This window comes from Ptychodera flava, chromosome 13, assembly GCF_041260155.1.
Source record: "Ptychodera flava strain L36383 chromosome 13, AS_Pfla_20210202, whole genome shotgun sequence".
In the NCBI taxonomy this organism is placed as follows: Eukaryota; Metazoa; Hemichordata; class Enteropneusta; family Ptychoderidae; genus Ptychodera; species Ptychodera flava.
Genome location: NC_091940.1, coordinates 9,216,968 through 9,478,834, shown reverse-complemented (window position 1 = coordinate 9,478,834; position 261,867 = coordinate 9,216,968). Strand labels below are relative to the sequence as shown.

Here is a 261,867-nt window from a genome sequence, read left to right as displayed (position 1 = left end):
AGTACCAGGACGAAGATGGCAGCAGCAGACACAGCAGAAGAGCACGAAGCAGAGGAAGAAGTGAATGAGGCGCAAGAAGAAGAAATACAGCGGTTGGAAGTTCTGAAGCAACAGAAGGCAAAAGCGAAGTCAACTTTCACCAGAAGTAGACACCAGTTGCTACAGTTGTTGGAAGAAGAACTACCTAGTCGCCAAGAAGTAAAACGTTTTCGAGAAAATCTTAATACAGCACAAGAAAAGGCTATGGAAGTTATGACTTTGCTGTCAAACGAATATTTCAAAAGAAAAACTAACAAAAATGGACAAAAAGTCGGTCAAGAAATGGACATACTTGAAAAACAGTTCGAAAATGCACAGGACAGAGTTCAGGACTATTTAGACGCTAGAAAAGATGAACCTTCGACAGTAGAAAGTAGCGTGTACAGAAAAAGTAAACACAAGAAAGATAAAGAGGACGTGGAATCTACCTTATCAGAAAAGATCAACAGGTTTCATCTAGCTGAGACAGAAGCTCGTGAATATGCTCAGTATGTTAGAGCGGAAGTGGAGAAAAGGGAAAAAGAAATTACATACAATAGAAATAAACTTGAAGCAGAATATATCCGTCGCATGAAAGAGTATGAAGAAGAATTGAAAAGGGAGCATGAACGAGTAACAGATGCTGAAAAACAGGTACAATTAAAACATCAACAGCTTGAAAGCCAAATAGACACTGAACTTCAACTAGTGAGTACAAATGAGCAAAAAAGGCATTCACCAACTGACACTAATGTTGACACTACTGTACCTACAGAAAGATCACAGGATCAATCCCCCACTCAGACAACTTCCACTGCTATTGGTCATGACCTTTGGAAACAGTTACAACGGGTGTCTATTCCTGTCTTTTCTGGTGATAAACGGACATATGAAAATTGGAAAGCTGCTTTTACTGCTTGTATTGACCAAGCTCCTGCAACTGCTGAATACAAGTTGCTACAGTTATGTCAGTGCTTGTCAGGGGAAGCACTAAAAGCGATAGAAAACCTCGGACATTCTGCGACAGAATATGAAGCTGCAAAAGACAGGTTGAATCGAAAATACAGAGGTAAGCGTCGTCAGATTGCTCTTCACATTGAAGAACATGAGAAGTTTAAACCAATACGCCCAGGGCATCCGAAAGATGTTGAGAAATTTGCTGATTTGTTAGACATAACAGTAATTAATTTGAAGGAAGCTGGTCGAGATGGTGAGTTAGGTCAGGGCTCGCTCTATATCAAGCTGCAGAAGAAGATGACAAAAACAATGTTATCGCAGTATCATCGTTGGTTATTTGAAAAAGAGAAGAGGAGGGACACAGAGGGCGTTTCACTAGTGAACATATGGCAAACATCGGCTCCCTGTTTATCCAAAATTTCTGACTTAGCTCAAAGAATATATCGACAAATTTTGGTTGACAACTTTATCAACACCCCGGGAGTGGACTGGCAAAAGGGTACAAGTATGGGCATTAGTATGCAGCAGTGGCGATGCAGAATTGGTTGCTTCCAACAACCGTTGTCGAAATCAAGGCCCGGCCATATTGGCTTCATTATACATGCAGTGCCACCTGTTATGAGATTCTTAGTTCTACTGCTGCTGGTCATGTGTGGTGACGTGGAGCGAAATCCAGGGCCTCCAAAGACAAATCCCAGCAAACAGACTAAACTGACCGACGCTGGTATTACAAGTGGTAGTGAGTCTACGGACTCAATGCGTTTAAGAAGTGGAAATGTGTCCAGTAATACAGCTCATAGTGGTGAAAGTGATGCGCCATGGACGTCAATGCTGAAAGAAATGAAACAACTCAACGGGAAAATGGATGATATGTCGAGAACACTCAACAGCAAAATTGACCATCTCAATACAGAAGTACGAAAGCTACGCACACACGTAAAAGAAGCAATAAAGAGGATTAGTAGTGTGGGATTAGAAAATATACAGTTGAGAGATAAGTGTATAAGCTTGAAATTGAATCGGACAAACAGCCTGGTTAGTCGAAGTGTGATAATTGAATATTATATGGCATGGAACAAAGTGGAAATGGATCTTAGGAATAATCAGAAGAAAGAGTGTAAGAGTAAATTAAGAACACTCTAAACATAGAAGAAAACATGAAACTCGATAGAGCTCATAGATTATATAGATCCAAAGCCAAACCGCAACCAATTATTGCTAAGTTCAGTCGATATAAAGACAGAGTCAAAGTTTTAAAGGCATGGAGGCAAACAAAGAACATAACTGATAGCAGAGTGAGAGTTGGGGAAGATTGTTCAGATATGGTGAAAGGGAAACGTCGGAAAATGTGGCCAACAATGAATGAAGCTATAAAGAAGGGGAAAAGAGCAACGATGAGATATGACAAGTTGATAATAGAAGGAGAGATCTACATTTATGACGACAAAGCACAAGACGTTGTAAGAATAAGTCAAAGATAGGGACGTGGCCGAAGCAGAGAAGACATCGACAGCGAATATCGAAGTACTCGTATTGATAACAATGGATTAAATGTGAACCCTGTTAATGACAATCTTAGTTATAAGGTTAATATTGGTGACGATAAAAATAGTAATGATAATCCAAAAAATGTATTTAATTTTCTTTGTTGGAATGTCAATAATATTAAGTCTAAATGGTCAAACCCAGATTTCATTAGTTACATTCATCAATTTCAGTTCATTTGCCTTACAGAAACGTGGGCAACAGAAGCAGATAGGTTTCACTTAGTTGGCTACGATTGTATTTCTAGTGTACGTCCTAAGCGATTTCATCAGGGCAGATTCTCTGGTGGTTTGTTGTTCTTCTATAAATGTGATTCTGTTTTGTCTATTTCAAAAGAATCTAGTCAATCTCATGATATAATGTGGGTAAAATTCACAACTGTTGATAATTCAATGTATATGTTAGGTTTAGTATATTTTTCGCCAGAAGGCTCTTCATTATACGCTGACGAAACATTATTTGAATTTTTAGAAAATGATTATGCCAAGTATCTACACATGTATCCTGATTATAATTTCCTAATATGTGGCGACTTTAATGCCAGAACCGCCAATGATGCTGATTATATTGTTTGTGATAAACCGTCATTTATTCCTTGTGATGATGAATATTTGATTGATGACGATATGCCAGTGAGGATATCGATTGACAGAACCAGAAAGTATGTGTTTTTCGCAAACAAACGAAGAGAAAGATTTGTAATTCATGAATAGATTAATAGTGTTATCTTGTTCGTGTATCAAGATTTTGTATTGTAGATTTATTTATCCTCTGTGTTCCTGTGGCGATGTATAGGTATTCTTTATTTATTACTGTACCATAGGCTGGAGGCCAAAGTACGAAATAAACATTATTATTATTATAAAAAGAGAAGATAGAATCGGTAGAGGTACAAAGAGAGTGGATCAACAAAGAAGCAGAATTTCAGACAATTGCTTTTGAAACTGTTGAAGGTCTAAGTGACAAACCTGCAGGTGTTGTCGAATACAAAAAGACAAGGAATACTAACAAAACATTCTTTGGACATAATGAAAGTACATTCGGTTACAATAATAAACCTAGAGGTGGACCTAGATTGTGCAAATTCTGCAACAATCATCATGGTGTGTGGAAGTGTGAGGAGTTCAAGAAAATGGATGCTGTTGAAAGATGGGACTTTGCAAAAAGAGCTAAACTATGTTATCGTTGCTTAGGAGACGATCACCAAGGAAAAATGTGTCGTCGAACAAGAATCTGTGGAATAAATGGCTGCAGAGACAACCATAACAGACTTTTGCACAAAAGTTCCAATCCAAGTCGACATATGAGTCCAAATAGGGAAGATGTTGCACCCTGTGGCACTTCTAACAAGGGTATGCTGAACACTTCTGTCCAACAAAAGGCTAATGCTGCATGTATAAATGATATAGCTACATCCCCCATGGAGGAGGAGCGTCTACGCAAATCAGGTCAGTTGCCTAATACAACAATGATGTCAAAGTCGACCCATCAAGCCAGTTCACTGCACTTCGTACTGTTCCAGTTATCCTGAAGAATGGGAGTCGCAGAATCACAGTGAATGCACTTTTGGATGACGCTAGTACAAAGACTTATGTCAATGCTGACATTGCTGCTGAACTTTGTATTAAAGGTGAGCCACAACGAGTGGATGCGAATGTCTTAATGGACAAACTGGAGTAAGTATGCTGGAAGATGGTCACATCTAGATGGTATCAGCTTTCCAAAACTTGGTTCCAAACCAATTATTGATATTCTCATTGGTATGGACTATGCTGATCTTCACTATTCATACAGAGACATCAGAGGACGTCCTGGTGAACCAATAGCTAGACTGACTCCTCTTGGGTGGACATGTATTGGCAACACTGTTTGCAGTAATGCAGATAAGATGCAGCACCAGAAAATTTCGCTCATACGTATTTGTGAAGCACTCGTCAGAACTCGCAGAGATCAACAACACCCTAAGGCAGTTTTGGGAGATTGAGGATATTCCAGATATATCAGAAATTCCAGTTCTGAGCAGAGATAACCAAATAGCGTTACACAAGGTCCAAAATTCACTCACGTTTGTAGATGGAAGATACCAGGTAGCTACTCCTTGGAGGGAAGACGTCCCTGAACTACCAAACAACTATGATATGGCCAAACAACGACTTTGGAATACAGAAAAGAAGTTGTTAAAGAACTAGGACATTGGCAAAGCGTACGTTGAAAATATCAGACAATATGTGAAAAAATGATATGTTCACAAGATACCAGAAGCTGAAGAGAACCAAAGCAAATGGTATCTCCCGCACTTTGCAGGAGTACGCCCTGATAAAACTACAACAAAAACTCGCATTGTGTTCGATACTTCAGCCAAGTATGAAGACATAGCTCTGAATGATATTATACACCAAGGTCCTAAATTGCAGTGTGACCTATTTGATGTGCTTCTCCGTTTTCGGAAAAATCCTGTTGCCTTGGTTTCAGACATTTCTGAGATGTATTTAAATATACAGATAGCACCGGAAGACAGGCCATACTTCAGATTTCTCTGGAGAGAGCTACAAACAGATAAACCACCAGATGTGTACGAGTTCAAGCGTGTGGTATTCGGAGCAAACTGTTCACCATTTCAAGCTCAGTTTGTCACTCAAACACATGCAAAAGCTAATGAAGATGAACTTCCTATGGCAGCAGAAACTGTGTTGAAATCAACATATATGGATGACGGCATGGACTCTGTGATGAATGACGAACAAGGCATCGAACTTTATAGACAATTATCTGAATTATGGAAGAGAGCTGGTATGCATGCTCATAAGTGGCTATCGAATTCGCCAATAGTATTGTCACAGATACCCACAGAAGATAGGGCTTGCAAGATGGACTTTAATGAAAGCAAACCGAAATTGAAGACACTTGGTGTATTGTGGTTGGCGAAAGAAGATGTCTTCACATTTCAACTGAATCCGCCTGAGAAGTTTGTATTCTCGAAACGCAACTTCCTAAAGATTGCTACTCTGTTTGACCCACTTGGTATGCTGGCACCTTACATTATCCGAGCAAAAATCCTTCTCCAGGAAATGTGGGCCGCTGGATTGGACTGGGATGATACACCTGCTACAGATTTAGAGGTAAAAGGTTACAAGTGGTTTTCTGAACTTAATGACCTCGCCAATATCAAAATCCCAAGATGCCTACAACTACCTTCTGAGAAAGACAAATTGTTGACTTTGCATACATTTGTAGATGCATCTCAAGAGGCTTACTGTGCAGTGACCTATGCAAGATATGCTTACGATGATGGTTCGGTACACAGCCAAATTGTAGCTGCAAAAACAAGAGTAGCACCCTTAAAAGCTACAAGTATTCCTCGCCTGGAATTGATGGGAGCAATTTTGGGCTTGCGGCTGGCCACAGCCGCTTCAAGAGCTTTAGAGACCGAACTTAAGCAGTCAACCTTTTGGTCAGACAGTATGGATGTTCTTTGGTGGGTGAGACATTTTAAGCCATTTGTTGCAAATCGTATTGGTGAAATACAGAATTCTACAAGTCCTGATCAGTGGCGGCATGTCCCGACAAAAGACAATCCAGCTGACATTGCAACAAGAGGTGTACAGGCATCGAACTTGGTTGACAACAAAATGTGGTGGAATGGTCCAGACTTTCTATACAAAGAAGAAGTATACTGGCCTAAAAACACCATCAACGTATCAGAGAAATCGACCACAGAAACGAGAAGAGGTGTCCAACATACAAGCAAAGTACATCTACAGAATGACTGCACTCCAGAGAGTCAATCATACATGAGCATAGCTGAGAAAGATGCTAATTGGCGACTCAATCCAATACACTTCTCCTGTTGGAAAAGACTTAAACGGATCACTGCATGGGTTTATCGCTTTCTGGAAAACTGTCAGCCAAATCAAAGAAGCACAGGAGAACTGTTGCCTGAAGAGCTGGAAAATGCAGAAATTAGAATAATAAGAAAATGCAGATGCAAGCCTTTTCAGCAAGAATATTCATCACTGGCAAATGGCAAGAAACTACCCAAGCAGTAAGTTACTTGTACTTCAGCCTAGGCTTGATAGCGATGGTCTGATAAGATGTGATGGTCGATTGAAGTATGCAGATTGTCTACCATATCATACACTTTCCCTATCATCTTGCCACGGAAGCATTGGGTAACTAGGCTTATTGTCAAGTTTTACCATGAAGAAGGAAAGCATGCAGCAGGCACAAATCAGATATTGTCAGCAATATCCACTCGATACTGGATAATTTCTGCCAGAGAAGAAATTCGAGAATGGGAGAAGAAATGCAATGAATGTGAACGAAGAAGGCGAAAGCAGCAGAACAAATAATGGCCCCTCTACCAGAAATCAGACTGAAGAAATCACTACGAGCTTTTGCCTATACAGGAACGGATTTTGCAGGACCATTCATTACTGTTCAAGGAAGAGGAAAACGCAGAGAAAAACGATATCTATGTTTGTTTACATGTCTTGGAACAAGGGCAGTTCATTTGGAAATAGCCTTTGGACTTGACACCGACTCATTTCTTAATGCTTTCTACCGGATGACGAACCGGAGAGGTCTTCCATGTGAGATGATGTCCGATAATTGTGGTAACTTAAAGAGCTATCTATGCAATTTTGGGCAAAGCTGATGTTACAGATGAAGAACTGATGACTGCGTTTACAGGAGCTGAAGCGCTAATCAATTCTAGACCATTAACATATCAATCAGCAAATCCAGCAGACAACACACCCCTAACACCGTTCACTTCCTGCATGGGCAGATCGGTGGACAATTTGCACCAGAGTCTGTGGATTCAACTGACTTTAATCCTAGGAAAAGATGGAGACAAATCCAAGAGTTGGTAAGACACTTTTGGCACCGTTGGATGAAAGAATGGTTACCAGGCTTAAATTCCAGAAGGAAGTGGATCCATCCACACAAGGATATCAAAATTGGAGATGTAGTTCTGGTAATCTCACCTGGAACCCCTCGTGGTAATTGGCCTATGGGTAGAAGTGATTGCTGTCCAACCAGGAAGAGATGGACATGTACGCGTTGTGAAAGTCCAAGTTGGATCTAATACACTTACGCGACCTATTTCGAAATTGTGTCCTTTGAAACTAGACATTGATTGACTTTATAACGGACATAAACTGATGAGCTTTGATATCAACATTTTGTTGTCAATTTTCATGATTTAGATTACATGATTTGTATTACAATCTGTACATGAATTTTGAAATTAGAATGCTTTTAACTTCATGGACTTTAGTTCGATAGTTCGAGTATGGAAAAGAGACCCTTTAGCAAATGAATGAATTATACACTTTGAATATATTTAAACAACAGAGATCCTTAACTTGGTATGAATGTTTAAAACGTACAATGAACGTATATGCAAATTAAGCACAACGTATATGCAAATTAAGCACAAAACCGTTGATAGATTTACGTTCTGTATAGCTTTTTGCTACTCTGTATTTCTTAAGTGGTCTGTATAAAATACTGTGTCCGTGTTGGCATTAAAGCTGTTAGAAGAAATTATTGTCATTTTGAAGAGTTATTCACGCCAGTGTAGAGGTTGTGAAGAGGTTCAGTTTCTTATAAAACTGAAACGAGATGAGATGGCATGTTACATGTTGAGGTGTGGAATGATTATGTGAGTGACACAATGTCCATTTTATATTTTCTTTTATTGCAATATTTTGTGACGAGTATAATGATTTAAAAATACATTGTCAATGTATGTTTTATTTTCTCCGTGTTTTACTACCCACAAAGGAGAAAGCATTATTGAGCGATCGTCGTCGAACGGAAAATCAGCACGGCCCTGGACCGAACATAGTTGACAGATACGACAGTTCTTAAAGCAATGTCCTAAACGTTTTCACTACTCTTGTAATAATCTCCACGTATTAAATAGTTCAGATAGTTACAACATCGATTTAATATTTTTCCCTTCTATCTACACGCTTTCTGTCTCCGAATTAGACTACTATGCCATTTGAAAGCCCGTTTTAGCACTGGTGAAATAGGTTACACCATGGCAAGCGTGAGCACTCGTTCAACCAGAATGACGCATTGGTATAACTGACAAGCTGTTATATAATAATATATGTACCCTTGAAACTTGAATCTGAGAGCCTTACCAAGCCAAAAATTTATGTTCCTGGTGACGGTCTCCATGACTTCTCTATGGCTCTAGTACTTCGAGTGTAGTGACTACGGAGAAGTGGTTGCATGGTTTAAAAGTACGTCTAGATTTAGTTTTAGATATATAATTTTGTAGTGTATGACTGCCCCAAAGTGTTTGCCAATGGTAGTTTTAGATTTTTTAATGTCAGATTTGTCGGAGGTTGACGAATTCGCTTGCTGGTCTGCTTTTGAGTGGAGTGGAGAGTTGGAGTGAAGATTTAGCCGAGCGGTTCTCTCTGTAGCCTCTCCGCTAGGCGACTGATGCCGTTTGTTGTGGGTTCGGACCCGATTGAAAACTAGCCGTATTTTCGAACCTGGGTTGGTAACTCTGCTGGTGGACAGAATTGTCCCCGAGGTTATCGTTCGCCCAGTTAAAGCGATGAAATTCGTTTCTTCGCCTTCGATAAAGTTTGTATGTGCGATGTATGATAGTGAGCATGCGTACGTGAGTGCTTCACGAACTCTACAACGTGTGGAGCGATCTCAGTCAGAACAAGTCATCGTTGATGACACAGTCCCCGCTTGTCCATTTTGTTATAATCTTTGGTGTCTAGGTAGCTGTGGTCTAGGTAGCTGTGGAATGACATTGATGCAACGGGTGCATCAGGCCTGTGACTTGCATAATAAAGTAATCTGAGGAACGTTCAATAAATGACTCATCTCTGCCGGTAATGACAACTGAAGGAACTTTTGATTACATCACACATAACGATACCCTCACTGCCTCTAGTGTCATGATGGCACATACTATACACATGGTTTGGTGGAATTTTCGAAATGGTATGGGATCGGGTATGTTGTTGTAATCAGCCATTTCGGATCATAGAATGAAACAAATTAATGTGCACAAGAATGCAGCCATAGTATTTTATCTTTGTATCACGTTTGAACAAATCAGTCCATCAAGACAGTGACCTATGTTTATGTTTTAAAGACAAAAAAAAATCACACCGAAATTGAAATCAAATGGCTGTCTATTGACCATATGGATCATAGCATAAAATTAGTAGACATGCATATGTATGCCATAGTACTTTATCTTTGTACCAAGTCTCAATAACATTGGTTAAGGAATATTTGCATATGATTAAGCCTCAAAGACATGAAAAAATCCAAAAATGACCATCTGGCAGCGATATTGGAAAAAAATGACAATCTGGCAGCAATGTTGGAACATGTCACGAAGTAAATTGACACGTATATGTATGCCATAGTGCTTGATCTTTGTGCCAAGTTTGGACAAAATGGGTGTAATGACCTTTGAATTACGCTTCAAAGACATGCAAAATTCCAACAAAATGGCAGTTCTGCAGCCATATTGGATCCTATAACAGGTTAATTGATACATGCATATGTATGCCATAGTGCTTTGCCTTTGTGCCAAGTTTGAACAAAATCAGTTCAAGGATGTTTGAGTTATGGTTCAAAGACATGAAAAATCGCAAAAAAATGGCCGCCTCATGCCCATATTGGATCGTATCGCAATATAATTTGACATGCATATGTAGGCCATAGTGTTATGCCTTTGTGCCAAGTTTGAACAGAATCGGTTCAAGGATGTTTGAGTTATGGTTCAAAGACATGAAAAATCGCAAACAAAATGGCCGCCTCGCGGCCATGTTGGATCGTATCGCAAAATAATTTGACATGCACATGTAGGCCATAGTGTTATGCCTTTGTGCCAAGTTTGAACAAAATTGGTTCAAGGATGTCTAAATTATGGTCCAAAGACATAAAAAATCGCAACAAAATGGCCGCCTCGCGCCCGTATTGGATCGTATCGCAAAATAATTTGACAGGGATATGAAAGCTATAGTGTTATGCCTTTGTGCCAAGTTTGAACAGAATCTGCTCAAGGATGTCTGAGTTATGGTCCAAAGACATGAAAAATCGCAACAAAATGGCCGCCTCGCGGCCATATTGGATCGTATCACAAAATAAATCGACGTGCATCTGTAGGTCATAGTGCTATGCCTTTGTGCCAAGTTTGAACGAAATTGGTTTAGCAGTGTCTGAGAAACTGTTGATGACGGACGGACGGACGGACGGACGGACGGACGCACAGATGGGACCCAATCTATAAGTCCCCGGGGACTAAAAATGTAACAATTTAGCCGGCTATTGAACCACTCTTTTTGGGAGTGGAGATTTAGCCGAGCGGTTCTCTCTGTGGCCTCTCCGCTAGGCGACTGATGCCGTATGTTGTGGTTCGAACCCGATTGAAAACCAGCCGTATTTGAAGTTTAATGCAATTATCATTGTAGCTTGCGTTTTCGTGAATTACGTAACTTTCACCGCAAAACAACATCTTGCCATAAAAGAGGCAAAACTCTTGGCATTTGAATATTTTAATTTTAAGCAGAGTTTAAGACGATTAACTTTTAAGTAATTATTACGCCGAGCGAAATTCTATGTGCACTGATAGGAGTTGCACCCTCATATGTAGTCATTGTCACCGTGTCATCGCCATTGGTCTCCTTAGTTAATGATTTTACAACTGTGATTTTACAGCTGTTGGATTATGCGTCGACAATGTTTGGGTCCTTTGACTTTCGCATATGGCCATGTTATCAACAAACTATTTCATTTTCTTACAAGGCCCCGTTGGAAAGAGACAACCAGACGTTTTAAGTGTTTGTTAATAGTCCCCGCGGATTGGGTCCCGTGCGTCCGTGCGTCCGTCTGGAGCCGTTTCTCAGACACTGCTGAACCAATTTTGTTCAAACTTGGCATAAAGGCATAACCATAACTCAAATATCCTTGAACTGATTTTGTTCAAACGGGCAGAAAGGCATAACACTATGGCCTACAGGTATGCATGTCGAATTATATTGCGATACGATCCTATATGGGCGTGAGGCGGCCATTTTGTTTGCAATTTTTCATGTCTTTTAACCATAACTCAGACATCCTTGAACAGATCCTGTTCAAACGTGGCACAAAGGCACAACACTATCGCCTGCATATGCATGTCAAATTATTTTGCGATACGATCCGAAATGGGCGTGAGACAGCCATTTTGTTTGCGATTTTTCTATGCTCAACTCCCGGATGAACTCTAAGAGTATCAATACTCAGAGTTATGTTATGAATTGTATCATCCCATTTGGAATTAACAAAAATTTATTCTTAACGGAAAATTTGTTAACATTCAAGATATCTTTGAGAAATAAGAAGATTCAGAGGTGCTAAAGACCTGCGGGAATTGTTTAATCTTTCTGTCACTTGATCTAAGGATAGCTACACCTTCTTTACCATCGAGTAGCCGAATATTTTATGTGATGTATTTTCTTTATACACATAGACAAATTTATCAACATTCTTGAGGTAAAACTGTAATTAAGAACACCTTAAGGAAGGAGTACTGTCCTCCCTACCGGGTCCTGCTTATATCTTGACAGATTCCTGTTGGTGAACTTTCAAAGATATATTTACTTCCATTTAAGTGTACAAACTTAATGGCAAGTGTACGAACGTAATGGCAAAAAGAAATCCATAACATAAAATTTTTATTATTGAAAGAAGTGTTATTTTGTGTTTTGCCATTTTCAAAGCGCTTATTTTTTCTTTATGCCACAATTGCGTGTCTGTCTTTTTTATGTTCTTTGTGTGTCTTTGTATTGTTTGGAAAATGGAAAAGCTCTAATAAACACTTTTCAAAAGTCAAATAAAGAATATGTGTTTTTTCTTTCTTTTTTGTCTTTCTAATCCATCTTTCAAAATGCGAACGCCCAATGACAGTATTAGGTATCCATACTACCCAATGTAGCTATGAGGAGTATAGTACCTTGTTCAAGGGAAAAACACAGCGTTAGAGTCTCGAATTTTCCATCCTCCGACGGTGAGGTCGTTACTCTGGACTTACCGGATCTCAAACTTACCATCCTCTGATAGTGGGTCAGGTACGATAACCACTGCCCAACGGTTCCAACAAAAATTAGGGTAGAACAGTCAGATGACTTTTTACAATTTTTGTTTGATAGCCAAGACCCATAAATCACCATAAAACTTAGAGACTTCACTTGAAAAAAATATTTAGGGCTCGTCGGGTTACCGGGAACAAACACATTTATATTTCTTGGCTTTACCGGAATTCCCTGTTTCTGTTTACACCTCGTCACATGATATACACGCAGCTTATTTTCATTATGTCATTTTCAGCACTTTAAATAGTATGCTCTCTTACGTCTCTATCTCAAATTCGGAAGAGGTCCATTGAAGCACATGCTTTCATGAAGGATAAATCATGAAGATTGTCGGACAAGAAGTACATTACCTGGAGACGCGCGTGTTGTGTTTTTACTGTCTTATCAGATTATTTTGCTTAGGTAAGTGTGTGTGAAGCTGCGGGCTGTAATGTCATTGAAGGTAGCTATGTGATAATCACCAGTCTTTCACTCGATTAGCGTATTGCGACGCCAAGGTTCGGCGTGACTCATCAGTCTTGGTGGTGTATTAGTGTTCTCAAGGTCAAGTAAATCCTGGATGTAATATCTCTTGACGTTACAAAACTTTCAACCAATACTGCACTTTTAATGTCTGATTTAGTGACCTCGAAAATATAGTAAGAAGCTACTTAAAACAATTTAAACATGATAGGGAAGGTTCGTTCATGTCCAAATAAATCAAGGCTGAGGTATAAATGCATGTTTGTGCCCTGCATTATTTTTTTCTCTCTCTCTCCCATTACGTTTCTTTCCGCAACAAAAGCCTCTTCAGAGCAAGTCGAAGTCGAGAATAGCTATAACTTTACGATCCGTATACCAGAAGTAAGTATGACACCTACATAATTCATATCTCTTTAACCACTTTCGAAAGTAGGGGCGACGTAAAATTCAAATGTCGGTGATCCGTACTCAGCAAGGTTAGAACGTATAACAGCACGTTCGATAATTTTTATTCAATATTTAAGTGCGAACAGATGCTGCTTTTGGGAGTCGAGGTAAGCTTCTCTGTTTACAGAATTTACAATTTACATTGACTTTTCTAATAGCGTAGTTGCTTCCTGTCGGTACGTCGTCATGACAATCTGATGACTTTAAAACTCATGACGGTTTTATACTTGGAGGTTACAAGCTTTTGAAGCATTGTCACAGAAAATGACAAAAAGTTCTCAAAACATTCTTATTGTTCGAACAGTAGAAGTTTCGACGCTCTAGGCAAATGTTTTGAAGGACATACCGTTTTGACAAACTATCTATAGTTCCGCTGAAGCGAAATTGCGATCTAATTCTGTAAAGCAGAAGTTAACTCATTCAAACTTATTTTTGTACAAATACAGGAAAGTTACAGCTGGGTAAGAGAACAAAATAGAAATTTTATGATCTCAATTATATGAGTAAGCAGTAAAGCTCTACACTTCCCTATAATGCCAGGAGACTGCTATGCATGTTGATCTAAAGAATATAGCCTACGCTTTAAATCCGTGACAAACTGCTCCCAACCCATCTGCAGCTACAATAATGCAAAAGCCAATAACCAAAATACCCTTAGCCTCAGTAGTTTTCTGTTTTACTAAGAAAAGAAGTGAAATGTAAGATGACTCACCTTTTTGAGTCGTTTCGTTAAAAGACCTGCTCATGTACTTTTTGGTTTCGATTATTTAGTGTTTGCTTAGTCCACACAGTCAAAATTCGATTATTAAAGAAAGAATAAAAATATATTGTAAGTTAAACAAATACACTGTCAAAACGTCAGTTTACAGTATTTTTCCATTTTAATCAAATTAAATGACTCAGCAAGAAGTGAATGAGCGAAACCAAAAATTCATGAATTGGTGTTTGGAGTATCCAAATGTACTGGTAACAAATCTACACATGGTAACAGTGGCCGATTGCGTCCAGGCGATGTTCATGTTGTTGGATAGAATCTATACAACAACAGTAGTTGTGATAAGTTTTTCATTGTCACGATTCAATGCAAACATTATATAGTATGAATTTCCCGCTCATGAGTAACCCAAAGGCCTGTATTTCTTCTGATATTTTTTGGTGATATAGATATCATTTAGTTGGATGGATTATATAAGTGTTTCCCTCTGTCTTTTAGAGTTCAAAACCTGGAAAGAAAGTGTTTAATTTCAAGGACGCTTTGGGAAGCAACGTAACTTCTTTCCGGATGCTGTCTTGAAACAAGGTAAATGTGTAAAAATGGGTCAGCGTCCTTGTTCAATGATAGTTCTAAATTGCAAAAAATCGTTTTTTTCTGCGTTACCAAGTAGATTAGGGGATTGACCGCAATATACTTTAGCTCAGGTGGAAAGACATAAAAAGAAAACGAACCACCACTGAGTTTAATTGTGCATTATAACCGCCGTAAATATCATCTACAAAATTTAAAATGCAATACCCAAATACCATAAGACGCTCTTTGGTCTTTTTATAAGTCGCTCTGTTCCATGCTCCAAATGCAATGACTTTCAGAAGCTATGGAGGTTAACTAATTCATCCATATGCAATATGTTCTTATTTTTCAACCCGTACTTTTAGTCAGTATCATTAAATTCCTTTTTGTAGGACAACAGATTCAAACTACGGTCTACGGGTATTCTGCTCACACATGGATTTTTGGACTGTAATATCGACGCTCATTACAACTTACACTTGTCATTTATGGTAAGCGACTATCTTTTGCCCAAAATTAATATACTAAATGCATCCATCAACGATTTATTTTCAAAGTACGTACGTGACACCTTCATGCTTGTGTCCAAAAGTGTGCGTCATGGTGTAACACCTGACGCAGATCCAGAGGCGTAAATATATATATATATATATATATATTATAATATATATATATATATATATATATATATAAATATATATATAGGGATCTGTGTCTTTGCAAAACAACCCCGTAGAACTAGGAGCTTTGGCCAAATCACGAAGCATTAGCTCTCTACAAGTATATCTAACAATGCCATATTGGAAAGAAGAAACAAGTCCTCTCTTCTTATACAAATATAGAAGCTGTGTGACAAAGTCTATAGGATATCTGTGTGGCAGCCACACCTTAAAAAGAACGCGAACTATTGTTTAACTACATTTAGAATGGAATGTCTCTATACCTACCAGTTTGAAAAGAGTGCCCTTCCGGTTGTTTACATGGCGCGGCGGCTGTTTTTGACTACTTTGTCACGGATTGCGTGAAATTAAAGATACCATATACAACAAAGCCTACTAGACAATGTGTTTTTCGACGAAAGAATCTCTCTGTTCCAAAGACAGTAAGAAATTTAGTTCAAAAATATTATTTCCCATCACTTTTGTAAGCCGGATTCGGTTATTGCTGTACGCTGCAATTTTAAAACAAGCCAACTCTCGGGAGAACGAACGGTCGACTCACGCAGAACTCAAAATCGTGTTGCGGAGAGCTGCCGAAGGGACTTTAGATAACGTGTGTACGATATATTTGTCATTGGAATAGAATCTATATACCTACGAGTTTGAAAAGAGAAAACTTCCGGTATTTATATGGATGCGGCCATTTTGACTACTTTTTCACGGATTACGTGAAATAAAAGATGTCTTCTACCATAAATTCTACTCGACAACGGGTTTTTCTGACAAGGGAAGCTCTCTCTTCCAAAAGTAAAGTAAGAAATTTGGTTCAAAATGACTCTTTCCGATCACTTTTAAAGCCGTGTTCCTCTATCGCTGTGCGCCGCCATTTTGTAACAAGCCAACTCTAGCCAGAAGTACATAGCTCCATGCAGTATAAACTGCCAAATCACGCGAATATTCACAATCGTGTTGCCGACTGCCACCAATGACAATAACAATTATTTTTTTATTCAAGGGTTCTGTGTTCCCTGCCAACTCTAAACTGATCTTGGCATGAAATTTGCCTGTCTTTACTTATTTTGTTAATGAAACTCCATTTGGCATTTCCAAGTTAAATTGCCGAAATATATTTTTATTTTTTTAACGACTGACAGCCCTTCTAACTTTAAAATATGCATCAAACATAGTGATTGGCGTATGCACGATTAATGGTTGGAATAATATGTTAAAAACTGATGCTGCGCTTGCTCTTGGGTCAGATCTTTCACATACGATAACCTGAGGGTAGGTGACCATTTGCCCCGCTTAAGAAGGGCAAATGATCTCCTGCCTTTAGGGTATAAGTCCGTTGTATTTAGGGTATAAGTCCGTTGTTTGGGCTATAATGTTTCTATTACATGCTTCTCTAGTATAATTTTCTCAAAATGTTTGGGTTTTTCGTACAAATGACAATCATATACTTAAACCGTATTTTAGACGAAAATATGTTACAAAATAGAATGTAATATTGCATTGCAATAAGAAATGACTAACAGACCGAAGAAACAAAGCTTGTATATCAATACAGAGGCAAATTATCAAACCGATAGTTTGTCCTAAGAAAAGATGATAAGATATATGAAGGAAAACGTGTTGGTTTGTGATACACAACACTAAGCAGGAAACTTATCACACCAAGTAAACTTGCAGATACCATTTTAATCGTTCCTTTCAAGATCTTGGTCAAACTCACGTGAGTGTCCAATGAACAAAATAATTTATACTACCTCAATTTATACTACCTCAATTTTGAGTCTCAGTATATGTAGTGCAAACAATATCCCCGGGGTGTAGGAAGGGCTGTAATATTTACCCGATTTGTGTGTCGATTTTTTAACCTATTCGGTATTTCGGTTTTGCAAGACAATAGCAATATTTCTCTCAGCTGAGAATCATGAAAACAGATGGCATCCAAAGAGGACCGGGTTGATTAAAAACACCGTTAAACATTTTTTAAAGCTAAGCCTTGCCTATTTAATACGTATCACAAATCATGTTTACTTTACTTTAGTTTCATTTTAATTGTCTCATATGTACTTAAGTCTTTTCAAATCTGGTGAGGACAGAAATATTTCAATCGAACTTCAATATAACGACACATCCCATGAAAGTCCTGCGACATAGTTCTTTAAACATCCCAAGGTTACATCAAAGAGTTCTTAAGTTTTGTCGATTCTTTTTTCAAAAGGAACATTCATGGGAGAATAAGGCAACGTTGACGGTGGTTCTTCTAGACGAGCCCGACTGGCCACCATTTTACAACTCAACGTGTGAAACTCCAGTTTACGAGGGCCCTTCCAGAGCCCCAGTGAGTGATAATGATAATTTGTATTTCTCTGACAAACGGCAAGGATAACAATAAATTTTGCGATAAAGTGTGTATTCCAATAACGAAAAGTCGAATTTACACGATCATTCGTACATGACAGCGTCCCGAGGCTTTTTTTTAATACACTGAAATATTAACATAATAATTCAAGAGCCGTGCGTGCAGGATCTTCGATCTCTCTTACTTGTAATTGTAGTAATAAGTATAATTACCAATTTGCCAACATGATGTAAGCTAGCTGTGATATCCCAGCGGTGCTTGTGGCGTATATCGAACGTGCTTGGGTAAAGAATCACCGCAACAGTTCCGCAGCGAGCCAACGCATGGGCTTTTTTGGCAGTTTACTACGACACCGACCGGTGTCGATGATTTAGCTCGCAAAATAATAGAATAGATAAAGCTTGGAATAAATCAAATTGTACCTCCTGTATCACTGACTATCTACGACTCATCTCTTGATCCTGCTAACGACCCCGACTGTGACAACATGTATTTTCGACCGTTTTTCGGTGAGCCGTCGATGGTTCCTGCTAGAATTTGAACTTTTGATCTCCAATGTATTCAGTGTGTTGTACGCGCGAGTCGGCAAACATAGCAGAAACCGTCGTCGGCTCACGGGAAAATGGTCGAAAATACGTGTTCTTATCGTCATGATAGTTAGCAGGCGTAGAGTATGAGTCTTAGATAGTCAATGAAAAAGATGATACAACTTTATTTATTCAAAGGCTAATATATTTCATTATTTTGCGAGCTAAATCACGGACAACGGTCGGTGTCGTAGTAAACTGCTAAAAAAACCCATGCGTTGGCTCGCAGCGGAACTGTGGCGGTTACGTGACACTTTACCCAAGCGCGTTCGATATACGCCACAAGCACCGCTGCGATATCACAGCTAGATGTAAGCCAAACAATTTATAAAAACGTTAAAAGTTGCGGAATTCTAGATCTTCGTTTGGAGAAATCTTGCTTACTAAGAAAATTGTCTGTAACCGGTCAAATTAGTAAGTTAAAGAAGATAGGAGGGAATAACAATAGTATTCTCGCTGTAATGTTTCCGTTTGCAGAACGGCTATAACTTGGCCGATGTATTTTTTGGCGAAGACAGAATGCGTGCGCCATTTTTAAATTTTCCAGGTTTAATTCTGGAAGCAGACACCGGAAATGGTCAATGTAAGTCCTTTCAATTGAACTCCTCAATATTTAAAACTTGCTTATACGAAATATAATAAAGACAGCGAAGGCTTGGTCCTGTTAGATGCATGGATAGCCATGGCACTAGAAGCCAAAATACACCAATATTGGTAGGGCCTACTCTAGAACATTCTGATACATTCTGATACTTCAAAATGTATTTCTGGCAAGGATTCTTGAAACCAGATACCAAAAAGCTTCAGGTGTCAAATACTGCTTGCCCATCTCTCAAATTCACCGCTTTTATAGTGAAGCACTTGTACATTTAACATATTTGTAAGGATACCATTTATGTCAGTGAAACATAAATGTGTTGATATGACTTAGGCCGTACTGTAATCCACAACTGTTATCGACAGTTGTACGGCAAATGAATCCACTAAGTTTAATAAGGTCACATTTTACCAATGTAATCAATATTTACGCTATTTATCTCTTCTCGTTAATGATAGTTTAGATTTGGCATGTTTATTTACTTTTGAGGGGGCGCTGCACCCAACAGCGTATTTTGCTCAAAAATAACTTTTAATGCAAATATTAATTAAATTTTGATTAATTAAAATTGTTAACCCAAGATTAAAATATTGGTTTGGTTCACCTTTGAACTTGTCGAGCAGTCGTAAGTTGCGTAATGAAGAGGTGTTAATCCATTCAAATATATGCAAATCGACCAGGTTTCATGGCTTCTTTTCTCTCCCCATTTCAAGATTTCGATAAAATTTAACTCCACTTTGGCTAGGCAAAATTTCTGACATTTTCACATTATGTTTGAAATGCTTTGTAACAAAACGACTATTTTGTTTGGCAAAAAGTACTTACATTTTGAATAAGAGGCATTTTAATCTTGCTAATCATGATTTTAATATCTTTTTTGAGTGTCAGTCTTTCAGCCCATGCCATTTTAGAATGAGGATAGATAAAACAAAACAAAATAGTCGTTATTTCTACATATACTTTTGTTTCCAGTGAGATAGAGTTTTTAGCGTCAAGTTTTTACTTAAATTAATTTTTATCATTAATATCAAAATCGAGGTTTTTTTACCCCTAATATACATCCACTTCATCCTTTGAGTAAACAAATGCTACTATACCAAACTTTAGAGTCTCTGCTTTTTAATAATATATAATATGATGGGCTTCCTCGCCATCCTTGATTAGAAATATTGCTTTGAAAAAAAAAAACTGTGTTGGCAACATGCAGCTCCACCTCAAGCAGACATCCAGTGACTTTGTTGATAACACCTACCTTATTCTAACATTAAATTTCTCTACAGAAAAGTACATATCAAATTATTTCAATTTTTGAGACGAAATGCATAATTGAAATCAGACAAATGCGTAATAGCAAATGATGATCAGTTACCGAAAAACTAAGCAAAACTGGGCACTATAAAAAACAGCAAAAACTGCAAAATGGCTATGACACTTAAGTCGAAGCGAGATGGAGGTAACTGGTGAAAAGGCAAATAGGTAGCTATATCACAGCAACATGAGGAAAGATACCAATTAAATCTGAAAAAAGCACAATTTTGTCATTGACAGAAGGCAAGATCCGATTTGCATGAAAAGTCTTCATGAATAGGAGAAAGCAAAACAAACTTCCGAAACAAGAAAAGAGCGACAGAAATTTGCAAAGAATTAGAACAAGAACACCTTACATCTTGTAGAAAAATGCGCCTAACCGCCAATGAGAAGGGACATGCCAGCCAAGAATCTTCTCACTGACTACCCTTCTCATTCCGACGAGTTCGGTGCCCACACTGTAAAGTTAAGTGTTAAAGGATAGAACACCAATTAAACGCCTTTTTGTAACACTTTTTGAACGCGTCTAGACGTCAGAAATTTAACACTACGTGTTCAACCAATGTTCAATTTTTTAACACAATGTGCAGATTTTAAACACTTCGTGTTCATCAGACATTATATTGAACACCATGTGTTCCATATCTGAACATACGTTGCACATGAAATGCGTTCAAAAAATTGAACGCATTTACGCGTTCAAAGGGCTGTAACACATTTTGAACGCACGGACGCCGTTCAACGATAAGTGTGTTAAAGGTTAGAACACATGATATGCACTTGTTGAACACCTTTAATTTTGCGCGTTCATGGGGTGTTCAAGCCTGGAAATAACAAAACAGACCACTTATATTCAGTAAAATTATTTTATTTAAAAATACACAAAAATTCCTTTAGTAAAATACAATTATTTAGTGTCAATTGGGCACATAAACACCGTTGGTGTTTTCCTCTGACAAACTTTACAAAGTGGCCATATGGCCACTTTGTAAAGTTCGTCAGAGGAAAACACCAACGCTAATTAACACCTTCCTATCAAAAAATAAACAAAAGAAAATCCCCATAAACACTGTAGATCGTTTTCAAACAATATGAACAAAGTAGTGACAAAACAGGTTTTACTTATTGTGGATTACGTTATATGTTCATACTTGCAAAAACGTACGAAAACATCTGTTTGAAAAAGCTAAAAATTTGGCTTACTTGAATATATCACATTTTGATAATTCCTTATGTCTTAAAAATGTCTGAAATGTCTTTAATGTCTCAAAAATACAATATTGTGTATTTCATCATAACTTGTAGATATATGATTAGGAAAATCCCCGGAAACCTGTACTCCAAATATTTAATGAATCGTACTGGCCGTTTTGAAGAAAACGCTTGGGATGTAAACATTTGAGGATGATGCCACACATTCACCTATGATATAAGGTCTACGTCCTTAACAGCAAAGCTAAAATCAGTAACAAACCGAAAACAAAAGACGTCTTGATCTAGAATATAAAATAATCAAAGATTTGATAGCAGGCTATGATCAACTAAATGTTACTGGCATAAGCCTTCAAAGACGTGAAGTCTCCTTCATCAGATGCCAGGGTGCAATGAAGATTTGAAGCAGAAAGCGACAGAAAATTCAGAGTGGAAATTTCAGAAAATTCCGAAATTTAGAGTGTACATTTTTCACTGTGAATTTTCTGTCGCTTTCTGCTTTAATTCTTCATTCCACCATTGCATCTGATAAGGGAGACTACAAGTATTTGAAAGCTTATTCTCCAGTAACATTTAGTTAATCATAGCGTTCTGGACATAGCTCAGATAAATTCAGAACAAAAACACAGAAACTTATCAATTCAGTTACTAACCCTCGAAAGTTCAAATCTACATCAGAGATGAACTGAGGTTCTCAAGCTTGTTTTCAGACAGCTATCTGTACACTCATATTCTTCAATTTCTGTACCAATAGCTTCTGTAATAACTCTTCGATTTCACGTTCATCCAACTTTTCACGTCCTGAAAATAATGCAAGAATAATATGGCGACATGAGACTTCAAATGAAAGACAATTTGGCCTTATTAGGTTAAGGAAAAGGGGTGACTTTTGTATACAGTGCCTCTTTTCGTCAATGTTACAAAATATTGGCTTCTTCGTGTCATCAACTGATGAAAAGTAAAAGCAAAGCCAACTCTCATATGCTAAAACAATATTCTTCGATGTTTAACTAAAGTTTTAAATTTACATGCGATTGTGGTTACTAAAAGACATGTGTTAGCTGTGATTACGCAGCAGTAATGTGGCATATCGATCGCGCTCGGGTCAAGGGTCATCGCTCCAGTGATGACCCTTGACCCGAGTGCGATCGATACCCCATGGCCCAAAACACTGCTGCGTATTCACAGCTAGTGTATGGTCCACCAGCCACTGAAAGAAATAAAGGTTTCTTCACGTAGTTAAGCTTTTTCAAAGTACAATACAATTAATTTCGAAGGATAATAATACAGATGCGTATTCACAGCTAGTGTATGGTCCACCAGCCACTGAAAGAAATAAAAAGGTTTCTTCACGTAGTTAAGCTTTTTCAAAGTACAATACAATTAATTTCGAAGGATAATAATACAGATGCTTCAAAATCCAATACCTTTTAATATTTGGAGAGAAAACTTACCCTTGCTGGTCTTGCTTTCGCACGAACACGATTTCAGCGTGCGCTTACAAGAAAAATGTCGCAACTTCCGTTTTGATGCATCATGGGATAAGAAAAGGCACCAAACTTGAACACCAAGTGTTTAGAAGTAGAACGCCTCTTGCACGCCGATGTTAAAATTAAAACGTTCATGGTGGTTTTTTGATTTTCTTTTCAAAATTTCAAAATTTCAACCCGTAATAAACGTGTAAAATTATTTTTTATACTTCCTTTTTTAGAAATAACATGCTTTCAGCAATTGTAGACCGGAAATATTTTCCACTTATTGTGAAATTCGTTACACCGAAATCCGTGTACGTATGCCGGACAGCGAGGCAGTAGTAAAGTTAATATAGCCATTGTAAAGTAAAAAACACAAAAGATTGTTAATTGTTTCACAGTATTGTAAAATTTCTGTGATGCTGAGTTTTTGAACACTTGAAGGAGATAGTTGTTAACACTACATGTTCAGGTTTAGAACATCATTGTTAATAATATGAACACTAGTGTTAACAATATGAACACTAACCGTTCAAATTTGAACACCGACATGTACATTTTGAACGCGTAAAGACGCGTCTAGCGTCCGCTATTTTTACAGTGCAGGACGAGTTAGGCGTTGGCAAAAAGAAGAGTATGCTTAGAGGTGAAAGCACACAAAAGAAAGAAGTGTTCATGACAATACTGAATCAATAGTAATTATTCCATCAATGTCTACAGAAGCAATGATGTCATTAACACACCAAATGTTTTTGAAAGCACCCATGTTTGAATCGAGCGTGAAGTAATTGTATTCTCTTAAAATGCGTGAACAAAGTCGCCTTTTAAAAACAGAAACAAGCATTTTTACTGGTGGAGGGATCATTAACATTAATTGCATATCGTCTCGTCACATGAATTGCAATTTTATCTGTAATAAAATTTAAAAGTGCAAAAGTATGCTTTTCCATGTACAATTTATCAAAGGGTGGGCCTAAAACAAACCACAGTATAAAATCTTGCATTCCTGACCAAGAAAACGGTGACAAAGTTTACGAAGGAGAGTGAACAAAGGAGAAAGAAGAGTGCATTTAAAAATATGTGCAAAAGGTCATTTCTTGCACTGAAGAAAAAGCAATCAGAGGATGAGCTATACCCACAATGGAACATAAACGAGCCAGTTGCGTACGCACCATGGAGAAGACGCCATTGAAGATCTCCTTCTTTTTAGGTATTGGACTGAGATCACAAGAATTGAACAAAGGTTTGATATTTTCAGGAAGTGAAAGCAGATCTTTCCAAACCATATCTTGACGTTTATTATTCCCATGAAAATTAGACATAATCAAGAATTTAAGGACAACTTAAAACAATATGGTCATCAGTGCCTTTACAAATAAGTTCAAAAGAATGCGAAGGACGGTGACACGAATGAACGACATCCAAATCAGTTTCCTCTTCAAAATAACTTGTGGATTTAGTATTTCCAATCACAGGGAATAGAATCAACAAACGTCTCAACCGTATTTGATAAAATTCAATTCCAAAGAATAGAAACAATGTTTATAAACTCGCTTGGGGAGCGCCAAGCTTTTTGGAAAGGTTCAAAAAGATCACCAACTTTTGTAATGCCAGCACTAATAAAGTGATTAACAAGAGTGATATCAAGAGAAATTGAAAAACTAACACAATCATTGTATAAAAGAGCTTCATGGAAAATGTCTTTGATTTGTAGGGGTCTACCTTTTCTCAGGAAAATACATGACTTCAAGACTCTCGAAAGCTCAAGATAAAATTTAGGCAGAAATTCTGGAAGAGACTTGAGATTATCAATACTTCTAAAATAAAAACCAGCGAACAAAAATGAACGATGATCCAGACCTGAAAACAGATATCTTTGAAGATAATTTAACCTGAATGCTTTCAAACATGAAAAGAGATCGATAAGATTTCGCCCTCCTAACTTCAATGGAGAAAAAACTGATTGACTTGGCAACCAATGTTTTCTTTACCAGAAGAAATCAAGAAATTTGTGCTGAATTTCATAATGATAAAAGCAGGACAGAGGCAAATTATGATAAAAGAGTTTGGTTGCGGCAAGTTGATTAATAACGATAACACGGCCTTGGAATGACATATTCCATGTCATTCCATCAAGATAACTTAATGTCAATCTTGGTAACACACTCTCTCCATTTTTTTGAAAAATACTCATTACTGTTACCCAAATAAGTACCCAAATCTTTGAGATCAATACTATTTAACAGAATTTCAAGCGGATGATCGGTACGCCCACGCCATGAGCCGACCCAAAGACCTTGAGACTTACGATAGTTAATTTTTGCATTACTAGTATGCTTATAGACAGAGGACCAATATTTAAACCTTAAAAAATCAGTATTACCAGATTACGAAGTTGTTGTTCTGTATCGTTGCGCCAGGACAGTGGTGACAGCGGGACAGCAACAGACGATATGGGGTGTTCACGGAGACAGCAGAGTTAAAACCGCTGTCTTGCATAAAATAAGTCTACAGACGTTTACCATTCAATCGTGAAACATCTGCAACCCTAGATAGTGGTCGAAAGTAATTGTATACTTTAAGTATTACGTTGCAAGTAATCATTTGAACACATTCTTTTAATTATACAGGTGGCATGGATATCTTCCTTGATTTATTCGACACATTCAGATCCCTATGTGATTGCATAATAACATTTAGTCAACAGGAGGGACCACCCGTTAGATCGAAAACCGAGTTCTATATTGGAAAGGTACGTAATAGTAACAGTGAATTGTGCGACTTCAAAACTAACATCTTGTCAACATGTACGTAGGTCTCGTCATATTTTGAGTCGGTAAGAGGGATTCTCAGTATGCTAACTGACAAACAATCTACAAGTAGATGAACAAAAAAACGCAATGCATGGACTGTAAGTGTGAAGATTAAAAGGGCTGATAATACATATCTGGCATAATCAAATGATGTCACTAAAATTGGTCGAATCGTCTTTATTAGTTTTGAAAATACCTTTCTCTACATGATGTGACATCATCGCAATCACGGATTTTTGAAATCAGAGAGAGAGAGAGAGAGAGAGAGAGAGAGAGAGAGAGAGAGAAAGAGAGAGAGAGGAGAGAGAGAGAGAGAGAGAGAGAGAGAGAGAGAGAGAGAGAGAGAGAGAGAGAGAGAGAGAGAGAGAGGAGTATTATCCTTGTAAGCATCCTTGTAAGCACAACATGTGAAATGTACGGAGACCAAGGCCAATCTATTTGTTTTGGAGACAAACATCAAAATGTGAAGTAAGACAAAGGTGTGCCTTTGTGAACTTAAAGATGTAGTAAGAGATGAACTTAATTAATGTTATCTAGCATAAGAAATGGATTCAGATAATGGAACTGTGTCACGTATGCATATTCCCTTTCCTCCAGGACACATTTCCGAGTAAATTTTCGCATGATTCTTCAATACGATCTGATTGTATGGGCAAACTATCAATTGAGCAGTTTTCTACTACCGGCGGACCGATCATGATGCTTTTATCGGCTGTTTTTGATGTCCGAGACGTATTCATTAACACGCTGAAGATAGAAATTGTAAGTCAAGGTGAGTTACATTTCATGACCAAAAAGTAAGATTCCAGTAAGTTGACTCCAGTATATGCGGCCTCCAGTTGGGCAAGTGGAGAGCCGCATCATTCGCAGTTTATTTGAATAATCAATGTTTTGGAAAACGAAATCTTTCGCATTTCATGTCTGCCATTCTCGGAAATTTTTTTCTGCAGGCTGCCCAGAAGGCAGATATGGTTTCCTGTGTGACAAAGACTGCATATGTAGGAATGGTGCTTCTTGTCACGGGTTCAATGGTGCGTGTAAATGCCAAAAAGGATGGACAGGACCCGCCTGTGATATAGGTAAACACGTTCGATAACTACGAAACTTAGCATACTTTCTTTTCGTACGTATACTTGATTACATGGATTGCTTCAAGCGCAAATTCAAACCTGACAAGAAACAAACGGTCAGAACTGAAACTATATGTTTTGGTTATTGAACAACTTTTTTAAGAGGTAGCCATGCAGCGAGGCAATCATGATATATAACGTCTTTGCTACGTTAGTAGATACCATAGGCTCTGAGTTTGAATGTAAACTCAATATGCCAATATCGATGATATATAAAATACTGTAAAATACTATTATAGAAACTATTACATTATCCCTCTCAAGGGATATAAGATGTTAACCTATTTTTGCAGCACTTAAAGCTTCATTAACTGTTTCCAGACATTCATCTAAGGACCGTAGTAATGAATAGGCATCGTTTATTCAAGAAAGAACATAAAATATTCGCTAATCCTGACGCCACGATAATGATGCAGTGTATCAAATAAATCGTTGTATACTTTCTCGATGATTTCAAGTGCATTTGCTTCATTGCAGCTTCAAAAGAGATATGGATCGTACCTATGAGTGCTGTGCCCATCTACGACCAAATGTTCTCCCTTTCGTGTCACTACAGCTTTAAAGTAAAACCTACAAACAGTACAATATGGACGTTTTTCAATGGTTCGTCTAGTAGAATACCACTGGATCCGATAGAGCAGGTCTTTTATGAATTGCAGAGCAGGTCAGTATATTTCATATAAGACTCTACTTTCTGGCAGGAAAGATCCATGGGAGTTTTGAAGAAATATCGCTAACATTTTAATGAAACAGCAGAATGTCATTTTTAGTACGTTTATTTCATTACAAAGATCAGATGCTCTGCTATTGAGCTATTGATTTTGTTTTTGTCAGAATATTTTTGCATCAGTGCAGCGTTGATAAAATAGAACTACATTACGACATTAACAAGCATCAGTACACACATAATTCAAGATATTGTTTTATTTGGTCAGAGTTAAGAGACAGAAATATCGTTACTAAATGCAGTGAAACGTTCTGATTTATCAGCTTGTTGAAAAATGTTAAACATTTGGCACAGTGATTTTCTTCAATAAATGATAAACCGCCAATTGACCAATTTGGTTTACACTATAACACTATGAAATATTCTGGTACATGGGCGCATCACAGTGAATGATCTTTATATATCATAGTGACAGTGAATGATCTTTTATTCTTCAGTCAGTATATAAAGTCGGTCCATAAATGCAAAACTGTTTACAAAAGCATTATACAAAATCTTGATTTAGAAATATATTTAAGCTTGCAAAACATTTTTAGCCGTAATGTATATTTGTATGTAATATACGGTTGGAAATAAATTCTTCTACATTGCTCAAGTACTGAAAGTAAATTTTCAATCTTAAAAATACGTAACTTCTCTAAGTACTATGTGGTAAATTATTATTTGAAATCGCATTCGTCTTTTCATACTTCAGTCGACTGACAATTGCTCACTTCAACAAGGATCGAGTCGGTACTTACCAATGTACAGTTGCCGATCAAGGTGGGACAGAATACGTCGCTGAAACTACCATTACCTTTGCAGGTAACCACGTATATCATTGTAACCGATATCCCTACCTGATCGTAAACATGATCACCAATTCTTCATTTGGTCATAGTATTCTATGTTCGTATTTTGTTTTGATATTGAAGTCTTGAAGGGGACAATAGCTGTAGCAAAAAGATTGTTATCGTTGTGAAAACAATACTTTTAACTATTCTTCTCACTATATGGTGACACAAATTTATAAACTGGTAAACACAATGCAACGTGTACAATATGTGATCACTCTGGTTTTGATAAATTGACATTTGTTTAGAATTAACCTTTTTGTCATTATGGGGCACAGACAGGCTGTCTTCAGACGTTAAAGACCGTTTGTATTTCAACATGATATTTGGATCAGGTTAACAAACTATTTTCAACTATAGAATGAAATTAAAGAGAAATGTAAGTAATCAACTTTACAGAAAATGTCTATAATTTAAACGATGTCACCCCTGTCACAATTTGTATTAGTCCAAGCTTTATCCACCTTAGTAAGTTGCACTCTACACTTCAGTAATCCATATTAAATTACCGACGAGATTTCTTGATAGGTTGCGCGGAAAACATGTTTGGTGATTACTGCAACGACACATGCAATTGTAAACAGGCCATAAGATGTGATCGATCCACAGGCTGCATTTGTATAAATGGATGGACAGGAAAATCGTGCGACTTGGGTGAGATTTGTCAATTTACAAACATTCAAACTAATTGTCCCTTCATGTACACTGACAATAAGTCATTTCGATTGTTTATTCAGCTTAAGTTTAGTTATTTATTTCATTTTTGACAAATTATATACCATGTCAATTTAGAACGCTCCACTCAGATTGTAAGCAGTTTAAAATAATGACATGCGTAACCTGATCCTCACATTGTTTCCAACAGACGTCCAGGCACCAAATATCACTGACTGTCCTGGAGACCTAACTGTGGGGCAGACGTTGATGGCAATTCCGCCGTAGTCAGTTGGATTAACCCTACAATAATTGACAACTCTGGGCAGCCAGTTGCTTGGGAGTCAAATCGAGAATCAGGACATAGTTTTGGCATTGGAAAGCACGACATCATCATGTGGGCTTCGGATCAATCAAATAATACAGCTTTTTGCAATTTTTCGGTATTTGTTACCAGACACGTGGAGAATAGTAAGCTGTTTTAAGGAATCGATAATTTATCCATTATACCTATCGAATAATGTTAAATTCAATTTTACAACACGCTTTACTATGATTATGTTTTCCCGACGACTGAACTACAAGCAGTTTCAGAAAATCCGATCAATTGTAGTAATAATTTCCTATTCGCCTAGCCAATGAGCAATAATACAGCATTGCCTGGCCAAGGAGCAATAATACAGCATTGCCTGGCGATGCACGAAATTAGCACACAAAATATGTCAGTTAAATATGCTATATGAATTCACACTTAATGCCAAACTATCTGAAAAGTTTAAAGTCAAAATGAAATACTTCTAAAGTTCATATAATAAATGTTAAATCTTCTGGAGATACATTTTCACTCGACATTTGTACTTTATGGAAAACAGATATAACCAAAACATTCCCTAAATAACCTCAACACTTTTATAAAAACAGATGTGACCCAATCATTCTCCAGGGTAACCTCAATATCTGAGTAATAGTTTCTTTACAAAAGTTCAATATCACAAGGCAATTATGTACCGATGCTGACAATAATCATACTCTTCATACTGTAATGTGATAAAAAATAAGCTAAACAATTCACTGTATTGAGAAAGAAGCCTGAACTACATGAATAACAAAAAAACAGAGACAAGTGTGGTCAAACAAAAAACTCAAACTTTATTTTGCGAATGTATCACCTACAGCAGGACATATGTCTTTCCCAATCTACGCATTGGTTATGATACTAGTGGCTGCGGTTGTCATTATTCTTCTCCTGCTGGTGTATATTGCAAAGAAGCAATGGCCTTACGTACCTGTAGATGGAAGCGACCGGGAGTTTGAGGATTATCTACAGGCAAGACTCACTTTAAGTTATGCTTAAAGTGGCGTTGCACATAACACAGCTTTTGCTCAAAATCACATATTTCCAAAGATTATTTCAATTTTAATTATTTGTTAACCCTAGATTAAACATTACAAGAAGTCGCAAGTTGGATGGTTGAGAAAGAAGCATAAATGTATGAAAATGTATGCAAGTAGCCCGATTTGCTGGCATCTATTTTCTCCTGTTTTCAACATTTCAACAATGAAAAGATTTTCTACCCCACATTTGTACCCTTTGCATACTTCGAGTACCCTAATGCTGCCATATTAAATTTTTAGATTTTCTGCTATTCGAAAAATTATAGTATTACGTGGTTTTCCTGTCATGTTTGATAAGAAATATTGCTGTAAGAAAGTTTGCCGATTAATTGCAAGGCTACCTTAATCAAAGTAGATCATTCATATGTGCTCAAGAAGTAATGACCTTGTTCAATAGTAAAATTTTTATTATATTTAGTATTGTAGCTAAAACTAAGGGCAAACATTGCATGACACTGATCGCAAGGTAGTATTTGCAAATATATATCTCAGGAGTCATCTCATTTAAATCGTTCCCTTACATCGATTTTAGGATTTGCCTATACTTTTACATTAAGGGTCCCAATGTCATAAAGATAAAATTATTAAACTTTTCCACCATGTACTTCCTTCACATAGATTCCCTGAAGTTACAGGCCTACCAACAGCTATGGGACAACCGATTTCTAGAATGTATCTTTGTGTTTTTACTTTGTTTTCGTTATTACTAATTTAACTAAGCTTCTATGTTTTTTCTGACTAGGAACATTTACCGAAAGCAGCATTGGCTTGGAATGTTGAGAGCAAAGCTTTGAAGATACTGGATGAAGAGCTGATTGGTGAGGGGGAGTACGGACGAGTCTACAAAGCTCGATTGGCCCTCAGTGGCAAGGAACAAATAGTCGCAGCTAAAACTCTCCGCGAAAGTAGGTCAAATTCCTCTAAACTCAAGTTGTCAACTTCTATAAGGGTCGCTATTCGTCTTGCCATCCCCCTGCATTATAATATGAAAGTCAGCAGGAGTGTGTGCTTGTAAATGTTATCACATACCCATGGCCATATCGCTCCTTCATGGTGATGTTTACCGTAAAATATTAGCCATGATATTTTACAGTAAACACGTTCGCACGATAAACGTCATCAGTTTTGGAGTGTTTCGAACTACATTTGCAGTTTGATAGGAAACAAATTAAACATGCAAAATGGTTGCCACATCTCCGCCTACGATGTGATGTTGCAGACATAAAAATTTGAAGGGTTTTCATAAACAAGGACTTTTCGAGGTAGCTCAATACGGGAATAATATGTTGAATTTTGTGATGTTATCATATGAGGTTATTCCTTTAAAGTTCTTGTAATTTTAGACAAGCTCTACTGAACGTTCTACCGTTTGCTCGGCACGGTCTATCTCTGAACAGGTAATGAGTGCGTTGCATTACAGTGATGTCGTTCGGGGCACCTGTTAACATGGCAACTCTCAGTGTAAACAACTAAAATGGTCGCCTGTTCGCTTCGTAGGAGGATCGAGCGAGATAACAAACGGCAGAGATTTAAAGTAGAGGAATGAAAGTTTCCCCCAAGGAAACATATTTCTGCGAGAACTCCTACTTACCTGTCATTGTTACCTTTGGGTTATCTCATTTGCTGCCTTCAAGAACGAAGCAAAATTTAAGGAAGCCGCCATGAGATTCTAGATTCAAACAGTTCTAAACCTCTATAATACACTATCAAAACAGAGGGGAGGAGGGAGGGAGGAGTGACAGGTAAGTAGGAGTTCTCGTAGAAAGATGTTTCTGGGGGGGGGGGCGGCGGTGGAACTTTCATTCTGCTTCATCCTCCTACTTACCTTAAGTCTCTGTTACCTTTGGGTTTACACAGAATTCAAAGCTTAAAAGGAGGAGGTTATGTTAGGCAAATTCTCCTAACCTAGCTAGAGCCACATCTTAAAGAACCTAAAGCAAAACTAGCTTCCATAGGCACAACCTTCAGGTAAAAGTTAATAAAGGCATTTGGAGAAACCCAAAAACCACCTTTCCAAATGTCATCAACTGACACAACTTTAAATAAAGCCCATGAGGCAGCCACAGCTTGCGTATCATGTGCTCTGATGGAATGCACAAGTCTACAATGGCCATCAGAAGAATCGTAGGCAAGTTGGATTGTATTCCTTAACCATCTAGAAAAAATGTCCTTGGACGCTGGTCCATGTTGACCTTGGGACACCTTAATGAACAACTGTTCTATATTGCCAGGAAGTTGTGCAGTCATCTTAATGTAGTTACGAAGAACCCTACAGGAACAAATATATGTTTATCCTGTGGATCACTTGACATATTTTGAAGAATCGAAATGAATATATCTGTACCAACTTGAGATACAGTTTCATTCTTGGTCAGACGACCTGCCCTAGGCAACAATCGAACACATGTAGACTCCCATCTGAGATAAGCACTGTTGATAGACAAAGTATGAATCTCACTGCGTCTACGTCCAGATGCCTCAGCTATGAGAAAAACAGTCTTCATAGTTAAATACTTCAAACCAGATTCACTAATAGGCTCGTAAGGGGCTTGTTTTAATGAATCTAACACTAATAGAAGACTCCAAGAAGGCAAAAGTCTCCTCTGAGGAGGACGCTGAAGTAAAATCCCTTTAATCAGACTATCCAAAAGAGGATGCTGACCTACACTATGTTCACCATAACTCGGAAGGAAAGAACTCAACGCTGAACGATATGTTGAAATAGTTTTGGGTTTTAGACCTCTGCCTTAAAAAGAAAAAAGAAAAATTTACCCACAGAACTTAGAGGTGGATGCATGGGATCGACATCATGTTCTTTGCGCCAATCACTGAATACTCTGAACCTGTAATTATATGATTCAATGGTTGATGATCGACGAGAGTTCGCTGCATATTCTGCAGCTCTCGCTGAAAATCCTTTTGAGCAAAAACGTTTCTTGACAGTTTCCAAGCAGTCAACTGAAGGACTGATGGATCTGGGTGAAGAAAACCCGACAACGGCCAGCTTAGAATGTCTGGGGTCTCTGGTAACTTTATTGGAATTTCTATTTCTACCACCTGATGTATTAACATCCACTCTGTTGGAATTGGTCGTCTTCTTGACAGAGCATCTGCTATCAGATTGCACCTGCCTGGTATGTGAGCTGCCCTGATCGTGATATTTTTGATAATGCCTCTATTCATTAGATGCCAAGTGAGGATGCAGAGAGATTGGGATGGTGTTCCCCCTCGCCTGTTCAAATATGATACTACGGTTGAATTGTCTGACCTTACAAGAACCAATCTCCTTTAAATATGGGGGAAGAAGGCCTTTAAACTTCCTCATACTGCCTGAAGCTCAAGAGAGTTTATGTGCTCTCGTCTCTGGGCTACTGACCAGACTCCTAAAATGATCAAATCTCCCATATGAGCTCCCAACCTTGTATTGAACCATCCATGGTTATTGTAACCTCTGGGGGCTCCAGGGACAATGAAACTCCCTTGAAAAAATTGAATCTGTTGGTCCATTAATGAAGATGCTGTGTTAACAGGGAGTTTACCCTTATAGGATGACTGAGAGGATTCTTATGTGGTCTCTATTGAGACGGAAGGAAAATTTGAACTGGCCTCATGTTCAACCTTGCCAAAGGTATGAGTAGAACGCAAGCTGCCATAAGACCTAGGAGTCGAAGAAGACACCGAGCCATCTGAACACTGCCGGGCAAGAGGTGACTTACCATTTAGCAAATAGCTTGAAAACGTTCTGGAATCGGAGTAGCAATTCCTTCCTCAGAATTTATTTTCGCCCCTATATAATGAATGCTCTGACTGGGGCAAAGTTCTGACTTCTTTTCGTTTGGTAGCCAGCCTAGACTGACAGCTGTTCTTAAAATACGTGCTGTATCCCGCTGCAATAACCTGATCTGCGTCTGCTTGCTAGCCAATCGTCCAGATACATGAGGACATAATGTTGTTGCTTTCGAAGAAAGGCACCCGAAACTGCTGTGACCTTTGTAAACACACGGGGTGCTGACGACAGACCGAAAGGCAGTGTCCAAAACTGAAACACCCTGCCCTGCACTGCAAACCTGAGAAAATGTCTGCAGTCTGGGTGAATAAGGATATGTTGATAAGCGTCTGTTAGATCGATTGAAACTGCATAGTCCCCTTTTGACAGATCTGATAAAACTGAACGTAGAGTTTCCATCTTGAAGTGTTTCTTTTTGAGAAAATGGTTTAACGGGCGGAGATTCAAAATTGGTCTCCAACCCCCTGATCTCTTTGGAATTAGAAACATTGAGCTGTATAAACCTTTTGATCTGTCCGTGACAGGCTCTATAGCCCTCTTTGAGATCAATAATTCTATTTCCTGAAGAATTGCATTTCTCGTCTCTAAATTCGTCGGAAGAGGAAAATTTATAACCTTGCTTGTAAGTGGGGAACTTGTAGAAATTCCAAGCGATAACCATCCGAAATCACCCCTAAAACCCACGGGTTGTTGGTTATTTTGGCCAAGTGCTCACTGAAAAGAGATAATCTTCCCCCTACTGGCACCTCCGGAAAAGGAATTTGAATATTTAATTGTGCTAGATTTACACATTTGGCCCTTGCCAAACCATCATTGTTTAAAAGAACTGTCTCTGGGCTTATCCGGAAAGGGCGGCACTGGTGGTCTAAAGCTCTTCTTATCAATTTTCCCCTTAAAGTAATTACTAGATGTAGCAGAAACAGAACTCTTTAAGTCTGTTAGGTTTAGCGGAAGGCTGCGACTTGGGCTGAAATGATGCAGGTCACATAACTCCCTGACGTGGTCTAGAAAGGGAGACTATTTCCCTAACATCTCTAGCTGCTTCAGCTTCCTGGTGAAAAAATATCTTAGACTTCTCCATGGAAAAGTTCATCACCACGAATAGGAAGCTTAGTCAAACGATTTCGAGTTGATCTTGTACGAAAATCCATCTGATCAAGGAATAATTTCCTTCTGGCAGAAACTGACAAAGTAATGGCATGCAAAAGTTGATCTACCGAAGAAGTTAGAGAAACTGCAAAAATTCCAAACCCTTAGACAATTGGTCATCAGGATTATTAGAACCTGGCGAAACTGCCGTATGTACAAAAGCAGTTGCCAACAAGGAACGTGAAATGCAACTCAGTAAAACTCTGAGAGCTTTATCTACCATAAGGTGTCCAAGATCAGCCTTATGGGTAAAACTTATCAAATCCTTAGCTGAAAAAATGTTTTGTTTTTATCAGCTACCAATTTAGTGTGGATAAAACTTTCTACATTGGCGCTCTGGAAAAAACTCCTCAAAGTCGTTTTCAAGGAAACTGAAATTCTTGTCTGCAGACTTTGTGTACTTGGACACTCCGGGTAAACTCTTCTCAATAGCTGTCCATCTTTGTGCAATCAGTCCCTCAATGGGCAAACGAGGATCACCTGAAACTGTACTATCTCCACCAAATTAAAAAAGAATGACGTTGACTATTATTGCTTTCATCTATTGTACAGCCAAGCACATTGCCAATAATGTTAATAATGTCATGCAATTTCCCAGACAAAGCCTCTGACATGTCAGCATCAGTATTAGAAATTTCTGAATGAGTATCAGATGACTTGAATACCTAGTGAGCAAATATCCAACTCATACACTCATGAAGAAATGTAATTGATAGTTTATAGAGACATCTTATTGCAAGAATTCACCTTTTTCTCAGACACACAGATTGCAGACCGATTTTATGAAGAAAATTACTGCAAATAGTTTATTGTCCTTTTAGAAATATATAGACGTGACTCTGGCTTCGACGCGTTTTTTCATTTGATCTGTTCCACCACATCGCAATCTACTTACCAATGATTCTCTTAGCCGTACCGACCGAATTGTGATTTTCTCTTTTCAATTCAGCTCTTTCAGATGCAATAAGCCGGAAAACTTTCATCAACGAAGTCCGGTGTCTACTAGAATTAGCACCCCACCCTAACATTATCTCCGTTCGTGGCATTCAAATAACTGGAGGTAGGACTATAAACTCCCTGCTATAGGGACAAAGGGGTTAACAAGGCTTCATACGATTAACAATTAAATAGATTAAGCAAAGTATTGTACCTAATTCTGGAGACGTAGACTTTAGTAAGACATTTGATTAGGTTCTATATCAATGCCCGGTTGTGGGAAATTAGGTTTTTCTCAATTTATCTTAATTTCTGTGATGTTAACGGCTGAAAATAGCGTGCATTGTATTAAGTTAATTGTTTTTTCAAGTCTCAGAAAAGTTTAGTTCGAAGGAATTTTATGATAACATTTTTGACGTTAATTGCCATGCAAACCAAATTTACTGTTAACTTATGTGAGTGCTTTTTCGTACTATACAGATCCGAAATACATACTGACAGAATATGCATCCAACGGTGATCTGAAGAACTACCTCATATCGCTGAGAAATCAATTGCTCAACACCGAGACTGAAACACGATTGATAGAAGTTGCCAGAGACGTTGCCAATGCCCTGTCGTTCATGTCAGGAAAAGGTGTGATGCACAGAGACATCGCTGCTCGTAATGTATTCCTGACTAATGATTTCATAGCCAAGATCGGAGATTTTGGACTTGGACGGGACGTTTACGAAAGAGTTGAGAGTGATTATCATTCAGTTTCGTTGGTATGTTATTATTTTTATTTTCTGAAAAGTAACCATTTACGTCCTTTTCAACCACGGAAAATATTAGGAAATACTTCTAAAGCGTATACTTTCAAATATTTTTCACGATTTAAATGGCCAAAAGAGTAAGATTTTGTGTATACACGAAACTAATAAATCTGTTGATTTGGAATTAGTTATTTTTCGTGGCTCTTTTATTTCATTCACGTAGGTGCTTCTGACAGTTTGGAATAGATTCAAGCGATGTGGCAGTGTCACACACGTTCTTCATCTCATTTGTTGTATGTGTGCCGTATTTACTTGCTTCTTTATCCTCTTGTCTTGCTAAACCGTTTATTTGCCCTGGCCCCTTTCTGTTTGCCTATTTCTATTTTCTATGAATACCCAAGGTTACAGGGGTTGTCCATGAGTCGGACCACGTTTACTGCGCACTCACACCAACATTTGTGATACATTTGTTCGCAGGCACATCACCATGATCGATTGCCGTTGCGATGGATGCCGCCAGAATTTCTCATTGATGGAACCTTTACACTTGAAGGCGACATGTAAGATGAACAGCTGAAGACGAACATTTTTCCTAATTTTTATCTAAATAATGTAAACGATTAATTAAACGTTTGGAAAACTGGTATTGTTTCCTTTATAATCAATGGAATCTTTCAAAATTTTTTTGTTTTTCGCTCGTAAAATATTTTATCACATCGAATATGACACCTAGAAAATAAGTTTGCAGTCGCTGTATGCTTTGAATTACTCACGCAAATAACACTAAAATATGTGTCTCATTTTCTCTAAATACTTGTCCTGTGTTATATAAACAATATTCTTTGACATTTTACCATACAGTAATTTTGTATCTGTTTTTGTTCTTGTCACAGATGGTCGTACGGAATACTACTGTGGGAAATAAGTTCTCTTGGTAAGTGCTGAAAATCACGAATTGTTTATATCAACGTAATCTCTTGTTTGAGAAAAAGAGAGAATGTTTTCACTTTTAAAACGATTGGAAGTAATTCGGGGAATATGATAAAGTGGTAAATTTGGTATATAATAAGTATATTTAAGTTCATCTACTTATAATATTTTACTGCGATTCACTCGTTTTTATAGCTAAATTGAAACATTGCAACTTTCAGCGATACGGCTCCTGACTCTTTGAAAATTTGAACAATTAAAAAATCCCATTATCCCAATTAGTTCCAATCGTGTTTATAACATATGGATACCAGTAGTTCTATCTTATTAAATGCCTTATGTTCAATGTTGGTCTTTCGACAAGGTGATTTTCCCATGACGGATGTACAAGTTGAAAATTTACTTGAAGATCTACAAAATGGCAAAAGACCGGTGAAACCAGAAGGATGTACAACTATAGCGTAAGTAATCGATAGTTATATCGACCTTGTAGTCAGGTAAACTAAAGTACGTCAACTTTGTTCAGATTGATAGTCAACTAATAACTACAAATTTATGATTTGACCTGTATCATGAAGGTTTATAATATTTTATCTTTCGTGAAATACCACTGCACTTACCACTTAACTTAAAAAGTTGGCATATACCATTCATGTAAATATTAAATGAATTTTCTTACTGTATATACCAGAAGCCGATCGCCATTCTCAAGCTCCATGTCCATGTCGACTTTGTATTATGTATTACTATGTAATATAATTTAAGGGAGCTAATACTGTATCAGTTATGCCTAGATACAGGAATATAGAAAAGCAGGAATGTTCATCACCGTACACCGTTGTTTTATTTTTTAAGTTACCAGATTATGAAGAGCTGTTGGCATGAAGACAGACGCGAGCGCCGAACAGCAGAACAACTGATGGCTGACTTCGATGACATGTTAAGAACTCCAGCGAACAGATCTGAAGTAAGTTCTGACATCAGTTTGTTCTTCTCAAGTGTTTTCCTAGACTGTCAGTTAGAAACATGTACAACAATCTCAATTTATATGAATGCTATAATAATTAACACGATTTGAACTAATTTGGGATAATTGGATGGTGAAGTAATGTCTATTCAATCTGCAAATATAATCTCATCTGATTTTCTTTTTACATTACACAATTGTTTTTATGAGTAATTTGCAATATTGCAACATTCAGCTATAGGGCACCTAACACTTTTGAGAAATTTGAAAAATAGGAAAATCCAGTTATCCCAAATTAGTTCCAATCGTGTTAAGTTTTGATGAGTGGCACATTATGCTGTTTTTCTGAGTGTGTATTTTTCTTTCTCAAATGTTTAACATAATGTTACACCTTCAATGTTCTCATCATTTGCAGAGATTCTTCACTGAAGACTTTAAAGAGAGACACAGCAATGAACTCAACAATGACAAATCATATGAATTACCTGTATGACAAGTGCGTGTGACTGGAATATTTAACACTTATTCGGCAGTCTACCAAGGGCTTAAAGAGATAAGGCCTTTGCTTTATGCACAGCAAATACCCACGTTTGACAACGGAGACTACAGTCTTCAAATGTCTCGCATAAATTGGAAATTATATACACTTTTGTGAATCTTTGAAATATTGTGTTCACGCTACATATCAACGACGTTTTCTGAAATTTTTGATAAAAAAGTATGTTAACATAGAATCATAACATTTTATCTATGTTTGAATAAAGAATTACAAGAACTACGAATCTATGTAGGCTTTAAGTATATGATGGTTTTTTCATGTTTGTCTTGACACTTTGGGCTGAGATGTAGTCAACAGAGTATAATCTAGCCTTTAAGGCTGCATTCACGAAAAACAGTTAAGGGGCTAGAGGAATTCATGGGATTCGACAGTAGAGGGAGACTTGAAAGTTTTGCTTTGCCTATTGAGAGGACCTGAAATTGTTTTGTTCCCTTTCTTTACAACTGCAAGGTTAAATGAGTAATTCAATTAACATTTAATAACATTTCAATGTCATTCAGTTTTTCTAATGTTAGTCATAATTAAACAAGGTCTAGAACCATTTTGTCACATTTCATTACTTTTGTGTCGAAAAAAATCTAAAATTGTATGAATTTGCGTACAGAAACACACGAGTCGGCCTAGTATTGTGGCAGAAGCTGCAATTGTATTCAAGGCTTCGTATGCAAGCTGAATACTTTAGTTCAGTTTGTTGGAAGAAGAACAAGAATGCTGTTGTATTGTCACGCTCGTAGTTAGGGGAATTACGAGTTGAGGTACCAGTCTGGATCGTAATGCTTTCAGTAACTGAAGCTGACACACAAAGATTTAGATTGTAACACAACCTTGTACTTTATTGCAAGATGGCGACCGTGTCGTTCACCGTCTCAATTCTCTACAAAGTTAAATGCATCTCTAAACTTACATAATTACAATTGTTATCACGTGGTAATTTTCCCGCCAGTCTTTGGTTGTTTCTTAAGATCAAATAAGATCACACCATGGAATATCCCGTTCTCGATTGTTCTCATTAAAATCTTAACCGATAATTAATTAAACTATCACACTATCTCCTATCTGCTTCTCGTACGATCTGAGTCAATGACCTTTACACACCTTGGCCACGTGAGGGACGCTTCGAGATAAAATCTCTACAGGGAGGGCGTTACAGTATATTGGTAAAATTATCAAATTTAATACAGTTACTGCCCTGTTACTGCCTACAGGCTGACTATGAAGTAGCTGAAGAAGAGTTAGGGTCATGTAACGCTCATGGCAGTGAAACATACTTGTACACAAGATCAGGCCTGAATGCAACACATGGAAGACCAGAAAACTTGAAAGTTATCAGTAATTTTTAAATGCTGGCATATGAGAATAATCAAATATTAAAGATAAGCTCCGAGTTGCTGTCAGCGGAGCTAAAAAATATGGAGTTAACCATGCTTTATTTTCTAAATTTTCACATTCATTCATAAAGTAACACAAAGTAGACTTTGTACAGTAAAGACTCTAATTTAAATGAAAACAAATGTTTGTCAATGACTTAATGGATTTATTTTAATTTCACCAAATTTACCATTATTACACCAAAAATTTCAGAGATTAAAACGTTTATATGATGGAATATTTTAACTTTCCAGTATTGCCAATTTTGTAAATTTTATAAGTAGCATCTAATATAGCCAGGAATTCACTATTTGCATACTGTGTCATGATCGTCATTTTGTGTGCTCGCCAACAGGTACCATTGGCCTGGCCAGAGTTGGATGAAGATAAGTCAGCTTTGACTGATAAATTACAAAATGTCTGCTGATGTGTTTAAAAATGAATCAATTTAAGAACTTGCCTTAGGAATATGGCACTATGTTTATTTTATTTCTTTGCGTGCATCCCTAATAAATGTGCGGCTATATGATAATTCTTTTGGGGGGGGGGGGGGGGCTTGAAAATTGTTTATCATATAGACGGGGGGACTTCAAAATATTTGAGGGTATTGAGGGGGAATCTGAAAAAAAAAATTCAATCGCGATTCCGCCAGCCTTTCTAACCATTATTTGTGAACGCCGCCTAATTCCCAACCGTAAAGTGTATACTATGATAGATATCGAGATCTCGAACCTAACTTACGGGGGCATATTGAAACAGGGGGCATCTTGAATAGCTCTGCTATTCTTATGATCAGAAAACGTGAGGTAAAGGCTTTCGGCTTGATACAGTACCGATTAGCCCTTTCAGTTTTTTTATTTGCGATTTCACGTTTTGCAAATCTCTTGCAAGAATTAATTTCGTGTCTTTGAATAAGTTTGTGAGGTGTTTAGCTTAGCAAAACATTCAGGTAAACTTCTTTACAGGGAAAATTACTGGTCCGCGTCTTTAAGAACAGCAGGACATCTTTCAAGAGTTACTGGTCAGGCATGAAAACAGCAAGCGTCAGGCCATCGGGTTAGCGTGAATTTCGCACACTGCTTCCAGGTAATTATTACACAAAGTGAAACTACATCTGCACGGGTAGGAGTTGCACCCTCATATGTAGTCATTGTCAGCGTGTCATCGACATCGGCCTCCCCAGTTAATGGTTTTACAGCTGTTGGATATTGCGTCGACATTGTTGGGGTCCTATGACTCTCTCATGTGGCAATGTTCTGAAGAAACTACTCCATTCTCTTACAAGGCTCTGTTGGAAATTGGCAATCTGACGTTTTAAGTGTGTGTTAAAATTCTTATAATTGTTATTGATGAAACGTTTTTTCGTGTTCAGTATTTTACGGTAACATTCATTTATAGTATAAGTTAAATACAGTCATCTTATTAGCCCTAATTACTTCAAAATGAATAGAGTGAAATATTACGTCAAACAAAAGAATATGTGCGTTTCCTTTCCTTTTCTTGCTAATCCATCATCCAACAGGCGAACACCCAAATACAGGATTAGCTACCCATAACCCACTACCCAATTGAGTTATGAGGAGTAAAGTACCTTGCTGAAGGGAAAAACACACTGTTAGAGTCTCGAACTTACCATCCTCCGACAGTAAGTCCGTTACTCTGCAGTTACAGGGTTTTGAACTCACCACACTCTGATAGTGAATCCGTTACGATAACCATTGTCCAACGGTGCCTACGACAATTAGGGTAAACGATTGAATGATTTTTCATTGTTATCTTTGATGGCCAGGACCCATAAGCCACTATAAGATTTAATGACTTCACTCCAAAATGTTTAGGGTCGGTCGGGTTACCGGAAACAAACACATTTTATAGTTTGACTTTACTGGAATTCCCTGTTTCTGTTTGCACCTCGTCACATGATATACACGCAGCTTATTTTCATTATGTAATTTCCAACACTTTCAATAGTATGCTCTCTAGCTTCTGTATTTATAAATCGGAAGAAGTCCATTGAAGCACATGCTTTTATGAAGGATCCATCATGATTGTACGACAAGAAGTACGTTACCTGGAGACGCGCGTCTTGTGTTTTTACTGTCTTGTCAGATTATTTTGCTTAGGTAAGTGTGTGTGAAGCTGCGCGTTGTAATGTAATCACCACAGTCCTTCACTCGGTTAGTTTGTGACGGCGCCAAGGTTCGGCGTGGCCGATCAATATTGGTGTTGAATAAGTATTCTCACGGTCCAGTGAATCCATGGGTGTCATATCTCTTGACGTCGCAAAACTTTCAACCAAATGAACCCTGCCCTTTTAATATCAGATTGACAGACCTCAAAAACTCGCAAGAAGCTTTCTACATGTTTGTGCCCTGCAATAATTCTCTCTCTCTCTCTCTCTCTCTCTCTCTCTCTCTCTCTCTCTCTCTCTCTCTCTCTCTCTCTCTCTCTCTCACACACACACACATTTAATTTTTTCGCAACTAAAGTCTCTTCAGAGCAAGCTGAAGTCGAGAATAGCTTTAACTTTACGATCCATATACCCGAAGTAAGTAACTCCTACACTTTGCGTATCTCCTTAACCATTTACGAAAGCGGAAGCGACTTAAAATTTAACTGTCGGTGATCAATGCTCGGAAGGTTAGCACGTTCATACCTCTTTATTCATGTGAGAACAGATGCTGCTTTGGAAAGTGGGGCTAAGCTTCTCTGTACACAAAATACACAATATACATGAACTAGTCTAAGAGCGTAAGTGTTTCTTGTTGGTCGTCATGACAATCTGATGACTTGAAAAATATGACGGTTTGATGTGTGAAGGTTGCAAGCTTTTGAAACTTTGTCACAGACGGGAAAAAGTTCTCAATATTCATTCTCATGATTCGAACAGTGTAAGTTTCGAGGCAATAGTTTTAAAGGACATATCGTTTTTACCGGAAAACGTATTGTTAAGTTGAAACGAAATTGCGATCTTATTCTGTAAAGAAGAAGTTAACTCATTCAAATTTACTTTTGTACAAATGGAGGAAAGTTACAGCTGGACAACATAACAAAATGGAAGTTTTATGATGTCAATTATATGAGTAAAAAGCAAAGCTCAATATTTCCCAATAAACATTCGGAGAATGCTATGCATGTTGATTTCAAGCACATAGCCTACTGGGTAAATCCGTGACAATTGCTTCCAACCGATTTGCAGGTACAAATAATACAAAAGCCATAAACCAAAATACCCTTAGCCTCTGTAGCTTTCGGTTTAACAAAGAAAAGAACTGAAATGTGAGATGACTCACTTTTTTAGTCGTTTCGTTAAATCACATGCTCATGTATTTTGGATTTCGCTCATTTAGTTTTTGCTTAATCCACACAATAAAATTCGACCATTAGCGGACTTTTAGAGTATTCTTTACTTCTGAAGTGAGCATAATTTGTCACCGAATGAATTTGATGTTTAATGATAGTCCTTGAATTTGTCGTGATTAAATATGGTGCAAACGACCATGAAAGATTTTGAAAAATTTCTGTTTTTTGATTTAATAATCAAACTTTATCACATCTTTCAACCGTAAAGTAGTCATTATTGTACTTTTATCATCGCAACTTACGTGTTAGCTTAAATTGCGTTAGTAAATACGTTGCCTTGGTCAAATTAATATTGATATGATAGACAAATGAGTGAGTGATGGATTACATAACTATTTCCCTCTGTCCTTTAGAGCTCAAAACCTGGAAAGAAAGTGTTTAATTTTACAGACACTTTGGGAAGCAACGTAACTTCATTCCAGATGCTGTCAGGAAACAAGGTAAATGTGTACAAATGGGGCAAAGTCCTTGTCGATTCAATGAAAGTTCTTTATTGCGAAAAATCGTTTATCTCTGAGTTACCAAGTAGATTAGGTTAGATCGCAATACTGTTTAACGCAGGTGGAAAGACATACAGAGAAAACGAACCGACACTAAGGTTTGTTATGGATTTCAACCACCCTATATGGATTTGGTGGAATTTAGGCTTGACATTATTCAATAGTGAAAGGCATTTAAGTTGGAGAGAAAGAAATCCCCCCCCTCCAAAAAATAGCTGTAAGAATGTAAGGGCAAAAATGTTACGATAATATTTCGTCTGAGCCAAACAGGAATTAGTCGAACACTTAGGTATTCCTTTTTAACATTTAAAATTTAGGTCTGCTTCTAAAACAACAATGAGTATATGATTAAAGAGGTCAGTTATGATATCACTTAAATCAACAAAGCAAACACATGAATAAATAAATATATAAATATTTAATGTAAAGCAAATAATTTATATGCTCGGTACTATTACAAAGACAGGTAAGATCGGCAAGTAAAGATATCTTAATAAATATCATCTACAAAATTTGAAATGCAATAATCAAATATCATAAAATGCTCTTGGTCTTTTTTATAAATCACCCTGTACCATGCTTTAGATGCATTCATTTTCAGGATAATGGAGATGAACTAATTCATTAATTTGCAGTATTTTCTTCTTATATTTTAATCCATAGTTTGAGTCGGTGTCATTTAATTCCTTTCCGTAGGATGACAGATTCAAACTACGGTCTAAGGGTATTCTGCTCACACGGGGATTTCTGGACTGTAATATCGACGCTCATTACAAGATGCACATGTCCTTTATTGTAAGTAACATGATTATCTTTTGGCCAAAATTAATATAGTTCATGCATCGATGAACAATGTCTTAACACAGTACGTACTGACACCTTCATGCTTTTGTCCAGAGGCGGAAATATATATAAAGAGATCTGTGTCTCTGGAAAAAAGGATAGAACTAGGAGCTTTGGCCAAAGCAGGAAGCAGTAGGTCTCTACAAGTGCATCTAAGGAAGCCACATTCGAAAGAAGAAACGTGTCCTCGCCTGTTGAAGCTTGTGTTAAGATATAATTTTGAAAAACAAATCTGTAGAAGAGGTGGCATGTCAGAAATCTTAGGAAAAGTTGATAAACTTAAGTAATTTCTAATATACACGTTTCCAGTGATCTATTCTCCTTTGAATGAAATTGTACTTATCTTTCTCTTGGTACGGAATTTGAGAAATAAAAGTGTCAAGAACCAAGTTCTCTTTTTCGATACAAATATAGAAGTTGTACTAGTGCTCTTTTGTGGCAGTCTAAATGATATATGTATGACAACTACACCTCAAAAAGAATTGGAACTATTGTTAACTACATGAGCTTTTGGAGATCATAGTAAATAAGCGAGCGCAGCGGCCGACGTCGAAGAGATTATGTTAGATAACATGTGTACAATGTATTTTGAAGTGGAAGTCTATATGCCTACGGGTTTTAAAAGAGCTCACTTCCGTTCTTTACATGGAAGCGGTCATTGTGATTACTTTGTCGCGATACGTGAAAAATATGTTATCTGTCACAAATCTTACTCGACAATAGGTTTTCCTAACAAGAGACGCCTTTTCTTTTAAAACAGTCAGAAATTTAGTTCAAAATGAGTATTTTCAATTCCTTTTAAAAGTCGGGTTCCTTTTTTGCTGTGCGCTGCCATTTTGAAACAAGCCAACTCTCGCTAGACGTTCAGACATGTAGATTCTTACAATGTTACTGCAGACTCAAGCGGGAATTCAAAATCGAGTTGCCGACCGCCCGCCACCGACAATGACAATAATTTGTTTTGCTTCAAGCGTCTTGTGTTCACGTCCAACTCTAAACTGATCTGAGTATGTAATTTGATAATTGCAACTTATGACAAATGTCAATAATATTTTTTGTTTCCATTTCAGACGAAAATCTGTTAAAAATAGAACGATTTTCATCATCGAACGGCGCAACGATTTCGTAAGTGCACGCCGCTACGCATGATGTTCAGCCAAGAGAATATTTAATATGAAACAGAATAATGAGCAAAACAAATGGACAAAATACACGGCAACGATAAGATAACAAAGCATTAAAAAAGAAGCAAACAAGTCAACTGACTGGAATAGCGTGACAAAAGGTTCGAAGTCATGGCGTAGTATGAATGAATATATAATAAAACAAAGGCTTGGTAACGCATAGTGTCGTGTGCAAGCGTCTTAAGGATGGCTGCATCCTGCAAGGGGGCTAGCTCTGTGGCCTTGCATTTTAAATCACTGTTATTCGGTTTATCTGTTTTTCCCGGCATAATTTTGTAAAAACTATGTAATTTTATAACGTTTAAATCCGGAACATTTCACATCGAAAACAGTTTCGGTTCAATTTTTGTCAAATGATAACTATGCGATCCCCGACGTCATCAACGAGTTAACATTGAATCCTATGGAGCGCGCAACGTTCGATTTACGAGGCATGTAATAAAGGCACACTTTAAAAATAGCGGAAGCTAGACGCGTCTTTACGCGTTCAAAGTGTAGGTGTCGGTGTTCAAATTTGAACGGCTGATGTTCAAATTGTTCACACTTGTGTTCATATTATTAAAAATGATGTTCTAAACCTGAACACGTAGTGTTAACAACCATCTCATTCAAGTGTTCAAAAACTCAGCATCACAGAAATTTTACAATGCTGTGAAACAATTAACAATCTTTTGTTTTCTTTACTTTACAATGGCTATATTAAATTTAATACTGCCTCGCTGTCCGGCAAACGTACAAGGATTTCGGTGTAACGAATTTCCCACTAAGTGAAAACTATTTCCGTCTACAATTGCTGAAAGCATGTTTTTTCAAAAAAAGAAAGTATACAAAATAATTTTACACGTTTATTACGTGTTAAATTTTGAAAATTTGAAAAGAAAATCAGAAAACCTCCATGAACGTTTTAATTTTAACATCGGTGTGCAAGAGGCGTTCTATTTCTAAACACTTGGCGTTCAAGTTTGATGCATTTTCCTATCCCATGATGCATCAAAACGGAAGTTGCTACATTTTTCTTGTAAGCGCACCTTGAAGTCGTGATCGTGCGGAAGCAAGACCAGAAAGGGTAAGTTTTCTCTCCAAAATAGTAAAAGGTATTAGAGTTTGAAGCATTTGTATTAATATCCTTCGATATTAATCGTATTGTACTTTGAAATAGTTTAACTACGTGAAGAAACCTTTTTTTCTTTCAGTGGCTGGTAGACCAACAACAAGCTGTTAATACGCAGTGGTACTTTTGCCATGGCCTATCGATCGATCTCACTCGGTCAAGGGTCATCGCAACACAACTGTAGCGATAACCCTTGACCTGTGCGCGATCGACACGCCTTGCATAGTACCGCTGCGTAACCACAGCTGACACGTGTCTTTTAGTAGAGACAATCGCATGTAAAATAATCAATTAAACAGTGTAGAGCATACAATGTATTGTTTCAGCATATGAGAGTTTGGCTTTTTTATTTTAATCAGTTGATGACAAGAAGAAGCCAATATTTTGTAACAGTATTGAAAAGAGGCACTGTATATGAAAGTCTCCTCTTTTCCTTAACCTAATCAGCCACTTGTCTTTCATTCTAAAGGCTCATCTCGCCATATTACCTATTGTCGCATTATTTTCAGGATGTAAAAAGTTGGATTTAACTGAAAATCGAAGAGTTGTTACAGAAGCTGGTGGTACAGATAATGAAGAAGATGAGTGTACAGGTAGCTGTCTGGAAACAAGCTTGAGAACCTCAGTTCATCTCTAATGTAGATTTAAACTTCCAAGGGTCAGTAACTGAATTTTGATAAGTTTCTGTATTTTTTTCTGAATTAATCTAAGCTTTGGTAGCATGCTATGATCGACTAAATGTTGCCGGAGAATAAGCTTTCACAGATGTGTAGTCTCCTTTATCAGATGCAAGGGTGGAATGAAAAATTAAAGCTGAAAGCGACGGAAAATTCAGAGTAAAAATGTCCACTCTGAATTTCTGAATTTTTTTTCATTTTCACTCTGAATTTTCTGTCACTTTCGGCTTCAATTTTTCATTCCCCCTTGCATCTGATAAAGGAGACTTCACGTCTTTGGAAGCCTATGCCCTTATAACATTTAGTTGATCATAGCATGCTACCAAACCTAAGACAATTTTGTATTGTAACTCAACACGTCTCTTGTTCGTAGCAAAGGGTTTTTAGCTTTGCCGTCAGCTAAATATATAGGTGGATGTGTAGCATTGTCCTCAAATTTGTATATCCCAAGGTTTTTCTTCAAAACAGCCTGTACATATCCTATAATTTTTGGATTACAGGTCCCCAGGGATTACCCTAATCACATATGTTCAAATTATGATGAACTATGCAAATTTATATTTCTGAGGCTAATTTTGCTATTTTTGGCAAAATCTTTTTCTCTTTTACTGACGTCTTCAATATTTGGTAAACATGTCCCTAAGAATGACCATAGTCAAATTTGTGCTAGTTGTGATGAAATATTCAAATTTTTATATTTCATGGCAATTTTCGTCATTTTTGGTCAAAAAATCTTTAAAAATCTTCTTCAAAACTGCTAATTGAACAGCTTTGATATTTAGGACATAGATCTCTACTGATAGCCTTTTTCAGATTGTTCAAATTATGCAGAAATTCGGAACTTTTTTATTTTTAAGACATTAAAGACATTTTAGACATTTTTAAGACATTAGGGATTACCAGAATGTGATATATATATACGTTATGATATGATGAAGTCTATACATTTTTTTTTATTTTAAGGGTGATTTTTACCATTTTTGGTAAAAAAAAATTGTATAAAAATAATAGCAAGGTACACCAGAATTTGAAAGGTCTCTACGAATGTATTCTTAATTTCTGAGAAGTAGATTTTTGAAATGTCACCGATTTATTTCATTGTTTATTTAAAGATATTACAAACAAACAAACCTTTTTGTTTATAAAGGACTTTGTTGGACAAGGAAATAGGTTTTACCCTGCCAGGACCAACTTTCCCCACTTTCTGCATGTTGTGCCTTTCTGTGACACTTTGACAACTTGACATGTTGTGTTTACTTTAGTGTGGACAACTATATACCATGTGCACTAGAGAAGCCTTAACTTTTTTTCTTCAAAATTTACAATTGTCTATACAAGAGGAAATGTCTCTAAGAAACCATCTTACAACAATGAAGTATGTATTCCATACATATACGTGTTTTCAAACACATAAGTACGCCAAATTGTGAGCTTTTTCAAAAGATGTTTTGTACATTTTAAACAAGTATGAACCTTAAAACATTTTACAGTAAATTATTGTATATTACTCTAGAAATGCTTTGTGTATTTTTAAAATAAAATAATTTTACTGAATGTCAGTGGTCTGTAATGTTATTTGAAGGCTTGAACACCCCCTGAACGCCAAAAATTAAAGGTGTTCAACAAGCGCGCATCATGTGTTCTAGCCTTTAACACACTTATCGTTGAACGGCGTCCATGCGTTCAAAAAGTGTTACAGCCCTTTGAACGCGTAAATGCGTTCAATTTTTTTGAACACATTTCATGTGCAACATGTGTTCAGATATGGAACACCATGGTGTTCAATATAATGTCTGATGAACACATAGTGTTCAAAATCTGCACATGTGTTCAAAAATTGAACGTTGGTTGAACACGTAGTGTTAAATTTCTGAACGTCTAGACGCGTTCAAAAAGTGTTACAGAAAGGCGTTTAATTTGTGTTCTAACCTTGAACACTTAACTTTACTGTGCAGACGCGGGCACCAGAACCAGAAAAAGAACAAGTACGTGCACACGGCAGGAATCAGATCAGCGCACAATAATATATAGTAAATGCGACAGAAAACCAAGTTGCACTGCAATAATTAGTGATTCACGGACGAAAAAACAAAAAACAAAACAAAACAAAGCTTTAATATCAACACAGAGGCAAATTATCAAACCGATGATTTGTCCTGGGAGAAAATGATAAGATATATGAAAGATAACATGTAGGTTTGTGATTCATAACACTAAACAGGACACTTATCACACCGAGTAAACTTGGAGTTATACGTACAACAATCCCTTTCAACATATTGGTCAAACTCAAGTAAGTGTCCAATGAATCAATGGACCACCAATTCTGAATCTCAGTATATGTAGTGCAAACAAAATCAACGGTCAGTATGTACTAAATATAGATCGATGACTGTGCTAATCTACTATTTTCCTGATTGGGTATTGCTTTTTAACCAATTTGGTATTTTAGTCTTGCATGACATAAGAAATATTGGTCCAAACTGAGAATCATGAAAACAGACGGCTTCCAAAGAGGCCCAGGTTGATTTAAAAACACCGTGAACCATTTTTAGAAAGGTCGCTGATTTCAACGTATCACACGACACATATATTTACTTTACTTTTGTTTCATCGTAACTGTCTCATATGCACTTTAGTCTTTTCAGATTTTCAAGACGACATAAATTATTAAAACGGACTTACATAACGTAACATGATATGGAAGTCCCTCGACATACTTGTTTAAACATCCCATGGTTACAACTAAGAATTCTTAAGTTTTGTCAATTTTTTTTACCAAAAGGAAAATTCCAAGAAGAATAAAGCAACGTTGACGGTGATTCTTCTAGACGAGCCCGATTGGCCACCATTTTACAACTCAACGTGTGAAACTCAAGTTTACGAGGGCCTTCCATAGCTCAAGTGAGTGATAATCTTAATTTGTATTTCTCTAAAAAACGGCAATGATAACAATAAATTATTGCGATAAAACGTGTATTCAAATAACGAAAAGACGAATTTACACGATCATTCATCACAGTGTCCCAAAGTTTTTACTTGGCTGGCAATTGTTTCAGTGTATTCAAAAACAATACACTGAAACAATTGCCAGCCGAGCAAAAAATTAAAAAGCTTTGTATACAGGATCTTCGATCTCTGTTGCTCGTAATTGTAGTAATAGGTACAATTGCAAATTTGCCAACATGATGTACGCCAGAAAATTGATAACAGTCTTAAAAGGTTGCAGAATTCTAAATCTCCGTTTGCTGAAATCTCTCTTACGGCAATTGTCCGTAACCAGTCAAATTAGTAAGTTAAAGGAGACCCAATAATACTATTTTGGTTTCCACGTTTCCGTTTGCAGAACGTCTATTACTTGGTCGATGTACTTCTTGGCGAAAACAGAATTCTTGCGCCATTTTTAAATTTTCCAAGTTTAATTTTGGATGCAGACACCGATGGTCGATGTAAGTCATTTCAATTGAACTCCTCAAACTTTATAACTTACATATAATATATTTAATAAAACAGCAGTGGTTTGGTCCTGTTAGTTGCATGGATGATTATGATACTAGAACCCAAAATACACCAATAAGGGCACGCTAGAATATTCTGATGCTTTGCATATTTCTGGTAAGGAGTCTTGAAACCAGATACCCAAACACTTTAGGTGTCAAGGAATACTTGAATCTCTGATTCTTACTGTTTTTATAGTAAAGCACTAGTACATTGAAAAGATAATACCCTTTGTATGCCAGTGAAACAAAAAATGTTTTGAGAGGACTTAGGGCGTACTATTACCCGCAGCTGTCATCGTCAATCGAACGGTAACTGAATTCAGTGAGTGTAATAAGGTAACATTTAACCCAAGTAATCAATATTTATGCTATTTGTCTCTTCTCGGAAATGATAGTTTATATTAAGCATGTTCATCTTAAACCAACATTCAGTGACTTTGATGATGACACTTACCTTTTGTCCCAAACTTTTAATATAGTTACGTATCTACTTGTCACGATCTCCTAATTGCCGTTCATGTAGTATATGCCATCCAGCGTGCACAACAAAGGACGGGAGAAAGGAGATCCTCCACACGACTGTAATATTGCCCTATTTCCTAAATGGTTCCAGGCGTCCGTAATTGCATTATGGTATCAAAACAGACAAACCAATATGAACTGAATATGCTCACGTGTTTTACAACAGGTTCATTAATAGTAGTACGCTTCACAGAACAATAAGATATATGTTATCACTAATGAAGCAGGTTTTTTTTCAATATCGCACAGTACTCTCAGATTTTAATCACTAATTACAAAACTTTATTTAATATGCAAATGAGCTTTTAATTAACTTGACACTGCTCAATGCTTCATGGGACAATTAGAAATCCATCAGATCAACATTTGTAGCACGTTTTATTTAATGCAGTATTTTAGAGTGATGTCACTAATTACAAAGTTCATTAAATATGCAAATAATCCTATATTAACTTGACACTGTTCAATGATTCATAGCACAATTAAATATTTATCAAATTAATATCTGTAGCACGTTTCACAAAATGTTGGTGCCGTAATTTCCGGTATATACCTAATTACAAAGTTTATTAAATATGCAAATGAACCCTTAATTAACTTTACACTACTAAATGCTTTACAACACAGTTAGATATCTGTCAGATCAGTATACTCAGCAGTTTTCATCTGATTTGATGCAGTTATTTCGGAGTTATATGACTACTTATAAAACTTCATGAAATATGCAAATGAGCTAATTATTAACTTGACACTGTTCAATGCTCTTCAGTGCAATTGGATATTTATCGGATCAACATCTGTAGCAAGTTTCATCAAATTTGACGCTGTAATTTTGGAGTAGTATCACTAATTACAAAGTTCATTAAATATGCAAATAAACCCTTAATTAACTTCACACAAGTAAATGCTCTACACCACAATTAGATATCTGTCGAATCAGTATCTGCAGCAGATTTCATAACATTTGGTGCAGTTATTTTGGAGTTATATCACTAATTACAAAACTTCATAAAATATGCAAATGACCTATTTGTTAACTTGACACTGCCAAATGCTTCTCAGTACAATTAGATATTTATCAAAACAATATCTGTACCCAATTTCACTGACTTGGGTGCCGTAATTTCAGAGTTATATACCTAATTACAAAGTTCATTAAATATGCAAATGAACCCTTAATTAATTTCACACTACTGAATGCTTTACACTACAGTTAGATATCAGTTGGATCAGTATCTGCAGCAGATTTCATCATATTTGGTGAAGTTATATCGAAGTTATATGACTAATTACAAAACTTCGTAAAATATGCAAATGACCTATTTATTAACTTGACACTGTCCAATGCTTCTAAGTATAATTAGTCATATATCAGATCAATATTGTTGCAAGTATCTTCAAGTTTGGTGCAGGAATTTCAGAGTTATCTCACTAATAACAAAAGTTCATTAAATATGCAAATGAGAAGGCAATTGACATGACACTCACAGTATCATCATAATGTTCTGAGATTGTGATCTGTGAAAAGTTTCATGAAATTTTGTGCAGTATTTCTTGATATATGTCTACACTGTCATTACCGTCTCCATAGGGAAACCATTGTATGGAAAAAAACAATATTGCATAACTTCATTAATATGCAAGCCACACTAACCAAAATCTAATCAGTTCTTGCAAGTAGCACATGGTACCTGTGTACCAAATCTGACTCGAATCCGTTCAGGCGTTTTTGAGTTATCGTGTAAACAGACAGACAGACAGACACACACACACACACACACTAACACACACACACACACACACACACACACACACACGGACAGACAGACAGACATCGCTATGACAATAGCCCACGTGTTTACACACGTGAGCTAAAAATGAAATATTAGCTAAGGGCTGATATCTGTCGGTGCCCTCATATTTTATTGTGACACCAGTACACATATAAAGTATTGATGATCTTGTAAAGACATGCAACAAATAATGTATAGTTATCACTCTCATGTAAAGGCGAAAATGGGAAGGCCAATGATACAATTCTTGGGTATGCATAATGCAAAGAAAACGTATTGAGATGAGAAGACCACACAAATGAAAACAAATCGAACAGCAGGGCACCGTCTATTGGACATCACAATGCCAAAACCCTGAAAGTGGTAATAAGAATACCAGAACCTTTTCAACAAGTATGTGTATACAGGGGAGGTACTGACCGGGGGTACTAAGTGCAGGGCCGATTATTATCCTCCTTTTTAGCTCACGTGTGTAAACACGTGGGCTATTGTCATAGCGATGTCTGTCTGTCTGTCCGTGTGTGTGTGTGTGTGTTAGTGTGTGTGTGTGTGTGTGTGTCTGTCTGTTTACACAATAACTCAAAAACGCCTGAACGAATTCGAGTCAGATTTGGTACACAGGTACCATGTGCTACTTGCAAGAACTGATGAGATTTTGCTTAGTGTGGCTTGCATATTAATGAAGTTATGCAATATCGTTTTTTTCCATACAATGGTTTCCCTATGGAGACGGTAATGACAGTGTAGACATATATCAAGAAATACTGCACAAATTTCATGAAACTTTTCACAGATGACAATCTAAGAACTTTATGATGATACTGTGAGTGTCATGTCAATTATATTCTCATTTGCATATTTAATGAACTTTTGTTATTAGTGAGATAACTCTTAAATTCCTGCAGCAAACGTGATGATACTTGCAACAAATATTGATCTAAAATATATCTAATTATACTTAGAAGCATTAGGCAGTGTCAAGTTAATAAATAGCTCATTTGCATATTTTGTGAAGGTTTGTAATTAGTCATGTAACTGCGATATAACTTCACCAAATGTGATGCAATCTGCTGCAGATACTGATTCGACTGATATCTAACTGTAGTGTAAAGCATTTAGTAGTGTGAAATTAATGAAGGGTTCATTTGCATATTTAATGAACTTTGTAATTAGGTATATAACTCTGAAATTACGGCACCCAAGTCAGTGAAATTGGGTACAGATATTGTTTTGATAAATATCTAATTGTACTGAGAAGCATTTGGCAGTGTCAAGTTAACAAATAGGTCATTTGCATATTTTATGAAGTTTTGTAATTAGTGATATAACTCCAAAATAACTGCACCAAATGTGATGAAATCTGCTGCAGATACTGATCCGACAGATATCTAATTGTGGTGTAGAGCATTTCGTTGTGTGAAGTTAATTAAGGGTTCATTTGCATATTTAATGAACTTTGTAATTAGTGATATTACTCCAAAATTACAGCGTTAAATTTGATGAAACTTGCTACAGATGTGGATCTGATAAATATCCAATTGTACTGAGAAGCATTGAGCAGTGTCAATTTAATAATTGGCTCATTTGCATATTCAATGAAGTCTTATAATTAGTCATACAACTCCGAAATAACTGCATCAAATGTGATGAAAACTGCTGCACATACTGATACGATAAATATCTTACTGTGTTGTAAAGCACTTAGTAGTATAAAGTTAATTAAGGGTTCATTTGCATATTTAATAAACTTTGTAATTAGGTATATAACTGAAATTTTGGCACTAAAATTTGGTGAAACGTGCTACAGAATAGAATATAATGCTTGTAATATTTGACAATATTTAATTGTGTTATGAATCATTGAACAGTGTTAAGTTAATGTAGGGTTTATTTGCATATTTAATGAACTTTGTAATAAGTGACATTACTCTAAAATTACAGCATTAAATAAATAAAACGTGCTACAAATGTTGATCTGATAGATATTTAATTGTCCCATAAAGCATTGAGCAGTGTCAAGTTAATTGACAGCTCATTTCAAGTTGCATATTAAATAAAGTTTTATAATTAGTGATTAAATTCTGAGAGTACTGTGCGAAGTTGAAAAAACCTGCTACATATAGTGATAACATATATCTCATTGTTCTGTGAAACGTACTACTATTAATTAACCTGTTAAAAACACGTGAGCATATTCAGTTCATATCTGGTTTACAGAAGTGTTGCAGTTGGCCCTGTACTCGTGACGTTCCGCCACTTCAAAATTGCAAATGCTCAATCTCTGTAATAATTGTTTTCATTTTATGTGTTTCAATGGCATCAATAAGATTGAAACAATACTACAATAACCTAACATTTTCAGTTAAATCGGCTTAAAACATTAATGAAAACAACGACAACAACTACTACGAGAGAAACAACAACAAAAGCACCGACAACAACCATATTTCTATGTTCTTTGCGGTTTTATCGTTGCGCCAGGACAGTTGTGACAGTGGTAAACTAACAGACGGAAATTGTGGGGATGTTGACGGAAACAGCAGAGTTAGAAAGCACATTTCTGTTTGAGCCTTTTATAGCCACTTCCTTGATGCAGATAAGTCAACAAAAGGTTTATCATTCAATCGTGTCGCATCTGCGATCTCAAATAGTGGTCGAAGATAATGGTGCACTATGAGTGTTACGCTACAAATAATCATTTAAACACATTGTTTTAATTATACAGGTGGCATTGACGTCTTCTTTGATGCATTCGACCCATTCAGATTCCTATGCGATTTCATAGTAACATTTAGTCAACAGGAGGGACCACCGATTAAACCGATAATCAAATTCTATGATGGAAGGGTACGTAACATTGAGAGTAAATTGTGAGACAGCAAAATTAACATCTTCTTGGTTAGTATGTAGGTTACTTTCCTTTTATTATGAGTCTATCTTTTTGGAAGCACGCTGTCACTAAGAGGAATTCGCAATGTGCTACCTGACAAAAAATCCACAAGTAGATAAACAAAAAAGCAATGCATGGACTGTAAATGTCAAGATTAAAAAATCAGATAGCGGATATCTGGCATATTCACATTATGTCACTAAAATTGGTCGAATAGTTTTGATAAGTTTGGTTAGTACCTTTTTCTACATGTTATATAATCATAATCATATATTTTGAGAGAGAGAGAGAGAGAGAGAGAGAGAGAGAGAGAGAGAGAGAGAGAGAGAGAGAGAGAGAGAGAGGAAGGGAGAGTGTGAATGAGAGTGTATTATCCTTGTAAGCACAATAAATGAGTTTAAAAAGACTTTGGCCAAACTTTTTGTTTGGGAGACAAACATTAATATGTGAAGTGAGAGAAAGGTGTACCTTGTATACTGAATGAGGTAGTTAGAGATGAACTTTTTTATCCAGCATGTGAGGTGGATTCAGATAAATGGGGAAGTGTGTCATTTACCCATATTGTCTTTCCTCCAGAACACATTTCCTGAGAAATATGCCCATGATTCTTCAGTACGATCAAACTGCATTGTCGAAATATCAATTGAGCACTTTCCTACTGGCGGACCGATCGTGATGTTTACATCTGTTGTTCCTTCTGTCGAAGAAGTAATCATCAGCACATTGAGGTCGGAATTTGTAATTCAAGGTGAGCTAAATTTCATGACCAAAAATGTACGATTCCACTTATTATATATATATTTAGTTGATTCCGCTATTGTGCGGCCTCCAGTCGCGCAAGTCGAAGGCTGCCTCATAAGCAGGTTATTTTAATAGTCAATGTGTTTTGGAAAATGAAATCTTTCACGTTTCACCATGTCTGCCATTTTCGGACATTTTGCTACAGGCTGCCCCGAAGGTAGATATGGTGCGCTGTGTAATAAAGACTGCATATGTAGGAATGGTGCTACTTGTCATGGGTTCAATGGTGCGTGTAAATGCCCAAAGGGATGGAAAGGACCCGCCTGTGATATAGGTAAACAAATTTGACAACTACGAAACTTCCCGTACTTTATTTTCTTACGTATACTTTACTGCATGGATAACTTAAAGCGCCAAATCAATCCTAACAAGAAGCAACAGTCAAAACGATATGTTTTGTTATTGGACCACTGTTTTTCAGAGTAGACTTACAGCGAGGCCTTCCTGATAACTGACAGCTTCGCTAGGTTAGTAGGTACCATAGGCTCTGAGTTGGCATCCAATTGGAAAAAAAATAAACTCAATATGCAAATATGGATGCTATGAAAGAAACTTTAAAATGCCGTTCTAGGAAGTATCACATTGCCTTCTAAAGGGATATAAGATAGTAATCTACGTTTGCAGCATTTAATAAATTTTCATTAACTGCTTCCAAACGTTCATCACACCTGAAGTCTGTAGTAATGTAAAGGCATCATTATTTCGAGACAAAAAAATGGAAAAATGTATTGTAGACTTAATTCAGTGTAGCGATAAAATCATTGTATACTTTCTCGATGATATCAAGTGCATTTGCTTCATTGCAGCTTCAAAAGAGATATGGATCGTACCTATGAGTGACATGCCCATCTACGACCATATGTTCTACCTTTCGTGTCACTACAGCTTTAAACTAAATGCTACAAACAGTACAATATGGACGTTTTTTAATGGTTCGTCCAGTAGAATACCAATGGATCCGATAGAGCAGGTCTTTTATAAGCTGAATAGCAGGTCAGTATATTTCATATGTGACTCTACCGGTTGGCAAGAAAGATCCATGGGAGTTTGAACAAATATCACTAATTATATCATTAAAATTCGAATGAAACAGCAGGATGTCATAGTAATTAGTACGTTTAGGAAGCATTTAGTTTACGTGAAGGGGGTCCAGTAGTAATCAGGGGCGTTGACTTTTACAAAACCAATTTAGGGGGATAAAATGATACAATTAATGATTGGAGGAGGGTCAAATTTTACAAAAGATTGCATGGAGTTATGGCAAAAAACAACAGAATTGACTAAAATATATAAGACAGAATATTAACACAGATTTATTCTGACTGAACAGGTTATAGAAAGCAGAAAAGATATTTCTTTCCAGGAAGACCTATCATAAAATTCTCAGTCATTTTTATTGGCCTAATCGCAGGCAGGATGTAGCACATTTCTGTAAAACTTGTCACACATGTCTAGTTGTAGAAACCCACATCAGACCATTCCAAAGGCCCCTTTACAGCCACTTCCTGCATTTCAAGAACCATTTAATAGGATACTCATAAACAAGTCAGGAAATAAGTACTTGTTGACAATAATATATACATCTACTCGAAGCCATGCCACTGAGAATTATCGAGACAAAGAGCTTTAGTCAAAATGTTCACTTTATGTGACCTTCCTAAATGTGTCCAGCCCGATTAAGGCTCAAACCTTATGTCTGAAATTTTTCAAAAAGTCATGGACCAGGTGGGCATTAAACAGTTAGGTCATCCGCCTATTACCCAGAAAGTCAGGGTCACTGCATAAAAACCCTATAATACTTACTGTATTAACATGGATAATTGCCTGTATTTTAGCTGAAGAGTGCATATACAGATGAATACAGTCGAGAATCCATTTTTTGTATTCAGCAAGTCTATATTCGTGTGGATTCATATGAATTCACGTGTATTATACTGTAATACAGGCAACTCATTAGTGTGAATTTATCTGAATTATTGGGTTTTCACGCAGTGGGTGCCCTCGAGTGAACTCATCAAACTTTGAAAAATATGATTAGGACCTACTGCTTTGACACAGAGAAGCAGTGGGATGAAGGAATTCATTTTCTGCTCTTTGCTATTAGAAAGTCAATTCAAGAGTCTTTTGGAGTTAGTCCATCTGAGCTTGTACTCTGACATACAGTCCGTGGCCAACTCAAGCTTTTCAAACAGAAATTTCTATCAGACGATAGTGATTGTCACGTGTTGAGCGGTCTCAGTCAGAAAAATGTAACAACTTAGCCGGCTATTGAACCACTCTTTTTTGGGAGTGGAGATTTAGCCGAGTGGTTCTGTCTGTGGCCTCTCAGCTAGGCGACTGATGCCGTATGTTGTGGGTTCGAATCCTATTGAAAACTATCCGTATTTTCTACCCTGGGTTGGTAACACTTCTGGTGGACAGAATTGTCCCCGAGGTTATCGTTCGCCCAGTTAAAGCGATGAAATTCGTTTCTTCGCTTCGATAAAGTGTGTATGTGCGATGTATGATAGTGAGCATGCGTGCGTGAGTGCTTCACGAACTCTACAACGTGTTGAGCGGTCTCAGTCAGAAAAATGTAACAACTTAGCCGGCTATTGAACCACTCTTTTTTGGGAGTGGAGATTAAGCCGAGTGGTTCTGTCTGTGGCCTCTCAGCTAGGCGACTGATGCCGTATGTTGTGGGTTCGAATCCTATTGAAAACTATCCGCATTACAATATGTGTCAAAACTCTCTAGGGCATGTGAATTAGCCAAAAAAGAGCCTTGAGTCATCTCAGCAGTCCATGAAAATCAATAACGTAACGATAAAAGCACCTAGAAACGGAAGTTTGAACCACGTAAAAAAGTTCTTGTTCTCCTTCCGGTTCTCGGTATGGCTGGTTACTACAGAAAATTCTGACCAAATTTCATTACAATTACTGAGCCTTTGACTATCTTACTTAAGAAAGTGGAGTTTGTTTGGTCAGAACAATGCCAGCAAGCAATTGGTACACTTAAAATTATACTGCAATGTGCTTCAGTCTCGTCTTCACCAGATTTCAGTATGCAATTTTAAGTTAGCTGTAGATACTAGTGATGCTGCTGCTGGTGCTCTTTTATTCAAAGTGGAAACTCATGAGATACATTGTCCTGTTTGCTTCTTTTCACGCAAATTTAACAAATCCCAGAGAAACTACTCTACTATACAAAAAGAGTGTTTATTTTTTATATTAGCTTTACAGCATTTTGAGGTGTATGTTACTTATTCAAATCAGTCAATGGTGCATTATATTGATCACAACTCCCTTGTTTTCTGGCAGAAATTAAAACTCAAAAATCAGAGATTGTTAAGATGGAGTTTAATGTTATAGGTGTTTAACCTTGACATTACACATGTCAAGGGCAGAGACAATTTGATTGCGGACTGTCTCTCGCGTATTTAGAGTTCATAGATGTTCACACTTTTAATATTACATTTGAAAAAAAAAGTTTTTTTAAAAAAGTTTTTTTTTAAAGAGGGAGTGTGTTGTGTAGGTCAATCATGACCAGAGATTAATTAGTCTAGAACAATCTCAAGGTCACTGTCTTTCACGACCTGACGACCTTGAAGTCAATTAGTCATATTTACAACTTTCTAGAAATTCAATTTGTCACCAGCGAAGATATCCTTAGAGCAGTAATTAGCATATCAATAGAAGTTCTAGATTGTTCTTACATTCTCTTTTATAACCATTAAATTATAAATACGGGGACAATAGGCTTGCAGTCAGACATTTGGGATCGTGTCTCTGACGTGTTACGTCAAGATTTTGAAATCTGGAACTTTGAAACTTGGAAAGTCCAGCAGTATTAATTTCAGGATTTTTCAAGACCTTCACAGCAACGCTGGATTTATTCTGAGGACTTTGTGCAACCTGAAACCTGCAAGCAAGCCAAAGGACTGTTCATTTTGTCTCGGTGTCTGACTCTAGAGCCTGGAGTGCCGTCCTAGCGGAGATATGTAGCCTGTACACTTGTACAGTTTCTATTCTATCCCTTGACTAAGTGATTAATTTTATTTTTGTAATAAATTTCTTTTTATACGGAAATTGTTGAGTTCACCGATTTGTTCGTCTTCTCTCACGAGAGAGTGTCCTATGTAATTTTTGAAATAAAATTATTTCACGTTGCTAGAGCACAGAGAGTAAATCCTTCAGGTACTATGTGGTACGTTATTATTTGAAATCAAATTCGTCTTTTCACACTTCAGTCGACTGACAATTGCTCACTTCAACAAGGACCGAGTTGGTACTTACAAATGTACAGTTACCGATCAAGATGGAGAAGAATATGTCGCTGAAGCTACTGTTACCTATGAAGGTATCTACTCTACGTTATTGTAACGATATCCTTGCCTGATCGTCAAAATAAACATCAACAGTGTTACACTGATGTCTTCATTTTATCGTAGTACTCTATGTTTGAAGTTGGTTTTTATATTGAAGTCTAAAAGAGGCATCCGCTTCAGCATTTAAAAATATTGGTATTGTTGTGAAAACAATACTTTTTACCATTCTTCTCACTACAGTAGGACGAAATGCAAATTTATAAACTCTTAAAACAATGCAGCGCGTACAATATGTGATCACTCTAGTTTTGATCAATTGATATTTGTTTAGAATAAACTGCTTTGTCACTATGGCGGCACATTCAGTCTGTGTTCAGACGTTAAAGACCATGATATTTGTATCTGGTCCAGAAACTATTTTCAATCAACAGAATGAAATTAAAGAGAAATGTATTGACTTTACAAAAAATGTTTCTATCATTAAAAGGAGTTCACCCGTTACAATTTTTATTAGTCCAACTTTTGTCCATCTTCGTAAGTTACACTCTTCACTTCAAAAATGTATAATAAATTAGCGACGAGCTTTCTTGTAGGTTGCCCGGAAAACATGTTTGGTGATTTCTGCAACGACACATGCAATTGTAATCAGGCCATAAGTTGTGATCAATCCAAGGGTTGCGTTTGTCTAGATGGATGGAGCGGAAAATCGTGCGACTTGGGTGAGATTTGTCAATTTATAAACATTCAAGCTTCATGTTCCGTTATGCATTCTGAGCATAAGTCATTCCGATAGTTTATGCAGCATTTGTTGTGTTATTAATATCATTTTTGACAAATTATATAACATATCGAGTTAGAATGCCCTATTAGAGATTTTAAGCAATTTGGAATCAGGACATCCGTGACCTGATCCTCACTTTGTCTCCAACAGACGTCCAGGCACCAAATATCACTGACTGTCCTGGAGACCTAACTGCGGGGGCAGACGTTGATGGCAATTCCACCGCAGTCAGTTGGATAAATCCTACAATAATTGACAACTCTGGTCAGCCAGTTGCTTGGGGATCAAATCGAGAACCAGGACATAGTTTTGGCATTGGAAAGCATGACATCATCATGTGGGCTTCGGATCAATCCAATAACACCGCTTTTTGCAATTTTTCGGTATTTGTTACCAGACAGGTGGAGAATGGTAAGCTGTTTTAGGGAATTGATAACTTGCGCATAATACGAATCGAATAATGTTAACTTCAATTTTACCATACGCTTTATTGTCATAATGTTTTCTCGGTGACTGAACTGCAAGCAATTTTAGTATAAATCCAAGCAATTCTAGAAACAATTTCACATTTGCCTAGCCAAGAAGCATTAATACAAAATTGTCTTGTGATGCACAAGCACATAAAATATGTCAGTATGAATTCACACTTATGGCCAACACAACCTGAAAACTGGAAAGTCAAAATAAAAGTTCTTAACATAAATGTAAACTCTTCGACTCTCAAACTGTGTTTTTTGAGATTCATACCACTCGACATTTGCACTTAAGAAAACAGATGTACCGGTAATGACAATAACTATACTCATCATACTATAATACTATAAAATCTCAGGCTTTACTTTGCAAACTTACCACCTTCAGCTGGAACTATGTCTTTACCTCTTTATGTATTGGTGATGATACTACTGGCTGCGGTTGTCATTATTCTTCTCCTGCTCGTTTATATTGCAAAAAAGCAATGGCCTTACGTACCTGTAGATGGAAACGACCGGGATTTCGAGGAGTATCTTCAGGTAAGACTCACTTTCGTTTATTCTCAAAGTGGCGTTGCACAAAATCACCTTTTTAGAAAGATTATTTCAATTTTCATTAATTTTTTAACCGCGGATTAAAATGTAGGTTTGGTTCACCTTTTAACATGACAAGTTATCGTAAGTTGGGCGAGAAAGAAACCTGTGCAAATGTATGCAACCCACCTAAATTGTCGACTTACTTTTTTTTTTCATTTCAACATTTCAATAAAAAATGAGATTTTCGTTAGCAAAATATTTACCCTCTTCATCCTATGAGTAAAATGTCGCTGCCATATTAATACTAGATTCTCGGTTTTTCGTAAAGATATAGAATGACGGTGTTTTCGTGTCATCTTTGATAAGAATTGTTGCTTGGAAAAAAGTGTGCTGGTTTAGTGCAACTCTACCTTAATCAACGTATAAAACACTTTATATGTGCACAAGAAGTGATGATCATAGTCAATAGTTACGTTTTTATTATAGTTTCATTATATGTAGTATTGTTCAAGAGTAAACACCGCTTTGAAGACAGTGTTTGCAAATATATCTCAGGAGTTACCATATTTAAATTTTTCCCTAACATCGAGTTTAAGTTTCACCTTCTAGATTCTAATATACAATTTTACATGAAGATACCAATGTCATAAAGACAAAATACTCAATTTTACAAGTGGGATAGCCACAAAGTGATGACGTCAAAATTGCCTTACACAAAACGCACACGCCTTGTAATTACGACATTGACTAACTAATAACGTTAAAACAAAATAAATTCCCATTTCCTTCCAATCACTTTCATAAAATATTGACTGCTTAGATTTTGTGTTAGTAGATTTTGTGTCGGGTGAAGCACAGTGGGAGACCAGTATTAGCGTTAGCTCCCTTGATTCATCGATTTGTTCGTCCTGGTTCCACGTATTTTTCTGGTGAATGGACGGTTATTCTCCGTTATCTAAGTCTCATCAGTACTGTCATTTCACCGTCAATCGTACTCTTCATTTTTGTGGACCCTCAAAACTTCGCCCACACCAGCAACATGGAAAACGGTGGATGCATGCCAAGAAAATCTTCAGATTTATTAACAAGTTCTCTTCATTAATTCGTGTTGCGAAAGCGTTTTGCGATAAAGCCGAGGCGGGGATGTCACTTGTTCAACATATTTCAGTTATTTATTTTTCAAGCATGTTTTGCTAAATGTTTGGCACGGTCTTACAACTAATGAAAATCAAAAAATTACCGCTCAGGAGGCCGCCGCCACCGCTAACGTGTGACACTTGGAATACACAGACCAGAAGACAAAATAATTCCGTGCTTGTGACAATATAGACCCTACATCTGAAATTGGCAGCCGATTTCGTGTGCTTCTGCACTTAATTCACTTCGTAAATTGGTGGCATTTCCATAATGTAATTTTTGTGCCATCTTACACGATTGTTCTTAACATTTTCATTTTAAATAGCGATGAAATCTTGCATATCTTGCATTTCATACATACTGGGTGATAGATAACTTTTATGCAAGCTGTATTATGGTAAAAGTGAACACATAATTTTAGTATTGTAAAAACGCAGCAAGCTACAAAATAAATTCAACAATAAATATCAAACACGAATATCAAACATGTATAACATCCCAACAACCATACTTTTAATTATCTGTGCAAATGAATACACTTGCACAACTAACAGGGCAATAAAAATAAATTAAGGTTCCAAGACAAGAAATTGACCTTTTTAATCTAACAATTCTCTAATGCTTAATAAGCTCAAAACCACTGTAAAGTATACATTTTCTGAAAGCCTAGATATAGGGAAACATTGTGGTAACCAAAGTGTCACTATTATATACATAATTATCACTTGACAGGTAATTTGCATAACCTTTCAAAATTCCGTTTTCCCTATGTTTTGTCTCAATACTTCGAAATATCTGACTCAAACTTGCTGGAATGAAAGCTGTCAACACGCTCTTCCAAAGTTTGTCTCAGATTTTTTATATCTTGCTTAGTTATTTTGGAGCACAATTTTTAAGAAAATCAACTATATTTAAATTCACCGCTCTGGAAGTTTCTCTAGCATAAAAATTGTTTAAGAAGGTTTAAAAAAATTCTGAGACACACTTTGTAAGATCCTTAGGACTGCTTGCACTCACACAAATTTCAGCAAATTGAGAAAGAATTGAAACAAAAAATATGGAAAACCGATTTTTGAAAGCAAATTACCTGTCACGTGATAGTTATGTAAACAATGGTGATACTAAGGTAACCGAAATGTCCCCTTATATCTAGGCTTTCCGAAAATATATACTTTACGGGGGTTTTGAGCTTATTAAGCACTAGAGTATTGTTAGCTTAAAAAGGTCAATTTCTTGTCATGACCTTAAGGAACAAAATAAATAAATAAACAATAAATGATAAACCTGCCCAACAAACTCGGCAGTGAAACAAATAAAGAAACAAAATAAAAAAGAAATTGAGAAATGACTGCAAGGCAAAAATTGAATGTCTAAATTAATTTAAAGTCAATAGAAATGAAGATTATACATAAATGAGTACCTGCATAACATTACCATCCTAACCTGTATGGAACCATGCATCCTGTTCTTGTAACTTGTTCTCGTTGAGTACAGGTTATAGGTAGTGTTTAACATGCTGAAGGTATTGTGTTCGAGTCCCGGCAGCGGTATTGCTATTATATAAAACTGATAAAAACACTTTATCTCCCTATTATTTTTAAAGTGTTACTTCCACTAAGGTATCAGGATGGCTGGAGAAGAGGTAGAGTTAGTATGCTACAATAAGAGGGGTCGGAGTAAAATTTGCGACCCTACTTTTCAATCGCTCCCCCAAGTTTCCAAGCCCCCGTTCCTAACTCTTTCTCCTAAAATAATTTATCGCACCTTTTAGAACGTAACGTTTGATCTCATTTCCTTCGGTACGCAATCTTTGACGTCATAACTTTGTGGCGTGCTACCATTACAAAATGTTGCCAGACAAAATTATTGAAATTTTCCACAATGCATTTCTCTGTCACATAGGTTCGCTGAAGTGAGGAAGAACAAATAAATGACTCTGTTACAGGCCTAGCGAGTTTCAAAATGTACATTTGTGTTTACTTTCTTTTCGTTATGACTAATTTTATTAAGATTTTATGTATCTTTTCTGACTAGGAACATTTACCGAAAGCAGCATTAGCTTTAAATGTTGAGAGGAAAGCTTTGAAGATACTGGATAAAAAGCCAATTGGTGTTGGAGAGTACGGACGAGTCTACAAAGCTCAATTGGCCCGCCAAGGAAAGGAACAAATAGTCGCAGCTAAAGCTCTCTGTGAAAGTAGGTCAAATTCCTCTAAACTCAAATTGTCCACTTCTATAAAGGTCGCTATTCGTCTTACCACCCCTGCTATTTGTCCCCCCCCCCCCGCCTTATAATATGAAAGTCAGCGCAAGTGTGTTCTTGTAAACTTTATCATACAACCATGCAATTATATAGCTCGATTTTGACCACTTCACTCCATATATGCACTCGCTAACGCTCAAACTTATATGTGAACTGGTCAAAATCTCGTGGTATACCGTCGCTGGGTGTGCTTTATTGCTTAATTATCACATGAACTGGTCCATATCGCCACCTGTTTGAAGTAGACCAGTACAGATAAGACATATATAATATCTCTTTTGTACATCATCAACCTAAACTATATCCTGCACTTGTAGAGTTCATACATGCACTCCCTTACGGAAAACCTAAGTCAACAGTAGATGAGAGTAGATCTATGGACGGTCTGCAGTAGACTTTATGTAGATCTAAATCAAGGTTTTGTAGACGAAGACCCATAGCAGTTTGTCAACATGTAGCTTTGTCTACAGATATTGTCCAAACCAGACATGACTATGTCTACATTTTGCACTAACTTCGTCTACGCTTGATCTACACTGATCTACCATCCAATTTATAAGGGAGTTTCATCTACAAAGTTCACTTAGGCAAACAAAGACTCACTTCTACTTCAAAAGCACCATCTTGTCTACATTTTATATACAGCACTGATTAGCAAACTGCAGGCTCCATGGAAGAAGACATCAGTAAAAGACAAGACGTTTTACCTTACATTTGAATACATACTATACAAAAATAGAGAGAAGGAATTAATGAATTATTTTTTTTATCCAAAGGCACTCCTGTTTAACTCGATAACTTTAATTTTCGCGGCTTGATATCCAACAAACAATCAAATGAACCTGTTTGACATCCAAGCTGCTTTTAATGACAATTTTGTTGTAAAAATAACATCAAAACCATCGTCGTATAAAACTTTCTGAGTATCATTAAGTCACTTATGAGTCGTGTGAATATCAGCAGCCACGGCCTTATCTTGCTGTCAACTTACAAATAATTGTATTGACATTGTTATCATTGCCAACGTAAAACGTAACATGTACAATGTAGATAAGACTACAGTGTTATTTTAGCAATGGCATTTCAGTACATGCATAACACAAGTCAGCTTTAAAAATTACCAGTACTGCTTTAAAGGCGGAGCCTCCCTTTAAATGGTGCGAAGCTATGGCGGCGTCCATTGTGTAAGTGGACACCAAACAGGCAGCCCGCGGGCACATGCTCCAGAAAATGCCACTTTTTAGTTTTTTTCCGGCCGAAAAAACGCAGACAGGCTGCCAAGCGGTCAGCGCGAAGCTGCTGCCGATCGGACTCTGTGGCTATATTCAAATTCTAACGCGACTGGAAGACAATTTTTTAGAAAATTTAAGCGTTGGTGGTGGGGAATCAATGACCGTTGGTACAGTACAGCTGTACTGGTACTGCAGTAATAGTAATGCAACTTGTAAGGTAGGCCGTGAGGTAGGCAAGGTTTTTTTGATCGTCTGTTTTAATGCCACGACCATATGAATTTTGATTGTGTAACATGTAGAATATTTCAGTTCTCAATTATTGAATAAAGCGTCGTTGAATGTACTGAAATGCTTCAAATTGTATGAAGTTTTTTCTTTTTTGTTATTTGAGGGAAATTATTCTGCTATTTTCATGTCGACGATTGACCTACAATGCGTAAACTCAGCTGTAATAATTCCAAGTCCTTACAGTCAAGACATCGATTTATGTACAACTACGTAATAATACTCTTTATCTTTCATTATTTTACACGATCCTAATTAAGATTTTCGCATGATTAAAAAATGATTAAAATACCTAGTGCGGAAACGTCCGACTCAAACACTCATGAAGAAACATCTCTGATAGTTGCATCCACCTTTTCTCTCAGACATACATATGGCAGACCGATTTTCATAGAGAAAGTTACTGGAGTTTCTTATGGTCTTCTTAGATATATATAGACGAAACTCTGACTTAGACATCTTTTTCATTTGAACTGTTCCACCGCATTGCAATCTACTTAACAATGGTTCTCTTGACCGTGCCTACTGACTGTGATTTCCTTTTTTCAATTCAGCTCTTTCAGATGCAATAAGCCGGAAAAATTTCGTCAACGAAGTTCGGTGTCTGCTGGAATTAGCATGCCACCCTAACATTATCTCCATTCGTGGCATTCACATAACTGGAGGTAGGACTATAAACTTCCGGATATAAGACTAACGGGTTAACAAAAGCTTCATACGGTTAACAATAAATAAAAGATAAAGGTTCTATATCAATACCTGGTTGTTGGAAATAAGGTATTTCTGAATTTATCTGAATTTCTGTATTTGTAATCGACTGAAAATAGCGTGAATTGTATTAAGGTTCCAAGACAAGAAATTTACCTGTTTAAGCGAACGATTCTCCTGTGGTTAATAAGCTCAAAACCCCCGTAAATTATATATTTTCGGAAAGCCTAGATATAGAGCAACATTTTAGTTACCATAGTGTCACCATTATTTACAGAACTATCACGTGACAGGTAATTTGCATAATTTCAAAAAATCGGTTTTCCCTATGTTTTGTTTCGATGCTTTGAGATATGTGGCTGAAATTTTTGTGAGTGCAAGCTGTTTCAATGATCTTCCAAAGGGTGTCTCAGATTTTTTTAAAACTTTCTTGAACAATTTTTATGCCAGAAAAATTTCCAGAGGCATGAATTTAACCCTAGTTGATTTCTTTAAAATTGTGCTCAAAAAAAAATTAAGCAAGATATAAAAAGTCTGAGACAAACTTTTGAAGAACATTGTAATAGCTTGCATTGAATCAAGTGTGAGTAAGATATTTTGATGTTGATACAAAACATAGGGAAAACCGATTTTTAAAAGGTTATGCAAATTACCTGTCACGTGATAGTTATGTAAACAATGGTGACACTGTGATTATCAAAATGTTCCCTTATCTAGGCTTTCAGAAAATGCACAATTTACGGGGGTTCTGAGCTTATTAACCACCAGAGAATTGTTAGATTAAAGAGGTCAATTTCTTGTCTTGGAACCTTAAGTGCGTTGTTCTTTTAAAGTTCCAGAAACGTTTAGTTCGAAAGAGGTTTATGATAACATTTTTATATTATTTACCATGCAAACCAAATTTAGCTCATATAAGTGATTTTCGTACCATTCAGATCCAAAATATATACTGACAGAATATGCATCCAACGGTGATCTGAAGAACTACCTCATATCGCTAAGAGATCGATTGCTCAACACCGAGACTGAAACACGACTAATAGAAGTTTCCAGAGACGTCGCCAATGCGTTGTCATTCATGTCCACGAAACGTGTTATGCACAAAGACATCGCTGCTCGCAACGTGTTCCTGACTAAATATTTTACAGCCAAAATCGGAGACTTTGGACTTGGACTGGACGTTAACGAGAGGGCTGAGAGTGATTATCATTCACTTTCTTGGGTATGTTTTTAATTATTTTGATTTTCTGAAAAGTCACGTCCTTTTCAACCACGGAAAATATGAGGAAATAGTTCTAATGTGTATACTTTCATTCTCGATTTCAATGGCCATAAGAATAAGATTTGTTGTATACGCGGAACTAATAAATATGTTTATTTAGAATTACTTATTGTTCGTAGTCCTTATATTCTGTTCACTCAGGTGCTTCTGACATTTTTGTGGTAGACTAGAAGTGATGTGGTAGTGTCACAAAATTTGTGCATCTCATTTGTTTAATTCGTGCCGTATTTCCTTGCTTCTTTATCCTCTTGTCTGCTAAACCGTTTATTTGCTCTGGTCTCTTACCGTCTACCGATTTCTTCCTTCTGTAAATACGCAAGGTTACAGCATAGACCCTCGAGAAAAACTCGAGGGTCTATGGTTACGGGAACCTTCTGATGGAAAGAGGGTCGTCCTTGAGTCACATTTACCATGTTTACTGCGCACTCACAAAAACCTCCGTGATACATCTGTTCGCAGGCACATCATCATGATCGATTTCCGTTACGATGGATGCCACCAGAATTTCTCGTTGATGGAACGTTTACTCTTGAAGGCGACAGGTAAGATACACAGCTGAAGAAGAACACGTGGAAAGTGTCTAAGTGCCCCTTATTTTTATAATTTTTGATCTAAATAATGTAAGTGATTACTTGAACCATTGGAAAACTGGTAGTGCTTCCTCTATCATCAATGGAACCTTTCCAAATATTTTTCATTTTTCACTAGTAAAATATTCTATCGAATATAACAACTGGAAAATATGTTTGCAAATTACTGGATGAATTTATATTTAAGGTAACTTCCTGAAATAAAACTAAATTATGGGCCTCACAAATTTTCTCTTAATACTTGGCCTGTATTATATAAACAACATTCATTGATATTTTTCAACACAATAATTTTGTATCTGTTTGTTCTTTTCACAGATGGTCGTACGGAATACTATTGTGGGAAATAGGTTCTCTTGGTAGGTGCTGAAATTTTCTTACATCAAAGTTAGTTCTGGTTTTAGAGACAGACAGGATGTCTCGAATTTAAACACGATTGTAAGTAATTATGAGAATAGGCTATTGTTACAGTAGTAATGTTGTTATAATCAGCAAATTTTAGCTTATCTACTCATCTCTTGTTTTTACGATTCACTTGTTTTCATTGCTTAAGTTATAATGAAGCTACTTTGAGCTATATGGCTCCAACGACGTTTGATAAATTTGAACAATTAAACGATCCAATTCTCTCAGTTAGTTCCAATTGTGGAATAACACATGGATACCAGAAGTTCTATTTGATTAAAAGCCTTCTGTTCGATGCTGGTCTTTTGAAAAGGTGGTTCTCCCATGATGGATGTACCAGTTGAAAATTTACTGAAGAATCTACAACGTGGCAAAAGACCGGTGAAACCAGAAGGATGTACACTTAGAGCGTAAGTAATCGATAGTTCAACTAATAACTACGAATTTTGTAATTTCACCCGTATTTTGAAGGTTGATAATGTTTTACCTTTCGTGAGATACCACTGCACTTACCACTTAATTTAAAACGTTTGCATACATCATTTATGTACAAAGTGAAAAGTATGTTCTTACTGTATTTAAGGTAGAACGCACCTCGGGGACAGACATTCGGACTCTCAAACTTTTACAGTTCTCTTCTGATATACCACATGTGGGGGTTCATTTTAAAGTTCTTGGTGAAAGAAAACTTTTCACCGGCTTAGTTTTTTGAAATTCGAAAATTTTTATTTTTCTCCATAGAGTTAACACAGGGATGGCGGCCATTTTGAATTTCTAATATCAGTAAATCTTGGGTTATTTGTTTCTCTAGTACCAAAATTTGCACGGTGACCCCCTATTTTTATTCTTGATTTTGAAAGAGAATGATTGAAAGATTCCTTGAGGAAAGTTAGAGCAAAAGTTTAAGTCTTTCACTTTCGAGGTGCATATTACCTTAACAGAAGCCGATCGCCAGTCTCCAGCTCCGTGTCCATGCCGACTTTGTATTCTGTATGTAATATGATTGAAAAGTACTAATACTGTATCAGCTATGCCTAGGTGCAGTGATACAGAAATGCAGGAATCTTTTTCACGTACAACGTAATGTTTCATCCTTTGTAGTTACCGGATTATGCAGCGCTGTTGGCATGGAGATAGAAACAAGCGCCCAACACCGGAACAACTGATTGACGACCTCGATAATATGTTAAGAACTCCAGTGAACAGATCTGAAGTAAGTTCTTTGAATTCCACATCATTTTGTTCTCCTCAAGTGTTTTCTTAGGCTGTCATTTAGAAACACTTACAACAATCTCAAACTTATATGAATGCAAAATATATAACTTTTGATGAGTAGCTCATCCTCTTTTTTTGAGTCTGTATTTTTTCGTCCTCAAATATTTACCAATACAACTTCAATGTTTTCATCATTTGCAGAGATTCTTCACTGAAGACTTTAAAGAAAGACACAGCGATGAACTTAATAATGACAAATCATATGAATTACCTGAATGACAAGAACGTGTGACTGGAATTTTAAGACTTATTCGTCAGTCTACCAAGTGATAAAAAGGATAGTGCAATTTTTATGCACAACAGCCCAAATACTCACGTTTGACAAAGCAGACTACAGTTTTCATATGTGGAGCATAAATTAGAAACTATGTGACCTTTGTCAACATTGCGACGCGCTGTTCATTAACGTCTATTTATGGGCAAGGGCGAGAGGAAAGCCAAAAAAATTAATGGGCGAGGCTTGCCGAGCCCGTTAATTTGGCTTTCCTGGAGCCCGCGCCCATAAATAAACGTTAATGGTCAGTGCGGAGTCTGTTATTTCCATTATATTATCAACGAACCGGAGAAAATCGTCAAAATTTGCGAAAATTTTCGGAGCGAACGACAACTGGGCCCCAGAACTGAGCAATACGCGACGCACTGTCACGCGCGCTGTAAAATATTGGCAAATCTGGAAATATTTTCAGAAAAAAGTATCTCAACCTGGCCCACGAGTGCTCCATTTTATATTGTGATTGATTATGATTTACGTTTGAGCGGTAAAGTTACGATACTTTGAGTTGTTAATGTTATTATTCATATTCACGGGCATATAAACAGACCATTACTGTTCATTTGTGGTCACGTGTTTAAGCTCGACCAATCGAAATGCGACCGGCTGGGCATGGTAATATAATTGGAAATATTGTGTTCACGTTACATATCAAAGATGTCGTCTGAAAATTTTGACAAAAAGTATATGAAAGTAAAATCATCACATTTTATCTATGTTTGAGTACTCTGTGCACGTTTCATGTGAACGACACCAAGCAGAATAAACAAAAAAGAACAAGAACTACGAATCTATGTAAGATTCAAGTATATGATAGTTTTTCCGTGTTTATCTTGACACTGTGCTGAGATTTTGTCAACAGTGTATAATCTAACCTGTAATTGCCGATCATGTAGTATATATATATATATATATATATATATATATATATATATATATATATATAATATATATATATATATATATTTATAGATATCAACGTTGCATTTCATCAGTGTGTGTGAATTTCAGATGTAAAATGTTTACTTCCACAATAGCCTTATATTTTATATGGACACATTCGGGATTCATTCATCATAAACAAACAGGTGTGGATGTGCTAAAACTTATTTACACGAATACTATGTACATTTGCATCTGTACTGAATTGAACACACTAATCTATAGAACTTGTTGGTTGCTCGTCCATACCATCTGAGAATCTTCAGTAGAAACTGAGGAAAGTCTCTCAAAATGAGAGACGACAAAACAGATAATACATTGCACTTGTCGACAATTCGATAATAGTCGATTTATTAATAAGCGCTACATTAACACAGGTAAGAGAACGCTGTAATATTGTTAAAAGTGTGTACAAGAGCAATACTCGTTTGTCTTTAATCGGGAACAGCATCAAAGTTTAAGCATTATAAATAGTGTTCCCATCCAGGGGAAGGATAAGAAACCTGTCAATATTCAGCAGCAATGTAGCAATATGCGATGTTTCATTTGTTTTATCAGTAGGAGTTTCAAAGTCGTGGAAGGAAAAAGCCATATGAATTACATTCTGATTATAACCGGATTTTAAAAATTCTAAATCATTTCCAAACAGGTATAAATACAAGATACAGAGTAACAATTTAATTACTTTTCCGCAAATAATATGAAACTTACAAAAGCTGAGACGTGGGGAGGAAATGCAAGAATACAAAGCAAATCAAAGATATATCTTAACTTTAACAAAAGTTAGCCAATAGCACTAAAGGTAAAAATGAACAGTATTTACCATCCTTAAAGACGAGATTAGTACCACTTATTTTCCAGCTTCCTGTCCGTACCGATATTGTTCCATGGACTAATCATGGTTTAAGAGTAACAACACCAGATCACCTAACAGCAGAGTTCGATTGTATGTTAAGAACACAAGTGGACAGGTCTTAATTACGTCCTAAGCAATTTTCATTCACTTTGCTTCCCCAAGATGTTTTTGTTATTTAATACACTTTAAAAATCACAAATTTATATGAGTAGAAAATATGTACTGCCCACGATTTGTTCATGATTTATACAAGCTTATTTCTGTTTATTTAATAAACCTAGCCTGCATTTGTCATACATGTATTATAAGTTTGGATTATTAGTAACATCGCATTTCATCGATATATTTACATTCAAATAGAAAATGTTGATATCAAGAGTACTTTGATATTTTGCATGGTAACACTATTTTGTATGGATTACCTATCTTAAACACGCATCATGCAAATGTGCTAATACCGATACCGCTATTACTGTGTGCACTTACTGACTGCACAAATCCATGTATGTAGAATTTGTTGGTCATTCGTCATACAGTCGATGTAGAAACTGAGTGAATTTTGTCATCTCAACTCAAAAAAGACTGGCGGTACAAAATATAATAAATAGCACTTGTCGAAAAATAGATAACATTAATTGCCTATCGGGAACAGCATACAGGTATAAGATTTTAAACAACTTTTCCTGCGAAGGAGTACATAAACAAAGATGTCAATAAAGCAGCTAAAATGGAACAATATGTGATGTTTCACTGATATAATCAGCAGTAGTTCTAGAGTAAATACATTGTACATCAGGCATGTACTATTTTTGATAAATTTTTCACTAAAGCAAATTGAATGTCCTTCGGTTATATGCAGTATACTTGAGTATACATCAAATAATTTATGATGAAGTGGTTTCTGTAATAATACTAATTTAAATGCAGAAATAACAGGAAAACACAAGCTGAAGGAATGTTGAAACATATGCTAAATGAACAAATATCACGCCCGTCACCATATATTTATGTCCAAGTACATTGACACATTTATAACTAAACACTACCTGCGTTTTAAGAGCCTAATAACTTTGTAAACTAAGCGTGCCCATATATACGTTTACCATTTAGTCACATAATTTTGAATCGGCAGAATAGATCAGTACATAATTTACGAACATGCACTTTGGTTAAAACATAGGCCGTCGAGAAAAACATTTCTCGAGGGAGGGTCTATGGTTCAAACGTTATTCAAGCAATATTTCCTCCGGGGACATGTTTGCTTGTTATTTCTAACTGGACATGGCCATCTTTCTTACAAACTGTTTAATCAAGGTCACACCAGAGAAAGACTTATTTCTACATTCAAACGCTTTTTTGGCAGGTATCGCAAGCTGGTAGACAAAAATCAAATGATCGCTGATGGCATCAGTGACATTGGGCCTTTGTTGGTGACCACTACCAATCTGACTTACAGATTGACATCTGGCGGCTACCACATGTGGGGCAGGATGCGCGTACTATTTTCGAAACACATGAATCATTCTTGGTCTTTTGGCTAGAGGTCTATATATCTTTCTTTCATGAATGTAACTTTGTTTGTGTACCGGTTATTCGCTTCTGGTCTGTGCTGTTTGTGTCTATGTTTACAAATATTGTATTACGAATTCTGATCTAATGTAATCGGATTATGGATTTCTATGATTGCGATTAGTTCCCGGGAAACATGATATGTCACCCTAGGACGGACCCATATGCTTTAGCTAGACATGAATAATGGATGGAAAGCGTGATACGGAATTTTTAATGAAGTGTAAAGCTTGTGAAGAGCTGCCGTTTCTTATGAAATAATGAAATGAAATAAGATGGCATGTTACATGTTGGGGTGTGGAATGACTGTGTGAGTGACACAATATCAAATTAATATTTTCTTTTATTGCAATATTTTGCAATGAGTATTATGATTTTAGTACCCATAAACGACAAGCATTACTGAGTCGATCGTCATCGAATGGAAAACCAGCACGGCCCGGAATCGGACATAGTTGACGGGAAGGGATCGACGACGCAGATGACCAAAAGTGACACAGCTGATTTTGGCTAATAGCAAGCGACATTCTCTGATAAGACAGTTCTAAAGCAACGTCCTAAACTTTTACACTACTCTTGTAATCATCTCCGTGTATTAAATGACTCAGGTATTTACAACGTCGATTTTTCCTTATATGAAGAAGATTTCTGTGTCCGAATTAAACTACTATGATATTCATTGAGTGCCCGTTTTAGCACTGGTGAAACAGGTTCCACCATGGCAAGCGTGAGCGCTCGTACAACCAGAATGACGCATTGGTATAACTGACAAGCTGTTATATAATAATATATGTACCCTTGAAACTTGAATCTGAGAGCCTTACCAAGCCAAAAATTTATGTTCCTGGTGACGGTCTCCATGACTTCTCTATGGCTCTAGTACTTCGAGTGTAGTGACTACGGAGAAGTGGTTGCATGGTTTAAAAGTACGTCTAGATTTAGTTTTAGATATATAATTTTGTAGTGTATGACTGCCCCAAAGTGTTTGCCAATGGTAGTTTTAGATTTTTTAATGTCAGATTTGTCGGAGGTTGACGAATTCGCTTGCTGGTCTGCTTTTGAAGTTTAACGCAATTATCATTGTAGCTTGCATTTTCGTGAATTACGTAACTTTCACCGCAAAACAACATCTTGCCATATAAGAGGCAAAACTCTTGGCATTTGAATATTTTAATTTTAAGCAGAGTTTAAGACGATTAACTTTTAAGTAATTATTACGCCGAGCGAAATTCTATGTGCACTGATAGGAGTTGCACCCTCATATGTAGTCATTGTCACCGTGTCATCGCCATTGGTCTCCTTAGTTAATGATTTTACAGCTGTTGGATTATGCGTCGACAATGTTTGGGTCCTTTGACTTTCGCATATGGCCATGTTATCAACAAACTATTTCATTTTCTTACAAGGCCCCGTTGGAAAGAGACAACCAGACGTTTTAAGTGTTTGTTAATAGTCCCCGCGGATTGGGTCCCGTGCGTCCGTGCGTCCGTCTGGAGCCGTTTCTCAGACACTGCTGAACCAATTTTGTTCAAACTTGGCATAAAGGCATAGCACTATGACCTACAGATGCACATCGATTTATTTTGCGATACGATTCAATATGGCCGCAAGGTGGCCATATTTTCGCGATTTTTCATGTCTTTGAACTCAAACATCCTTGAATCGATTCTGTTCAAACTTGGCACAAAGGCAAAACACTATGGCCTACATATGCACGTCGAATTATATTGCGATACAATCCAATATTGGCGTGAGGCGGCCATTTTGTTTGCGATTTTTCAGGTCTTTGAACCATAACTCAAACATCCTTGAACCGATTCTGTTCAAACTTGGCACAGAGGCATAACACTATGGCCTACAGGTATGCATGTCGAATTATATTGCGATACGATCCAATATGGGCGTGAGGCGGCCATTTTGTTTGCAATTTTTCATGTCTTTGAAACATAACTCAGACATCCTTGAACAGATTCTGTTCAAACTTGGCACAAAGGCACAACTCTATCGCCTACATATGCATGTGAAATTATATTGCGATACGATCCGAAATGGGCGTGAGACGGCCATTTTATTTGCAATTTTTCTATGCTCAACTCCTGGATGAGCTCTAAGAGTATCAATACTCAGAGTTATGTTATGAATTGTATCATCCCATTTGGAATTAACAAAATATTATTCTTAACGGGAAATTTGTTATCATTCAAGATACCTTTGAGAAATAAGAAGATTCAGAGGTGCTAATCACCTGCGGGAATTGCTTAATCTTTCTGCCACCCAAGCATTTAAACTAATTTGTATTTTGGATGCACTTCCGCCTGATCTAAGGACAGCTACACCTTCTTTACCATCGAGTAAGCCGAATATTTATGTGATGTATTTTCTTCATACACATAGACAAATTTATCAACATTCTTGAGATAAAAGTGTAATTAAGAACACCTTTAGGGAAGGAGTACTGTCCTTCCTACCGGGCCTGCTTATATCTTGACAGATTCCTGTTGATGAACTTTCAAAGATATATTTACTTCCATTTAAGTGTACAAACTTAATGGCAAGTGTACGAACGTAATGGTAAAATAGAAATCCATAACATAAAATTTTCATTATTGAAAGAAGTGTAATTTTGTTTTTTGCCATTTTTCAAAGCGCTTATTTTTTCTTTATGTCACAATTGCGTGTCTGTCTTATGTTCTTTGTGTGTCTTTGTATTGTTAGGAAAATGGAAAAGCTCTAATAAACACTTTTCAAAAGTCAAATGAAGAATATGTGTTTTTTCTTTCTTTTTTTGTCTTTCTAATCCATCATCCAAAATGCGAACGCCCAATGACAGTATTAGGTATCCATACTATCCAATGAAGCTATGAGGAGTATAGTACCTTGCTCAAGGGAAAAACACAGCGTTAGAGTCTCGAATTTTTTCATCCTCCGACGGTGAGGTCGTTACTCTGGACTTACCGGGTCTAAAAATTAACACCCTCTGATAGTGGGTCAGGTACGATAACCACTGCCCAACGGTCCCAACAAAAATTAGGGTAGATCAGTCAGATGACTTTTTAAAATTTTTGTTTGATGGCCAAGACCCATAAATCACCATAAACCTGAGAGACTTCACTTGACAAAAATGTTTAGTGCTCGTCGTGTTATCGGAAACAAACACATTTTATTATTTGACTTTTCGGGAATTCCCTGTTTCTGTTCACACCTCGTCACATGATATACACGCAGCTTACTTTCATTATGTCATTTCAACACTTTCAATAGTATGCTCTCTTGCTTCTGTATTTATAAATCGAAAGAGGTCCATTGAAGCACATGATTTCATGAAGGATCAATCATGAAGATTGTCGAACAAGAAGTACATTACCTGGAGACGCGCGTCTTGTGTTTTTACTGTCTTATCAGATTATTTTGCTTAGGTAAGTGTGTGTGAAGCTGCGGGCTGTAATGTCATTGTAGGTAGCTGTGTGATAATCACCAGTCTTTCACTCGGTTAGCGTGTTGCGGCGCCAAGGTTCGGTATGACTCATCAGTCTCAGTGCATTGTGTATTGGTGTTCTCAAGGTCAAGTAAACCCTGGATGTAATATCTCTTGACGTAACAAAACTTTCAACCAACCCTGCACTTTTAATGTATGATTGAGTGACCTAGAAAATATGGTAAGAAGCTACTTAAAACAATTTAAACATGATAGGGAACGTTCGTTCATGTCCAAATAAATCAACGCTGAGGTATAAATGCATGTTTGTGCCCTGCATTATTTTTTTCTCTTCTCTCCGATTTCGTTTCTTTCCGCAACAAAAGCCTTTTCAGAGCAAGTCGAAGTGGAGAATAGCTATAACTTTACGATCCGTATACCCGAAGTAAGTATGACACCTACATAATTCGTATCTCTGTAACCACTTTCGAAAGTAGGGGCGACGTAAAATTCGAATGTCGGTGATCCGTACTCAGCAAGGTTAGAACGTATAGCAGCACGTTCGATAATTTCTTTTATTCAATATTTAAGTGCGAACAGATGCTGCTTTTGGGAGTCGAGGTAATTTTCACTGTACACAGAATTTACAATTTACATTGACTATTCTAATAGCATAGTTGCTTCCTGTCGGTACGTCGTCATGACAATCTGATGACTTTAAAAAATATGACGGTTTTATACTTGGAGGTTACAAGCTTTTGAAGCATTGTCACAGAAAATAACAAAAAGTTCTCAAAACACATTCTCATTGTTCGAACAGTAGAAGTTTCGAGGCTCTAGGCAAAAGTTTTAAAGGACATACCGTTTTGACAAACTATCTATTGTTCAGCTGAAGCGAAATTGCGATCTAATTCTGTAAAGGAGAAGTTAACTAATTCAAATTTACTTTTGTACAAATGGAGGAAAGTTACAGATGGGTAAGAGAACAAAATGGAAGTTTTATGATGTCAATTGTATGAGTAAGCAGTAAAGCTCTTCACTTTCCTATAATGCCCTGAGGCTGCTATGCATGTTGGTTTAAAGAATATAGCCTACGCTTTAAATCCGTGACAAATTGCTCCCAACCCATCTGTAGCTACAACAATGCAATAGCCATAAACCAAAACACGCTTAGCCTCTGTAGCTTTTGGTTTTACAAAGAGCAGAGGTGAAATGTAAGATGACTCACCTTTTTAGTCGCTTCGTTAAAACACCTGCTCATGTATTTTTGCTCTCGCTTAATTAGTTTTTGCTTGGTCCACACAGTCAAAATATTCGATTATTAATGAAAGAATAAACATATATTGTAAGTTAAACAAATACTCTGTCAAAACGTCAGTTTACAGTATTTTTCTTTTTTAATCAAATTGAATGACTCAGCAAAAACTAAATGAGCGAAACCCAAATTCATGAGTTGGTGTTTAAAGTATCCAAATGTATGGGAAACAAATCTACACATGCTAATAGTGGCCGATTGCCTCCTGGCGATGTAACATGTTCATGTTGTTGGATAAAATCTCTACAAAAACAATAATAGTGATAATTTTTTCATTGTCACGTTTCAATGCCAACTTAAGTAATATGTAGAGTATGAATTTCCCGCTTATAAGTAACACCTAAGGCCTGCATTTCTGCTGATATTTGTTTGGTGATATAGATATCATTTAGTTCCCATGATCAACGGTGTTGATTAATAACAATCACTAAGTGGCAGGCTGTCAAAACAAGTCTGACACATTGTCACGAGGTCAGAGGATTTTTATTACTGCGTTGCAATGTGATTAACATACGATTGTTGTATATAGTGACTCCTTGTTTCGATTGGACGAAAATTGCCATACTGTTCATTCAATGTAAGCTTGTAAGGCCAAGAACAATAAAACATTAAATCCTTCAAATTTCTGATCCCCGAGTTCTGTTGTGAATGGTATTGCGACGTGACGACATCTCCCGATATTATTGCAGGCGATTTGATCGGATAAAGAATAAAAATGATCCTGTATGGGGTAAAGCTTCTATATACCAGAACCTAAATTTATTCTTTTTTATCTCGACCTTCGTTTCATCTTAATATCGTCCAAAATATTACCAAATTTGTTGTATTAATTCATCACTGAGATCGAAAAGCTTATTTCGGAAAATGAGGGTTGCCATGATTGATAAAACGGAACATTTATCATAATGATTATATTTAAACAACTAGTTATAAAAAGCATAAACAAAAGCTATCGTTATGTGACACGCGCTTTGACCAACTTCCCTTCATATAGCCTATAGAATACATTATTAATTGTGTGAGAGAGAGAAACGAGACCAATGTCGGGTAGTAGAAAAATAGGGAAGTACTTTGGCCGTGGTTTTGTAACAGGCGGGAAGCATGACAAAACTTTTGAATATTAAAAGAGATAAGGAAAAATGACATTTTTAACGTTACTGAGAAGATTTTGCGCGGGCTATTTAGAACTTCACATCACCTAGACGTAATTGGTCGCCCTAAAACGTTGAGTCGTAGTGTTGGATACTTCATGTATAAAATGATTGTAAAATGGGTGATGTTACATTTCACTTCTCTACGAGAATTGTGGGCATGCGCCTCTCTTAATTGTAATCTTTTAAACCACAAAGCTTAACGGGTTATAGGAGTTTTGTGGTTTATAGCCTATGTTGTATTCGCTACTTCTGAAGGGCGTAATTTGTCACAGATTGATTTTGATGTTTAATGATATTCCTTGAATTTGTCGTGCTTGAATATGGTGCGAACGATCAGAAAAGTTTTTGATTCGACCTAGATTCTCCTTAAGCGTAATGAACACTTTATATACCTAACTTCCATCAAATCTTTCAACCGTAAAGTAGTTGTTCTTCTACTTACACCTTCGCATCTAACTTGTCAACTTAAATTACACCTGCAAGTACGTTGCCTTGGTCTAATTAATATTGATATGATAGAAAAAATGAGTGAGTGATGGATTACATAACTATTTCCCTCTGTCTTTTAGAGCTCAAAACCTGGAGAGAAAGTGTTTAATTTCACAGACGCTTTGGGAAGCAACGTAACTTATTTCCAGATGCTGTCTGGAAACAAGGTAAATGTGTACAAATGGTTCAACGTCCTTGTCGACTCAATGGAAGTTCTAAATTGCAAAACATTGTTTTTTCTGCGTTACCAAGTAGATTAGGGGATTGGTCGCAATATAGGTTAGCGCAGGTTGAAAGACATAAAGAGAAAATGAACCAACACTGAGTTTAATTGTGCATTATAACCGCCGTAAATATCATCTACAAAATTTAAAATGCAATACCTAAATACCATAAGGCGCTCTTTGTTCTTTTTATAAGTCGCCTTATACCATGCTCCAAATGCAATGACTTTTAGAACTATGGAGGTTAACTAATTCATTCATATGCAATATGTTCTTATTTATCGACCCGTTGTTTAAGTCAGTATCATTAAATTCCTTTTTGTAGGACAACAGATTCAAACTACGGTCTATGGGTATTGTGCTCACACATGGATTTTTGGACTGCGATATCGACGCCCATTACAACTTGCACATGTCATTTATGGTAAGTGACTATCTTTTGCCCAAAATTAATATACTAAATGCATCCATCAACGATTTATTTTCAAAGTACTACGTGACACCTTCATGCTTGTGTCCAAAAGTGTGCGTCATGGTGTAACACCTGACGCAGATCCAGAGGCGTAAATATATATGTAAAGGGATCTGTGTCTTTGCAAAACAACCCCGTAGAACTAGGAGCTTTGGCCAAATCACGAAGCATTAGCTCTCTACAAGTATATCTAACAATGCCATATTGGAAAGAAGAAACAAGTCCTCTCTTCTTATACAAATATAGAAGCTGTGTGACAAAGTCTATAGGATATCTCTGTGGCAGCCACACCTTAAAAAGAACGCCAACTATTGTTTAACTACATGAGTTTATGGATATCATAAAAGCAAGCGCAGCGAGAGCGACCGAATGCCGCTCGCGAAGCGAGCATTCGACTATTGCTTCTACATAAATGTATTTAGAATAATAGAATCCCACACCCCAACGGGTTGGGATGGAATGTCTCACACGAGTTGTGGAATTCTGTCTCACACGAGCCGAAGGCGAGTGTGAGACAGAATTCCCCAACGAGTGTGAGACATTCCATCCCAAGCCATTGGGGTGTGGGATTATTTTTCTCACGTCCCTCCAATATATCTTTAGAAAATTGCATTTTATTGTGGTAGGTTTATACCATCAAAAACCAGCACACGATTGCACTTGTTTCATTTGTATCATTCCGCAAAGAAAAATGAAGTTCCGTTCATTGATGAGCATATCAAACACGTTAACATGTATATTACCGATATGGCAATTTTGTTTTGTTGGTCAGCCACAAAATTCTCCAGGTCATCTGAGGAAAATGTTGCGAAACAGCTCTGGTGGCCATCTGTTGATGACATTTCGTGAAAGCTGTCGTCTGCTACAGCCTCGTGTGCAAATGGCTCGCTCATCGAAGTCTTTCGCTAACTGTATCGCTGTCAAGTCAGTTCTTCTCCAGAAAATATGTCGACGAGCGTAAATAGCCGATAGATTTGTAATGGCCTGAATTCTCCCGTTACAACATAAAAGCGGTCATCCTCCGTGTATTTGTTGCCGACGCCGCGCTGACCGTACTCAAATCTAGAACAACCTGTTCACTCTGCGGTTCAGTCGTCTGTCCCCTATAGTGCCAGTTGTACATTACGCGATGTTCTATTCGTCAAATAATTCGTACAGAGAACTAGGCGCTGAGCAGAATTGACCAATCAACATAAGTTTCACATACGAGGTGTTCGGTCGCGCAACAATACAGAGTGTGAGAACAAATTGTTCTCACACTGTGTTCTCACACTCCCAGCGCACTGGGGACGTGAGAAAGGAAAGTCACTATACCTACCAGTTTGAAAAGAGTGCCCATCCGGTTGTTTACATGGCGGCGGCCATTTTTGACTTCTTTGTCACGGATTCATTGAAATTAAAGATACCTATACAACAAAGCCTACTAGACAATGTGTTTTCCGACGAAAGAATCTCTTTATTCCAAAGACAGTGAGAAATTTAGTTCGATATTATTATTTCCCATCCCTTTTATAAGCCGGATTCGATTATTGCTTTACGCTGCAATTTTAAAACAAGCCAACTCTCGGGAGAACGAACGGTCGACTCACGCAGAACTCTAAACCGTGTTGCGGAGAGCCGCCAAAGGGACTTTAGATAACGTGTGTACGATATATTTGTCATTGGAATAGAACCTATATACCTACGAGTTTGAAAAGAGAAAACTTCCAGTATTTATATGGATGCGGCCATTTTGACTTCTTTGTCACGGATTACGTGAAATAAAAGATGTCTTCTACCATAAATTCTACTCGACAACGGGTTTTCTGGCAAGGGAAGCTCTCTCTTCCAAAAAAGTAAAGTAAGAAATTCGGTTCAAAATGACTTTTTCCGATCACTTTTAAAAGCCGTATTCCTTTATCGCTGTGCGCCGCCATTTTGTAACAAGCCAACTCTAGCCAGAAGTACATAGCTCCATGCAGTATAAACTGCCAAATCACGCGAATATTCACAATCGTGTTGCCGACTGCCACCAATGACAATAACAATTATTTTTTTATTCAAGGGTTCTGTGTTCCCTGCCAACTCTAAACTGATCTTGGCATGAAATTTGCCTGTCTTTACTTATTTTGTTAATTAAACTCCATTTGGCATTTCCAAGTTAAATTGCCGAAATATATTTTTATTTTTTTAACGACTGACAGCCCTTCTAACTTTAAAATATGCATCAAACATAGTGATTGGCGTATGCACGATTAATGGTAGGAACAATATCTTAAAAACTGATGCTGCACTTGCTCTTGGGTCAGATCTTTCACATACGATAACCCAAACATGGGACTATATGCCCGAGGGTAGGTGACCATTTGCCCCGCTTAAGAAGGGCAAATGATCTCCTGCACTTAGGGTATAAGTCCGTTGTTTGGGCTATAATGTTTCTATTACATGCTTCTCTAGTATAATTTTCTAAAAATGTTTGGGTTTTTCGTACAAATGACAATCATATACTTAAACCGTATTTTAGACGAAAATATGTTACAAAATAGAATGTAATATTGCATTGCAATAAGAAATGACTAACAGACCGAAGAAACAAAGCTTGTATATCAATACAGAGGCAAATTATCAAACCGATAGTTTGTCCTAAGAAAAGATGATAAGATATATGAAGGAAAACGTGTTGGTTTGTGATACACAACACTAAGCAGGAAACTTATCACACCAAGTAAACTTGCAGATACCATTTTAATCGTTCCTTTCAAGATCTTGGTCAAACTCACGTGAGTGTCCAATGAACAAAATAATTTATACTACCTCATTATGATAATTCTGAGTCTCAGTATATGTGGTGCAAACAATATCCCCCGGGGTGTAGGAAGGGCTGTAATATTTCCCCGATTTGTGTGTCGATTTTTTAACCTATTCGGTATTTTGGTTTTGCAGGACAATAGCAATATTTCTCACAGCTGAGAATCATGAAAACAGATGGCATCCAAAGAGGCCCGGGTTGATTAAAAACACCGTTAAACATTTTTTATAAAGCTCGCTTATTTGATACGTATCACAAATCATGTTTACTTTACTTTAGTTTCATTTTAATTGTCTCATATGTACTTAAGTCTTTTCAAATCTGGTGAGGACAGAAATATTTCAATCGAACTTCAATATAACGACACATCCCATGAAAGTCCTGCGACATAGTTCTTTAAACATCCCAAGGTTACATCAAAGAGTTCTTAAGTTTGTCGATTCTTTTTTCAAAAGGAACATTCACGGGAGAATAAGGCAACGTTGACGGTGGTTCTTCTAGACGAGCCCGACTGGCCACCATTTTACAACTCAACGTGTGAAACTCCAGTTTACGAGGGCCCTTCCAGAGCCCCAGTGAGTGATAATGATAATTTGTATTTCTCTGACAAACGGCAATGATAACAATAAATTTTGCGATAAAGTGTGTATTCCAATAACGAAAAGACGAATTTACACGATCATTCGTACATCACAGCGTCCCGAAGCTTTTTTGAATACACTGAAATATTTACATAATAATTCAAGAGCCGTGCGTGCAGGATCTTCGATCTCTCTTACTTGTAATTGTAGTAATAAGTATAATTACCAATTTGCCAACATGATGTAAGCTAGCTGTGATATCCCAGCGGTGCTTGTGGCGTATATCGAACGTGCTTGGGTAAAGAATCACCGCAACAGTTCCGCAGCGAGCCAACGCATGGGCTTTTTTGGAAGTTTACTACGACACCGACCGGTGTCAATGATTTAGCTCGCAAACTAATATAATAGATAAAGCTTGGAATAAATCAAATTGTACCTCCTGTATCACTGACTATCTACGACTCATCTCTTGATCCTGCTAACGACCCCGACTGTGACAACATGTATTTTCGACCGTTTTTCGGTGAGCCGTTGATAGTTCCTGCTAGAATTTGAACTTTTGACCTCCAATGTATTCAGTGCGTTGTACGCGCGAGTCGGCAAACATACCGTCGTCGGCTCACGGGAAAATGGTCGAAAATACGACGTTGTTCTTATCGTCATGATAGTTATGCAGGCGTAGAGAATGAGTCTTAGATAGTCAATGAAAGAGATAATACAAGTTTATTTATTTAAAGGCTAATGTATTTCATTATTTTGCGAGCTAAATTATAGACACAGGTCGGTGTCGTAGTAAACCGCCAAAAAGTCCATGCGTTGGCTGGCAGCGGAACTGTGGCGGTGACACTTTACCAAAGCGCTTTCGATATACGCCTCAAGCACCGCTGCGACATCACAGCTAGATGTAAGCCAAACAATTCATAAAAACGTTAAAAGTCGCAGAATTCTAGATCTTCGTTTGGAGAAATCTTGTTTGCTGAGAAAATTGTCTGTAACCGGTCAAATTAGTAAGTTAAAGGAGATAGGAGGGAATAACAGTAGTATTCTCGCTTTAATGTTTTCTGTTTGCAGAACGGCTATTACTTGGCCGATGTATTTTTTGGCGAAGACAGAATGCATGCGCCATTTTTAAATTTTCCAGGTTTAATTCTGGAAGCAGACACCGGAAATGGTCAATGTAAGTCCTTTCAATTGAACTCCTCAATATTTAAAGCTTGCTTATACGAAATATATTAAAAACAGCGAAGGCTTGGTCCTGTTACATGTAAATGCATGGATAGCCATGGCACTAGAAGCCAACATACACCAATATGGGTAGGGCCTACTCTAGAACATTCTGATACTTCACAATATATTTCTGGCAAGGATTCTTGAAACCAGATACCAAAAAGCTTCAGATGTCAAATAATGCTTGCCCATCTCTCAAATTTACTGCTTTTATAGTGAAGCACTTGTACATTGAACATATTTGTAAGGATACCATTTATGACAGTGAAACATAAATGTGTTGATATGACTTAGGCCATACTATAATCCACAACTGTTATCGTCAGTTGTACGGCAAATGAATCCACTGAGTTTAATAAGGTAACATTTTACCAATGTAATCAATATTTACGCTATTTATCTCTTCTCTTTAATGATAGTTTAGATTTGGCATGTTTATTTACTTTTGAGGGAGCGCTGCACCCAACGGCGTATTTTGCTCAAAATAACTTTTTATGCAAATATAATTAAATTTTGATATATTAAAATTGTTAATCCAAGATTAAAATATTGGTTTGGTTCAGCTTTGAACTTGTCGAGCAGTCGTAAGTTGCGTAATGAAGAAGTGTTAATTCATACAAATGTATCAAATGTATGCAAATCACCCCGTTTTCTTGCTTCTTTTCTCCCAATTTCAAGATTTCCATAAAATTTAACTCCACTCTGGCTTGACAAAATTTTGAAATTTTCACATTATGTTCTTTATATGCTTTATAGCAAAACGACTATTTTGTTTGGCAAAAAGTACTTACATTTTGAATAATAGGCATTTTAATCTTGCTAATCATGATGTTAATATCTTTTTTGAGTGTCAGTCTTTCAACCGATGTCATTTTAGAATGAGGATAGATAATGCAAAACAAAATAGTCGTTTTTTTTCTACATATACTTTTGTTTCAAGTGAGATATAGTTTTTAGCGTCAATTTTTTTAAATTAATTTTTATCATTATATCAAGTGAGATATAGTTTTTAGCGTCAATTTTTTTAAATTTTTATCATTAATATCAAAATCGAGGTTTTTTACCCCTAATATACACCCACTTCATCCTTCGAGTAAACAAATGCTGCCATACTAAACTTTAGAGTCTCTGCTTTTTAATAATATATAACATGAGGGGTTCCTTTGCCATCTTTGATTATAAATATTGCTTTGAAAAAAACTGTCTTTGCAACATGCAGCTCTACCTTAAGCAGACATTCAGTGACTTTGTTGATAACACCTACCTTTTGTTGCAAACTTTTAATACAGTTACCAATCTCCTAGGCACTACATTCTCTCATTGTCGTTCATTTACTATTTGTCATCCAGCGTGTGTAACAAAGGACAGTAGTTATGAGATCCTCCACATTCTATTGATCTATTTCCTAAAGGGTTTCCAGCGTTCGTCATTATATTATTGTATCAAAACTCAATTTTACAGTTATACTGTGATGATACAAGAAACGACTACAGATGTCGATGTAGTTATATCATAGGGAACTTAGTAATCTCGTTGCTGTTGTTTATCTTTATGTGTGTGTATACCGGGAAGGTACTCACCTGGGCTACTTAGTGAAGGGCCGATTACTACCCCCTTTCTAAACAGAAAAATGTGGCAGTTAGCCCTGCACTCATAACGTTCAGCTGTCTCAAAAGTACAGATGTTTAATATATCTAATGATTGTTATCGTTTTCATGTTATAGCCATGGAATCAATAAGATTGAAACAATAACTACAATAACCTAATGTTTTCAGTTCAATCGAGTAAAAGACATGAAGAAGAAGTAGAAGAAGAAGAAGAAGACTTTTTCTTTTTGACTTTTCAAGAAACGTTTATTCAAACTCTACAAATTTACAAAATTAAATTAAACTGTACATGTAAAAAGAGTGTCAGAAGCAGACCAAAAAAAGGCGACTGGGCTTCATCTAAATACAAAAATGAAGCTCATCATCTTCCACTCTACAGAGAGCTGAATTCCTTGCCCAAAACAATTCAAAATATGCTAAGTTACGGGAAAATTTACAATACTGAAATTCAACCATTAGACGATATTTAACACGTGTTCTAAACTGATCAAGTACATCACAAGCAGCTTTTTCTTGAACCTTATTGTAATGAGTAATTTGGATTGCTAACTTAGCTGCGATGAAAACAAAATTAACTAGACGCATAGCATCTTTTTGCCCTCTTTTAAAAGGAGGCCCAAAAATATACCAGATTTGAGGAACAGTGTCAACACCGCTGATTTTTCCAACTAATTTTTTGATAAAGTAAAGAAAATTGTTTAACCGGACACACCAAAAACATATGCAAGCTGTTGTCAAGATTTGTAATACAAAAGGGGCAGTTTCCATTGTCTTTGTAACCTGCTGAATGCAAATAGACACCTGTCGAAATGGCACCATGAAGAAAGCGCCATTGAATGTCCCCTTCTTTCTTAAACACAGGTGCTTTGTAAATGATACCATAGTTGGGCTTTGAACCTTCTGGAATACTTAACAAGTCTGCCCAAATATTACTGAGCCTTCCTGAAATTGCATGGAGACTGTCAATTAAGAATTTATAGATGGCGCCCTTTTCAAGTTTATACAGGCATGTTTGAATAACGGTACTTTTTTCCTCAACTGAAGTAGTAAGCGTGTAGTGATACAACGGATTATTTAAAGCATAATTATCAAGCGGAGTTGGAGTATCAAAGAAATTCCTAAGGACATCACCGAAAACATTCAAAATTGCTTCTTGAAAAAGAATATTTTTGGAAGCAATGATGCGGTGAGAACGAACTGTGAGTAAAGGCTCAAGTTCATGGGACGTTTTCCACCGCCGAGCATCAAGGTTGATAAGGTCGACAATTTTTGTCACACCACCTCTAGCAAATTGATCAACTGGAAAATGGTGACCAGTATTGGGGTTAACAATAATATCATTCAGAAACAGTGGCTCATTAAGAATCCCTTCAATCGTATTTGGTTTTCCTCCACGCTTAACAACTACAGTTTTACAATTCATGGCCATCCATAAAGTATGATAATATTTAGGGATAGAACAATCAATTTTCAAGTCTTTGAAAGAAATGCAGAATAACTGCTTATCATACTGCAGCGAGCCAATTTTACCAAGATAGTAATCAGTAAAATAATAACAAGGATGCTTAGTATCATCGTATAAATAACGTTGTAGGTACTGTAATCTAAAAGCTTTCAAACGGGACTCGAGATGAATAAGTCCCTGACCCCCCTTTTTGATTGGTAAATACACTGTTTCCCTTGCAACCCAGTGACGTCCCTGCCACATAAAATTATCAAATTTACGTTAGACAGCATCAATGAGTTCTTTTGGTGGAGATGAAACTGCAAAGCGATGCAAAATTTTAGTAGCGGCCAGCTGATTGATGACCAAAACACGGCCCTGATAAGATAAGGCAGTAGAAAACTGCTTCCAAACATTAACTTTACATCAATCATCTCCATCATACCTTTCCAGTTTTTATCAGCATAAGAGGCCTCATTACCAATATATGCACCTAGAACCTTTAACCCACTCTAAAACCACTTGATATTTAAGGGCGTGTTACAGCGCTGTTTCCATTGACCACACCACAAGCCTTCTGATTTTAAGTAATTAATCCGTGCGTTTGAAGCCCTCTCATAAATTTCAAGCCAATGCTGTAATTTCTTAAAATCGTCATCACGGGTCAAAAGAAAACTCACATCGTCGGCATAAGCTGATAAAAGACAAACCTTTCCGTTGGAGTTTGGAAGCTCGAAACCACACATTTTACTCCGAGTGCAGATTTTATGAAGCAGAGGCTCGATACAAATGGAATAAAGTTGTCCGGACAATGAACAACCTTGTCGAATTCCACGATCAAAAGAAAATGGAGAAGAAAGACAGTTGTTCAGTTTCAAAAGACTTTCAGCGCGAGAGTACAAAAGCTTGATATAATTAATAAAATTAGGACCAAACCCAAAAGCACGGAGTGTTTTGAACAAGAAACCGTGGTGGACACGATCAAAAGCCTTCTCCTGGTCCAATGATAAAATGGCCAGGGGCAAATTACGTTCATTAGAGTAGTGAACAACATCTCGGATGAGATTAATGTTATCAGAAATATGCCTTCCAGGGACACAATAGCTTTGGTCAATGCCAATGATCTCATGCAAAACATTGCGAAGACGTAAAGATAACGCTTTGGTAAAAATTTTGTAATCCGAGCACAGAATCGAAACAGGGCGCCAATTTTTAATCAGGCTATTGTCACCTTTTTTGGGAATCAAAGTCAAAATTGCTCTTCTACAAGACAGGGGGAGAATACCATCTTGAATAGCAGCAGTGAAAACATCAAAATAATCTTTGCCAATGAAAGACCAGAAATTTTGATAAAATTCGGTCATCAATATAGACCCGAGCAATTGAAGTGAATTTGAAAATTCCTCAAAAAATAATAGGCAACTCTAAATTCTGCTTATTTTCATTGCTGATGGTTGGTAAGTCTTTTAAGATAAAATCCTGCGCTTTAACTGAAACATCATCCGGGGAATAAAGGCTGGAAAAGAAATTAGCAGCAGTCTGACGAATTTGAGATGGATTCTCTGTGATATTGCCGTTTGGCAAGCGCAGATGTGTCATAAATTTTTTCGTTCCTTTGTACCGTTCAAGATCATAAAAGAACGAAGTAGTGCTGTCACTTTCATTGAAAAGTTTAAACTTTGACCTCACTACAGCACCTTGCACCTGTGATTTCACAATTCTGTCCAAAAGATTTCTTTTTTCAACGATGTCAACTGTGACATTACCATCTCTTTGAGAACTTTCCAGATTACGTAATTCGTGCTCAATATAACATTTCACATTTTGTTTCCTCTTTTTCTGTCTGCAGAATAAAGCTGAGTCAATTGCTTGATTTTTAGTTTGCCGACATCCCACCACATTTGGAGCGAACTATACGAGTCTTTATGAGATCTCCAGCTTGACCAAAAGTCGACAATAAGTTCACAGTATTCATTATCAGATAACACCTCAGTATTTAAACACCAGACCGCACTGCGCGGTTTAACACTGCCTTGGGAAAGGTCAAGTCTGACAAGATCATGATCAGAGTTAAAGCCATGATCAATAGAAACAAACTGGATTTTGCTACTAAAACTTTTCGAAATATAAAAGCGATCAGGCCTTGCTGCACTATTCCGTCTTTTCCAAGTATAATTCACACAATCGTCACCATGGAAACGTCTCCAGGCGTCGCAGAGTTTGAAGCGGTTTATTGTGTTCGATAGAAAATCGGCAGTCTTTTGATCAGGCTCATTTCCGTGAGACGTCTATCTTTACTCGCGTTTTTAGTGCAATTAAAATCACCACCGAGAAAAATAATTTCTTCACTACGCAGTTCATTCAGTAGCCATTCAAGCTTTCGAAAATTAACAAGCCGTTCATTGTGATCAACCGAAGCATAAATATTAATAAAATTATAAGTAGTGTCATTAATAATAGCCTTAACATAGAGAAGTCTACCTGGAATAACCGAGCAAGATTTCACAATGTCTACTTTAATCCCCGGAGAAAAAAATATCGCAATACCTCCACTGTTTGAAGTTAGGTGAGAAAATTCGGCACGACCTCGCCAAACAAGCCTCCAGACATCTTCGTCACGGGGTAGGGAGTGGGTCTCTTGAAGAAAATAGACGTCAGACTTCTGGACATTTTTCAGAAATTCAAAAGTTTCAAAACGTGTCAAGGCATCTCTGCACCCACGCACATGAAAAGTTGAAAGTGTGAGGCAGACCATTGTTAATAGAAGGAAATAGTTTCTGTTCAAATACATAACTATTTAGTATTTTTGACATGTTTCTTGATCTTATTGACTAGTTTTCCAACTCGAGTTTTCTGAGTACTAGCGAGAATTCCAGATTTCTGAAGATGTGACAGTGATTTGATCAACAACTTTAAATCTGAACAAAATTCTTGACATTGCTCAATAGGTTTTTTAGAATATTTTATGTCTTCAATAAAATCCATCAGAGATTTTTGGGACAGTGAAACAGGCGTCATGTCTGGTAATTCACTCAGTGTTGACACATCAGAAAAAGATGAGCAGCGTGAAACGGTGTCTTCGTCAACAGCAGTGTCACTGTCAGTTGCCAATGCAGCAAATTAATTTTGTACTGGAATACCTGAAGGAGGGGGGTACGAAGACGGAAAGATGTATGGCGAGTCTCCCCAGTCATGCGATGCTGTTGAAGTTGGGGTGGATAAAGACAGATTATCGTCAGCTGAAGAAGGCAAAAGGACCTCAGGTGTAATTTCATTAGTAGCTATGACGCTCGGATCGTCATGGGTTGAAGGAGGGGATCGTACCCTCTCTTCATCAGAAAGAACATTAGCATTGTTCAATTCAATGGTACTTTCACGATTTGATTGTTCGTCGTTAGTAATCGATGAAGGAGGCAACTGTACTTGTGGATCATCAGTTTCACACCTTTTTCTCTCGGAGTAATTTTCAGAAACATGACTATCGTCAGGACTCGGAGATCTCGCCCGCTTATTAACTCGATGTGATGACTGGTGCTTTTGTCCGAAAATTTCATTTGATTGATCATTTGACATCGTATTACTGGTCGTTTCATCACTAATATCGTCTCTTTCATTTCTGATATCATTGTTAACGTTCAAATCAGTAACTTCACTATCAGCCGGGTTGAATGACAAAATGTCTTGATTTCTCGTGTTACCAGTTGTTTCATCACTAATATCGTTTTGTACACTATCATTGTCTTTGTGTTGATCTGACTCTCTTTCAATTCTGATTTCATTGTTATTCTCGCGGTGTAGCACAGGACAGTCTCTCCGTAAGTGACCAATGTCTTTACAGTGAAAGCACCTGGCTTCATCAGTAGATATGTAAATTGTATAGAAATGACCTTCGTGGAGAACATGTAAACTCCATTGATATTGTTCTGTTTTAACACGACGTACGCCTGACGGCGAAATGATTTCACATGTTTGAGGCCTTCCCTTTTACAACCAAGTGGAATAAAACGAATACTGTGAGAAATTACTTTTCCAAAGGGTTCCAATTTCTCAATCAATAGTTCATTTGGTAGAAAGGTGGCACGTTTGACAAAATTACCTTTGTAGCGGGTTTAACCATAGGCTGGGGCTGAATAAACTGCTCGCTAACAGTAACTCCAGTAGTGCAAACCATCTCAACCGCGTTTACAGTGTTCAGAAAAACAACCACAGATTTGTTCATCCTTGAAGCAGCGACAATATCACTTTCATCCACCAATTCAGCAATTTTTCCACATAAGTATTCACACTGACACCATCCAGGCTTTCTATCTTCATGGCATTCTTCATGCATAGTTTTGACAAAGTGTGGGCTTCACCATAACGCTGTGATAGCACTTGCGCGGCCGCCATTTTGGCCGACCAAGTAGGTGACAAGCACCAACTCAGTAATCGACCAAAATCTCAGCAATCCTCTGATAAAACAGTCCAATGTCACAGAGAGGAGAGTCTAGTCCAAAACGATGACAATATTGGTGAAAAACGGTCCGGCAAAGCAAAAACTACGAGTAAAAACGGAGCAACAACAAACACCTCCTACTTCATGAAGAAGAAGAAGAAGAAGAGATTTTTTTGATTTTTCAAATAAACGTTTATTACTAAAATTAATCTCCTGTACAGAAAAGTACATATCAAAACAATTCAAATTTTGAGACGAAAAGCAAAAATGAAATCTGACAAATGCTTTATAACAAATGATGGTCAATTACTGAAAAAACTAAACAAAATTGGACTGTAAAAAAACTGCAAAAACTGCAAAATGGCTATGATACTGATGCTGGAGCGAGACGGAGAGAACTGGTGAAAAGGCAAACAGGTAGCTATATCACTTGCAACATGGGGAAGGAAACCAATTAAATCTGAAAAAAAAGCACAATTTTGTTAATGACAAAAGGCAAGATGCGAGGTGCATGAAAAATCTCCACTGAATAGGAGAAAGCAAAAGAAACATCCGAAACAAGAAAAAGCGACAGAAATTTGCAAGGAAATGGGACAGTAAACACCTTACATCTTGCAGAAAAAAGCCACCTAACCGCCAATGAGAAGGGGTATATTGAGAAAACTTTTCGTTGCATGTACATGCTAACGAAGAATTCTCCCAACTGACTACCCCTTCCATTCCGTGAGGAGTACGGTGCCAGGACGAGAAAGGATTGGCAAAAGGAAAGTGTGCTTAGAGGTGAAAGCATTTTCTTTACAACAAAATTGAATCAATAGTAAATGTTCCATCAATGTCTACAGAAGCAATGACGTTATTAATACACCAAATGTTTTTGAAAGCACTTATGTTTGAATTGAGCGTGAAGTAATTATATTCTTCTAAAATGCGAGCACAAATCGCCTTTTAAAAACAGAAACAAGCATATTACTGATTGAGGGATCATGACCATTAATTGCATTTGGTCTTGTTACATGAATTGCAATTTTAGCTGTCGTAAAAAGAAAATTTAAAAGCGCAAAAGTACATGTATCTTGTCCATGTATGATTTATCAAAGGTGGGCCTAAAACAAACCACCAGAATAAAATCTTGCATTCCTGACCAAGAAAATGGTGACAGAGTTTACGAAGGAGAACGAACAAGGGAGAAAGACGAGGGCATTCTAAAAATATGTGTAAGAGGTCATCTCTGGCACTACAGAAAATACAATCAGAGGATGAGCTATAGCCAGAATGGAACATAAACGAGCCAGTTGCGTACGCACCGTGGAGAAGACGCCATTGAAGATCTCCTTCTTTTTTGGGAATTGGACTGAGATAACAAGAAGTGAACAAAGGTTTGATACTTTCAGTAAGTGAAAGCAGATCTCTCCAAACTGTATCTTGACGTTTATTGTTCCTATGAAAATTGGACATAATCAAGAATTTATAAATGCTACCCTTTTCAAATTTATACAAGGGACAATTCAAAATAATATGGTCATCAGTGCCTTTACAAATAAGTTCGAAAGAGTACGAAGGACGATGACAAGAATGAACGTCATCCAAATCAACTTCCTCTTCAAAATAACTGTGGATTTTGTTTTTCCAATCACAGGGAATAGAGTCGACCAACGTCTTGACAGTATTTGTTAAAATTCTATCCGAATGAATAGAAACAATGTTTTTAAAATGGCTTGGGGAGCGCCAAGATTTTGGAAAGGGTCGAAAAGATCTCCAACTTTTGTAATGCCAGCACTGATAAAGTGATTAACAAGAGTACTATCAAGAGGATTAGTAAAACTAACACAATCTTTGAAAAAAAGAGCTTCATGGAAGATATCTTTGATTGAAAGGGGTCCACCTTTTCTCAGGAAAATACATGACTTCCAGACTCTCAAAAGCTCAAGATAAAAATTAGGAAGATAATCTGGAACAGACTGAAAATTCACTGTAAAAAGTTGAGAGGTGTACTTGAGATTACCAACATTCCGAAAATAAAAATCAGCAAACAAAAAAGAAGGGTGATCCAGACCTGAATACAAGTATCTTTGAAGATAATTTAGCCTGAAAGCTTTCACACGTGAAGAGAGATCGATGAGATTTTGCCCTCCTAACTTCAATGGAGCAAAAATTGTACGACTTGGCAACCATGTTTTCCTTGCCAGAAGAAATCAAGAAATTTGTGCTGAATTTCATCAATGATAAAAGCAGGAGGACAGAGGCAAATTAAACGGTGAAAGAGTTTAGTAGCAGCAAGTTGATTAATAACGATAACACGGCCTTGGAATGACATAGCAGAAGCATATCTATTCCACCAAGATAACTTATTGTCAATCTTTGTAACACACTCACTCCAGTTTTTTGAAAAATAATCGTTACTGTTACCCAAATAAGTACCAAGGACTTTGAGACCGATACTATTCCAAAGAATTTCAAGCGGATGATCAGCACGCCCACGCCATGAGCCGACCCAAAGACCTTGGGACTTACGATAGTTAATTTTTGCATTACTGGCATGCTCATAGACAGAAAACCAATATTTAAACCTCAAAAAATCAGTATCACAAGTTACAAGAGTATTAACGTCATCAGCATAAGCTGAAAGTTTACATTTACGATCACTTGAATTTGGAATCATAACACCTTGAATACTGTCGTCTTGTCTTATTCTGTGTAAAAGAGGTTCAATAACAATTGCATACAGCTGCCCCGATAATGAGCAACCTTGCCTTATACCACGTGAAACTGAACTGGAGCAGTAATGGAACTGTTAACACGAACAAGACTATCAGTTTGAGTATACAGAAGTTTAATAAAATTGATGAAATTTTCACCAAACCCGAACGCATGCAGAGTTTGAAAAAGATAATGATGACTGACACGATCAAAAGCTTTTTCCTGATCTAAAGAAAGAATACCAAGAGGAAGATTCATGTCATTATGAAAATGAATGCAATCCCTAATTAAATGAATATTGTCAAAAATCTGTCTGCCTGGAACAGTATAACTTTGATCTACATGAATGATATCTTGTAAAACTTGCTTTAAGCGAAGCGATAAAGCTTTAGTGAATATTTTATAATCAGAGCAAAGCAAACTGATAGGTCTCCAGTTCTTAAGAAGGGAGTTATCACCTTGTTTCGGAAGGAGTGTGATAACAGCTCTACGACAGGACGTTGGAAGAAGGCCATCGGAAATTGACTTTTGAAAAACCTGGTGAAAATCGTTCCCCAATAGAGACCAGAATTTTTTATAAAATTCACAAGGAATGCCATCAACACCAGGTGTTTTACCATTCGCAATATTCTTGAGTGCAAAGGTGTACTCGTCAAGACTAATGGGTTCATCAAGTTGCGTAACTTTGTCAGCAGGTAATTGAGGGAGATCATGAAGCAAAGTATTTTGTGCTTCGGGCGAAACAGGCTCAGCAGTAAACAGGTTTGATAAAACTGGCGAGTAAGTTGACGAATTTCTCTCTGATTTTCAGTAATTGTATGATCTTCACGTTGGAGATGAGTAATTGATTTACGACAGCCTTTGTATTTTTCAAGAGAAAAGAAAAACTGTGAATTAGTATCAGAATCATTGAGCTGTTGAAAACGAGAACGAATAACTGCACCTCTGGTATCAAGTTTCTGAAAACTGTCTAACAGGTCTTTTTGCTGATGATATCTTGTTTCCAGAGAAGGCTGAGTATGAATCAATGTTTCCAAAGTACGAATTTCCTCAATAAGCTTTTGTTTTGAACGTTTAAAGTGATGAACTCGTTCAGCGCTGTACTGCTGACTCAATTCTTTAATCTTTTGTTTTCCTATATCCCACCAAGACTGAAGAGAAGAAAACCTATCCTTCTCATTAGGCCAACCTTCCCAGAATTCCTTAATTAAAGTACAGTAATTTTCATCGTTGAGAAGACTGGTATTGAGACACCAAACTGGATTTTTGTTGACACTCGAATTCATAGTTAAAACAAGAGAAACAAGAGAGTGATCAGATAAATCAGTAGGAGAGTCAATAGACACAGATTTAATTTTCGAAGTTGATGAAGAAAGTATCAATGCGACTTTTTTGCTCTCCTCTCTGCCACGTAAAATTTTGAGCCTGCTTATGAAATAACGCCAGGCATCAGAAAGCTTACAGCGATGAACAAGAGAAGAAAAAAACTTGCGAAGACTTTAAATGTGGTTCAATATGAGACGACCTATCTAAATCAGGAACAAGAGTACAATTAGACAAGCAAAAACAAGAACGATTTTACTTCCCATGTTTCGTAATAGCCAAGCTTTTACATTGTCTAACATGTTGTTGTAACTTTGCCACAAGTTTATGGATACGAACTTTTTGTTGACTGGTGACAATATCTGACCTGCGTAAGTTAGCAAATGACTTTATGAGAACCTTAAAATCTGAGCAGTAATCTTTACATTTTTCTATCATATTTTTAGAGCCTTTAATGTCTTCTAAAAACTCAAGCAAATTAGACGGCTTGATTTGTAGCTTTTCTTGAAATTCTGATAAGTCAGAAATTTCAGACGCAACAGACTCATTGTCACGATCAGACATTTCGCTGAGAACATCAAAGGAGTTTGATGTTTTCACTCCTGACCAAATAAGCTGATTTTGAGAAGCTTTTCTTGGAGACTGTGACTGAGAAATAAACAAATCCTGAGACTCATTTACAATGATATCTGAAAAAGGAGTCTCAGGAAACTCAAGTGATTGAGACTCAATTAGTGAAGATGATGACGAAGAAGGGGGGTCGAATGATAAAACGGGAGTAGAGGGGAGCGGAGAATACGAAGGCGAAGCAGGGGTTCGTACCCTGTCTTCATCGGCATGGACGTTAACGTTTGCAGCAGAGTTAACACCTTTTCTCTCTCTTGAGCGTCAGTGGGTTGACTGTTTTTACTGGTGAGAGGTCTTTGATCGACAGAATTTTCATCAACAGATGTGACTTTGTGAGCGGACTCTGATTGTGCCTCATTGTTTTCGACAAAGCGAGTTGACGTTGAGGCGTTACTTGAAGTTGAGGTGTTAATTTCTGTGGTATTGATATGCTGATTAACACCTTCATTTGCATTTGCTTCACTTTCGACAACATCCATTAAACCTGAGTTTTCATCCACACGATTATTGTCTTTTTGAACATTTTCAGTGTCATTATCGTTGTTTTCTGACGATCTATGATCATGATAGTTAGGACAACGTTTACGGATATGACCTTTCAGTCCACAATGAAAACAACGCAGTTCATCTACAGATACGTAAACGGAATAAAAACGGTCATCATATTTGATCTGAATTACACCACTGATGTTCTCATTGTGTAACAAAACATGAACTTGTCGTCTAAACGACTTCACATGCTTCAGCGAAGCATTTTTACAACCAAGAGGGATTGCTCTTAAATGTCCAACAACTCTACCAAGTTTCCATAAATGTTCCTCCAAAACTTCATCAGGAATGAAAGGAGGAACATTTGACAGAATTAATTTTGAGGCCGGTTTCACCATGTGTTCCACATCGACTAATTCATCAAACAAAGCAAACTTGGATTCAACAATACTTTCAACATTACCGAGTGTTGCTAAGAACACAACAACGGACTTATTCATTCTAGATGCAGCAATAACATTTTCACTTCCGACTTTCTTTGCAATCTCTTCAACATAGCTTTCAACGGGAACACCTTCAATGTTAGTACACCTGACAGCATGCTTGCGTGTCAGATTCCGAAATGGCTTGTCCTCCCGGGCGGCCATATTGCCGACCACGGGTTAACAAATGACAAAAAATAAAATCGAAGGAAATCCACCTAGTCGAAGATGAAACCGGACCGGAAACAAGACCCAAAAGAACTAAACACTACTCACAACATAAACTGATGACAATTGACGAAGGATGGCACTTCTCACAGGTAGAAAATCAAAACAAGTAGGAGCCCTTCTTCTGTACGTCTATCCAATATGGCGGAAGAAGAAGAAGAAGAAGATTTTTGATTTTTCAAATAAACGTTTATTACTAAAAATAGTCTCCTGTACAGACAAGTACATATCAAAACAATTCAAATTTTGAGACAAAAAGCAAAAATGAAATCTGACAAATGCTTTATAGCAAATGATGGTCAATTACTGAAAACACTAAACAAAATTGGACTGTAAAAAATCAGCAAAAACTGCAAAATGGCTATGATACTGATGCTGGAGCGAGACGGAGAGAACTGGTGAAAAGGCAAACAGGTAGCTATATCACTTGCAACATGGGGAAGGAAACCAATTAAATCTGAAAAAAAGCACAATTTTGTTAATGACAAAAGGCAAGATGCGAGGTGCATGAAAAATCTCCACTGAATAGGAGAAAGCGAAACAAACATCAGAAACAAGAAAAAGTGACAGAAATTTGCGAGGAAATAGGACAGGAACACCTTACATCTTGCAGAAAAAAAGCCACCTAACCGCCAATGAGAAGGGGTATATTGAGAAAACTTTTCGTTGGCATGTACATGCTTACGAAGAATCCTCCCAACTGACCACCCCCTTCCATTCCGTGAGGAGTACGGTGCCCAGGACGAGATAGGATTGGCAAAAGGGAAAGTGTGCTTAGAGGTGAAAGCATTTTCTTTACAACAAAATTGAATCAATAGTAAAAGTTCCATCAATGTCTACAGAAGCAATGACGTTATTAATACACCAAATGTTTTTGAAAGCACTTATGTTTGAATTGAGCGTGAAGTAATTATATTCTTCTAAAATGCGAGCACAAACTCGCCTTTTAAAAACAGAAACAAGCATATTACTGATTGAGGGATCATGACCATTAATTGCATTTCGTCTTGTTACATGAATTGCAATTTTAGCTGTCGTAAAAAGGAAATTAAAATCGCAAAAGTATTCTTGTCCATGTATGATTTATCAAAGGGGGGGCCTAAAACAAACCACCAGAATAAAATCTTGCATTCCTGACCAAGAAAAAGGTGACAGAGTTTACGAAGGAGAATGAACAAGGGAGAAAGACGAGGGCATTCTAAAAATATGTGTAAAAGGTCATCTCTGGCACTACAGAAAATACAATCAGAGGATGAGCTATAGCCAGAATGGAACATAAACGAGCCAGTTGCGTACGCACCGTGGAGAAGACGCCATTGAAGATCTCCTTCTTTTTGGGAATTGGACTGAGATAACAAGAAGTGAATAAAGGTTTGATATTTTCCGTAAGTGAAAGCAGATCTCTCCAAACTGTATCTTGACGTTTATAGTTCCTATGAAAATTTGACATAATCAAGAATTTATATATGCTACCCTTTCAAATTTATACAAGGGACAATTCAAAATAATATGGTCATCAGTGCCTTTACAAATAAGTTCGAAAGAGTACGAAGGACGATGACAAGAATGAACGTCATCCAAATCAACTTCCTCTTCAAAATAACTGTGGATTTTGTTTTTCCAATCACAGGGAATAGAGTCGACCAACGTCTTGACAGTATTTGTTAAAATTCTATCCGAATGAATAGAAACAATGTTTTTAAAATGGCTTGGGGAGCGCCAAGATTTTTGGAAGGGTCAAAAAGATCTCCAACTTTTGTAATGCCAGCATTGATAAAGTGATTAACAAGAGTACTATCAAGAGGGTTTGTAAAACTAACACAATCGTTGAAAAAAAGGGCTTCATGGAAGATATCTTTGATTGAAAGGGGTCCACCTTTTCTCAGGAAAATACATGACTTCCAGACTCTCAAAAGTTCAAGATAAAAATTAGGAAGATAATCTGGAACAGACTGATAATTCACTGTAAAAAGTGAGAGGTGTACTTGAGATTACCAACATTCCGAAAATAAAAATCAGCAAACAAAAATGAAGGATGATCCAGACCTGAAAACAAGTATCTTTGAAGATAATTGAACCTGAAACTTTCACACGTGAAGAGAGATCGATAAGATTTTGCCCTCCTAACTTCAATGGAGCGAAAACTGTACGACTTGGCAACCAATGTTTCCCTTGCCAGAAGAAATCAAGAAATTTGTGCTGAATTTCATCAATGATAAAAACAGGAGGACAGGGGCAAATTAAACGATGAAAGAGTTTAGTAGCAGCAAGTTGATTAATAACGATCACACGGCCTTGGAATGACATAGCAGGAGCATATCTATTCCACCAAGACAACTTGTTGTCAATCTTTGTAACACACTCACCAGTTTTTTGAAAAATACTCATTACTGTTGCCCAAATAAGTACCAAGGACTTTGAGACCAATACTATTCCAAAGAATTTCAAGCGGATGATCAGCACGCCCACGTCATGAGCCAACCAAAGACCTTGGGACTTACGATAGTTAATTTTTGCATTACTGGCATGCTCATAGACAGAAAACCAATATTTAAACCTCAAAAAATCAGTATCACAAGTTACAAGAGTATTAACGTCATCAGCATAAGCTGAAAGTTTACATTTACGATCACTTGAATTTGGAATAATAACACCTTGAATACTGTCGTCTTGTCTTATTCTGTGTAAAAGAGGTTCAATAACAATTGCATACAGCTGCCCCGATAATGAGCAACCTTGCCTTATACCACGTGAAAACTGAACTGGAGCAGTAAGGGAACTGTTAACACGAACAAGACTATCAGTTTGAGTATACAGAAGTTTAATAAAATTGATGAAATTTTCACCAAACCCGAACGCATGCAGAGTTTGAAAAAGATAATGATGACTGACACGATCAAAAGCTTTTTCCTGATCTAAAGAAAGAATACCAAGAGGAAGATTCATGTCATTATGAAAATGAATGCAATCCCTAATTAAATGAATATTGTCAAAAATCTGTCTGCCTGGAACAGTATAACTTTGATCTACATGAATGATATCTTGCAAAACCTGCTTTAAGCGAAGCGATAAAGCTTTAGTGAAAATTTTATAATCAGAGCAAAGCAAACTGATAGGTCTCCAGTTCTTAAGAAGGGAGTTATCACCTTGTTTCGGAAGGAGTGTGATAACAGCTCTACGACAGGACGTTGGAAGAAGGCCATCGGAAATTGACTTTTGAAAAACCTGGTGAAAATCGGTTCCCAATAGAGACCAGAATTTTTTATAAAATTCACAAGGAATGCCATCAACACCAGGTGTTTTACCATTCGCAATGTTCTTGAGTGCAAAGGTGTACTCGTCAAGACTAATGGGTTCATCAAGTTGCGTAACTTTGTCAGCAGGTAATTGAGGGAGATCATGAAGCAAAGTATTTTGTGCTTCGGGCGAAACAGGCTCAGCAGTAAACAGGTTTTGATAAAACTGACGAGTAAGTTGACGAATTTCTCTCTGATTTTCAGTTATTGTATGATCTTCACGTTGGAGATGAGTAATTGATTTACGACAGCCTTTGTATTTTCAAGAGAAAAGAAAAACTGTGAATTAGTATCAGAATCATTGAGCTGTTGAAAACGAGAACGAATAACTGCACCTCTGGTGTCAAGTTTCTGAAAACTGTCTAACAGGTCTTTTTGCTGATGATATCTTGTTTCCAGAGAAGGCTGAGTATGAATCAATGTTTCCAAAGTACGAATTTCCTCAATAAGCTTTTGTTTTGAACGTTTAAAGTGATGAACTCGTTCAGCGCTGTACTGCTGACTCAATTCTTTAATCTTTTGTTTTCCTATATCCCACCAAGACTGAAGAGAAGAAAACCTATCCTTCTCATTACGCCAACCTTCCCAGAATTCCTTAATTAAAGTACAGTAATTTTCATCATTAGGAAGACTGGTATTGAGACACCAAACTGGATTTTTGTTGACACTCGAATTCATAGTTAAAACAGAGAAACCAGAGAGTGATCAGATAAATCAGTAGGAGAGTCAATAGACACAGATTTAATTTTCGAAGTCAACCTCTTGTTGATGAAGAAAGTATCAATGCGACTTTTTTGCTCTCCTCTCTGCCACGTAAAATTTTGAGCCTGCTTATGAAAATAACGCCAGGCATCAGAAAGCTTACAGCGATGAACAAGAGAAGAAAAAACTTGCGAAGACTTTAAATGTGGTTCAATATGAGACGACCTATCTAAATCAGGAACAAGAGTACAATTAAAGTCGCCCCCTATGACAACATTTACATTATCAAGATCAAATCAAGGAGAAATTTACGAAGACTTTCAAAGAAAATACAACGATCATCTCCACTTGAAGGAGCATAAATATTAAGCAAATGAAAGGAAGTGTCATCCATTTTAATATGCAAATGAAGTAGACGACCCTGGACGACACTTTTTACAGAAACAACATCAATATTTTTGTTTCGTGGAAACAGCACTGCAACCCCAGCAGAATTACTAGTACCATGTGAGAAATAAATAGGCGCGCGCCAAACTACTTGCCACTGCGCCTGATTAGCCACTGTAGAATGGGTTTCTTGTAAAAAATAAAAATCAGCAAAATGATTGGACTTCAACGAAGACAAAATGTTATACCGTTTCAAAGAATCATGGCAACCATTTACGTTCCAAGAAATGAAACTTGCCATCACTAGACAAGCAAAACAAGAACGATTTTACTTCCCATGTTTAGTAATAGCCAAGCTTTTACATTGTCTAACATGTTGTTGTAACTTTGCCACAAGTTTATGGATACGAACTTTTTGTTGACTAGTGACAATATCTGACCTGCGTAAGTTAGCAAATGACTTTATGAGAACCTTAAAATCTGAGCAGTAATCTTTACATTTTTCTATCATATTTTTAGAGCCTTTAATGTCTTCTAAAAACTCAAGCAAATTAGACGGCTTGATTTGTAGCTTTTCTTGAAATTCTGATAAGTCAGACATTTCAGACGCAACAGACTCATTGTCATGATCAGACATTTCGCTGAGAACATCAAAGGAGTTTGATGTTTTCACTCCTGACCAAATAAGCTGATTTTGAGAAGCTTTTCTTGGAGACTGTGACTGAGAAATAAACAAATCCTGAGACTCATTAACATTGATATCTGAAAAAGGAGTCTCGGGAAACTCAAGTGATTGAGACTCAATAAGTGAAGATGATGACGAAGAAGGGGGGTCGAATGATAAAACGGGAGTAGAGGCGAGCGGAGAATACGAAGGCGAAGCAGGGGTTCGTAACCTGTCTTCATCGGCATGGACGTTGACACCTTTTTGACACCCTTCGAGAGGTCTTTGATCAACAGAATTTTCATCAACAGATGTGACTTTGTGAGCGGACTCTGATTGTGCCTCATTGTTTTCGACAAAGCGAGTTGACGTTGAGGCGTTACTTGAAGTTGAGGTGTTAATTTCTGTAGTATTGATATGCTGATTAACACCTTCATTTGCATTTGCTTCACTTTCAACAACATCCATTAAACCTGAGTTTTCATCCACACCATTATTGTCTTTTTGAACATTTTCAGTGTCATTATCGTTGTTTTCTGACGATCTATAACCATGACAGTTTGGACAACGTTTACGGATATGACCTTTTAGTCCACAATGAAACAACGCAGTTCATCAATAGAAACGTAAACGGAATAAAAACGATCATCATATTTGATTTGAATTACACCACTGATGTTCTCATTGTGTAACAAAACATGAACTTGTCGTCTAAACGACTTCACATGCTTCAGCGAAGCATTTTTACAACCAAGAGGGATTGCTCTTAAATGTCCAACAACTCTACCAAGTTTCCATAAATGTTCCTCCAAAACTTCATCAGGAATGAAAGGAGGAACATTTGACAGAATTAATTTTGAGGCCGGTTTCACCATGTGTTCCACATCGACTAATTCATCAAACAAAGCAAACTTCGATCAACAATGCTTTCAACATTACCGAGTGTTGCTAAGAACACAACAACGGACTTATTCATTCTAGATGCAGCAATAACATTTTCACTTCCGACTTTCTTTGCAATCTCTTCAACATAGCTTTCAACGGGAACACCTTCAATGTTAGTACAACCTGACAGCATGCTTGCGTGTCAGATTCCGAAATGGCTTGTCCTCCCGGGCGGCCATATTGCCGACCACGGGTTAACAAATGACAAAAAATAAAATCGAAGGAAATCCACCTAGTCGAAGATGAAACCGGACCGGAAACAAGACCCAAAAGAACTAAACACTACTCACAACATAAACTGATGACAATTGACGAAGGATGGCACTTCTCACAGGTAGAAAATCAAAACAAGTAGGAGCCCTTCTTCTGTACGTCTATCCAATATGGCGGAAGAGAAGAAGAAGAAGAAGAAGAAGAAGAAGATTTTGATTTTTCAAATAAACGTTTATTACTAAAAATAGTCTCCTGTACAGACAAGTACATATCAAAACAATTCAAATTTTGAGACAAAAAGCAAAAATGAAATCTGACAAATGCTTTATGGCAAATGATGGTCAATTACTGAAAATACTAAACAAAATTGGACTGTAAAAAATCAGCAAAAACTGCAAAATGGCTATGATACTGATGCTGGAGCGAGACGGAGAGAACTAGTTGAAAGGCAAACAGGTAGCTATATCACTTGCAACATGGGAAGGAAACCAATTAAATCTGAAAAAAAGCACAATTTTGTTAATGACAAAAGGCAAGATGCGAGGTGCATGAAAAATCTCCACTGAATAGGAGAAAGCGAAACAAACATCCGAAACAAGAAAAAGTGACAGAAATTTGCGAGGAAATAGGACAGGAACACCTTACATCTTGCAGAAAAAGCCACCTAACCGCCAATGAGAAGGGGTATATTGAGAAAACTTTTCGTTGGCATGTACATGCTTACGAAGAATCCTCCCAACTGACCACCCCCTTCCATTCCGTGAGGAGTACGGTGCCCAGGACGAGATAGGATATGGCAAAAGGGAAAGTGTGCTTATAAGTGAAAGCATTTTCTTTACAACAAAATTGAATCAATAGTAAAAGTTCCATCAATGTCTACAGAAGCAATGATGTCATTAATACACCAAATGTTTTTGAAAGCACTTATGTTTGAATTGAGCGTGAAGTAATTATATTCTTCTAAAATGCGAGCACAAACTCGCCTTTTAAAAACAGAAACAAAGCATATTACTAATTAAGGGATCATGACCATAAATTGCACTTTGTCTCGTTACATGAAATGCAATTTTAGCTGTCGTAAAAAAATTAAAAGCGCAAAAGTATTCTTGTCCAAGTACGTTTTATCGAACGGTGGGCCTAAAACAAACCACCAGTATAAAATTTTGCATTCCAGACCAAGAAAACGGTGACAGAGTTTACGAAGGAGAATGAACAAGGGAGAAAGACGAGGGCATTCTAAAAATATGTGTAAAAGGTCATCTCTGGCACTACAGAAAATACAATCAGAGGATGAGCTATACCAGAATGGAACATAAACGAGCCAGTTGCGTACGCACCGTGGAGAAGACGCCATTGAAGATCTCCTTCTTTTTTGGGAATTGGACTGAGATAACAAGAAGTGAATAAAGGTTTGATATTTTCAGTAAGTGAAAGCAAATCTCTCCAAACTGTATCTTGACGTTTATTGTTCCCATGAAAATTTGACATAATCAAGAATTTATAAATGCTACCCTTTTCAAATTTATACAGGGACAATTCAAAATAATATGATCATCAGTGCCTTTACAAATAAGTTCGAAAGAGTACGAAGGACGATGACAAGAATGAACGTCATCCAAATCAACTTCCTCTTCAAAATAACTTTGGATTTTGTTTTTCCAATCACAGGGAATAGAGTCGACCAACGTCTTGACAGTATTTGTTAAAATTCTATCCGAATGAATAGAAACAATGTTTTTAAAATGGCTTGGGGAGCGCCAAGATTTTTGGAAAGGGTCAAAAAGATCTCCAATTTTGTAATGCCAGCATTGATAAAGTGATTAACAAGAGTACTATCAAGAGGGTTTGTAAAACTAACACAATCGTTGAAAAAAAGGGCTTCATGGAAGATATCTTTGATTGAAAGGGGTCCACCTTTTCTCAGGAAAATACATGACTTCCAGACTTTCAAAAGTTCAAGATAAAAATTAGGAAGATAATCTGGAACAGACTGATAATTCACTGTAAAAAGTTGAGAGGTGTACTTGAGATTACCACATTCCGAAAATAAAAATCAGCAAACAAAAATGAAGGATGATCCAGACCTGAATACAAGTATCTTTGAAGATAATTTAATCTGAAAGCTTTCACACGTGAAGAGAGATCGATGAGATTTTGCCCTCCTAACTTCAATGGAGCAAAAATTGTACGACTTGGCAACCAATGTTTTCCTTGCCAGAAGAAATCAAGAAATTTGTGCTGAATTTCATCAATGATAAAAGCAGGAGGACAGAGGCAAATTAAACGGTGAAAGAGTTTAGTTGCAGCAAGTTGATTAATAACGATAACACGGCTTGGAATGACATAGCAGGAGCATATCTATTCCACCAAGATAACTTATTGTCAATCTTTGTAACACACTCACTCCAGTTTTTTGAAAAATACTCGTTACTGTTACCTAAATAAGTACCAGGACTTTGAGACCTATACTATTCCAAAGAATTTCAAGCGGATGATCAGCACGCCCACGCCATGAGCCGACCCAAAGACCTTGGGACTTACGATAGTTAATTTTTGCATTACTGGCATGCTCATAGACAGAAAACCAATATTTAAACCTCAAAAAATCAGTATCACAAGTTACAAGAGTATTAACGTCATCAGCATAAGCTGAAAGTTTACATTTACGATCACTTGAATTTGGAATCATAACACCTTGAATACTGTCGTCTTGTCTTATTCTGTGTAAAAGAGGTTCAATAACAATTGCATACAGCTGCCCCGATAATGAGCAACCTTGCCTTATACCACGTGAAAACTGAACTGGAGCAGTAAGGGAACTGTTAACACGAACAAGACTATCAGTTTGAGTATACAGAAGTTTAATAAAATTGATGAAATTTCACCAAACCCGAACGCATGCAGAGTTAGAAAAAGATAATGATGACTGACACGATCAAAAGCTTTTCCTGATCTAAAGAAAGAATACCAAGAGGAAGATTCATGTCATTATGAAAATGAATGCAATCCCTAATTAAATGAATATTGTCAAAAATCTGTCTGCCTGGAACAGTATAACTTTGATCTACATGAATGATATCTTGCAAAACCTGCTTTAAGCGAAGCGATAAAGCTTAGTGAAAATTTTATAATCAGAGCAAAGCAAACTGATAGGTCTCCAGTTCTTAAGAAGGGAGTTATCACCTTGTTTCGGAAGGAGTGTGATAACAGCTCTACGACAGGACGTTGGAAGAAGGCCATCGGAAATTGACTTTTGAAAAACCTGGTGAAAATCGTTCTCCAATAGAGACCAGAATTTTTTATAAAATTCACAAGGATGCCATCAACACCAGGTGTTTTACCATTCGCAATGTTCTTGAGTGCAAAGGTGTACTCGTCAAGACTAATGGGTTCATCAAGTTGCGTAACTTTGTCAGCAGGTAATTGAGGGAGATCATGAAGCAAAGTATTTTGTGCTTCGGGCGAAACAGGCTCAGCAGTAAACAGGTTTTGATAAAACTGGCGAGTAAGTTGACGAATTTCTCTCTGATTTTCAGTTATTGTATGATCTTCACGTTGGAGATGAGTAATTGATTTACGACAGCCTTTGTATTTTTCAAGAGAAAGAAAAACTGTGAATTAGTATCAGAATCATTGAGCTGTTGAAAACGAGAACGAATAACTGCACCTCTGGTATCAAGTTTCTGAAAACTGTCTAACAGGTCTTTTTGCTGATGATATCTTGTTTCCAGAGAAGGCTGAGTATGAATCAATGTTTCCAAAGTACGAATTTCCTCAATAAGCTTTTGTTTTGAACGTTTAAAGTGATGAACTCGTTCAGCGCTGTACTGCTGACTCAATTCTTTAATCTTTTGTTTTCCTATATCCCACCAAGACTGAAGAGAAGAAAACCTATCCTTCTCATTACGCCAACCTTCCCAGAATTCCTTATTAAAGTACAGTAATTTTCATCGTTAAGAAGACTGGTATTGAGACACCAAACTGGATTTTTGTTGACACTCGAATTCATAGTTAAAACAAGAGAAACAAGAGAGTGATCAGATAAATCAGTAGGAGAGTCAATAGACACAGATTTAATTTTCGAAGTCAACCTCTTGTTGATGAAGAAAGTATCAATGCGACTTTTTTGCTCTCGTCTCTGCCACGTAAAATTTTGAGCCTGCTTATGAAAATAACGCCAGGCATCAGAAAGCTTACAGCGATGAACAAGAGAAGAAAAAACTTGCGAAGACTTTAAATGTGGTTCAATATGAGACGACCTATCTAAATCAGGAACAAGAGTACAATTAAAGTCGCCCCCTATGACAATATTTTGATTATCAAGATCAAAATCAAGGAGAAATTTACGAAGACTTTCAAAGAAAATACAACGAATCATCTCCACTTGAAGGAGCATAAATATTAAGCAAATGAAAGGAAGTGTCATCCATTTTAATATGCAAATGAAGTAGACGACCCTGGACGACACTTTTTACAGAAACAACATCAATATTTTTGTTTCGTGGAAACAGCACTGCAACCCCAGCAGAATTACTAGTACCATGTGAGAAATAAATAGGCGCGCGCCAAACTACTTGCCACTGCGCCTGATTAGCCACTGTAGAATGGGTTTCTTGTAAAAAATAAAAATCAGCAAAATGATTGGACTTCAACGAAGACAAAATGTTATACCGTTTCAAAGAATCACGGCAACCATTTACGTTCCAAGAAATGAAACTTGCCATCACTAGACAAGCAAAAACAAGAACGATTTTACTTCCCATGTTTCGTAATAGCCAAGCTTTTACATTGTCTAACATGTTGTTGTAACTTTGCCACAAGTTTATGGATACGAACTTTTTGTTGACTAGTGACAATATCTGACCTGCGTAAGTTAGCAAATGACTTTATGAGAACCTTAAAATCTGAGCAGTAATCTTTACATTTTTCTATCATATTTTTAGAGCCTTTAATGTCTTCTAAAAACTCAAGCAAATTAGACGGCTTGATTTGTAGCTTTTCTTGAAATTCTGATAAGTCAGACATTCAGACGCAACAGACTCATTGTCATGATCAGACATTTCGCTGAGAACATCAAAGGAGTTGATGTTTTCACTCCTGACCAAATAAGCTGATTTTGAGAAGCTTTTCTTGGAGACTGTGACTGAGAATAAACAAATCCTGAGACTCATTAACATTGATATCTGAAAAAGGAGTCTCGGGAAACTCAAGTGATTGAGACTCAATAAGTGAAGATGATGACGAAGAAGGGGGGTCGAATGATAAAACGGGAGTAGAGGGGAGCGGAGAATACGAAGGCGAAGCAGGGGTTCGTACCCTGTCTTCATCGGCATGGACGTTAACATTTTTGTCTTTCTTTTGAGCGTCAGTGGGTTGACTGTTTTTACTGGTGAGAGGTCTTTGATCACAGAATTTTCATCAACAGATGTGACTTGTGAGCGGACTCTGATTGTGCCTCATTGTTTTCGACAAAGCGAGTTGACGTTGAGGCGTTACTTGAAGTTGAGGTGTTAATTTCTGTAGTATTGATATGCTGATTGACACCTTCATTTGCATTTGCTTCACTTTCGACAACATCCATTAAACCTGAGTTTTCATCCACACCATTATTGTCTTTTTGAACATTTTCAGTGTCATTATCGTTGTTTTCTGAAGATCTATAGTTTGGACAACGTTTACGGATATGACCTTTTAGTCCACAATGAAAACAACGCAGTTCATCAATAGAACGTAAACGGAATAAAAACGATCATCATATTTGATCTGAATTACACCACTGATGTTCTCATTGTGTAACAAAACATGAACTTGTCGTCTAAACGACTTCACATGCTTCAGCGAAGCATTTTTACAACCAAGAGGGATTGCTCTTAGGTGACCAACAACTCTACCAAGTTTCCATAAATGTTCCTCCAAAACTTCATCAGGAATGAACGGAGGAACATTTGACAGAATTAATTTTGAGGCCGGTTTCACCATGTGTTCCACATCGACTAATTCATCAAACAAAGCAAACTTGGACTCAACAATACTTTCAACATTACCGAGTGTTGCTAAGAACACAACCACGGACTTATTCATTCTAGATGCAGCAATAACATTTTCACTTCCGACTTTCTTTGCAATCTCTTCAACATAGCTTTCAACAGGGACACCTTCAATATTAGTACACCTGACAGCATGCTTGCGTGTCAGATTCCGAAATGGCTTGTCCTCCCGGGCGGCCATATTGCCGACCACGGGTTAACAAATGACAAAAAATAAAATCGAAGGAAATCCACCTAATCGAAGATGAAACCGGACCGGAGACAAGACCCAAAAGAACTTAACACTACTCACAACATAAACTGATGACAATTGACGAAGGATGGCACTTCTCACAGGTAGAAAAACAAAACAAGTAGGAGCCCTTCTTCTGTACGTCTATCCAATATGGCGGAAGAAGAAGAGAAGGAGGAGGAGGAGGAAATTTTGAGTTTTTAAATGAACGTTTATTACTTACATTACATTTCGCTACAGAAAAGTACAAATAAAATCATTTCAATTTTTGAGACGAAAAGCATAATTGAAATCAGACAAATGCGTAATAGCAAATGATGATCAATTATCAAAAAACTAAGCAAAACTGGGCACTATAAAAAACAGCAAACACTGCAAAATGGCTATGACACTGAAGTCGAAGCGAGATGGCTGTAACTGGTGGAAAGGCAAATCGGTAGCTATATCACAGCAACATGAGGAAAGATACCAATTAAATCTGAAAAAAACCCACAATTTTGTCATTGACAGAAGGCAAAATCCGAGTTGCATGAAAAGTCTTCATTGAATAGGAGAAAGCAAAACAAACTCCCGAAACAAGAAAAGAGCGACAGAAATTTTCAAATAATTAGAACAAGAACACCTTACATCTTGTAGAAAAATGCGCCTGATCGCCAATGAGAAGGGACATGCGTGCCAAGAATCTTCTCAACTGTCCAACCCTCTAAATCCGAGGTGTACGATGCCCAGGACGAGTTAGGTATTGGCAAAAAGGGAAAGTGTGCTTAGAGGTGAAAGCACACAAAGACAAAGAAGTGTTCATGACGATACTGAATCAATAGTAAGTATTCCATCAATGTCTACAGAAACAATGATGTCATTAACACACCAAATGTGTTTGAAAGCACTTATGTTTGAATCGAGCGTGAAGTAATTGTATTCTTCTAAAATGCGAGAACAAACTCGCCTTTTAAAAACAGAAACAAGCATTTTACTGATTAAGGGATCATTAACATTAATTGCATATCGTCTCGTCACATGAACTACAATTTTATCTGTAATAAAATTTAAAAGCGCAAAAAGCATGCTTGTCCATGTACAATTTATCAAAGGGTAGGCCTGAAACAAACCACCAGTATAAAATCTTGCATTCCTGACCAAGAAAACGGTGGCAGAGTTTACGAAGGAGAATGAACAGGGAGAAAGACGAGTGCATTTTAAAGATACTTGCAATTGGTCATGTCTTGCACTAAAGAAAAAGCAATCAGAGGATGAGCTATACCCAGAATGGAACATAAACGAGCCAGTTGCGTACGCACCAAGGAGAAGACGCCATTGAAGATCTCCTTCTTTTTGAGAATTGGAGTGAGATAACAAGAATTGAACAAAGGTTTGATATTTTCAGAAAGTGCAAGCAGATCTTTCCAAACTGTATCCTCACGTTTATTATTCCCATTAAAATTAGGCATAACGAAGAATTTAAGGACAATTCAAAATAATATCGTCATCAGTGCCTTTACAAATAAGTTCGAAAGAATACAAAGGACGGTGACACGAATGAACGGCATCCAAATCAGTTTCCTCTTCAAAATAACATTTGGATTTTGTTTTTCCAATCACAGGAAAGAAAATCAACCAACGTCTTGACCGTATTTGATAAAATTCAATCCGAATGAATAGAAACAATGTTTTTAAACTGGCTTGGGAAGCGCCAAGGTTTTTGGAAAGGGTCAAAAAGATCACCAACTTTTGTAATGCCAGCACTGATAAAGTGATTAACAAGAGTGCTATCAAGAGAATTTGAAAAACTAACACAATCATTGTAAAAAAGGGCTTCATGGAAAATGTCTTTGATTGAAAGGGGTCCACCTTTTCTCAGGAAAATACATGACTTCCAGACTCTCAAAAGCTCAAGATAAAATTTAGGCAGAAATCCTGGAACAGACTGAAAATTGACTGTAAAAAGTTGAGAGGTGTAATTGAGATTATCAACACTTCTAAAATAAAAATCAGCGAACAAAAATGAAGGATGATCCAGACCTGAATACAGATATCTTTGAAGATAATTTAACCTGAAAGCTTTCAAACGTGAAAAGAGATCGATAAGATTTTGCCCTCCTAACTTCAATAGAGAAAAACTGATTGACTTGGCAACCAATGTTTTCCTTGCCAGAAGAAATCAAGAAATTTGTGCTGAATTTCATCAATGATAAAAGCAGGACAGAGGCAAATTAAACGATGAAAGAGTTTGCTTGCGGCAAGTTGATTAATAACGAAAACACGGCCTTGGAATGACATAGCAGGAGCGTATCTATTCCATCAAGATAAATTATTGTCAATCTTGGTAACACACCAGTTTTTTGAAAAATACTCATTACTATTACTCAAATAAGTACCAAAGACTTTGAGACCAAAACTATTCAACAGAATTTCAAGCGGATGATCGGTACACCCACGCCATGAGCCGACCCAAAGGCCTTGAGACTTACGATAGTTATTTTTGCATTACTAGCATGCTCAAAGACAGAAAACCAAAATTTAAACCTTAAAAAATCAGTATTACCAGATAACGAAGTTGTTTGTGGTTGTATCGTTGCGCCAGGACAGTGGTGATAGTGGGACAGCAACAGACCGTGACGAAAGTAGAAGGGTGTTGACGGAGACAGCAGAGTTAGAAAGCACATTCTGTGTAAGCCTTTTAAAACCGCTGTCTTGCTTAAAATAAGTCTACAAAAATTTGCCATTTAATCGTGTAACATCTGCATCCCTAGATAGTGGTCGAAAGTAATTGTTTACTGTAAGTATTACGTTGCAAGTAATAATTTGAAAACATTCTTTTAATTATACAGGTGGCTTGGATATCTTCCTTGATTTATTCGACACATTCAGATCCCTATGTGATTTCGTAATAACATTTAGTCAACAGGAGGGACCACCCGTGAAACCGAAAACCGAGTTCTATATTGGAAGGGTACGTAATAGTGACAGTGAATTGTGCGACGGCAAAACTGACTTCTTCTCAACATGTACGTAGGTCTCGTCATATTTTGAGTCTGTACTTTGGCAATACATCGTCGCTAAAAGGGATTCCCAGTATGCTAACTGACAAACAATCTATAAGTAGATGAACAAAAAAGCAATGCATGGACTGTAAGTGTGAATAAAAGGGCTGATAATACATATCTGGCATAATCAAATGATGTCACTAAAATTGGTCGAATCGTCTTCACTAGTTTTGAAAGTACCTTTCTCTACATGTTGTGACATCATCGCAATCACATTATTTTGAAATAAGAGAGAGAGAGAGAGAGAGAGAGAGAGAGAGAGAGAGAGAGAGAGAGAGGGAGAGAGGGGGGTATTATCCTTGTAAGCATCCTTGTAAGCACAACATGTGAAATGTACGGAGACCAAGACCAAACTATTTGTTTTTAAGTCAAACATCAAAATGTGAAGTAAAACAAAGGTGTGCCTTTGTGACCTTAAAGATGTAGTTAGAGATGAACTTAATATTATCTAGCATAAGAAATGGATTCAGATAATGGAACTGTGTCACTTACGCATATTCCCTTTCCTCCAGGACACATTTCCGAGGAAATTTTTGCATGATTCTTCAGTACGATCTGATTGTATTGGCGAACTATCAATTGAGCAGTTTTCTGCTACCGGCGGACCAATCGTAATGCTTTTATCGGCTGTTTTTGATGTCCGAGACGTAGTCATTAACACGCTGAAGATAGAAATTGTAAGTCAAGGTGAGTTACATTTCATGACCAAAAAGTAAGATTCCGGTAAGTTGACTCCAGTATATGCGGCCTCCAGTCGGGCAAATGGAGGGCCACCTCATTTGCAGTTTGTTTGAATAATCAATGTTTAGGAAAACGAAATCTTTCGCATTTCATGTCTGCCATTCTCGGACATATTTTTTCTGCAGGCTGCCCAGAAGGTAGATATGGTTTCCTGTGTGACAAAGACTGCATATGTAGGAATGGTGCTTCTTGTCACGGGTTCAATGGTGCGTGTAAATGCCAAAAAGGATGGACAGGACCCGCCTGTGATATGGGTAAACACGTTTGATAACTACGAAACTTAGCATACTGTCTTTTCGTACGTATACTTAATTGCATGGATTGCTTCAAGCGCAAATTCAAACCTAACCAGAAACAAACGGTCAGAAATAAAACTATATGTTTTGGTTACTGAACCATTTTTTTTCAGAGGTAGCCCATGCAGCGAGGCCATCATGATAAATAACTTCTTTGCTACGTTAGTAGATACCATAGGCTCTGAGTTTGAATCCCGTTGGAAAATGTAAACTAAATATGCCAATATCGATGATATATAAATTACTGTAAAATACTATTATAGAAAAGTATTACATTATCCTTCTCCAGGGATATAAGATGTTAACCTATTTTTGCAGCACTTAAAGCTTCATTAACTGTTTCCAGACATTCATCTAAAGACCGTAGTAATGAATAGGCATCGTTTAATAGAGAAAGAACATAAAAATATTCGCTAAACCTGACGTCACGAGCATTATGCAGTGTATCAAATAAATCGTTGTATACCTTCTCGATGATTTCAAGTGCATTTGCTTCATTGCAGCTTCAAAAGAGATATGGATCGTACCTATGAGTGCTGTGCCCATCTACGACCAAATGTTCTCCCTTTCGTGTCACTACAGCTTTAAAGTAAGACCTACAAACAGTACATTATGGACGTTTTTCAATGGTTCGTCTAGTAGAATACCACTGGAGCCGATAGAGGAGGTCTTTTATGAGTTGCAGAGCAGGTCAGTATATTTCATATATAACTCTACTTTCTGGCAGGAAAGATCCATGGGAATTTTGAAAAAATATCATAACATTGAATGAAACAGCAGAATGTCATTTTTCATTACACAGATCACATGCTCTGCTATTGAGCCATTGATTTTGTATTTGTCAGAATATTTTTTTGCATCGGTGCAGCGTTGATAAAATAGAACTGCATTACGAAATTAACAAGTATCAGTACACACATTATTCAAGATATTGTTTTATTTGGTTAGAGAAATAATCGCAATCATACCAATCCATAATCCAATGACAGTAGGTCGGAATTCGGAAGACAATAGTTGTAAACATAGACACAAAACAGCACAGAACAGACAGTAAATAGACGGTACACAAACAAAGTCATATTCATGAAAGAAAGATATATGGACCTCTGGCCAGAAGACCAAGAAGTGATGTCAGGTGTTTCGAAAATAGTAAGCGCATCCTGCCCCACATGTGGCACCCGCCATATATCAATCTATAAGTCAGATAGGTAGTGGTCACTAACTAAGGCCCAATGTCACCGATGCCATCAGTGATCATTTGTTGAAGAGAGATATTGTATTTATCTACCAGCTTGCGATACCTGCCAAGAAAAGCGTTTGAATGTAGAGACAAGTCTTGCTCTGGTGTAACCTTGATTTAACACTTTGTAAGAGAGATGGCCATTGAGTTTAGAGACAGAAATATCGTTACTACATGCAGTAAAACGCTCTGATTTATCAGCTGGTTTTAAAATGTCAAACATTTGGCACAGTGATTTTCTTCAATAAATGATAAACCGCCAATTGACCAATTTGGTTTATACTAAAACACTATGAAATATTCTATTACATGGGCAAATCACACAAACCCGCACTTGAAGTCTTTGCTGATAAAATAGAAAATAAATCTACTGAGCGACAAATTATGAGACAGTGAATGATCTTTTATTCTATCAGTCAGTATATAAGGTCGGTCCATAAATGCAAAACTGTTTACAAAAAACAGAAAACAATCTCATTTTAGACAAATCATTTCATTTTAGACTTTTTTTTGACATACAGGAAACTGAGACGTTCAATAATTTCACTTTAGTTATGAAATTTTATCAAAAAAGTCTTTATTTTTCACATAAGCCTAAATAATGCAGTTAAATTATGCAAAACAAGAATACTACCCAAAAGTTATGCAAAACATGCTTGAATTGCATAACAATTGTACTGAAAGGAATGCATCGAACAGACTTAAACAAATTATATATTTACATATATATATATATATATATATATATATATATATATATATATATAATTATATATTATATATTTTACATTAACTAATATTTGCACAAGGAGCAAAAGTGGTGCATAAGCTTATGCAAAGCCAAAAAATCTGAACCTATTGCCAGAGGGAGGTTTTACGGATTCGTAGATTTAGACATGTTAGAATCACCAGGAGTGCATAAGCTTATGCACCTATTGAGACATGAAAAAATTAGCCCGCTACACATATGCGTTAAGGCTATGTAACCTAGTCACCACTTGATTTAGAAATATATTTAAGCTTGCAAAACATTTTTAGCCGTAATGTTTACTTGCATCTAATATAAGGTTGGAAATAAATTATTCTTCATTGCTCAAGAACAGAAAGTAAATTTTCAATCTTCAAAATGCCTAACTTCTCTAAGTACTATGTGGTAAGTTATTATTTAAAATCGCATTCGTCTTTTCATAATTCAGTCGACTGACAGTTGCTCACTTCAACAAGGACCGAGTCGGTACTTACCGATGTTCAGTCACCGATCAAGATGGAACAGAATACATCGCTGAAGCTACCATTACCTATGCAGGTAACCACGTATATCAATTTAACCGATATCCCTACCTGATCGTAAACATGAACACCAATTCTTCATTTGGTCGTAGTATTGTATGTTCGTATTTTGTTTTGATAGTGAAGTCTTGAAGGGGACAATAGCTGTAGCAAAAAGATTGTTATTGTTGTGAAAACAATACTTTTAACTATTCTTCTCACTAGAGTATGGTGACACACAAATTTATAAACTTTTACACACAATGCAACGTGTACAATATGTGATCACTCTAGTTTTGATAAATTGACATTTATTTAAAATTAACCTTTTTGTCATTATGGCGCGCAGACAGGCTGTCTTTAGACGTTAAAGACCGTTTGTATATCAACATGATATTTGGATCAGGTTAAGAAACTAATTTCAAACATAGAATGAAATTAAAGGGAAATGTAAGTTATCAACTTTACAGAAAATGTCTCTATAATTAGAACGATGCCACCCTTGTCACAATTTCTTGTTAGGTTGCACGGAAAACATGTTTGGTGATTTCTGCAACGACACATGCAATTGTAAACAGGCCATAAGATGCGATCGATCCACGGGCTGCATTTGTATAGATGGATGGACAGGAAAATCGTGTGACTTGGGTGAGATTTGTCAATTTACAAACATTCGAACTAATTGTTCCTTTTTGTACACTGAGGATACGTCATTTCGATTGTTTGTTCAGCATAAATTTTGCTATTTTTTCATTTTTGACAATTTTTTGACGAATTAGATACTATATCAAGTTAGAATGCTATATTCAGATTTTAAGCAGTTTGAAATAATGACATGCGTAACCCAATCCTCACATTGTTTCCAAAAGACGTCCAGGCACCAAATATCACTGACTGTCCTGGAGACCTAAGTATGGGGGCAGACATTGATGGCAATTCCGCCGTAGTCGATTGGATTAACCCTACAATAATTGACAACTCTGGTCAGCCAGTTGCTTGGGGATCAAATCGAGAATCAGGACATAGTTTTGGCATTGGAAAGCACGACATCATCATATGGGCTTCGGATCCTTCCAATAATACGGCTTTTTGCAATTTTTCGGTATTTGTTACCAGACAGGTGGAGAATGGTAAGCTGTTTTATAGGACTCGATAAATTGCGCATTATACGTATCGAATAATGTGAAATTTAATTTTACGACACGCTTTATTGTGATAATGTTTTCCCGACGACTGAACTACTAGCAGTTTTGGTAAAATCCAAGCAATCGTAGTAATTATTTCATTTTCGCCTAGCCAAGGAGCAATAATACAATAATGTCTGGCGATGCACGAAACTAGCACACGAAATATGTCAGTTAAATATGCGTATGAATTCACACTTAAGGCCAACACTACCTGAAAGTTGAAAGTCAAAATGAAATACTTGTAAAGTTCATATAATGAATGTAAATTCTTCGAGATGCATTTTTCACTCGACATTTGTACTTTATGGAAACAGATATAACCAAAACATTCCTTAAAATAACCCTTTATAAAAACAGATGTGACCCAATCATTCTCCAGGGTAACCTCAATATCTCATTAATAGTTTCTTTACAAAAGTTCAATATCACAAGGCAATTATGTACCGATGCTGACAATAATCATACTCTTCATACTGTAATGTGATAAAAAATAAGCTAAACAATTCACTGTATTGAGAAAGAAGCGTGAACTACATGAATAACAAAAAAACAGATACAAGTGTGGTCAAACAAAAACTCAAACTTTATTTTGCGAATGTATCACCTACAGCAGGACATATGTCTTTCCCAATCTACGCATTGGGTATGATACTAGTGGCTGCGGTTGTCATTATTCTTTTCCTGCTGGTGTATATTGCAAAGAAGCAATGGCCTTACGTACCTGTAGATGGAAACGACCGGGAGTTTGAGGATTATCTACAGGCAAGACTCACCTTAAGTAATTTTTAAAGTGGCGTTGCACATAACACAGCTTTTGCTCAAAATCACATATTTACAAAGATTATTTCAATTTTAATTATTTGTTAACCCTAGATTAAACATTACAAGAAGTCGCAAGTTGGATGGTTGAGAAAGAAGCATGAAAATGTATGCAAGTAGCCCGATTTGCTGGCATCTATTTTCTCCTGTTTTCAACATTTCAACAATAAAAGATTTTCTACCCCACATTTGTACCCTTTGCATACTTCGAGTACCCTAATGCTGCCATTCTAAATTTCAGATTTTTGCTTTTCGAAAAAGGTATATTATTACGGAGTTTTCCTCTCATGTTTGATAAGAAATATTGCTGTAAGAAAGTTTGCTGATAAATTGCAATGCTACCTTTATCAACGTAGACACTTTATATGTGCTCAAGAAGTAATGACCATTGTCAATAGTTAAATTTTTATTATATTTAGTATTGTAGCTAAAAATAAGAGCAAACATTGCATGATCTCAAGGCAGTATTTGCAAATATATATCTCAGGAGTTATCACATTTAAATCATTCCCTGACATCGAGTTTAGGTTTTGCCTTCTAGATTCAATACAATTTTACATAAAGGGTCCCAATGTCATAAAGATAAAATTTTAAAAAATTTCCACCATGTATTTCCTTCACATAGATTCCCTGAAGTTACAGGCCTACCAAAAGCTATGGGACAACCGATTTCCAAAATGTATCCTTGTGTTTTTACTTTGTTTTTGTTATTATTAATTTAACTAAGATTTAACTATCTTTTCTAAGTAGGAACATTTACCGAAAGCAGCATTAGCTTGGAATGTTGAGAGAAAAGCTTTGAAGATACTAGATGAAGAGCCGATTGGTGTGGGAGAGTATGGACAAGTCTACAAAGCTCGATTGGTCCTCAATGGAAAGGAACAAATAGTCGCAGCTAAAACTCTCTGCGAAAGTAGGTCAAATTCCTCTAAACTCAAGTTCTCCACTTCTATAAAGGTCGCTATTCGTCTTGCCGTCCCCCTGCATTATAATATGAAAGTCAGCGTGCGTGTGTGCTTGTAAACGTTATCATATACCCATGGCCATATCGCTCCTTCATGGTTACATTTACCGTAAAATATTAGCCATTATATTTTGCGGTAAACGTCGATATATGCACGATAAACGTCATCAGTTTGGAGTGTTTTGAACTACATTTGCAGTTTGATAGGAAGGAAACAAAGTAAACATGCAAAGTGGCTGCCACTATCCGCCTACGATGTGATGTTGCAGACATAAAAATTTGAAGGGTTTTCATCAACAAGGAATTTTCGAGGTAGCTAAATACGGGAATAATATGTTGAGTCTTGTGATGTTATCATATGTGGTTATTCTGTTAAAATTCTTGTAATTTTTCAGACAGGCTCTAGCGAACGTTCTACCGTTTGCTCGGCACGGTCTATCTCCGAACTGGTAATCAGTGCGTTGCGTTACAGTGATGTCGTTCGGGGCAGCTGTTATAATATCAACTGTCACTTTAAACAACTAAAATGGCCGCCCCTTCACTTCGAAGGAGGATCGAGCGCGATCGCAATCGGCCGAGATTTAAAGCAGAGGAATGAAAGTCTTCCCCTAGGAAACATCTTTCTGCGAGAACTACTACTTACCTGTCACTGTTACCTTTGGGTTATCTCATTTGCTTCCTTCTAGAAAGAGGCAAAAATTTAAATACACGTGATCTCATCCCAGGCGGAAACCGCCATGAGATTCCATATTCAAACCGTTCTCAACCTCCTTAATAGACTATCAAAACAGTGGGAATGAGGGAGGGAGGAGTGACAGGTAAGTAGGAGGTCTCGCATAAAGATGTTTCCTGGGGGGAACTTTCATTCTGCTTCATCCTCCTACTTACCTGTCACTGTTACTTTTGGGTTTACACAGAATCCAAAGCTTAAAAGGAGGGGGGTATGTCAAACACTTTCTCCAAACCTAGCTAGAGCCACACCTCAAAGAACCTAAAGCAAAATTAGCTTCCATAGGCACATCCTTGAGGTAAAAGTTAACAAAAGTATTTGGAGAAGCCCCCCCCCCAAGCTTTACAAATGTCATCAACTGACACACCTTTAAACAAAGCCCATTAGGCAGCCATAGCTCGCGTATCATGTGCCCTGATGGAATGCACGTCTACAATGGCCATCGGAAGAATCATAGGCAAGTTGGATTGTATATCTTAACAATCTAGAGAAAGTGTCCTTGGACGCTGGTCCATGTTGACCTGGGGACACCTTCATGAACAACTGTTCTATATTACCATGAAGTTGTGCAGTCATCTTAATGTAGTTACGAAGAACATTAAAAGGACAAATAAGTTTATCCTGTGGATCACTTGACATATTTTCAAGACTCGAAATGAATACATCTGTACCAACATGAGATACAGTTCTATTCTTGGACAGAAGACCTGCCTTCAGCAACAATCTAACACCTGTAGGCTCCTATCTTAGATAAGCACTGTTGATAGACAAAATATGAATCTCACTACGTCTACGCCCAGATGCCACAGCTATGAGAAAAGCAGTCTTCATAGTTAAGTACTTTAAACCAGATTCACTAATCGGCTCGTAAGAAGCTGGTTTGAATGAATCTAACACTAATAGAAGACTCAAAGAAGGCAAAAGTCTCCTCTGAGGAGGACGCTTAACTAAAAACCCTTTAAGCAGACTATCCAAAAGAGATGCTGACCTACACTATGTTCACCATAACTCGGAAGGAAAGAACTCAACGCTGAACGATATATTGAAATAGTTTGGGGTTTTAGACCTCTAGCCTCAAAAAGAAAAGACAAAAATTCACCCAGAGAACTTAGAGGTGAATGCATGGGATCGAAATCATGTTCTTTGCACCAATCACTGAATACTGTGAACCTGTAATTAAATGATTCAATGGTTGATGATCGACGAGAGTTCGCTGCATATTCTGCAGCTCTCGCTGAAAATCCTTTTGAGCAAAAACGTTGCTTGACAGTTTCCAAGCAGTCAACTGAAGGACTGATGGATCTGGTGAAGAAACCTGACAACGGCTAGCTCAGAATGTCGTGGGTCTCTGGTAACTTTGTTGAAATTTATATTTCTACCACCTGATGTTTTGACACCCGCTCTGTTGGGATAGGTCGTCTTCTGGACAGAGCATCTGCTATCAGATTTCACCTGCCTGGTATGTGAGCTGCCCTGATCCTGATATTTCTGATAATGCACCAATTCATAAGATGCCAAGTGAGGATGCAGAGACAATGGGACCGTGTTCTCCCTCGTCTGTTCAAATATGATACTACGGTTGAATTGTCTGACCTTACAAGAACCAATCTCTCTCAGATATGAGGGACGAGAGCCTTTAAACTTCCCAATACTGCCTGAAGCTAGAGACAGTTTATGTGCTCTTGTCTCTGGGCTACTGACCAGACTCAAGAAATGGTCAAATCTTCTATATGAGATCCCCAACCTTGTATTGAACCATCCGTTGTTATTGTAACCTTTGGGGGCTCAAGGGACAGTGTAACTCACCTGAAAAAATGAATCTGTTGGTCCACCAATGAAGATGCTGTGTTAACAGGGCGTTTACCCTTATAGGATGATTGAGAGGATTCTGATGTGGTCTCCATTGAGACAGAAGGAAAATTTGAACTGGCCTCATGTTCAACCTTGCCAAAGGTATGAGCAGAACGCAAGCTGCCATAAGACTTAAGAGATGAAGAAAGTACCAAGCCATCTGAAAACTGCTGGGCAAGAGGTGACTTACCATTTAGCAAATAGCTTGAAAACGTTCTGGAATCAGAGTAGCAATCCCTTCCTCCAAATCTATTTTCGCCCCTATATAATGAATGCTCTGACAGGGGCAAAGTTCTGACTTATTTTCGTTTGGTAGCAAGCCTAGACTGACAGTTGTTCTTAAAATACATGCTGTATCCCGCTGCAATAACCTGATCTGCGTCTGCCTGGCTAGCCAATCGTCCAGATACATGTGGACATAAATCTGTTGCTTTCGAAGAAAGGCACCCCAAACTGCTGTGATCTTGGTAAAGACACAGGGTGCTGACGACAGACCGAACGGCAGTGTCCGAAACTGAAACACCCTGCCCTGCACTTCAAACCTGAGAAAATGTCTGCAGTCTGAGTGAATAAGGATAAGTTGATAAGCGTCTGTTAGATCGATTGAAACTGCATAATACCCTTTTGACAGATCTGATAAAACTGAGCTTAGAGTTTCCATCTTGAAGTGTTTTTTTTTGAGAAAATGGTTTAACGGGCGGAGATTCAAAATTGGTCTCCAACCCCCTGATCTCCTTGGAATTAGAAACGTTGAGTTGTATAAACCTTTTGATCTATCTGTGACAGGCTCTATAGCCCTCTTTGAGATCAATAATTCTATTTCCTGCATTTCTTTTCCCTAAATTCGTCAAAAGAGGACAATTTATAACCTTGCTTGTAAGTGGGGGAACTTGTAGAAATTCCAAGCGATAACCTTCCGAAATCATCTCTAAAACCCACGGGTCTTGGTTATCTTGGCACAGTGCTGACTGAAAAGAGAGAATTTTCCCCTTAATGGCACATCCGGAAAAGGAATTTGAATATTGAATTGCGCTAGATTTACACATTGGGCCCTTGCCAAACCATCATTGTTTAACAGAACGGTCTCTGGGCTTATCCGGAAAGGGCAGCACTGGTGGTCTAAAGCTCTTCGTATCAATTTTACCCTTAAAGTAATTACTAGGTGTAGCAGAAACAGAACTCTTAAAGTCTGTTACGTTTAGCAGAAGGCTGCGACTTTGGCTGAAATGAAGCAGGTCACATAACTCCCTGACGTGGTCTAGAAAGGGAGACTATTTCCCTGACATCTCTAGCTGCTTCAGCTTCCTGGTGAAAAATATCTGAGACTTCTCCATGGAAAAGTTCATCACCACGAATAGGAAGCTTATTCAAACGGTTTCGAGTTGATCTTGTATGAAAATCATCTGATCAAGGAATAATTCCTTCTGGCAGAAACAGACAAAGCAATCGCATGCAAAGGTTGATCTACCAAAGAAGTTAGTGAAAACTGCGAAAATTCCAAACCCTTAGACAATTGGTCATCCGGGATATTAGAACCTGGCGAAACTGCCGTATGTACAAAAGCAGTTGCCAACAAGGAACGTGAAATGCAACTCAGTAAAACTCTGAGAGCTTTATCTACCATAAGGTGTCCAAGATCAGCCTTATGGGTAAAACTTATCAAATCCTTAGCTGAAAAAATGTTTTGTTTTTATCAGCTGCCAACTTAGTGTGGACAAAACTTTCTACATTAGCGCTCTAGAAAACTCCTCAAAGTCGTTTTCAAGGAAACTGAAATTCTTGTCTGCAGACTTTGTGTACTTGGACACTCCGGGTAAACTCTTCTCAATAGCTGTCCATCTTTGTGCAATCAGTCCCTCAATGGGCAAACGAGGATCACCTGAAACTGTACTATCTCCACCAAATTAAAAAAAATGACGTTGACTATTATTGCTTTCATCTATTGTACAGCCAAGCACATTGCCAATAATGTTAATAATGTCATGCAATTTCCCAGACAAAGCCTCTGACATGTCAGCATCAGTAGTAGAAATTTCTGAATGAGTATCAGATGACTAGAATACCAAGTGAGCAAATATTGCAGACCGATTTCCATGAAGAAAATTACTGCAGTTTGTTTATTGTCCTCTTAGAAATATATAGACGTGACTCTGACTTCGACGCGTTTTTTCATTTGATCTATTCCATCACATTTAAATCTACTTACCAATGATTCTCTTAGCCGTGCCCACTGTCTGTGATTTTCTCTTTTCAATTCAGCTCTTTCAGATGCAATAAGCCGGAAAACTTTCATCAACGAAGTCCGGTGTCTGCTAGAATTAGCACCACACCCTAACATTATCTCCATTCGTGGCATTCACATAACTGGAGGTAGGACTATACACTCCCTGCTATAGGGACAAAGGAGTTAACAAAAGTTTCATATGATTAACAATTAAATAGATTAAGCGAAGGATTACACCTAATTCTGAAGACGTAGACTTTAGTAAGACATTTGCTAAGGTTCTATATCGATTCCCGGTTGTGGAAAATTAGGTTTTTCTCAATTAATCTGTATTTCTGTAATCTTAACGGCTGAAAATAGCATGCATTGTATTAAGTTTCTCATTCTTTCAAGTCTCAAAAAAGTTTAGTTCGAAGGAATTTATGATAACATTCATTGACATTATTTGCCATGCAAACCAAATTTTCTGGTAACTTATGTGAGTGTTTTTTCGTACAATCCAGATCCAAAATACATACTGACAGAATATGCACCTAACGGTGATCTGAAGAACTACCTCATATGCTGAGATATAGATTGCTCAACACCGAGACTGAAACACGATTGATAGAAGTTGCCAGAGACGTTGCCAATGCACTGTCGTTCATGTCAGGGAAAGGTGTGATGCACAAAGACATCGCTGCTCGTAATGTATTCCTGGCTAATGATTTCACAGCCAAGATCGGAGATTTTGGACTTGGACGGGACGTTTACGAAAGAGTTGAGAGTGATTATCATTCAGTTTCGTGGGTATGTTATCAATTATTTTCATTTTCTAAAAGTCACCATTTACGTCCTTTTCAACCACGGAAAATATTAGGAAATAGTTCTAAAGCGTATACTTTCAAATGTTTTTCTCGATGTAAATGGCCGAAATAGTAAGATTTTGTGTATACACGGAACTAATAAATATGTTCATTTAGAATAAGTTATTTTTCGTGGCTCTTTTATTCTTTTCACGTAGGTGCTTCTGACAGTTTGTAGTAGATTCAAACGATGTGGCAGTGTCACAAACGTTCTTCATCTCATTTGTTGTATGTGTGCCGTATTTCTTTGCTTCTTGTTTTACTCCTCTTGTCTTGCTTAACCGTTTATTTGCCCTGGCACCTTTCTGTCTGCCAATTTCTATTTTCTGTGAATACCCAAGGTTACAGGGGTTGTCCTTGAGTCGGATCACGTTTACTGCGCACTCACACCAACATTCGTGATGCATTTGTTCGCAGGCACATCACCATAATCGACTTCCGTTACGATGGATGCCACCAGAATTTCTCCTTGATGGAACGTTTACACTTGAAGGCGACAGGTAAGATGAACAGCTGAAGACGAACATTTTTCCTAATTTTTTATCTAAATAATGTAAACTATTAGTTAAAAGTTTGGGAAACTGGTATTTTCCTTTATAATCAAAGGAATCTTTCAATTTTTTTTTGTTTTTCGCTCTTAAAATGATTTGTCACATCGAATATGCCAACTAGAAAATAAGTTTGCAATGGCTGTGTTTTTTTATATTACTCACTCAAATAAAATTAAAATATGAATCTCATTTTCTCTTAATACTTGGCCTGTGTTATATAAACAATCAATATTCATTGATATTTTGCCATACAGTAAATCTGTATCTGTTTTTGTTCTTGTCACAGATGGTCGTACGGAATATTACTGTGGGAAATAGGTTCTCTTGGTAAGTGCTGAAAATCATAAATTTTTTATATCAACGTAATCTCTTGTTTGAGAAAAAGAGAGAATGTTTTCACTTTTAACACGATTGGAAGTAATTTGGGGAATATGATATAGTAGTAAATTCGGTATAATAAGTACATTTAAGCTCATCTACTTATAACTTTTTACTGCGATTAACTCGTTTCATAGCTAAGTTGTAACATTGCAACTTTCAGCAATACGGCTCCTGACTCTTTTGAAAAATTTGAACAATTAAAAAATCCCATTTTCCCAATTAGTTCCAATCGTGTTTATAACATATGGATACCAGTAGTTCTATCTTATTTAATGCATTATGTTCGATGTTGGTCTTTCGACAAGGTGATTTTCCCATGACGGATGTACCAGTTGAAAATTTACTTGAAGATCTACAAAATGGCAAAAGACCGGTGAAACCAGAAGGATGTACAACTATAGCGTAAGTAATCGATAGTTATATCGACCTTGTAGTCAGGTAAACTAAAGTACGTCAAATTTGGTCAGATTGATAGTGAACTAATAACTACAAATTTATGATTTGACCTGTATCATGAAGGTTTATAATATTTTATCTTTCGTGAAATACCACTGCACTTACCACTTAAATTAAAAAGTTGGCATATACCATTCATCTAAAAATTAAATGAATTTTCTTACGGTATATACCAGAAGCCGATCGCCATTCTCCAGCTCCGTGTCCATGCCGACTTTGTATTATGTATTATGTACCTATGTAATATGATTTAAGAGAGCTAATACTGTATCAGCTATGCCTAGATACAGGAATACAGAAAAGCAGGAATGTTCATCACCGTACAACGTTGTTTTATCTTTTTTAGTTACCAGATTATGAAGAGCTGTTGGCATGAAGACAGACGCGAGCGCCGAACAGCAGAACAACTGATGGCCGACTTCGATGATATGTTAAGAACTCCAGCTAACAGATCTGAAGTAAGTTCTATGAATATGACATCAGTTTGTTCTCCTCAAGTGTTTTCTTAAACTGTCAGTTAGAAACATGTACAACAATCTCAAATTTATATGAATGCAATTATAATTAACACGATTGGAACTAATTTGGGATAATTGGACGGTGAAGTAATGTCGATACAATCTGCAAATGTAATCTCATCTGCTTTTCTTTTAAAGTCACACACTTGTTTTAATGAGTAATTTGAAATATTGCAACATTCGGCTATAGGGTACCTAACACTTTTGAGAAATTTGAAAATTATGAAAATCCAATTATCCTAAATTAGTCCCAATCGTGTTAATTTTTGATGAGTGGCACATTATGCTGTTTTTCTGAGTGTGTATTTTTCTTTCTCAAATATTTAACATAATGTTGCAACTTCAATGTTCTCATCATTTGCAGAGATTCTTCACTGAAGACTTTAAAGAGAGACACAGCAATGAACTCAACTATGACAAATCATATGAATTACCTGTATGACAAGAGCGTGTGGCTGGAATATTTAACACTTATTCGGTAGTCTACCAAGGGCTTAAAGAGATAGTGCCTTTCCTTTATGCACAGCCAAATACCCACGTTTGACAAAGGACACTACAGTCTTCAAATGTCGCGCATAAATATGAAATTATATACACTTTTGTGAATCTTTGAAATACTGTATTCATGCTACATATCAAAGACGTTGTCTGAAATCTTTGATACAAAAGTATGTTGACGTAAAATTATTACATTTTATTTATGTTTGAATAAAGAACCACAAGAATTACGAATCTATGTAGGCTTTAAGTATATGATCGCAATCATACTAATCCATAATCCAAAAACACTAGGTCAAAATTTGTAAGACAATAGTTGTAAACATAGACACAAAACAGCACAGAACAGACAGTAAATAGACGGTACACAAACAAAGTTAAATTCATGAAAGAAAGATATATGGACCTCTGGCCAAAAGACCAAGAAGTGATGTCAGGTGTTTCGAAAATAGTTTTGTCATGTTTGTCTTGACACTTTGGGCTGAGATGCTGTCAACAGAGTATAATCTGTCCTGTAAGGCTACGTTCACCTACGTTCACAAAAACATTTAGGGGGCTAGAGGAATTTAGGGGGATTCGATAGTAGAGAGGGACTTGAAAGTTTTGCTTTGCCTATAGGAAGGACCAGAAATTTTTTTGTTCCCTTTCTTCACGATTGGAAGGTTTGATGGGTAATTCAATGTACATTTAATAACATTTTAATGTCATCCAGTTGTTCTAATGTCAGTAATAATTAAACAAGATTTTAAACCATTTTGTCACATTTCATTACTTTTATGTCGAACAAATCTAAAACTGTAGGAATTTTCGTACAATAACAAACAAGTAGGCCTAGTATCGGGGCAGAAGCTGCAACTGTTGATAACTTGTTCAAACCATAGCATTCCATGGGCACAAACTGCACCCAACTTCTTGCAGACTATTTTTGTATTCGTATGAAACAGAGTTCATACAATCACTTCAGAAATCTGGGTGTAAAAGCATTGACAAGCGATTTAACAACACCCACCGATATATCGATGATCTCATCAGTTTAAACAATCCTGGTATACCCAATTATCTACACCATATCTACCCAGATGATTTAGAAATAAAAGAAACAACTGAAAGTGTGGACTCGGCTTCATACCTAGACGTATTGTTTGAAATTAGACAAAATACACTATATACTAAGCTGTATGACAAAAGAGACGATTTCAATTTTGAAATCATAAACTTTCCCTTTTTGTCGAGCAATATACCATCATCTCCAGCTTATGGTGTGTATATTTCACAACTCCTTAGATACAGTAGAGCATGCAATTCATATGAAGACTTTCGAGTTAGACACAGCCTATTAGCTCAAAAGTTAGTGAGGCAAGGATTCTCAGAAAGTAGATTAGTGAAATCATTTAAGAAGTTCTACGGTAGATACGGAGATGTTGTATCAAAATATGACCTGTCTGTTACTCAAATGATGAGTGACAGCATACCAAATTTTGACTCACAAAAGTAATTTTGTGAATTCACCAAATAACAATGGATTTGTCGCTTTGGGTCAATCTTGACGGGTGCGGCCAGCTGGCAGGGTACGCTTACCCATTCCGGACACCTGGTACCACCACTATTTTGTGGTTCAAGATGACCCCATTGCCTTTGTCATTTTCAATATGTTCCTTGGACCTGGTAAATTTCTTAGTTACCTTGAATGATAACGATTATTGGACCTGATTTGATGTCTATTTGTATGCTGCATACAGCGGAGCTAAAAAAGATTGGGGTAACCATGCTTTATTTTCTAAATTTTCATATTCTCATCATGAAAAAACACAAGGTAGACTTTGTACAGAAAGACTCTAATTTTAATGGAAAAAATGTTTGACTACATGGATTTACCAAATCAAATTTACTATTATTACACCAAAACTTTCAGAGATTAAAACGTTTATTTGACGGAATATTTTAAAATTCCAGTATTGCCAATTTTGTAAAATCTTGAAGTAACATCTAATATAGCCAGGAATTCACAATGATTGCATACTTTGTCATGATCGTCATTTTGTGTGTTCGTCAACAGGTACCATTGGCCTGGCCGGAGTTCGATAAAGTCAAGTCACCTAGACTGATAAATTACAAAAAGTCCGCTGATGTGTTTATAAAAAAGAATCAATTTAAGAACTTGCCTTCGGTTATTGAAATTTCTGTTTTACGTTTATGTTATTTCTATTTCACTATATTTATTATATTTCTTTGCGTGCATCCCTAATAAATGTGCGGCTATATGATAGTTTGTTTTTTTTGGGGGGGGGGGGCTTGAAAATTGTTTCTTATATATGGGGGAACTTCAAAAGGTTTGAGGGTATTGAGGTGGAAATCTGAAAAAAAGAAATTTCAATCGCGATTCCGCCACCCCTCCCAGCCGTTATTTGTGAACTCAGCCTAATTCCCAACCATCAACCATGAAGTGTATACAGTGATAGATATCGAGATCTCGAACCTAACTTACAGGAAGCATATTGAAACGGGGAGCATATTGAATAACGTGAGGTAAGAATTTTGTCTTGACACAGTACCGATCAGCCTGTTCAGTTTTTTTCTTTGCGAATTTCACGTTTTGCAAATCTCTTGAAAGAATTAATTTCGTATCTTTGAATAACGTTTTTAGGTATTAAGCTTAGCAAAACATTCAGGTAAACTCTTTTACAGGGAATGTTACTGGCCTGCGTCTTTAGGAACAGCAGGATATCTTTCAAGAGGTACTGGTCAGGATTGAAAACAGCTGGGCTCTAGCCATTTGGTTAGCGTGAATTTTATACGCTGCTTCCAAGTATTTTTTACACAAAACGAAACTATATGTGCACGGGTAGGAGTTGCACCCTCATATGTAGTCATTGTCACCGTGTCATCGCCATTGGCCTCCCCAGCTAATGATTTTGCCGCTGTTGGATATTGCGTCGAAAATGTTGGGGTTCTTTGACTTTCGCATGTGGCAATGTTCTGAAGAAACTACTCCATTCTCTTACAAGGCTCTGTTGGAAATTGGCAATCAGACATTTTAAGTGTGTGTGTTAAAATTCTTATAATTGTTATTGATAAAACGTTTTTTCCGTGTTCAGTATTTTACTGTAGCATTTATTTATGGTATACGTTAAATACAGCCATCTTATTTACCCTTATTACTTCAAAATGAATAAAGTGAAATATAATGTCAATAAAAAGAATATGTGTGTTTCCTTTCTTTTTCTTGCTAATCCATCGTCCAACAGGCGAACGCCCAATACAGGAAAAGCTAGCCATAACCAACTACCCAATGGAGCAATGAGGAGTAAAGTACCTTGCTTCAGGGCAAAATACACTGTTAGAGTCTCGAACCTACCATCCTCCGACAGTGAGTTCGTTACTCTGCACTTACAGGGTCTAAAACTCAGCACCCTCTGATAGTGAGTCTGGTACGATAACCATTGCCCAACGGTGCCTTCGAAAATTAGGGTTAAACGGTCGGATGAATTTTTATTGTTATCATTGACGGCCAGGACCCATAAACCACCATAAGATTTAGAGACTTCACTCCAAAATATTTAGTGTTGGTCGTGTTATCGGAAACAAACGCATTTTATTGTTTGACTTTACGGGAATTCCCTGTTTCGGTTTACATCTCGTCACATGATATACACGCAGGTTATTTTCATTATGTCATTTTCAACACTTTCAATAGTATGCTCTCTTGCTTCTGTATTTATAAATCGGAAGAAGTCCATTGAAGCACATGCTTTTATGAAGGATCAATCATGACTGTACGACAAGAAGTACGGTACCTGGAGACGCGCGTCTTGTGTTTTTACTGTCTTATCAGGTTATTTTCCTTAGGTAAGTGTGCGATCAGCTGCGGAATGTAATGTCATTGTAGGTAGCTGTGTGATAATCACCACAGTCGTTCACTCAGTTAGCTCGTAGCGGCGCCAAGGTTCGGCGTGCCTCATCAACCTTTGTGGTGTATTAGTGTTCTCATGGTCCGGTAAATCCGTGGTTGTCATATCTCTTAACGTCGCAAAACCTTCAACCGAATGAGCCCTATCTGATTGACAGACCTTCAAAGCTCGCAAGAAGCTGCCTAAAATAATATAAAACAGATGATGGGGAAGGTTCGTTTATGTCAATATAGATCAACAACGATGAGACATTAATGCATTTCTGTGCCCTGCAATAATTCTCTCTCTCTCTCTCTCTCTCTCTCTCTCTCTCTCTCTCTCTCTCTCTCTCTCTCTCTCTCTCTCATTATATTTTTTTCGCAACAGAAGCCTCAGAGCAAGTTGAAGTCGAGAATAGCTATAACTTTACGATCCCTATACCCGAAGTACGTAACTCCTACACTTTTCGTATCTTTTTAACCACTTACGAAAGCGGAAGCGACGTAAGATTTAAATGTTGGTGAACCGTGCTCGGAAGGTTAGCACGTCCGATAACTGTTTATTCAAGTGAGAACAGATGCTGCTTTGGGAAGTGGGGCTAAGCTAGTCTGTACACAGAATATACAATTGATATAAACTATTCTAAGAGCGTAGTTGTTTCTTGTCGATCGTCATGAAAACCTGATGACTTGAAACATACGGCGGTTTGATGTGTGGAGGTTGCATGCTTTTGAAACTTCGTCACAGAAACTTAAAAACGTTCTCAATATACATTCTCATTGTTCGAACGGTGAAAGTTTTGTTTTAAATGACATGCTGTTTTTACAGATTACGTTTTGTTCAGTTGAAACGAAATTGCGATCTAATTCTGTAAAGCGGAAGTTAACTTATTCAAATTTATTTTTGTACAAATGGAGGAAAGTAACAGCTGGGCAACAGAACAAAATGGAAGTTTTATGATGTCAATTATATAAGTAAGAAGCGACGCTGAACACTTCCCTATAAACGTTCGGACAATGCTATGCATGTTGATTTCAAGCACATAGCCTACGGGTTAAATCCGTGACAAATTGCTTCCAACCGAATTGCAGCTACAAATAATACAAAAGCCATAAACCAAAGTACCCTTAGCCTCTGTAGTTTTCGGTTTTACGAAGAAAGGAAGTGAGCTGTATAGATGACTCACTTTTTTAGTTGTTCCGTTCAATCACATGCTCATGTATTTGGATTTCGCTCATTTAGCTTTTGCTGAGTCAAGAAAGTCAAAATTCGATTCTTAAAGGATTCTTAGAGTATTCGATACCTCAGAAGTGAACGTAATTTGTCACCGATTGGATTTGATGTTAAATGATACCCCTTGAATTTGTCGTGTTTAAATATGGTGCAAACGACTTTGAAAGATTTTTAAAGTTTTTGTTTTTTGAATAAATAGACAGTTTACAAATCAAACTTCCATCACATCTTTCAACCGTAAAGTAGTCATTATTGTACTTTTATCATCGCAACTAACGTGTTGGCTGAAATAGCGTCAGTAAATAGTACGTTGCCTTGGTCAAATTAATATTGATATGATAGAAAAATGAGTGAGTGATGGATTACATAACTATTTCCCTCTGTCATTTAGAGCTCAAAACCTGGAAAAAAAGTATTTAATCTCAAGGACGCTTTGGGAAGCAACGCAACTTCTTTCCAGATGCTGTCAGGAAATAAGGTAAATGTGTACATATGAGGCAACGTCCTTGTCGATTTAATGAAAGTTCTGAATTGCGAAAAATCGATTATCTCTAAGTTACCAAGGGGCAACGTCAAAAGATCGATGTTTGAAAAAAAACTTAATTGCTTAAGTTTGGGGGTGGGGGTTTTTAACCAAATTAATTTCTGTGCAGTCAAAACGATTTAACGTCTTTTTGGCAAATTGTACGATTTCAAGGCTGCTTTTCGTACACTAAAACCGATCCAGTCACCCGTATTTGTTTTACTGTATAATGGGTTTTCAATTTTTCATATAATTCAATGATACATTGGTACGTCGTTTGAAAGAATTAGTACAGGGTATGAGTCCGCAATGTTTTTCAATTTTAGGTCAGTTAAGTTAGAAGGGGGGTGGGGGGGGGTCTGAGGCCAAACTTAAGCAATTAAGTTAGATTTATTATATTGTACTTTTGATGTTGCCCCCAAGTAGATTGGGTATTGATCGTAATACAGTTTACGGCAGGTGGAAATACATAGAGAGAAAACGAACTGACAGTAAGGTTTGTCGTCGATTTCAACCACCCTAAAGGAATTTGGTTGAATTTAGGCTTGACATTATTCAATAGTGCAAGGCATTTAATGTGAGAAAGGAAATCCCAAAACTAATAGCTGTAAGATTGTTAGGGCAAAAACGTTACGATAATATTTCGTCTGAGCCCCACGGAATTAGTCGAACTCTTAGGTATTCCTTTTTAACATTAAAATTTCGGTCTGCTTTTAAAACAACAAGTAGTATATGATTGAAAGAGGTCATGTATTTTATCAGTTAAACCAACAAATAAAAAATATAAATTAAAGAATATATTTAATGTAAAAGCAAATAATTTATATGCATATTACTTTATCAAGACAGACAAGATCGGCAAGTAAAGATAGCTTAATAAATATCATGTACAAAATTTGAAATGCCATAATCAAATATCATAAAACGCTCTTTGACCTTTTTATAAATCGTCCTGTACCATGCTCCAGATGCAAATATTGTCAGGATAGTGGAGATGAACTAATTCATCAATTTGCAGTATCTTCTTATGTATCAACCTGTAGTTTGAGTCAGTGTCATTTAATTCCTTTTCGTAGGACGACAGATTCAAACTACGGTCAAAGGGTATTCTGCTGACACGTGGATTTTTAGACTGTAATATCGACGCTCATTACAAGCTGCACATGTCCTTTATGGTAAGTAACATGGTTATCTTTTGGCCAATATTAAAGGGATAGTAGCTGTAACTTTTGAGAATATTTTCACTATTTTTGTTGCATGTCGCGAACTATTCACATGAATAAGCATAGTGAATCATGAAGAATCACCTACTAATTGACCCCAGTACGTAACGTGTATCAATTCCTCGTGATAAAGAATATTGACGAAGTGAATTTCTTAACGGACAGAAATTCAACGATGTTGACACACGGAATGCAACGTAATCGACTTTGTACGCATGTGCAAGAGAAGTACCGCACAGTTCAACTCTGGTTCAACATGGCGTTCACACTACAGCGCGCAGCGCAAGCGACCAGTACAGTGGGTCGACCGAACAATGTATCTGTCATTCACATTGACAGCTGGAAATATAACTGACAGTTTGGCAATATCCGATCCTTATCATGTCTAAACAAGGAAGCATATTCACATGTCCACCACTGTGTGGCTATGCGATGTAAAATGTTTATGTTAGCCTTCACAGTCATGACCCTTGAACATTACGAAAATCACTGAAAATTTGTAAACGTGAGAGACCAAATTGAGTTGCGGGTAACTGGGTAAAATTTGGTCACTTATGTAGATAAATTCTTCGCATGACTTATAGTTTGCAGTTATGTTGTCTTTTTTTCATTTGCGAAATAATCTTATTTCTGTAACCATGCATGTACACTTGTGTTGTATGTTGTCATATTCAGTGGTGATGCTCGCGACGGAAGTAAATTTTTATAAGAATGCCCCCCCCCCCATAAAAACAAACAAACAATAAACATGCATTTAAAAATAGACTGAAATAGGCAATACTGACGATGGAAATGTCTAAAGTACGAAAGCGCCTTTCAGAGTGATTAGCCAAAATGCAAACACTCTTTCAGGAAAATAAGCAGATAAAACAGCCCGTACACATCGCGGACGTCGACGGCTGTAGGCTACACTGAACGATCATTGATGGTGTGACCCGGGCCCCGCGTCCGAGCTCGCGAACTGTCACTGCTCACTGTACTTGTTGTGGTCGCTGTAGAAGAAACAACGTGGCATGTTAAAATTTATTGGTTTGATATTTAGGAAACGTAACCAGAGTTAGCAAATGTAATGACTCAACTACAAGTACCACCAAAATTTTGCTCAAAAATACTGCTGAAATCACTGATGTGTTCAAAACGTCACGTCAAAACAAAGGCCCAGCCGCGAGCGCGTCTTACCGCAAGATATTCCCAGCTGTCGCTCAACTTGTCAAGTGAAAACATCAACCCGCCAAACTCAAAAGATCATGGCGCGAAATAGCGAAGTTCACCGCCAAAGCAATTCCAATTTTGACCTCAAAATTTCAAGATCAACCAATTTCTCAGAAGTCGTTCAGACATTGTGGTCCTGTCGACTGACATTCTGTCATTCATCTTTGGAAAATTGTAAAATTGTGCGACGATGAACAGCTAGGATTTACCCGAACAGAATATCAACACGCCGCAGGAGAAATAACTAGAAGCATGACTCGAAAACATTGACTAGGACTCTGTGAATTATGCAAGAACTGGAAGTCAAAGAACCGGATTTTGTTTGGTTGTTGTTCAGAAAAAAATCACATATTCATCACAATAAGCAATATTCTCATCGGTGACTATTTCGTAGGCTACTACCGTTAGTTTTTCAAAAGCCCATTCCCAACTGAGCCATCGGCTTCTCACACCTCGTGCGACGGCACTGGTTGAGACATCTTCTGCACTATTGCCATATTCGTCATCGCCATATAATTCGTCTTTTTTCTTTGAGAGATATCTAATGCTTCACACGATACAAAGCGTTGCCATACATTTCGTAATCCATGATCGCTGAAACGTAGCTGTGGGTCCATAGCTAGGGTGTTTTCGGACAGGATTTCTGACTTTTACACGCTGATTTTGACTTTTATGTTATTAACCCCGCTGTGGTGGCGGGGTTAAAAAAGTAAAAGTCAAAACCAGCACGTAAAAGTCAGAAATCCTGTCCGAAAACACCACAGGTATGGACCCACAGCTAGCTGAAACAGAACTTTTTGCCACCTCTCTGAGTGACGAGAAAATTGCCAGTAACTTTATCCCCACCACGCAGTAAGATTTCCATGCACGACAATCAAATCCTGTAACTCGGGCAAGATTGCCTTCCCATTCCTAAATCTCCATTTGAGCCATTAGGGTGTCACAGGACGAAGGTAAACCAGAGACTTGTTCAAGTCGGTGTATTTTCAAAAAATAAAATGATTTGTAAAAGTTCCTTGTGTAAAATTTGGCAGCCCAGGTCAGATTTTCGTAGCGATCGAACGTTTTTTTATGTAGTCTGTGCAGCTATAGCAGTAGTGAGGTACATGTAGTTTGTATGGGGTGAAAGTCCCCTGTATCGTGTTCACCCCACTCAGCGCGTTCACATAATCCTACTCACACGTTTCACATGAAAACAGAACACAAATCATCGCATTCCAAGCGTTCACCCAACTCACACGTTCACAAATCACGCACTTGAACCAAGTCTAGTAAACCAGTAAGTAAATCCAGAGAATCAGACGTGCTGGCGGCAGGGTCTTTGTTTTTACGTTTTGAATGCATTAGTGATTTCAGCAGTAATTCCTGCGGATCATGTAGGTCAACGTCAAACGTACCTACACAACTGGTGTCCGCGGGCCCGAGTGTAAGCCGTTCCCAATCCCGTTAACTTGAAGTATAGCATCGCATCGTCACCTTTACATTGAACTAGTTGACTTGTTCACCGATAAATGACAAAGCAAACTGACTGAATTATGAATGCACTAGTTTTAAACTTTGGTAATGAATAGTTGGTGGAAAAATGCTCGACGTTTCGGGCTTTTTGACGCGGTGACAGTCGTTTCGGGCCCTGGCGCTGGCTCGGGCGATGCACTGACTGCCGATGCCGGGTCCGGCTAATGCACCGGGCCTAAATTACCTCTTTTTACTCTGACCTAATGCATCACCACTTGAAACGTAAAAAGCATTCTCATACTCAAGCAACAGAAAAAAAAAGAGTTTGAACAAATAGCACTCCAGATTCAAATGAACAGTGGACGTACATCACAATCAAAACAGATACACATGTGCGTAAGTTGGATATAAATATGCATTAATTACGACGCTCTCAGTCTCCATTGTTACAGTGATCACGTTTAAAATCCCGCTCTCGCGTGGCTAGTGATATCATCACTCCTTGTGCTCCATACCACGTGATCGCCTAACATTTTGTAAACACAAGCGCCGCGAACTTCGCTTAGTGGCAGGCCAGCAACAGTTTTATTACCGTTCGTTATTCACAATCGGGTGTTAGTTTCGACTTATTTCCTTGTCAATCGACAATTAGGAAGGGATAGATATAATCTAGCTTGGTTTTTATTATGTGGTCGGGCGGAAAAAAGTGGTCAAAAGTTACAGCTACTATCCCTTTAATATAATACAATGTCTTTACACACAACGTGCTGACACCTTCATGCTTGTGTCCAAAAGTTTGCGGCATGGTTAAGTGTAACAACTGACACACATCCAGAGGCGTAAATATATATATATATATATATATATATATTATATATATATATATATATATATATATATATATATATATATATTATATATATATATATATATATATATAAAGATATCTGTGTCTCTGGAAAAAAGGATATAACTAGGAGCTTTGGCCAAAGCAGGAAGTAGTAGTTCACGACAAGTGTATATATAAGAAAGCCACAGTCGAAAGAAGAAACGAGTCCTCACCTGTTGAAGCTTGTGTTAAGATATAATTTTGAACAAGAAATCTGTAGAAGAGATGGCATGTCAGAAATCTTAGAAAAGTTGATAAACTTAAGTAATTTCTGAATCAGACCTACACTTTTCCTGTAATCTATGTGATCTATTCTCCTTTGTATGAAATTGTACTTATCTTTCTCTTGGTACGGAATTTGACAAATAAAAGAGACAAAAATAAAGTTCTCTTTTCTGATACAAATATAGAAGTTGTACTAGTGCTCTTTTGTAGCACAGTCTAAATGATATATGTATGACAACTACACCTCAAAAAGAATTGGAACTATCGTTAACTACATGTTAACAGATCATAGTAAATAAGCGAGCGCAGCGGCCGCTGTCGAACATATTATGTTAGATAACATGTGTACAATGTATTTTGAAGTGGAAGTCTATATACCTACGAGTTTAAAAAGAGCGCACTTCCGTTCTTTACATGGAGGCGGCCATTGTGATTACTTTGTCGCGGATTACGTGAAAAATATGTTAACTATCACAACTCCTACTCGACAGTAGTTTTTCCTAACAAGAGACACCTTCTCTTTTAAAACCGTCAGAAATTAAGTTCAAAATGTGTATTTTCGATTCCTCTTAAAAGTCGGGTTCCTTTATCGCTGTGCGCTGCCATTTTGAAACAAGCCAACTCTCGCTAGAAGGTCAGACATGTAGATTCTTGCAATATGAACTGCAGACCCACGCGGGAATTCAAAATCGAGTTGCGGACCGCCCGCCACCGACAATGACAATAGTATGTTTTGCTTCAAGCGTTCTGTGTTCACGTCCAACTGTAATCTGATCTGAGTATGTAATTTAATAGTTGTCACTTATGACAAATGACAATCATATTCTTTCTTTCCATTTTAGACGAAAATCTGTTAAAAATAGAACGATTTTCATCATCGAACGGCGCAACGATTTCGTAAGTGCACGCCGCTACGCATGATGTTCAGCCAAGAGAATATTTAATATGAAACAGAATAATGAGCAAAATAAATGAACAAAATACAAGGCAACGATAAGATAACAAAGCATTAAAAAAGCAAACAAGTCAACTGACTTGAATAGCGTACAAAAGGGCCGAAGGCATGACCTACTATGAATGAATATTGAGACAAGGAGCCTAAAACAAAGGCTTGGTAACGCTTAGTGTCGTGTGCAATAGAAGGAAGATTGAAAAGATAACGCATACCAAGCATGTGTAAGTGACTTAAGGATAGCTGCATCCTGCATGGGGGCCAGCTCTGTAGCTTTGCATTTCAAATCATTGTTATTCGGTTTATCGGTGTTTTCCGGCATAATTTTGTAAAAACTATGTAATTTTATGACGTTTAAATCCGGAACTTGTCACATTGAAAACAGTTCCGGTTCAATTTCAGTCAAATGATAACTATGCGATCCCTGACGTCTTCAACGAGTTACCATTGAATCCTATGGAGCGCGCAACGTTCGATTTACGAGGCATGTAATAATAATCTTTACGGACCAAGGTAGTACGGCGGAAGGGCCCGAGCGTGCGGGGGCCCGTACGCCGTACGACCTAGGGCCCTAAAAGTTTTACCAGATACCTTATGGAATGACAAATATGCAGTTTACATGACATTCAGCATCGTTTCGGAGATAAAAATGCGTGCGATACCAAACATTCATCGCCTTTTGATTCATTTTTTAAGAAAATGATTGCCGCTTCCCGTCGCGGATTGACATACATAATGACGTCATTTGTTTACCTGTAGAATTCTAGAACGAGCAGAACAACTGCGTACTATTACGTGACCAGAAGCTTCAGTGTAAATTACAATCAATTGACATCACGCTTTTGTCCTTCCTACACCTCGATATCAGCCTGGATCACAGGCACGCACTTAGTATACAAAGGATTTCTTGAATCACTAGAATTTGGAATTATAAACCGATGTCACCGTCGCGGCTCCACTGTCGCCACGCGCCACTGCGATGTGAGCTAGTAGACTTTTTCCTGATCTCGCGCTGGCTTTGTGTACAAATAGAACGTTTGCGGATAGCAACGCGCGTAGTAACCAGAACCGAGGTAGTTCAGAAATGCACGCTGTTGCCCATATTTGAGCACCTGGCCGGGGCGTGATACGTAAAAAAATGCATGGAACTTAGGGCGCTTTCTCCCACAGCATTACACAGGCACGTGAATGTAGGTATATGATAAAGGCAGATGCGGGCACTAGAACCAGAGAAAGAACAAGTACGTGCGCACGGCAGGAATCAGCGCACAATAATGTATAGTAAGTAAATGTGACAGAAAACGATGTTGCACTGCAATAATTAGTGACTCACGGACGAAAACAACCAAAAAACCTCTAAAACAAAGCTTTCATATCAATACAGAGGCAAATTATCAAACCGATAGTTTGTACTAGGGGAAAATGATAAGATATATGAAGGATGACATATAGGTTTGTGATTCATAACACTAGACAGGACACTTATCACAGCAAGTAAACTTGCAGTTATATCCGTACAAAAGTCCCTTTCAACATCTTGGTCAAACTCAAGTGAGTGTTCAATGAACAAACACCATTTATATACCTCATTAATGACAATTCTGAATCTCAGTATTCTCGACAGCGGAGTGACATTAGTAGGTGAAATGCGTACCAGCGAGGTGAATGACAGATCAGACGATACAGAAGAGGGAATGATACAGAAATTGTGTCGTAAAAAGCAGAACAAAAAGTTTTGTCATTTAAATATATTGAAACTTTGAATATTGTTTTGGTGGTTGAAAAATCCGAACCTCTTCACGGCGCTGTGACGCAAAAATGACGTAACAAACCGCAAGTACCCGGATGACCCGCGGTCGAGAATATGTAGTGCAAACAAAATCACCGGTCAGTATGTACTAAATATAGATCGATGACAGCTAATCTACTATTTTCCCGATGGGGTATTGCTTTTTAACCTATTTGGTATTTTAGTCTTGCAGGACATAAGCAATATGGTCCAAGCTGAGAATCATGAAAACAGACGGCTTCCAATGAGGCCCAGGTTGATTTAAAAACACCGTGAACCATTTTTAGAAAGGTCGCTGATTTCAACGTATCACACGAAACATGTGTTTACTTTACTTTTGTTTCATCATAACTGTCTCATATGCACTTAAGTCTTTTCAGATTTTCATGACGACATAAATTATTAAAACGGACTTCAAATAACGTAACATCATATGAAAGTCCCTCGACATACTTGTTTAAACATACCATGGTTACAACTAAGAATTCTTAACTTTTGTCAATTTTTTTTACCAAAAGGAAAATTCCAAGAAGAATAAAGCAACGTTGACGGTGATTCTTCTAGACGAGCCCGACTGGCCACCATTTTACAACTCAACGTGTGAAACTCAAGTTTACGGGGGACTTCCCATAGCTCAAGTGAGTGATAATCTTAATTTGCATTTCTCTGAACAACGGCAAAGATAACAATAAATTATTGCGATAAAACGTGTATTCAAATGACGAAAATACGAATTTACACGATCATTCGTCCATCACAGTGTCCCATGTTTTTGCTTTGCTGGCAATTGTTTCAGTGTATTCAAAAAGAATACACTGAAACAATTGCCAACCAAGCTTTGCATACAGGATCTTCGATCTCTGTTGCTCGTAATTGTAGTAATAAGTACAATTGCCAATTTGCAAACATGATGTACGCCAAATAACTGATAGAAGACTTAAAAGTTGTAGGATTCTGAACCTTCGTTTGGAAATATCTTGTTAACTAAGGTAACTGTCTGTAAGCGTTCAAATTAGTAAGAGAAATGAGATAGGATGACCCAATGATACTATTTTGGTTTCCACGTTTCCGTTTGCAGAATGTCTATTACTTGGTCGATGTACTTCTCGGCAAAAACAGCATTCTTGCGCCATTTGTAAATTTTCCAAGTTTAATTTTGGAAGCAGACACTGATGGCCGATGTAAGTCATTTCAGTTGAACTCAAACTTTATAACTTACACATACTATATTTATTAAAAACAGCACTGGCTTGGTCATGTTAGTTGCATGGATCATTATGATACTAGAAGCCAAAATACACCAATAAGGGCACGCTAGACTATTCTGATGCTTTAGAAGATATTTCTGGCAAGGATTCTTGAAACCAGATACCCAAACACTTTAGGTGTCAAGGAATACTTGAATCTCTGATTCTTACTGTTTTTATAGTTAAGCACTAGTACATTGAAAAGATAATACCCTTTGTATGCCATTGAAACAAAAAATGTTTTGAGAGGACTTAGGGCGTACTATTACCCGCAGCTGTCATCGTCAATCGAACGGTAACTGAATTCAGTGAGTGTAATAAGGTAAAATTTAACCCAAGTAATCAATATTTATGCTATTTGTCTCTTCTCGGAAATGATAGTTTATATTAAGCATGTTCATTTTAAACCAACATTCAGTGACTTTGGTAATGACACTTACCATTTGTCCCAAACTGTTAATATAGTTACGTATCTACTTGTCACGATCTCCTAATTGCCGTTCATGTAGAATATGCCATCCAGCGTGCACACCAAAGGACGGGAGTAAGGAGATCCTCTACACGACTGTAATATTGTCCTATTTCCTAAATGGTTCCTAGCGTCCGTCATTGTATTATGGTATCAAACAGACAAAAAATGAAATATTAGCTAAGGGCTGATATCTGTCATATTTCATTGTGACACCAGTACACATATAACGTATCCATGATCTTGTACAGACATGCAACTTTATGCAACAAATTATGTACAGATATCATTCTCATGTAAAGGCGAAAATGGGAAGGCCAATGATACAATTCTAGGTATGCATAATGCAAAGTTAACGTATTAAGATGACAAGAACATACAAATGAAAATAAATAGAACAGCAGGGCACCGTCCATGGAACATCACAATGCCAAAACCCTGAAAGTGGTAATAAGAATACCAGAACATTTTCAACAAGTATGTGTATACAGGGGAGGTACTGACCTGGGATACTAAGTGCGGGGCCGATTATTATCCTCCTTTTTTACAGAAAAAAGTGTTGCAGTTGGCCCTGTACTCATGACGTTTCGCTACTTCAAAATTGCAAATGCTCAATCTCTGTAATAATTGTTTTTTATTTTGTGTTTCAATGGCATCAATAGATTGAAACAATACTACCATAACCTAACGTTTTCAGTTAAATCGGCTAAAAACATTAATGAAAACAATGACAACAACTACTACAAGAGAAACAACAACAACAGCACCGACAACAACCAGATTTCTAAGTTCTTTGGGGTTGTATCGTTGTGACAGTGGTAAAGTAACAGACGGAAATAGTGGGGATGTTGACGGAGACAGCAGAGTGAGAAAGCAAATTTCTATGTAAGCCTTTTATAGCCACTACCTTGATGCAAATAAGTCAACAAAAGGTTTATCATTCAATCGTGTCGCATCTGCAATCTCAAATGGTGGTCGAAGCTAATGTTGCACTGTGGGTGTTACGCTGCAAATAATCATTTAAACACATTATTTAATTATACAGGTGGCATTGACATCTTCTTTGATGCATTCGACCCATTCAGATTCCTATGCGATTTCATAGTAACATTTAGTCAACAGGAGGGACCACCAATTAAACCGACAGTCAAATTCTATTACGGCAGGGTACGTAACATTGATAGTAAATTGTGCGACAGCAAAACAGACATCTTCTCGATCAGTGTGTGGGTCAGAGCTATATTTTGGAAGCACGCAGTCGCTAGGGGGAATTCGCAATGTGCTAACTGACAAACACAAGAACAGGAACAAAAAGGCAATGCATGGACTGTAAATGTAAAATTAAAAGGCAGATAATGGATATCTGGCATAATCAAACGATGTCACTAAAATTGGTCGAATAGTTTTGATAAGTTTGGTTACTACCTTTTCTACATGTTATATAATCGCAATAATATATTTGAGAGAGAGAGAGAGAGAGAGAGAGAGAGAGAGAGAGAGAGAGAGAGAGAGAAGAGAGAGAGAGAGAGAGAGAGAGAGAGAGAGAGAGAGAGAGGAGGAGGAAGGGAGAGTGTGAATGAGAGTGTATTATCCTTGTAAGCACAATAAATGAGTTTAAGAAGGCTTTGGCCAAACTGTTTGTTTGGGAGACAAACATCAAAACGTGAAGTGAGAGAAAGGTGTACCTTGTATACTGAATGAGGCAGTTAGAGATGAACTTTATTTAATCCAGCATAAGGGATGGATTCAAATAAATGGAAGTGTGTCACTTACGCATATTCTCTTTCCTCCAGAACACATTTCCTAGGAAATTTTCCCATGATTCTTCAATACGATCAAACTGCATTGTCGAAATATCAATTGAGCAGTTTACTACAGGCGGACCGATCGTGATGCCGTTATCTGTTGTTCCTTCTGTCGAAGAACCAATCATCAGCACATTGACGTTGGAATTAGTAATTCAAGGTGAGCTAAATTTCATGACCAAAAGTGTAAGATTCCACTTATTATTCAGTTGATTCCGCTATTGTGCAGCCTCCAGTCGCGCAAGTGGAAGGCTGCCTCATAAGCAATGTGTTTTTGGAAACGAAATCTTTCACGTTTCATTTCTGCCATTTTCGGACATTTTCTACAGGCTGCCCAGAAGGTAGATATGGTATGCTGTGTGATAAAGACTGCATATGTCAGAACGGTGCTACTTGTCATGGGTTCAATGGTGCGTGTAAATGCCCCAAGGGATGGAATGGACCTGCCTGCGATATAGGTAAACAAATTTGCTAGGTTGGTAGGTACCATAGGCTCTGAGTTGGCATCCAATTGGAAGAAATAAACTCAATATGCAAATATGGATGCTATGAAGGAAACTGTAAAATGCCGTTCTAGAAAAGTATCACATTGCCTTCTAAAAGGATATAAAATAGTCATCTATGTTTGCAGCATTTAATAAATTTTCATTAACTGCTTCCAAATGTTCATCACGCCTGAAGTCTGTAGTAAGTAAAGGCATCACTTTTTCGAGAAATAACATGAAAAAATGTTTTGTAGACTTAATTCAGTGTATCAATCAAATCATTGTATACTTTCTTGACGATATCAAGTGCATTTGCGTCATTGCAGCTTCAAAAGAGATATGGATCGTACCTATGAGTGACATGCCCATCTACGACCATATGTTCTACCTTACGTGTCACTACAGCTTTAAAGTAAATGCTACAAACAGTACAATATGGACGTTTTTTAATGGTTCGTCTAGTAGAGTACCACTGGATCCGATAGAGCAGGTCTTTTATGAACTGAATAGCAGGTCAGTATATTTCATATGTGACTCTACCGGTTGGCAAGAAAGATCCATGGGAGTTTGAACAAATAGCACTAATCATATCATTAAAATTCGAAACAGCAGGATGTCATACTAATTGTACGTTTAGGAAGCATTCAGTTTTTACGTGAAGGGGTTCCGGTAGTAATCAGAGGCAATGACTTTTACAAAAGCATTTTAGGGGGGGGGGTCAAATGATACAATTAATGATTGTAGGGGGTCAAATTTTACAAAGGTTTGCATGGAGTTATGGCAAAAAAACCCGTTATTGACCAAAAAATATATAAACAGAATACGAACACAGATTTATTCTGACTGAACAGGTTATACAAAGCAGAAAAGATCTTTCTTGCCAGGAAGACCTATCATAAAATTCTCAGTCATTTTTATTGGCCTAATCTCAGGCAGGATGTAGCACATTTCTGTAAAACTTGTCACACATGTCTAATGGTAGGAAACCCACATCAGACCATTCCAAAGGGTCCTTTACAGCCAATTCCTGCAATTCAAGAACCATTTAGTGGGATACTCATAGACTATGTTGGGCCCTTACCAAAACAAGATCAGGAAATGAGTACTTGTTGACAATAATGTGTACATCTACTCGAAGCCATGCCACTGAGAATTATCGAGACAAAGACTAGATACTGAGAGCTTTAGTCAAAATTTTCACTTTATGTGGCCTTCCCAAATGTGTCCAGTCCGATTAAGGCTCCAACTTTATGTCTGGAATTTTTCAATAAGTCATGGATCAGCTGGGCATTAAACAGTATAGGTCATCCGCCTATCACCTAGAAAGTCAGGGAAAAACATGATTAGGACCCACTGTTTTGACACAGAGAAGCAGTGGGGTGAAGGAGTTCATTTTCTTCTCTTTCCTGTTAGAAAGTCAATTCAAGAGTCTTTTGGTGTAATCCATCTGAGCTTGTACTTGGACATGCAGTCCCTGGCCAACTCAAGCTTTTCAAAAGGATATTTCTATCAGAATATAGTGATTGTCTGAATATTTTACAATATGTGTGAGATTTTCGTACAAAACTGTCCAAGGCATGTGAATTAGCAAGAAAGAACCTTGAGCCATCTTAGCAGTCTATGAAAATCAATAACGTCACTATTAAAACACCTCAAAAAGGAAGTTTGAACCACCTCAAAAAGTTCTTGTTCTCCTTCCGGTTCCTGGCAAACCGCTCCATGCTCGTTACTTTGGCCATATCTAATTGATAAGAAATAAGAAATTAAGCGGTTTAAATTACATCATAATAGCAATTGATAGGCGAAAACAAAAACAGTTATGCCATATAAATATGCTTAAACCATATTTAGATAGGAAAAATCCCAATGTAATACAACCTGTCAGTGCAGTCACTTCAAACTTATAGATAGGATATGAAACTGACTTGAGTAAAAGTACTCTAAATTCAAAGCTACGCTCGGTCAAACTTCAGAGTTCAGAACCCTGAGAATCTTGAGTCTACAAACTTGACACATCTCCAGCCTTCACAGCAACAACAGTTGAAAGAACTGATCCAGGAATACGAACACATGTTCAAAGATGTTCCAAAGAAGACAAACATCATTTATCACAACGTTCATGTCGGCGACAGTAAGCCTGTGTAAGGAAAGTATCTTTGGTCAGAACAATGCCAACACGCATTTGGTACACTTAAAGCCATACTGCAAACTGCTTCAGTCTTGTCTGCACCAGATTTTAGTATGCCATTTAAGTTAGCTGTAGATACTAGTGATACGACTGCTGGTGCTCTTTTATTGCAAGAGGATACTGATGAGATAGTTTATCCTGTTTGCTACTTTTCACACAAATTTAACAAATCCCAGAGAAACTACTCTACCATACAAAAAAGTGTTTATCTTTGATATTAGCTTTACAGCATTTTGAGGTTTATGTTACTTTTCAGTTATTAGTGGTTTATATTGATCACAACCGGGATGAACAAGGGGGTTGAACTTCAACCCCTTCTTTTCTGGCAGAAATTGAAACTAAAAAATCAGAGCTTGTTAAGATTGAGTTTAATGTTACAGGAGTTTAATCTTGACATTAGACATATCAAGGGCAGAGACAATTTGATTGCGGACTGTCTCTCTCGTATTTAGAGTTTATTGTTGTTCACATTTTTAATATTTCATTTGTAAAAGAATGATTTGGTTTGAAAAGTTTTCTTTTTTTGAAGAGGGGTGTGTTATGTAGATCAATTATGATCAGAGATTAATTAGTCTAGAACATTCTCAAGGTCACTGTCCTTCATGACCTGACGACCTTGAAGTCAATTAGTCATATTTACAACTTTCTAGAAATTCAATTTGTCACCAGTGGAAATATCTTTAGAGCAGTAATTAGCATATCAATAGAAGTTCTAGATTGATCTTACATTCTCTTTTATAACCATTAAAGTAGAAATACGGGGACAATAGGCTTGCAGTCAGACATTTGGGATCGTGTCTCTGACGTGTTACGTCAAGACTTTGAAACCTGGAACTTTGAAACTTGAAAACTCCAGCAGTATTAATTTCAAGATTTTTCAAGCCTTCACAGCAACGGATTTATTCTGAGGACTTTGTCCAACCTTAAACCTGCAAGCAAGCCAAAGGATTGTTCATTATGTCTCGGTGTCTGATTCTAGAGCCTAGAAAGCCGTCCGGGCTGAGATATGTAGCCTGTACACTTTTACAGTTTGTATTCTATCCCTTGACTTAGTGATTAGTTTTATTTTTGTAATAAATTTCGTTTTATACGGAAATTGCTGAGTTCACTGTTTTGATCGTCTTCTCTCACGTAACAGTGTCCTATATAAGGTTCGAAATAAAACTATTTACATTGCTACAGCACCGATAGTAAATCCTTCAGGTATTATGTGATACGTTATTGCTTGAAATCAAATTCGTCTTTTCACACTTCAGTCGACTGACAATTGCTCACTTCAACAAGGACCGAGTCGGTACTTACAAATGTACAGTTACCGATCAAGATGGAGCAGAATATGTTGCTGAAGCTACTGTTACCTATGCAGGTAACTACTCTACTCTATTGTAACGATGTCATTGCCTGATAGATAAAGTGAACATCAACAGTGTTACACTGATGTCTTTGGTTTTGATATTGAAGTCTAAAAGAGGCATTTACTTCAGCATTTAAAAAATATTGGTATTGTTGTGAAAACAATACTTTTCTCCATTCTTCTCACTACAGTAGGGTTAAATGCAAATTTCTAAACTCGTAAAACACAATGCATCGTGTACAATATGTGATCACTCTAGTTTTGATTAATTGATATTTGTTTAGAATTAACTTTTTTGTCACTATGGGGGCACATTCAGGCTGTGTTCAGACTTTAAAGACCGTGATATTTGTATCAGGTCAAGAAACTATTTTCAACCAACAGAATGAAATAAGGGAAAAATGTATTAACTTTACAGAAAATGTCTCTATCATTAAAAGGAGTTCACCCGTTACAATTTTTATTAGTCCAACTTTTGTCCATCTTTGTAAGTTACACTCTTTACTTCAAATTAGCGACGAGGTTTCTTGTAGGTTGCGCGGAAAACAGGTTTGGTGATTTCTGCAACGACACATGCAATTGTAAACAGGCCATAAGTTGTGATCGATCCACGGGTTGCGTTTGTCTAGATGGATGGAGCGGAAAATCGTGCGACTTGGGTGAGATTTGTCAATTTATAAACATTCAAACTTAATGTTCTATTATGCACTCTGAGCATAAGTCATTTCGATAGTTTATGCAGCATTTGTTGTGTTATTTATTTCATTTTTTGACAAATTATATAACATATCTAGTTAGAATGCCCTATTAGAGATTTTAAGCAGTTTGGAATCAGGACTTCTGTGACCTGATCCTCACATTGTCTCCAACAGACGTCCAGGCACCAAATATCACTGACTGTCCTGGAGACCTAACTGTTGGGGCAGACGAGGAAAGCAATTCCACCACAGTCGATTGGATTAATCCTACAATAATTGACAACTCTGGTCAGCCAGTTGTTTGGGGATCAAATCGAGAACCAGGACGTAGTTTTGGCATTGGAAAGCACGACATCATCATATGGGCTTCGGATCAATCCAATAATACTGCTTTTTGCAATTTTTCGGTAATTGTTACCAGACAGGTGGAGAATGGTAAGCTGTTTTAAGGAATTTATAATTTGCGCATTTTATCTATCGAATAATGTTAACTTCAATTTTACAACACGCTTTATTGTCATAATGTTTTCTAGGTGACTGAACTGCAAGTAATCTTAGTATAAATCCAAGCAATTCTCGAAACAAATTCACATTCGCCTAGCCAAGAAGCAATAATACAAAATTGTCTTGTGATGCACGAACGCATAAAACATGTCAGTATCAATTCAAACTTAAGGCCAACACAACCTGAAAATTGGAAAGTCAAAATATAATACTTGTAAAGTTCTTAATATAAATGTAAACTCTTCGACTCTCAAACTGTTTTTTTTTTAGATTCATACCACTCGACATTTGCACTTAATGAAAACTGATGTAGCCCAAACATTCTCTAGAGTAACCTCAATATCCGAGAAATAGTTTCCCTACAACTTTTTAATCACAAGGCAATCATGTACCGGTACTGACAATAACCATAATCTTCATACTATAATATGCTCGCATATATTAGCTACATAATTTACTGCTTTAAAAAGAAGCCTGAACTGAATGAATTACAAAAGCAGAGACAAGAGCGACCCTGCAAAAATCTCAAACTTTCTTTGCAAACTTACAACCTTCAGCTGGAACTATGTCTTTACCTATCGATGTATTGGTGATGATACTACTGGCTGCGGTTGTCATTATTCTTCTCCTGCTCGTTTATATTGCAAAGAAGCAATGGCCTTACGTACCTGTAGATGGAAACGACCGGGATTTCGAGGAGTATCTTCAGGCAAGACTCACTTTAATTTATGCTTCAAGAGACGTTGCACAAAATCACTTTTTTGGGAATGATTATCTCAATATTCATTAATTTTTTGACCGCGGATTACAATGTCGGTTTGGTTCACTTTTGACATGGCAAGTTGTCGTAAGTTGGGTGAGAAAGAAACCTTACCTTGTGCAAGTGTATGCAAATCACCCAAATTGTTGGCTTACTTTTTTCTTTCAACATTTCAATAAAAATCGATTTTTGTCACCAAAGTATAAACCCTTCTCATCCTATGAATAAACTGTTGCTGCTATACTAAAACTAGATTCGCGGTTTTCGTAAAGATATAGTATGACAGTATTTTCATGCCATCTTTGATAAGAAATGTTGCATGAAAAAGTGTGTTGGTTAAGTTCGACGCTACCTTAATCAACGTAAACACTTCATATGTGCACAAGAAGTGATGACCTTAGTCAATAGTTACGTTTTTATTATTAGTTTTATTATATGTAGTATTGTTCAAGAGTAAACACCGATCTAAAGACAGTATTTGCAAATATATCTCAGGAGTTACCATATTTAAATTATAACCTTACATCGAGTTTAGGTTTCACCTTCTAGATTCTAATATAAAATTTTACGTGAAGAGTCCCAATGTCATAAAGACAAAAGACTCAATTTTACAAGTGGGATAGCCACAAACTGATGACGTCAAAATCGCCATACACAAAACACACATGCCTTGTAATTACGACACTGACTAACTAATAACGTTAAAATAAAATAAATTTCCATTTCCTTCCAATGACTTTCATAAAATTTCGACTGCTTAGATTTTGTGTCGGGTGAAGCACAGTGGGAGACCAGGATTAGCGTTAGTTCCCTTGATTTATCGATTAGTTTGTTCAGGTTCCACTAATGTTTCTGGCGAATGGACGGTTATTCCCCGTTATCTAAGTCTCATCGGTACTGTCATTTTAAAGTCAATAATACTCTTCATTTTTGTGGATCCTCAAACCTTCACCCACACCAACAACATGGAAAGCGGTGGATGCATGCCAAGCAAATCCTCAGATTTATTAACATGTTATCTGCATTAATTCATGTTGCGAAAGCGTTTTTGCGATAATGCCGAGGCAGGGGATATCACTTGTTCAAAATATTTCAATTCTTTATTCTTTGAGTTAACACCCTCTTTCATCGACCTAACGCTGGCATTAAAGCATATTGTTCCAAATGTTTGGCACGGTCTAACAACTAATAACAATCTAAAAATTACCGCTCAGGAGGCCGCCGCCACCGCTGGCTTGTGACACTTGGAATACACAAACCAGATGACAAAATGATTCAGTGCTTGTGAAAATATGTAGACCCTACATCAGACTTTTGCAGCCGATTTCGTAATTCACTTCATAAATTGATGGCATTTTCATAATGTCATTTTTGTGCCATCTTACACGATTGTTCTTAACATTTTCATTTTAAATAGCGACGTAATCTTGCATATCTTGCATTTGATACATATTGGGTGATAGATAACTTTTATACAAGCTGTATTATGGTAAAAGTGAACACATAATTTAGTATTATAAAAAAGCAGCAAGCTACAAAATTCATCAATGAATATCAAACACGAAGATCAAATATATGTAACATCCCAACAACTACACTTTTAATTATCTGTGCAAATGAATACACTTGCACAACTAACAGGGCAATAAAAATAAATTAAGGAACAAAAATTAATAAATAATCAAACAAATGATAAACCTGTCCAACAAACTTGGCAGTGGAAAAAAATAATGAACAAAAATAAAAATTTAAATGAAATTGACAAATGAATGCAAGGCAAAAATAGAATGTCTAAATCAATTTAAAGTCAATAGAAATGAAGATTATAAATAAATTAGCACCTGCATAGCATTATCATCCTAACCTTTACGGAACAATGCATCCTTTTTTTTCTTGTAACCTGTTCTCTATGAGTACAGGTCATAGGTAGTGCTTAACATGCTGGAGGTACTGTGTTGGAGTCCCGGCAGCGGTATTGTTATTATATAAAACTGATAAAAAAACACTTTATCTCCCTATTATTTTTATCCACATAGGTATCAGGATGGCTTAAGAAGAGGTAGAGTTAGGATGTTACAATAAGAGAGATCGGAGTAAACTTGCGACCCTTCTTTTCAATCGCTTCCCCCTAAGTTTCCAAGTCCCAGTTCCTAACTCTTACCCCTAAAATAATTGATAATTTATAGCCCCTTTTAGAACGTAACGTTTGACCTCGTTCCTATAAGTATACACATCTTTGACATTATCACTTTGTGGCATGCCACAATTACAATGTTGCCAGATAAAATTATCAAAATTTTCCACAATGCATTTCTGTCACATAGGTTCGCTTAAATCAGGAAGCACATATAAATAACTCTGTTTCAGGCCTACCGAGTTCCAAAATGTTTTACTTTATTTTTGTTATGACTAATTTAATTAAGATTTAATGTATCTTTTCTGATTAGGAACATTTACCGAAACCAGCATTAGCTTTGAATGTTGAAAGGAAAGCTTTCAAGATACTGGATGAAGAGCCGATTGGTGTTGGAGAGTACGGACGAGTCTACAAAGTTCGATTGGCCCGCCACGGAAAGGAACAAATAGTCGCAGCTAAAGCTCTCTGCGAAAGTAGGTCAAATTCCTCTAAACACAAGTTGTCTAATACGATAAAGGTCGTTATTTGTCCTACCGCCCCTGCTATTTGTCTCCTCCGGGCCTTATAATATGAAAGTCAGCGCAAATATGAGCTTGTAAACTTTATCATACAACCATGCCAATATCGCTCCTTCCTTTACCGTTAAATATCAGTCACGATATTTTGTTGTAAACGTCGAGATATGCATTATAAACGTCATGAGTTTTGGAGTGTTCCCGAACTGCATTTGCAGTTTTATAGCAAACAAAATAAACATACAAAATGGCTGCCGCTCTCCACCTATGATGTGATGTTGCCGACCACAGGGCTCCTGAATGACCATTAAAATATAAGAAAGAATAAAGTATAGTGCAATTAAACCTTGTTTTGTGTATGAACCGTTTTTCCTTGTTTTCTTCTCTCATGCTATGTTTCCTACCTTTGTGCATTGAATCATGACGCCTGATGTTTCAGAGTTAATTATGTATGCAGTCTGTGGTGCGGCCTCTCTCGGTGAACTTTTAGTACAGGATTTCTGCTTTGACCTCCATACTGTTGCCATACTAAGTGTTTATAGGGCTACTGTATAGAGTGTCAAATGATCACCAAGAGAGGGTGCACTAGATACTTCATACATAATTAACACTGAACCGTCATGACTTAATGCACAACTGAGGAAATATTTAAGGGCGAGAGAAGATAACAAGAAAAAGGCTCGTGCACAAAACAAGGTTTAATAGCAGTATTCTTTATTCTCTTATATTTTAATGGGCCATTCTTGAGCCCTGTGTGCGGACATAAACATTTGAAGGGTTTTAATCAACAAGGACATTTCGGGGTTGCTAAATAAGAGAATAATATGTTGAATCTTGTAAATGTTATCATGCGGTTATGCCAATAAAGCTCTTGTATATTTAAGACAAGCTCTAGCAAACAATATATCTTTCGCTCAGCACGGTCTATCTCCGAATAGGAAATGAGTGTTCGGCGTGACATTGATGTCGCTGGCAATACCTGTTGACATGGCAACTATCAGTGTAAACAACCAAAATGGCCGCCTCTTCGCTCCGTACGACGATCGAGCGTGAGCGCGATCGCAATCGGCAGAGATTTTAACCAGAGGAAGGTCTTTAATCGATGACGATTGTAATAAGATATTGCGCCATAAGTTCTTCTCTTGCGACTATCTTTAAAGGTATACAGTCACCTGTAATCTAAATATGCCCATATATGATCAAAGGGGCGGTCCTTGGTATTCAAAATGCCCATTCGAGGGCGCTGTTTGTAAAAAGCGGCCACCCGCTTAAAATCTGTGATTGGTTAGTTTTTCTCTTTCCATGGTAACTGTGGCAAAATTGGAACAGGTGACAGTATATCTTTAAATCCATGTAGGCTTATGCCGCACTAGGTGTTCACTCCTTCGTATAGTTTATGAATGAGGCCTGTTTACACAAATATTTTCATATTTTATGCACAAGGTGGAATAAAAGTAAAGCCTAAAAATTTAAGGGATTTCCTATCCTTTTTTAAAGTTCAGGGTATGAGTATGTGCTAAACCGATTATTACTCAGCAGTATCGCCAGTTCCTAGCGTCGTATCACCATATCATTTATTCTGCGTCGGTCACGAGACAAAGTCGAGTGTCTAATGCAGCACCAATGGCACTCATGATGATACGACATAGGAACAGGCGATATTTGGTATTATCACATGAACTGGCCCGTATCGCCATCTGTGTGACGTAGACCAGTACAGACAAGAAATCCATATTACCCCTTTTGTATTTCATGAACATGAACTATTTCCTGCACTTGTAGAGTTCATACATGCACTCCGCAACGCTTGCGTGCACAGACCGATCTATCATGATCGATGCCCTGCTCTCATTACATTTTTACGGAAGGTGACGCGATAAATCTAGACGTGGAATCATAGAAGGCATATCAAAAGAAATGTCGAGTCGGTATTAAAAGCTTTAACTATTCCAAAGAATCGAAATGGGGAGGCCGTCGATCGTTTTGATGGCTCAGTAACGTCAATGTTGACGTCATACCTGGCGATAAACCTGAAAGCTACACCTCAACGTATTCCGTATCGAGAAAGCGACATAGAAGGTTACAAACATCAACCCATTCGACGAATAATGATAAATTTCTTATAGCACATAAAACATTGCGTAAATTCTCGATTAGAATCGAACCAGCAGCGTAGGGTTATAGCGAAGACGTAAGCTGTCGAGCTGTGGCCTGAACTATGCAGTGCAGCTCTGTGAATATATCGAAAGTTGACTCGGACAACAGAATAGTTTCCCTAAAATAAAAAATGGAGGTATTCACGGGCGAGATATGTGTCACTCCAAATATCAAAGTCCTTAAGACGTAAACATTGACGACCGACATCAGGATTGACAAGTTGACACTGGCTTAGCCGATGACGGCAGCGTTGTGCCCACAAGCATGCATTCTGTGTGTATGTGCTGAGCCGTACAACTTCGAGCCGTCGGCTCAAAGTTGTACGGCTCAGCGCAAAACACTCGTATACGATGAAGTCAAAGAAAAATACCATGGGATTATAAGAAGTTAGGGAGCGTTCAGTTTTTACGGCCTGGGGTGGGGGGCCGGCAAAATCTTGTCACCGGTGTTCAAAAAAATATAGACCCCCCCTGCATTTTTTGTGAAAAAATGATGACCCCCCCCTTTGTCAGACGAAAAAAATGGATGACCCCCCCCTGAAAAATAACCAAAACCCATATGTCAAATTAACCCCATGGTTTGGATTTGAACTCCGGTACGCGGGGCACTTTATTCGTGTAGCAGAGATGCCAGTGCACAAACTTCTCAGCCACATCCATTGAAACGTCTGTTAATTAGGACGACTGTAAGGCAATTTTTAACTTCATTTCCATAGACAACTCATGTCCATGGACATTGTATAAAGTAAACTTTATCGGAGTGGTTCGCCAAAGGCAGCTCTCCGGTTAAGAGGGTCAAGGGCCATTACTTAACATCAACTTTATTCTAGTGGGCCACCAAAGGTGGCACGCCGTAAAGAGGGTCGATCATGGCTATTGCATAAAGTAGGCTTTACTGGACAGGGCCGCTGAAGGCGCGCAGCCATTACCATTATTCAGTGCGTGATCCCAGGGTCCCTCAAAAATGTTTCTAATACAAGCCGCGGCTTCAATTGGGAATTTTACGGTAAGATTGCCGTTTTGTATTACATAAAGTCAATTTATTGTAGTGGGCCGCCTGCGGCGGCCCGCCGGTAAAGAGGGTCAATCATGGCCATTGCATGAAGTAAACCTAATTGGAGTGGGCCGCCTAAGGCGTCTGCCCGTTAAGAGGGTCATGGGTAATACATAATGTATATTTATTGTAGTGGGCCGCCGAAGGCGGCCCGCCGGTAAAGAGGGTCAATCATGGCCATTGCATGAAGTAAACCTAATTGGAGTGGGCCGCCAAAGGCGTCTGCCCGTTAAGAGGGTCATTGGTAATACATAATGTATATTTATTGTAGTGGGCCGCCGAAGGCGGCCCGCCGGTAAAGAGGGTCGATCATGGCCATGGCATAAAGTGAAGTTTATTGTTGGTATTATGTTTTTGAAAATGTGGTGACCCCCCCTTTCCTACCAGTGAAAAAGCGATGACCCCCCCCCTTTGCAGATTCCAAAATTATGATGACCCCCCCCCTGGATTTTGCCGGCCCCCCCGGCCGTAAAAACTGAACGGTACCTTACAAAAGTAAGGAATTTTATCTCCTGCAAACGTTCATACAGCGCCGCCTGTGGCGGGGGTCAAGAGGTCATCGTGTGGGCTTGTACCATCCTCTTTTGCCCTGAGACGTCCTCCAGGCAAGACTGCCATTTCGGCAGCTGGACCTCCTCTGAACTTTAACAACGGTAACGGTATTTATATATTCCCTTCTTCACAAGAAACCATGCCCCTATCCGTGTAGTACTTTTGGGGCATTCTTTCATACGCCGTCTAGGAAAATATACGCGCCGGAACTCACTCATTTTCTTTTCTGTTTGTTCGAAGCGTGTTTGTGAGGGGTACCAGCGGACGTAACTTTCTCAGGAGGACATCGTACGTGAGAGACGTATCGCCAGATTTTGTTTTTCGACATCGGTACAAACGATCTCTGCAGTGGTGCATGATTCACCAGAGGCTATTGCTCATAGGGTTATTTTATTCATGCATCATACAAGCATATTTATAGCGCAAACACTGTGATCTGATTGGTTCAGGACGTGAAAATAACCGTGCTATATTTGTGATAGCACCGTTGGTTGGCATACGCGAGCTCTGGCAAGAGCAAAAATGCTCTTTCCATGCCAGAATTTCAATGGTCTTGACATAATAGCAAACAACCTCACCACTTGGTTTTGACCACTTCACTTCATGAATGACATATATGACCATCGCTCATCCATATATGTGTGATCTGGTCAAAACTTTGTGGTATACCGTCGCTGTGACTGCCTTATAACTCAAATAACCTCTAATTATCATAACCTTACTACGAAAAGCATTCACTTTGTCTGTCCCTCGGGCGACACCAGCTTGACGGTTGTATTCCAACATTTGTAACATATTAAACGTGGCTAGCCTGTAACACTTTGTAATAAAGGCAACGACCTCTCATAAATGTGTAGTGATTTATGTTTTGTGACACACCGCTTCCATCCACTGAACTCTACACCTGTGTTAAACTGGGCAGCTACGATATCAATTCCTGCAATTGTGTTAGTATAGGGCTCTACATACAACACCAAGTATTAATGAACATGATAACTTCTTGCACAAATTGACCTTGCTTCTGCTAATAACGCAGTGCCCCTTATGTATTAGACCTTTTAGTAAGTCCGAATACTTGCCTGCCTGTGTTATGCACACATATGTTGTATTTGGATACAAAACATTTCATTGTATGTTTAGCAGTCATCGGGAATTGTTCAATTAATATAATTCGAATACCTAGGTAAGATGGTTAGATCAGATAATGAAGGGAGAAGCAGCCGTAAGAAAGAACGCGGCTTCTTTTATAGGTTTTCTCAGGCAAAGGGGAGTTTTCTATGACACGGCCTCCAACCTGCGTATCCCTCCTGGATATTATGAAACAAACTGTAAATAGATTCGATTCGGCCACAGCGTATTTATCTACACTATAACTTCACATGGCTTTTGTTCAGTCTAGGCGTCCTAGAAAAAGTTTTTAATACAAATATCAGTTCCTGCTGTAAAGTACGTGAATAGTACAATTACTCTAAAGGCAATATCCAGCAAATTTTTATCAAAAATATGAACTCTGACAGTTAAAAGTACGAGTCTGATTACCCCTTAACAACATATGTTTGAGATTCCCGCTCGCATACGTCTTTGTCGAATCGTTTTTCACGATAAAACTTTTATAAATGTTATTTTCATGTCGACGATTGACCTACAATGCGTAAGCTCGGTGTAATAATTCCAAGTCCTTACAGTAAAGACATCGATTTACGTGCAACTACGTAATAATACTCTTTCCTTTCATTATTTTACACGATCCTAATTAAGATGTTCGCATTATTAAAATACCTAGTGCGGAAACGTCCGACTCAAATACTCATGAAGAAACATCTTTGATAGTTTAAAAAGACAACGTATTGCAAGCATCCACCTTTTCTCTCAGACTTATAGATTGCAGACCGATTTCCATAGAGAAAGTTATTGCAGTTTCTTTATAGTCTTCTTAGATATTTATAGACGTAACTCTGACTTAGACATCTTTTTCATTTGAACTGTTCCACCGCATTGCAATATACTTAAAAATGGTTCTCTTAACCGTGCCTACGGACTGTGATTTTCTCTTTTCAATTCAGCTCTTTCAGATGCAATAAGCCGGAAAAATTTCGTCAACGAAGTTAGGTGTTTGCTGGAATTAGCGTGCCACCCTAACATTATCTCTATTCGTGGCATTCACATAACTGGAGGTAGGACTATAAACTTCCTGATATAAGGACAAACGGGTTAACAAAAGCTTCATACGGTTAACAATTAATAATAAAGGTTCTATATCAATACCCGGTTGTTGGAAATAAGGTGTTTCTGAATTTATCTGAATTTCTGTATTCGTAATCGACTGAAAATAGCGTGAATTGTATTTACTGCATTGTTCTTTTTAAATTTCAGAAACGTTTAGTTCGAAAAAGGTGTATGATAACATTTTTATGTTATTTACCATGCAAACCAAATTTAGTAATGTTTTTTTCGTACCATTCAGATCCAAAATATATACTGACAGAATATGCATCCAACGGTGATCTGAAGAACTACCTCATATCGCTAAGAGATCGATTGCTCAACACCGAGACTGAAACACGATTAATAGAGGTTTCAAGAGACATCGCCAATGCGTTGTCATTCATGTCTAAGAAACGTGTTATGCACAAAGACATCGCTGCTCGCAACGTGTTCCTGACTAAATATTTTACAGCCAAAATCGGAGACTTTGGACTTGGACAGGACGTTAACGAGAGGGCTGAGAGTGATTATCATTCACTTTCTTGGGTATGGGTTTTAATTATTTTGATTTTCTGAAAAGTTACTATTTCAGTCCTTTTCAAACAGGGAAAATATAATGAAATAGATACTTTCATTCTCGATTTAAATGGCCGTAAGAGTAAGATTTTCTGTATACACGGAACTAATAAATATGTTCATTTAGAATAACTTATTGTTCGTAGCAATTTTATTCTGTTAACGTACGTGCTTCTGATATTTTTATGGTAGACGGAAAGCGATGTGGTAGTGTCACAAAGTTTGTGCATCTCATTTGTTAAATTCGTGCCGTATTTCCTTGCTTCTTTATCCTCTTGTTTGCTAAACCGTTTATTTGCTCTGGTCTCTTCCCGTCTACCTTCTGTGAATACGCAAGGTTACAGCATAGACCCTAGAGAAAAACTCGAGGGTCTATTGTTACAGGAGCCTTCTGGTGTAAAGAGGGTCGTTCTTGAGTCACATTCACCATGTTTACTGCGCACTCACAAAACCATCCGTGATACATCTGTTCGCAGGCACATCATCATGATCGATTTCCGTTACGATGGATGCCACCAGAATTTCTCGTTGATGGAACGTTTACTCTTGAAGGCGACAGGTAAGATACACAGCTGAAGAAGAACACGTGGAAAGTGTCTAAGTGCCCCTTATTTTTTATAATTTTTGATCTAAATAATGTAAGTGATTACTTGAACGTTTGGAAAACTGGTAGTGTTTCCTCTATCATCAATGGAACCTTACCAAATATTTTTCATTTTTCACTAGTAAAATATTCTATCACATCGAATATGACAACTGGAAAATATGTTTGCAATGACTGAATGACTGTATATTAAGGGTAACTTCCTCAAATAAAACTAAATTATGGGCCTCACAAATTTTCTCTTAATACTTGGCCTGTGATATATAAACAACATTCATTTGATATTTTTCCACACAGTAATCTTGTATCTGTTTGTTCTTGTCACAGATGGTCGTACGGAATACTACTGTGGGAAATAGGTTCTCTTGGTAAGTGCTGAAATTTTCTTTCATCAAAGTTAGTTCTGGTTTTAGAGACAGAGAGGATGTCTCGACCTTAAACACGATTGTAAGTAATTATGAGAATAGGCTATGTAGTAATGTTGGTATAATCAGCAAATTTTAGCTTATCTACTCGTCTCTTGTATTTGCGATTCACTTGTTTTCATTGCTTAAGTTGTAATGAAGCTACTTTCAGCTATATGGCTCCAAAGACTTTTGATAAATTTGAACAATTAAAAGATCCCATTCTCTCAGTTAGTTCCAATTGTGGAATAACACATGGATACCAGAAGTTCTATTTGATTAAAAGCCTTCTGTTCGATGCTGGTCTTTTGAAAAGGTGGTTCTCCCATGATGGATGTACCAGTTGAAAATTTACTGAAGAATCTACAACGTGGCAAAAGACCGGTGAAACCAGAAGGATGTACACTTAGAGCGTAAGTAATCGATAGTTCAACTAATAACTACGAATTTTGTAATTTCACCTGTATCATGAAGGTTGATAATGTTTTACCTTTCGTGAGATACCACTGCACTTACCACTTAATTTAAAACGTTTGCATACATCATTTATGTAAAAAGTGAAAAGTATGTTCTTACTGTATTTAGCAGAAGCCGATCGCCAGTCTCCAGCTCCGTGTCCATGCCGACTTTGTATTCTGTATGTAATATGATTGAAAAGTACTAATACTGTATCAGCTATGTCTAGATACAGGGATACAGAAATGCGTGAATCTTTATCACCGTACAACGTTATGTTTCATCCTTTGTAGTTACCGGATTATGCAGCGCTGTTGGCATGGAGATAGACACAAGCGCCCAACACCGGAACAACTGATGGACGACTTCGATAATATGTTAAGAACTCCAGTGAACAGATCTGAAGTAAGTTCTTTGAATTCCACATCATTTTGTTCTCCTCAAGTGTTTTCTTAGGCTGTCATTTAGAAACACTTACAACAATCTCAAACTTACGTGAATGTAAAATATATAACTTTGGATGAGTACTAGTAGCTCATCCTCTTTTTTTTGAGTCTGTAATTTTTCGTCCTCAGATATCTGCCATTACAACTTCAATGTTTTCTTCATTTGTAGAGATTCTTCACTGAAGACTTTAAAGAAAGGCACAGCGATGAACTTAATAATGACAAATTATATGAATTACCTGAATGACAAGAACGTGTGACTGGAATTTTAAGACTTATTCGTCAGTCTACAAAGGGATAAAAGAGATAGTACCATTTTTTATGCACAACAACCCAAATACGCAAGTTTGACAAAGGAGACTACAGTCTTCATATTTGGAGCATAAATTAGAAACTATGTGACCTTTGTCAACATTTGAAAATATTGTGTTCACGTTACATATCAAAGATGTCGTCTGAAAACTTTGATAAAAGTATGTGAAAGTGAAAATCGTCACATTTTATCCTTGTTTGAATACTCTGTGCACGTTTCATGTGAACGACACCATCTAAAATAAACAAAATAACACAAGAACTACGAATCTATGTAGATTCAAGTATATTATATTTTTTCCATGTTTATCTTGACAGTGCGCTGAGATATTGTCAACAGAGTATAACCTAAACTGTAATTGCCGATCATGTATATATATATATATATATATATATATATATATATTTATATATATATTTATATATATATTTATATATATACATGTATATATATATATATATATATATATATATATATGTATATGTATATATATATTGATAGATATCAAATTGCATTTTATCAATGTTTGTAAATTTCAGATGTAAAATGTTTACTTCCACAATTGTCTAATATTTTGTATGGACACATTCGAGATTCATTAACCATAAACAAACAGTTGTGGGTGTGCTGAATTGAACGCACTAATCTATAGAACTTGTTGGTTGCTCGTCCTTACCATCTGAGTATCTTAGTAAACTGAGGCAAGTCTCTCAAAATGAGAGACGACAAAACAGATAATACATTGCACTTGTCGACAATTCGATAACAGTCGATTTATTAATAAGTGCTACATTAACACAGGTAAGAGAACGCTGTAATATTGTTAAAAGTGTGTACAAGAGCAATACTCGTTTGTCTTTAATCGGGAACAGCATCAAAGTTTAAGCATTATAAATAGTGTTCCCATCCAGGGGAAGGATAAGAAACCTGTCAATATTCAGCAGCAATGTAGCAATATGCGATGTTTCATTTGTTTTATCAGTAGGAGTTTCAAAGTCGTGGAAAGAAAAAGCAATATGAATTAAATTTTGATCATAACCAGATTTTAAAAATTCTAAATCATTTCCAAACACTTGGTATAAATACAAAAACAGAGTAACAATTTAATTACTTTTCCGCAAATAATATGGAACTTACAAAAGCTGAGACGTGGGGAGGAAATGCAAGAATACAAAGCCAATCAAAGATATATCTAAACTTTAACAAAAGTTAGCCAATAGCATTAAAGGTAAAATGAACATTATCATACATGCTATGCCTGTATTGCCATTCTTCTATTGTTCAGACGGTACTGATATGAACCCATATTTTAACTAGTGAAAATACGAATTATATTTTCACTGTAACCGAACTACTTACAGCGACGCGTACGCGTGACCTTCGCTGTATGCATGACCATCGTTGGTATATGTACATATAAAACAGCTGAGCGAATAAGACAAATGACAATCCGAAATGTCATTATGATTATGGTCAAAATTATGTTGTTTGCAGTCACTTTATGGGCATTACACTTAGGCACAAGTACAGTTGTACCAAAATCATACAAACAAACGTATTGAAAATTTGTATAATTTGCCGACACCTGTCAATTCACGGCCGGTCCCGTGGCGGCAGTGTTTTCGTGTCGTCTACGCTGCTGAAGATTACACCATGGATGTATGATTACACGTAAAGATATCGGTTGACAGAGCATCATGATAGAATCGCTTTACGACAAGTTTCCTGTTGATGAGCTTGAATTACAAGCGGTGAATTACATCGTTTACAGTCCCGTGAGTCGTAAATGAGCCACGAAAATCCAATCGCACGAAAATACTCGCGACAGACAAGGTTGAAGGTGCACATGATATTTGGTACCTGTCAGTGCACAGGTCATGTTCGTGTCTGGTGGCACCGATGCGGTGCGGGTTTCAGATACAATGTACCATCTAGGGAAAGTAAAACTTTCGCTTAGGTTGTTAAAGGAAGTTTAGTTCTATTTAGGCAAGCCAGGAACGAAAATATACGAGCAGACGACGGAAATACCTTTGAAATGTTTTATTCGTACAGCAACAAATAAAAATCACGAACGAGTTACGACACTACAGCTTACAGTGTACTCACTTCATGTTTTCACTAATCCGCTTACTGAGATGGTAAATTCGGCATATTTGACGTCTGGGAACATGTATAATTCTTCGAGATAAACTGACTGGTACGGGTATTATATCCACTGTATGTGCATTCATAGATGTCGCAGAGCTGCTTGCTCTGTGCTCTCAGCTGTTCATACTCGATAGAGTTTGAGCGTGGCGCGAGTATTTTGACCCGATTTTGGCGGCCTCATAACTTTCACGCAGGGATGAGATTATGTATCAAAACACGAAAACACACCCATTTTACAAACTCCCGCCTATGTTTTACATCCACCGTCATTTTAAACTAAAAATAAATCTTCTTCAAATTGTGAAAACCAGTGTCGACATCGTAATATTTAAATTGTTTGCTTTAAAAGTGCTCCATAAACCCTCCTTTGAAGTGGAATGGCCCAATAGCGGAATAATATCAAGAAGTGATACGGTTGTCATCACTCCTTAGCAACCAACTTTTTATAAGTACAGCCTGGAGGAAGCAAGGTCGATTTCAAGTTGATTTCGTCGCTAATTTCGGAGCGTCTGTAGGAAAACAGTCATAACCAAAGCATGCATGTATGATAAAGGGGTTATTCTCGTGATGTGTCCGTATTTTGACTCGTTGCTGCGCAACTCGTCAAAATACGGACACACCACTCGAATACGACGCGGTATCGCCCAAACTTCGTGTAATAACCCTAAGTATTTACCATCCTTAAAGACGAGATATCACTTATTTTCCTGCTTCCTGTCCGTACCAATATTGTTCCATGGACTAATCATGGTTTAAGATAACAACACCAGATCACCTAAAAGCAGAGTTCGATTGTATGTTAAGAACACAAGTGGACAGCTCTCAATTACGTCCTGAGCAATTTCCATTCACTTTGCTTCCCTAAGAAGGTTTTGTCATTTAGAACACTTAAAAAATCACAAATTTGTATGAGTAGGAGATATGTATTGTCCACGATTTGTTCAAGATATGTACATAGCTTATTTCTGGTTATTTAATAAACCTAGCCTGCATTTGTCATACATGTATTATAAGTGTTGGTTGTTATAAACATCGCATTTCATTTACATTTCAAATAGAAAATGTTGATATCAAAAGTACTTTGATATTTTGCATGGTAACACTATTTTGTATGGATTTCCTATCTTAAACACGTATATGCAAATGTGCTAAAACTTATAGCATTATTACTGTGTGCACTTACTGAATGCACAAATTCATACATGTAGAATTTGTTGGTCATTCGTCATACAATCGATGTAGAAACCCAGTGAATTTTGTTGTCTCAACTCAAACAAAGACTGGCGGTACAATATATAATAAATAGCACTTGTCGACAAATCGATAACATTAATTGCCTGTCGCGATCGGGAACAACTTTTCCTGCGAAGGAGTACATAAACAAAGATGTCAATAAGCCTAAAATGGAACAATATGTGATGTGTCACTGATATAATCAGCAGTAGTTCTAGAGAAAACAAATTGTACATCACGCATGAACTATTTTTGCTAAATTTTTCACGAAGCAAATTGAATGTGCTTCGCGTGTAGGCAGTATACTTGAGTATACATCAAATAATTTTTGATGAAGTGGTTTCTGTAATAATACTAACTTAAAAAACACAAATAACAGGAAACACAAGCTGAAGGAATGTTGAAATATATGCAAAATGAACAAATACATTTATCACTAAACCTTCCTGCGTTTTTCATTTTTACTGTGGATATTTCTTTGAATATGGAAAAGAGCCCAATAACTTTTTTAACTAAGTGTGTCCTTATACAGGTTTAACATTTAGTCACATAATTTTGAAACGGCAGAATAGATCCGTACATAATTTACGAACATGCACTTTGGTTCAAGCTTAGGCCGTCGAGAAAAACATTTCTCGAGGGAGGGTCTATGGTTCAAACGTTATTCAAGCATTATTTCCTCCGGGCACATGTTTGCTTGTTATTTCTACTAAGACATGGCCATCTTTCTTACAAACTGTTAAATCAAGGTCACACCAGAGAAAGACTTATTTCTACATTCAAACGCTTTTTGGCAGGTATCGCAAGCTGGTAGACAAAAATCGAATGATCGCTGATGGTATCAGTGACATTGGGCCTTAGTTAGTGACTATACCTATTTGACTTACAGATTGATATATGGCGGGTGCTACATGTGGGGCAGGATGCGCTTACTATTTTTGAAAGACCTGACATCACTTCTTGGTCTTCTGGCCAGAGGTCGATATATCTTTCTTACATGAATGTGACTTTGTTTGTGTACCGGTTATTTGGGTCTGTTCTGTGCTGTTTTGTGTCTATGTTTACAAATATTGTATTACGAATTCTGACCCAGTGTTATCGGATTACAGATTGGTATGATTGCAATTAGTTCCCGGAAAACATGATATGTCACCATAGGACGAACCGATATGCTCTAACTAGACATGAATAATGGATGAAAAGCATGATACGGAATTTTAAATGAAGTGTAAAGCTTGTAAAGAGCTGCAGTTTCTCATGAAATTATGAAATGAATAAGATGGCATGTTACATGTTGGGGTTTAGGATTACATGTTTGGGTTCCACCATGGCAAGCGTGAGCGCTCGTACAACCAGAATGACGCATTGGTATACCTGACATGCTGTTATATATAGTAAATGTACCCTTGAAACTAGTTGAATCTGAGAGCCTTCCAAAGCATGAGGAAAATTTATCTTCCTGGTGACGCACGCTCCATGAGTTACTCTATGACATCATGGCTCCAGTACGTAGAGTATAGGAGTAGGAGTAGTGGTTGCATGAGTTAAAACAAGGTTTGAATTTAGTTTCAGATTTATAATTTTCGTAGTGTATAACGCCTTCATGGTGTTTGCCCATGGTAGTTTTATAATTTCTGTCAGATTTGTCTGAGGTTGACGAATTCGCTTCCTGGTCTACTTTTTAGGTTTAACTCAATTATCATTGTAGCTTGCGTTTTCGTGAATATGAATTTCAATTTCACCGCAAGACAACATCTTTCCACAAAAGCGGCAATAAATTTGCCTGGTATCGGAGAAAGAAACATAGGCACAAGCGAGTTTTTACTTACATAACTCCTGGTAATTGAATATTTTTCATATCAATGCCGTGTCTGCTTTCGAACATAATACACATGTAAAAAAGAGATAAGATGAGTGACTTCAAAGTAATTATTATGCTAAGCGAAACTATATGTGCACGGATAAGAGTTGCACACTCATATGTAGTCATTGTCACCGTATCATCGCCATCGGCCTCCCTAAGTCAATGAGTTTACCGCTGTTGGCTATTGAGTAAACAATGTGTGGGTCATTTGACTTTCGCATGTGGCCATGTTCTCAATAAACTACTCCATTCTCTTACAAGGCTCTGTTGGAAATTGGCAATCGGGCGTTTTAGGTGACAGTGTGTTAAAATTCTTATAATTGTTCTTGATCAAACGTTTTTCCGCGTTCAGTATTTTACTCTAACATTTATTTTTGGGTATTAAAGAATATTTATGACATAAACAGGGTAATTTTATTGACCTTTATTGCGTCAAAATGAATAGAGTGAAATATTAGGTCAATTAAAAGAATGTGTGTGTTTCCTTTCTCATCAATCATCTATCCCATAACCCACTGCCCAAGGGAGCAATGGGGAGTAAAGTGCCTTGGTCAGGGGCAAAACTCAGTGTTACAATGTCGAACTTGTTAGAGTCTCGAACTAACCATCGTTCGACGATAAGTCCGTTACTCTGCACTTACCGGATGTCGAACTCACCATCCTCTGATAGTGGGCCCGGTACCGTAACCACTGCCCCGGGCCAATGTGTTACGAAAATTAGGGTAGGACGATCGGGATATTTTATTCTCTTTGATGGCTAAGACCTATAAATCACAATAAAATTTAGAGACTTCACTCGAAAAACATGTTTAGGGTCCGTCTGGTTATCGGAAACAAACACATTTTCTTGTTTGACTTTACGGGAAATCCCTGTTTCTGTTTACACCTCGTCACATGATATACACGCAGCTTATTTCCATTATGTAATTTAAACATTTTCAGTTACGTAGTATGCTCTCTCTTTAATGTGTATTTTAAATTCGCAAGAAATCCATTGAAGCACATTCTTTCATAGGGATTCATGATGAAGACTGTCGGGCAAGAAGTACGGTACCTGGAGACGCGCGTCTTGTGTTTTTACTGTCTTATCAGATTCTTTTGTTTGGGTAAGAGTGTGTGTAGCTGTAATGTCATACATGGTAGTTGTGTTACAGTCCTTCACTCGGTTAGCTAGGGGCGGCGCCAAGGTTCGGCGTGGCCCATCAATCTTGGTGGTGATTAGTATTCTCATTGTCAAGTAAATCCATGAGTGTCACATCTCTTGACGTAGCAAAACTTTCAGCCAGATCAATCCTGTACTTTTAATGTCTGATTGACTGACCTCTTAGAAGCTACCGCAAACAATTTAAAACAGATGACAGGGAAGGTTCGCTCATGTCAAAATAGATCAACGCTGAGACATTATGTTTTCTGCCCTGCATTTAAATTTTTCCTCTCTCTCTTATTTTGTTTTATTTTTTCGCAACAAAAGCCTCTTCAGAACAAGGTGAATTCGAGAAAAGCGTTAACTACATGATCCGTATACATTATGATCAAATGCAACGAAAATGCGTTTTCATTGGCCGTCATTTCCTGTGCCTGCCATTCAAGTACGTCATGCGTCAGTTCAGATATCGAAACTTTGTTGCAAAGTTACACCGCATAGCAGGTCGTCTTCGTAATTTGCATAACAAAGTCATAGTATGCCCTTTTGTGTAGTTTGACTGCATTTAGCTCCTCCCAAAGTGACGGACCCGACACGGCATGCCAAGTACTGATTGAATTTCAGGTCCAAGGCTTTGGTAGTTCGTCTGGGCTACCATTTCATGGATTTTGGTAGCCCCAGAGAAAAGTTGGTGGTCCGTGGACGCAGAACTACCGCTTATTTCGAGCCCTGGTCTGTAACCTATTGAGTTTCGTCGTACAGTTTCGGCCTTTGACCTCAAAACACCTTTACGTCAACGCTGGTAAAAGGAGAAATGATTTAAATTTTTAACAAAAAACATATGTCTAAACATTCAGTAATTCACGAAAATTATAGGGGTCAATCCAAAACCTGTGACTTTAAGGGACTGGACGTAAATTAGCAGGGGGGAGGGCCGGGGGGATTTCGTAAGAGAGTGACCAAAAATTTATGACCCTCCCCCAAAGCAAGGCTGAAAATTTATGACCCTCCCCCAAAGCAAGGCTGAAAAATTTGTGACCCTCCCCTAGTTTCAAAAAAATAGAATATTACAAATTGATCGAATCTTCAACGATCAAAAATTGAGGTAGGGATTTACAACACAGGGCAATATAGATGGATACCAGCAAGGGATGTCTGCAAATTTTTTATTTGCTTCTGCTTGTGACAAGAACAAGTCTAGATATGGATGTCAGCCTTACCTAAGAATACTTTCAATGACATGGTGTCAGTCCCATTTGACCAGCATGGGTAAAACTAATCTTGTAGAAAAAATCTCGATAATTCTATGCTACAGATTTCAGTACTTTTAATAAAAGGGAACCCCTGATTTCTCTGCCTACACAATATGCATTTTGATTGTTATGATAATGGTTTAATATACTGTTTAACTCTTACACTGTTTAACCCTTTCACCACCATGGTTTGGCCCAATCCCATTGTTATCAATGGTGAGTGTGGACCTGTTTACAGGGAATTGGGGGTGGACAGGTTAACTTAGTAAACCAATCACCAGATAAAGGAGTACTTGTATTCTTGTTTCCAGTGTGGTATGGGTGGATTGTTCTGGGGAACACAATAGGATTAACTCTATGATTAAATTAATTCATTGTTTGATTTTCTGCACAAGTTTGATGAAATGCTCTATTTTCCACTTTGTCAGCACACTTGTAAATGTGGAACAAACCACAAAAAACAGTTTAAGACTTCACTGGACACAAAAATGACACCACTGCTCAAAAGTGTCATCAAGCTAGGCTGACAAACTGAATCAATACAGAGCATATCATGCTAAAATACAGCAGCTAATACTGAAAAATTCTGAAATCTTATGAATTTATATAACTCTGACCTGCAAAGTAAACAACAAAACCAACATCTTGTCCATACACCATTGTTTCAAATTACAGTGACTGACAGGCAAAACTAACAAAACAGCAAACATGGAATTTAGCCATTTTCATTGGCCATTAAAGGGACAAAGTCACTCATTTTTGACAAAATTTTGGTCATTTTAATTTCCGTTGAATATATATGCTTTTCTGCTGCTCACTGAAATGGGCTTTATTGCAATCCCTGGTTGTCACAGCTCAACTCATATGCATGCATGGATATAACATGTGGTCACTTAATAATTTGATTTAAGGTATGTACCAAAAATTTTCACAGTAAATTTCACATGTTAATGTGCCTTATAAAAAGTGAGAATTGAATTGCAATAACCAGAGAGTGAGCATATTACAGTGAGAATAATCTATCAAAAGAAATTTTAATGGCAAAATAATATCAATAATGAGCAACTTTGTCCCTTTAACTTGGTACATATCTAGTACAGATTCTTTTAATTCAAGTCTGAAGCAGCATGACCATTGCACTGTTGAAGTATTAAAATGGTGGCAATGAATATTTTTATAATTGGTGCATTGACAAGATAGTACTGTAAAATGTTGACAAAAATAGCTTTGTCCAAAGTATCATAATATTAGCCATTTCTGAACAGGGATGTAAGATTATACCACCATTTGAACTCACAAATATTTCCAATATGAAAATGCAGTCCTCTGCTGAGTGTTGAATCATGTACCGGTATGTTGTACACAATAGAGGTAGACACCAAGCATAGCATTATGTGAAAGAGTTAAAGTCTTGGTACTAGATGACCACTGAACAAGACTGGCGGTCCGCTTGTTTCAAAGCTATTTAAAAACTTTCTTCTGGGCCTATTTCACATCATACTTGACCCTCTGCACTTGACCTGCAAGCTTTGTACGTACATGTATTCTGGAAAATGACAGTAATTTCAACGTCATTTTAAGTCAGAGATTCGTCATGTAAGTCATTAATTCACTCAATTATTTCTGTCCGTTCTTCCTGACTGTCAAAATTGGATTGAGGTCTAAGTATTGAAAGTACTTAATTTAATGATGATTTTCACAAATATGTTTCACTTACAACTTGACTAAATTGTCACTACTTCCAAGTGTGACTGTGAACATCATTCTAAAAATATTCAAATACCTTCAACGCATACAAGTTTGTTTTCAAGTTTCGCGCTGTACCAAGAAGTTCTCTGGGACGTACTGTACATTTTAGCCTATCATTTTTAGGAAATAAAGGTCTGTATGTTTAAATGATTGACTTATTGGCTTATGAAAAATATATTAAGGATCAGAAGGATGTTGATATTGCAATTCACAAGTCTCGGTGTTGTTTTCCCAAGCAGGAGCGTATCAGTATCACCATTGACCTAGCTCTGCATGGCAGGGCTATGTGTTACCAGCGCGCGTTATAAGGCCTCCTACCACAGGCCGTATAACGCTGGTAACACACAGCCCTGCCATACAAAGCTAGGAGCTACAACACTCTTTTGGTAGTACCGTGGTATCATATATTGCTTTATGTAGCTGCAGTTCCGAAACTGAAGGGTTTGCCTTTTAGGGTTTGATCAAGTTGATGTCCTACCTAAACAGCAGTCCAAATATTGAGGTACAACGGCAATATTGCCATACGCTAGGAGGATATGTGTACCACCGTCGCTACGCAAAGACTACTTACCCCAAAGAGCTCTCTCTCTACCGGGTGCATAGGCCTTCGCGTTGCGACTGTGGTTGCAACGGAGTGATGAGTATGCATTGTTGGAGGCAATCAAAGCAGCCAATAGCTGAATACTCTTACCATTCTCGTAGGGCTTAGACTGCTACACCAAGTCAATGGCATATATCATGTAAAGTAGGCAGTAAATATGTACCCTTTCACTTGGCTTTGAACTGCAGATGCGGAATGTTATGATTCAACAGACTGTCCAATAATTCCAATAATGAATGCCCAAATTGGCTCATAATGGAATAGAGCACACTTATACTCCATTAAGAGTGATTGTGATAAGTAATGCTCTTCAAATGTTTTCATTTATATTAAGTGCCTGCCATTTTTTCTAAGAAATTATAATTTAATATTTATCAAAATATCAGTGAAATTCATAATTTTGGAATGTATCACATTGACAATTTAGGGAATACTGGAAATACAATGTGACACTGATCTCCATAACAATGATATATGGTCATGTACAATGTATTGAGCAGTTCAATCTCTACATGGGGAGGAAATATGGGAAAGTACAATGTATGTTTAAAATGTGTTCCTGGTACAGATATAGAACTACATGTGTGCATGACCCCATTGTTCACTGGATTTTATAATATTCCTGATAGACCTGTGTAGTCAGAGAACTGAAAATACCTGTACATGTGCTCATTGCACTCATATCAAATCCAGTTTTACAAAATGTACTATGTGTTCCAGTAGACAATGAGAAATTTTGGTCATGTTGCCCTGTTTGTGGAGAAAGGTCAACAGAAAGGCTATGCCTATTCAAACAATAATTTAAGCAAACAATTCAAAGTATGGTCATGGATTGAATGCTATAGTGTGAAATTATGGTGTTTTAACATTGACAATACTTTGTCAATTTTTGTGCCGCTTTTCTTTGCATTTTAAACATATCACAGAAAGCAGCCTAGTAATAGAGGATAGACTGGATCCTGATTTGACACAGAAGTGGCAAACACTATTTCATGACCAATCAAGTCTCCATATTCTGAAATGACATTTGGATATCACCATATTTAATCAAGCTCAATCTGAATACGTGATCAACATGGCTGATTCACTGTATAAATTACCCACATTAAATTTCAACAAATGTCATATATCCTGCCTTCACAACACAAATGAACACTATCCATTCCAAAGATAGTACCCACGAGGTAAAGCCAATATAAACTTGAAAAATGCCACAAGTAGCCATACCAATTAGATGACTGTACCGAAATATTTAAGTATACTAAAATCACTTTTCTGGAATCAAAATTATTAATTATCACACCAAAGCTTACTCTTAATTTCAAACAATAGTATCTCTAAAAACTAAAATTCATGTACCTATAAAGTGACTGATGCAAGGTGGAGCTTGGCCTTAAACTTTAAAGGGAAGTGGCTTATGAAAGAGAGGGAACTTTTGTTGATCAACAAAAAGTGGAATGAGAAATAATATTGTCAAATAGTTATAGGTTCAAGATTGACTACATCAGTGGAACAATGCAAGATATTGTGGTAATATCCAGCAGTGTTTTTGTTAAGGGTGGTACCTAGGTAAATGTTACCAGGGTTCCCAAGTCATTTTACCAGGGTTAGCCTTGGTATATCAGTGCAGTCATACTAGCGGACAACAGAAATTTTACCAGGGTTCCCAATGTTCCCCAATCTTAGCAAAAACACTGTCAAATGTTTATTAACGAAACACACTAAATGTACACTGGGCAGCCAGAGTGCCACGGGTTAGCTGAGGAACAATAGATTGGATTTGCTATAAACTTAATGGCGATAATAATAGCAACAAGAGAGACAATCCTATTTAAGATAATGGTGGGGAAGAGATACACAGAGAGTTGGGAATGAGCACTTAATAGAAAGTAAGAGGCAGTGTGCGAGTGATGTCATGTGAGCATAATTGTCTATACAAACAATTTGCTTTCTACCTTTAGTGCACCGACAACAAGCCCAAAAATTTGTGACCCTCCCCCTTAGAGGAGCTCAAAAAATTGTGACCCTCCCCAAATCCCCCGGCCCTCCCCCTGCTAATTTACGTCCAGTCCCTAAGTGAAATTATGCTGCTGACCTTCAATTTCTACGACGGCCATTGCGCTTCACGGGTTGAAATTTCGTTCTGTGCGCTTAGCGGACGCGCTGAACGCTTTCCAGTCTCCTCCCGATCGTTCAGTGCAGTGTGCGACGGGCATCCCTAAACCGCTTTAATTTTGATTTTTTCCCTTGTAAAATTGGGCTAAAGCGGTGTATATTAATAAGGTTTTCACACCATACCGGGATTTATGTCCTCGTACATCGTGCATCGTACGCTTCGGGTATTGTCCTCGACGCTATGGGACGGACAATACCTCCGCTGCACGACATAAATCCTGGTATTTTTTGAATAACCTTATATTACTCAAGGGAGGTATAGTATATTTTCGTAAAGAAATATATCTCCATCATAGGGATTAATAAGCAGCTAGCCACAAAAAATGAATTACCCTGTTGCTGATTCCAGTCCTGTTACGCCATGATCATTACCAATACCAGTAGTTACAATCTGAGGTCTGTGAATGAATACACGTATTTGCATGACAATGTGGAAACAGGTTTTTTATATCTACTTCAATTCCTTTTAATGTAATTGTTGATAGATGCATCACAAATAAATATACCTTTGAAGTTCGAAACTACAAGCTCTCCCCAGCGAAAGGAGAATTCTACCAGTTTGCCAATTCGGGAACATACAAAATATAATAAATAACCCCACGTAAGGAATATTTTACTCCAAGCGAACCTTAACAGCGTACGGCAATCTAGGCTAAGTTTTGATGACTATATAAATTAAAAAAATCACTAAATATGCACAAAAGCTTACTTCGGTACAGTTCAATTGACGAATAATCCGAGCCGTAGGTATAAAAAAACATTAATTTTGTGAGAGAAATCAACAGAAATCGCATTTTAGCTTGGCGATGTTTCACACCGGCCGCCAAAATGGTTAGTGCCTGTGGCTTAGCAACAGCCTAAGTTGAGATCACAGAAGAGGTCATAACCTCATTGTGATGAAAAATGTATTAGATTAAGTAAAAATCTAAAATTAACTATAAGGTACGTTTCCAAATTGGTTACTTACTCATAGACATACAACCCTCCATTAGTTGAGCCATTACAACTACCTTTCAGAATATACTTAGTGATCTAGGAGAAGTGGTCGCCAGGCTACAGGTAAAGACCTGAGTTTGAATATTTTTTTTAGTTTCTTAACTTGTATCGTATATTATGACTCTATGTTGTTTACTCGCGGCCCGTTTCACATGGTTAATATCCACGTGGAGATCGCCCTCGTTGACCGAAGTTTGAGGGAAGTAAAGACTTCCCTTTGCGGTCTGCTTGTCAGGCTTAGGTCAAAGGTTTGAAGTTTTCATTGTACTACGCTTTAAAACAAAATAAATTTTAATTTTACTGCAGCCCGCAGCCAGGAGTATGCCACATGACTCAATTACAACAATCCATAATGTACAACAACATAGGAAAGCGTAGCCTGGTAACAGTTATGGCAATAAAAACATTCAAGAGAGATTAACACATTTACCAACCTATTACAACAGGTTATTTACATAACGATATGTTGTTTCTACTTAAAAATTTATCTATTTGTGGCAGAAGCAAGACTTTGCCATCATTTGAAAATAAAAGTAATAGGCCAAACCCGGAATTTGAATCGACCACGGTACAAACAAAGCCATGTGCGCAAACACACATAGACGTACGTGTATTTCCATACGCGTCAGTACACATGTGGGCTTGTTTGTACCGGCATCACGTGATTATTTGGGCGTACTGAGTCTGTAGAATGCATCGCGTCCTTTTTATTCCGGAGTAGAACCATTCTTATGCTGGAATATTACCCAGACCTGGACGAAGAGGAGTGGCGCCTCAATGCACGCATGCGCCACTGTATATGCACGCGCACGCATTTTGGCGCCATTAATTATCATTAAGTGATTATTATCAGCTGAAGGCATCCCTTGAAAATTGATTACCGCTGATTAGCTTTGCGAGCTAGAGTATGTAGAAGGTCATTTATAAGGCAATGTTCTGAATACACCATTTCTTTCTGTCGAAGCCGCTCTGCTTGTAACAACAACACTTTCAAATGCGCCTTAATATTTATTATTAATTTCATTAATTGAATGTCTCCCGAGTTCAATATTTTTGATTTCATATATAGCGCCTCTGAATGTTTTTAGTACAGAAGTGGCGCTATCCAAAAATATGAAACATTACACATTAAAGAAGTCTTCCTATTGAGTCTCGAGTGAAAAATTACTGGAATTCCACATTTCTGTTCGTGCCGTGTCAAATGTTATGCACCCAGCTTTAAATACGTTCAGCGTATCGTGTGGAAAGTATTCCCTCTTCCTTGTTTAATATTCATATCCGGAAAACGTCCATTGAACCATACGGTTTGTTGAAGGGTCCATGATGGAGACAGTCCGAAGACAATTATGTTACCTGGAGACGAGCGTCTTGTGCTTATGCTGGCTTATCAGGTTATTCTGTATAGGTATGTAAGAGTGAAGCCGTTGGTTTGTCATCGTACGAACATGTATGATAGTTGCATGTTAGCGTGTTACGGTTCGGCTTGGCTCATATAACGTTCATGGTGAGCTGAACCAACTTGTGTAACGTCTTCTATGAAACACAATGTAATTTACAATTTTGATTATTAAGAACGGAAAACGCTGTACTGACATTCTGTTATCAACATTCCTATCTCCTAGTGAACTTACTTAGAGTAAAAAACATGCTTAAAGAAAACAGGAAACGAATCCTGTGACCTTCTGACGTATATTCCAGCTGTGTAGTTGCGGTAATTTTGCTTTCATTTCGTCATAGTTGATGGATAGTTAGTTGAAGCCATTTCTATTCAATGTGATTTCGCCGTCGTCATTTTCCTTACAGGTCCACCGGACTCAAGACAGTATCCAGTCGTGACGACAAATTTACGAAAAATTAGTTGTCATGCCCTCAAACTGTTACAGTAATGATCGTCAGAAAAATTAATTATAAACTTGATTTTTTGCCTTGACTGACCTCATAATATTTTTTCTCGGATGTTCATCAAAGGGTATATCTTTACCTTGCAGACCTTCTACCAAATTACAATTTCATCATAAAATCCTGTATTTTCCCATTTGCGTTTCTGTTCATGACAATAGCCTCTTCAAAGCCAGTTGGAGAAGATGGTAACCTTAACTTCACAGTCAGCATACCGGAAGTAAGTAACGTCTGGATAATGATTTCGTGTTTATCAACCACTGATGAATGTGCAAGGTTTTAACGACTGTAGATACTTTAGACTACCCATTACATCAGTATGGACGTGCTAACAGATATTTAATCACGAATCTGGCCAAGCTTCTCTGTACAGGGTTAATTTGTTTTTGATTATTTATATACATGTAGCTTCCCTTTTTATGACTTGTAAAATATGATGATTGGTTTATTAGGATTTTGACGTTTTTGTTTATCAAAGCCGACAAAATGTTAAGAAATGTTTCATGGCATTCATGAAATTATTCGTCCCGATTTTCAATGAATTTCATAGTTGGATTTTCGAGAAAATCATTTTGAAGGACGTACAAGACAGAACTGTTTAATAAGTTTGAGGCTGGAGGCGTATTTGTTCGAAGCAGAAGAAGCAATCAGAATTGTAGTATGCCTTTGTACAGAATGCAGGAAACATGCAGCTGCTGTGTGATAGATCTGTAGCCAATTATACAAAGAGGAAGTGAGACAATATCAGTGGTTATGATCTTTGTTTGAAGCACATCCCTACACTTCCCTGTATTATCGCCAATTGTGCTGCGTTCATGTTCCCAAAGTTATTTATTTTGAATCTCCGCCTTTTCATGTATTATCGGTGCATATATTTTCAAGCGAAATGTCATGAGGGTTGGAAGTTGGTGGTTTCCCACTAGCAGTAATACAAGATAGATACTGTGTGCTTACCGTAGCTGGTAGATTTGGTTTGGCCTCATGCGTAAAATGCGTACGGTGAAAGGTTCAAAAGTGAGCTATTACGGAAATATTTAACGCCCACTTAAATACCACATAAGGGTCACCTCAAGTCAGCAGCTGAACCTATGAGAAAATCACAACACAACTAATACCTGGCATTTTGATGTTCGTTTCTTTTACTTCCAGAATAAACTGTATACAATCTGACAAGTTTTGTTTACACGGTTTACAAATTAAAATTCTGTCTAATCATATTTGGATAATATAGTAGCATTAACCATAACTCACTTGTTTTCTTAAATTTACGCCTGCGTATACCCTGCAAGAGTCGAAGTGTACATCGGTGCGAACGGACAAATAATTATAAACTTTAACGTTTGTCTTGTAGAGTTCAAAGCCTGGAGAAAAAGTATTTAATTTTCAGAACACTTTCGGAAGCGACGTACATTCGTTCCAGATTCTGTCAGGAAACAAGGTAAATATACGCAGATGGACCAAATTTCTTGGCATTGATTAATATTGCTTCTCCAATACACCGCAACACGTATATGGGGAAATTACCGTAGGCGAAAGACTATAAAGAAACGATGTCGACCTAAGTCTAATAAGTGTGCATTCTAACGAACATGGGGCGAAAATACTCAAAGTATGGAATGGGGAAATTGGGAAAATAGTGATGAGGAAGGACAGAAATAGCTATACGATCCTTTAGAAAAAAATATTTTTAATGTTATCTTTGTCACAGGCCTACAGATGACCCCACTTGACCTTGGCGTACTTAGGTATCATATTCCGTAACAAGTACTGCTCTTTGAAACAAACAAACAAACAAACAAACAAACAAACAAAAAAAAAAAAAAAAAAAAAAAAAAAACAAAACAATTGGATGGTAATTGATCGATAAGGAATCACCCATTCATTCAGTATCTTTAAACATGACAAACAATATAAGTAGTATCTCTTATCAAACAAAATTTATGAAAAATGGCCGACTTTGTCCCTTTAATGTAAATCAAATGCTTGCGTATGCTTAGAAATGTTACAAAGCAAAATGTAAACAAGATTCTGATAGAAGAGATTAAGGATACATCTGTAATTTGTGTTTCGTTCATATTAAGGTACATTGCACTCTTTTCTTTTACAATTTCTCGTTCTTCAGCCTATACTCACCGTGTTTAATGTTTGATTTCTGCATTAAAGCGCCATTCTTTTAACAGTGAACTATATCAAAGCTAACATAATTGTCAATTGGTTAAAATACACTCCCTTGAGAAAATGATTACAGATAGTACTCCCTGACCGCTATATACAAGCATCTAAATCATACAAAAATTATATGCTGCTTTGAACACCGCCGTGACCAACTTCATATTGGTTTCCAGGGATCACGTCCATTCAAAATAATTTCTACCACCATACCATGCTCTCAATACGGATGTCAGATTTAGATTACTGCAATTTTCAAATAACTTAGAAACGCTTGTGGTCAGCCGTAACTTAAGAGACAACAAATTTTACCCCACGAATATCTCATTCATGTATGCACTACAGTGAAATTATTGTCATGAATTATGACTATTTTATTAGCGACTTCATTTGCGAACATTGCCTTTTGATTATCAATTTGTAGGTTAAGTGGATGTTCTTTAATTTCTTTGTTTAGGATGAGAGGTTCAAGATAACGTCCAATGGCATTCTATTCACAGACGGGTTTCTAGACTTTGATGTCTATGCTCATTACAGGCTGCATATTTCATACACAGTAAGTATCTGTCCTGTATAATCTTTCAGTCAAAAGTGGTATACTAAATGTACTTACGACCACTCTCACATGTACGTGTGTCAATCTTTAATGTGCATGGAATGGCCAATTCACATATAGTAGTCGCAGAACACATTTATATGTATATTACTTTTAGCAAATTGTTTTTGTCACAACTTTATGTTACCTTCTTGGTGTACTTGTCTCCGCCACTGTGTATCATGATGAATTATGACACCCAGTGTGCACCGAAAGGCAAAAATACAACATATATAATAAATGCATATCTCTCGTAGAAGACAATTTTTTGTCTTTTGACGAAACTAATAAATATTATATGCTAAATGCATGCATGCATACATGCATACATGCGTACATTAATTCCTGTTCACAAAGATCACAATGATCTTCCTGATTTTGGTAATTTTGCTAAAAAGGGTTCACATGGATATACAAACTTACGAAAGCATTCTGGTTCCTATTTCAAAGCGTATACCAAACTTTATGACTCCAACTACCAAAAGGTATACAAGCAAGAATTCTGAATGTTGTTACTTCGTTTTGTCAATATCTGTAACAGGTAAAGTCATGGGAAAATGAGACGACGCTGACGGTGACTGTTCTAGACGAGATCAGTTGGCCACCATTTTACAACTCAAGATGTGAAACTCCAGTTTATGAAGGTAGTCCCAGAGACACTGTGAGTAATTTCTGTTGTTTGAGTATATCTCTTAAACAAAAATTGTGTTCCTATCGGAAAAGGACTTTACCCAATCATTCATATGGAAAGGTCAAAAGCTCCCTGGACCACCTAGAAATATACCAGTCAAAGCGAATAACTCTGCCTTAAAATATCAGATTCTTGTTCAAGCCCTTTCTATTTTGCGATAAATCTTAGCTAAAATGGATAAGCTTGCCAAAGATCTATAAATGATAAACATATTGTTGATGAAATATCGATATACCTGAGGAAATTGTCATATTATTTCGGTAATAATAACAATTATCATGATAATAATGATAATAATAATAGTTAATTGCCTTTGGATATAATGGCGTCTCTTGTTCTTAAGTATAATGTTAACAGGTTGACTTGTTATTTTATCATATAAAGACTACATTACAATAGGGTTGAGCCCATTAGCTCCCGTAGAGTAAGTATGGAAATATGATTTCGATTGAAAGTGACAGTCCACTGCTCATAGTAGTTGTATTTTTTGTGATAAAAGTATTTTATTAGGGAAACTCTATTACCCTTATTTGCCACAGGCCTCACTGGCTCTAAGTACCATAAAATTATAGAACTACCAGACTGCGTCCTTGTAAATTTGTAAGTTTTGCGTTTGCAAAGGAAATATTGAAACAGGGCCGTGACGTGCCATGACGCATATTTGGATTGCAATAATAGCTAGCGACTTCGAGTCATTTTTTCTCATCGTACTGCAGTGGCGCATTCGTATAAGTGAACCGATTGCCGCCGCCTTCGGATACCAGCTATTTCCACACGGCGATGTGACGAAAATAATACATGGAGAGTACGAATGTCGGTGTTATCATAGTCAATGTGGATTTTTGCCACTATGATTTTCCTACCTTAATTTTTTGATATTCTTTTATAAAACCTTCTAACTGATAGTTTTCAATCACGAGTCAAACCATTGGTACCTTTTGCCCAAGGCAAAATGCATTAAATGCCAAGTAATTTAGTGGTAGTTTTTAAAACTCAATAGGGCAAACTTGTAATGATGTAATCATATTTGCATCAATTTTTTTATTGAAACTTTGAACACCAAGTATATTTTACAGATTTACGTATATAAGTAAAAAATATATTTAATAGTCATGAAATTTCATTTTTCAAAAACATGTTCTGTGTTAACTTTTAACGCAATTAACCTGAGGAAGTTAAAGTGGCTGATCGTCAATATTACGTACTCTTTCATTGTTTTCTTTTGAAGGACGGTTTTCAGTTGATATCTATATTAAATGGCGACACTAGACAACAGAGTAGACCTGCTTCTGCATTGCTAGATCTTATATTGGAAGTAGACACTGACAATGGCCGATGTAAGTCACTTTTAAGTGAAATTCTCAAATGTAATACCCTTAACAATTGTACATCATCAAGAGATAACAGCGGGAAGAACTCCGCCAGATGCTTGGCAATATCTATAGAAGCTATTCTGGTGTCATCTTGAAGGAATTCAAGAATATCTGTGCTTCTCATTGCTCTTACAGTAAACCAGTAGGCCTGTCTTGTTACCTAACCCATTATGATTTCGTCGATTCACATGGTTTCTGAGTATATCAATACGTGTACAGTTTTTAGTTTCACTTATAATTGAAAGTTTCATTGTCCGTTTCACTCAATTCAATTGGTGCAATAAAGTGTCAAATTGTTGAGATTGCATGCATATACTTAAGTGAAAGAACGAAGTATTTCTGGAAGAACAGACCCCACCACATGAAATGCCAGTGCTATATTTGCGGTATCTGTATAGGTTCGGTGGAGTTTTTTGCCAGCAGTTCGTTCCCGATACTTAAACTATGCAGTATGTACTAACGCAAAGGCTAGGTTAGGGTTCCGGGTGATGTCAGGTTAATCATAACAATTTGAAAGTGACAGACATTTGAACAAACTTGCGTCCGTTTACATACTGCAAGTTGCAGTCGACTCTGTAGAATCAAGTTCTGACTGGCTACTTACTGTTTGGTGACATTGAACTTCCTCTTGGACGTCGCGTACTAACCGTACAAAAGACTTTAAGCAATAGTTGCCAATTGAGTTTTTCTCCTTAGACGAGATGTTTATAATGCTTGTGCTGTTCCTCGACAAATAATCATTTGAACATCATCTTTTGATTATCTAGGCAGTGCAGACATCTTTGTAGATTTATTCGACTCATATGTGTACTTTTGTGACTACAATGTAGTATTCAACCAAATAGAAGGACCATCCAATTCCATTACCGGAGTTCACGTACTACAGAGACAGGGTACGTAACCTGGAGATATAATTTACCAACAGGAAAGCGACTTCTCTACATGTGAATTTCCAACAATTTGAGTCTAATTTGTGGGAAGCTTTACGCAATGAGAAGTGGGATGGTTCGAAGAAAAATGCATGAAAATGGATGAGACTTGGATAAGTGCAACATACTTTGGTACTATATGGCCTAATTGTACACTGCTAAGAGGGTCTCACTATATTCATCTGGCAAGAGTAATCCATTTTTTTCTGAATGGAAACAAATGCTATAGCTATCTGGCACACATAGTGAGGATTCTAAAATATTGGTAGTCTCAACTTCACGTAATTTTGAGTATGCACTCGACTTTTTTTCAAGATGTTATTGCATTGTGGAATAAAACTCAATATTGAGAGAGAGAGAGAGAGAGAGAGAGAGAGAGAGAGAGAGAGAGAGAGAGAGAGAGAGAGAGAGAGAGAGAGAGAGAGAGAGAGAGATGGAAATTTTGTACTTAGCAATCGCCAATATTTGGCTATTGAATATGACAATGTAAGCCTTATGTTCACTCCAGAGCGTCTTTCCGAGGAACTTTTCCCAGGACTCCTCTGTACGGTCTAATTGTCTCTTGGAAATTCAGATGGAAGACTTTTATGTAAATACGAGCGCACCGATAGGTTTGCTGATGTCTGATGTTGCTACAATGATGATATAGTCGTTAACGCGGTGAAAGTAGAACTTGTGACTCAAGGTGAGTTACATACAAAAAGGGCAACATCTGTATTTTTACTATGTGATTGCTCTTTCTAATCTAACTTTACTCACAAAGGCTTTCTCATCACGAGAGAACCAATAGATTATCACTTTTCCAGCAGTTTTGTGATAATAGTAAATGACACACTACTGACTGCGTCGGGTTATAATAAACACCGATTGCCTGGTCATTAGGGCTATAGCGCCCGTCTATTTATTACCCCGAGGGGCCGTGTGTTACCAGAAACACATCGCTATGCTCCGAGGCCGTAGACCGAGAGGTAGAGCGATGTATTTCTGGTAACACACGGCCACGAAGGTAATGGATGAGCGCTATAGCCCGAATAAAGACCAGGCTATAGGTGTTTTATAACACACCACGTGCTCATGTTGTATTGTTACATAGTTTTTTAATGTGTTTTGATATTTTGCACCGCAACAATCCATTGTGACAAGTTTACTGGGCGATGTACAGCGGTTTCAGTTGTACGTGGTACCACTTTCTTTCAAATTATATTCTAAGCATACCTAGCGACATCCTTAGTTGCAATTTAATCTTTTCCGTCGATGAGCTGTTTAAGTTCCTACGCTGTTGGAATGATGGAAAATGTTGGAAAATCTGTTTTAGTGAATGTGTCGTCACCTATCCCGGAAGACATCACGTTCCAGTCACCCGCCATTGTTGTAAAGCTGCAGACGACACTACGGTCACGTCACCGGGCACTTTTCCAATTTGGTCAGAACCTATTTCCCTAGGGAAATAGCTTTTCAAAAATACCCTCTGACATCACTTTTGTCGATCTGATGGGGACTGGACGTATCAATTTTCTCGTCACGGGACGTATTCTGGCGAATCGCGACACGGAATGAGCATGTGGCGTGTTATGATACAAAATAAGTAGATGGAAATCGGTCATCACAGCGTAACAATACCACCATTTTAAACAATAAATTTTGATATTTGAGAATAATGTGAATAATGACGCACGGACACTCTTAGTCAAACCTTAAATTCCCCATGAACTTTCACCTAGTAAACACCTTTTTCCTGGTCATGAGGGCTATAGCCCGTATATTACCGCGAGGGGTCGTTCTTTACCAGAAGCACGTCTCTTTTCCCCGAAGCCATAGGTCCGGGCCGACGGTATACCGATGTGTTTCTTGGGTAATAAACGGGCACTATAGCCAGAATAAAGACCAGGTTATATATGTTTCATAAAACGCCACACGCTCATGTTGTATAATTTTATGGTGTTTAATGTTATTGATTTCATGCACGGCAACAATCCATTGTGACAACTTTAAAACTTGACGATTTCTCCACAGTGGTAATACCACTTGTTCCAAAAAATAGTCTAAGCATGCCTATATAGCAACATCCCCGATCCTTTTTTGGCAATGAGCTGTTCAAGTTCCTACGCTGTTGCGCTCGTCGCTCTTACCAGCGCGCATCAGTCGTAATTGTTCAGAGCTGCAGACGATACTGAGGTCACGTGTTGGGCACTATTCCAAATTTAGCCAAAAACTATTTTCCTGGGGAAGTAGTCTTTAAAAAACGCCATATGACGTCACTTTTGTCGATTCCGTGGGAACTAGACGTATCACCCCAATCTGTAATAATTTTGAGATCATTGAAATTTTATTGACATGCTTATGGTTGCTGGGTATTCTTAGTATTTGATCAATTTGGTGACATTATTACCATCTTAACTATCACCAAAACCTTTGAATGGTCATTTGTAACTAAGAAAATGGTTATGGTCGCTATACGTAAGCTGTCTTATGTTGCTGAGCTTTATATCCCACGTTTAGTGATATTACATACAGTGTAAAGTTTTAGTACATATTGAGTTAGTATTATATATATTGGCTTAGTGTTATATACATATTGGGTCAATTATTACATATGGGGGTGATACAGGCGTATCTATTTTTTGCCGTCACGTGACGCATTCTGGCGAAACGCAACACGGAATGAGCATGTGGCGCATTATAAAGAAGATATTGCGCTTAAAGTAAAGTTGACGGAATTCTGTAATGCTGCGAATATAGATTTACGCAACCTTTTCATCGGAGGTATTTGATAAGCGCAGGAAATCGTCAAGTCTTAAGCTTAAAGATAATTTCTGACCATCTTTGCAAAATTCTTAGATTCTAGATCTTACCATATCAAGTATAGCATCAGCTATCACGATATCCGATATCTGCTGAATAAATAACAAAAACAACAAACTTTTTAAGAACACAAACGATGTTATTTAACAGGAAGGGATATCTATGAGGGCTTTCGTAATGGTTGATGAATTTTGTTTGTTTTTTTAGTTATCTATCAGATTTTATTTATTCCTATATCTGGTCATGTGTTAGAGTAAAATGAAATGTAAATGTTTGCGTATGCTTCCCTTTCAAAATATACCCGTGCTTCGACCATTAAAGCAATTCTCCTTGACTACATTGAGAGAGTTGACCCACTATCATGCGGCCTCCAACATGTTCTAAATCAAGTCTTTCAAGCTCTCTATTTCTGCCATTGTCGCACAGGCTGCCCAGAAGGTACATATGGTTTTTTCTGCGATAAAGACTGCATATGCCAGAACGGTGCTACTTGCCATGGATTCAATGGAGCTTGTAAATGCTCAAATGGATGGACAGGACCTGCTTGTGATATGGGTAAATAAACTTGATAACTGCGAATCTGCAAACACTTTACTTATTTTCTTCCCTGTTTGGATTTTTTCAAGAATCACCAAAACAAACAAACAAACACACTCTAAAAAACAAATGGCATCGCTACATTATTGAACTTTCTTTTTAGAGACAGGCATGTTGCCATCTGGTCTTGATCGGCGATCTCTTTACAGGGCGAGTATATACCGTTGCTTCTGAATTCTAACCAGGTAGTGAAAATTCATGTCTGGGTACACTAAAAACCAATTAAAATTACAGGAAAATGTTATTGGTGAAAAATAAGTCACTGCCGTTCTTTAGGGATCAAAGATAGCATCAAAATGTTTACCGCATATAATTTCAATCGCATGTTTTGAACCGTTTGTCACACGTAGGATTAATACTCATGGAAAGACATCGCTTATTCGAGACACGACATGAAAATGTTTACCATTCCTACTGCCATGAGCTATGTTCAATTTAGCGGAAAAATCATTATATCATGTCTTGGTAATACTATGCGCATTTCCTCCATTACAGCGTTAAAAGATATACGAGTAATACCTGTAGACGCTAATCCTATCTACGGTGAAATATTGTACATTTCATGTCACTACAGCTGGACAGTAAACTTCAACGGTACAATCTGGACATATTTCAATGGTTCTTCTAGTAGAGTACTACAGAGTCCAGCAGAACAGATCTCTTATGAATTGCATAGCAGGTTAGTATTTTATCTGCGATTGTGCTATCTGAAACGAGAGAGCACAACGTCTATTTTAATTAACACTTTGAGTACTGTAATTTTTCCCACCAAAATTTTAGTTCAACATTTTACCAATTTTTATGAATTTTCCTGTAATTGTTTTGATAATTTTGGAGCAAACGGACATCACATTTCAAAATTTTGGAAAAAAACCTGAAAAAATTTGACTGTAGTATATTTTGTAAAGGCGACAAAAATTGACCTTAGTGCTTAAAGGGAATTAGAGATTTAGCGATATAAAAGTTTCAATAAACTCAAACTACAATTAAAGATGAATCAATTTTAAAACTTTCTTCGTGTTACTTTTTAACTCTCAAAGTATTTCTCCTGTTGGAAACGAAAAGCAGGATTGGTAAATTCAAAATTCTAACCAAAACGAGCAGGAATGTTTTCAATATGTAGGAAGTGACCAAAGGATTTAGTTTACTCAGTGAAAAGCGTGATGCAGGGTTCATAGAATTTGCGTTGCTTGAGTTAACGTACAGATTTTACACTATTTAATCTTTGACCGCACTAACTCCTTTACGTTCACACAGGGAAAATCGAGAGAAAAATTTTATAATTTTACAAAAAAATTGCAATTAACATTCAGAACGTTATGCAGTGAATAATAGTCTGTCCTAAACCTGTGCACATGCGATTGAAATTGTACTCTTTGACTACAATTTCTAACACGTGGACTGTCAGAGCGCTTTGCGTGTTAATGTCTCGTGTTGTGCGCTCAGCTTACGCGCTTAACACGTTCCTAGTCTGCTTCCAATGGTATGACCCTCTGCGTGACGGACATCCTCAAAACGATATAATTTTTTTCTGGTAAAATTTGACGTATTTCCTCCATTGCGCGATCGGACATAAATTCCGATATTTGTGAATACCGTTATATTACTAATCTGAAGAAGAACACATTCATTATATTCTCCATTTTAAAACAGCGAAATTTGTAAACCTTTATGACCTCAGAAAAAGTGAAAAAAAAGTAGGTCTGATTTCTCAAAATGTCATTTGCTTCTTCAAATCTTCAAATCTTTGTACAAGATTAGAAAAGCTTTATCGCAGAGCAAATACGTTCAGTATTTAATGTAGGCTACTTACAGATTAAAGAAGGAAGATGTTGATAAGTTCAATGTTTTAGCATTGCGATTCATTTGTGATATTCGCAAGTGGATTTCTAATATCCAAATACGATGGTATCAACCGGACTCGAACCCACAATTTAACAATAAATTATTTGAATCATCAACTTCTACAAAATCATTAATTGTTATAGAGAGAAAATAATGATATTTCATGCGAAATATTTTGCTTAGTACTAGTTCCAAAAATTCTCTTCTCAGTCTCACATTATATTTCATTTTTATATCATTTTACACTATGAAATAAGATTGAAACCGAAGCAATACTTTCATTATGTTGACCAATTTAAAACAGCGAAAATTTGTAGATCATTATAAAATTTCGGAAATTTGAAAACACCGTGACAAAGAACAGATTCCCCAAAATGTAATTTTCTTGGCTTTTACTCAGATATTCAGAAATATGTCAATCACAACGCTAGAAAGGTATACGTACTTAATGCAATACGCCTTGTGTGGTAACTATTAAAAATGTGAAGATGAAATTATCAAATAAATGTAGCTTTAGCACCGAAGAGGGAATTTACTTTCGAAACTTTTTTCAGTTTCTGTTGTTTCGCTTCGCTTCTTCTGTGATTGAAACTCATGTGGTAGGTGAAGTCGATACGGCGAAATATAGATGTAGGCAAAATTGACGTCTAAAACAATTTTCAATATATTAGACCCCTTCAATGTGTTGAATTATGTATGCACACAATTTGACATCGAATTCCCTCTTGTCATTCAGTCGACTGACAATTGCTCACTTCAACGGGACCGGGTTGGTACTTACCAGTGTTCAGTTACCGATCAAGATGGAGTACAGTACACAGCTAACGCAACTGTTACCTATGCAGGTAACTACACTATATTGTTGTAGTTGACGACTTAACTTAAATCGAGGGGAAACAATTGTATTCCATCTAGTCTTCACCTGTTTTCTGTGGCACTGAATGTTCAAAGTTTGTTTAACATGCCATAGCTTTAATGGGGCAAACAACTGTAACATTTGGAAATTACATTTTCTTATGTTTCCCACTTAAGAATGGTGACATACAGCGCCTTCATTGAGCTTAACGCAACAGAGTGTGCAAAAATACACAATAATGTTTCAAAAATGTGTTTTTGTCTTGTCCTAACTGTATTTCAGACGTCATTATTTGAGACATACAGGAATTATTTGACCCATACAGGCTGGGATGATAAGTTTAATACGATAAATTTAACACGATATGTAGAGCTGATCAAGAATCTGTATTTCACGGATAGAATTATAACACCGGAAGAGGATTTCTTCTGGACAAAATCTCAACAATAACAATTATGTTGCTTCACCTAGATCCAGCTTGTCATCTTTGTATGTCTTCTGATCACATTAACAACTGTACATTTTGACGATATTTCACCAACTAGCTATGTGGCATACATTTCTATATAGGTTGTGCGGAAAATTTATCGGCGATCTGTAACAACACATGCAATTGCGAGCAGGCCATAAGATGTGATCGTTCGACAGGCTGCATTTGTGTAGATGGATGGGCTGGAAAATTGTGCGACTTTGGTAAGAATTTCGAATGTGTAAACATTCAAAATGTTGTGTTACGGATTTTACAGTGAATACAATTATCTCAAGTGTTGGAAACGGTTATCACTAGTACAGAAATTTGCGAGAAATTTGCGAGAAATGGACACTTTCTCGCTTTTGTGCGAGAAGTAAGCGAGAATACATACTTTCTTGCAATTACTTGGCGAGAATTTAATTTTCTCGCAATCATCTGGCGAGAACTGTGTTTTCTCGCTCAGCATCTGCGAGAAACTGAATTCTCGCAATCAATCAGCGAGAAATTTGTTTTCTCGCAATCAACCAGCGAGAAATTGTATTCTTCTGTGTAAGCATTTCACAAAAATTTCACAATTTCTCGCAGATGCAGAGGGAAAAAACGTAGTTCTCGCTGATTGATTGCGAGAATTCAATTTCTCGCAGAATGCGAGAAAGCACAGTTCTCGCAGCATGATCGCGAGAAAGTATGTATTCTCGCTTACTTGTCGCAAAACAGCGACAAAGTGTCCATTTCTCGCAAATTTCTCGCAAATTTCTGTACTAGTGTATATTATTTTCTTGTTTTTATTTTGACTTGTTTTTATCTTTCATCATTTTGACACGCATTATCAAGATTTTAGGCACTTTGGAAAGGGGCATGTTTAACATGATTGTCACATTTTACCCAACAGACATCCAGGCACCACAAATCATTGACTGTCCGGGAGACAAAACCGTTTTGGCAGAAGTTGATGAAAACTCCGCTGAAGTCAGCTGGTGGAATCCAACCATAGTCGATAACTCCGGTCAGCCACTTGTTTGGGGATCAAATCGAAATTCTGGCGAGAGATTTGCCATTGGAAAGCATGACGTCATCATGTGGGCTTCGGATCAATCAAATAATACTGCGTTTTGCAATTTTTCGGTATTTGTTGCTAGACGTGAAGAACACGGTAAGTTCGCTCAAGACTCTATGATTATTACTTTAACCAATTGAGTGATATCAAAGCCTCTGTATAAAAGGCTCAATTATAGTCATGTTTTCTGAACAACTGAACCACTAATATTATATAGGGCCCAGCTCTTGGTGTCGCGCCAGGGGTTAAGATTAGAAATGTTATTTGTATTGATTCATGATTAGTAATAGTAAAGGATAAAATAGAATTAATTGTTACTTGCTATATACGTTTGTACGACAACTATGCTCAGTTTACCCTCTGATGAAAACAGTTCACGTACACGATGTCATACGGATACCCTGCAGGTATAGATTTTCTGTAATGTGTAAAAATGTTGGACAAAAATTGGCAATTTTTACCATGATAACTACCTATCGTGTTTAACAAGGAACGTATTGTGCCATCATTATCGTTGCAGTAGTAACTGCACTGCTCAACTTCCACTTGCAAGCTGAAACTATAGCGTTCCGTCTAAAAACTGGCAATTTTTGCATCTAATTATTGACACAGAGGGCGCTTTTCCTAAATTCAATCCCAGCATTCTTTGCGAATATTCTCGTTCACATGCACGACAATTTTCTCTCTTTTTCTATTTTTAGGCGTGATAGTAATATTTTGTATCAGTGACAAGGTGGATAATTATATTTATTGGCCAAATAATTAAAGATATATATTATTATTGGCATGTTATAAAATAATACTTTTTACGTTTCGTATTTGTTTATTTACCACGTCGGTCTCTTGAAACCACGTCTGTCCTTTGTAAGGGCGTTTTCTTTTGTGTAGATATTCAAATAATACGGCATCACGGTATCATGATGGTACTAATCATACACTGTGTGCTGTACGGTTTCATAAATTAATTTCACGACCTATAAAAAGACAAAAAAGTAACTTTATTTGCAAATTTATCATCTACAGCTGGAACCATATCTATACCTGTGTATGTATGGGCTATACTAGTGGGTGTAGTTGTCGTTATTGTAATGCTGCTTGTGTATATTGCAAAACGACAGTGGCTCTACGTACCTTTAGAAGCAAACGACCAGGAGTTTGAGTATTATCTAAAGGCAAGATATTCACTTTGATTTCTTTCTAATCAATGCTGATGCATATCTCTTTTTCATGTAAATTGGAGAATCGTCGTCAGACTTCAGACATTTACATTGTTTGCCGAAAAGAAATGTCTTGCATATGATTTCAAATTGTTAGCATCATCTGTAGGGTATTGTTATATACAACAGGCAATTCTTTCTTACCAGGCGTTCCTTGTCTCCAAGTCTTTACATGCACAGGGGGTCTTAAGATGAAACGTTTTGAATTTTCCAACTCAACGTGTTACTGTCCCATGTATTCGCCAGTAATAAGCGAAACATAATAAATAATCATGATTAAAACAATAAACAATATGCCTACCAAGGCTACAGATTTAACGATGGCCCTATCTGTTTACCTTTGTTAACTTTGTTTCCATTACGGCTGTTTTATTTTTATGTGTGTATTCGCTATCTAGGAACATTTACCAAAAGCAGCATTAGCTTGGGATGTTGAGAGGAAGCTTTGAAGATACTAGAGGAAAGGCCGATTGGAGTCGGAGAGTACGGACGGGTCTACAAAGCTCGATTAATCATCCGCGGAAAAGAATACATAGCTGCTGCTAAAACTCTCTGCGAAAGTAGGTCAACATTTCTCTGAACATAAATTGTATACTGATCATAAATTGTACACTGTTTGGAATGCGAACGCAAAGCATTGCCGTCAGGTACACTGGCATCATATTGAAATCGTACAGGTTCGTATATACACAGCCAGCCCGAAAACAGTGCATATGCATGTCGACTATGTACATAAATGTATAGTTGCGTATAGACTTGGTTCAAGTCTGTGATTTGTGAATGTTTGAGTGGAGTGAACGCAATGATTTTGTTATTTTGCTCTCATGTGAAACGCGCGCGTGAGTGGACGCGATGAGTAGGGTGAACGCGAATGAGTGGAGTGAACGCTACCGGCAGAAACTAACTCACTACTGCGCAGACTCAAACGTGACGCATTCATGCAATCGCTGGAAAACCTGGCGTGAGCTGCCAAATTCCGGATAGGTTTGTACGAAATAGGAGAGACACAAGAGAAACTATTATAAATGATTTTATTTTTTTTAAATTCACCGACTTGAACCAAGTCTAAGTTGCGTATGTCTGACAACTACAATTGGTCCTGTCACAGTTAACATGATTCTGCAGGGCATAGGCTGCACGAATGGACCTTGCGACTGCTGTGAACACAGTACTCTTCATACAACTTAAGTAGTCTACTCGAATATTTGCAAGTCCCGGCTATCTCCAGATATGTTGTGTTTGGATACTGTCATTTCAAGTTTGTGACCTATGTAATGGAAAACGCTTGTTTCATAACGTTAGAATACCTGTATTGGATTCTATGACAGATAATGAATACTATAAGAAATACACAGCAGACCACGGTCAGAAAGAACATGGGTTTGACCAACTGGATTTTCAAAGTAAAACGGAAGCAGGCAACGGCACAGACCCAAACCATGAATGTTCTGAAAGTTACTGCGAACTAGATCGTATTCGGCTACTCTAGTTTTATACTCGCCTTGGGTCTGTCTAGTGGTAGGGCGTCCTGAGAATATTTCTGACAGCAAATCACATTGTTACGAAGTACGAGAAGCATAAATTCACTGTTCGCTACCTTTAGGTAGCGTAGAGTGAGATGCTATGGAGGATCAGAACTCTTGCAGATAGAGATACAAGTATGATCCCAAGTTTTACCTTACTTTTAAAAGAGTTCTAAGATATTTCATTAGGATATTGTCTTTAAAAGTTGTAGTTTGTCGATGATTGACCGAAATGCTTCAACTCAGGTGTAATCATCTCCAGAATAATAGTAAAGATACCGTTTTATCCACTGAATTATAACCCAAGAATTACAATTTCCGTGTAAGCTTAATAGCAATGCAGAAATCTCCAGCTCGAATATATACATGTATTTATATTTTCGGCGGATTAAAAAGAGGACAGGGTGCAATACTACACCTTTATTTTATAGTGTGCGGGCTTGCTTTCATCATACAAGTTACAACAACGTATAGAAAGCCTTCTCCGAAGAGTAAAGACAAACGTGACTCACTTTGTTTGTTTTGCATATGACCTCTCCTATCAAATCTTATCTAAAAGCAGTCAGGATTTACTCGACCATGTCGACTGATATTGATTTTCTCGTTTCTTTGCAGCTCGTTCAGATGCAGTAAGCCGGAAAAATTTCGTCAATGAAGTCCGATGTTTGGTTGAATGGCATGCTATCCTAACCATCCTAATATAATTTCTTTTCTTGGTATTGTCACTATTGGAGGTAAGTCACAAACATCCTGCCCTGAAACACATGTATGACCAAAATGTTAAACAATCAGAAAAATCAATGATGATATGAAAGGGCGTTGCACAACAGTGTTTTCTAATTATTGTTTTTTCGCAAAAATTCATCGACTTTTAATTTGTAAACCAAAGATGTAATGTTCGATATACTTTTTAGCGTATTAAGGGGGCTGTTATTTGTGAGAAAGAAGTGTAAATATGAAAATGTATGGAAATAACCCGACTTCATTGCTCCTTATTTGTTGCGTTTTCATCATTTTATAAGAATATAAGACTTAATTTTGTGAAGTTATCGTATTCAATTTTTCAACTGTTGCAGTTTATTTGACAATAAATTCTAACAATTCGAATATGTCCATTTAACTTTTGCGTATAACGATTTTAATAACTGTTTAATTTCAGTTTCAATTACTGGCATTTTAGAATGAAAATACATTATTGCAAAACAAACTCGCCGTGTACTTTTCCAAATAAATCAATTTAATTGTGTAAACCTTTTTTGACTAAGTTCATATTTACAATTAATAGCAACTTTGAGGCGTTCGGAATATTATGTGCCCTTCATCCTACATGCAAGTAGTTACTACAATACCAGATTTAGATTTTTGTTTTTTTGAAATATATATTCAGGTGTTTTCGAGTCATGTTTTTTGATAAATATTGCTTAAGTTGGTTAAGTCATCACCACCTAAACTTATGTATAAGTATTAGTAACTTTACCCAAGTCATTAAGTTCATGTATCGTAGTAATGTTAATCAGACGTGGCAGTGTTTTTCAAAATATTGTATCATGTTTCACCTGAAATAGGTTTATGGTGGCATTTCCGACATCATGAACCATGGAAGCAAAATCAATGTAACATATGTATTTACTTTTCCGACTTTCAAGATCCAAAATACATACTAACAGAATATGCATCCAAGGGTGATCTGAAAAACTACCTCATATCGCTGGATTTACTCGACACCGAGACTGAAACACTATTGATAAAAGTTGCCAGAGACATCGCCAAAGCGCTGTCATTCATGTCAATGAAAGGTGTGATGCACAAAGACATCGCTGCTCGCAATGTGTTCCTGACTAAACATTTCACAGCCAAGATTGGAGATTTTGGACTTGGACGAGATGTTTACGAAAGACCTGCTAGTGATTATCAACCACTCTTATGGGTAGGTTTTGATGATTTTCCATTATAAAACATAACTCAGGGAGTTGGCCATTTTTGCACAGAAAATACGTAATCTCGGAAAAAGTCGCCTGTACATTTGAACGTTTGATTGTAACTATAAAGAGTTTATCTTATGCTTAGAACATGCGGTGTATTGAAATGTTCCAATAGCTTTACTGCTAATATTTCCTACCAATTGTCTTCTGTACAACTAGGTCGAAGTACCTCCTTACTTTACGTGAGACTACGAATTGACAGCAACTTTGTTGATAATATCTATTCACAGGCAAATCAACATGATCGATTCCCTTTACGATGGATGCCTCCAGAGTTTCTCAAAGATGGAACGTTCAGTCTTAAAAGCGACATGTAAGATGAACTTCAGAAAGATAAATTACACCCCGAATTTTCTTAGTCTGTTTTAGTCTCTAAGCATGTGATTACAAATAGTCAATATGATTACAATTTCAATGAAAAGAGTTGTAATGAGTAGGTTTGCAAGTCTTTTCAGTTACATTAGACATCTGTGCATCACCATCAAATATAAAGACTCGACAACAACTTTGCAACGGCCGCATTTTCAGGATATTATCTCAAATAAAAGTAAAATAAAAGCCTTAATTCCTTCTACATTGGCAACTTTCTTTGTACCACAGATGGTCATATGGAATACTACTATGGGAAATAGGTTCACTTGGTAAGTGAAATCATATTTTAATTCAAAGTAAGCTTCCGTTTAACAGATTGAGGATAATCTTTAGGTGACTACACCTTTGAAATAGTTATATCTGATTTAGTTCCTCGTGTTTAATCTGGTCTTTTAAAAAGGTGGTTATCCATTGATGGGAGTTGAAAATTTACTTGAATATCTACAAGGAGGGGGAAGACCTGTGAAACCAGATGGATGTACACATCCAGCGTAAGTAATATTGTCTTAGATACTAGATTTTGTAGTCTTGTGTGCCAAAGTTTACGAAGTTGTATTAGACTTGCAGTTAACTTCTAGATACATTGTCTTTTGATTGATCTTCATCATCATTGTTTTCTGAGGCTTATATTTCATGAAGCACAGCAGCACTTTGTTGTCTTGGGAAATGCTTCCGAAGACGTGAATGCCACTCGGCTGAAAAATAGAGCAGTTTATTCTTTCCATTAATACCAAATGCCGATGGCTTATTCTTTAACTCCATTGCTATACCGACATTGCACTCAGGGTTGGCCTAGAGATTGTATTTATAGTATTTATCATCGCAGACCCATATGTTTCATCCTTTGTAGCTACAGGATTATGCGGGGCTGTTGGCATGAAAACAGGCACGAGCGTCCAACACCAGACCAACTGAAACACGAATTCTACTGTATGTTGAGTGAACCAGCGCACACATCTGAAGTACGTACAAACAATTTCACATTACCTTTTTTTGAAGTATATTTTCTTTCATTCATTCAGAACCCTAATATCAATAACGAATTTGTATGAATAAAGATCGTATTAGTAAATTTTTTATGATTAGCGCAAGCACATTAGAGAAGTTTGTTTTATGGAGTTCTTCCACACACCTTTATAATCACAACTTTACTTATTCTTCACTACTTTCAGAGGTTTTTCACAAAAGCCTTCAAAGAGAAATACGGGAATCCAGCCAATGGCCAAGCTTGTGTTTGACCTGCATGACTACAGCCTGCGACTTGAAAACCAATACCTGAAAGAGATAGTGCCCTACCTTAATGTTCGACTACCTCAAGACCCGTGTTAGAAAATAGACAATGGATGTTTGATTTGAAATGTTGACCATTACTAAGAAACCATATTTCGACTAACAAATTACCCCATGTTTATTTTATCGGTGTTGTTAAATTTGGAAATGACTTAAATTGCACTGTGAGACTGGCCATTCTAGTATCAGCGTGACAAAATCAGAGAACTTCCAGTTCCACTAGGACTGACGACCAAACTGATAAAAATTATATATCTCTGCTAATCGATGACATTCAAAGTTTAAGTTTTACCTTTACAAGAAATCTACAACATAAGAACTGGTCATCTTATGAGTGATACCTTGGTGCACGCAATAGGTCACCAGTCAGGGGCGAATAGTGCATTCTGCGTCTGAGAAACAAACGTTCACAGGGATGCTGAAATACGTATTCATTTACCCGTCGAGATCTTTATTCATGTATAAAAAATTAAGACACCTTTTCCTGTTAAATTGAATGTAATGTAACATGTGAATAAAGCATCTGAAAGGCAAAAGTATTACTATTATCGATGGTATCAGTTTGATGTCTCGTAAACGCAATACACTGTGCCTCAAGATTAACACTCGTAACACCTTTTGTGGTAACTTTAGATGTATTAAACAACTGATATAACCATCTAGTCACCTACAGAAATGTACGGTATTCTACAGTGAACAGAAAAAACTGAATAACCCCAAAGAAGAAGTGTAAAATCTGTTCGAAATTTGGTGAATTGGAATTGTGGTAGAATTTTTAATCTTAACCTTAGGATATTCAGGTTACATTTCATGTAACTGTTGGATATGGAATAGTTTGTCACTCTAAATGACGTCTTAAATCTATACTCTATCAACAGACCACCGAGCTTGGTTATCGAAATACTAATTTAATGAACGTTCAAAAGAAAGCCAAGGATGATTCTAAAGTTTGGAAGTTGGATTTTTGTTGTGTTGTAGTTCGACCTTACTCTGTAGTTTGTGGTTCAGTCAGCTTTACTCGCCATATTGGTTAGGCGAGTTACAAAGTCACGGAAATACTAACATGGAAGAATAAGAATCATCGAGTTTTTTGAGGTTAGTTAGGCTGGTGAGGAAAAATTGGCTGTCAAATATTATAAATAAGCTATGCAGATGATATGACACTTCTCAGTCCAAGTGTGAAGGGTTTACAGTATCTTCTTTATGTATGTGAAGATTACGGTAAAGAAAATGACATAATTTATAATTCCCAAAAAACGGAATGTATGGTTTTAATGGAAGAAAGATTACCGTCTCTCGTACACCTTGTGTAATGCTCAACGGTAGCAGGGTAAAATTTGTTACTCAGCACACTCACTTGGGGCATGTTATTACCAGTGATAAGACTGATGATGTTGATATTGAACGACAAAGACGTAATTTCTGTGTTAGAGCCAATATGCTATTGAGACACTGTAAACACTGTTCTCTTGATGTTAAGAAAGTGTTGTTTTCTGCTTACTGTAGAAATATTTATTGCTGCCATTTGTGGTTTAACTACAAATCAAAGGTTTTGAACAAACTAAAAGTTATGTATAACAATGTTTGGAGGAGGCTCCTAGGTGTATCTCCTGGTAGCAGTGCTTCAAATATGTTTGTGTCTAACAATATTATGTCTCTCGGGGAAGTTATCCGACAAAGTATTTACAACTGTAAATGCAGAATTGATAGATCTTCAAACGCATTGATTTCTGTTATATGTAATTCAGACTGGAATTGCCACAGTAAGATTTTCCGTCTCTGGAGGAAGCAGTTGTACACATTTTAAGTCTTTCTTTCCCAAGTGTTTATCATTCTCTCTGTTTCTTCTGCGTTTTTTTTCTTTGTTTTTGATCATTTCACTTTAATGTTCCTTTTGTTTGTGTAATGTTGATATGGACACATTGTCTGAAATAAACTTTAATAATAAAAAATAATCGAAATCATACCCTTCCATAATCCGATAACACGAGGTCAAAATTCGCAAGATATAAACATAGACACAAAACGGCAAAGAAAAGACAGTAAAGCACCGGTACACACAACAAAGTCAAATTCATGAAAGAACGATATGTAAACGATTGGACCGATTTTGGAAGAAAGTAGCGTTCAAGGTGTTTGCTTGTACGAAATGATAGACATCTCGCGGACGAGCAGCCGGTCTCGACCACTGGCGATACGCAGGCATGCTGAGATGCTTCATCATGATCGCATCCAGGCCTCTTGGGCCTCATAGAACCTATTGTAATTGCTTAATTAGACTCAACTGCCAGGCCGAATATTAAATACTACCAATACATTACAAGTTAACGTACTTCAAAAGAAAAATCACTTGTGAAACTGAACTGAAATTGTTATGTGCTGTTAATTGTAAGTGGGCGCGGTGGAGCCAGGCAAGCATAGAGCTCGTGATGAAATTATTAGACAGTTAGCTATACTTCAATGTTCATGTGGTCACATCTGGTGTCCGGTTTATTGACCTCTAGACACTAGGATAATTCGCTCGATTATTTTTCTTATCATAAGTGAACTCTTGCACGTACTTTTCATATCAACATTTCACCAATGTGAAGACTGTTGCAGAATTGTCATCAAATGCAAAAATTGCTTACTTGGGACTGTGGCGATGGGGACGCCAAGTTATATACCTGACGAAGCGCATGACAGCAGTGCAGATACAGCCATCTTAACAGAAAGTGATGCTAGTTCAGATGACAGCATTGAAGATGCGAGTACGTCAACACAGGAGACAATTACAAAACCATATGAGGACCATTATGACAACAAATCCAACAAAGAAGATGAGGAAGAAACCTCAAAATTATTCAATCAATGGATCACAGAATTGCTAGGTGCTTTGTAGGAAAATTTACCTTAAGGATGTACGAGCGGTACGCGCGCGTGGAATTTGTCACTTCCCATAGGATTACATTGAAATTTGCTGGAAAATCAATTTCTACTATTGTCATTTTCATGAAAATTTGCACAAAGCTCAGTCTAGAGAAATAAATAATAGTGATCAAATAAAATGATATGGTCACCGCGCTAACTTTTGAGATAAACAGCATTGAATTATTTCGTCCATAGAAAATGCATTGGTGAAAAAATGCTGACTCTGCATTTTTTCTCATAAATGGCAAAATTCATGGTCATGTATCTCAAAAACGAGCGCGGTGACCCCTATATTTTATCACACATTTTGATAATACTTACAAAGGAGAATCCAAAAATCGACAATTTAGAGAAATGACATTACTTTTAATTTTACCGATCGTACATCCTTAAATATAGATGATCTGAAATCACCTAGCATTGAAAGGAAAGTCCGGGAGCTGAATGTACATCATGTGTCAAGTATTAGTCAGAACTTTTTAGATGACAGAGGACGAAATCTAGAACTAGCAACTCCATTAGTTGGATTAATCGACCCAAAGGACTGTCGGAGTGAGGATTATTTCAACCCTGACAAGGTACATGGTGATCATGTTTGGGCCAGACGTCAATGTCATGTAGAAGTCCGTGTTGACAGGGTTAAGGCAATTATTTCACGGGAAATGGGATCCTCAGTGCCCGTTGGCTTGGCAAACAAGATAAGGGAAATATACTGAATCATTACTTGCATAAATTGAAATATAGAGTAACAGAAATGTCAGTGACCAAAAATGTTTCAGTACATATTACATACATGGTTGAGTTAAATTCTTTTCGTTACTGCCGGTGAGATCATAGCTTTTACTTGACTTAGACGTTAATCATCAATGTGTAATGTTCAAAATTTTAATCAACGCGAATCTTGTCAGTATTTTTTCAATATTATATGATTACAAAAAATTTGCTTGCTAAAGTATTGCTAGATTGCTAGTATCTGTATTTCCAGAGTGCAAGTACAGTATCTGAAATTCCAGAGTGCAAGTACAGTATCTGTATTTCCAGAGTGCAAGTACAGTATCTTAAATTCCAGAGTGCAAGTACAGTATCTGTAATTCCAGAGTGCAAGTACAGTATCTGTATTTCCAGAGTGCAAGTACAGTATCTGTAATTCCAGAGTGCAAGTAGAGTATCTGTAAGTACAGTATCTGTATCTCCAGATCGCAAGTACAGTATCTGTATTTCCACAGTGTGTGTACAGTATCTGTATTTCCAGAGTGCTAGTGCAGTATCTGTATTTCCAGAGTGCAAGTACAGTATCTGTATTTCCAGAGTGCAAGTACGAAATCTGAAATTCCAGAGTGCAAGTACAGTATCTGTATTTCCAGAGTGCAAGTACAGTATCTGTAATTCCAGAGTGCGTGTACAGTATCTGTAAGTACAGTATCTGTAATTCCAGAGTGCAAGTACAGTATCTGTATTTCCAGAGTGCAAGTACGAAATCTGAAATTCCAGAGTGCAAGTACAGTATCTGTATTTCCAGAGTGCAAGTACAGTATCTGTAATTCCAGAGTGCAAGTACAGTATCTGTATTTGCAGAGTGCAAGTACAGTATCTGTATTTGCAGAGTGCAAGTACAGTATCTGTATTTCCAGATCGCAAGTACAGTATCTGTATTTCCACAGTGTGTGTACAGTATCTGTATTTCCAGAGTGCTAGTACAGTATCTGTATTTCCAGAGTGCAAGTACAGTATCTGTAATTCCAGAGTGCAAGTACAGTATCTGTATTTCAGAGTGCAAGTACAGTATCTGTATTTCCAGAGTGCAAGTACAGTATCTGTATTTCCAGATCGCACGTACAGTATCTGTAATTCCAGAGTGCAAGTACAGTATCTGTAATTCCAGAGTGCAAGTACAGTATCTGTAATTCCAGAGTGCAAGTACAGTATCTGTAATTCCAGAGTGCAAGTACAGTATCTGTAATTCCAGAGTGCAAGTACAGTATCTGTAATTCCAGAGTGCAAGTACAGTATCTGTATTTCCAGAGTGCAAGTACAGTATATGTATTTCCAGATCGCACGTACAGTATCTGTATTTCCAGAGTGCAAGTACAGTATCTGAAATTCAAGAGTGCAAGTACAGTATCTGTATTTCCAGAGTGCAAGTACAGTATCTGTAATTCCAGAGTGCAAGTACAGTATCTGTAATTCCAGAGTGCAAGTACAGTATCTTAAATTCCAGAGTGCAAGTACAGTATCTGTAATTCCAGAGTGCAAGTACAGTATCTGTATTTCCAGAGTGCAAGTACAGTATCTGTAATTCCAGAGTGCAAGTAGAGTATCTGTAAGTACAGTATCTGTATCTCCAGATCGCAAGTACAGTATCTGTATTTCCACAGTGTGTGTACAGTATCTGTATTTCCAGAGTGCTAGTGCAGTATCTGTATTTCCAGAGTGCAAGTACAGTATCTGTATTTCCAGAGTGCAAGTACGAAATCTGAAATTCCAGAGTGCAAGTACAGTATCTGTATTTCCAGAGTGCAAGTACAGTATCTGTAATTCCAGAGTGCGTGTACAGTATCTGTAAGTACAGTATCTGTAATTCCAGAGTGCAAGTACAGTATCTGTATTTCCAGAGTGCAAGTACGAAATCTGAAATTCCAGAGTGCAAGTACAGTATCTGTATTTCCAGAGTGCAAGTACAGTATCTGTAATTCCAGAGTGCAAGTACAGTATCTGTATTTGCAGAGTGCAAGTACAGTATCTGTATTTGCAGAGTGCAAGTACAGTATCTGTATTTCCAGATCGCAAGTACAGTATCTGTATTTCCACAGTGTGTGTACAGTATCTGTATTTCCAGAGTGCTAGTACAGTATCTGTATTTCCAGAGTGCAAGTACAGTATCTGTAATTCCAGAGTGCAAGTACAGTATCTGTATTTCCAGAGTGCAAGTACAGTATCTGTATTTCCAGAGTGCAAGTACAGTATCTGTATTTCCAGATCGCACGTACAGTATCTGTAATTCCAGAGTGCAAGTACAGTATCTGTAATTCCAGAGTGCAAGTACAGTATCTGTAATTCCAGAGTGCAAGTACAGTATCTGTAATTCCAGAGTGCAAGTACAGTATCTGTAATTCCAGAGTGCAAGTACAGTATCTGTAATTCCAGAGTGCAAGTACAGTATCTGTATTTCCAGAGTGCAAGTACAGTATATGTATTTCAGATCGCACGTACAGTATCTGTATTTCCAGAGTGCAAGTACAGTATCTGAAATTCAAGAGTGCAAGTACAGTATCTGTATTTCCAGAGTGCAAGTACAGTATCTGTAATTCCAGAGTGCAAGTACAGTATCTGTAATTCCAGAGTGCAAGTACAGTATCTGTAATTCCAGAGTGCAAGTACAGTATCTGTATTTCCAGAGTGCAAGTACAGTATATGTATTTCCAGATCGCACGTACAGTATCTGTATTTCCAGAGTGCAAGTACAGTATCTGAAATTCAAGAGTGCAAGTACAGTATCTGTATTTCCAGAGTGCAAGTACAGTATCTGTATTTCCAGAGTGCAAGTACAGTATCTGTATTTCCAGAGTGCAAGTACAGTATCTGTAATTCCAGAGTGCAAGTACAGTATCTGTAAGTACAGTATCTGTATTTCCAGAGTGCAAGTACGAAATCTGAAATTCCAGAGTGCAAGTACAGTATCTGTATTTGCAGAGTACAAGTGCAGTATATGTATTTGCAGAGGGCAAGTACAGTATATGTATTTGCAGAGTGCAAGTACGAAATCTGAAATTCCAGAGTGCAAGTACAGTATCTATATTTGCAGAGGGCAAGTACAGTATATGTATTTGCAGAGTGCAAGTACAGTATCTGTATTTCCAGAGTGCAAGTACAGTATATGTATTTCCACAGTGTGTGTACAGTATCTGTATTTCCAGAGTGCTAGTGCAGTATCTGTATTTGCAGAAAGCACGTACAGTATCTGTATTTCCAGAGTGCAAGTACAGTATCTGTATTTGCAGAAAGCAAGTACGGTATCTGTATTTCCAGAGTGCAAGTACAGTATCTGAAATTCCCATGTGCAAGTACAGTATCTGTATTTGCAGAAAGCAAGTACAGTATCTTTATTTCCAGATTGCAAGGACAGTATCTGTAATTCGAGAGTACAAGTACAGTATATGTGTGTGTACAGTATCTGTATTTCCAGAGTGCTAGTACAGTATCTGTATTTCCAGAGTGCAGGTACAGTATCTGTATTTCCACAGTGCATGTACAGTATCTGTAATTACAACAACTGAGTACAATTTTCTATACATATACATTGGGGAAAGATGTGTATTACGGTCAAACTGGCAGAAATTAGATTATGTCAAAAGGTAAGTGCTGTTATCAGATTAATCGCTCACAAAAAAAACTAGATGCCTTTCCTCGTTTTTTCTTCCAAAATTGTGTTCTCTGATTGATGAAATCAAAACGTCAAAGCATTAGCAGCTGTTATATCTAAACGATGCTTCGTCAATTCTGTCTAGTAAATCTGGTTATTTAATAAATATACACTACAATGGAAGAATAGATTCATATGTAAAGTTTGAAAAAATCTTACGTGACAGGAAGGTTCAATCGTTTTTCAAATATTTTTTTCCGATGTACAGAGAAGCAAAAGTATAATGTGCCACCGTAAAGGGGAGCCGCAAAATATATCGTTTAAATAAATCATGGATACATGGCCAGGTGCAAACGAAGTAATATCATGTAAAAGATGTTGCCAGGAAATATGTGATGCAGTGTCCCATGATTCGGTCACTGAATAGTTGTAACCGTAGGATACTGTCTCATTTGTTCTTTTCTAATAATCTCTACCTACAAGAACAGTGCTTTTGTGTATCATTGGTATTGAAAACAAAGTTGTAAAGCGAAAAAAAAGCATTTTTGCATCGAAGATGCCTGAGACCTTTCGTGGATTCATAGACTCGAAACAGTGCTGGTCACCATTTGACTTGGTCACAGCTTGGCATGATATAATATCGTTTCATCTCTATGGCACCTATATGCAATAGTTTCTGCTGGATGTTGGAAACCTTGGCTAAAAGATCTGGTTTATTTGACTTGGCAAACATTTAACGGTGCTAAATCTTACTTTACTGTCGATTTGGTGCATCAGTCGAGGCCATATGAAATGTGAAAAGCATCCATTGCATATTATGAAGTGAATTAAGGTTATGGGGTATGGATATTTTCGACAACTTCACAGGTTCCTCTATCACCCCGCTGGCTTGTCTTTGATTAAATGGCGAAATGTCATTCACCTTCGTTCATTAAGGAACATTCAAGTAAAAATCACCCATATATGCGACATATAGCCTAATCGCTTCCTGGCACTTTTGTAGTTTTGTGAGGTTTGACCCCCAGATACGCAGTTTCCTTCGCGGTTCGCTTTTCATAAATATCAATGCAATGGGTGAAACCAAGAATCTGAATAGAACACGGTACGAACAAAATCATGTTCAAAAACGCACTTAGAAATACGTATATTTCCGTTTGTGTTTGTGCGCATTTGTTTGTCAGCATTTGATCTCTTGGGTGGCATGAGCGTACCGAGTCTGTGAAACGCCGCCACACGCCCTCTTTTATTCTATAGTAGAATCATTTAAGTGTAAGAGAACAACTTACCACGATAAGTCGGTTACAACAAGAAATAATGTACGTTGATATGGTAAAGAATGCATGGTAAAATGGACAAAGACATAAGTACTATTTGTCCTTATCAAGTAGAGGTTAAAAGACTAATTTTGAGTTAATTATTACTCTAAATGGAACTACATGTTCACAAATAGAAGTGGTGCCACAATGTATACGCATGTGCACACATTTTGTCGCAATTATGACCGAGTAGTCATAATCGGCATGACTTCCCGTTGTTGGATTCTGTATTTATGAGAATACGTTCGGGGTAATTATACTTTCGTTTCGCATATGGCAATATATTAACCTCACCATACATACAAGTCCCAATATGACTAGCCCATATCACTCGAATTTAAATGCTCCTTTTACTAATTTCATCGATTGAGCCTTCCCGGTTGCGGTACATTTTTTTATATCAGTGGCGAAAAGTGCCTTAAATATTTAAGTGCAGAACAGGAACTATTAAAAAGAATTTAAAAAATATCAATTTAATTCAGCCATTATGTTGACCCTTGCATACTTATCATGCACAAAGGTTAAGTATTACTGGAATTCTTTATTTCTGTTTGTTCCTGATCACATGCTATGCACTTATTTCAGTGTGTCGTGTTGAACAATGTGGATAGCATGCTATTTTGGTTCTCATTTTAAAGTGGGAGGAAGTCCAATAAAGCAAACATATTTTAATGTTTGAAACTGTTCATATAATCTGTCCTTGTTTCAGTGTGTCTCGTGGTGACAAGTGGATGGTATGCTTTCCTATCCGTACTTAAATTTCAAAAGAAGTCCCTTTGAAGTATTCACGTTGATTGGAATTCCACTATGAAGACCGTCAGACAAGAAGAGTGTTACAAGGACAGGCGATTGTTGTGTTTACTCAGTCTTATCACTATATTCCGTTCAGGTAAGTAATGTATGTAAAGCCGAGAGCTGATCTTTGCTCATATATATATATATATAATAATCACGAGATAGTTCACTGAAACTCAAGTAGCGCAAGGCTCGGCTATGCACGTACGATATTTTGGTGAACATAGAAAAGCTTTGAAAACCTCCTTCTGACACGATCACACTGACAATTTTGCAGCCCAGCTGCTTAACAATTCTGCTGACACGTTGTTGTCCAAATTTGAAATTCTCGATAGACTGGCACAGAAATAACCACCTCTCTCTCTCTCTCTCTCTCTCTCTCTCTCTCCTCTCTCTCTCTCTCTCTCTCTCTCTCTCTCTCTCTCCTTTTTATTATGTTAATTGTCTTATTCGTGTATGTTTCACAATGAAAGCTCTCTCTCTCTCTCTCTCTCTCTCTCTCTCTCTCTCTCTCTCTCTCTCTTTTTTATTATGTTAATTGTCTTATTCGTGTATGTTTCACAATGAAAGCCTCGTCAATGCCAGTGGAACACGATGCTAATCTTAACTTCACTGTCAGCATATCAGAAGTAAGTAATGCCAGAGCTATTCATGTATCTCCAACCACAGAAAAAAGGGTGGAAGTGGCGTGGAAATGAATGTGTTTGTATCCATGCTCAAAATGGTGAAATTGGGTTGCGCAATGTCAGATTGTATTTGAAAGCGATAACAGAAATAGCCTAATCAAATCAGGCACAGTTTCTGTGTGTAGAATCATAAGTCACTATTTCTAAATGCCTTTGAGGGCGCAACTGCAGATTTTTATCTTTTTTCAGTTTAGAAACTTTGTCATTTTTAGCTGATTGAAAACAATTTTTACATAATATATCTATAAACTCCAATTTTCAAAGGGCTTCCGGTTTGGTTTTCAATATAATTATTTTAAAGGCCGTTGTGTCATTCTATCCATTATGCAGCTGAAGGCTAAGTTCGGTCTCCTTGTGAAAGTATAAATAACTATCAGAAATCAAATAAAAGTGTGTGACATGACGACGATTTTCAGTTGATGTAGGATATTACACTGTATTTGAGCTATAGAATAACACAGGAAGTGAGACTATATCAATCACAGGTTGGCAGCACACGTCCCAATTGATAAATTTGCTGCCATACTTGACGAGTTTGTGTTGTTGTGATGTTTAATCATCGCCTTTGTTGAATTTGAAAGGTCACGAAGGTTATATAGTAGGCCTACATGGTTTATCTCAAACGTTAAAACACAGTATTTATCATTTGCATATTACTATTACGTCAATCGTTCGACCATGAAGAGGTTGCACTTGTTAACTTAAATTTACGCCTATTATCAAGTGGCCAGGATAAAAATTGTACAAATAGGCAGATAATTGAATGAGCGATGGGTTCCCTCCTTTCTTACAGAACTCAAGGCGTGACGCGGAAGTGTTCAATTTTCAAGAGACTTTGGGGAGCAACATACATTCGTTCAGATTTGTCAGGGAACAAGGTAAGCCTACGAAAATGGATTAGTCTCTGGGCAATGCCTAAGGCGTTTTGAATGTCGCCAATGTTGACATCAGCGTTATCATGACAGATATCCGGAATGAGGAACATAACATGTTTTAGTATATGTGGACAGACTTAAAGAATAAGTGATGCACAAGTAGGTTAGGTCGTGCACTCTAAAATTGTCCAAAATTTTGATATGAAACAATACAATGAAGTATGGAAAAACAGTAACAGCTGCACGGTCCCAGGAAAAAACATATTGTTTTTTCTTATTTTGTTTTTGTTGTTTGTTTTGTGTTTGTTGGTTGCGGGCCTTACAGAATCAGACAAAGTTCGTTATTGACAAATACGAACACAAATACAACTCTTCATTGGTTTTTGTTATTGTATATAGAAATAATCATACGTAACAAATCAACAAACACGCATAAACAAACTAACAAACAAACATGGAGCATGAGTCTCCTATGGTATAATTGGCTTGGCTCCCTTTCTTTTTAGCTCTCAAATCAAACGAATTATAACATAACTGTCAAGATGAACGTGCATGCTTGTAAAACATTTTTTCAAACATTCCTCCGCAGTTAATATGAAGGCCATATACAAGTAACAAAATAATGAAATGGTTGGCTAGTTTAGGTCACGCTCTATTGCAAGCTCCTTCTTGGGTTTATAGGTATCAGCTCTGCTAACACACTATCGCCCAATAGTATTCTCTCTAATGCAATTCTTTTAAATTTTGTACTACATCATCGACAACATTTTTCAATCTTTCAACCTTAATGTTAATTAATGTCTTTCCTTAGGACGACAGGTTCAATATAACGCCCGATGGCGTTCTGGTTACACGTGGCTTTTTGGATTATGATATCGACGCTTATTACAAGCTGTACATTTCATTCACGGTAAGTAGCTGCATAATATGTAAGCTGATGCACTTTTCGCACATACGAAATGACACACATATACTTGAAGATATGAGCAATCCTTGATTTGTTGCGAATCAATCAATTTGAATATAGTGATCGCAGTAACCGTTGGCGCCGTTGTTCTCAAATCACACTCTATCACCTCTATGTGTACTTGTATCTGCAAATTTGTGTCATGACGAAGAAAAAAAAGTTTTGCAAGTCGGTCGAGCCCAGCTTCATTTTCTTGTGTACGAATCAGCAAACTGTGCTATAATATGCACACCTAATACGAGCGAAATTTGAGAATTGATTTACTTTAGAGTGATGTATATGTTTTGATTATCAAAGCATGAGATAAATTTATAGGATTACGAATGAGTAAGCTGCTCTTGTAAATTGTGGTCTTTCAAACCCTTGGCGAACTGGTACCTGCAAGCAGTTTCTTTTAATCGTATGCAGTAAGGAATTAAAAATATGATCTTGTATACGATTTCGCTAACTGGTACTATACTTGTATAATTCACTATTTTAGTAAACTTGGTCCGAGATTTAAAACCGGTATCAGAATAAAATTTCGATGCTACGTTTTCATGATTTATTAAGGTACACCTTTTTACAACTTAAATATTGCGCTTCTTTACACTTGCACTGACAGCAGCATGTCTTTAACATCACTGCAGGGTACTTTGTATAAGTAGGGTAACCCTTGGCACAAATCATCGTTGTTGCTTCAAATAAATGTTGCGTTTTTATAATGGCGCAAGTATAGAACTTTTTTATGATGTTTAAATTTTGATGATACATTGCCAGACATTGTATTTTTTCAGAAAACCATTGACCCTCGAGAAAAAGGTTTTTTTCTACGCTCTATGAAAGTAGTAAAATAAGGAAGCCTGGGCAATGCACGTTATTGTAACAAGGCATTATTTAGTCCGATAAGAAACTGTAATTAATTTACCTGCCTTAAAATATTTATTGGTACAAATCCTCTTTGCTGTTGTTAAATATTTGTCAGCCCATAGACCTTAAAAACGGTTTATTTTTGCAAAATTATAGTCTGATTGATTGAAAATGCACATTGGCGCGAAAAATGGTTGAAGCAGTCTAGCACAAACCTAGCCTAACTCAGCCTAACCACTTACATCATAGCAATGGACATTTTTTTTCTGCAAAACCACTTTTGGCGACTTTTTCACCACTAACTCTTTATTTTCATTGACTCGCCCCCACGTCAGGCTGACCATAGACCTTAATCAATCAGACTATAATTTTGCAAAAATACTTCTTCAGTCCAAGCTCAAGACAAATAAGCATTACGACATGTAGCGAATATAATTTATCAAAACTAAAATGCCAAAACCATTTCCTTGCAAGGTAGTTGCTTCTTAGACGAAATACTGGTTGGCACAATCATTGCAACAACAATGTAGTGACGACTTAGCATACCATGGAATGTTCATATGCCGCAGATTTGACGCATACACAGAACTATACTAAACGCCACGCTTTGATATTTATTGCTTGATACATGACCTCTCCGAGAATAGCGTATTATTTTCAAATAATAAATTTGCTATAGTCGTTAGTAATTTCGCAAAAATTATCAAAATTTAGCCAAAGACTTCTTCGCTTGCTTCCAAATACCTAGCTTTCAATTTACAGGCTTGAAACGCACCCGCATGTGCACTATCAGTCAATGTGAACAGTTGACGCACTTCGCTGTGTATGTATATGTGATAGGTTGGTGTATACATGAGTGCAGTATATACACTTAGTGTACATATACGTATTTAAAGCAAAGACTCGGGTTTGTGGTTCCATTTTGGCATTTTTTTCCCAATTTTGATTCCCGTAAACGTCTTTCTTTTTGGGGAAAAATATTTGGTCATATAGTTGTGGTAAATGATTGAAAGATTCATAAGAATGAAAATTAGCTGCACCCCGTGTCATTAGTTTGCATGGTTTCGTTTCAGTGAAAAACTGAGAATACGCATTTTTGAATAGATCAAAAGTATGCGCACTTTTCAGCCAAAAACGGCGTTTTATTTCTTCAATGAAAAATGAAATACGTATTGGATGTAAGAATCAGTACGTGGCAGTGTTAATTGAAAACAAGCGCCAATGAATCTGAGCTGCTACTTTCAGCATCTATATAACAGATTCATATTGCTCTCCTAATATAGGCCCTTATACAAGCACTTTAATTTAATTACACCTCCAGGTATAACGTTTCAATGACCTACAGGACATAAAGTACCAAAAGGTATAATAAACTCCTCATCTAATCTTGTAATTTTGGCCATGTCTGTAACAGGAACGTTTACTGGAATACGAGGCGACTTTGACAGTGACTCTACTGGATGAAAGAGATTGGCCACCATTTTACAACTTAACGTGTGAAACTCCGGTTTACAAGGGCCGATACTTTTACAGGGTAAGCGGATGGTTTTAAATACGTTTCCATAACCAAAGAGATAAATTATATTACTTTCTTGCACAAAAAGCTGTTTTCCAATTATATTAAGATAAATTTACTTAATCATCCATGAAACACAATATCCCTGTGTTTGCTAGACTATATCGAATTAATTTGAGCAGTGGCAAATTAAGTAAATGCTGTGCATGCAAGCTCTTCATCTCAATCATGTCTTATGTGCATAACTATAATAGTAAGTATCATTACCCGCTGTACAATAAAAAATTAATTTAAATGATAAGTAAAAGGTTTTGACGTACTAAACATGCTGTTGATTAATTATATACTCGAGAGAAACATGACATGACCAGGTGGAAAGATGGTAAATAATGTATATTATTGTGGCTTTCAATACTTTTCTGCAGTACAATTATCTCTTGTTCGATATGTCTATTGGCAAACACAAAATGGAAACATCCGATTTCGAATTTCTGGCTTTTATCCTGGAAGTAGATACTGACAACGGCCAGTGTAAGTAACTCTTAAAAAATCCCGAATACTTAATATATTATTGGCAGCGATCTTACATCGATAATAAAAATCCGAGGCTTTAAGGGTTTTAGTTTCTTTGGATAGTTTATGCTACTCGAGACAACCAAATATCAATCGAAATATATTCCTGGCTACCAACTGCGAACAGGACATGAAACATAAGTGGTCTCGTGTCTTCTATTGAATTCAGAGGGTGTATTACTTTGTAATCATTATTGACACCAGTTGCCTCTGTATTTTCAGTGATGCAATATTCACCTTAGTACAATATATGCTTTCAAACAAAGTCGCCAGTAAAATTAAACAAGTAAACTGACAGGTGTGGTTTATAAATTGATTTTTCCGCATTTGAGATTGCATTGCCGGTGATAGCAAAACCTTTTGTAGTTGCTATCTCACTGTAAATCAGCCTTCAAAGTTTCTCCTTTGGTGATATCACTTCCACAACCTCGACTGCTCATACATGTAATGTTTCTGTAAATATAGTAATATCACATATCTTTTCATTGTATAGGTGGCATTGACATCTTCATAGATTTATTTGACCCCTTCACAGCCATTTGTGGTTTACCATGCACATTCAACCAACTAAGCGGACCACCAATTCCTAAACCCAAAATCAAGTTCTACGATGGAAGGGTATGCAACATCTTGAGTTGATTTTGCAATATCAAAAATGACTTTTTATCATGTTGATCATGATTTTTGAGTCTTTTTATGCGAAAATTATTCTTTGCATGACCAAGAGTAAGTTTCGTTCTTTGCAAAACTCTTACAAAAGTATTAATGGGATAAAATATTGAGAAAAACTGTGTAATAATAATTTGCTACAAGGGTCTAAATATAATAATGGGCGTAACAATCTTCGCAAGTTTGTGAAGAGAAATGCTATGAGTTGAATTAATTTATTTATAGACTAAAAATAATACTATTGAATCCAGAGATGACCTCTAATAAAGGCCAATTCGCCTTCATTATTCTAATTATTTCCAGTGTCCATTCAGCCCTTTCCGAGCGGTATGTTACTATAAAGCCATATACTTAACATATCAGAGGAGAAGGGGGCATACCTCAAAGCAAATAACAAACAAGTGAGAGATTACTCTTCGTCATTGCCGCCGGTGGTGTTCAGAAAAGATAACCTATATGGCTAACTCATATTCATTTTGATCCAGGACACGTTTCCAAGGCACTTCTCCCAGAATCAAGTGGTACGCTCTGATTGTATTGGGGAATTATTAATGAGGGTTATTCAACCAGCGCACCTATATCGTTACTTGTGGCTACTGCTCCTTCAAATGAAGTATTTATTCAAACAGTTAAGATGAGAACTGCTAGTCGAGGTGAGCTAGATAAAATTTACAAAAATGGCTTCACCTTTACTTTTAAAACGGTCAAATTCATGTCAATTAAACATAACTTCCTGACGTCACTTTACACTAAAACCCATTCTAACGATTATAGATGATGTATGTATGTAAAGAGAATGGAAATCAAGTAAGTAGTACTTAGGCCAAATTCCTCTGTGACTCGCGAACATAGATGCATATATTACTGATCTTAAAATATGCATTCTTTTTTTCATCATAGATATTCGATAAGCTTGAGATACTTGGCTGGCAACCGTACGAAATCTTCAATGGTTCAAATTCACAATTTTAAGATTCAAAGCAACAATTATTATGAAAGCTATAGCTGCTATCAATGCATATGATAAATAGAAGCTTTAATGATTTAAAATGATTATTGGACCAGTTTAATGTCATATTAATAAAAGTTAGAGTACAAATAATTGCCCTAAGAGGAAAGATAATCGACGTCGACTTTGTAGTTGATGAAATTTAGACCTTTTATTATGTTTATATTATTTTAGAATTAATTTGTCTTTTATTTGTAGTTCTTCATGTTAAAGTACAACATGACAATAAAATTAAATGTTCGTGAAACGTAATGAGATTATTAAAATCGTAATTACATAGAAAGACTACAAAACGGTTGCATTGGCTACACTGTATATCAATAGGTGTATGACAAGAGATTGATAAAAATGTAAACTTTGAAATATACGCTCACGAAATACCAGTCTGTGTACCGAGAGGCAGCAGGAGGGAGCTTATCCCAGGGTTGTGCAGCCTACAACCGAGCATTAAATATTCACAGAATGAGTCTATATTCTCACTTTGAAATCGTTTTTTAATTGGCAACTTTTAGATTTTATATCTCCTTGATTTTCCACCATTGTGTCCAATAGGCTGCCCAGAGGGAAAATATGGTTTTTTCTGTGATAAAGACTGCATATGCCAGAACGGTGCTACTTGCCATGGGTTCAATGGTGCATGCAAATGCTCCAAAGGATGGACTGGACCTGCCTGCGATATCGGTAATTACATTTGATCACTAAAAAGGGCGTGAAAACCTTACCTTTATGTTTTACTGTATTGATTACTGAATAGGCCAACTCAGACATATAACAAAAGACGTATCTGGCTTGGTTATGATCATTACAATCCAAACCGTCATATAATATTGAAATTAGCTAAAATCAAAATGTAATGATCATCAAACTTTCATCAGTAATAAAATTAAGTATGGTCGATGATTCGCAGATGTCCACTCAATATCGATGCAGGCAGTATTGATATATGTACATTCTAATTACAGAAAAAGTCATTCATACACGAATAAGCTACCAGTCATTATGTTACGGCCATCAACATCTTAGCATAAGCCACCTGAGTGCCAACGTACCTTACAGGTCTCACAAATTCCTTGCACTGAATTTGATAAATAGCCTATTGTATCATAATTAATTAAATGGGCATTGGAGCGTATAATTTGCAATAAACACTTACCAACATTTTAACATAGTAAAACCACAGAACAATCGGAGTGCCTACACTGTTGATATAAACTTGGTTCATAATTGTGATATAGCTCCATGCACATATTCCTTTATTACGCAAATGATCATCAATTATACAGAATCACATTCTTAAATCTAATCAGACGTAGATCTTTCAATGATTATGTTGAATACAAAATTGTAATTCATTCAAGGAAAAGTTATTAAGTAATGACAGACACAAAAAGTTGACGGACGGACGATCTCCCTCTCTGCCCCTCTCTCTCTGATCGTCTCTCTCTGTCTTTCTGTCTCTTCATCTCTCTCTCACACATACACACACACACACACACACATTCACTCACAGATTTCCTTTGCAAATACGGAAGAAATGAAAAGACAACAAAATGCCACCACAACAGTGATACCGTAATCAGTGCTGGATCATTTTTGAAAAGGTTCACATAGCCAAATGTCATGTACTGATATAAGAGTAGCCTAGAATAAATTCAGTTATTTAGTTATAATAACTGAATGACTACAGTGCAATTGAGCAAAGGAACACAGTGTTAATGTATTTCATTGCAGCTTTAAAAGAGATTTGGATAACATCTATCGGCACTGAGCCAATCTACGACCAAATGTACTATCTTCTTGCCACTACACGTTCAAAGCCAACGGTACAATCTGGACATTTTTCGACGAATCGTCGAGTAGAACGCTACACGGTGGAACGGAGCAGATCTCTTATGAACTGCATAGCAGGTCAGTTCTTTCTAACACACACGCTACTGTCTGGCATGAGCCAGAACAGCTTTAAACAGGATTCCTATGAATGGGATAACGTTGTTGTTTTTGCCGGTACCTATAGCACCCAGCTCACTTACATCACAGAGAAACATAGAGTAAGTCGCAACGGGTATTGTTTAAGGCGTGAAGCGGTTATGTAACTCATCCATGATCGCCTCGCCTCAGGTTGCTCTCGCCTCTCTTTTCCGAAGAGTGCCGACCATGCATCTTTCGGTAATTTTCGGATTTTCGCCGACTGTTAGGCGAAAGTATGTTCGGCAAAGTTTGTGTTGTTGTTGTCGTGTGGTGCTGAGCGGAATTGACGTGCTGGCGAAAACGGGAGTGTTTTGAGCTTCAGGAAAGTGAGTTTTACCGTTTTAAAAATTCCTCTCATATTTTTATGAATTATAATGAGTGTTTGAACCAAATTGAAAGTCTTTTATCGATACTGTCTGGTTTTACTCAATGGTTTACGGTCAGTCATACCGTCTTTTACACGTGCGTCAAGGAAGGACATGTTTATGAAACTGCTGGCGTGTTATGTTTTGATTGGCGTGAAGCAGTGTTTCTGGCCTGAGAGCTCACAAAGTAACTATGGTTGCTACGCGACTGGAAGAACGATGCCATCTCGTCGTATTTTTCGCATAATCTCGTGCAATTATCAACCACAAACAATACCTCCAAAAGTTTAACACCTTTGAAGCTCATTTTAATATGAAAAGCCAATAGTCTACCGAGACGACTATGGAACAAAAGGCATGCCGCGTTTCCAGTCTGTCTATACTATTTGTCTGTGCTTACATCTGTCAGCATCGCGTGTATCAATGGTATATTTGCACTGCTACGCAAACAACTAAAAGACGTCATAACTTTAAGGTCAAGGGTACTTTGTGACCAGAATTACTTTTTAATTCAAGCAAACCAAAAATTGATGTCTGTAAGCAATGCGACTTAACAAGAAATTATGAAATTTTGGTATCGAATATTTCAAAGACGTTAACTATCACAGACATAAAGACTTAACTATGCTTGTTCTTCAAAGCACTATCGTCTATCGGCGTGCAAATACCTCGTGAACACCGCGTTCACACTCTCTTCGCCATAAGTATTGCCATAGAACCGAATAATTATAACGTTGTGAAGTTTTGTTGTGCGACATGTAATGCCTTCCAAGGAAAACCATTTCTCAACCTTAAAGATCAGGCAAAAACAAATTAAAATGCAGATTTTGAAGTGGAGTTTGTGATTTAATGAAACGAAACTACGAAAGACATTTTTCGTTATCAGTTCCATGATCGTCGAGACATTTCCCGTGTACAAGAATACTTCTGTATAGCACTTTCAAACCCGCTGCTTTTTTCCTATATAAAGAGTACACAGATCATGTGTTTATGTTAATAATTGTAGTTTACTGATATTTGATGAACTATGTGTCTCGTTTCATCTATTCTTCGTCTAATTACAAAACATACTGACGAATGCTAATCTACTTTTATACTTGATAAACAAGCTTATAAAACCCTTTTTATATTGTGTTATAAGAGATGTTCGTCATGAACACAACAAAAATGCGGAAGTAAGTGGCTTACATTCTTGTAAAGATAGCAAAATCATTTTGAAAAATCTCAACCTTATGGCCTCCCAGCCTATCTAAAATAATCCCAACAAGTTTAGATCACCAAGTCTAATCATAAGTAGATGTTTTATACTCTTTGAATAATGAGGTCAACCAATAACTTGTCAAAAATGCGTCTTCTTATGTTTTAGTCGGCTGACTATCACTCACTTCGACGGAGACAGAGTTGGTACTTACCAATGTTCAGTTACCGATCAAGATGGAGTACAGTACACTGCTGAAACTTCTGTTTCTTATGCAGGTGTAGCTACTTTGTATCAATTTAGCTGATAACTCGCAAACACACAATTGACGTAGTTGAATAACACTAATTTCCCTGTCTAAAATCCGTTTGTATTTGGTTGGTATTCTAAAGGGACAATAGGTTAAATGTTTGAAACTATTTTGATTATGTTTGTTCCAAAATTACAATTACATCGTTTGTTCTTCTTACTGCGAAACAAAGATGAAATATGAAGTAAAGAAACTTTCAAACACAACACAGTGTATAATTATGCAATCACCTTTTTCCTGAAAAATAAATTCTTCTCAATACTTAGTTTATATTGTCATCGCTTCAAACACACAAACTGTGTTATTAAGTTGAACGATGTTCATTCTTACATGATTCGGTAGATTTCAAAACTGTTATTAAGGAATGTCTATAAGTATACATGAACACATATCTAACCGTACAGCTCATTGGCTTCAAGTCTGAAATATGTGTTTATCAATATTACTTAAATTTGTACTATGCTAGGTATTTTATATCTTCTGCCAATCATATTGTATTAATACAAGAGATTGTACATTTTAACAACTTTATGTTCATAAATGTTCTTCATAGATTGTGCAGAAAACCTGTTTGGTGATTTCTGCAACAACACGTGCAATTGCACACATGCCGTGAGATGTGATCGATCATTTGGCTGCATTTGTCAAGATGGATGGATCGGAAACATGTGCGACTTTGGTGAGAGGTTTGAGTCTCAACGCATTTGAAATAATTGATCTTTTATACACACTCTGAATTGGTTAATTAAATTGTTGATTTTATAATCATTATTTTTAGGCTGTATAATTCATGTTTGTATGATGCTATGAACATTTTGGGTACCTTGAAATAGAGGGCAAACGGGACTTAATCCAATATTTTACCCGACAGACGTCCAAGCACCAAATCTCACTGACTGTCCGACTGACCAAACCGTCTTAGCAAACGCCGATGACAACTTAGCAATAGTCCAATGGATTAACCCGTCATCAAGTGACAACTCGGGCCAGCCAGTTGTTTGGAATCAAATCGGGAATCGGGGGAGAGATTCAGTATTGGAAAGCACGACATCATCATGTGGGCTTCGGATCAATCAAATAACACAGCTTTTTGCAATTTTTCAGTAATTGTTGCGAGACTGGAAGAAACTGGTAAGCTGCGTACAATGATCTATAATTAATTCTTTTTACTGGTCGAACGACCTTATATTTCAATTATAACGCATTTAACTATGATACTTTTCTCTCTTGTCGACTTGACTGTAAATTGCATATTCATTTCATTGAAGAAGCATTTATATTCATTCAAAAGTCGTAATATATATATATATATATATTATATATATATATATATATATATATATATATATATATAATATATATATATATATATATATATATATACACATATATGGTAGCGATTTCACCTTCTTACAGAAAAGAAGCCCGATGCGATCGCAAAATAATGCGGTAAAGTATTTCGTATAAAATTTGAAGGTTTATCGATTTTAAGAATCGCAAACCAAAATACTAAATGTGAAATGTTTTTAGAAAAAAAAATGAACATTCTGTTATACTCTGAAGGCCCATCCGACAAATTACATGTCTCTTTGAGGCACATTTTTCCGCAGTCCCTACACGCACGGTTTGACGCTATGAAAATAAATTAAAAATTTACATGAAACAATTCTCTCACTTATATCTCACCCCAGTATTGGCAATTGTTTTAGTACAGAAATTCGATATCAGACGCAAGCAATGTACCAATCCCGATCATACTGTAACAGCCAAAACGCAAACGAATTCACGAATGAAGAAAGTATTCTGAAGTGTAATAAACAACGACTACACAAATAATAAAAAATGTTTGATGGGCCAAATGTTCTAACCTCATTTTAAAAACTTATTACCGACAGCTGAAACCATATTTTCACCAGTTTATTTATGGGTGATACTAGCGAGTGCCGTATTCATTCTTATAATCCTGATTGCCTATGTTGCAAAACAGAAGCGACCTTACGTATCTGTAGATGGAAAAGATCATGAGTTTGACGATTATCTCAAGGCAAGTTACTATGAATGATAAATCAATAAGATGCATATTATTTGTGAATATGAAGTGATGTTTGATATTAGGCAGTTTTGGCTAGACGTTTTACTTGAACGTGAACTCGTAACAACACGAATTTCTGCGATGATGTCATTGACTTGTGCGTACGCTCTCCACGTACACGGAGCCGGCGTCGCGTATTGACGTGGAGACAGCTGTTTTCACTTAATTTGTAAACCTGTAAATTTATTCTCATCTTTAGGTATCAAAACATATAAACTGTGAATCATTCATGCACGTTGTTAATTTGATATATGATAGTGACATCCTCAAAGATATTCATGTATTACCGTAATTTTTATGCGAAATTTCTTCGTCAACTCGCGGCTTACCCGATGAGCATTCAGCTGTCTCTGTGATGCGAAAGAGACTACGGGAACTCGAGCCGAGCAGAATCATTTCTTGCGCATGCCACCCGAACTGGTCACGTAACGCGTAGCCAAACGGATTTTTGCACATGAACGTGTACGCCAACGTTGATACTACGCGTTCAGATTCAAGTAAAACGTGTAGCCAAACCTGTCTAATGTCCGCGATTGAGAATGAAATTGTGTATATTTTAGTTTCCGTTACATGTCATATAATAGTTAACATTTTGAACCAATGTTGGAGGGTGTTGTCGTAAGACAATTAACTCTCAAACAGAAATCTCTGGATTACGATATTCTTTTCATGGCTCACATAATATTTAGAATAAAATGTATATGGGATTAAAGAACCAAGCCTCTTCATGTTTGAGAAAGATCATTCATCCAACACCTGTAGATGGGAACTATTACAATTATAAAAAAATGTTGCAATTTTTGTTATTCTCTTATATAAATTCCCTGGTAGCGAACAATTACAATAGATAATCGGTTATGAAAGGTACAGGTAAATTGATTTCCCTGGAGAATTATTTTTAACTGTATTTTTGTTACACCCATTTTACCCAAAGTTTGCTATATATTTGCGGACTAGGTACATTTACCGATGGCAGTATCAGCGTGGAATGTTGAGAGGAAAGGTTTGAAGATATCAAACGAAGAGCCGATTGCCGTCGGAGAGTACGGACGAGTCTACAAAGCTCGATTGACCATCGATGGAAGGGAACGAGATGTTGCTGCCAAAACTCTCTGTGAAAGTGAGTCAACATTTCTCTTAAGGATAAGTGCTACAAATTCATAGAAATTTAAAAATCATGTCAGTTTCTTGAAACTTTGCATGGAAATTCTTTCATGTTTCAGAACTTAAAAATGAAATAAAAAACAGGGGTCACCATGCTCGTTTCCATGGAAACGTTCCTCAAAAAAAGGCTCCCTAGCAATCGAAAAATCTACCTTTACTTGAAAATGTATTCTGAAACTCACTTTTACATTCAGAAAAGTGAAAATAAAGAAATAAATCGACAGTACTCCTTCCCCAAGGCACAAAATTTGTATAATTAAGATTTGTAATCTATTCATAAATTAATAAATCATCAAAAAAGTTTAAATATGATATTTTCATAAATTCCCTGCTTTTGAAACTTTTATACTTACCTCAAAAATCATGTCAATTTGATTAAACTTGGCCAATTATAGTAAGATTAAATATGATCACTATGACTTTTTAAAAAATGATGGTCACCATGCTAGTTTTTTCGGTAAATGAACTTTTATACCACAATAGAAGCTGCGCTTTGGCTGGCAACAGCTAGATTCAGCTGTTCCTGTTCAAAAATATCACTAACTTAGGGGGTCCTAGACTCGGATGTCAAAGGTCATGGGTGTCATCAAAATATAACATCAAAATAAATCTTATGGACATTGTTGATTTTAACAGGAACAGTTTTTTTGCCATTTTGTGTACTGGTAACCTGTCAGATCAGGTTATTCTATGGACCCCCCAGGCTACTCATCATTTGCTTTGGTCATTAGGGTATAACCTAGCCTGTTTATATTCATAGGCATGGGCTATGTTGTCTGAAAAGTTTCTACATTTGATAAACTGGAATGACTTTATGGTGGGCATGGTAGATGAATTTCACAAGCATTATTCAAATTTTAAATAAAGTTCCATTTCTGCATAAGTTCTGGTTTTTCTTTCAGTGTTTTTTTCTGTGCAACAACTGCAGTTTCTGATTCAAATCCTTGAAGAATAATGAAATACTGTGTCTTTAACTTATCAATACACTCTATATTTAGACAGTCATCAACATCATCAGCAGCATTATTATTGTTGTTGTTGACAACTGAATTCAAGTCCAATCTAGAATTCAGTTCAACAATGCAATAAGAATTATATATGTACAGGCTGTATTGACAAACAGAATACAAGGTATTTTAGCACGCTAAACAGCGTAGGACAAAACACTGGAACAGTGTAATGTCCCTTGAAAACTTTGTTTGTTTTGATGTGAAAAAGTGAACTGCATTGACAGGATCTGCATATGGTATTATGATATAGAAATAAAAGACAAAGGACAATAAATGTAGTAAACCCAACATAAATTGAGTGTTTCATGAACAACTCACATTTATTTAATACATACACTTGTATAGACTTACATTCAAAAAGATTATCTTCTGTATTGCACATGTATATGACAATGATGATCAACACTGATCCCTTGAATATCTACTTTAACTATATCCAATGCAGTATGTATGGCCAAAATACAAGACTCTAAATTATTAATAGTAATATTTCACACAAAGAAAAACTTTGGCATAATCTTTACACAGGTAAGTACAATGCATTCATTATTTACTGTGGTCAGCTTTCCATTTTTGTACCTAATGTTTCCGGTATGACTAAAATTCATTAAAGCTACATTAGCCTCTACTTTGGCTATTTTCATAGTATTTTTGTTATGTGTATCAAATGTAATATTTGGTACAAATTCCTGAACCATAATGAAATACCCTGTATGTAATTTATCACAGCTCATACATGTAAAGTCATTCAGAAATTATTATTCATTGTAAACCACACATTTCAAACATTGTCATTGACAGACGAGTTAAAAAACTCAAAGACACTGTTCATTATACGGGATGATTTTGTTACTCTTACAGAACCATTGGAAGTTTCTTCAGTAAACAACTGTCTTAAGCTATCTAATCCACCTCTCTGGTATGTTGTGTAAAAGATGGCTGTAATTAAGACCAGATCCTGCCACTCTTTTTGCCATCGACTCACTTAAAACTTTATTATTTACAAGAGTGATCAGAGTTTTGTAATTAGTTGATTGTTGGTTTTTGAAAGTGAGATATTGGATCATCCAGTGTGATGTAAAACTCTTTTCAATCATCATTGACAATGAAACCTGACATACTTTCAATAATTTCTGTAACATGAAAACATCAGCTACAGCATTGTGTGCTTCATAATCCTGCCCTACATAGTCATTTACAAGACTTTCTTGGGAATATGATGCTCTGTCAGGGTATAATGATCTGAATACTGGTAATGAATCAACGAATCCACAAACATTTGCTACAAACTGATCTGTCAAGGAGCATTCATTCATAGCTTGCAACAAATATCTACAATCAAACGATCGAGCATTGTGTGCAACTAAAATTGGATTCTCAAATTTACAGATGAACTCTATAAAACTTTCCAAGCATGTTTGCTTAGGAACTGTAGGAACTGGTTTTCCTTCATAGCACAATTTACCACTTTTTACAGTAAGGCGAGTTTTTTCACTTGCAATACGACAAATTGGCTGTTTTGGCAAAATGTACTGGCTGAACTGGTCATCTCCTGACACAGCTGCAATCTGGGTGATTTCTGCAGTTGAATCTGAAATAGAATAAATATGTAAACATGAGAAATTAACCTAATTTTCATTTATGACAGATAGTAAGAGGTTTTGGCTAAAATCATATCTCAATTTATCCAAAACTGTGCTAACACTTGATTTCTGTAGCATCATGACAGATTACACATGTAAATCATACGGGGGAATGCTAAACACTTGGCTTTTCAGGATACTCTATGGTGTCAATCAGAAAACTACAGAACACAAATGCCCAAAATGTATGATCAAAACGTGCTGTCATTACAGATTTCTCATACCACTGATCCCTCTTACTGCAAATGCAACATTGGACTGGATACCTGACTTGATGAGTCCCTACCAATATTCCAGGCAATGTTCCTATCTTCCTACAAAAAGATAAACTTTGATCAGTGTTTGCATTAACCCGCCCCTGCTGTGCTTTGTTTACATCCATTGTCCCTACAGTCTTTCCACTACATAGAGCAGGGACAAAGTGGGAGATTGAAGGAAGATAACAAAGGCACTGATCAAAGTTCCCCAGTATTTTCTTAGGAAGATAAGAATATTGGTAGGGAAACTGACAGGGATTTACGAACATAGGTATCTTGTTATTAGGTTGCAGTAAAACTCAAAGTGAAAGAATTGGGAACTGATACAATATGACCTCACTTTGCACCAACAGTCACAAGTGATACATGTATGTGTATTCTGCTGTACCTTCACTTGCTTTGCTTGTGAAGTGCGGGTGCAGATTGCATGCTGAGGTTGTGGACTTATGTCATATTACACATGGTACTCACATGCTGATGTAGTTTCTATGTCAAAGACGACAGGAGTATATGATCCTTCAGACAGTGATACAGAATCAGGTGGTAAGACAGGCTCCAGAATCTCATTCCTGCATTGCTCTGATGACATGGACAACCCAACACCCTTTTCATACGTACTCCCTTCTCGTACTTCAGTGGCTGCCGTCTTCTGGGCTCTTTTCTCTTTTCGCTTAAGTATAGATAAGAAACACAATTGAACATGCCATGGTAAGAACTGAGATACTTATCAACATTAGTGGTTCAAACACGGGATCAATTTCCAGTGAATATATATTATGTATGTGTAAGAGTGTGTGTGTATCTATTTTCAATGAATGTATGTATGCATGTATGTACCGGTATGTATGTATGTATGTGTGAATTTTTGTGTGTTTAGGCCTGCCTATATTTATGAGCATTGATGAATCATGTCAGATCCATAGGTTCATGTCAAAATAAATCACTTCATTCAATATATCTTTACACATTTTATGGTCTGTGCTAGTGACATCCTTCTTGTTTTATTTTGTAACTTTCATTGTCAACATACCTGGAGTCTCTCTAACTTTCCTTTCTTAGTCTTAGCTCTGTCATTCACTTTTTGAGTTTTCCTATCCAATTTGGCACCATAAATTTGGCATGTTCTACTAGGTGATAGTAAATTTTCTTTGTGAACCTGCAATCAAGAAGAAACAATGAGTTATGAAAACAAGATGCAGTTGATTCAAGGGAAACATTGTCTCTATTGCATCTTTCTTCATGATCTCAATGATGTAGCTTCCGGTGTGTACTTTGATTTTGCTAACTTGTTTTTCACTCTATACTTTATTGTACCAACCTGACTAACGTAAGTGTGCCCTAAATTCTTCTGTGCAACTGCTGCTGCCACTCGGAAATTAAAGCTGTTTGATCCACTGTAGTGTTTTGCCTTTGGAGCTTTTGAAGCAATAACCATATTTAAACTTTCATTCCCTTGTGATGAACCAATTCTGACAAGATCACTAGAGTTCACAATGTACACATTCAAGACTCTGTCTAAGTCCTTCCGAAGATCCTCACCACACAAGTCTTTACCATATGGGAGGCTTCTATGCTTATACTGAGCTGGATCCTTCATGAATTGGCACCACCTTGAATCACAGTAGACATGGTCACCAAATGCATGGGGAACAATTGCTTTGAGGTTCTTTTCCAGATCACTCGCACTACTACTGTTTTGACTCAAGCATAACTGAAACACTTCTGTAGATAGCATATAACTTTTGTTGACAGCTGACCATAGGATTTTTCTGCTTTTAATTTATAAAGCTTGTCTGCAAAACCTTTCTTTAAATGGTTATTGTCTTTGTGTTTTACTATATCTTCTCTAACTTCAGTGTGTAGTTTAGCTATTGTAGTACTATCATCATCCATAGTCACGCTATCAATTTTAACCATCTCCTCTACTTCTTTTACTGTTTCTACAGCTATACTTGCTTCCATGGCCCTGGCACTACCTGCCCAGTTTCTATGACATTGATGTTTCCTGACTTTCTTTCCTGCCTTCCTAGCACAGTCACACACTCTGCATTGCTTACACCTTGTGCTATATGCCAAGACCTTTCCTGTCTGTCTACCTATCAGTGTACCATGCCCTATGTACAAATACAAAAGCTCACTGTATTAATGAAAAAAAAAATTAAACTAGATCACTTACAGTTTTCAAACCATTCATTAGTAATACTTCAGAGCTTTTTCACTGAATGTCATGACTAGTCACAATGAAAATAGCCAGGCTAACCTGTAGTTTGCTAAGTCTGGCAAAGCCTTTCTGCTTTTTAGAACTGAGCTTTGATGAAATGTCTCATTAGAATTTAACCAACATATGTAATATGTAATATACTGATGAAATCAAAATATGGCACTAGTAATAACACTTATAAGTACCCAAGATATTCACCTGACAAACTCTTATATTCTCTCCCACTGCCCCTCTTTTGCCATCCTCCATCATACGACACATCAATCCTAAAAAGAAACATAATATTACATCAACAAAATATATACTTTTCTTTAAAAAATGATAAGTATATTTAACATACTGTCAATGACAAAATGTATGCTGTTATTTGTTGAATTACAATGTTACAAAGAGGGTATGCTTTCTGAAAGAGATAAATTTTAACGAGTTGTGTACCAAATGGTGGCTAAAAACTGGTTCAACTGAAAAATAATTGTGAAAAACTTCCGTATGCACATATCAGAACTCTCACATGATTAGTTTATCGTTAAATGTTACTAGTCAGGGCACCCAGTTATTTTACTGGTTACTTTTAGAAATACCAACACCATTCATACACTTTGATTAAAAATATTCACCTGGGCATATTACCAAACTTGAATTGGGAAAAGTTACAAACAATACTCAAATATCGCCTGGGCTACTGCTATATGTCACCAACTAAACCCAAATCTTGTATAAATCCAACCTCTTCTGGGTAATAATTGTGGATTATTGATGAAATATAAAACAATGACTTGGATATCAAACATTCCTACCTTGTTTCTTTGATGCACACATCTCATCTGATATAGCTTGTTTACATGACTGGTTTGCAACTTTCAAAATTGATTCTCCAACTTCTCTCTCTTTGCGTTTAATGTCTTATGATCTTATGATGTATGGTTGGTACAGAAATTGATGACAGCATCTGATTGAGATGACGTTCTCCAATCCCTGCGGTGATCATACCTATAAAAATGAGTGAAAAAAGGACACAAATGAGACGTTATTTTACTAGCAAAATTTCATGAAGGGCCCCTTTGGTATATGTATCTCAATGTTCAAGTTCAATTTGAAAATCTATCTTAAAATTTTAAAATAAACAGTAAGTATATGTTAGGTTGTTGTGCATACACAAAATATATTTTAGCAGCAATAACTACGAAACGGGAGAAATGGGGAAGTGGAAGTATTGTAGTCAGGTTTTAGGTTTTAGATATCAACATGTCATTTATTAGTAGCTGCATTTTCTGAGCCCACAGCGACTGTTTTGACCGTGGCTTTCCTATCTAATACGCGTATACGGAAGTAATGAGCGCCATGCCACGGTCAAAACAACCCCAACGGGATAATAATTATTGCAGCTACATTGTATGAACCTCAGCTTGTTCACTAAGAATAACAAATTTTCAGAAACTGTAAGTGGTGACAGATCTAATAGGACACTGGTGAAATGATCAACCGACAGAGAAAACCAAATGTGACGACTATGTTTACTTTTTGTGTAGTGGTCTCGCGCGTGGTACTGGGCTGTTATCACACTGAACACAATGAAATATGTAAAAACGTATGTTACAACGTTTCACCGTACGTAATCTCAATATGACCAAAATAGGCACGTACCTGTGGCAATTTTGGCGTTGACGTCAAAAGCCTGCATACCACGGCTCAGCTCAACTTTCCGATGGGTTTTACTCGTATATACATTATTTATAGACCCGCATTGGTCACAGGGTATATGGAGTACGCTGCCACCGCCGTACTTGGTTTCAGATTGACACTGTGTCAGACGCAGGTGTTCATGGCAAACATTGCAAGCATCTAATCCTCTTGCAAGCACTCCCAAATTCACCAGTCTAAGCCTTCATACCACGGTATTTGCTGATTAGTTGGAGGAATCAAGGGTTCGCATTGAGTATCGTCGGCGTCGCGTGGCGAAGACCAAATGGGTGCACGAGCATCTGATGTCGATGTTCCCACATTTCTCGCTGGTGAATGTGAATCAACTGAGTTCTTCTCAAACCGCTCAATGGTCGCCTTGGAAACATTTTTGCGTCGTTTCAACTCTGTTTTCGAGCAAAATTTTCCACCCCAACGAGATCTGTTCATGTTGGCTGTAGCTAGCTGCACTTCGGTGAACTTTTATTATGGCCGACTGGTAAACACCACAATTTTACGTAGAGCTAAGGGTCAAATGCGCGGAAATGCGTGCGCGTTGGAATTCGGCGTACTTATCCTTAACGTAGGTTGTGCAGTAACCACATCGAGACGGATTGCACTTTGTCTTGCCTGAGATGTAAATGATATTAAAGTGAGTGGGAGTGTACATAGTTTATGATATCCGTCATAAAGGTACGCATGGAGAATAATCGTTGTATATATATATATATATATAATATATATATATATATATATATATATATATAAAGATATATATTATATGACTGCAATACGACTAGCTGCATGAGGTTTCAAAACAGATAACGGATAATGAAGACTTTATGGAGTCAAAACCATAAAGACATGGTCAGAAATAATAATTTTTTAAAAATTAGTTAGGTTTAAGGTAAAGGGCGACGAATTCGGACGCGCACACGCTTTAGAACGTTTCTGCGCAGATTTAACTCCAGCCTGTCGCAAATGGGTTACTTTGTAGCGCATGTATTTAACATCACCTGTCATTGTTGAAATTGCGCTTTTACCTAATTTTTTTGACCCAGTCTCTTAGAAATACATGTGACCTATAATTTTGTCATATTTTGACCCCCTAGGAAGCTGATTTTTATTCAATACGAGCGAAAAATTAACATTTCTCTCCCATTTACATGGCGCATATTACCCATTCACCTGGAGATATTGTGAAAAGTAGCGTGGTGACACCCTTTTATTAAAAGTTTAAACTAAATGGTATTATGTCAGGATTTTATTCGCCAAGTTTGCTCAAAATGACACCATCCAAAGCGACAGGAAGAAAGTTCGAAAATTATATAGTGATATTATTTCGATATCGTCATTTTGTAATCGATACTTATGTAAAATTTCTTTACAAACATCATGAAACTATACATTCGATAGATATGGATCTTAAGTCTTGGTATTTATTAAAATTAACTCATTTGCTAAGCTTTTTATAATTGCTTTCTTAGTTTAAGTGAATTATATCATATTTATTTATTTCTAACGACGCCATTTTAACGTCCGTTTCCATGGAAACGAGCGTGGTGACCCCCATTTTTTATTTACTTTTGCACTTGCACAACTTCAAAGAATATTTGTGCAAAGTTTCAAAAAAATGACACCACAACTTAATTTTGACGTAATTCGTAGTACTTCACCTTAAGAGTGTCTCAGTGCATCTCCATTGGAAATAGAGAAATCCAGTGAAGAGAGATTGTATTCTTGTACATTGTATTTTGCTACAATTAAAGACAACGGTTGTACTAGCTCTGCTCCATTAAAGTTTAATTAATTTATTAATAGTAATAAGCTTTTTAAGTATCTTTTTAAAGATTTTCATTATTTCTGATTAAATATTGGTTTTAGCTTTTTTCCTGTCACGATGTTTCCTGTAAACTTTCTCTTTTCGTCGACTATTGGACAAAAATGTTTCAACTCAGGCGCAAACCGTGCGAGCTGTTATTATAAAGACATGGTCTCATGCACGATAATATGTTGGTTTTTTCATTAACAGCGTGTACGAAATTCAATTTTCGGAACTAAGAATAGACGGTACAGGAATCTTGAACTCAAATAAAAATAGAATAATGGTATAATCATTGATGGATGAAGAAGAGCATTTATTACAATAATCCCTTGATAACAGGCGGGAGGATTCTAATACTGTTGATTTCCGATCAGATTCGCACTCACAATGTACGACATCCAATCACATAGCGAAGGCATCACAATCAAATCCGCTCGACCAAACCCCATCCTTCTTTGTAAGACTTGTCCTATTTTTTATTTCTTCTACAGTATTCTTATCTAATCAGCCAGGGTTTACGCCTACTGAACTGTATATTCTTGTTTCTATTCAGCTCGTTCAGATGCTATAAGCCGGAAAAATTTCGTCAACGAGGTACGGTGTCTGGCGGAATTGGCAAACCATCCTAATATTATTTCTTTACTTGGCATTGAAACCAGTGGAGGTAGGACTATAATATACTTGCTAAAGTAATAGCGTATTTGTATTGCTTTGGACTATTCGTAACACTAACAATTTGACAAAGATACAAGATGTAATAGAACACCTACTTAAGTTATGTAGTCAAGCTTGTCTTGAATAATAGAGACGTTCTTGACTGATGAAAAGATCTATAATCTTAATAACTATATGTGGAATTGTTTTCAAAGTTCTCATACTTGTGTTCATTTTACATGGGTTTACATATAATTTCCAATGTTATTTACCATAGAAGCAAATTCATTTACTTATGTAAATGCTTTTTTTCTTCAAGATTCGAAATATATACTGACAGAATGTACATCGGAAGGTGATCTGAAGACCTACCTTAAATCACTGACATTTCTCAGCACAGAAACTGAAACACGATTGATAAAAGTTGCCAGGGACATCGCCAATGCTCTGTCTTTCATGTCGATGAAAGGTGTGATGCACAAAGATATCGCTGCTCGCAATGTATTCCTGACTAACGATTTCACAGCCAAGATCGGAGATTTTGGACTTGGACGAGATGTTTACGAAAGACTTGGGAGTGACTATCATTCACTGTTGTGGGTGGGTTTTTTGATAGATTTCGCTTCGTGAAAAATCATTTGTACGACATCCTTTAAACAAGGAAAATGTTTTCATCCTTTGGAAAGGTACTCACATATGCATGTTCATCTGCAATGACCAAAACTTTATATATACATCCAACGGTGTACAAACACTGCCTGTTAAATTTCGCGACTTTCGTTCATGAAAGACTTCGAAGTGAATCATTCGCTCTTGCTAGTGGGATTTGAAACTTTTGCTATTGAAATTGTCCTTCCTTTTATCTTTGTTTGCTTATATTTGTTTATTTATTTTGTTTATTTATTTAACTTTGACCCAGGAATTGAGATTTTGTCCGCCTTGTAAAAGGTATTCCACTATTAAAGGGGTCTTTTGATGGCAAGAGGTTTTCAGGGCTCGAAATTATTTTTTACCCTGGTAGTCCACTTGGGCTACCATTTTCTGAAGTTGGTAGCCCGATGACAATGGCTGGTAGCCCATGCATTTCCCTAATAATCAGGCAAGAAAGACCGATTTTTCAAGACTCTGCCAATGAAGTGAATTTTTTGTTCATTTGATTTGAATACTTGCACACCTTTAATACCCAAAGGAAACCAGTAATACCGTATGACTTGCTTGGACAGCAGTGACACTCAAAAGTTTGGTTAGCTATTGACAACCCTTTCATAGTCAGAGTTGTACACAAATTTTGATAGTCGCCATGACAACTACTTTCGCTCAACCCAGTGCATAAGACATACACTGAAAAACAGCAGGGCTAAAAATCGAGCATGGACTTTCTGTGCAGGGGAGGAAAAATAATGATGTAAATGTAGTGAAAATGCATTTCCATTGCCCATTATTTCCTGTGCCTGTCAACCAAGTACATCAGTTCAGGTATTAAAACTTTGTTACAAAATTCCACTGTACTGTCCTCTTTGCAATTGGCATAACAAAGTCATAGCTGCTTTTCTGTGTCCGTCTAACTAGCTGGGTTCAGCTCTTCCTAAGTGACCGACTGAATTTCATGTCCAGGCTTTGGTAGTCCGTGTGGGCTACCATTTCATGGATTTGATAGCACCAAGGGAAAAGTTGATAGTCAGTGGAAGTGGGACTACCGCTTATTTCGAGCCCTGGGTTTTCCCGCAATGACACGCATCACATTTACTTTTATCCACAGTAACCCTCGTACCATTATATATATTCTCACGCAAATCAACACTGTCGATTTCCATTGCGATGGATGCCTGTAGAGTTTCTCGTTGATGGAACCTTTACACTTGAAGGAGATAGGTAAGATTAAGGTCTGAAAAATGAACACATGAATGAGGCTTAATCATGTCATTTCAATAATCTGTGATCAATAACAATGAATCTGAATACATCAATGTGCTAAACATGATAGCATTACATGAACATCCATCTGTATCGATGAGCCTTCCCGAAACATTGTTTGGTTTTGCCTTCAAATTACCAATACCAGTGTTTGTTACACATTTGGAATATTCTGTAATTACTACTTTGTAAGGATTACTATTCATCTGAAATATGAATAAAGTGTTCTCCTATTGCTGTATACGTGTCGTTCCTCACACTCTATAATGTCCTGTTGCATAGTAATTTTGTACCTGGTTATTCATATCACAGGTGGGTCATATGGAATACTACTGTGGGAAATAGGTTCACTAGGTAAGTTCCCAGACTCATCATACACAAATGAAAGTAGACCCTCGTACGTGAAACAGCAAAAAGTTTCCATCGCACCAAGTTTGCGGTAGTTCTATCCGACTCAATGTCTTACGGTGCATTTTGGTCTTTTGACAAGGTGGTTCTCCATTGATGGATGCCCAGTGGAAGATTTACTTGAGTATTTACAAAAAGGCTGTAGACCTGTGAAACCAGGAGGATGTACAACTACAGCGTAAGTGATCTTGTCTTCTAACCCCTGATTCTGTAGCCTGGTATGACCAAGTTGCCAAGGTAGTTGGACTGATAGTCAATCAACAGATAGGGTTTCCTTTTGATTTTATCTTTCACCATGACAGGTTTTATCCTTTATCAAACACAACTTCACTATTGTTCCTCAGGGGAAAGTAGTTCTTCTACCAAGAGAAATATACAATAAATACGTAGATAGCATATGCCAACCACCCACTCTCTAGCTCAATGCCGTCACAAACACTACTCTCAATACCTATAAGCATTTAAGAGCACTAACAGGTGTGCCTACACACGGAATAAGAATGTTGATTATCGTAGACTGTTTGTTTCATTTCTCGTAGATACCAGATTATGCAGCGCTGTTGGCATGAAGACAGGTACAAGCGCCCAACATCAGACCAACTCATGACTGACTTCGATCGTATGTTAAGGATACCAGCAAATAGTTCTCAAGTACGTTCTACCAATTTCTGTTGTTCTTTCTTCTTTCATTTGTAACATCTCCAGTACACATTTATAGGAATACAAGATGTAGTATTGTTATTATTTTTATTGGCTGATTTCTGTTTATCTTTTAATGCACTACTTCCGGATATCCATAACATTACAACTTCAGTAATTTCATTTTTTGCAGAGATTTTTTACCGCAGAAGTCAAAGAACTAAACAACAAAACAACCGATGATCAATCGCGTGAATGAACTGAAATACTCAAATGAGTGAGTGGAATATTTAAGACCAGTTCCCTATAGTGCCAAGGCCGAAGGCGTTGGTGTGCAACCTAGTAGCGCTCAGCTTACTTAGGACTCGTGTTACATTAAGATTACAACGGTCTTGAAATGTCGAGCATAATAAGAAACTGTCGTTCAACGGATATATAATTTCGTATTATCAGTGTTATCAGTTTTGCCAACTGTGTATAAAATTCTTTGTTTATGATACGTGACTGTCAAACACATTGTATGGAAATGAGGGGGGGGGGGACTTTTTCAAGAGGTAGCATCATACTTTACCATTATTGGTTGGAAAACAGAATTCAAAACTGACCAGTATTAGTAGCCCATGTGATAGATGTGAATAATTTCATTTTACCTCGGTTCTTAAATTTCAAAATTAAATTGTTGCTTTCAAAATACTCAGTACTTTGATATTGATTTGATTTAGAAATAAAATGTTAAAACGATTACAATACCATTGCCTTAAAATTACACTTACAATGTCATCAAGTGGGTTGGGTTGTGAGATACATAGAATACAGCAGTTTCAGTAGAACTGCAAAAGAGATCAATTCATTAACTCTGAACAAAACGTTATTCAAACATTATTTACTTTGTAAAGAACCTAAAGTGTCACTGTAGCACAGACCTATGAGATCTAACTTTGGCATAAATAATGGATCACATGCGTTATATGGAAGACGAAATGCTGTGTAAAAGATAAGGGGTGTAAAATATTGATGAGGTGTCCGTGACACAAGAGTAAACAACATGGTATGCAACACGGGGGATGTGAACTGATCAAATGTTTAATGAATAGAAACCTTACAGGTACCTCAGTCACAAATACTGGCAACTCTAGGACATCGTGTTCCTTAAAGTTTCAAGTTCTGATTTCAGCTAAATAATCTCTAAATACAAAAACAAGGGTATTACAGACCATAGATATTTGACTCAAAGACAGAAAGCGATAATTGGCAGTTTCGCATTCAAAATACCGGCAACCTGTCGGGGGATTTGTATCTCCCAAGGATACTCCATGGTCCGTTACATCTTAAGTAGTCAAGTGTCGGCGTGCATGTTTATCTTCACATATTCAATTTTCTCTGTGCTAGCCTACATTAGTCTCTATTCAATGTTTGAAATTTGTTAGAAAATTGTAGTCTGGTTGGTTGAGGTTTTGAACTTTTACCATCGCTACATTGGTGTTCATTTTGTGCATGTGACATTGGAATTGTACTACATATGCTACATTGTCTTTGTAAAATGGTTAACAACTCCTTTATCTACAATAGTTAGTATCTAAATACAAACCGCTCAGATATTTTGAAGTAAAGGTCAATTCACTTCCTGGAAGTTTTTGGGGTCTCTATTGCGGTTAGCTCTTTCATGAACATTAACGTTACGGCGGCCGCAGATAGCAGTATGCTGAAATGACAACAAAATTATATTCAGAACATAGTAAGGTATTGCCTGGAAACATATGAAGATGCTAACCCTGGTAACTAATGGCGACAGTGTATCTTAAAGGCGATTTTTCCTCAACTCGAAAAACTGACAATTTCAAGGGAAGGTAAGAGGACTGAATAATTGCAATAAATTATTCTGCTAAACGGAACAGGATCTACACCAACAGAAATGCATGACGTCATCATATGCACATGCGCACACATGTTGTGGCGATTATCATCGGCTCACATCCTTTGTACATGGATTAGTTGATCTTAAGGTTTCGTTACGGAAATATTGTTATAGGCTCGTTATACTTAGATATTGTATATATAATCTAAAATCACCACTCTGTGCTCTTAAAAGACCCCGCTAAGAACATCCAATTCCACGTTGGTAAATGAGTTCTTATTACTTACGTCATTGATAAACCATTTTCGGGAATATTGTTGTTTTTAATTTCATTTTAAGTGTAAAGCGCCTTTGAATATTTAGCAAAATAAAGTGGCTATCGAAAAGACTGAAAAATATTGTATCGAACACAAACGTCCCACTTACTTGTGTACGGTCACTATGGGTAAAGTTGAAAGACAACTGGAAATTCCCTTTTCTGTTTGCATTTGGTCACACGTAATGCACATAGGGAGCCGTCATTATCTGCGCCCTGGGGTGGGTCGGAGGAATCTGAGGGGGTCACCCAAAAATTGAAAGCTAGTGGAGGGGTTGCTCAAAATGTGGCGATGAAGAAAGGGTCACTCAATTTTTGGTTCAAAATGACCTTCAACATTGCACCATTTCACACATCGATTTCTCAAAAAATGTTCGATGCGAGAGGACTCTACCACTCTCGTGCTCTCACCCTTCTTGGTGTTCTAACAGTTTTACTCAGTAAAAATACAAATTGAACATATCTTAGATTGCACGAGACTAAACCATTGCACATATCAATTTCTAAAAATTTCTACGCTTGGGAAGGGGACAACCGATACCCCTCTGACAGTTCCCCCCCCCTCAGCTCCGGCGTGCTCTCCCCTGTACTTTCATATTCTGCCATGTCTGATATCCAAGTGAAAACACTGTCATGCTTTCCATCCAAAGTAAACAATACTGTATGGCTGTATACTGTTCATAGCGTGAGCTTTTATATCTACATTTTGTCGCGACTTTGAATTTCTGTTCGTTTGTCTCATCTTTTTCAACCGTCATGTGATAACCGATGATAATCTAGCCAGGTACAGAAGGATTTGAAAGGTCTTTACTATTGCTGTGTTTTTGTGTAGAGATATTTAACCTAAGTGGGGAGGGAGTGTCAGTCAAAATTTTTGCGTTGGAGAGGAGGTTACTCAAATTTCAGAGTTTTTCATGAAATTCCTCCGACTATCCCCACGCCGTAAATAATGACGGCTCCCTTATATTTAGTTGCACACTGCGGATGCTAGCCTCGTTTAAATTTGGCAGAAGTCAACCGAAACACACACTTTGACGTAACGAACATTATGAAGACGGTCGGAATGCCTTTTGTGTTTATTCTTTCTTATCAGATCATTCATTGGAGGCAAGAATGTGTGAAGCGTGCCTTGTCACTGACAATGGCTGCATGTCAAAGGTCATTCACAATGTTATTCAGCTTGATTCAAGTAGAATAAACGGTGTTCAAATTTATATTACGTCTGTCCTCACCGATAGAGGTAGGTTTAAGTGGCGTAGAATTTATATCTATTTGACCCACGCTCACAAAGGTTAGTTTTGTTTCGGAAGGTTAGATTACCGAATATTCTGTGTGGAAGTAATAACAGTTATTGCCTGAGAAATCAGGCATGGCTTCTCTTTACTATTTTGAGAACGCAGTCGTGGGTTCCTATTTTCCATCAGTTTGATTTTAATATATTTTAAAATAATGAGCTTATTTCATGAAAAGGTTCAGTATAACCTTACTGTACCTGTAGATCCCGATTTTCAATGAATTTAATCGTCTGGTTTTCGATATAGTTATTTTAAAGGACGTGTACTGTTGTAACCCGCTAAATATTGCTCATACGAAGGCTAAACGCAATCCTCTTTCTGAAAAGAAATAGTCATTTGTATTCAAATATACGTGCATGCTTATAAAGAATTCTATCGGGTGCCGATGGTGTGTGCAGTGAGACATGAAAACGAGTAAAGTGAGAAGATACCAATGACCTGCGTTAGTCGCACAGTCAATACTTCCCCATGAATATATTTATTGACTTTGTATGCTGATTTAGCGTGTTTCCTTTGCTCTTATATTTTTTAATGATCGTCATGAAATGTCAGCAGGTTATTTCTCTTAGTAACGCTAATTTAAGGTCGATAACCTTTACTTGTTACAAAACTGACAAATATTTCAACAGTGAAGAAGTCGTTGTTTGGATTTTAACCCGTTGAATAACTTGCCTTAGGTCAAAGGCATTTGAAATAGACAAGTAATTAAAAATATGATGGATAACGGGTTTTTCCTGTCTGTCTTGTAGAGTTTGAGGCCTGAGAAAAAGCGTTTAATTTCCAAGACACTTTGGGAATCGATGCATATTCATTTCAGATGCTCTCAGATGTAAAAATGACTTGACTGTTGAGTGTTTTCACAAGGCCGTAGATGTTTGGAATGCCGACAATTAATACTTCCGAGTTACCAAAATAGATTTGTGAAAAAAAAGCATCTTAGCATTTTTAGCGTACTGGTGGACAGACTTTATCGATAAATCAACCACGACTACATTGGTCGTGCATACTGAAATTATTCCAAACGGACAAAAGAAGAATTAGAACAGATGCACAATCCGAAACACAAAAACAGAATCAGCCACCAAAAACAGATTCAGCCAAAGTTGGAGGGGATGTCATTTTACCTATCAGAATGTCTACTCTAAGCTGCATGAAGCACAAACAGACGACACAGTACGGTGAATGGATCAATAAATTATGTTACTTGAAAATTTATTGAGCAAGAAATAACTAGCAGCGCAACTCGACAAACATCTCCATGTTATGTTTGATCGAAAAGCCATAAAATGTACCAATAATTTTCAAAATAATTTCTCCTATGTAATTTTTCTTCGTTCTTGAATGTAGACCATGTGTATGTGATTGACATGTTTATCAACCATAAACATGCATGCTATTGAAAAATTCCGACTAACATGCTTCGTATTTGACCGTCCCATACAAGTATCCTGATCATGCAAATTGTTGGCAGATTTTGATCACCGTGTGGGGATAAGTTTATTGTTGATTCTCAAGGCATCAGCCCCTCAACACAGAGTCGCCCTAGACCATCACCGTAATCCAATTACTGTCAGGAATGGTGCCGATTAGCTACTATTCACAAGTATCTTTTCATCTAGATGTTAGAAAGTGGCAAGCGAGAGTATTGGTTGCCGCATTGTGCTGCGTATATAGGTTATACTTCATATATTGGTTGTCTTCATCACCACTTTTTGAGCAAATTTCCGTTTTTCGAATAAAAACTGTCGATTCGAAGCGTATTTGAGTGGCGCATGTTTTGGGTTGAAGTATCTGTAGTTGAAGGTTCAAAGGTCACAAAATTAAAAAAATCTGGGCATGAAATAAACATAACAGGAATAAAATGAAAAAAACTGGTACAAAAAAATTACAGGTGTGAAAAAATACAGGCATGGAATACGGAACTACGGTTATACTGTTATTTTGTCTTTGAGAGAGGGCGCTGTAACTGATGCGTACACATGTCTTGAAACATCGACTAAAAGCAACCGGCTCTGTCAACCTTTGAGTGAAAATGATTTCCAAAAGACCGCGACCATTGTTCCTCAATCACCTTTCAACTATGCTTTTTCAAATTCAAGAATAAAATTTGGGAGGTCGCCTTGCAAATTTTGCTACTAGAAAAACAAATTAACTAATCTTTAATGATATCTGTGTTATCTCTAGATCTAAGTTTCGTTCTAAACTTTCCAAATTAGCACGTTAAGATCATCAATCGAACAAAGCAATGGCTCTCCCCTTTATCGGAATAATTCAGACGATTCTATTTAACGGACTTCAAGTCCCGGCGGCGATGTGTTAAACGGTGATGGTTTATTTGTCCAGATTATTTAGCGTTTGCCAGTCAATGCTTGGCTTCCGTCTTGATTTATATCGATTCCCATTCTTTATCTTCGTGCTAACTCAATGATGGTGTCATCTGTCTGATCGGACTACAGGTGTACTAAGAATGTGACATCCATTATCAACACAATTATCAAATAAATTAATATTAACAAAAAAATTCTACATGATTATAAGGAGAACCAGAAAACCAAATTTAACGTGTAACCATGGACATATTTAGTCCCGTCCAACCCGATACAAAATAATGCCAAAGTTCATGTGGTGTGAACACCTCTAGTCCACCAAACCGACCAGGCAAAGCATAAACACCAAATTTGGCTGGAATGCTGATGCGTTTCATATCATTAAATATAAGAAAACGACACTAAAATCATCAGTATCAGTAAAGTTGTGTTGAAACCAATGGCCAGCAGGATATCTGGGGTGACGGGGAGTTTACGACATATTGAGGCTTCCTTAAATCTCGCTATCCCTTTTAAAGTAAGACAATTGTTTGTAAGAATACGGACAGTTTTAAGATATGTGACCCTAAGAACGATTTTGCAGATGTGCAACATACCTGCCGAATACGATAGGGTCAATAGAGGTGTGGGGCCCAAGGAAAAGCAAACCTCCAGTTAAGCTCGACGGTTAGTAGCATATGATGTATTTGTTGATGAGGTTACAATCTGACCTGCAGAAGGCAATGTCCTCAAAACGGGAACGTGTGATGTATTCATTGTTTCGATAAAATTTGTGTGAGATGTGTGATAATGAGTGTACAAGCGTGAATGTGGGATGTGGAGGGGTCGTAGTCAGAGAAATGTAACAACTAGCCCGGTTATTGAACCACTTTTTTGGGAGTGGATATTTAGCCGAGTGGTTCTGTCTTTTGCTTTTCCGCTACGTGACTAGATTCCGTATGTTATGATTTCGAAACCTATTAAAAACACCGTATTAAATACCATCTGAATTGCGACAGAAGAACATGATCAAGTGTTCGAAAACCAATTATCACTTAAAATAGTATATACTGCACAAGAGATATTAATCAACAAAATTAAATGGGCACAAAGCATGGTACGGTGTTACGCATCCACTGAGATCGCTAGCTCTGGCATATCATTGTGAACTTTACTCCTAAGACGTATGAGAATTAGACATAGAGATTGAAGCTCATACTAAGGGCACCCTCTAGACTTCAACAGAAAAGTAAAGAATTATGCTGCACCATATTTCACTTTTCGAAATCCCTTTGTAGCTATAAGAGCTGAGCGAGGTGAGGCTGCCACTTCGCGAAGCCAATTGCTCTCGTGGACTGCGATCACATTTTAATTTCGTGTCACTCTCGTGTCACAGGACTTCTAATTTTAGACGGTGATAGAGATTTTTCCGCGTTTGGAATTGTCTGTAGCAGAATTGTAGTTGATTGCAGCTTTTATTATTATTTGTCTGTCGTCATAGAACTTTACAAATGAAGTAGATTCGATTCAAACCGAAACATGATACACATTTGTCTAAGAGTCAACTTGGTAAATGTAATGCTGAAACGATACAATCATTTTCTCCCGCGCAGCCGTATATCAGGACGCCACAAAATACTCGAACATGCATTTGATTACGTTCTCATGTCGTAACAAATACCAATATTGGTATCACAAGAACAAGTGGATCTCTTTCTAGAACAGTGGAATGTCATTTAAAAAGGATCAGTGGGCACTGTGATGTTAACAAGTGGATGGGATAACGCCCTGCTCTGTGTGTCCGAGTGGCGTCAATAAGTGACACATTTCATACGGTCATTATTTATGTAGCATAAGGTAAGAGGCAATTCAATGGTAATTTACAGTATTATTCAATAAATTTCTGTCATGTGTAGAAAATTATAAGACATAAACAAAACCTGAGTTCTTGTCGATTCTGAAGCTTTTGGTGATCAAATCGTCTCATTTGGTGGCTCTTTTATAGCTATTGCTCCCCTTTCTTTACCTTATACAGTTAGTTTGAATTAAAGTATGCTGTTCACAATACTGTACCTATGATATAGTAGTATTCAATTCTGTGGTAAAATTTATACAGATTGTGCAAAGTAAACAGTAAAAAGTTCGTCTCAGAGTGCACACCAGTGGTGCGTGAGTGTAGTCCTCTTATTGGACTGCGCTCAGCTGAAGACCATAGCTCTGCAAATGAGTCAGTGACAGAAGAGTAGTTATTCTTTCAGTGGGAGAGGAAGACGAAGTAGATGTCAGACTCGATAATCCTACAAAATATTCAGATCGCGCGCGGAAGCAAGAGTTCACCGAAAGTGAACACATCTTGCTACGAACGCACTTACAAACGCGCGCGTCAAGCGAGCAGAGCGTACAGGTAACAGAAAGGCAGACAGAAAAAATTTGTAGACAACGAAACTTATTTGGTTTTTATCATATTAGTGTTTATTGTCCCTGAATAAATCCCCGTGGTTACAACATATATTTGAACACCGTTTACATTCTTTGAGCATAGCTGACACTTATGTAGAATAAAACGCTTAACACGCCTGATGATTAACATGGAGCCATTATCAGTGACAAGGCACGCTGCACAAATACTTGCCTCCAATGAATTATCTGATAAGAAAGAATAAACACAAAAGGCATTCCGACCATCCTCATAATGTTCGTTACGTACAAGAGTGTGCTTCGGTTGACTTCTGCCAAATTTAAACGAGGCTACCATCCGCACTGCGCAACTGAAATTAAGGGAACCGTCATTATTTACGGCGCGGGGGAGGGTCGGAGGAATTTCATCGGAGAATTTGAGTAACCCCCTCTCTAACGCAGAAATTTTGACTTAACCCCCTTAGAAAATTAAATATCAATATACAAAACTACAGCACTAGTAAAGACCTTTTGAATCCTCCTGTCCCCGCTAGATTATCGTCGGTTATCTCATGAGAGTAAAAAAAGGTGAAACAAACAACAGAAACAAAATACAGATATAAAATCTCACGCTATAACCAGAATTCAAGCATTTAGTATTGTTTAATTTGGATGGGTATCATAACATTGTATTCACTTGGATATCTGACAGAGCAGAATTTGAAAGTAAAGGGGGAGAACAAGCCGGAGGCCGAGGGGAAGTGTCAGAGGGGCTGTCCCCTTTCTTGTGTGGAAATGTTTAGAAATTGATATGTGCAATGGTGCAGTCCCGTGCAATCTGAAAGGTGTTTTCAATTTTTATTTTTACTAAGAAAAACTGTTAGAACACCCCAAGGGAGAGAGCACGAGATGGGGTGTCCCCCCTCGTTCCAGAATTTTGAGAACTGGTTTCGATTCATTTGGCACCAAAAATTGAGTAATCCCCCTTCTTTTTCACAACATTTTGAGCAACCCCCTCTAGCTTTTATTCTTTTGAATGACCCCCCTACGATTCTTCCTACCCCAGGCCGTAAATAATTACAGCTCCCTAAGTGCATACTTGTGACCAGATGCAAACAGAAACGGGAATTTCTTTGTCTTTCACCTTTACCCATAGTGACCGTACACAAGTCAGTGGAACGTTTGTGTTCGATACAATATTTTTCAGTTTTATCGATAGCCACTTTATTTTGCTCAATATTCAAAGGCGCTTTACACTTGGAAACTAAAGACAAAAATTCCCGAAAATTCTTAATCAATGAAGTAAGGAATAAAAACTCATTTACGAACGTATGATTAGATAGTCACAATGGGGCTATCAAGAGCATAGAGTGGTAGTTTTAGATTATTGTAACATACAAAATCTAAGTATAACAAGTATAATAATGTTTTCGTACCGAAAACCTAACACCAACTAATCCATTTACCTAGGATAAGTATGAGCCGATGATAATTGCCACAACATGTGTGCGCACGTGTATATGATGACGTCACTTCTGTTGGTGTACATCCTGTACCGTTTAGCATAATTGATTGACATTCAGTCCCCTTGCCTCCTCTTGAAATTGGTCAGCTTTCCCTGTTAAGAAACCCATCGCCATTAAGATACTCTGTCGCCATACGTTACTATGGCTGGTACCTTCTTGTGTTTCCAGGCAATACCTTACAGTGTTGCTGAACATCATTTAGTTGTCATTTTAGCATGTTGACCCCATAAACCTTGTAGGAAGTGAATTGACCTTTATTTCAAAATATCTGAGCGGTTTTTCCTTCGATACCAATTATTGTAGATTAAGGAGTTGTTCACCATTTTACAAAGACAATCTAGCAAGAGTAGTACAATTCTAATGCCACACGGCCTCGCTGATGCACAAAGAGTACACCCATGTAGCGCTGTTAAAGTTCAAAACGTAGGCCAGGCAGAATTTCATTTTTTAAACAAATTTTCAGCATTAAGTATAGACTAGAGTAGGCTAGCATACATGCCAGAGAAAAATAAATATGTGACGATAAACTTGCAGGCTGACTCTTAACAATCTTCAGTCGTAACGGACCATGAAATATCCTTGGAACAAATACAAATATAATTTTTTACTATAACCCAAACGGGATTCGAACCCCCACACACTCACGGCAGCATCGCCTAGCTGCTAGGCCTCACACAAAACCAGTTGGCCACCGCTTCCAACCCAAAAGAGTTGATCACAGTAACAGACTTAGATGTTACAATTCTGTGCGCGACCGAGCAACACAGTGTGCGTGGAGCAGATGACACACAGACACAGTACACACACATATAGTAATTGGAAAGGCACGAAGCACTTTACTGAGCTATCAGACAGACTCGGGGACAAGTAAATATCCACCAGCAGAACTGTCCACTGAGGTTAAAGAAATATAAATTTTTACCATAACCCAAACGGGATTCGAACCCCACACACTCACGGCAACATAGCCTAGCTGCTAGGCCTCACACAAAACCAGTCGGCCACCGCTTCCAACCAAAAAGAGTTGTTTACAGTAACCGACTAAGTAAGTTCACCGACAGGTTGCCAGCATTTTAGATACGAAACTGCAAATCATTGCTTTCTATCCTTTAGTCAAATACCGATGGTCTAGAATACCTTTATCCCTTTATTTAGAGGTTCGTTAAGTTCGAAGGCATGGATAACTGAAATGAAAACTTGAGACTTTAAGGAACACGATGTCCTAAAGTTGCCACTACTTTGTGACTGAGGCACCTGTCACATTTCTGTTTATTACTCATCTAATCAGTTCACATCCCCTATATCGCCAACTCTGTTGTTTACTCTTGTGTCGCGGGACACCGCATCACTTTTCTACACCCCTTATCTTTTATACCACATTTCGTCATCCAAATCACGCATGTCATCCATTATTTATGATATTATTTTATATTTAGATCTCGTAGGTCTTTGCTACAGTGACACTTTCGGTTCTTGACAAAGTAAATAATGTTTGAAAAACGTTTTATTCAGACTTTATGCATGGATGTCTTTTGCAGTTCTACTGAAACTGCTGCATTCTATACCACTCACAGCCCAACGCACTTGATGACATGATATAAAATGTAATTTTATTGTAATGGTATTATATCGTTTTAACATTTTTATTCACTAAAATAACAAGACCTACTCAACAGGACTCATATAGGTTCAGTGCTTTGACACTTTAAATAAAATGACGTTCTCCTAGATTTGAACACGGTTTCAGACACTTTATTTGTTAATTCTGCGACAGTGTGTTGCAACAACGCGCCAATTCGGGTTCCTTAATTTCCACTGTCATTATAGCTGGTTATTGCGGGTGGGTTTATTGTTCCATTCTCGAAACATTTCACCAGAGTAATTGTTTATCACGACCATTAAACTTTGTGACCCACGGGTCACAAAATCAACTTCTGACATAACTGGATATTGTTATTTATGATAATGTGTCTGTTTCTGTCGAGTGTTTTACAGTACATGCTGATGACATTGCACAATTAAGCACACATCACTTTTAGTGGCAAATTGCGACTTGATAAGCGGGCAGCGAAACAGTGTTTTTATGAATCAATCAAATGCCGAACATGTAGCCATACAAAATCAAACCAATATCAAAGTATTGAGTATTGTTGAAAGCAACAATTTTAATCTGAAATTTAAGTATAGAGGTAAAATGAAAATATTCACATGTACATGTACCATATAGACTGCTAATACACGTCAATTTTGAATTCGGTAAAAATCTTACTTAAAAGGAATTTGTCACAAGAGGCAGACAGAAAACTATCATATACATATAGTATATCCCTAGTCAATGTTTATTTTGTTTTAAATTTATATAATTCTAGAGATATAATCGAAATGCAATGCTATTCCAACCAGCAGCGTAATATTATGGTGCTATCACTTCAAAAAATATCCGCCATTCCAGACAATGTGTTCGACAGTCACGTAACAGAGACAGCATTTTATACACAGTCGGCAAAACTGATAACACTGATAAACAGCCTTTGTTGCACACAACGCCTTCAGCCTTTGGCAATATAGGGAACTGGTATCAATTATTCCAATCACACATTAGAACAATTCATTTTATTCATACGATTGATCATCGGTTGTCTTGTTGTTTATTTCTTTGAATTCTGCGGTAAAGAATCTCTGCAAAAGAAGAAATTACTGAAGTTGTAATGTTATGGATATCTGGAAGTAATGAATTCAAAGATACACAGAAAGCAGCTTATACAACTAATAACCACCACTTGTTGTATTCCTAATTTTTTTTTACATATTACAAATGAAAAAGAATGTATAGGACAACAGGAAAAACGTACTTGAGAACTATTTGCTGGCATCCGTAACATACAATCGAAGTCAGCCATGAGTTGGTCTGGTGTTGGGCGCTTGTATCTCTCTTCATGCCAACAACGCTGCATAATCTGGTATCTACGAGAAATTAAACGTCAAAGTCTACGATAATCAACATTCTTATGATGAATCTAGGCACAACTGGTACAGTATTAATGATCTTAAATCATTATAGGTGCTGAAAGAGAGGGCGGTCGGCTTATGCTATCCACGTTTCTAATGTATATTTCTCTTGGCAGAAGAATCCTTTTTTATTTTTTCTTTACCTTTGAAACGGTTTGAAAAACAAAAGCAAAAACTGCAGAAAAAAAGCAGTGTCATATGTACAAAAGACCCACACCCACACCCCAAAAGACCCACGTCATTAAACACAAATAAGTTTTGAGTCTCTAAGAGCAGTGGTTCTTATTTTCCAAAGAGTTTCATGTATGTCTTGGTCAATTTTTTGTAACATTGTGTCGTCTATCTCCCGCAAGGTCGTCTTACTAATTAAAATGTTGTACCTAAAGTTCAAGTTCAAAGAGTGCAACTTTTTTAGAACATTACTGTTACCAGATTCTGAAAGTACCTCATTTAAATGCAGGTGTACGGTGTAATTATACATTACATGTAAAAAAGGAAGTGGTAGGTATCTTCTATTTCGTCACAACAAAGTTTTCATTTTCAATTGCCTTTATAATTTGCCCAGTAGAGTTTATATCCCTCGAGATCAATAAAGTTTGTTCTAATTTTATAAAATACAGAAATGTCATAATGGTCTTCCAGGGTCATTCACATGTTTTTCTCGTGTATTATCGTTTTTGACCCAGGAATAGAGTTGTAGAGATTTCATATTTCAGTGGTTTAAACAAAAACAAGACATCATGGTTATTCAGAATTCTTAATCTAGTCAGCCATCTTGTATTTATTTGAGGGTCTGGTTTATAGAGATGATCTAATCTGTTGTCAATGAGAATATCTTGTACATACTCTGGTCGACCCCGTCACTAACTTGGCATTACTTTGATAAGATTTATTAAGTGCAATCAAGGCTACTTTGGTGCACCTATAAATGTTCATTTTCGATAATCTATCCAGGTAATTTACACGTAATCTCTCAAGCAAATTGTGAATATCCATCTATCCTAGATCACCTAAAACTGCAGAGCTGGCAACATCTTTATTTTCTTTGAAAAGAAATTTTCCAAATTAGTATTGTAAACTTCTCAATTTCCTAATGTCTTCTTTACTATGTAACAAACATTGCTTCCGTTGCTGATGGATGGCAGAACAATATTGATCCATAGAACATCACCATATAGAAGATGATTTAAACTATTGTGATGATTAATGAATGATTTACAATATGCAATCAGTTTCGTTCCTTTTTGGTAAAATCATATTAAAGAATTACTTTCCCCTCAGGCTCTGTTTGACAAAAGATAATAACTGTCATGGTGATAAGGATAAATTTACAAGAAAACGCTATCTGTTGATTTACTATCAGTTCAAAGAATTTCGGTAACTTGGATATACCATAGAGCTAAAAATATTCCCATGGATATACTAGGCTACAGAATCGAATACTGGAAGACACGATTACTTACGCTGTAGCTGTACATCCTTCTGGTTTCACAGGTCTACAGCCTTTTTGTAAATACTCAATTACATCTTCCACTGGGACATCCATCAATGGAGAACCGCCTAGTCAAACGACCAAAATGCAACGTTAGACTGTTGAATCTGATATAACTACCGCAAACGTAGTGTGATGGAAAGTTTTCGCTGTTTCACGTACGAGGGTCTACTTTCATTTTTATATGAGTCTCAGCACTTACCTAGTGAACCTATTTCCCACAGAAGTATTCCGTATGACCACCTGTGATATGAATAACCAGACACAAAATTACTATGTAACAGGATATTATAGAGTGTAAGGAACGATACGTATACAGCAATAGGAGAACACTTGATCTATATTTCAGATTAGAAGTAATCCTAGAAAAATAATGACAACAGAACATTCCAATTGTGTAACAAACACTATTAGTAATTTGAAGGCGAAACCAAAAATGTTTCGGGAAGGCTCATCGATACAGACGGATGTTCATGTAATGCTATCATGTTGAGCACATTGATGTAATCAGATTCATTGTTATTGATCACAGATTATTGAAATGACATAGATTAAGCCTCATTCATGTGTTCATATTTCGGACTTTAATCTTACCTGTCTCCTTCAAGTGTGAAGCTTCCATCAACGAGAAACTCTAGAGGCATCCATCGCAATGGGAATCGACAGTGTTGATTTGCCTGAGAATATATATATATATATATATATATATATATATATATATATATATATATATATATATATATATATATATATATATATATATATATCTGTCGTTATATATATATATCTGTCGTGTTATATATATATATATATATTATATATATATATATATATATATATATATATATATATATATATATATATATATATATATATATATATATATATATATATATAACGACAGTTACTGTGGACAAAAAGTAAATGTGACGCGTATCGTCCCTGGACAAACCTCTTGCCATCAGAAGGCCTATTCAATAAAGCGACACCTTTTACAAGGCGGACAGTATTTCAATTCCTAGGTCAAAAATTAAATAAATAAATAAATAAAAATAAATAAATAAAAGTAAACAAAGAAACAACAAAGAACAATTTAAAGAGAAAACATATGAAATCCCACCCGTGTGCTCGAATGATTCACTTCGAAGTCTTTCATAAACGAAAGTCACGAATAATAACAAACATTCGTGTTACACGGTTGAATGTATACATGAGGTTTTGGTCATTGCAGTCGGACATCCGTATGTGAGTACCTTTTTAAAGGACGGCAACATTTTCCTTGTTCAAAGGAAGACTCAAAGGCTTTTTCACGAAGCGAAATCTATCAAAAACCCACCCACAAGAGTGAATGATAGTCACTTCCAAGTCTTTCGTAAACATCTCGTCCAAGTCCAAAATCTCCGATCTTGGCTGTTAAATCGTTGGTCAGGAACACATTGCGAGCAGCGATGTCTTTGTGCATCACACCTTTCATCGACATGAATGACAGAGCATTGGCGATGTCTCTGGCAACTTTTATCAATCGCGTTTCAGTTTCCTTGCTGAGAAATGTCAGAGATTTAAGGTAGGACTTCAGATCACCTTCGGATGCATATTCTGTCAGTATGTATTTCGAATCTTGAAGAAAGAAAGCATGTAAAGTAAAAAATAATTTTGTCTTTATGGTAAATAACATTGGAAAGGATTTTGTAAACTTAGTCATAAAAAGCCAATTATGAGAACTTTGAAACCAATTACACAGGTGATTCACTTTATGTCTAGTGATTAAGATTATAGATCTTCATATTGGTAAAGAACGCCTTTATTTCTCACGACAAAACTTGACTACATAACTTAGGTAGGTGTTCTATTACACCATATATGTTTGTCAAATTGCTAGTGCTAGTAATAGTATAAAGCTTTTTAGAATATTATAGTCCTACCTCCACTGGATTCGATGCCAAGAAAAGAAATAATATTAGGATGATTTTCCAATTTCACTAGACACCGTACTTCGTTGACGAAATTTTTCCGGCTTATAGCATCTGATCGAGCTGAATAGAAACGAAAAAATAAAGTTCAGTGGGCACGATCAAGCAAAATCTGGCTGATTAGATAAGAATACAATATACACGAAATCTTGTTTAAAACACATGAAAGAGTGGGTTACGTCTGACTATATTATTCAAAGAAGACTGGGATTTGGCCGAACGCTTTTTGACTGTGATACCATCGCTAGGTGACTGGGTGCCGTATAACGCGAGTGCGAATCCGATCGAAAATCTACAGTATTAGAATCAGAGAGATAATCACGATAAGTTTACTCCACCATCCATCAATGATGATAGCATGTATATTTTTATTTGAGTTCGAGATTCCTGTACCGTTTATTCTTAGTTTATAATATTGAAATTCGTACACGCTGTTGATGAAAAAATAATCATATGATCGTACATGACCATGTCTTTACTTTAACAGCTCACAAGGGTTTCGCCTGAGTTGAAGCACTGTCTCGCCAATCTTACTTGTTTGCGTCGACAGTTACTAAAGACGAATCTTCTCGACACATAACTATGTGACGGATATCATAAAATTTGCGTAGTTCCCACTCACTTTCATATCATTTATTTCCCAGGCAAGACAATGTGCAATCCCTGACGATGTGGTTATTGTACAACTTACGTTAAGAGAAATTTTGACTCACTTTCACAGAGAGTTTTAGCAGCAACTACTTGTTCTCTTCCATCGATGGTCAATCGAGCTTTGTAGACTCGTCCGTACTCTCCGATGCCAATCGGCTCTTCCTTTGATATCTTCAAAGCTTTTCTCTTAACATTCCACGCTGATACTGCCATTGGTAAATGTACCTAGTCCGCAAATATATGGCAAACTTTGGGTAAAATACGTGTAACAAAAATAATTTAAAGTTAAAAAAATAAAACTCAAGGGAAATCAATTTGTCTGTACCTTTCATAACCTATTATCTATTGTTATTGTTCCCTACTTGCAAATTTACATTAAAGAATAAGCAAGGCTGAAAATTGTAACAGTTTTATCATTGTTAATAGTCACCATCTAGAAGAATTTGATTAAGGATCTTTCTCAAACATGAATAAGCTTGGAACTTTAATTCTGTATACATTATATTCTTAATATGATGTGAGCCACCAATAGAAAATCGTTATCCAGAGATTTCTCAGAGTTATTATCTTACGACAACACCCTCTAACATTTGTGCCGAATGTTCACTATTATATCACGTGTAACAGAAACTAAACTATACACGCTTTCATTCTCATGCGCGGACATTATCAAACATCACTTAATATTCACATAAAATATGCATCTACATTGATATATCATGAATTATAGTGAACAGCTTGCCTTTAGATAATCGTCAAAATCTTGATCGTTTCCGTCTACAGGTACGTAGGGTCGTTTCTGTTTCGCAACATACGCAATCAAGATTATAAGAATGAATACGGCACTTGCTAGTATGACCCATAAATAAACTGGTAAAAATATGGTTCCAGCTGTCGGTAATAAGTTTGTAAAATGAGGTTAGAATATTTAGCTGATCGAACATGTCATATTTGTTACACCCGTGGCCACTTTAGTGTTGATTAAGCCTGTCCGGTGCAAGCAGAAATTCTGTTTGTATAAACGAAACAAAGTGGTGATCGGTGTAATAAATGTAAGGTTCACTATCGGCACCCCACTGTTAGGATTGAGATAACGTTCTACTAAAATGTCTCGCCTGCCCAATTCAAATCGATGACAACACTACACTGTAGACACGCTGTAAGTCTGCATTCCGACAATCACTGGTCACGAATATCATAGGGGCAAATCCTTCAGTGAGGACGTAGCAAGCTTGATTGTTCAAAATATAAGAGATTGTGGTGGCAATCCGGCACCTAGCGAGGTACCACGAGGAGCTTACAAAGAAACAAGCAAGCGTTTTAAGATAAGCGTTGAGGGAGCCAGAAAAGTTTGGAAGAGATGTACATGTATCAGGACAAGTTCCCTTCAACCGGGATGAGAAAAGTGTCGTTCATATGGTTACACACATGTGAATACATGTACCATGTAAAATGCTACCCTGACTGTACTTAACTCTTACCTTTTCTCTCGTACCAAGTGGAATTGGAGTACATTTATTCACGGTTTGTAGGAAAGAAACATGGCTTAGTGCAAGTGAATGTTAATTTCGAAAGTTTTGCAGTCAAGGCGGCCGATGTCGGTAATTTAATCGCTAACATTTTCAAAGTGGCTAACATTCTCAATTCCCGCGTCTGAACAGAGTCTGAACACAACACTTGCGATACACGCTGTAGGATCGTTTGTATTCATTCACTGCAATATTGAAATCGGCACAAAATGTGTGATGTTCTCTAACACTGACTACATTTGAAACATGAATTTTAGCAGATACTGAGTACTGATAGGGCAAATGCTGTGGTCAACATCATTTGTATACAGTGTATTTTATAATCACACCCTAATTTCAGGCTAATCGGCGTGTCCATGGGGTACCGATAGTAGGATCATTATCACCACTGATACAGGGTAAAGTAACCGTTTTATCACCCTTCTGCAGACAGAATTTCTGCTTGTACCAGACAGGCTTGATCAACACTAAAGTGGCCACGGGTGTATTAGTTGTGCAGTTGTTATTTATTGCACTTAAGGATACTTTCTTCATTCGTGAATTCGTTTGCGTTTTGGTTATTACTGTATGATCGGGGTGCAGTGTCATCACCAATATTAAAGACAGTCTAGAGAATTGTTTCATGTAAAATTTTTCATCTATTTTCATGGCGTCAAAAGACTAAGAATAATGTCTCTCCAGGAGAAATGTAATTTTTCGCATTGGCCTTCAGAGTGACAGAATCATTTTTTTTCTAAAAACACTTCACAATGTAGTATTTCCGTTTGCGCTCTGATAATCCGTAACTTTCGAATTTTATGAAAAATATAATACCGAATAATTTTGCGGTCGCATTTCAAGAGTCATTAGTCTACAACGAACCGAGCTTCTTTGCAATATTAATGTGAAATCGTTACCATAATTAAGACTTTTGGATAAGTATAAATGCTTCTTCAATGAAATGAAAATACGATTGCAGTCAAGTCAAGGAGAGAAAATTATCATATTTATGTACGTTGTAAGTTAAATGTAAGGACGTTCGATCGGTAAAAAGTGTTGAGCTTCATTATAGAGCATTATACGCAACTTACCAGTTTCTTCCATTCTAGCAACAATTACTGAAAAAATGCAAAAAGCTGTGTTATTTGACTGATCCGAAGCCCACATGATGACGTCATGCTTTCCAATGGCAAATCTCCCGCCAGATTCCCGATTTGATTCCAAAACAATTGGCTGACCCGAGTTGTCACTTGATGACGGGTTAATCCATTGGACTATTGCCGAGTTGTCATCAACGTCTGCTAACACGGTTTTGTCAGTCGGACAGCCAGTGAGATTTGGAGCCTGGACGTCTGTTGAGTTAAAAAACTGGATTAAGTCACGCCTACCCTTTATTTCAAAATACCCAAAATTTTCATAGCATCATAGAAATATCAAGAATACGGCCTCTCACCCAAGTCGCATATCTTCCCGGTCCATCCATCTAGACAAATGCAACCAAATGATCGATCACATCTCACGGCATGCGTACAATTGCACGTGTTGTTGCAGAAATCACCAAACAAAGTCTTCTGCACAATCTATGGAAAAAAATTATAAACATAAAGTTGTTAAAATGTACCAGCTATTGTATTTATATAGTACGATCAGCAGCAGATATAGATATCTAGCATAGTATAGATTTCAGTTTTATTGATAAACACATATTATTTTAGACTTGAAGCCACATCACCTGTACGGTTTGATACATTTTCATGTATATATTTTCATGTATATATATATATATATATATATATATATATATATATATATATATATATTATATATATATATATATATATATATATATATATATCTTGATAACAGTTTTTAAGTCTGTCAAATCATGTCACAGTGGACATAGTTCAACTTATTAATACAGTTTAGTGTGTTTCAAATAATGACAATAGAAGCTGATTCTTGACAAGAATTTATTTTTCAGAAAGAAACGTCATTGTGTATGTATACACTGTGTTTTGTTTGAAAGGTTCTTAACTTTATATGTCATCTTAGTTTCGCAGTAATAAGAATAAAACTATATAATTGTGATTTTAGAACTGAAAATATCAAAATAGTTTACTTCAAACGTTTAACTTATTGTCCCTTTAGAATACAAAGACAAAGCTTAGGGAGGGAAACTAGTGTTATACAATTCCGTCAATGGCATCGTTGCGATTAGGTTGAGTTATCAGCTAAAATGATATAAAGTAGTTACCTGCATAAGTAACAGTAGTTTCAGCAGTGTATTCTTCTCCATTTTGATCGGTAACTGAACACTGGTAAGTTCCAGCTCGCTTTCCATCAAAGTGAGAGATTGTCAGCTGACTGAAATATGAAAAGAAGATTTTTTTATGACAAGTCCTTGGTTGACGTCATATTATTCTAATATCAAACATCTGCAAATTGATGCCTTGATTCGGCCGGATGATCTAAACTTGTAGGGATTGTTAGTTAAGTTATTGGATCATCAGGTTGAGATAGTTTATTTTGAGATTTTGCTATCAATACAAGAAAGTAAAAAAGCCACTTATTTCTGCATTTTTGCACTGTTTGTGGAGAAATATCTTTAATAATAAGTAGTAGGATTTTATTCCTTTCCAGGATAAGATAAGAATTTTTACATATTTTATCCATTTTAGCTACAGAGGGGCAAAATCCCCCTCGCTGTAACTAAAATGGATTGTGCAAGCAAGCATGAGCAGTGGTGAGTCATAGCCAGCATATTGCGCAAGTCCCCTTCGGAATGTGGATGACCTATTTATGAACTCAGTAGGGGAATTCCCTATCAGGTATTTCAACACCGAAGGTTTCAAGTTACAAAGTGTTCTCCTATTGGGACCATTTGTCCTCATTTTCTCCTACAGAGTTACGGCTGGCTGCGATGTAAGTATAAAAATTCTGGCCTTCCGTTCCAAAGGCGACAGGGAACGTCTTTCTGGCTGTGATGTAAGTATATAGATGTTAATTTTTATCCGTACGGAGTCCCCCTTTTGAATGCTACGGAGTCGTCATTAGCGTTAGTATTTTCCCCTATGGAGTCTGTTGCACAAAACTGTTCTGGTAGGGCTTTTGCAATACCTTCGAGTGTTGCTTAGCAGCCCCTACGGAGTCTGTGATGTCATGACGGAGGTCTGATATTCTGCAGCTTTCATGAAAAATTTCTATGAAGTTTTTTCTGAACTCGGGAGTTAACTTTCCTAACCATTTAATCCGTAATGTCTCATGTAACAATCGAGCGGCGGACTTAATCCTTCCTGTTTTTGAATTTCTAGTGCCTGATGAAGTATGCTCTGAATAAGGGCTGAGGTGCATTCCGAAAGGGTCTCTTTATCCTCTTCTTTCTTTATAGATGCACCTTTTTCTTGTATTTGTGTAAGCAACTGTTTATATTGAACGTAATAACGTTTATATTTCTAACGTCTATTTGATACTCCTGTTTTTCCTTGTATTACATGAATAACAACACCTGGTATAGGAGTTAAGGCTAACAGTACTGGTACTGTTGGAATGGCTGCTATAATGGCTGAACTTACAAGAATTCCCTTAGTCACGACTTTCCAATAATACGATTTTGATTAATTCTCAGCCATTTCTTCATATCCTTTAGAAATTCTGTAACACAGGAGAGGCCCAAGAATGTTCTTTTATGGTAAATTTTCGGCTTACTGCCTCATGGCCATCATTCAATCATAACATACAAAAGACAAATTGGAATGTGCAGGCCAGTGTCCTTCTCAATAATTGTCTCAGTATCTGCATACACGATGTAGGGACAAGGAACCTTTTTCCTGTGGCCTTCGAATTGACACACTTCCTGTGGAAGAACTGGCTGAGCAGTGTCTGTCCCAAAATACACCTGATGTATTTCCAATTCTTCTGTTGACGCAAAACCTCGCTTACAAACCATACAAATACACTTCTGCCTGTGCTTATTCTTACGATTACTGTTAGAATTAAGAAAGCAATTTAATTTAGTAATTGGTACATAGTGGCTATCGCGTGAGCCGTCTTCAATGACTATCAGTAAGATATTCGCTATCTGTGCTCCTGTCCCCCTATCGGAACGACCACTATACAAGACAGTTGGGTCGGGATCATTTTCGTAGATCTGAAATATTTGAAGTCTGACCCCTGGATTTTGCTGCTCGAAGCGCTTATACACGTCAGATCGGCGGGCGTAGGAAATGGAATACCATCCCAGCAGTAATTGGCGACAAACGGGAGTACCATACCATCAATGTCGATCATGGCGATGTCCTCGACTCACTTGACTTCAGGAAATTCTTTTCATTAAACTGACTCGTCGAATGCTTTTATAAAGCGACGCTTTTTTATGTGGTAATGGACAATAAGTCTCCTTGCAATAAACTGAAGGTTCGGCGTCACCATTTCCTCCCATTTATTTATTAATTCGTCTCTAAGATCATTGAAATTTACCCTCTGTCTTTCGCCGAACGGATTTTCTAGAGCAAATCCTTGGCCTGAAGAATCTGTTATATCTGTGTGAGTCATGGTGTATGAGTAGTTATGAGTGTCTAGGTTCCTATTTGAATCGAGTTTATGTATATCGGCTAGCCGACTTATCTTATATTCATTCACGACTGGCTTCATCGTACTATCCTATATATATCATAGAAATTTTTTAAAAAGAAAATATTTATGCGAGATTATCAAAATATTTATGCTAGATTATCAAAAACCACTATAATATTTTTGTCGGCATTTATTTGTTTATATATCTCGCCTAATCTTTCTAAGTCGACAAGTTCTTCCTCGTCTTGAATTTCTGGTTTATAAGGCGTGACACAAAATAACCTCTCTATAGTGAAATAAAGAGTAGTACGCTTAAATAAGCGCGGTTTAAATGCCGACAATTCTATCTTACTACCCCTTCGGATATTACATGGTATAATACCAGGATTTTCCCTGACTGGTATTCGGCTCACTGCTTTAAAACTGCAGTCGATTTCTTTAGCTATATCAATGCATGTAGCGAAATTGTCATTATGATTTCCTCTTTTAAACCGAAATTTAAAATAGTTTGTCTGTGTGTCGCTCCCTCGCTTCTGATACACTTTAGAAGGATTGTAAAATAATAAATTATTCTTGGCGTGAGCGGCCAGGCTTGCAGCATAGCTTTTAGCCGTGCTTGCATCGAAATTTCACCTAAGGTGAAGGATACTATTAATCGGTAAACAGTTGAAGACTCGGTCGCCAACAAACACATTTCATCACATGTAGCAGGATCTTTTGAACCATATTTAGGCCCGATTGGGAAAACCACTTCTAGATTAACAACATATATAATAGGATCTACATATTCACCAAATACTAATTTACCTCCCTCACTAATTTAAAAGTTTTCTCCACTTTCCAGTATTTTTATTGCATCTGAAATAAAAATTATTGCCATTGTCTTATCGTAATATATCTTTACGAAAATAATTTTTAAAAAAAAATTCTATGATATATATATCACTTAAATGTCATACCTATTCATAAATGGTCCAACTGGAAGTGGAAAGAGTTACGATGCAATAAATTTGGCGGCGACTCACATACCAGCATTTGTCGCCACTTTTCCTAACACAATTGCTGACTTCTATAATGGGAAAGTGGAGAGTGCCGATTTTCAGAATAAGTTCATAGAACATACTCTTAGTTTACAATGTGCGGCCACTAGGAAGGCTGCCCGTACGAAAGATCAAAACTTGCTACATATTAGTACATATATGTTACAAATTTTATACACACTTTAATTGAACATGTGAAATATGCACCAAGTTTGTACTAGTTTGGTACACACTATGGGATTTTCACCATGGTAGTTGTGAAATTTGTACCAAGCTTGTAGATATATGTGAAATACATATCAAGTTTGGTACAAACTTCAGATTTTTTAGCTGTCCCACGTGGCACTGTTTTATCACAGAACTGAAACAATGATCGAACTACTACCCTGTGTTCATTGTACAAAATGATAAATTAATTCTTTTTCAAATTAATTCTTTTTTAAATTTTAAAATTTTAAATACTCTCGGTTGTTAAACACATATGAATTAGGTTACGCGTGGAATGTACAAATTTATCAAACCATGGAGGTATTTACTAAGCTAAATCCATGATCAAACTATTGCAACATCATGAATGAAAAACATCAAAAGTCAACTAAAACTTACTTCAGCTGCCATTTTTTCAAACAATTTCCTTGGACATATTTTAAATGATTAGGATCCA

At 37.1% G+C, this 261,867-nt stretch overlaps 11 protein-coding genes across 11 annotated transcripts; 9 read left to right on the top strand and 2 right to left on the bottom strand.

The window, feature by feature from the left end:
* Positions 1–12,866: 12,866 nt before the first annotated feature.
* On the top strand, positions 12,867–29,493 carry LOC139146983 (uncharacterized). The gene is made up of 12 exons (XM_070717837.1): positions 12,867–13,049; positions 13,432–13,490; positions 14,770–14,856; positions 15,237–15,335; positions 17,731–17,850; positions 18,936–19,041; positions 25,679–25,800; positions 26,459–26,633; positions 26,812–26,940; positions 27,469–27,655; positions 28,413–28,606; positions 29,417–29,493. Exons 4-12 carry the CDS (start codon positions 15,333–15,335, stop codon positions 29,491–29,493), a joined length of 1,113 nt encoding a protein of 370 aa, XP_070573938.1. The 5' UTR covers positions 12,867–13,049; positions 13,432–13,490; positions 14,770–14,856; positions 15,237–15,332.
* On the top strand, positions 28,727–39,923 carry LOC139147344 (ephrin type-A receptor 4a-like). The gene is made up of 10 exons (XM_070718400.1): positions 28,727–29,676; positions 30,381–30,532; positions 31,343–31,505; positions 36,486–36,596; positions 36,953–37,239; positions 37,705–37,787; positions 38,121–38,161; positions 38,522–38,618; positions 39,013–39,124; positions 39,540–39,923. Exons 1-10 carry the CDS (start codon positions 29,601–29,603, stop codon positions 39,615–39,617), a joined length of 1,200 nt encoding a protein of 399 aa, XP_070574501.1. The 5' UTR covers positions 28,727–29,600; the 3' UTR covers positions 39,618–39,923.
* Positions 39,924–67,096: 27,173 nt separating this feature from the next.
* LOC139146982 (fibroblast growth factor receptor 3-like) lies at positions 67,097–73,868 on the top strand. Its single transcript, XM_070717836.1, has 9 exons — positions 67,097–67,111; positions 67,504–67,666; positions 69,804–69,914; positions 70,893–71,179; positions 71,699–71,781; positions 72,148–72,188; positions 72,548–72,644; positions 73,336–73,447; positions 73,651–73,868. Exons 1-9 carry the CDS (start codon positions 67,097–67,099, stop codon positions 73,726–73,728), a joined length of 987 nt encoding a protein of 328 aa, XP_070573937.1. The 3' UTR covers positions 73,729–73,868.
* A 6,535-nt stretch (positions 73,869–80,403) lies between these two features.
* Positions 80,404–132,482, top strand: LOC139147343 (uncharacterized). Its single transcript, XM_070718399.1, has 22 exons — positions 80,404–80,563; positions 80,949–81,007; positions 83,601–83,687; positions 84,070–84,168; positions 87,460–87,579; positions 88,657–88,762; positions 117,460–117,581; positions 118,188–118,362; positions 118,542–118,670; positions 119,216–119,402; positions 121,149–121,258; positions 121,744–121,869; positions 122,091–122,351; positions 123,019–123,170; positions 123,978–124,140; positions 129,032–129,142; positions 129,500–129,785; positions 130,259–130,341; positions 130,679–130,719; positions 131,079–131,175; positions 131,576–131,687; positions 132,112–132,482. Exons 1-17 carry the CDS (start codon positions 80,482–80,484, stop codon positions 129,562–129,564), a joined length of 2,154 nt encoding a protein of 717 aa, XP_070574500.1. The 5' UTR covers positions 80,404–80,481; the 3' UTR covers positions 129,565–129,785; positions 130,259–130,341; positions 130,679–130,719; positions 131,079–131,175; positions 131,576–131,687; positions 132,112–132,482.
* LOC139146981 (fibroblast growth factor receptor 1-like) lies at positions 129,642–132,189 on the top strand. Its single transcript, XM_070717835.1, has 6 exons — positions 129,642–129,785; positions 130,259–130,341; positions 130,679–130,719; positions 131,079–131,175; positions 131,576–131,687; positions 132,112–132,189. The coding sequence occupies exons 1-6, from the start codon at positions 129,642–129,644 to the stop codon at positions 132,187–132,189; spliced, it is 555 nt and encodes a 184-aa protein (XP_070573936.1).
* Positions 132,483–137,764: 5,282 nt separating the features above from the next.
* On the top strand, positions 137,765–148,639 carry LOC139146980 (uncharacterized). Its single transcript, XM_070717834.1, has 5 exons — positions 137,765–137,843; positions 138,965–139,063; positions 146,152–146,271; positions 146,712–146,814; positions 148,395–148,639. Exons 1-5 carry the CDS (start codon positions 137,826–137,828, stop codon positions 148,637–148,639), a joined length of 585 nt encoding a protein of 194 aa, XP_070573935.1. The 5' UTR covers positions 137,765–137,825.
* Positions 148,640–149,970: 1,331 nt separating this feature from the next.
* LOC139146979 (uncharacterized) lies at positions 149,971–161,714 on the top strand. Its single transcript, XM_070717833.1, has 7 exons — positions 149,971–150,152; positions 153,084–153,193; positions 153,715–153,840; positions 154,054–154,314; positions 154,941–155,092; positions 157,591–157,753; positions 161,536–161,714. The coding sequence occupies exons 1-7, from the start codon at positions 149,992–149,994 to the stop codon at positions 161,712–161,714; spliced, it is 1,152 nt and encodes a 383-aa protein (XP_070573934.1). The 5' UTR covers positions 149,971–149,991.
* LOC139146978 (fibroblast growth factor receptor 2-like) lies at positions 157,522–166,495 on the top strand. The gene is made up of 8 exons (XM_070717832.1): positions 157,522–157,753; positions 163,621–163,731; positions 164,022–164,308; positions 164,815–164,897; positions 165,270–165,310; positions 165,663–165,759; positions 166,096–166,207; positions 166,418–166,495. The coding sequence occupies exons 3-8, from the start codon at positions 164,165–164,167 to the stop codon at positions 166,493–166,495; spliced, it is 555 nt and encodes a 184-aa protein (XP_070573933.1). The 5' UTR covers positions 157,522–157,753; positions 163,621–163,731; positions 164,022–164,164.
* A 28,324-nt stretch (positions 166,496–194,819) lies between these two features.
* On the top strand, positions 194,820–201,432 carry LOC139146977 (insulin-like growth factor 1 receptor). Its single transcript, XM_070717830.1, has 6 exons — positions 194,820–194,958; positions 199,396–199,676; positions 199,962–200,044; positions 200,332–200,372; positions 200,504–200,594; positions 201,276–201,432. Exons 1-6 carry the CDS (start codon positions 194,820–194,822, stop codon positions 201,430–201,432), a joined length of 792 nt encoding a protein of 263 aa, XP_070573931.1.
* A 25,492-nt stretch (positions 201,433–226,924) lies between these two features.
* On the bottom strand, positions 226,925–229,660 carry LOC139146976 (uncharacterized). Its single transcript, XM_070717829.1, has 4 exons — positions 229,244–229,660; positions 228,956–229,081; positions 228,397–228,595; positions 226,925–227,616 (listed from the first exon to the last, which is right to left on the bottom strand). The coding sequence occupies exons 1-4, from the start codon at positions 229,658–229,660 to the stop codon at positions 226,925–226,927; spliced, it is 1,434 nt and encodes a 477-aa protein (XP_070573930.1).
* A 19,096-nt stretch (positions 229,661–248,756) lies between these two features.
* Positions 248,757–254,320, bottom strand: LOC139147342 (ephrin type-A receptor 4a-like). The gene is made up of 8 exons (XM_070718398.1): positions 254,146–254,320; positions 253,385–253,495; positions 252,799–253,079; positions 252,057–252,139; positions 251,665–251,705; positions 251,434–251,530; positions 249,814–249,925; positions 248,757–249,640 (listed from the first exon to the last, which is right to left on the bottom strand). The coding sequence occupies exons 1-8, from the start codon at positions 254,294–254,296 to the stop codon at positions 249,575–249,577; spliced, it is 942 nt and encodes a 313-aa protein (XP_070574499.1). The 5' UTR covers positions 254,297–254,320; the 3' UTR covers positions 248,757–249,574.
* Positions 254,321–261,867: the final 7,547 nt, after the last annotated feature.

Bases quoted from the DNA above. Each gene is read 5' to 3' on its own strand.
- LOC139147344 (XM_070718400.1), top strand. From the start codon at position 29,601: ATGTGGGCTTCGGATCAATCAAATAATACAGCTTTTTGCAATTTTTCG. The intron at 36,597-36,952 runs GTAGGACTATAA...CGTACTATACAG, and splicing joins TGGCATTCAAATAACTGGAG to ATCCGAAATACATACTGACA. The intron at 37,788-38,120 runs GTAAGATGAACA...TTCTTGTCACAG, and splicing joins TTTACACTTGAAGGCGACAT to ATGGTCGTACGGAATACTAC.
- LOC139146980 (XM_070717834.1), top strand. The intron at 139,064-146,151 runs GTAAGTAACATG...TTTTACCAAAAG, and splicing joins AGCTGCACATGTCCTTTATG to GAAAATTCCAAGAAGAATAA. The intron at 146,272-146,711 runs GTGAGTGATAAT...TTCCGTTTGCAG, and splicing joins GGGGACTTCCCATAGCTCAA to AATGTCTATTACTTGGTCGA.
- LOC139146981 (XM_070717835.1), top strand. From the start codon at position 129,642: ATGTCAGGGAAAGGTGTGATGCACAAAGACATCGCTGCTCGTAATGTA. The intron at 130,342-130,678 runs GTAAGATGAACA...TTCTTGTCACAG, and splicing joins TTTACACTTGAAGGCGACAG to ATGGTCGTACGGAATATTAC. The intron at 130,720-131,078 runs GTAAGTGCTGAA...TCTTTCGACAAG, and splicing joins GTGGGAAATAGGTTCTCTTG to GTGATTTTCCCATGACGGAT.
- LOC139146976 (XM_070717829.1), bottom strand. From the start codon at position 229,660: ATGCTATCTACAGAAGTGTTTCAGTTATGCTTGAGTCAAAACAGTAGT. The intron at 228,596-228,955 runs GTATGTTGACAA...TCTATACTTAAG, and splicing joins GAAAGTTAGAGAGACTCCAG to CGAAAAGAGAAAAGAGCCCA. The intron at 227,617-228,396 runs GTGAGTACCATG...ATTCTATTTCAG, and splicing joins CATAGAAACTACATCAGCAT to ATTCAACTGCAGAAATCACC.
- LOC139147343 (XM_070718399.1), top strand. From the start codon at position 80,482: ATGAAGATTGTCGAACAAGAAGTACATTACCTGGAGACGCGCGTCTTG. The intron at 88,763-117,459 runs GTAAGTCCTTTC...TTAATTATACAG, and splicing joins AGACACCGGAAATGGTCAAT to GTGGCTTGGATATCTTCCTT. The intron at 119,403-121,148 runs GTCAGTATATTT...TTCATAATTCAG, and splicing joins TTTTATGAGTTGCAGAGCAG to TCGACTGACAGTTGCTCACT.
- LOC139146977 (XM_070717830.1), top strand. From the start codon at position 194,820: ATGATTGTCACATTTTACCCAACAGACATCCAGGCACCACAAATCATT. The intron at 200,373-200,503 runs GTAAGTGAAATC...TCTTTTAAAAAG, and splicing joins ATGGGAAATAGGTTCACTTG to GTGGTTATCCATTGATGGGA. The intron at 200,595-201,275 runs GTAAGTAATATT...CACTACTTTCAG, and splicing joins GATGGATGTACACATCCAGC to AGGTTTTTCACAAAAGCCTT.
- LOC139146978 (XM_070717832.1), top strand. From the start codon at position 164,165: ATGTCTAAGAAACGTGTTATGCACAAAGACATCGCTGCTCGCAACGTG. The intron at 164,309-164,814 runs GTATGGGTTTTA...ATCTGTTCGCAG, and splicing joins ATTATCATTCACTTTCTTGG to GCACATCATCATGATCGATT. The intron at 165,311-165,662 runs GTAAGTGCTGAA...TCTTTTGAAAAG, and splicing joins GTGGGAAATAGGTTCTCTTG to GTGGTTCTCCCATGATGGAT.
- LOC139146979 (XM_070717833.1), top strand. From the start codon at position 149,992: ATGAGTGACATGCCCATCTACGACCATATGTTCTACCTTACGTGTCAC. The intron at 153,194-153,714 runs GTAACTACTCTA...GGTTTCTTGTAG, and splicing joins AGCTACTGTTACCTATGCAG to GTTGCGCGGAAAACAGGTTT. The intron at 155,093-157,590 runs GCAAGACTCACT...TTTTCTGATTAG, and splicing joins ATTTCGAGGAGTATCTTCAG to GAACATTTACCGAAACCAGC.
- LOC139146982 (XM_070717836.1), top strand. The intron at 67,667-69,803 runs GTAGGTCAAATT...TTTTCAATTCAG, and splicing joins AGCTAAAGCTCTCTGTGAAA to CTCTTTCAGATGCAATAAGC. The intron at 72,645-73,335 runs GTAAGTAATCGA...CATCCTTTGTAG, and splicing joins GAAGGATGTACACTTAGAGC to TTACCGGATTATGCAGCGCT.
- LOC139146983 (XM_070717837.1), top strand. The intron at 25,801-26,458 runs GTACGTAATAGT...CCTTTCCTCCAG, and splicing joins CCGAGTTCTATATTGGAAAG to GACACATTTCCGAGTAAATT. The intron at 26,941-27,468 runs GTAAACACGTTC...GCTTCATTGCAG, and splicing joins AGGACCCGCCTGTGATATAG to CTTCAAAAGAGATATGGATC.
- LOC139147342 (XM_070718398.1), bottom strand. From the start codon at position 254,296: ATGGCAGTATCAGCGTGGAATGTTAAGAGAAAAGCTTTGAAGATATCA. The intron at 251,706-252,056 runs GTAAGATTAAAG...TTCATATCACAG, and splicing joins TTCACACTTGAAGGAGACAG to GTGGTCATACGGAATACTTC. The intron at 249,641-249,813 runs GTACGTTTTTCC...CTTCTTTTGCAG, and splicing joins TGCCAGCAAATAGTTCTCAA to AGATTCTTTACCGCAGAATT.